Here is a 246761-nt window from a genome sequence, read left to right as displayed (position 1 = left end):
ATCCAGATGGAAAGGATGTATTAGATTTAGGTGCAAGGGTCTATGTGGCAGGAGAGAACTCCTGTCTAAAGAAGTAAGCAAAGAAGAGAAGACATGGAAAAAAGATTTCAGCATAATGTCATGTCCTAAATTAGTAGATGTGGGGATGTACAGGAATAAAGCTAAGTACTTTGTTGAACTTAGATAATTCAGTATCTGAGAGGGGAAAGTCAGAGGGTATGGTGAATACACAGAAAGAAGTGGGATTAGTTTGAAAAGATGGAGTCGGAAGGATGAGGAGGACTAGAAGAAGCATCAGTACCGTTGGGTTTTGGACCTTGTCACTTCATGGTAGACGATGTATTAATATTTTAAATGTTAGCCACAATCCGCCACCTGTCATCTTTAAATGTAATTTTCCAATTTGCAACAATCTGCCTGAACAATTTGTAGTTTCTTCATTTCGATTTAAGATTCTATTTTGGATTCAACTGGTCTACTCTCAAACTTGATATGCAATTCTATCATATTACGCTTACTCTTTTCTAGAAGTGTCTTTACAACAAGATTACTAAATGGCCTTTTCTTACACCACAATACTATGTCTAAACCATATTCTTTAATTGATTCCTCAACATACTTTTCTGTACAGCCATCTGATATGTAGTGCAGGTTTTTGTCTTGCACTGCATTCGTACTAATTATGTTTACTTAACCTATTCAATGGTGACTGTATCAACTCTTTTGCATGCATTTTTAATTTTCTAATTTATACCAAGCCTTTCATTTCTACTATTACTTGGTAGCTATAACCACTGCTACCAATGTTTGCTGTTTCTTGTTGTTTAGAGACAAAAAAAACCTGCAGATGCTGGAATCCAAAGTAGATAAGCAGGAAGCTGGAAGGAGACAGCAGGCCAGGCAGTATCAAGAGGTGGAGAACTCAATGTTTCGAGTATAACCCTTCTCCAGGAATGGGGTGGGGTAGGGGAAGGTGCAGATAAAGTGGAGAGGGGTTGGGTGGGTGGGAAGAGAGGTGGAATGGTGAGGTAGTGATAGGTGAACACAGGTAGTGGATACAATCTGGTTGGTCGATGGGAGGAAGAATCCATTTGGTAGCTGGAAGGACGGTCAGTAGATGAAATGGAATGGAAGAGGTGGGGCTGGAAATGGAGTCGGGGTTGGGTGGGAAAGTTAAGTTCTCCAGGATGTAGGCTGCCCAGGGGAAGATAATTGGTGTTCCTCCAATTTACAGTCTGATTCACTGTGGCAAGGGTGGACATGGTCGGAGAGGGAGTGGAAGGGGAATTGAATTGGGTGGTGACCAGGAGGTCAGGCTGATATGCTAAGTGAAATGTTCCCTTAGTTTATATTTGGTTGCACTAATGCAGGGAAGACATCAGGAGCACTGGATGCAGTAAACTAGGTTGGAGAAGGTGCAGGTGATCCTCTGTTTCTCCTGGAAGGACTATTTGGGGTCCTGGATGGAGGTGAGGGAGCTGGCATGCCAACAGGTTTTGCACGGGTAAGGTACTGAGGGGGATGTGGCACGAACCAAGGAGTGGCAAAGGGAATGGTCCTTGCAGAAAGCAGAGAGGGGTGGGAGGGGAAGATGTTCTGAGTGGTGGGGTTTAATTGAGGTTGGTAGAAGTGTTTGACCAAGAAGCTGGAAAGAGAACAATCCTTGCCCACTACCTGAGTTCACCTATCAATACCTCACCATTCCTCTCCTCTCCCCACCCAAACTGTTGTCTCCTCTCCACCCCATTTGTGAAGAAGGTTTATACCCAAACCATTGACTTCTCCACTTCCTGATGCTGCCTGGCTTGCTGTATTTTTCCAGCCTCTTTCTCATCTACCTTGTTTCTTAGCTTCATCCAAACTAATTCTACATCTTGATCTTCAGATTGAAAATCCTCTCTCATTAAAGACTGATCTCAACCCTCATTACCAGTCCTACTCCATTTTCTTTTTCCTTTTTTGCATATTCTTCCTGAATGTCAAATAAGTTTGAACATTCAGTTCCCAATCTTCATCACCTTGCAGCTACATCTCCCATAATGGTAATTAGATCATACTCACTCACTTCTATTTGAGCCATCAATTCAATAATCCAATGGAATATTTCTCATTGACTTTTTATTACTTTAAAGCCTTTAGCCTTATCTCTTGCCAGTTTTAAACTTGAACATGCTGCCCCTTCCTGCCACACTCTGATTACCATTTCCTTTATCATTATCTACACTCTTGCCTTGCTTTCTCTTGTTAATTTATCACATATCTCACATGCCATAAGATTCTTCAGTTTTACTATTCAGTTTCAACCCTGCTTTACTGTCCTAATTATATGACTTACCAATTCACTGGTTCCAGCCTAGTTCAGATGAAGACTATTCCAATGATGTAGCTTCCCCTTTTCCCAGTACTGGGGACAGTGTCCCAGAAATCATAACCCATATTCCCCATATCAAACTATGAGCTATGCATTTTAACTCCTTTGTCTTACATATCCTGCAGCGTATGGACTGTACGAGTTTCAAGTCATGCTCTTTGGTATGAAAAATGCACCAGCTGCATTTCAAAGACCAACCAATAGTGTCATTTCAGGATGACTCAATTATGTGGTGTACATCAATAATCTGGTGATTTTTAGTCACACATGGAGAGATCATCTGGAGCATCTATCAGAAATTTTCAATCAAATTTCGGAGGCAGGTTTGGTGATAAATCTGGCTAAGAATGAGTTTGCAAAAACCAAAGTCACATTCCTGAGCCATGACATTGGACAATATTCCACAATTGAAAAAGGGACCTTCAGTTTCTTGTTGGTGCTGCAATATTTATATTACCAGTAATGTGTCTGAGATAATTTTATGTATTGATCACAACCCACTTAAGGTTTTCGTAAATATTTAAGGATAAAAATTTCAGGCTGTTTAGATGGAGCTTATTAATGCAGCCATTCAATTTGAAAATTATACACATGATAGAACAAGAGAACATAATTGTCAGTCCATTCCCATGACTTCATGAAGAAAGACATAGGCATTTCGTGGCAGGCAAGAGTGGACTGAAATGGACTGTGATAGTGAATATTTGCAGCTTAGATCAACATAATGTATATGTATTGTGTACTAATAGCATAGGGCTAAAGGTTTTTAAAAATAAAGCTATCTTTGTACCTTGATGGTTCTCTTCTTTAAGCATGGAGGTGTGACAATACCAAGGCTTTAAGAGGTGCATTTTGTTTTGTTTTTTTTAACAAAGCTTTTAAGATATAGGCAATGAGTTGTCTATTGAAACTCTATGAACAGCTTGTGAGGCCTTGGGGTTTAGGATATCTTCAGAAGTAGGAATAACTGAAGCAGCTGGAATGGGTGGGCAAGCTCCCACAGAACCAAGATTGTTAGTTAAAGTTTTGCAGCAGCTGTTGCTTCTGGGTAGTGAAGCTGGATGTGGAAGCTGCTTTTCCTTTCTCGGTTACAGCTAAAAACCATGAGTTCTGTTACTGCTGCTGGAATTACATGTGAGATCATCTGTTTTACTAAATTTGCCTTTTGCCAAGGGTGAGTTTATGGGATGTTACTATCTTGGAACAGTTACTGTTTAGTAGATAAATAATCCATTATTCTGTTAAGTCTTCCAATAGAAGTTATTCCAATTAAAAGTTGTTGATCCAATTTTTCTCTATTTTGTTGTATTTTAACTGTAATGTGAATAAAGTATGTTTTGCTTAAGGTCGGGGAATTTGAAAATTGAATCGCATCAGGAACACTACATCCTATACTTACCTTTAAAATAAGAAAAAGTTAGGGTCTAGATTCTCTTAATATATTTTCAGGGGTTTTGGTTTAGTCCATAACATATTCTAAATGCCGGCAATGAGCAGGCAACAAGGCCTTCTGTAATCTGGATCTTGGCTGTGGACTATAGTGTCCCCCTGACTACAGTGTCTTCAATGACCACTACACTCCTTTTCACTCCTACCACTTGAATGGCTTCCCATACCATAGTCCAATGGTCAGTCCACCTATCTTTCTTGCAAGCCCTATTCTTTTACAAAGGGCAACATTTTCTGTTTTTTTTTATATATATTTATATTTTTTTTTACCATGTATATTTATTTTTTTTTTCTTTTTTTTAATTTAACCCCCACACTACCGCCTAAGTGCGGTAGTGCTTATTTTTATTCCCCAGCACCCATGGTGTGTGTGTGCAGGTGTAAAACACAGTGAAAGACACAAAATGCACGAATCTTTATTCAATTTCCACCACCAGGAAGATAGGAAAAACACCCGAGTGGCCAGTGACAAGCACTGCCCTTCACATCAAGGGGCAATGCTGTGTGATCAAAACAGTGAAGGGGAGGGTAGGGACTAAATCAAAATAAAGTTGGAGGGAGAAATAATGCACTCCACTCCCTGCGGCACCCACCTCTCCCTGAACGACTCCAGGGTGTTGGTGGACACCGCGTGCTCCTTCTCCAAGGACACCCGGGCTCTAACGTAACCCCGGGCAAGCCCTATTCTTTTTTGTTTTTTTTTTCTTTTTTTTTCTTTTTTTAAATATTTTTTAATTTAACCCCCACACTACCACCTAAGTGCGGTAGTGCTTATTTTTATTCCCGAGCACCCATAGTGTGTGTGTGTGCGCAGGTGTGAGACACAGTGAAAAGACACAAAGTGCACGAATCTTTATTCAATTTCCACCACCAGGAAGATAGGAAAAACACCCGAGTGGCCAGTGACAAGCACTGCCCTTCAAACCACAGGGCAATGCTGTGTGAGCAAAACAGTGAAGGGAAGGGTAGGGACTAAATCAAAATAGAGTTGGACGGGGAAATAATGCACTCCACTCCCTGCGGCACCCACCTCTCCCTGAACGACTCCAGGGTGTTGGTGGACACCGCGTGCTCCTTCTCCAAGGACACCCGGGCTCTAACGTAACCCCGGGCAAGCCCTATTCTCATTGCAAGTGCCTCAAACCTATTGGACAAGTGCAAGACCCAAGGCACCTTGACGTCTACATTCTTAATTCCTTCCTTGCCTCACTGTCAGTCACAACCATTCACCCCTGACCTTGCATACATCAGAAGACCACATCCTAAGGGGTGAAATTGTCTCCTGAAACAAAGTGTCCAACTAACAACCACCATATTATGTGTCACAATATCTGTATCTTAACATTTACCAAAATTATCTTAATTTATTTCCTTCTGATAAATTTTTAGTCATTCTCTGACATTCTTTAATTCTGTACAAACATCTGACCCAGCATCATCATTGACACTCTCACTCTTTCATGAAGTCTCCTTATAAAGTAGCTATTAAATGAACAGTAGTTGAGGATTGCTGAAAAAAGGACATTTTGTTGAAGCTTTTCATTTTGCATTCATCAGAATAACTTGCAAGAATACCAATTTGAAGGAAAAACTAATATTTATTTGCTGCATGTGATGAGAATGTTGACTCGTTGGCACTGGACTCTGATTGGTAGAAGTGAGCCACTGAAATTGTGCTAATTAATGATGATTGACAGTTAATTGCCAGGCCTGTTTAAATTTTAAACGAGTCAGGTTAATTGGATTGGTCAAGGAGAAATGAAGCACCTAATTGACATCACTTATTGTGTTGAGTTGAAAGAAGCACAGTGCATGTACAGGTTCTTTCTGTGTAATGATATCCATGCTTGGGACACTTTTATCAAGTACTATGCTTGTGAGATGAATAAGAGTCAGTCAACTTGTAATTGAACACAATTTTATTCAAAATAGAATAAATACACCAAAGTGGCTGTGTGGCTGAATATTACCTAAAACCCTACTCTTTCACAATAAAATTCCTGATTCTTACATTAATTAGTCTACCAATCGTAACATTAAGTTTTTGTTGCAATCGTTATCCAAACTGCTGTCAGACAAGGACCAGGTACTGCCCTTGTAGTTGAATTTGGCCAGGCTAAATAGTTCCCTCTGATGAACCTGGCAATGGTTGGTCTCGCACATGGTCATCTTCTGTCTCTCTCTGCAGCTGGGTGAGGCCAAGTCTTTATTGAGGTAATGGCTGCTAGATGTCCCTTCCTATCCCTCCCTTCTGCATCCTGCCAGATTGGCTGAGGGCCAGATAACAATCAATCTTCCAGGTCAAGGTCATGGCATCCATGGAAGATGCCATGGCTACCCTCAGCGCCCATCCCCTGATATATCAAAGGCACATTCCCTTTCTGTAAATGGTCAATGACAGAACCCAGAGCTCTATTGAGTCTATTCACAAATCAGCCTCGTTTTCCAAGGCAAGTCTGGGCTTGTCCTTTTCTGCCTTTGTCTTGTGTGGATGCTTTGTGCTTGACGTGTTCGAAAAGCTCCATCAGGCCTGGCTGCTTAAAGATTGCTCATTCTGGTTTCAGGTCCAGCTGTTCAGACCTTGGGCTTATCTGGTCACAGTCCATCCTCTTGATCCAAATGAGCATCATCTAAATAGGATCACGCAACTTCTATCCTGCTCTCCCACCAGGCAGCACCTGGGTCTCAGGCTGACAGCCTCAACTATCTAAAACTATAGACAAGGGAAGCAATTCAAAAGACGAAAATAAATACTAACGAATAAATACAATGAAGAACAACACGCTGTTGGTGAACAATAAATTGTTGGTAGAGATGTGATAAAAATTGGCAAATTGTTGGCTCATATTTTAGTTACCAATAGTTTGAGCTGCCACTTATCCTTTTCTACACTGCCCACTGGTTGTTACACCCAAATATGAGAGTTTTGTTGAGGTGTGCCCACAGAACGCTTTTCTCGCACTCACCCAGGTCCAGTGGGTGAACCACATGTAGCCCGAATAACCAAGCACTTCCAAAACGTGGATGGTGATCAGCAGGATCAGGATAATGATCACAATGGTGCCCATTGGGTGTTCATACATTCGAGGGGAGGAAGATTGAGGTAGCACAAATTCACCCGCACCTACACACACATCATTTACTGCATCCGCTGCACCCGATGTGGCCTCCTCTATATTGGGGAGACAGGCCGCCTACTTGCGGAACGTTTCAGAGAACACCTCTGGGACACCTGGATCAACCAACCCAACCACCCCGTGGCTCAACACTTCAACTCCCCCTCCCACTCCACCAAGGACATGCAGGTCCTTGGACTCCTCCATCGCCAGACCATAGCAACACGACGGCTGGAGGAAGAGCGCCTCATCTTCTGCCTAGGAACCCTCCAACCACAAGGGATGAACTCAGATTTCTCCAGTTTCCTCATTTCCCCTCCCCCCACCTTGTCTCAGTCCCAATCCTCGAATTCAGCACCGCCTTCCTAACCTGCAATCTTCTTCCTGACCTCTCCGCCCCCACCCTCACTCCGACCTATCACCCTCACCTTAACCTCCTTCCATCTATTGCATTTCCAACGCCCGTCCCCCAAGTCCCTCCTCCATACCTTTTATCTTAGCCTGCTGGACACACTTTCCTCATTCCTGAAGAAGGGTTCATGCCCGAAACGTCGATTCTCCTGCTCCTTGGATCCAGCAACACATTTTCAACTCTGATCTCCAGCATCTGCAGTCCTCACGTTCTCCTTTTTGCTGTCGATTTCTAAAACAGAACCATTCATGGGCAGTGGTGCCTGCACTGTTTTGATAGTTGAATTGGAACTTGAATTGTTGGGATGTGGCTGTTGGGGCCAAATTCTTCCACAACCTCTTCTATGGCCAGGCCAGATGCCTCCATGAATTCTGGTGCCACTCCAGTGCAATTCCTTAATCTGTGCCTAGTGATGTTTCCTTTCAGTTGACCTACAGATTGGATCCTGGCAACCAATTCCTCAACCTGTTGGGACAGAGTTAACTATGAATACCCAGGTTTTGAATTGGTTATCTCAAACTATTTCAGGTACATGTGAAAATGGTATTTTTCATTTTGGGAGCTGAATGTTTTCATCTGATACATGGTACCCTTCAGTCTTCCCTGAGTCTATCAGCACCTTGAAAACTGAGAGGCACGCCTTGTCCATCACTGAGTGAGATCCCGAGTACCTGGATGAATGGGGATGCTCCTGGCTGGAAGACCTGGAGCATGACTTGGTGATCTAGTTTGAACTCAAGAGGGTTGACTTTGCTGTTGATGTCGGTTTAACTTTGTGTCTTTTTTTGACCCATCTGAACAGCCACTGCCTTTTGGGCAGCCTGGACATTATCCAGCAATGTTTTAACTGTATTTTTATGGCTATATTTTGGATCAGATAAATCTATGCCCAGGGGGGTTCAATCCCTGTCATATACTGTCCAGTCATCAGGTAGTGGGGAATGAATCCTGCGGATTTCAAGACTATATGTTTCTCACCAACATCAGCAGAAAGAGTAGAACTATATTTTAGGTGGTGCTACTTTTTTGGACAACCTTTCTAATCAGCCCTTTAAGAATATGATTAATTATTTCCACCACCCTGCTGGACTGGGGGGTGGTATGTGATGTGAAATCTTTGGTCAACGCCAAAGAAGTTTATCACATCCTGTATCACTCGGGCGGTGAAATGGGTTCCCCTACCTGTACCTCCACTATATCAATGACTGTATCGGTGCTACCTTGTGCATCCACAGGGAGGTTGAACAGTTCATTAGCCTTACCAAACCCTTTCAGCCCAACCTCAAATTCTCCTGGTGCATCTCGGACACCTCTCTCCCCTTCCAGAACCTCTCCATCTCCTTTCTCAGCAACTAACTAATCACAGACATCTATACAAGCCCATTGACTCCTACAGCAATCTAGACTACACCTTGTCCCACCCTACTTCCTGTAAAAATGCTATCCCTTATTCCCACTTACTCTACTTCCGCCACATCTACTCCCAGAATGACCAATTCCATCTTAGAAAATCCCAGATGGCCTCCTTTTCCCAAGATCGCAATTTCCCTTCCCACATGGTCAACAATGCCCTCCAGTGCATCTCCTCCACTTCCTGCACCACCACCACCCTTGAACCCCACCTCTCCTAATGCAACAAGGTCAGAACCTTTTGGTCTTCACCTTCCACCCCACCAACCTCTGCATACATTGCATCATCCTCTGCCACTTACAAACGGACCCCACCACCAGAGATATATTTCCCTCCCCACCCCTATCAGCCTTCTGGAGAGACCATTCCCTCCGCGACTCCCTCGTCAGGTCCACGCCCAACCAGCTCACACCCCACTCCCGGCAACTTCCCCTGCCACCGCACAAAATCTGCACCCACACCACTACTCTTACCTCCATCCAAGGCTCCAAAGGATCCTTCCACATCTGACAGAAATTTACCTGTACCTCCACCAATGTCATCTACTGTATCCGTTGCACCCAACGTCTCTACATCGGGGAGATAGGATGCCTACTTGTGGATCATATCAGAGAATGTCTGTGGGACACCTGCATCAACCAACCTACTGCCCCGTGGCTAAACACTTCAACTCCCCTCCCACTCAGTCAAGGATATGCAGTTTCTGGACCTCCTCCATCACCAAACTCTTACCACCTGATGCCTGGAGGAAGAACACCTCATAATCTGCCTTGGAACGCTACAACCACACGGATTTCAACAGTTTCCTCATTTCCCCTTCCCCATATTATCCCAGTCTCAAGCCTCCAACTCAGCACCACCCTCCTGCCCTGAATATCACCTTTCCCATCCATCCGCTCCACCCTCCTCTCCGACCTATCACCTTCTCCCTCACCTTCATCTACCTATTGCATTGTCAGCTACCTTACCCCCAACCCCACCCCCCTCCCATATATCTCTCTGACCCCTGGCCCACAAGCCTCATTCCTGATGAAGGGTTTATACCCGAAATGTCGACTCTCCTGCTCCTCAGATGCTGCTTGACCTCCTGTGCTTTTCCAGCACCATGCTATCAATGGTGAAATGAGTGCCTTGGTCTGACTCTGTGCTGTGAGGGAGACTCCACCTCATTAAAACTTGCTGGGTTACTGTGACTTCAGTGCTGGTAGTTTAGGTAGAGTAAGCTTCCAACCATTTACTAAAAGTGCCAATAACAACGAGGATTTATTTGTGCAGCTCCAGTACAGAGTGATAGGGTCGATATAATCAATCTGGATGTTTGTCCGGGGCCCCCTACAGGTTATGTATACCTCAGTTCTCCTTTATTGGCATACCTGTGTGAATTATTTTGGGTGCAGATTATACAATTATCAATTTAGTGCCATATGTCCTTATCAATTTCTGGCTACCAGCATAGGCCTGTATCTCAATGGCCTCTGGTTCTTGAGGGCTCTGGACAATGTGGGACTAATAAATAATCTGGCTACAGTTTTGTGTGGGCATCATATACTGCATCCTGAAGGACAAGATTGTCTTTCACTGTTGGTTTGTCCTTCCATTTGTAATAGGAGGTAGGATGTGAATTTGTTTTAGGTTGTTTGAAATTGCCCTGAGCTCGGTTAAAGTGCTCAATCTTAGTTTGGTTCACGTAGTGCTGTCCACCTTTTTGGGAATAAGGGGCTGCCATGCTTCTGCTTCTCGGGCACCATGTTTGGCAAATTTATCTGTCCTTATATTCCTAGGGAATATTTATGATATGCTCTGTCTTTAACAGTCCTGTTTTCCTGCTTTTGTATAGTTTGGAATTGCAGGGGTGCAGATGGCAGGGATTCCCCATCCACTGATTTGCCTTCCTCTGATTGGTTAAACCTTTCCATACATGTCTGTATGTTTGTGGTAAGGAGAACCCATCCAGATGACTGACTGTGTAAGTCTTAGCTGCTAGTTCAGCAACCTGGGTGCTCATTTTGTTGGGGAATTTTAATTCCACCAGGAGTTCACCATGGTAGTTTGCCCATATATTTTCAACACCCCATTTTCTGTTCCTATTTTCTATCATACAGGACCCAATCACAAAAAAATGTAAAAGGCTGTGGTACTGGCTTGTGGAATCCCTTGCCACCCCACTCCCCCTCACCCCACTCTCTTTGGCACTCATGAGGTTCCTCTCTGTAGCTCAAGTGGTCAGTTAGATTTTATTATAATATCGGGTCCTGAACCATCAGGGTCCAGTACCCTAAAGTGGTTTTGCCTAACTGTACAGTTTTTAATTCAGTTGTCCAGTCATAATTGTATGGGGGTATGTTCAGTGAGAATGGTTAGGGAGTTGATTTCAGTTATATAGGCAAAGTGCTATACTGCCCAGAAAACACTCACTGAGAAACCTTGCTGCATTGGGGATAGGCGTTAGGAGGCATAGGCCACCAGTCCAAGTATCTTGTATTGTGGGGTCCTATAAGAGTATGGCTGCAAGGATAGTAACTGTTCTTCAGGATGCCGCCTGGCTTGTGTGTTCTTCCAGACTCCTGCTTATCTACTTTGGATTCCAGCATCTGCAGTTTTTTTGTGGCAGCCACTTCTTATGTGAATGGCAGTTCCCAGTTTGGTACCTCTAGTGTGGGAACCTTTGCCAGGGCCTGTTTTAATTGTGAGTCAGTTTGCGTATGCTGGTTGGTCCATTTCCAGGGACATTTTTTTTTAACAGGTTTGACAGTGGGGAGGCTTTAAATGCAAAACCATCCATATGGTTCTGACAGTACTCCATTAGGTGCAGAAAGAATGCAATGTGCTCAGGTCTGTGATAGGGGTAAAGTGTGCTATGGACGTGATGTGGTTCTCTTCTATCTCATGTTTCCCCGGGTCACAATGGTGCTCAGATAAGAAACTTCATGAAGTTGGCTTTCTTAAGGTACCATGGGCTTAAACCACGGTTCTCTAGGGTGCAAATCCTGTCAACATGTCTCTCTGTGGAGACTTCTAGTGGGGTCTTCTCCGGTTCAGGAATTTGCCACATACAGCAGTATGTGGGGTCAATCAATAGTTTGCTTTTGCACATGAAACCTGAGTCCAGGATGTGTTAATCTCCAGGTAGAAGTTGACTAATATGGTCAGGTGAAGGCAGGTCATGTTGCCCAGCATGAATCTCAATGAGTCAGTTTCTGATCCCTCCTGTAAGTGCCCTACAAATCTGCTGAGGATAATCTTTTAGTGGTGTACAAGGACCCACTGATATCTTTGGATAGATTCAGGTTTGTATGAGAACACCCTAGTGTCTACTGGAACTCGACACAGCAGCCTTCAACCTTCTCCCATCCTGCACTATCCTGTCTGGTGTGACATATCCTTTTCAATGAGGCCTGACACTGTCATGTTGTAGGCTGCATGTCTGATTGGGAATAGGAAGCATGTCGGTTCACTAAGAACCATGAGGGACAGGGACACCCAATACCCTCAGTACTTCAACCCCTCTGTACCTCCGCATTCTCTGCCCCACTTTCCTCACCAAAGAACCCGAACCTCAAACAGCCATGGAGTGCCTTCTGGCCCTGATGAACCCACTAACCACCAGTTGCCAAGAGAGGCAAAAGGCCGCCAATATCACCTACACAACCCCATTCATGGTTGTAGAACTGGCAGAATAGCCAAAAAAACTCTGCCTTCAAACCCACGTTAGATCTCGATGTTATTTTTGATAACTACCACCAGAGAATTTTGCATCGGTTGGACAATAGAGGAAATCAAGCTAATAACAATGTACTTGAGCCATGCAGCCATGTCGACTTTGGTCCATTCACAAAATATGGGTGGAAGGGAATTTGACGACACAAAAACCCAAATTTTACCCAGTCAGTAACAATACAGGAGATCCTGTAGATGGGCTAAATAAGACCCAGCAAAAAAAAGGGGGAACACCTGGCCACATTTGCCAGGTGCTTTATGTACACATCTCACTGCTGTCTTTGGGCAGTTGGACAGAACCAAACTCAAGGTGCAGAACAAGGCCAATTGAACTAGGACCCTAGTCTCACATCGTACTGAAAAGAGGAGGGAGGTCTGTGATAATTTTGACCCTGCTGATGATACACGCACAGAGATGTTGATGATCCAGAGAATGGTCCAAACATGGAAAGGGTAGAAAAAGCCCAGTCCAGCAAGCCTGGAAAGATTACCTCTGTTACGGTAAATCCCAACCCTGGCCTGTAAGGAGAAACGAAGGGGGAGACAGAAATAAAGAGGGCAGCTACAGAGTTGCCCTACCCCTATGCACACCACAGGAGAGTGCTACATTATGCCAGGGAGTGCAGCGTGCCTTGCCCTCAAACATAGGGAGCAAACCAGAGAAACTCCACCACACTACTGGAGAAACCCAAGCAGTAGGGAGATGCCAGAGATGCTTCCGACTAGTGGGTTCATCACGGCTGGAAGGGCTTACATGTTGGTTTGAGGTTTGGGTTCTTTGAGAGGAAGCAGAAGTAGGGGTGCTGAGGACTTTTGGGATCCCATCCCTCATGACTCTCAACATACCAACAATGTCCTCTATGCTCTTCTCTCCACTTCATTGCTCTTCTCCGGTTCTGCCCCTGCAGCCCTAATACTACACACATTATCTCTTTCCGGACTCCAAGTTGGGACTTTAATCTATCAATTTCATGCTGGCACTTCAAATGATCTGCAGAGCTTGATTTACTCTTACTTTACTTGTCCTAGAGTTATGACAACCCCTGAAAATTACTATATTTTTTGGCTAGCTCAGTACTAGGTTTTTGAGCTGTGTCACAATCCCTGATGGCATGCTGTCACCTTGTAGGCCTTCTCTACCTGGACATAAAACTGTCCCATGTGTTGCAAATTCTCCTGGTTCCACTGTTCCAGCTCATGAATTTTCGCCCACATTTACTTGATTCTGAGCTTTGCATTCCCTATCTCTTCTTTAAGCTTTAAATTTTCAACTTCTCTTCCTTTCACGTGTTCCACCATCTCTGTAGCCTTACTTAATTTGGGTCGCACTTATCTAACTCTTTATGTGACCCCCCCACTCCCAACTATTCTGCTTTTCAGATCCCAGACCGAAACTAACTTAGCACAGTGTTTGGCTCACTTGCACCACTTGTTATTCAGTTATTTCCTTAGGATTTCCTCCCATTCGGAGGAATCTGCCATTGTTCTGCTCTCCTGTTCCTCTAGTGTGTGTCTAAATGGTAGGAAAGCGACTGGGGTAGGGATCCAGCTTACTCTAAATTCCTGCCCAGTCCCTCTGAGTCCTACATGTTAGAGGTAAGCAACTTGCTCCTGACTTCCAGAGTATACCCTTCCTCCTGGAATAGCCTAGCCTCAAAAATCCCGCAGTTTTATTTGTCTCACTCTGGCGTGTAATCCAATTACTGTTCAGTTGGCTCTATCCCCATTCACCCACTTGAATCCTGGCCATCACGTGTGGTTGCTGCCCAATTAATTCATGCTCAGGCCATATATTCAGGAATATAAGGATGGTGGGGTTTGCCTTTGGAGTAACGATTCACCTCTTCTTATTGAGCACCACCCACAGCACAAATGTTGCCTGTTTTGGACGCTTCAACCAGTTTCTACATAAATGTGGACTATACTTGAGATGAATAAATGGTCAGCTGACTTGCAATTCAACATAATTTTATTCACAAAATACAGTAAAGACACAAAATGGGCTGTCTGGCTGAACTTTTGTAAAATCCTGCTCTTTTGCTATAAAATACCTGATTCTTACATGAATTACTCCACTAATTGTGACATTGAGTCTTTTATTGCAATCCTCATCTAAACTACTACTGGCTACCAGACTAGGACCAGGTATTACTCATGCAGTTAAACTTGTTCAGGCTGTGTAACCAACTCTGATGACCTGCGCAAAGGTTGGTCTCGTACATGGTTGTCTTCTCTCTCTCTGAGCTCCGCTCCTAGGTCAGGTTAAGTCTTCTCTGAGAGATTGGCTGCCAAGTGTCCCTTCTTATCCCTCACTGCTGTATCCTTCCAGAATGGCTACAAGCCAGAAAACAATCTTCTGGCACAAGGTCCAATGAGATTGCAGATTGTGGGCGGCGCAGTGGCACAGTGGTTAGCACTGCTGCCTCACAGCACCAGAGACCTGGGTTCAATTCCCGCCTCAGGCGACTGATTGTGTGGAGTTTGCACATTCTCCCCGTGTCTGTGTTTCCTCCGGGTGCTCCGGTTTCCTCCCACAGTCCAAAAATGTGGAGGTTGGCCACGCTAAATTGCCCGTAGTGTTAGATGTAGGGGAAGGAGTATGGGTGGGTGCGCTTCGGTGTGGACTTGTTGGGCCGAAGGGCCTGTTTCCACACTGTAAGTAATCTAATCTAATGTCATATATGGAAGATGGTTTTGCAAGCATCAGTTGGTTGGATACAATGATACCCAGTTTGTTGTGAAAAACCAAAGGGATATTCTGTTTGATATGATCTGCAGTCTTTGGGACACACTGCCTTTGTACCTGGCAATAGCACTGGCATGGAAATTTATATATTACACTACTCATTTGTGTGATTGGTAGAATGTCTTTTTTGATTTGATAGCAGCATCCTGTTAGCAGCAAACATCGTTCATATTGCTACTGCATAATGGCTTCATTAAACAGTTAGCTTCAACCATTGCTCAAACATTTGAGAAATGTTAACCTTCCAGAATAATCAAAGTTCATTGCAAATTGCATCACAGGTAGACAAGGTGGTTAAGAAGGCATTTGGCATGCTTGCTTTCATTGCTCAGACCATCGGGTTGAGACATCATGTTGCGGTTGTACAGGACGTCGGTCAGACCTCTTCTAGAATACTATGTGCAGTTCCGGGCACCCTGCTATAGTAAGGATGTTATTAAATTGGAGAGGGTTCAGAAAAGGTAAGGGGACCCAAAACTGTTCACAGTATTCCAGGTGTAGACTAATGCCTTATAAACTTTTAACAAGCCCGCCCTGTGGTTACATTCCAATTCCCTTTGAAATAAAGGCCACCATTACATTTGGATGTCCATTATAAACCAAATCTGTTATACAGCTGTTCAGTCAGACTGACTGATAACTGTGATTGTATTTGACTTTTACTACAAGCAGTCATTGGGTAAAGTGCGGTTAAAGAAGTCTCAGCATATTATTCCAATTAACTTCTCAAATATCGTAAACTTAATTGTCAAAAATACCACAGCAACAAAAGAAGGACAATTTTTTCATATTTAAAAGAACATACTTTAACAAAGTTATTTGGATTTGTTTTTATTTATGTCCTATTTGGAAGCAAAGGAAACATCAGTACAAAGCAGAAAACCTTTATATTGTTGGATATATTTTGAATAAATAAATTTGTTTGTCTCCTTTCCTAGAATGCTTTAATACTCAGTTAAAGTGTTGAGTTCATTTCAAGGCTCAGCACAGATTCAGAATGATGTCAGGGTTTAAATGCTAAATTGATGAGGACTGATTGCACAGACTAGGCTTCTATTCTCTTCAGTACATAAGGTTCAGCATGGTAAATTGCATAAGTCAGACACCTTAGCTATTAGGCTGAGGCAGAGATGTTATCAAAAGATTGCAGGTTTGACTTTTGCTATGATTACTTTCACGATCTTGTGGCACAAGGGTTATTTCCCTATTCAAACAAAAACAGATGTTACTGGAAAAGCTCAGCAAGTCTGGCAGCATCTGTGAAGAGAAATCAGAGTTAAGGTTTCAGGTCCGGTGACCCTTCCTCAGCAAGTTCTGTATGTGCTTCTGATTTACAGCGTCTGTAGTTCTTTTGGTTTTTATTTAGTAGTTTCTCTGCTTCTGGGTTCCTTCTGCCACACAGGTGTGTTATACATATCCAAACTAGTTGAGTGAAAATAATCTTGTTGGTTAGGCCATATCTTAAATAATATGTACAGGTTTGGTCCCCTTATCTAAGAAAGGACATTTATTGGCATTGGGGTGATTCAAAACAGATTCACCAGGTTGATACCAGAGATGAGAGGGAACTTATTAAGAACAGTTACAAAGGTTGGTCTTTATTTATTAAAGTTCAAAAGATTGAGGGATAATCTTGTTAAAACATGCAACAATATGAGGGGGTTTGACTGAGGGGTTGTCGAGGTTGTTATGAAGGTGTAAAGGTGTACTGTACCTTTAAGAGAGTTGAAAAACTAGCAGAACTACCTGACACAGCACAAAGTGTTCTGAACAAGATGAGACAAAAACAAATTTCAAATTTGGCTGATCAGTTTAAATTATGCCCCAAGATACCAAACTCCAATCATGTTTGAATTTAGTATTTTGATAATATTAAAACCAATGAAACAATCTGGTGTTTTGGGACATAAATATCAGACATTTTGAACAGCTAGCCAGAGCAGCAAAGTGAACTGCCAAAAGACCAACAGATACAGTTGCTGAGAGATACCTGTCTGAAGAAGGAATTTACACAGAGAATAAAACATTGAGAGAAAATCCACAGAGGAAAATCTACAGAGGAAACTCAGCAAAGCTGACTGGTTTTGAAGGGTGATTTTTTAAAAAAAATTCGTAATCAGGATTTTTTTTTAATCAGACCAGTACTTTACAGGGGGAAGTAAAAGATAGGTTTAAGAGAAAAGAGTCATTAGTTATTAGTTGTTAGCTAATATTCTCTGTTAGACTTAAAGAATAAAGTTCTTAAAATTTTTACTTTACATAGTGACTTTGGGGATAGTTCTTTGTCTCTCAAATTATAACAGATTTGAGCATGAGGTGAATCTTTTCTGTGTGGCTGGTTTAAATTAGCAGAGGGGTTTACCCCATGTCGTAACATTTTGGGGGCTTGTCATCAGGATTTGAACAGTTTGGGTCTCGGATTCGTGATTTGAACAGATTTAGACAGATCCAGTCTGAGATTTGGGCAGATTTGAATAGATTTGGGGTACGAAAGAACCCAGCAAATTTAGACACTTGCAGGTTGGTATCCTAGATCTTTAAATAAAATGTAGGTGAGACGATTTGCTTAATTTTGGTAACCTGTGGTTGATTAAATTAAAAGTGAGAGAAATGGTTCTTAACATCATTAAAGAGGTTCTGGGATTTGAAGATGATTCTCAAATTTGCCAAGAAAGTTTAGAAGGAAAGAAAAAGACCATACTTTTAGAAGTAGCAAATAAGTTATATTTGGGTTTAACCAAAGACAAAAATAAAGCTGAAATTGTAAGGGAATTACTTAAGTACTTAGGTGTATCTAAGAAACAGACAAGTGCAGTAGAGGTAGAAAAAGCAATTGAGGAAAATGCAGTTAGAAGATACACAATGGAAGAGAGAATGAGAAAGAGAGAGGAGAGGGAGAGAGAAAAAGAAAGAGAGGAGAGGGGGTGAAAAAAGAGAGAAGGTTGTTAGCTGAGCAAACAGAGAGGGAGGAAGAGAGAGAAGAAAAGGAGAGACAAAACAAGAGAGAATCTGAATTTAAGAAGGTGTGACTTAGTCAGCAAAGACAAGTTAACAGGATGGAGATTAAAAGAGAAGGTAGTGATATATACAAAATATGTCAAAACTCTGCCACATTTTGATGAGAAAGATGTTGAAGTCTTTATTTCATTTGAAACATTGGCTAGGCAGATTGGGTGGTCCAAGGATTTATGGGTAATACTAATTCAGACTAAACTGGTAGGGCAGAGCTAGTGAGGTACTTGCTGCACTGTCGGATGAGGGGTCAAGAAATTATGAACACGTTAAACAGACTATTTTAAGTGCTTTATTTTAAGTGCTTATGAATTGGTAGCAAAAGCATATAGACCGCGGTTCAGAAACATAAGGAATCAGGTCAGATTTATGTTGAGTTTGAAAGAATTAAACAAAGTCATTTTGATAGATAGGTGCATGTTTTTAAGATAAATAGGACCTTTGAGGCTCTAAGAGAGATTATTCTGCTGGAGGAGTTTGAAAACTCACTTCCAGAGATGGTAAGAATTCACATGGAGCAACAGAAAGTTCAGGAAGTGAGAAGGGCAGCAGAATTAGCAGATGAATACATGTTGGTGCATTAGACAAGCTTCCAGCCAAAATTTCATCCTGTCAGGGATAGAAGTTGGGAGAAGGGGAGATCCTACACTGCGAAACAAAGTAGAGAACACTGACAAGAGTTTACCACAGGTTAAAAAAAGAAGCCCAAGAGGCTGGACAGGAGGTAAAAAGCCTCAGGTGTTTTCACTATAATGGAGTGGGACACAAAAAAATTACAGTGCTGGTGGTTTCAGAAGGGCACAGGGAAAAGGTATTGACACGTAAAGTCACAGTGCTGGTCATTAATGAAAGGCACTGGGGGAAAAGATGTGGTAAAAGAAAGTAACCCAGTGGCATTAGTGAAAGTAGTAAAGGATATCCCAAGAACAACCAAGGAGCTGCAGGAGACGACACAACATAGGCATGGGCTGGGTATAGAGTTAGTACCTGATCTCTATAAGAATTCACCTCTGTGGGTAAAGTTTACTCAGAAAGAAAAGGGAGAGAAGGACAATAAGTTATAATTTTGAGAGACACAGGATCTAACCAGTCACTGATAGTAAGAGATGAGAGAATATGCACTCTTTCTTATCTGTTACCTGAGAGTGTGGTAAATTGTGGGGTAGATGGACAGAAATTTAGCATTCCCTTATGCAAGATCAGGTTGGAGTGCCAGCTCAAGACTGGGGAAGTTACAGTGGGAGTGATTGACAGAGAGTCAGTTCCAGGAAATCAGTTTGTTATTGGGAATGATTTAGCAGGACCCAAGGTGGGAGTGAAACCCCTTGTTGTGGAGAAGCCCAAGGAAGTACATGAAACTAAGGGGTTAAAACAGAAAAATCCTGGTATTTTCCCAGACTGTGCAGTAACCAGATCCCACCATCATAAGTCACAGCAGGAAGCAAAAACTAAAGAGAAAGATGAGGTTCAGTCAGCAGACATCCTGTTTGACATAAGGGTGCAGGAAAAATCTGAACAGGCAGAGAGTCAGACTGAAATGTTTAGCCCTGAAAGGCTAAGAGACTTGTAACAGCAAGACAAGACAATAAAAGACATATATGTGGATGTGTACTCCAAAAAGGAGGCAGAGAATATTCCTGAGGGTTATTATCTGACAGATAGAATCCTAAAAATGAAATAGAAACCACAGCAGGTTAGTACAGAGGAGAAATGGGCTAAGGTGGACTAGATTGTGTTGCCAGTAGCACACAGACGGGAGGTGTTACGGGTAGGACATAAACTACCTGTAGGAGGTCATCTAGGGATACGAAAGACTCAGACTAAGATACAAAAACATTTTTATTGGCCTGGAATGCACAAGGATGTGGTTAACTTTTGCCATACATGCCAAATGGTAGGTAAGCCATAGGCGGGAATAAAACCAGCACCTTCATTGCCATTTCCCACATTTGAAGAACCTTTCAAGAAGGTTATAATTGATTGTGTAGGTTCCCTCCCAAGAACTAAAACTGGGAGCAGTACTTGTTAACTATATTAGTTGTGTCAACCAGATTTCCGGAGGCAATTCCATTACAGAGTATCAAGGAAAAATGGTGGTAGAGGAGTTAGTAGCTTTCTTCACACGGTTTGGGCTATCCAGAGAGATCCAGTCGGACCAAGGGTAAAAGTTTACTGCTAGGCTGTTTAAGGAGATTATGGATAGCTTAGGTATACAGTACTTTAAATCCAGTGTGTATCATCCCGAATCCCAGTGAGCTTTAGAAAGGTGGCATCAGTCCTTGAAGACCATGTTGGGAGCATAATGTCAGGAATACTTGAAAGATTGGGATAAAGGTATCCCATTTATATTGTTTACCATTAGAGTTGCCCCAGACAAATCTACTCAGTTCACTCCCTTTGAGTTAATATTCGCGCATAAAGTGAGAAGCCCTTGAAAAGTAATAAAAGAAAAATTGACAGAACCAAAGTTGGATATCTCATATTTGTATATTGATTATGTATCAGAGGTGAGGGAGAGATTAAATTGAGTAGGTGAGTTAGCTAAACAGCACCTAAACAGGGCACAGCATAGTATGAAGCAGGTGGCAGTTACAAGCTTTGAGACTCGGACATTTTCCCCGGGGATGATATGTTACTACTGTTACCAGTGATAGGAGATCCCTTCAAAGCCAGGTTTAGTGGTCACTATCAAATTGAGAAAAGGTTGAGTCAGATGAACTATCTAGTAAGACAGTATTAAGTATGTCATGTGAACATGTTGAAACCATATTATATTAGAGAGAAAGAACTGCAGAAATAGATGTAGTTACTGTGTTGCAAAGTAAGGAATCAAATCTACATGATGTGGATTTTGATGTGCCTCAAAATAATTAAAAATGAAGTCCGTGAGGAGTGGGATAGGTAGTAAACCATCTGTCTCATGAACATAGAAGACAGTTGAATGGTTTGTTACTGCAGTATAAGGACATATGTAAGAATCAGATGGGGAGGACTAATGCTATTGCACATGAAGTATGTGTAGGGAATACTGCTCCGATAAAACAACACCCCTATCAGCTTAATCCTTTCAAAGCCAGGCAGGTCCAGAAGGAGGTGGAGGCCATGTTCGAAGAGGATATCATCGAACCAAGCCAGAGCGAGTGGAGTTCGCTGATCATCTTAGTTCCCAAACCAGTCGGGACTCAATGATTTTGCATAGATTATCGGAAGGTCAACACTGTTACAAAATCGGACTCATATCCAATTCCGAATTGAAGGAATTTATTGAGAAAGTCGGTCAAGCCAGTTACGTCACCAAGTTGGACTTAGTGCGTGGTTACTGGCAGGTACCTTTATCAGAGATGGTGAAAGACATTTCTGCGTTTGTAACCCCAAATGGGCAATATCAACTTAAAGTGATGGCCGTGGGAATAAAGAACACCCCTACCATATTCCAAAGACTCACGAACAGAGTTGTGACTGGGTTTACAAACTGTGCAGTCTATTTGGATGATGTTGCCATCGATACTAGTGACATACGTGTTGAAGCTGTACTGCTACAAGATATGAGGATGGAATTGAGTTGCCAGTTGGTTACTTTTCAAAGAAACTCCGCACCCAGCAGAGGAAATACTCACGTCACAAACAATGTATTGCAGATGGTTGTGTAAATGGATCACAATGCTCTTACATTCTTAGAATGCTTTAAAGACAAGAATATGAGACTATTTTGCTGGCATCTTATTTTACAGACTTTTGATTTAAAATCATACATGTTGTGGGTTGTAAGAACGTAATCACAGATGCATTATTACAGATTTAACCAATAAAGTATAGATATGTTATATGTATTCGATGTCATATATAGGTAAGAGGAAGTTAAAATAAACTTAGATTAAAGTTATCTGTATGTTTTGGTAATGTGTTTATAGAAAAAAAGAAGCCATCTTTTCATTATGATGGTTCATTTTTTCTTCGGGGGAGGTGTTATGAAGCTGTCGATGTGCACTGTACCTTTAAGAGAGTTGAAAAGCTAGCAGAACTGCCTGACACAGCACAAAGTGTTCTGAACAATGTAACATCTGGTTGAACAACTAGCAGTAGCTGGGTTGCTATGAGACAAAAACAAATTTCAAATTTGGCCAATCAGTTTAAATTACGCCCCAAGGTACCAAACTCCAATCAAGTTTGAATTTAGTATTTTGATACCATTAAAACTAATGAAACAATCCGAGATTTTGGGGTATTAATATCAGAATGGTTTTGAACAATTTTGAACAGTAAGCCAGAGCAGCAAAGGGAACTGTCAAAAGACCAATAGATGTAGGCTGCTCGTAAGAGCTCTCTGAGAGGTACCTGTCTGGAGAAGGAGTTTGCACTGAGAAAAACACATTGAAACTGACCTGGAGAGAGAATCTACAGTGGAAAATTTACAGAGGAAACCCGGCAAAGCAGACTGGCTTTGAAACGTGATTTTTTAAAAAATAGTCATCGGGATTTTTAAAAATCAGATCAGTGCTTTACAGGGGGAAGTAAAAGATAAGTTTTAGAGAAAGGAGTTGTAAATAGTTGTTAATTAATAATCTCTGTTCAACTTACAAAGAATAAAATGCTTAAATTTTTAAGACTTTGGGGATAGTTTTTTGCCTCTCCAAATTTAACAGATTACAGCACGGGGGGATCTTTTCCATGTGGCTGGTTTAAATTAGCAGAGGGGTTTACCCCAGGTCGTAACAAGGTAATGTTTCCAACAGTGGTGAAAGTCTTGATTTAGGGGACTTAGTTATAAAGGGGTACTCATATAAAAATGAGATGCAAAGGAATTTCTTTTCTCAAAGAGTAATGAATATTTGGAATTCCCTAGCCCAGAAAGTTGCAGAAGTTAAATCACAAAGTATTTAAAGGAGAGATTGATTAGGTGTTTGAAGGTAAGAGGACCATGCGCAAATGAGGAGTTGAGACATGGGCCACTCAGTCAGTTGAATGTTGGGCAGGCTTACCGGACCAAATGGCCTACTCCTGCTCCTAATTGTAATGTTCTCTTTTAATGATTTACGGGGCAATCTAACTGGTGGTGTTAAAATAATTAAATGACTTAATGGGGTAGATTGAGACAAACTACTACTTTTGGTGAAAGAGCCTGATACAAAGAGGTATTATCCTAAAATTAGAACCAGATCAGGTCAAGAAGGATCTCTTCAAACAAAGGGATGTGGAAATTTGGAACATGGTCCTATAAAAAAGCTGGTCAGTTAGATTAATTGAAAATTTCAGAACTGAGATTGCCAGGTTTTATTAGGCATGGTTATTAAGGATATGAAATCACATTGCTAGCTCACATCTAGATGCAGATCAGCTAGGGTCTATGTGAACAATGGGACAAGTAGTAGGAATTGAATAAATGATACTTTATTCCAATATTGTAATGCAGTCTTGCACGAGGAATTGAATGCATGGTACTATTGGCTACACTTACCTCATCACAATTCTCATGATGTATTATTTTCTACCTGTAGCCAGGCTTTCAACATTATCGATGGAGTTCAATATGCCTGATGTCATCTTCCTGGAATGCAATTTTAACATCGGGTGGTATTAGTGCCTTGAACTGCTTTCCTTTATCTCACTCAATGAAGCATTCCTTCCACATTACTCTATGTCTCAGAGGAGTATGGGTCAGCATTCTCCTAATTTTGCCACAAGCATGTCCCCACATTAGGTTACTGTGGTCCATCACCTTTTTGCTTTTCCAATTTGAATTACCCAATGTAGCTTTTGGTTATAATGACCATTGGTTACTTCAGAATTAAAATATTAAAATCATTCAGCATATTCTTCTGTACATTCTCTAGATCATCTGCCATAATCCATAGGATTCCGACAGTATGGAAACAGCCATTTGGCCCGAGTCTACACCAACCATCTAAAGAGCACCCCACTCGGCCTCACCTTCATACCCTATCCCTGTAACCCTGCATTTCCCATTGCTAAATCACTTAATCTATACTTCCCTGAATATTATGGGGAATTTAGCATGATGAATCTACTTAACTTGCATATCTTTGGACATAGTCCAGTGGAAGGTGCACAAAAACCCTATAAGGTTTTATTTCTGCAAATCTTCTACTCAGCAAAAATCTCTTTTTACCTTCAAGTCGTCAAAATGCTTCCAAGTAGCCTCCAAAGCTTCCTGCCTTTCAGAATCAACGATCACTCACTTTGGGGCAACAGGTATTATTTTCCCACTGTGCAATTAAAATCTTTGTAACTAAATGAACCATCCAAATATGAAAATATCAGCATCATTCTAAATGCACAACATTGTGCTAAACAATACTGGCATATGGGTCATCAAAATCCACAATCCTTCATAATTCAACCCGAAAAAACTCATTCAACACCATTCTATTTTACACAATAGACTTATGGAGCTTTTTAAAAGCTGAAATTCATACAACTATAATGTATATGGTATGTATTGTAAATAGAAAATGATATAAGGATGTAATGGCTGAGTGTTTAGCCTCTGTGATTCAGTGTATTCATAAAACAATTTCTTTGTAATAGTGTCTTGTATCAGAACTCTTACAAAATCTAAAGGGAAACAGTTAGCTTGATCTAGAGTTCAGTTCACAAATTATAACAAAGCTACTTGCTATCATGTCATTCAGGCCTGAAAATCCAACATGACAATTTACAAACACCAAGCCTTACACCAAAACTAAGTATAAAACATAAATTAAGTCATTTATTGAAATCATACTATTTTAACAGACTAGAAACCTATTCTGAAGGGAATGTATTGGAATAAAACATAATCTCCAGCTTGTTTTAAGATATATAATTATGTTGGAGTGAATATTTTGTTGGAACTGACCATTATTACAATGTATTTAAAAAAGTATTGTGTTATTTAAAATGTGTGCATTAATAATTAAAGAAGCTGGTCCTCTCGGATGTACTGTTACGACATGGGGTAAACCCCTCTGCTAATTTTAAACTCGACACACAGAGAAGCTCACCTCACACCATAATCTGTTAAATTTTGAGAGGCAAAGAACTATTCCATAGGTCACCATTTAAAGTAAAAATTAATAATTTTATTCTTTAAGTCCAACAGAGAATACTAAAACCAACAACTATTTACAACTCCTTTCTCTTAAACCTTTCTTTTATCTCCCACTCTACAATACTGGCAAAATAAATTCCCTCTTACATTTACGGCTAAATCAATTTCAAACCTAGGTATAGTCTTTAGATGTCAAACTTTCTCTGTAGATTCCTCTAGGTCGACTTTGGTGTTCTGCTGCACAAATTTCTTATAGATAGGTATCTTTCAGAAAGGTGTTCTGCTAGCAGTGTGTTGCTTCTTGGCAGCTATTTGTAGTTCTCCCCCTAACTGTTCAAAATGTCAGGTTTTATACCCCAAAATATTAGATCATTTAATTGGTTTGATGTCATCCCAAACAGTAAAATTCAAACTCGATTGGATTTTGGTACCTGTGGCATAATTTAGTTTGGCTGAATTTGAATATTTTCTTTTCCCATGGCAACTCAACTCCAGCTATTTGCTTTGACCAAGTGTTACATTTTTACCTTGTTCAGGACACTCTGTGCTTTCAGTCAGTCCTTACTAGCTTCCTTTCTCAAAGGTACAGTACACCTTTACACCTTTATAAACAGCTCCAACTTTGAATGTGCAAGGGAAGTGAGTTAGTACACAATGCTTTCAGGTTACAGTCTTCATGTTTACACTCATTAAGTTTGCAGGATTTAAATTGGAAAGCAGAATACTTCCTATTTCAGACATTCATATGCTAACATCAATAAATCTTACCTCAAATAGAATAGTTAAAGGCAAAGTAAGCAAAGTAAAAGCTACTCTGCTTGCACCAATGAATTTCTTGTTTTCCCACAGCAACCATTCCGTAGGATTACACTATTTAAGGCAGTTTTTGCTGTAAGCCCGTGCCCATGGCAAAAGGTCTGGCTAAGCTAAACTGGATGCTTACTGCAAGCTGACAGGTATGTGAGCTGGATCTTAACCCAATGGCCCATGGTGAAAGGTTAGTCTACATTTCTACACCATCAAGTTATCCACCTTCAGATTTTTGTTCTTACTCAAAAGCAATTACAGCAGTTTGGGTGAGTACTCCTTAATGTTTTCCTTCTTGTAGGGCAGCCTTTGGCCTCGAGCAAGAGCAGTTCAATTTTCCTTAAAAATCTCAATATTCAAAACAATTAACCACTTGCACTCAACCACACATGACTAATCTATGCTGACTTAGCTACAGTGAGTGTATTAAATTCACACTGGTAAGCACGCAAACTGTATTCAATTAATGCAGGGACTTCACAATAAACACTACTTTCTGGAATCTTTGTTTCTCCAGTTGCCTTAGTCCGAAGTTAAAACTATTTCTTTTGTAACAAACTGAATTAATGGTGACAATCCCTGTTTAATTCAAATAAATTCTGGTAATTGAAATTAATGATCATATCACATCAACATTTGTACTAAATGGCTGAGAACCATTTTAAGTGCATAAGGGGAAAAGATACAGTAGAATATGTAGATAGAGGTAGATGTGTGAGGATGAGAGGAGGCTTGTGTGAATCATAAATACTGGCACTAACAAGTTGAGTGAAGTGGCCTGTTTGCCCGTTGGAAATTTTAGGAATTTATCACAAAATGCATTTCATCAGGCTGTTTAGGAAGATTTTGAAGAGGATACCTTAAGTTGGAATTGATTAGATGATACAGTTTGACAAATCATGCTTTGCAATAAATGCTATAACCTCTGAAGGAACACTTTCAGATTAATAATCTTCAATCTCAAGTCTATACCACGTATTGTACACTTTTGTTCACTTCCTGATCAAGTATACAGTGAAACCAAAAGAGAAAATGCTGGAAAGTCTCAGCAGGTCTGGCAGCATCTGTAAGGAGAGAAAAGAGCTGACGTTTTGAGTCTAACTGACCCTTTGTCAAGTATATAGTAAAGGTTGGGCCTTCTGCAATGAACGCTTACTTTTCAGACTGATACTTAACTTGTATCATCCAGTCCAGAAAATGCTACAAAAATATCTTTGTTGTAAAAGCTTTTAACCCACTGAATTAGTGGTGATAAAAAATATTGCAGCATTTATCACTGGCATAGAGATGGAAGATAAAAGTATTTAACATAAATGACACAGGTAACTAGCATGATAGAAATCATTTATATGTCTAATTCACGCAGGACATAAATATCAACGCATTTGGTTAGGGGAGGGTTGAGTCTGCGCAACTAGCTGCTCTGAGCTTTCTGCTGAACTTCCACTAATGTACAGCTGAATAGTGCAAATGTCGATGCAAATTGTGTGCTTTTGTGTTGATTCCACATCAGAAGAGTTCCATTCACATTCGACAGCATCACGGAATAAACCAAATAGCACAGTATTCTCAAAAATTAAGAATGCCTTTCATATTCACACAAGAAACTTAGATACAGCTTTATCCCATTTAACAACATCATTCTGAAGAGACATTACTGGCAAAGTTTTATACCCTATTGCCAATAGAATTCTCACAGTTGTACCATTCAGTTTGTTTGCTGAACATTGATCCATACATAAAATATAATCAATGAAATGCCACTCTCATCAGATAATGACAAGATAGGCAGGAATGCAAGTTGTCAAAACGAGTACAGAATTTGCACTGGTATGAACACAGGTTAAGTAAGCTGGCAGGGGGCGGGGCGGGGGGGTGAGTGGACAGTGACAGTTGGAGTATAGTGTGAGTAAATACAAATTTGTCCATCTTGGCAGCCTGAAAAGTCGAATCCAATTTCAGAGATATATGACAAAATGTGGTTGTATGGAGTGATTTGGATTCCTGGCCCATGAATCACAAAGTTTGTATGCAAGTACAGCAAATAATTAGGAAGGCAAATGGAAAGTTGTCCTCTACTGAAAGGGGAGTGAAATAGAAGAGCAGGGAAGTTTTGTTGCAGTTTTACAGGGCATTAGTGTGCCCAGATCTGGAGCACAGTATACAGTTTTGGCCTCCTATATGAAAAAAAATATACAAATACTTTGGAAGGCATTTGGAAAAGGTTCACTAAATTCATTCTTGGGATGAACTGCTTATCTTATGAAGGAAGGCTGAACAGGTTCGGCCTACATCCATTGGAGTTTAGAAGAATGAGAGTTGATCTTATGAAACCTACAAGATATTGAAGGGACTGGATAGGGTAGATACCAACAGATGTTTGTGGGGAGATTAACATTATGGAACAAGTAGAATAAGAGGTTTCACTTAGAAAATTAAGTCCGAGATGATAATTTTTTTCTTCTCACAGGGTTAAGAATGTGGAACTACTTAATCATTTGTGGAATTTGGACATCACTAGGTAGCCAGCATTTATTGCCCATCCCTAGTTGCCTTTGAGAAGGTGGTGGTGAGCAGCATTCTTAAACTGCTGCAGTCTGTGTGCTGTTAGTAGAACCCATAATGCCCTCAGGAGGGAAATCTAGAATTTTGACCCAGTGACAGTGAAGGAACAGTGATATATTTCCAAGACAGGACCGTGAGTGACTTGGAAGGGATTTTGCAGATGATGGCGTTCCCATGCATCTGCTGCTCTTGTCCTTCAAAATGGAAGTGGTCATGGGCTTGGAAGGTGCTGCTGAGGATCTATGGCAAATTTCTGTACTGCATCTTGTAGATAGTACATACTGCTGCCACTGAGTGTTGGTGGTCAAGGGAATGGATCCTCATGGATCTGGTGCTAATCAATTGGGTTGCTTTGTCCCGGCTGGTGCCAACGTGACTGTTGTTGCAGTTGCAGTCATTCAGCGAAGTGGGGAGTCAGGAAGTGTTACTTGATGCAATACTTATAGCCTCCTACCTGCTCTTGTAGCCATTGTATTTATATGTTGAGTCCAGTTAAGTTTCTGGTCAACGGTAACTGCATGGATATTGATAGTGGTAGATTCAATTTATGGTAACGTCATTGAACATCAAAAGATGAAGGTCTGATTGTCCCTTATTGGAGGCGGTCATAATCTGGCATTTGTGTGGTGCGAATGTGGTTTGTCACTTGTCAGCCCAAACTTGATATTGTCTTGGTCTTGCTGCATTTGAACACGGACTGTTTCAGAATCTGAGGAGTCACGAATAGTGCTGATCATTGTGCAATCATTGGCGAACAGCCCCGCTTCTGACCATTTGATGGAGAGATGATCACTGATGAAGCAACTGAAATGGTTCGGCCTAGGACACTACTTAGTAGCAAACCCCTGCTTTTTCCCCATACCCTTGCACATTATTTCAATCCAAATAATCATTCAATGCCCTCTTGTATGCTTCAATTGAACATACCTTCACCACATTTTCAGTGAATGCAATCCATACCACTCAGTGAGTCAATTTTTTTCCCCTCATATCAATTTTGCATCTTTTGCGCATCACTTTAAGTCTATGTACTCTTGTTCTTGTTCCTTTTATAAACAGGAACAACTTCTCTACTTTATCCAGCTCAGTAATGATTTTGAAAACCTTGATTAACCTTTTAGCATTTTTCCCTCCAAAGAGAAGAGTCCCAACTTCTTCAGTTTATCCTCATGAATAAAGCTTCTCACTCCTGTACCATTCTTCAAAATTACTTCTTTACTACATCCAATGTGTTTAGACCTTTCCTATAATGTGGTGCCCACAACTGTACACAATAGTCCAACTGAAATCTACTAGTGTCTTATACAAGTTCAACATCAACTCTTCGCTCTTGTCCACTATGTCCTATCAATAACTCAAGAATACTGTGTGCTTTATTAACTATTCTCTCCATCTGACATTTTTAATCATCAGAGCACATATACACCCATGTCCCTCTGATCCTGCACCCTTTTCAGAATTTTACACAAAACAATCAAATCCACATGAGGATAATTCCAAACCAATGGCTAGAGGTAAAACAGCACAAATTTGTTACACCATCCACTTCCCAATTACACACTTGTGGAACACACGTACTATCTGTAGGTGCTGAAAGCCCTGCAAAGTGTTTTTGTTAACATGCAGGGTTGACTTCATTGAGTGCAGCAGGATATGGTCTATTGGTGTCTCGTATTCAAAGTACAGCAATTCAGCTTCTCATAAAATTGCAGTTATCACAAAAGGGTGCAATAAATAATTTTCTATTTCATCATACTGATGATCAGGAAAGATCAGTATAATTTGCAATTCCTCAGTTACTAAAAAAGGTCTGTGTTCTTATCTATCAACACCAGAACACCACCCAGGTAATTGCTAAGTGGCAAGTTACATTTGTGTCACACAAGTGCCAGGCAATGACCAACCTCAACAAGAAAGAAACCAATCATGATGACATTAAAATGGTATCACCATATTAACAATATCAACATTCTTGGGAATATCATTGATACCGTTGATTTTCTACTTAATCATACAAATACTGTGACTACAAAGGCAGGTTAGGGGCTGGGAATTCTGAGGAGAGTAACTCATTTGACTTCACAAACCTTGCCCACTATCTAAAAGGGCACAGCAGTTCAGGCAGCATCCAAGTAGCTTCGAAATCGACGTTTCGGGCAAAAGCCCTTCATCAGGAATCCTGATGAAGGGCTTTTGCCCAAAACGTCAATTTCGAAGCTACTTGGATGCTGCCTGAACTGTTGTGCTCTTTCAGCACCACTAATCCAGAATCTGGTTTCCAGCATCTGCAGTCATTGTTTTTACCTCACTATCTAAAAGGTACAGGTCAGGAGTGTGATGAACTAATCGCCACTTTCCTGGATGAATATAGCTCCAATACTGAAGAAACTAAACACCTTCTAGGTCAATGTAGCCTGCTTGATCAACACTCTACTTATCAACATAAATATTCACCGATTCCATTACCAACACACAGTGGCAGGAATATACAAGATATACTGCTGAAACTCACCTCGATCCTGGAATGTAGGATTGAAAGCATAGTCGCAGTAGACAGTGGAAAAGGCATTTGGTACTACTGCCTTTATTGATCAGTGCACTGACTATAGGAGTTAGGAGGTAACTTTGCAGCTGTACAGGACACTAATTAGGACACTTTTGGAATACTGTGTTCATCTCTGGTCTCTCTGCTATAGGGAAGATGTTGTGGAACTTATAAATCTTTTCTGCACTCTTTCAAGGATGTTGCCAAAGTTGGAGGGTTTGATTTATGGAGAGAGGTTGAATAGGCTGGCTCTATTTTCCCTGGGGTGTAGGAAACTCAGGGGTGACGTTTATAAAGTCATGATGAACATGGTTAGGGTGAACAATTAAAGTCTTTTCTCCAGGGTAGGTGAGTCCAAAACTAGATGGCATAGGTTTAAGAAGAGAAGGGAAAGATTTAAAAGGCACCTAAGGGGCAACATTGTCACGTACAGACTAGTGCGTATATGGAATGAGCTGCAGAGGTGGTGGAGGTTGACGCAGTTACAACATTTAAAAGGTTTCTGGATAGGTGTATGAGTAGGAAGGATTTAGTGTGATATTGGTCAAATGCTGGCAAAGGGGACTAGATTAATTTAGTATATTTGGTTGGCATGGATGAGTGTTACTGAAGGGTCTGTTCCACTTCCTGCGGATCTCTATGACTCTTCTGACAGCATCTTCCAAACCTATGACCTCTACCACCTTGTTAGTATTACCACAATCCCAAATTCCCTTTTATACATCAATCTGACTTCGAACTATATTGACATTTCTTCAATGTCACTAGTTCAAAATTCTGGAACTCTGCCTGTAGCAGCATTCTGGTGTGCCTACATAACACACAGTACAGTGGTTCAAGAAAGTAGCTCACATCAACTTAATGAGGCTAGTTGGGGAACAAATAATGACCTTGCCAGCCATGTCCACATCTCATGAAAGAATAAATTATATTAAAGAAAAACTGTTTCTGCCAAATGTAAATATAGAAGATCTGTAAGGAGTTATTTCCTCCATGTATGCAGTAATGCCTTGGCTACCGAGAATGACTGCAAAAAGATTTAAACTGCTGACATCAGGAATTGAGGATGAGAGAGCAAATTGCTTCGCAACTTTAGAACTTAGATGAGTTAAAAACACAAACAATTTGTTACAAAATGAAAATTTTTTTGAACATTTCTTTAATGTGGGCTGAAGCAATCATTACACAGGTGACACAAAATTATAGATTGTTATATTTACACCTGTCAACCAAAAAAAACTGCACATGGAGAGGTCAACTCTCAATACAAACCAGGAACAAACCACAATAATTTACCATTAGATACAATTCTAGTTTCAGTTTGATAGCCTGCTTTTACAATATGCAAAACACATCAATTTTTTACTATTTCAAAAACAATTCTGTCAGTTTACACATTATTAAAATTTTGGCAACATTATTTAATATTTAACTTCATGAAGAGATGCAAGATATGTGATGAAATGTTAGAATCTACTTCGACATACTACCTCTTACTGAAAAGTTTCCCTACAGTTTTACAGGTCTTAATGGTTACAATTAAGTCTCTATGATTTCAGGTTTTTAAAGAGCTATGAAGTAACTTTTGTTTATTAGCATCATTTGCAATCTGCATCAGCTGGAGTTATTACAGTATATCAGCTACTCCTGTCTCACCTATTTAATTTTAGTTTCAGAATCAACATACACACTACAAAGATAATGCTATTTTCTAGCCAGGGGCTTGTTTATTAAACATGTTGCAACTACTGAATGAAACTTCAAATGCTGGTTTGCCTTGTTATTTTTACAAAAATCAAAAATAGATTCACATCAGTTTATTTAATTCAAACAGTATTTTATGTTTCAAACCTCTAGAATGTTCTTGTATTTTCAGTGTATGGAAATATTTCATCATCTGTTGTCTGTGATTCCTTAGGTATTGACAATCATGTAAAAATATTTGCAAGTCTGAGCTAAAAACATGACTTTAAATGCTTGAAGTGGCTTTGAAATGCATTGAGAAGCAAATGATATTCCAAAATACTGTCATCATCTCATGCTGACAACTTAAGGGTTGCTGAGAATCAAGAGAAGGGAGAGAGTAAAGTTTGAGGTGGCACTGAGCATTTACTGACGAATGAAGTACAAAACTGACAAAACAATAGGACTTAAGGTTACAAGAAATGCTAAACACATATTGAAGAATTAACCATGCAGAGAGGAGCTGGCAACTATACACAATGCTTGTAGTACTCTTTCATTTTGCAATTGTCTGTATTCAAATATTACTACAGGGTAGATATGAATCAAGAGCTGCAATACATAACAAACAAGCCCCTGAAAGTAATTTTAAAAGAATGTACATTTGCACAAGGGATAAGACCTGAGCTGTAATTCTATGGCTACTGCTCTGTCATAGCATGAAGATTTTGCTTACTTTTCTTAAAGTTGTATTATATGGGTTTTTACTGAGCCCAGCCTGCTGGGTTAATCTATTTTTTTTAAGAAGAAGAAAATTTGAGAAAAAGGCATTGTTACCTAGAGAACTCCCTGCTACCTTTGACTTTTAAAAATATGTGTTACTACTTGATTTCACATACTTTCCATTATGTTAGCCTAAAAGTCATATTTAAAATTAGAAAAATAGAAGGGAAAAGGGAAAGATGAATAAAGTACACGAACTACAATGGGTTTGAAAAGATGACATCTGATCACAAGCATTCAAAAAACTAATTTCAGTGGACAGTTAAATTTAATGAAAGAAATGCCTAAAACAGGATATGTAATTATAAGTTGTGTGACTGGATAAGGTTCATTTCAATAGGATCAACATTAAGCACTATAAAACTGCAGTATGCCTAGCTATCAGTGTAAAAACATCCATTTTGTAAGGGCGGTCATTGTCATGGCACTCTAATTTATGACTAAACATTAAATTCACACTGACTCATTATATCCTATTTGTTCTGTATTGCTTAAATTATGTTAGCTGGTAGTTATAATTTCCACAATTTACTGTTCAGACAGTAACTAAGGTTAATACTGAATGATGCTGCTTATCGCTCTATCCTAAAGAAATAAAGAAATAATATGAATAAAATCCCACTAAGTCAAAACTTTAATTTTTCTTTATGCACCTATAACTTAGTGCATTCTTCAATAACTTGCTGTTACAATCAACTTTACATGATATTCTTTTAAATGAAATTTCATTCCAGAATTAAAAAAACTGAACATGTTATGCTCTAGCAAATTACAATGAAATTCATAGCATGTCAGATATGATTTGGCACCTTCTGGTTTGGCAGAAGGGAGGGGGAGAAAAGCAGCTGGTAAAGTAAAAAGCTATAACAGAAGAGAGTTTTTAAATTTACAGACCATAAAATCCAAAAAGATCATCAACTTGTAAGAATTCCCCATCCCCACTATTTGGCCTACACCTCACTGCCTTTTCTCTCTCTTCCACCAGTTTACCCTCGCATGAGCTCCTTAAATAAAATACATGGTGGTGTGTTTTTGAGATTCTAAGAAAATAGATTGCTCCGGTTGACAGAGAATCTACTTTAATCTCTACAATTTATACATTTATGAAAGCCTTGGGGCTGAACGATCATTAGTTGTTGTTTTTCTCAGTTTTACTCCACGACGGATGGCGCTCAACATGTCTTCACCTTGAGGGGGCTCTGCAGCCTCAGCTGTGGAATGCTCATTTGCCATATCCAACTCTTGCAAGGTCAAAGCTGAATCGGTACAAAGCTGCTCCCCAGATGCAACTACCAGTGTGGTACCCAGGCTGGATGCACCAACTTCTGAAGTTATCTGCTGGCTCATCACAGACTGCCTCTCTTCATCTGTGGGGCTAAGAGATTGGGATGGCATAGGAAGGATGACAGGTGTCAGTGGGCAACCAGATGATGGTATATTGCTTCTCTTTGGAGAGATCTGCAAGATTTCTGCATCTTCAGAACCCTGCTCTGGACATTCCTCTGGTCCAGGCTGCACACCTGATATACTACCTACATCAGGCACAGTTGGTGTTTTAACAGGAATCACCGGAGTCTTAATTGGTATTGGGCCTCCTCCTATAGTTCCTCTTCGGACTGATGGTTTGGTTGAAGGTGTCCGCCTGATTGTGGCAACTCCTGGCGTCATCATCACTGGCCCACTGTTGGTTGGTAAGCCTGCTGTAGAAGCAGGGCGTTTTGCCTGGAACATTCGACGATAGGACTGGCTTATATCACTATTTCGTGGAATTGTGGAGGACTTGTCAAATTCTGTCTGTTCAATATCTTGATCACCACTAACTGAGAAGTAGTCGTAATCTGAAACTGAGTAGAACATTAAAAAAACTTGATTTTTATAATCCAGAAAATTTAATTCACTCTGCATTACAGTAAAATCTTGTCATGCCTCTGCTAACTAAGAGATGCATGGTTTGAAAGTAAATGTTTTATTCTATTATTTTCTCTTGCTGCCTTCTAAATACAGATCCAGAATCAATGTGGCAGTCAGCAAAATACATGGAGGACCTGGTTCTCCAAATATATACAGAGGAGGCTGTCTCCAACAGCAAAATAACTGCATTGAAACGGCCATTTATTTAATAGCAACTTATATTAAAGATCTTGATCTGGTGAAGAGGTTCTCTGCAAAAATAGAATTTGGGGTATCATTCACCTTCAAACAATCATTTATTTAACGGCAACTTGTGTTAAAGTCCTTGATCTGGTGAAGAAGTTCTCTGCAAAAATAGAATTTGGAGTATCATTCACCTGATACTATGATCTCTACATATAAATCAATTGAACAAATCTCGCAGCAGCATCTTTCAAATCAAATTCAAATGAGTTATATGACCAACAAAGGGCACAAAACAGAAAATGATCAATTACATAGTTTTAGCAAAACAGTGTGTCTGTAAACAAGTGAGGATTACAGCTGCACATTTGCTTGAATGTTTACGATACGGCAAGCGACAAAAGAAAGTGTCAAGCGAGCCCTGATTGATCCATTGTTTTTAAACCTACTGCTGAATGTTTCAGTCAATCAATGGGGAATTCAACTCAGCTTTTCACATTTATTTCTTATACCAAGGTGAGATAGCAGTGCAAGCTGCATAAGACAAAACCTCAGAATAATGAAAATTCTTTGATTGCTTGAAAGATTCAACTAGCTACCTGCTATTTGGCTTAGAATCAAAGATGTGACAAAACCATTAGTTTTCCACTGGAATTTAAACTGTTACTGGCTTGTTAATGACACTTATCTGCTCAGGGCTAAAATTGAGAAACTATCAATAGAGAAAACATACATTTCCAATATGACAACTTGAATTTTAATACTTCCCAATTCTTAACTGAGGTGTAGGAACCAATCCAAACCAAGATAATTCTGTAAACCTTTTGTTTAACTGTAATCAGATAAAGAGACCAAAATAATTCAATTCTCATTATAGTTGAGTGAGAAATTGGTTATATCTATCTGGTTATATTTCCTGTCATTCGAAAGTCCAGTCTTAATTTTCTTCAATATGCAGTAAGTCTACATATCGGATTCCCAGCTTTACTTGTAGTCTTCTGAGATAGAAATTGCTATAAACTGAATAAATACATCTCTTATTTCAAACAGATGCATCAAACATGCTATTTAACAACCACCAGTACCATTGGTGGAAACCTCAGACTAAGTCCTGTAAACACAATTGATATGTCCACATCAAAAGCCTAACAGATGAATCCTTTACATCCATAAGGTAAACTAAGTGAAATGTGCCTTTTCAGGAAAAAATTGAGGCTGACATTCTAAAAATTCATTTACAGGGTCTTGGTATCACTGGCTGAAATTGCATTTATTGCACACCCTTAGTGCTCTTTTATTTGCCATTTCAGAGGTAGTTAAAAGTTAACCACATTACTTATGTGGTGACTTATTACGCATGTCATGACTGAAAGGGCCTTTGCACTGATATCTGCAAAGAAAGATTTTTTTCTTTTAATTAAAGTTTGTTGTTATCATTATGTCAGAGCATCCAATTAGCATAGTCACGTTTACCTTGTGAAGGGATTGTGTCTTCAGAACAGCACGGTGTGGTTGTCTGTGTACTATATCCACTGGAGCATTGCAAAGAATCTCTACTGCTCCTCTGAGTATCCAGCTGTAGACCTCTGCTGAGGGCCAAAGCCAGTTCTTCATGACTTTCTGCCTCCTCTCCCTGCTACCAAATACAAGTAAGCCACAGTAAATTACTACAATAGTCCCCCAGTACCCGCAGGGGATGCATTCCAAGACCTACCGCGGAAGCCTAAAACCACGGATAGTAGTAAACCCACTCATTTAAATGGGAAACTTATCTCCCCGGCAGCCCCCGGTCCCTTGTTCTGGAATGTTCCATGTGATATGTTTGGGCTGCAGTAAATCATGGTTAACTGAAACTGCAGAAACCGACTCCTCAGATACGGCGGTTGCCCTGTACTGTGCTGATCTACTTAATGTAATCATATTGTACAAAAAATAATATAGAACAGTGGCAGGCCCTTCAGCACCTCCCAAGCCTACACGGACACATTTTGCCCTTCTATTCTAAAACGGTCTTTACTTACAGGATCCGTATCCCTCTATTCCTTCCTATTCATGTATTTGTCTAGGTGCTTATTGAATGAAGCTATTGTGTCTGTTTCACCACCTCCTCTGGCAGCACATTCCAGGCACTCACTACCCTTTGTGTGAAAAATGAACCTTGCACGTGTTAAATTCCCTGCCTATATCTTGAACCTGTGTCCCCTAGTAATTGACTCCTCCACTCTATCCATGCCATTCACAATCTTATAAACTTCCATCAGGTCACCCCTCAACCCCCTTCATTCTGGTGAAAACAGACCCAATCTTATCCAACCTTTCTTCATAGCTAAATTACCCCATATCAGCCAACATCCTGATAAACCTTTCCTGTACCCTCTCTAAAGCATCCACATCCTTCTGGTAGGGTGGTGACAAGAACTGTATGCAATATTCCAAGTGCGGCCTAACTAAAGTTCTATAAAGCTTCAGCATAACCTGCCTATCCTTACTATCAATGCCCCTTCCAATGAAGACAACCATGCCATAAGTTCTTTTTAAAACTACCTTAGTAACCTATGCTGCCACCCTTAGTGATCTGTGGACCCGCACACCCAGATCCTTCTGCATATTAATACTCCTAAGGGTTCTATCATTCACTGTATAATTTCCACCTGTACTTGAACTTCCAAAACACATCGCCTCACATTTTAAACTCCATCTGCCATTTTTCTGCCCATTCTAGAACTGATCTATATCGTCTGAAATCCTCTTCACTATCTGCAACTCCACCAATTTGGTCAGCCATGTTTTCCTCCAAATAATTTATGTAGACTACAAACAGCAGAGTTCCCAACACCGATCCCTGTGGAACACATCTAGTGACAACCCACATTCCGAAAAGCATTCTTCCACCACTACCCTCTATCTCCTATGAATAAGCCAGTTCTGTATCCACTTTGTCAGCTCACCCCCAAAACCATGTGTCTTCACCTTTTGTACCAATCTGCTGTGAGGAACCTTGTCAGAGGTCAAAAATGAGCAAACAATCACTTAATATTTTGTATTTGGAAAACATCGTATCCTATCTTTTGGTTTTTTTTGACAAATTCACCTTTTTGATATAAAACTAATTATTGTACCACCAAGATCAAAATATCAAAATTAAACAAAATTAAGTATGCTAAATCAGCACAATGTAAAAATACATCAACTGTTAACCATGAGTATTCTCTAAAGCTAGGGAGATAAAATATTTAATTTCCAATAATAAAAACAGGACATATGCATAGTATTTCCAAACAGGGAACAGCAAAAAGATAAACATTTAAAGGGAAAACATGTCCAATGAGGAGCACATGATTTCTAATGGAATCAACAATTTCATAGTTATTACCCTTGATGCAGTAGAGACAGTCATACTTCTAGTTCTCTGAGCCTCCTCTATTTGTATGTTCTGGCCAATAGATACTGGAGTCTTAGCTTCAGCATCTCGACGCTGTTCTGAGTCTTTACGTCTTGGTAAGGTATTTACTCCTGGTTGATCATAAGGACCTGGTCTGGCCCAGTCCTAATTAAATACAGCAAGTATTTAAAAATGTAAATAAAGATCTGCATTTTTCCAAAACATTGCATTCTTAAGTAACAGAGTAAAATAAATATTGTCCCACTAAAGTTTAGATTGAAGTAGGATGGCTACATTCACATGTTTACTGAAATAGATATGTCCTGGAAACAGACTGTCTTCACAGTTAAGGGTTTGCTTCTTGTACACTGTGGGAGAGGAATTCAGGAATAAAGATAATTGAATGGAATTGTGCAAGAAAAGGAAAAGTATGAAAATTCTAATTTTCTTTAGGAGAAAGACAAACCTGTATTTATGTAGCATCTTTCTGTAAATTAGATTAGATTACATTACAGTATGGAAACAGGCCCTTCAGCCCAACAAGTCCACACCGACCCACCGAAGTGTAACCCACCCATACCCCTACATTTACCCCTTACCTAACACTATAGGCAATTTAGCATGGCCAATTCACCTGACCTGCACATCCTTGGACAGTGGGAGGAAACCGGAGCACCCGGAGGAAACCCACGCAGACACAGGGAGAACGTGCAAACTCCACACAGTCAGTCGCCTGAGGCGGGAATTGAACCTGGGTTTCTGGTACTGTGAGGCAGCAGTGCTAACCCCTGTGCCACCATGCCGCCCACCAACCACCATGCCACCCACTGCCACCATGCCGCCCACCAATTCTGACACCAAGCAACAAAAGATAATATTAAGATCAAATGGTGACAGTTTAGTCAAAGAGGAAGAAAGTGGAGAGGTGGAGAATATTGAGGAGGATTGTAGCAGCTATAATTTAAAGATATTACCACAACAGACAACTGTTACAACACTGTAGTACCGTTTTTGCTAAAGTGGCATTTGTGCAGGTATGGGGCAGAGGTACGGGAAGAAGAGGGTTGGGGGGGGGTGCAAAGATGCAAAGTAGGAATTTATTGGATGCAAAGCAACGTCTTCAGGATCTGATAATGAGTCACTACTGAACCATTTTAGAACACAGAACATTGAACAGTACAATACAGGCCATTTTGCCCACGATGTTGTGCCAAGCATTTATCTTAATCTAAGACCAGCTAACCTACGCACCCCTCAAGTTACTGCCATCCACGTGCTTGTCCAGTAGTCACTTAAATGTCCCTCATGTCTCTGGCTCTTAAACCCAACACCACTCCCTCCCCTTTAGTGGAAGCCAAAACACTATCGTCTTAACAACCCTATCAACTTGGGTGGGAATTTTGAGGGTTCTATAAATGTGGACCTCAAGAACTCACTGTTCTGCCACACTGCCAAGAATCCTGCCTTTAATACTGTATTCAGCATTCAAATTCGACCTTCCAAAATGAAACACTTCACATTTATACAAGTTGAACTCCATCTGCCACTTCTCAGCCCAGCTCTGTATCCTGTCAATGTCTAGTTGTAGCCTGCAACAGCCCTCGACACTATCTACAACACCACCATCATTTGTGTCATTGGCAAACTTACTAACCCACTCTTCCATTTCTTCATCCAAGTCATTTATAAAAACTACAAACAGCAGAGGCCCAAGAACAGATTCCTGCAGGACACCACTGGTCACCGATCTCTAGGCAGAATACTTTCCATCCACGACCACTCGCTGTCTTCTTTCGGCCAGCCAATTCTGTATCCAGAGAGCAAAATTTCTCTGTATCCCATACTGCCTAACATTCTGAATGAGCCGACAGTGGGGAACCTTATCAAATGCCTTACTGAAATCCATATACACCACATCCACCGCTCGACCTTCGTCAACTTGTCTCGTCATATCCTCAAATAACTCAATAATGATTGTGAGGCATGACCTGCCCCTCATAAAGCCATGCTATCTTTAATCAAACTATATTTTTCCAAATAGTCATAAATCCTATCTCTCAGAGTCCTCCCCAGTACCTTGCTTACCACAGACATAAGACTGACTGGTCTGTCATTCCCTGGGATTTCCCTATTCCCTTTCTTGAACACAGGAACAACAGTTGCCTCCCTCCAATCATCCAGTACTACTTACGTGGAGTGTGTAGATCATCGCCAAAGGTGCAGCAATCTTATTCCTCACTTCCCGTAGTAACCCTGGATATATCTGGTCTGGCCCTGGAGATTTATCTACCTTAATGATTCCCAGAATTTCCAGCACATGCACTTTCTTAACATCAATCTGTTCAAGTCTATTAACCTGGTCCACGGTGTTCTCACTATCAACAAGGTCCCTCTCTCTAGTGAATACTGAAGCAAAAAACTCATTTAGGGCCTCCCCCAGCTGTTCAGAATCTAGACACAGGTTTCCTCTACAATCTCTGATTGGCCCTATCCTCTCTCTGATCATTCTCTTATTCCTCACGTAAGTGAAGAGCACCTTTGGGTTTTCCCTAATCCTTCCCGCCAAGGCTTTTCGAGTCCCCCCCGAGCTTTCCACAGTCCATTTTTGAGTTCTTTCCTAGCTACCTTGTCATCCTCTAAAGCTGTGCCAGAGCCTTGTTTCCTCAACCTGAAGTAAGCTTCCTTCTACGTTTTGTTGAGAATCTCCTCTTCTCTTGTCATTCCTTGCCTGTCTTGGTGGGACAAAGTTACCCAACACTTGCAACAAGTGCTCCTTGAACAGCCTACACATTTCTGTTTTGCATTTCCCGTAGAACAACTGTTCCCAATTTATACTTCACCGCTCCTGTCTAATAGCAGCATAATTTCCCCTCCCCCAATTAATACCTTCCCATACTGTCAATTCCTATCCCTCTCCATGGCTATGATAAAGGTAAGGCAGTTGTGTTCACCGTCACAAAAATGCTCTCCCACCAAGAGATCTGACGTGGCCTGGCTCATTGCACAGCATCAAATCCAACTTGGCCTTCCCCCAGTCGGCTTATCTACATATTGAGTCAGGAATCCTTTCTGGACACAACTGACAAAAATCGGCTCCATCCTGACATGTGCACCAAGGAGGTTCCAATCAATATTGAGGAAGTTGAAGTCACCCATAACAACAACTCTGTTACTTGTGCATCTTTCCAAGATCTGCTGTCCAATCTGTTCTTCCATTTCTCTGCTGCTATTGGGGGGGTCTATAAAAAAGACCCAATAAAGTGACTGCTCCTTTCCTGTTACTGATTTCCATCCATACTGACTCAGTAGCCACAACCTCCTCAAAAACCTCCTTTTCTGCAGCTGTGATGCACGCTCTAATTAACAATGCTATTCCCCCTATTCTTTTACCACCCCACCCTGTTCTTTTTAAAAGATCTAAACCCTGGAACATCCAGCAACCATTCCTGCCCCTGTGAAATCCATGTCTCCGTTATGGGCACAACATCATAGTTCCAAGTACTGATCCATGCTCTGAGTTCATCACTCCTGTTCTGGCTTTACTAAATGAATCAACTGCTGTACCAGCAGCAATACGAGTTAACTTCAAATACTGCCATTTACCTTTACTGTGTTAGACTGGTTAGTTTTGAAAAAGGTTATAAATTATTAGGTTTTTAAAATGTAAAAAAACCATTTTATGAAAAAGTTTCAACAAGTAACACAGCATTTATTTTCAGAAGTTACTTTTAGAGAAAGACATGAAAAACACAAACCTTCCAACTAGGAACTTTGGATGATGGAAACATGCCAGGTCCAATGGTATAATAATGAGGATAAACTGGGAGAGCAGCTGAACAAGGTCTGGAACAGGGTCGGGAAGAGGGCTGAAAATGTGGGAGAAAGCGTGTACCAACTGAGGCAAGGTATGGTTCACTAGATGAACTGAAGTGATCAAACCCATTTGTCAACTGCAAACAAACAGAAAAGCAAAACAACAAAAAAATGGACATGTGGAATATAAATGATTATGAAGAATGTCACAACAACAAAAATTCAAAATCAATGGAAATAGCATCCATATACTGAGAAAAAAATCTTCACAAGTTATTATAAATATCCAGTCTAAAGTAGAGTTGTAAGAATTCTTCATATATTTCAAGTAAAACACTCAAAGCAAAGTTAACATAGAAATAAAAATATTAACTTTTAAAAATTTAAGACTTTCAAGTAACAATGAATTCTGAAGAAGTATTTTAGTAGCTTCCTATAATTTGGTGTGATTATGCTCAAGTATTACTTTATAGAAAGGGATCCCGTCAGATAGCTTTCCATTGCTAAGTTAATAAAGCAAAGGTAATAAAGCAAACATAACCTTTTTTAGCCAAGATTTAAGACAGTTTAAACTTTGCAGCTGGTGCTTCTTTTTTCTTTCTCCAACCCTTCCTCCCATTCTCTCCTGATTCACTGTTGGGATGCCCTCGTTCAAAGATTGATGGTCCTTTAGCACCTCAACCAAACAGTCATTCATGTGTGTGCTCAGACAGCAGCCGCGAACAATTTGCTTAAATGGAGGCGAGATGAAAAATTTCAAAAATGATTGATCCAGTCACAGTGTAACCATGAGGGGATGGTCTTTTAGGGTAGAGATGAGGAGGAATTTCTTCACCCAGAAGTTAATGAGCCTGTGGAATATGCCACCACAGAATACGCTACCACAGGAAACTGCTGAGGCCAAAACACTTAAGACTTTCAAGAAAGATGTAGGTATAGTTCTTAGGAATAAACGGATCAAAGGATATGGGGAGAAATCAAGAACAGGGTAATGAATTGGATAATCAGCCTTGTTCAGATTGAATAGTTGAACAGGCTCGAAGGGCTGAATGGCTTACTCCTCCTCCTTTATTCTCTTTTTCTATCAACAGACACATGCATACGCATCCTGCCACAATCACTAGACAGAGGATAGAATGCGAGGAGTGGAAACTTTGTACAACATTTTCCCTTCCCTCCATTAACAGGATGAAAGTATTTAGCAGTATTCTTATTACAATCCCCACCAATGGATTGAACTTGGTCTATTGATTCAATACCAACGCAGTGGGTGTTTTATTTAAATGATCACTTAGCAGAGTGTGATTTTTGTTTTAGATTGACTGAACAATTTCAGAACACTCCAGTTTATGTACAATTAACTCAAAATATTTAACAATTCATAAACAAATTTCATCAAGTATATAGGGATCAATGACAAACTGAAAAAAATGAAAGCTCCTAAAATATCGATAATCTGAATATTTCCTCATTTTGTAGACTTACAGACTGGGAGGTGGGCAGAACAAGCAAGATTTATCACCTTTTCTGTTGATGCCCAGGCTCCCATGGTAGAACCTGAGCTTACGGAAGTGGGTGAACTGCACTCACTCACTGATTGGCACGTTTCAGATGCTTCAGAGGAGGCAGAGCTTGATGAATTCTGCAGAGCACCAATATGGTAGATGAAGTAAAATGCAAGGAGGAGAGATGATGAAGGAAGAAGTGGAAGTGGAAAAGCAAAAAAAGGCAGAGAGAAGAAAAGCATAGAATTAGAGCCAAATCACCACAAACCATTTTCAACAACAACCAACTCCATCAAGTAACAGCAAGGAAACAAAGGCAGGAAAGTTCAATCATACTAATGCACAGAGTACTAAGATTGAAGGCAAGCAATAAATTTTGTGAATAATCTTCTTTCTAAATAACAAGATAATTAAATCAACTTTGGTGAAAGTTCAGCACCCTGAAACATTTCTACCCTTCACAGATTCTGCCCAACTCGCTCAATATTACAGCAATTCTTTTGTTTTTAATTCACTCTTACTAATCCCAGTAAGGTCAAATATTAATATAAAGCTTTCTAATTCAAGAAGCTGACAAAAGAAACAAAAGAAATGAGAAAGCAAATAATTTCACACACCAAGTAGAAATACCCACAATACCTAAATTCTCATGGCAACCATTTCACATGTTACAATTGGCTGCTGTGATCACAAAGTGAGCACTTCACCAGCTCCAAAGTGCTGAGGTTCTGTGAAGGTGTTATTTACATTATATTTTTGCTTTGAGTATTGCAACAGACAAGACCATATTGTAAAATGAGTTTACATCTTGAAAAGATGTTTTATAATGGATACGGTTTGTTTTGGAGTTTATGTAAACTAAGTCCTTTGCTGCCACTGAATCCTTGAAAGCGAATTAAAATAAGTAACAGCATGAACGACATTCCATAACCAAAAGATTAAGTGGTGAAGTTCTTTAGTTGGGTGAAATAGCTGAACACTATAACAGCTAAATTAATAAATCAGAAATGTACAGACATATGATGCACTGAATAATGTATAAAACCAGATGTCTTGACAATGATTCATGATCCTGAGCTTAACTACTGCCAAAATTGTAAAGGAACAAATACCAACACAAACACTTGTATTGAGTTCATATGACACAACATTTGTTTTTCTGACAGTTAAAACATCTATCTTTAAAACACAGTAGCATAAGACAGTCTTCACTCCTTGTAGTGCAATAAATTGACAGATTTTAAACTACGTACATTTTTTTCATAGATTTTGCTGAAGTTCTTCAACATTTCTATTGCTAATTTTAAAATTTGTAAAAATTTATACATTTTATGACCTAAAATACTTAAATGTGGTTATGTTTCACCATTGTTGAAAAATGCAACTATAGTACTCAAAAGAGTCACTTGATTCACAGCCTTGTATTATTATGGAGTGTAATGTTAAATAAGTTTTTAATAACCAAAATCTGCTTAGCTCAAAGAATTGACATGTCATGCAATTTCACATACCTGGTTGGTTCCTTCTGGTGGCATTGGGGAAGGGGATTTAGACTGGAATGCATCCTGAGACATGAAGCCAGAATCATGGGATGATACACTGGAGAGCCTCATTGGAACCTGCTGGGGTTGGTTGGAGCTGCGGTAGCGATAGTGTGAAGTGGGCGAGTGAGAGTGGGATCCACTGGACCTGGAGTCACTACTGTTAACGCTGTTCAGACTGCTAAGAGAGACAAAAGGGAGGACAGGAAGGGGAAGACCATGTATAATTAAACACTCAGGCCCCACATATCAGAAGCAACAGCCATTTAATGATAAGCCAAATCAAGAAAACAAAATAAATAAAAACTCTGCCATTGATACAGAAAAACAAATTGTGGCATTTGCTTAACCTAACACGCCAGTTGATTTCTTCAGCCTACAACAGTATTACCATGTTCAGTCAAATTAGCAGTGTGTTCATCCAATAAACTAAAGACAACAATATATTTTATAATTTTTATTCTTAGTCGGAGGAAAAACTAGAGTGAGCATTGGTGACATGAATGCAAATGTGGCATGCCAATAGCTACTGCAGTCACAGAAAATGGGAGCTTTTTTCAACAATGAAGAACACGGTCAGAGACAGGAACAGAAGATAGACTATCACATTAGGATACATTTATTCTTCTGCAAATATAAAATACTTTGGTGTTTGCCCTTTGCTTAAAATAAAACAATTATTTAAGCAGAATTTTCAATTACTCTGTAATTTTACAAAGCACAAACTTTTTTACATTGTACTTGGAGCATAAAATACATATTAGATCATAAGACCATAACATCATAATATCCAGGAGCAGAATTAGGCCATTCAGACCATCGTGTTTGCTCCACCATTTGATCATACCTGAAATATTTCTCAACCTCATTATCCTGCCATCCTCCTGTAATCCTTCATCCCTTTACTAATCAAGAACCTATCTATCGCTGTCTTATATATACTTATGACTTGGCTTCCACAGCTCTCTCTGTCAATGAGTTCCATAGATTAACTACCCCCGGCTGAAGAAATTCCTCCTCATCTTAGTTCTAAAGGATCGTCCCTTCACTCTGAGGCTTTGCCTCAGGTCCTAGTCTCTCCTACATGTGGAAATATCTTTGCCATGTCTTCTTTATCCAGGCCTCTCAGTATCCTGCAAATTTTAATGAGATCCTTCCTCGTCCTACTAAACTTCACTGAGTACAGACCCAGGGTCCTCAACCTCTCCTCAACTGAACCTGCATGTAACTTTAAGAGAACCCTGAACTAGGACTCTCAAGTCCCTTTTGTGCTTCAGATTTCCAAAGTCTTTCTCCATTTAGAACATAATCTACACCTCTATTCTTCCAACCAAAGTGCACAACCTCATTCTTTCCCAAACTGTATTCCATTTGGCACTTCATTGCCAACTCGCTCGTCTGTCCAAGTCCTTCTGCAGCTTCCCAACCTCCTCAACACTACCAGTCCCTCCACCTACATTTGTGTCACCTTTAAACTTAGCAACAATGCCCTCCATTCCATCATCCAGACTGTTAACGCATAATGGGGATAGTTGTAGCCCCAACACTGATCCCTGCGGAACTTCACTAGTTACTGGCTGCCATCCTGAAAATAACCTCTTCTTCCCCACTCTCTGCTTTCTGTCAGTCAGCCAATCCTAGATACAGAACAGTACCTTGCCCATTTTGTAAGATAGAAAACAGTAATGTTTAAAAGCTGTGACGGAACCTTGTAAAATGCAACAGATCAAGGTCAACTGCAAAAATTCCTTCGGGAATGAAACAAAACGACAAAGCACCCTCTAGAAGATGCTTACACACTGATATTCAAATTCACTGAACACCATGTTGGTAGGTTCACTGTAAATCTTCAATGAAATTAGCAATCTAAGAAAGCTATTGCTTTATTTGCCTGAAACTATGTTTAAAATGATATTCACTAGCGGTAAAGGGAATAAGGTTTCCAGTGAGTTGATGTATCAATTTAAGCAAAATAATAGAAATTCTGTGTCCTAAAATTTTGATTCATAGACATTGCAAATAAATTAATTCCTTGGCTATCAGAAAGTCAACTCTAAGTTAAATCCACTTCAAAATAAACAAGCTCTAAAGAATCCTTCGTGGATCAGAATGAATCCCAAGTGGACTGTTCAGCATCTGAACCTCCACGAAGGGAACTTGATTGCAGCTTTAGTTAAATAGTTGACTTGAATGCTATTTTCCAAGTTGAATTCAGATCACGAGAAGACAGGAAATGAAACTGAATTTAGGAAGTCCATCAAGATGAGTAAAATGGTCAAGAAGAAAATAACCATGGAGAATGCTATGCCTCATGAAATCTCAAAGCATGACTCAATTGGCTGTTTACGTAAATGAAAATGAATAATCGAAAGGGAACGGGTAGAGAAATAGAACCAAGTGGACTGTTTTAAGACAGACAACACAGGCCCGATGTTAAGTTTATGCAATATAGAAATAAATGAATCAAATGTTAATCATTAACAGGAAATATCTTTGTAAATATTTCAATATTTTTAAACATAAAATTGCTTTTGAAATTCTGCAGCTATTAACCACACCAGTAGACTATTTATATTTGAACAAAAGCCATGCCTCTTTCATAGAGAAAACAAGTCAAATTAGAGGGCAAGTCACAGTAACAAAACTGACTGCAAAATGGTTCAAGTAAACTTAGAAAATTTTTACACAATCCCTTAATCTGCACTACAAAATCACTGCACATATACAATCAGTAATCGCCTGTACACTTACATACCTGCAGACACTGGACTTCCTGGACATGGTGGTGCTTGGGGAAGATGGAGGGGTTTGATATGTCCAGTTATAATCAGACCCCTTCAGGTCAATAATTACCTGGAAAAATTATAAACTTGAGAATGTAAAGTAAAAAAAGCATTTCAAAAATTACTTGTTTGATAAATCAATCATTTTAACAATGCTAGTAGAAAACCTGAGGTTTAATTCCATTAATTTCAACATTGCTATTGTGATGATACTGTAGCTTTGAGAGTGTGTTTTGTCCGGGTTTCTTTGAGAGAGACTGGGGCACAGGTGCTGAGCAGTCCATGAAAAGATAAACAACTTGTGAAACCTTGAAGTTTTTTTTAGCTGGAACAATAGAAGTAGCATGAATGGCTGTGGTCTAGTTCCCAATAACGAACCAGGATTTTTAGTTTTTATCAGCAGCAGAAGCTGCTGGGGTTGTGAAAAGTTGCCACATCTCTATTTGTTACAGCTGAAAGTTGGAATTTTCTCTCTCTCTGTCTCAGAATTGTCTTTTGACATTCATTCCACCTAGATTGGAGAATTGCATTTGAAACAATCTGTTTTCTGAGCTTGCCTTTTGCCAAGGGTGTTTTTATGGGATGTTACTATATTGGAATAGTTAATTAGTGATAGTTACTATATGTATTATTCTGTTAAGATTTTCCATAGTGTTAAGTCATTTAAATTCCTTCTTTCTTTTGTTCTATTTTAACTATAGTGGGCGAATAAAGTGTGTTTGTTTTAGATCCAATAGTTTGACCAATCAAATTACATCTGGAACCCAATACCTAACATTTACCTTTAAAATTAGAAAAAGTTAGGGTGTATACTATGTTCTGAATATTTTGAGGGGGTTGGTCGGATCCATAACACTATACATTTAGAGAAAACCAGACAGAAATATCATTACAGCATTTTTACTGATGCAGGAAGTTTCTGAATGACATTAAATCACTTTATTTATCAAAATAAATTTTATAAAGCATAACTATAATGATAAACATTATGTTAAGGAAATATCTCTATAATTTCAAGGGCTGATTCACTGACCTGCTCACTGGCTGTTGGCAATTTGTGAGGATCCATCGTCAAGTTAGTCAAGTCATCTGTAATAGTCTGCAAATGGGTTACTTCTCCCAGCATGGACATCTCTTCTTCCTAAGAGAGAAACAGTACTTACATTTTAAAGAAGTTATATTAAAGAAGGGGAGCGTCCTGATGAATTTGATGCTATCTAGATCTTTAAAATTTTATTCACTGGATTAGTGACTAGAACAGTATTTGTTGCTCATCTTCAATAGTTCTGTTAGTAAGCTGTTTTCCTGAATCATTGCAGTCCTTGTGTACTGGCAGCTGTAGTGATGTTAGGAAGGAACTTGAAGGACTTTGACCCAGTGACAATGAAGGAATGGCAATATAGTTAAAGTTGGGATGGCATATGACATGGAAGGGCATTTCCAAATGGTAGTGTTCTCATACATTTGCTGCCCTTGTCCTTCCAGGTAATAGAGATAGCTGTTATGGAAGGTACTCTCAAAGGTGCCAGGGTGAGTTCACATAGTACATTTTGTAAATGGTATATACTGCTGCCACTGACAATTGATGGTGAGAGGAGTAAACAGTGAAGGTTGTGGTTGGGGTGTCAATCAAGCGGGCTGTTTTGGCTTGAATATTACTGAATTTTTTCATTGCTATTAGAATCTAATCTAGGCAAATGGAGCATATTTCATCAAATTCCTGACTGTGCCGTGTAGATAATACACAGGCACTGGGGAGGCTGGAGGTGACAGAATTCTCACCACAGACTTCCTCATCTCAGATATTATTCAGGCTCTTGTAGTTCTTAAATGGATGAGGCGAAAGTGACGACTGCAGATGCTGGAGATTAGATTCAAGAGTGTAGTGCTGGAAAAGCACAGCAGGTCAGGCAGCATCCGATGAGCAGGAAAATTGATGTTTTGAGATGGTGGGAAGAGCATAAGTGAAGCAACTGAAGATGATTGGCCCAGGACACTGCTTGGAGGAACTCTTGCACAGATACCCGGGGCTGAAATGACCAATCTCCAAAAACCACAAGCCCTTCCTTTGTACTGGGTATCACTCCAACCAGCAGAGTGTTTTCCTCTCTGACAACAGGAATGATTGGATGAGATATGTCCAAATAGAAAAGTGCATGACTTGAGCTTGAACCTGCAGGTAATGATATTCAGATATTATCAAAGGTCATAACCTTGATGACAGAAGTTGCAGGAAAGTGAAATATGATCAAAATAACCTTAGTGGATGAGTGCACCTTGCAAATGCTTTCTCTGGCATTATAGTATTGATGGAATAGAGAATGTGGATATAAAGTCCACTATGGCAGTGTGTACGAATCAAATCAGGCTGTCCTGTTTTACTACGACGGTTGCTATAGATGCAACCAATCATGCAAGTGGTGATTTCTTTATGACTTTCACGACTTAAGCCCAATGGATGATAAGAAGGCTTCAAGGGCACAGGTGGTGAAGTTCTCATTGCAAAATAGCCAGTCTCTTCTGTGCTTTTATAGCTACAGTGTAAAAATTGCTTGTTCGATTCAGATTTTGGACAACGGTCATCCTTATGCCCAGCATTGTGATGGTGAGGACTCTATGTTAATGGGGGTGGCCATTGACGTTTGGTAAAATAGTTGGGTTTTATTTTCATTACTTGATATTTGCTTGCTCACGTCAACTGCAATTGGCCAGCTCAAGCCTGGCATGTTATCCAGTTCCAGCTATTGGCTGATAGTGGCTGTTTCATTATTGGATTAGTGTGTGTCATAGGTAGTCCCTTTTGCAGGATTCAGCCACATCCTACTTCATAGCTGGATGGTTCTTGACACTCATCTATGGCACTGTATAGCTATTGGTGTAAAGCAGCATCCACAACTTGATAAATTCACAGGCCACTCCAGATGAAGATATTATTCAGGCCACGTTCACGTGTGAGGGATGATGCCCATCTCCAAATGCCCAGTGAAAAAGGTTGCCTTGACAGATGCAGTAGATGAAATCATATTACTGTACTGGTACTGAAAGCACTGCAAGACATCTATTTGAACAGCTGTAAAGTTCAATAGCATAGATGCAGGAAGTGCTACTGTTCATTGCAACTATCAAGCATATCACTGGTCATCTTGATTTGTCAAGCCACAAGGAAAGGATGTGCAAGGCCAAGAATGTATGGAGCTGGCCAAATATAATACATCATTACAGTAATTAACGCATGCACGGGTGCTTTCATGGACACACTTTACAATGAGTTTCACACAAATCCAATTATATTCTGAAAAACACTCCTTTAATACTTTCACCCACACTAAAGTGTATTGCAAGCAATGCAAAAAACAAAAATAGAACCTCTACTTATGAAATAACTACACAGGGGCCAGTATCCTATCATTAGGTCACCCTCCATTTACTTGTCATGTACACTGACTATGGCCAACCAGCTTGGTGTCAGTTACTTGAACAGAGTAGATTCTAAATCCCTGTTTATTTGTTCTTTTCCTCTTTTTCTAAATACCCTGTTCATACTTTTCTTTTCCAGGCACCTGAACTGAGGAGATTCTAAGCTTCTGGTTATTTTTTTTCTCTCCCTTTTATCTTTAACCCCCATACAAACATCTAACAGCAATAATGCTTATTTATTCTCCAGCACCCATGTCATGTGTGCGTGCAGATATAGGACACAGTGAAGAACAACAAGTGTATAAATCTTTATTTATATTTCACCACCAGGAAGAAAAGAAACACCTGAGTGGCTAGTGACAAGCAGTGCCCTTCTCAACAAAGGGGAATGCTAAGTGATTAAAAAAAGCGAAAGGGAGGGCAGGGATTAAATCAAAATAAAGTCCGAGGAAGAAATAAGATGGTGTGCAGCAGCAGTCAATATACGGTCCGCTATTTTACGTCCTTAAAAGGGAACAAAACTAAAAAACCCTGAGCTGGCTCAGATGTGGGGCACAGGCTCCCAAGGGAGGTACGGGACCTTGGGGCCAACGTGAAATTCTGTTCAGGCAGGGGGACGTGTGGACGGGATTCCACTGCACATGTGAGCATCCTCCATCTGTCAGATCCGAGCACCGCTGTTTTAATGTGTTGAATGGCAGTGGCCGAGAACTGGACGCCTACCACCGCCGTGCTCACTAAATCCTGCAGCAGCATCCAACTCAGACCACTACCACGCAGCACATCCCCAACCCTGGTCACCCTTGCTGCATTGGCCCTCCCCTCTTGGCAGCTACATTTGATTGGCCAAGGATTCCTGTTTGGCCCAGGTGAACAACTGCAATCCAGGACCTCAAAGTCAACAAGGTCCAGCTGGTTCCAATCACTACAACTTGGTTTCTTAGAACATACGATCTCTACTTGATAAAGACAACAGCTTCCAACTGCGGGATGGTACTTCTCTGGTTGGCATGGAACTATTGTGATAACCTGTATACCATATTGATGATGCTGCTTTCAGCTCACCCAACTAGCTAAGGAGAGTCAGCTAACAGAGCTATCAGCAATTACACATTGTTTTGGATTTGCAAGCTAAAGAATGAGACCCGGCTAAATGTTTGAATACTCTCCCTGGAGGAAAGAAAATCACCCATGACTTGATACTTATCATATGTGAATAAGTATGTGACAATCAATGGCGCATATGCTCAATTATTAGTCCTGAGGATATCAAAGACAAATTTTACAAGGGTTTGGGCAGAACTATTGCAAATTCCACAGGAGGACAATTTCAGCATGATGGTAAACTTCAATAAGGGTATCAAAGAATATGAGAATGCAAAATGGCATGCTTCTCAGTGTTTCCAACTGTGGAAATATGTCAATCACTAACTGTATCTTTAGGTAGAAGGACGAGAACAAAGACACTTTGATGCATCCAATATCTAGACACTGGGATTAGATGGACTCTATTGTCACTCAGGTGAGCAACATAAACTATGTTATGATCACCACGGTAAAAGGAATTTAGGAATAGAAATAGTCCATTTAGCCAGTGAGCCACAGTATTTATATTGTTGGCCTAGTTCAATTTTTGGTCAAGGAATTTGATGATTGGAAATTCAGCAAAGGTAATGCCATTAAATGTTAAGGAGCAATGGTTAGATTCTCTCTTGCTGAAGACTGACATTGTCTGGCACTTTGATGATGTGGATATTACTTGCTACCCATCAGTCCAAGTCTGATTAACATCCAAATCTCACTGCATATGGACATCAGCTGTTTCTTTATCTGAGGGGTCATGAAAGCTGCCAAAAATGGTGCAATCATCACAGACCATCTCCATTTCTGATTTTATGATGGGTGGAAGCTCATTGAGAAGCAGCTGAAGGTAGTTAGCTCTAGGATTCTACTGAGGAATTCTTGTTTTGATTTAATTACTGTCATATGTACCCTGTAACAATACAGGGAAAAGTTTAGACCAAGTTTCTCCAACCATTCATCATAGTACAGACCTTCAATTCTAGAGATTAGCTTTGTGGTTACCCATACCCTGATAGCAACATACATCAATATATGGAACTGAAGCAACGTCTCTTCCCATCAATCAGAGCTGTAAATTCAAAATTTATTTTAAAATTAATCCCATACTGAAAAATCACTTGCATTATGATTCGCTAACTATACCATCATACTACTACCAATTTCATTTTTCTCAAAAAATATTTAAATTATCAGATAGCAGTTGTGTAATTTGAATTAAAAGTGGACAATATTTAAGGGGAAGTTGGTTCAAGTGTTCTTGTGCTTTACAAAACAAGGAATGTCTGCAAAATGAAGTGTACAGCATGTTGCATAGTTTTTTTTGAGGAAATGAGAAAGAGGAAGGCACTAAATACAAACAAGTATACAGTACAGTAAATTGACCAACTACATAAAAGTGTTCATTTTATTCATGAAAAGTGATTCTGTAATATTAGTATTTAATGCTTAATTACTTAAAATTACCTGACTTTCCTTCAATACTGAATATTCAATTATACTCAATTAAATGGTTTTAGTTCATTATCTTTTATAACTGAATAAGGAAAACTGCTCATTTGTGTGTTAGAATGTGATTTTGATGTTAGTGTTATTAATCATAGCACAGCTTTGAAATACAAACCTGACCTAAAAGAAGAAACACAAGTGAATATGTCAAATTATGCATCACACTGTTGTTATCTATCTCTACCTTCTACAAGCTTAGGAAATAAACTCCAATAATCATTTGGCAATACAATAGAACCACAAGTGTCCATATTCACAACTGCCTACAATGACAGGCAAATGATAATTTTCATTTCTTCCATTGGCAACAGTCATTAGTGCTGTAGAGTTGATCAGTTGCCTTATCCATCTGCTCTGACAGTGTAAAGTGTCAGCCAAAGGCACACCCACTGTCAACCATAGCCATCCTCTAGTTGTTGAACAGAATTAACCACCAATGTTCCCACATCCAGAAATCCAAATTGCAGTTTATGTGGCACTAATCTTGGCTTGAAGATTAATTCGTAATCACCCTGTTTATAGGCAATCTATCTGCACTACTGCATACAAAGAAACATCATTCATATTGATTTTAAAGGCTCTCTCTCTCTCTCTCTCAGCTGAAAAGCACTGCAGACTTGAGTGAGCTCAAATTACCTTTCAATTCCCAACTTCATGACTGGCACTAAGAGTATGTCTGGCTGACTTTCAAGTCTGGGGCAAGCTTCACACCTCGAACTGCAGACAGGTGAATGGACTGTCAGCAGAACAAGAAAATCAGATGATTTTGCTAGCAGAACTGAAAGGGGAAGTGTGTGGAAAGCAACAGATTGTCCAAACCTTAGAACAGCAATTGGCAGTGTTGTTTTGATGACCAGGAAAGGGTGGGAAAAACAAGTCTTCTCTATCATGCAGAGTATTTGGTTTTACACTATCAATACACTTACCAGGTCATTTGGCATTTCTATCACACAAAGCAATTTTTTTTATATTGGTGCAAAGAATTTCAGGCAATTTAGAAATTTTGGTGAAATGAACGTTTAATAGTCTTTGTTCAGATGTCAGAGTGCATATTTTGTTACAGCCACTTTTCTACATGGCTTCAGCCAAAGCTCAGTTGTAGCACTGACTCCTAGTCAATAGGATTCCCAGAGGTCCAACTACAAGCCCTCAATTAAAAGTTCAGTTTATGTATGTAAATCTCTTCTTTCAGTAAAGCAACTTTAAGTGAATCATGGGTACTGATAGGAATTGGCGCTAAAGCTGGAGTTGGGCTCCTTCAAATATTTTGTATCTGCAGAAACAAATGCATATGCTGAAATTCATATGAAGTGCTTGGAAATAGCTTTCAAAATAAAATAATTAAAATAACTAAAAATACTTCATAAATTCAAACTAGACAACATTTATTGAACTTATTAAGTATCTCAGAACTGAAACTCTGCTCTATATGGTGGTCAGAATATCAGTTAGATGTGTGGTTTAGAGGTTCTTTCATTCCTTCCACCACCTTAGCCTCAATATGTCACAGACAGTATGTTCTGCATCCAAAAGGAATTGACAACCAAATTTTAGTTGGTGAAGACATTTGACTTCCTCTTGGATGCTTTAAGGGCATAACAAAAAAAATTTCCATACAGGTATCTTTGAGTGATTTAGAGCCTGGATACTGGACATGTCAGCATGAGGGAAGACCCTGCTGTTAGATCATTTTTGCCACTGCATGTGATGGATCTTTTAAAGACACAGCTGGTGTTGATGTGAGGTACCTGCATGGTGTCAGGTTTGAGATCTTGTTCCTCTTCTGTGAGGCCTATTGACTTATGTTGGAGGATTCTGATTATGAATTAAGTTCAAGGTGGCACACAACAGCCCAGTCAGCTTAATATTCCTCTTCAGCTCACTGACTCTTTAGCTGCATTGAATTTTCACTAGAAAATTCCTCTCTGTGGAATGCAAGCAATTCCCACACATGAGTCTCAACCATGTCATAAAAATGAACTTGCCTCTAAAAGGTGACGATTTTACACTGAACCTCAGAATCTGTACTGTGAGATTCTCCTTGGTCACTGACCCATTCAAGCCACAAGAGAAAGTGAGGACTGCAAATGCTGGAGAGTCAGGATCATAAAGTGTAGAGCTGGAACAAGCACAGCAGGTCAAACAGCATCTGAGGAGCAGGAGAGTCGATGTTTCGGGCATTGGCCCTTCCTGATAAGGGCCTCATGCCTGAAATATCGCCTGACCGGCTCTGATTTTTCCAGTGCCACACTTTTCGACTCAAATCAAGCCACAGTCACACATTGCTCAGACACGATAACATGATTCCATCTAATGGATCAACAGTATTGTTGAAGCTCCTGTTTGCTGAAGCTATTTTAAAATTCCCTGAGAGATGATGTATTCTCACCATCTGCTGCCATGTTGAGTTGTGAGAAGGTACAAGAAAGGTTGTAGACCTTTAAAGCTGGTATTCCTCAATGATTCATGGAATGAAGGTGTGAAGCCACACTGGGTGGCAGAGAAAGCATCTTTGCATAACAGACAATTCATCAAGGCTGACAGAAAAACCTGGGCAATTATTCAAGAGAAGCAATATCTTGAAGGTGAGAATTTCTCTGGTGCAATGTGCCCTCTACGGCGGCATTGTGGACAGAGAGAACCATTCTTGTAACAGTGCCCCTGTCATACAGGCTTTATTTGAATTACAAATGACGTACAAATTCTCCTTGGAATAAGCCCTCAATGTCAATGGTGTCTTGAACTAATAAACCACAAAGTGCTTAAACTTAAAAGCTCCTGCAGTGTTCCTACCAAGCGGAACAGTCAAGCTATCTTTGGTAGCTTTAATTCTTAGTGCTGTCATTTCCTGTTTCAAAATTCTTATGAAGACATTTCATTATTAATTTGTTTTGAGGACTCTGTTATAAGAGTTGTGGACAGTAGTTAATTAGGAATGAAAAAAATACCTGGGCTAGTTTCTTTTAAAACAATAGGCAAAATTGAGGACTGGAGATGTTGGAAACCAGAGTTTAGATCAGAGTGGTGCTAAAAAAGCACAGCAGGTCAGGCAGCATCCAAGAAGCAGGAAAATTGACATTACAGGCAAAAACCCTTCATCAGGAATAATGGGAAAAAAAGGTCACTCTAAAGACATTCAAACTCTTAATATGCTCTTGGGAGGTCACATGATGCAAGTTAATTGCTTAGATTTCTTTACTGGAAATCACATGTCTAAATTTATGGCTTTGTAAATCATTGGGATACATTCTACTAGTAGAGAGAAGCTACCCAACTCTATCTTTCACAGAAAACCCTTTTAGATGATGCAGTGACAGATCTGAAAAACTGATACAACTTGCAAAGCCTCCGAGTTCTCAATATTCCTGGATGAACCATATCTGCAAATGTCCAAGTGACAACTGCCTACCTTTCATTGAATCATGTGTGCCAATATGCTGAGTGAACACTTGATATTTTATTGATTAGCTTCAAGAGCTAATAAATATTGGTAAAAAGTGCTCTTTTTCAAAACAAATTTCTGCATTTTATTAATGTTTCCCTTTTTAATTGATGTGTGTGCGTGCATATGTGCGGGTGTGCATGTACATGCATATGCACATATGTGCGTGTGCGTTGAGGGTATTCGGAAGGGTGAAGTGAATTGCGTAACATGATGAAGATTGTCTGGTTTCCTACAGAAGTAGAGATGGATTTTAAAATCCATGAACTGGGGTAAAATGAGTGAATCCTCAACATTTCTTTTAACCACCCAATGCAACAGATCCTTTTAAGCAATGTTTATACATTTACAAAAGCAATTACAAAAACATTCTTCCTGATTAAGTGCAACAAGAAACAAACTTACAACCACAGGTCGCAACATGGAAACAAAAGCACAAAAGCGACTGCGTTCTTCAATGAGGGCTCTGCGAACAGCTTGTTTTTCTGTCTCTTCAAGCAGAAGGTATTTATCATTTACATCTTGTAAAGCACTGTCCAGCTGGGGTTGAATGTCTCCCTTTCCTGAAAAAAATACAGAAATAATGATCCATTTCAAACCAGTATATTAATGGATTTCACTTTCCCTTTTTTGTCCTCATGACATGTTAACAAGCCAATGGAAGTGTTTTAACCTCATCTATATGCGAAAAGTTATCTGATCTGTACTTTCTCTGCAGATGTTAACCAACCTGCTGAGGATTTCTTGCATTTACTGGTTTTGTTTTAGTTTTTAGCCTCTGTGATATTTTTAAAAAAACAAGCAGTCATTAGGAATGAAATTAGTTAATTGCACAAACAACTTTGATTGCCTAAAAGGAGAAGTCTTCTTTAAATTCAGACACCAAACTGAAAGAAATGTAAATCAAGCAATCTTGTAAAAACAGCTTACAATTTGATATACACTGTTGTGGATGTGTGGACAATGTCCTTTTTAATTTTATGTTCTCTTACAGTTTTGTGTTATCAAAGAACATTGTTGGTTCTGCTGAGTGTTTAGATTTGGGTTCTAAGATTTAGATATAAATTAGGCTATCTGGCACTCAGTCCTTCACATTTTTGCTTTGAATTTGCAGCCAGTGTAAAGGCTTATGGTGTGTAGATAACCAATAAAATTTGAGGTTAGGATCTTTGGTCAACTAATTGCGAAAACAACAAATGCTGGAGAATCCAGTGGATGGGGCAGCATCCATGGAGAGAGAGCAAGCTAACATTTTGAGTCTAGATGACTCTTCATCAGCTCTAAAGAATAAACTGCTCCTACATAAAGACAGAAATACAGTTGGGTACACAAAGAAATGGTTAAAGGCAGTGGAGGAGAATCAATAGCTTAGTGGTTGACAATAGGTTGTTTGTGTCAACTACCCATTTGATGCCAAGGTCTGGTGTGTGGGGGTTGGGGTAAGGATGTGGGAAAGAGTGCTCAAAGCCCTAAAATTATTGAAATTGATATTGGTCAAGAAGGCTACAGGCTCCCCAAGCAGGAAAATGCTGTTTTTCCAGCTTGTGCTGAGCATTGCTACAGTACTACTGGAAGACACAGAGACGTGGGTCAGAAAACACTGATGCGTTGAAGAGGCAACAGAAAGATCAGGGTTATTTTTATGGAGATAACATAGACTGGATGGCCAATTTGCAGAACACCTGTGTTTCATCTCCCCAGTACAGAGCAGACCACATTGTGATTAGCTATTGCAGGAAACTAGATTGGTTGAAGTGCAAGTAAATTGCTGCTTCACCCACAGGCGCGTTTGGGGCCTTGGGTAGTGTGAAGGAAGTAAGTGGGCAGGTGTTGCACCCTCTACAATTGTATAGGAAGATGCTATGAGGGTGTGGGGACCTGTTGGGTGTGGTGGAGGAGTGGACTAATGTGCCCAGGAGGGGAACAGATCCTTTGGAAGGTTGACAAGGTCACAAATCATACGATACCAGGTTATTTTCCAATAGGTTTATTTGAGAACATTAGCTTCTTCATCAGATGCTAGTGAAAGAGGAAGAACTTAGACACAGAATTTATAAAGATCCTTATAAATTCTGTGTCTAAGGCTTTCTTCTCTCATGAGCATCTGATGAAGGAGTAGCGCTCCGAAAGTTAGTGTTTTCAGGAAAACCCATTGGACTACAACTTGGCGTTGTGTGATTTTTGACCTTGTCTAATCCAGTAGAAAGTAGACCAGGAAGGGTAACAATGGGTATGATTAGCCATTCCTTTGTCTGCCTGTGTTTTTCTCTTTCTCTGGGCTCCATCTCTACCTATCGGATTACTCCTCCCCACCCTCCACTAACCACATTTTCCACATATATATATACACACCAACCTTTGCCTAGCTATGATTAGTTCTGAAGAAGGATCACTGGACCCAAAACATAACCTCTGCCTTCTCCCCACAGATGTTGCCAGACCTGCTGAACTTTTCAATTTTTGCTCATGATGGCCAGTATCTTTGTCTTTTTTTTATTTTAATTAACTCACTGCCATATCTCTTCCAGGCATGCCATCTTGAAGTAGTTCTGCTCGTCTCTCCAACAGGATTTCTGTTCTAATCTATTTTTATTGTTCACCATCATTTCTTTGTGTCACTTCTGGTGTTTGACAAGGTATTTGCTAAAATTCGCTTCCACAGCCATATTACAATCCTCAGTGACTGCCTCCAGCTCAGACTCACTCCAACATGGATTCTGATTGAAGTTTCATCTTTCAACTGTGAATGCACCCAGGATCACGGGCGTCTCTGTGACCATCCTGAAGCAGAATACACATCACTCGGCAGGCAGCTGTTCTTGCCACATTCTAAGATCCACACTTAGTGCCATGTATCGCCGAATGCACATTCTCGTCCTCTCTCTCCATCAGCACTTTCTCATATTGGTTGACAGTTGCCCTGCGCCCCCACTTCATCCTCCAACTCATTTAATGTTATATCAAGAAACCTTTTCCTTTTCCTTTCAATCACTAACGAATGTAAGCTGCAACAATTCAGAGATGCTCACATCCCTTTGAAATCTTCATCCCTCACCTAACCCTACTCCTGTTATGTATTTACTATTGTTTCTGACTTTACACTCTCTGATGCTGAATGTTCTGTACTCAGTAAAGGTCTTAGTTTTATCCCCTTGCACCCCCGTCTCAATGAATTTCAGGCACGATAGGACAGTGAAGTCTTGTTCCATCACCTCCGCCTCCTCCATTTCTCCAAACAAGACTCTTCTTGCTGTCTCACAGATGTATTCACGGCACGGTGGCACAGTGGTTAGCACTGCTGCCTCACAGCACCAGAGACACAGGTTCAATTCCCACCTCAGGAATTGTCTGTGTGGTGTTTGCACATTCGCCCAGTGTCTGCGTGAGTTTCCTCTGGGTGCTCCGGTTTCCTCCCACACTCTAAAATATGTGCAGGTTAGGTGAATTAGCATGCTAAATTGCCTATAGTGTTAGGTGAAGGGGTAAATGTAGGGCTATGGGTGGATTGCTCTTTTGAGGGTCGTAGTGGACTTTTTGGGCCGAGGGCCTGTTTCCACAATGTAAGTAATCTAATCTCATCAAATCTGCTTCCAACACGCTTTCTTCACCTGCACTTTAGCCTTTAACCTGTACTTGATCTGTTCATGGAGAACTGTCAACCTAAATTTCTTTGACTCCCCCACCCCTTAGCCATCTCCCCCTGAAAGACTGCACCCTGTGCTCCAGATCCAACCCTGACTTTGTAATCAAGTCTGCCAACAAGGGGGGTGCTGTTATTGTACAGTGTATTAATCTCTACATTGTGGAGGCTGAGTGCCAGCTCTTAGACACTTCCTTTTGCCTCCCCCTGCACCATGATCCCATCATTGAACACCAGGCTACTGTGTCCTCCAAAGTCATTAATCTCAGTTTATCTGGTGATCTCCCCCTGCCTCCAAGCTCAGTTTGCTAACCCCACACAGCGTGCTTCAATCTCCTTCCCAAAATTCATCAACAGGACTGCCTAGTTTCTGCTTCTCCTGCCCCATGGAACTCATCACTTCCTACCTCCCCTTGAACAAACTCTTCCCGTCTATTTCATAATTCTTCTGATGCTTTGTCAGTCTCTGAAATTTCCAGCTCGCAGGCTCCAGCTGCTTCCTCTTCACCCATGAATGCTTAATCCCTTTACATGTCCATCCCATTTCAGGATGGTCTCCAAGCACTTGGCTTCTTCCCAGAAAAAAAATGCCTGAACTGTTCTCATACTCTACCACCCTTCCCTACCTGGCCAAGATCATCCTCACTTTGAACAATTTCGCTCTTAACTCCTCTCCCTTTCTTCAGGTAAAATGTGTGGCCATAGGTACCTGCTTGGATCTCAGATATGCCTGTCTCTTTGTAGGGTACCAGCTACAATGTTTTCTCCAGTACATCAATGATATCAGTAGTGCTGTTTCCCTCTTTCATCCAGAATTGGAAAAGCTTATTAATTTCAATTCCAATTTCCATCCTGTTCTCACCTCACCTGGTTCATCTCTGACTCCTCCCTTTGCTTCCTCGATATGTCTGTTTCCATTTCAGCGGACAGGGCGGCCACCAATATCTACTACAAACCCACAAACTCCAACAGTTACCTTAACTACACATCCTCACACCCTGCTCCTTGTAAAGGAGAAACTGGAGAATGGACAAGAACCATCTCAATCCTATCTGTTCCAATGACACTAGCTTCTAAAAGGGAACCTCCAAACCACTGCGGTTTACAGGGCCTTTACCCCTTCTCTTTCCTCCCCCTGGTCTTTACTTACCTACCATCAGCATCCACATCCAAAGAATCATTTATCCAGTATTTCCACCACCTTCAGCAGGGATGTCACCACCAGACATATATTCCCCTCCCCTCCCCTATTGGCTTTCTGCACTGACCATTCCATGTGGGACAACTTAGTCCAATCATCCTCCACTCCCAACCCTTCCTCACACTCCCAATGCATCTTCCCATGCAATCACAGAGGGTGCACAATGCCCATTTTACTTCCTCCCTCTAATCCAAGGCACCAGAACATCTTCCAGGTAAAGAAGCAATTCACTCAATCTAGTCTACTGTATTTGATGTTAACAATATAGTCTGTTCTACACTGGGGAGACAAAGCGTAGGCTAGGCAACTGCTTTGCAGAATACCTATGCCTTCTGCAAAAATTACCCTGGGCTGCCTGCCGTTTCAGCAAACCACTGTGCCCCTACCTAACGTTTGTGTTTCTGGCTTGCAGCAGTGCTCCAGCGAAGCTCAATGCAAGCTGGAAGAACAGATTTTCACTTTCCATTTGGGAACTCTGCAGCCTTCTGGATTCAATATCAAGTTCAATAATTTTAGAGCCTGAACATTTTCTCCCATGTCCTTATCCCAACTCAAACCAGACCTTGGCATCACATGGGCTTCTGCCACAACAGAAAACATTGTCAGCCACTAAAGGCACCCATTTGTAGATAATGATACTTCCAAGTCAACCTTCTCTCTCTGGACTCCATCGTCACTATCACTTACTTCCACTTCCACCTCCCCCCCTACCCCCTACCCCATTTTCAGCATATATATCAACCTTTGCCTCGTTATCATGGGTCTGAAGATAGATCGCTGGACCCAAAATGTTAACTCTGCTCTCTCCACAGATGCTGCTAGACAGGTAGAACATTTCCTGCAATTTGTTTTTGCCCATGATTAGGTTTCTCAGCTTATCTTTTCTTCCAACAAATTGAAATACAAACATTCTTCATTTGAAGCTATTCTATTTCGAAAAGATTGCAATAAAGTGAACATCAGCATTTCATACAAAAGCAAGGATTTACCACCCAAGCAGATGAAACTTTATGACTGAATCACTACTACAGATTTGATTCTCAAATGTTGTACACTGTAAAAGTTCCATCAGATTTTCCAGTTTTATAAAGATAAATGTAACTATTTATAAAGATAAATGTAATGTAATATTATATTCCAGTAGATTTGAAAAGAAACAGACATTAGCAGAAATGAATATTTAATAGCAGCATTTCAGGTGACAATATACCCGCTTACATTGAAATTTTCTCAGATGTTCAATAAATGAAAAAGGCTAATGGAACTTGAGGTCTTTTCAGGAAAAGATCTAGTACATTTTGTTGCATTCCAAAAATCTTTAACATGAATATTCAGCTTCTGATTTCTCACTGAGAACAAAAAGCATATTTAAACTGATCTTTTAAACTAGACTTTTAAAAATGCAAACTTAACCTTATCTCCTTTTAAAACTATTGTTAATCCATCACAAAACAACAAAAGCACACCTAAATGTTTGAAGTAAACGTGTAGTGAAATATCAGGACAAGACATAATTGACATGCTTAAGTTATAAATTACAGTGCCTCTATAATTTGATTACCAATAATACTTCAGTGTACATCCACTCACAGAACATTAAGATAGTGCAGCAGGAACAATTAACCACAAACAAAGCTACTACACAGACGTTTAGTTTTGGGTAGAGGGATGGTGGAGAATGTGGTGAGAGAAGAAAAGGAACACATGAACTGCAGGTACAGGGTTGTTTCAACTCCCTTTGCCTCATAGAACCAATCCAAGTGGAGACGGCTTCAAAGCAGTCCCACTCAACCTGATCATAATGACAAAATGATTTACTAAAATGGCAAATATGTAATGAAAGGACATTTACTTCTGAATTGGCTGAGCTGAATAAAACAAGATTGGTTGTGCTGTATGCTATCCAGTGGCAAATTAATTTATTGGGCAGAAGAAACCAGAAGGTTTGTAAAGGATTATGATGCATATAAGAAGATTGCCCGTGCTAACACTATTCTCCACAAACATTCCTCTCATTCTGAGATTACCCCAACCCATAAAGTTGTTAACTCCTCTTCAGTTCAAAATATTAATAATGCTTGACAGACCTTTATTTTAAACCTTAAGGCACCAACTTTTCAAATCCTCACGTGGATGTTTTAAAATCGGGCAATGGTTTGTAAAACCTCTGATTCTACAGTAACTAATGAAGCATGGTCTTTTAATTGGCTTGAGAGGCAAAACTCATTAAGCCACATTATGATGTGTTATTTACATACATGTTAAAGTGTAAATGTCAATAGTTTTGAACCAAAGGCTTTGAATTATAGCTACTCCTAAATCACTTGCAACTCAATTTTTCAGAACACAAGATGCTCATATAACCAAACTGCTAAGCAAAATATAAAACTAAGCAAAAAATATAAAATTCTCTGTTCACATCCAAAAATTTAAGTCCCTTTAACTTATTTCAACATAAACATAATATGTAAACTCAATTATAAGTTGTCTTCAGTTCAAGTCCAAAGTCTTTGTGGTTTGTGATATCTATTCAAAAGTACTTACTTTATGCAATTTATACCAAATATAAACATTTAATGGTTTCAAATGCCAAACTGGGTATGATTAGCTGATCACAGGAGGCGCAGCTGTTGTATTTGGAGGAAGAAATTGATTGTCTGATTTTTTATTATTCAGCACTATACAATAAACTCTGTTAGAAATATGTAGACAGGTGTCTGTCTAACATTTGTTACCCAGGTCGTCTGTGTTGTTCCAAACAGCCGAAACAGCATGCTGCGGCTCAAGGTCAGGCATGAATAATTGACAGGTACAGTACACAAGTCACAGGTTAGCACCAATGCAACCCTAGCAAGGTTTTGCCTTGGAAGTGGACAAAAAAGCATGGGGAAATGCCACAAATTATGTATAAGAAAACAACATTTTGTCAACTGCAGGTCATCCATCTGGTACATTAACTTCTGTATCATAGTTAACTTCTGGCATTTTAAATAATTTTAGGTAGTCTATTTTGTTTTGATCAGTAGATGATTCCAAAAATTTCTCTATGATTAAAGTATTTTTCCTGATACATGTTCTAGATTTTATCATTCATTACCATTTTTCTGGTTATACTTTGTTCATGTCCCCTGAAGTAACTGGTTTTTCCATCTACCTTTAAAATTGGAGATAATTTGATGAGGTTTGTATTTCATCTTCCTGGACTAAAAAGCTTAAAGGTTCTTAAACCTTCACCTTAATACTTGGAATCAAGTCTTGCCATTGTCAATGTGTTATATCACACAATCAAAAGTGAATGCAATACTATACATAGAGGACCATTTCAAAAGCTTAGCATAACTTCAGTAGATTTATTGAAGGTAACTCTTTTGATACATGTTCTGGCTTGAGCTGCCAACCTTTGTTTAATGGTGGCACTTAGCTTTAGTGTTCCTCCAACCTGAGCTCTTTTCCCTTCATCTGATACCACACTATTGGTGGTCACACATTCAGTCATTTAGATCTTAAACTCTGCACTCTGGGACTCACTGCTTCTAATATCTTATTTCTATTGTCCTCAATTTTTCTTTCAGCATGGTTCTTTAAAGGGTTTGGGATGCACTTCTATTTTAAATGTATTACATAAATTAATGCACTAGTTGCTATTGTTGTGGTAAGATCATGCTCCACTCCAGGAACTGACCATCTGAATCAAATGTGATACAAAGTTTTTCAATCTGTTCTGTCCTTGTTTCAATAATGTGAGTACAATTAATGAAAATACTTCTCTACTGCGTCATTATACCCTTAACAGTCAAATAAAAATCAGTAAACAAATTTAAGCTAAAATATCAAAAATCTATTCGAAAATTGGAGCAGATATTGCAGTGATGCTATTCTTCTTGCTAACTCAAACAGATCAACTTGTGGCCTATCCTGTCTATTATGTGCTCTCAAATATGACTGCTAACTCTTAAAAGATTTGTAGCTTATACCTCATTCTCTGTTAACAAGCATGTACTAATTTCACAAATCAGAAGTTTCCTTCAAAAGGTCCACTATTTTGAGATGACTATAGGGAGGAAAGATTTGAGAATTATGGGCTAATAGTTCCTAAATATTTCTCAATGGCATTTTTCAGCAAACTGCTGAAGTCTGGGAATGTTTTTAGACTGTTATTTGTCTTTTTATATTGTACATGGTTGTGGAGAAGATGAGTAAGTAACTACTTTTTGAAAGCCTTGTTCAGCAGAACACGTTGTAGTAAATTCAAGAACATAAATTAATGGCTACAAAAATGTGAGCAGTGTACACCTGAATTTCTCTGAAGCAATTTATTGTAAACCAGGCTTCCTACTGAACTCAAAGGGATCAAGGTTTATTAAAAGTGTACAACTTTGAAGTGGACATATATATAACTACATGATTGACTAGCACTTATATTAAAAACCATTTATGGTGGACAAATCACATTTCTTTGGTATCATAACTTATGTACTAGTGAACATGAATACTCATTTATAATTCTTAAGAAAAGTTTACAAAAATAAAATGCCTTTGGATATTTTAAAATAAAAATCCCTCCTTAGAAACTTAATGCTGTTAACCTCCAATGATACAAAATGTTCAGGAAAACCAAGTCATTCACCATCATAATCCTTTACATATTACATTTATAGAATTATGGCATATTATTGTAAACTATCCGGCACTATTTAATCCCAAAGTAGCTAACTTCATGGTATATTGGTACAATGCAAATGTTTTTAGTTAATGTTTTTCAATCACATTGTAGTTTGAAGTACTTCATCCAGTACATCAGATTTGTTTTGAACTATGGAACATAGAACAGATATTGCATAGTGTGCCACTCCTTTATTCATTTCTAAACAAAGGTGCCAGCATAAAATCATTACATTATTCAAAGATTTTTTTTCTTGGTGGGAGTAGGAAAGAGGCAAAGGGAAGAAACAGACTGGCAGTTACTGGTGAATGTCATTTATACACATGTATCCGACAAAAGGTTTTCATCACCAGTCAGCAGGATAGAGCTCAACTTACCAAAAACATCAGCTAGCAGAAGATATGGCACAGCAAATTTGGTACAGAAAGGGAAAAAGAATAAGTCAAACTATTCATGGTGTTATGCATAATAACTGCATCCACTTCTGTGCCAATTTATAAATGAATGTGCAAACTTCTATTTTACTTCAATAGAACTACATGATAATATTGCAGTCAAGTTACATGTTTGTTTGATTACACTGTCGTATAAGATTGCAGGTTCATCATTCATGGTATATCCATTTATAAGTTGATGCAATTGGCACAATTAAAATGCCAATCAACCTTTTGATAGCACTGTACCAGTGACACACTCATGGCTTTTTAGGCCACAAGTATATTTTTGAACAACAATTGATCCCATTTGGTGGCATTATTTTAACTAGATAAGACTGAATATAGGAAAAATTATAAGTATTAATAAGATAAAGGCAAAAATGAATTATATACAGAAAGACACACAAATCACTTTTTACATTAAGCCTAATTTAAGTAACCTGCTTATCCTATTAATTTAATTCACATGAAAAACCCGTAAGCAGCAAATTAAAAAGTTGATGGGAATTTATTTTAGCAAAAGAATGAACAGATTAAATTTAAACAAAGGTAAGTAATCATTTTACAGCCATTTATACACACCACTTCTGGTCAGCTTATTCAGTATAAGTCTTTGTGATGGAAGTATGCAAGAATGTAACAAAGCAAATCACTAAACATACAGTCGGTCATCGACTTTCAGATTAAAAGAAGATATCTATATGCCTACATACTTAGTACAAATCAACATTTTCGGAACAACATTTTTCAAATTTATTGAAGACTTACTGTAATAAGTTTAAAAAAGATTAAATTTATATCAGCACAATGCTAGAAAGTTACAATTGTTAATTAAAAGCCTTCAAAGTCTCTCTCCAAAAAATTACATAACTGCAGAAACTAGACATAATGGATGTTGCAAATTATCTATACATTGTAATTCTAGCTCCTCAATTGAGATTTACTTTTAAAAACATTTACAGCATTCAAGTCATGCTAAGGCTTCATAAACCTTAGTTGGAGTATTCCAGGCATGACACTTAGGAAGGATATCAAGAGACTACAGAAGTGCAGAGGAGATTTATTAGAATGTACCACACACAAGGAACTTCAGTTGCAGATGACTAAATCTTAAATATTTTTGGCCATATAAGAACTGTGTCAAGTAGTTTGGCAGATTTCTCACTGTGATACCTAATGAGTTTTCTCTTTATTGCTTACCAAACCCACCACGTTAATTGTACGCCACATCCCATAGCCTCTCTCATGTCCAATCCAGAGCATCTTACCATGTGTGTTGCCACAGCAACTTGCCACTCAACAGATATCCTGGAATTAAGTGGCATCCCTGGACCTGATGCCATTTTAAAAAGCCCATTGTGCACCCAGACAAGCACGGTCAGCATGGTTCCTGGCATTTGCCCCTGACATGACACACAGAGGGAAAATCAGCACCTCAGCTTGTGGACAGTGTCCTGGGGACCCTGCTGGATGGGTGGTGCACGGGTGGGACTGCCTCTTTTCCTAAGTCCAGAAGAGGAGGTCATGACACCAAACCATGCCAATTAAAAGCAAAATACTGCAGACGCTGGAAATGTGAAATGAAAACAAAAAGTGCTGGAGAAATTCAGTAGCTCTGGTAGCATCAGGGACAAGATAAACAGAATTAATATTTCAAGTCCAATATGACTTCTTCAGAACTTCAGAACATGTCAGCCTGGTCTACGGTTGTTATTAAAGTTAAAGCAGTCTCAGCCATCTGGAGGAATGCCCAACAATGTACAAAGAATAGCAAAGTCCTTCTCTGTTCTGCTAGCAACATGCGACCATGCTCACTACCTCTGCCACTCCTAGCTCCCAGCACGGCTCGTGCTCTACCACTCTCACCACTGCCTCAACATCTTTCCCAAGCATCGTCATTGACCCAATCCCCAACATTAGCCTATATGCTTTCTGCATTGTCTACTCACTTGCTTAGGCATCTCCCACTTGCACCAACAATAATAGTTGTGCCATCCACTTTGATCTTCTTCAATACCACTTTCTCTCTCATACCAGGAGGAATACAGGCCACAATAGATCAGAATGACTCCAGACAAATGACATGCTACCTGTCATTTGGCTCCTCATCCTTTATGAGGGGAATTTCTTGACATTAACTGCATTAAGAAGGGCCTAGGCTCGTAGTGGAGGCTGCCGATGATCTATTGTACCAGGATCTCTGAAGTAAAAGCTATCTCCCTTAACTTGAACTGAGGCCTGCTGACAACTATGACAAGTGTCTGGCTTTGTGCCAGGCTTTGGCACGGTGTTAAAAAGCAAGGAGAGTACAGCCCAAGGTGGAGAAGTGAAATGCCGTATAGTCCCATTAGTGAATTGGAGATGCTCCATGAGGATTTTTGGAGGCTGGTACATGTCAGATACTAATATCAAGGGCAGCACAGTGGCACTGCTGCCTCACAGCAGTAGGGACCAGAGTTTGATTCCAGCCTCGGACGACTATCTATGCGGAGTTTGCACATTCTCCCAGTGTCTGTGTGGTTTTCCTCTGGGTGCTCCGGTTTCCTCCCACAATCCAAACTAGTTGGGCCAAATGGCCTGTTTCCACACTGTAGGGATTCTAAATTCTAAAATCAACATGAGCATGGGATGTCTGTTACTGGTGCTCATGGAACACTCCCTGGGATTTTGGTGTTCGGTTTCCAATATAGAGGTCAGTCAGAGCGAGCGGCAAGCTGAATGCACCAGGTCATCTCCCTGGTTTCTATGTGAAGTTTTCCTGTTAAGTTTGCTTGGTGTGTTTGGCAATATGTATGTCTGAATATTATTAAGGTGAAATTACATCTCACCGCTGTCTTGGACGAATCTTGATGCACACTTTGTGAAAGGCAGTGATTGTTAACATTGGAGCTGTGTGGCAATTACATATTCCTGCTCAAAAGGAGAGTCATATTACACTTAAAACATTAACTCTGTTTCTCTCCATAGAAGCTGGCAGGCCTGCTGAGTTCCTGCAGCATTCTGTGTTCATTTAAGCCAAAAATTAGTTCTAAGTAGAAACTTTGAAAACTGTCGACACATTTGTTGAAGAAATACAACTCAGCCAAACAATCAGACTGCTAAAAAAGTACTAAAGAGTTATTTTTGGAATAAGAGGAATAATCCAATTTCTTTAGTGAATATTCCAAACAAGTTATTTTGCTTTCTGTGTACTCATCATAGGATTAAATATACTTGTGACTTTCATCAGTTATTAAAGTATGCCTGATAACAATAGTTCTAATATGTTTGCCATCTTGGTGTGATGAAACATCGGTCCATATTCATATATGCTCAACAAGCTGAACTCTTGATTAGAATGTATTTCCTGATAGAGAGAATAAGTGTATGAAAGCAATCTCCAACTGTCTGAGTAAAGAATAGCATTCAGGGGAAATCAGAGTTGCTGGGAAATTTAGGCACAAGGAAGGGAATAGGAGGGATTTGCAATGAACAATAAATGCATTGAAATAAGTAGAACAAATTTCTTTATATAACCCCAAGAGAATGGGCTCTAGATCTTTGCTAAGAAAAGGTAATCCACAGAAGTAATGTACTTCATCACTGGAAGTTTAATTTCCAGGATCAGTTTATACTTCTTTCAGAGGTCTGAAATAGCCTGTCAGTTTCAGGAAGAATCTTGATTTGTTAAATTTATCACAAAGATAAATTAAATTATATTCAATGATTCATAATCAGTTAAGAAAACAACTTCCTAAATCTAGAACACCACATTCCATAAAACTGACACTAAGGAAGTATCTGAAATGATTTTACGCTTATTTTCAAGTGATTACGGGGTGAGTAATAACTAGCAAACTAATGACCCCTAAACTTCACAACAGCTGTAGATATAATTGCTGAATCATAGTGCAGAATTACAGCATTTGAACAAGTAGGAGCTGATTAAATAGACAGGATTCACTAAAAAATGATTAAACAAAATAAGCGTGTATGGACTTGGAGATAACCTTGGAATATGGCTAAAAGAAATTGGTTAGGAGAAAAAGAGGACTGCAGATGTTGGACATCAGAGTCAAAAGTGTGGTGCTGGAAAAGCACAGCTGGTCAGGTAGCATCCGAGCAGCAGGTTCCTGATGAAGGGCTTCTGCCTGAAACGTCAATTCTCCTGCTCCTCAGATGCTGCCTGATCTGCTGTGCTTTTCCTGCATCACACTCTTGACTAAAGAAAACTGGTGGGGAGATCGAATATAGATTGGGGACAAACAGAGTTGCTCTAATTATGAGATGAGGCTAGTGCCCAAGATTTGCTAAGAAAATAACTGAGCTTAATACACAGATTGTTACTTATGCCCTTAAGAAAGCAAGTAATTTGTGGCAAGAACAGGATACGCCACAAGTGCCAGATAGCAACAAACTGCTGGATGATGGACAATGTTTTGCCATTTGCTTTGCAAAAATGAGGCCTTGCTTTTAATTTCCCTTTAGGTTTTCAGAAAATGCTCACTTTCCATTAAAAGTAGGAGTTATACTTCTCTTAGCTTATGACTAATACTAGATAATCTAAGGATGCTTTAGATGATCAAATTTCTATCCTGCAAGGTCATAAACTTTCCAGACTCAGAAAAGGAACAGCTGAAATTGTGAAGTTTTACCACAGCAGGTTCATGCCATCATTTTTTGTTAAATTAAAAACTTTGCTTTGACAGGTATGCCTCTATCCTATAAGAATAGTTCTAAAACGAAGCTCAATGAAGGAATAGCATGTATACATTGAAGTATGATAGATATATCTATAGGAATTAAAGTTGAGGTCTCATGTAGGTCTTTTAAAAACACATATCAACCACCAAGAGAAGATTTCAACATAAAAGTTATTATTGTGCAATAACCAACTCCCAGCTGAAAATATTCTAGTTTGAATATAGAATATGATCCTCCCACTTTGACAGCAAGTCTTTTTTTCCTGAATAAAAACAAATGCCAGTTCATGAAAAATCAAAGCTGAATAGTACCATCATGAATGGGGATGCAAATTGAGTTTGGACCATGTAATTCATTGAATTGAATTACATTAGAATAGATCTATATTTGTGAATGGATAACAAACTGATAAAGGATCTGTTTTACTGTAGATCAGTGCTCTCAAATGGAGCAACAAAAAGAGATTCCTTTAGCCATCACAAATGATTTACACCACAAAATAATCTGCAAAAGTAATGCAATCCATCACTGGAAGAATATTTGGAATTGCAAATTACATAATGAAGAGGAAGGAGCTCCCGCTCTTCAATTACTGATCAAATACTATCAAAAGGCAAATTGCCTCACCCTAAATAAATAGCAGAAAATGTTTCAATATCAACATGACTGCCAGAAACTTCAAGCACTTGACATGCCACCTGAAATTTTTGAACATTGATCTCCCTTGTTTCCAATCCAATCGAAAAACATGCATAACAATCGCAGATGCTGGAAATCAGAAACAAAACCAGAAATTGGGAAAACTCAGCAAGTCTGGCAGCATCTGTAGAGGGAAATCAGAGTTAACATTTCGGTACAGTGATTCTTCTTCAGAAAAGCATCTATCACTACTCTGAATTGACTGAAGTGGCTGCAGAACCTTTTGAAACATATTCTCTAGAGTTCAACACAGAAATTCAAGTGAAACTAGTCTTGCAGTCAACAGGAAGACAAAACCCAATAGTGTATTTATCTACAAGCACACTGAAGAAAAGGAGGATGTTGGACTGTTCCATTTCAAAGTGAATTTGAGCGCAGGATAGAATGTATAATGGTTTGTAAGGAAATCCTTCCACGTAACTGCAGATTCAGAAATTGAATGTATCCTCTACCTATCAGAAGTATGCACAGAGCTTCAGGCTCATTCTATCCAAAATGTCTGGAATTCAACAAAAATGACAACAAACACAAGATTTGGAGATCACAAGACTCCATCAATTATCTGACTAAATACTGTTGCCATACAAAAAAACTGGCCTTGACAGTATGAGTTGCAAAGTGCATAAGTTCAATGAATACCAATTCACAGAATGACAGTGCTTCTGTATTGCCTGACATTCTACTTGAGAAACTAACTAGTGGATTCTCCAAAACTGTTTACTGCAAGTCCACCTTCATCAGCCTATATATACATATATTATGGGATTTATAAAGTTCCACACAATACAAGATAGGCATTATCAAGAATTTGTTCATCTTGCAAGGTTAACCTAGTATTATGGTACACCAAAGCTATCTTTGAACAATGGTTCTCATGAGTACTGTGCAAACTTGCAAAAGTCCCAATGGTGGCCAATCTCAGGCCTGAAAAGTGTCCACTCTACCTCAAATTACCCTGGGAAGGTAAAATACCTCAAAAAAATTAAGCAACTGCTTAAGAAAGCCATTTCACATAGTTACTGTGCAGCATCTATGCAAGTATGGTCTCAAGAGTTTGGGATCAAGATGATATTTACTAAGTGACCCGATAGAAATATATAAAATAATGAGACACGCTAACAGGATGGATAGTCGGGAGTATTTTTTCCATGGTAGAAATGTCAAATACTAGGTTTAAAGCTGAGTGGGGGAAAAGTTTAAAGGACATGTGTGTGAGGAAAGTTATTTTAAACTCAGAGGGTGATGGCTGGAAAGCACCGTTGGGGAGGTGGTAGAAGCAGATGCAATAGCAATGTTTAAGAGTCACTGACAGACACATGAACAGGCAGGGAAGAGGGGGATATGGACCATGTGCAGCAGATGGATTTAGTTTAAAATGGTATCATGGTTGGCACAGACTAGGTAGGATGAAGGGCCTGTACCTGTGCTGTACTGTTCTATTTTCTATATATGTTCAACTAGTATTGAGATTCGGAAAACAAAAATGCTCCTTCTGTTAGGGTGCGTCAAAGTAAAGGCTGTGATGAAGGTACGTAGAGAAAATATCAATGGATTTGTTTAAAAAGAATAAAATCGGTCAAGTTGTTAATTCGAATAATTGAAAAAGATATGCAAGAACCAAGTGTTTAGGATTCAAAGTTTATAAATGCAAACTCACCAATTCTACATATTCTGGATGTAGGTTTGCTTGCTGAACTTGGAGGCTCATTTCCAGACGTTTCATTACCTTACGAGGTAACATCTTCAGTGGGCCTCATGCAAAGCAATACTGAAAATTCCTGCTTTCTATTTATATATTTGGGTTTCTTTGGGTTGGTGATGTTATTTCCTGTGGTGAAGTCACTTCCGGTTCTTTTTCTCAGAGGGTGATAGATGGGATCTAACTCGATGTGTTTGTTGATAGAGTTTCAGTTGGAATGCCATGCTTCTAGGAATTCTCGTGTGTGTCTTTGTTTGGCTTGTCCTAGGATGAATGTGTTGTCCTTCCTCATCTGTATGTGAGGATACTAGTGAGAGAGGGTCATGTCTTTTTGTGGTTAGTTGGTGTTCATGTATCCTGGTGGCTAGTTTTCTGCCTGTTTGTCCAATGTAGTGTTTGTTACAGTCCTTGAGGAGAAAGTGAGAACTGCAGTTGCTGGAGATCAGAGCTGGAAATGTGTTGCTAGAAAAGCGCAGCAGGTCAGGCAGCATCCAAGGAGCAGGAGAATCGACGTTTCGGGCATGAGCCCAAATATATAAATAGAAATCCCCCAAATAAGAGTTTGGGTTAGATGGTTGGCAGAGCTGTTTGCTCAAGTCTCTGCATTACTGCATGACATCACCAACCCAAAGAAACCCAAATATATAAATAGAAAGCAGGAATTTTCAGCATTGCTTCGTGTGAGGCCCACTGAAGATGTTGCCTAGTAAGATAACGAAACGTCTGGAAATGAACCTTGCAGCTCAGCGAGCAAACCTATATCCAAAACCTCAACCTGAGCTACAAATCTTCTCAAAACCTGCTAATCTACATATTCTATTCAGTTGATATGGTTTGGAAATCAGTATTGTGATCTTTGTTTTAAATGGCAAGATTAGACTTACAATAGGAGAAAGAAAACCGAAAATGCAAGCAACAGCCACATTGTCACCTCAATTATAAACCAGATTGTGAATGGCCCACAGAAAAGCGAGGGTTTCACTGCTAATGGAAACTTCATCCAGCTTCGAAAAGATAATAGTTTAACATAAAATATTAGTGGAATAAAAATTATATGTTAACATGTAAATAGTTGCAGCTGTGAACAAAACATTAAAAGCAACCTACAGAAGGGTTTTCATTTGAAGTTCATCACTCAACAATTTGATTTTTTGGAATTTAAACATTAATTTCTAGTGTCTTTAACTCTATATCTTTGTTTGAACCCCGTCCTCATCACTTTTCCTCCTGCTCAGTAAACATCACCCAACATTACAGTCGTAGGTGTTATTACTAATGAGGGCAGGTATTTATGATTATTAGATTCAATATATGTGAAACAGCATCAACATCACCAGCCCTTCATGTGCACAGCAGAGCTGTATAGGTTGGATTAAAGAACTCAGAAAACTGATATTGATCAATTTAATTTTTTTTTTAAGATCTCCACTATTGCACAAGAAATTATTATGTGGCAATATTTAACACTGAGACTGGGGCAGGTTAATAAATCAGAACTGAACAGCATCCAAGTCTTTTGTGGATTATACCCACAGACCATTTACATTTCTTTGTTAGGATACAATATGCTGGGATTACTCTTTGTAATTTTTAAATCAAATAATGTATGGCTAAAATTTATCAGAAAACTTTATGTCACAAATCCCAATTCTCTCCTATTTTTTAAACACTAATACATTTTTTACAAAATTTTCACTCAAGACAATTTGTGTTGTCCACTTAACTTTCTTATCCATGAAAAAGAAATTTAATAATTTGGAAAAAAAACTAGACAAGTTGTGAGACAGCTGTGACATGAACTGAAACCTTAGTATTTTGTGTGATCTCAAATATTCATCCTTCAAGAAATAGATTTTAGTATTGATAAGCACGCCAAAGTTGGATTTCAGGAGAAATGGAAATTTTGTGCAACAATGCATGTAGGAATACTATCATTAAACTAACAGAGAACATTAATTTGAATTCTGGAAAAATCACAACAAAGGATTCAAGGAAGTTGGATTTTCTATGCAGGTCAAAATTCTTACAATGATTTTAGATTAGAGGCTTAAAGCAGATCTGTGTCATGATCATCTGCTACAATGGCCTAATTTCTTAACTTGCACCAGAAGTTGCATTCTGATCATAAACATGCAGAAACCCAATATACAACTAATACCAGTTTTAATAGAACTGATTTAAATAATAGGCATTCTTTGCTCACAAAGTTTTTTTCTTGAATGAATAAAAACAGCTATAATGAATTAATTTCTGGGATCAATTTAGAACAATGAACTGTTTCATTGTGTCATGGTAAGTTGAAACTAAACTTAAATTGGATATGACCAAAAACAATAAGCACTTTTTAGAAGTTCTAAAATAGTATTTGGTGATTAGAATTATCTTTGCATTATTTATAGTTATAAAGGATGTTGCGTACATGAGGAAGTGCTTGTTATTCAATGGCTGATATACTTGTATAATATCAGAGCATGATACAAAAGCAACACATTGTTTATAAAGGATAAAGTTTTTGATACTAAAATAAAATGCAAAAGACATGCTTTTAGAGAACAAATTCAGACCTGGACTAACTCTTAACAAATATGGAAGATAAATTTTTAAAAATACAAAAAGATGTATTTCATAATTGATTATTGAAGGATTTGATTCTATATGTCTGGTAGTAAAGGTAGTAAAGAAAAGGCAGGGAACTATCGACCGTTAAACCTTTTTGATTCTATATGTCTATATGAAATTTGCTTTCTTCATTATGGACCAGGTTTCCAATAAAAATATGAGTCATTACATAAGTACCCATTTGCAATAATCTATTACTGTAAATACCTTAAAATACTGAACATTAAATAAGTGAGGATAGATTAGCATGTGAAAAAAATACTGGTCTACCATTTGAATAAAGGAATTATCCATATAGCCATTGATACTGGAATAGAGGATTGAAAGTTCCTGCAAAAGAATACATATGTAAGGTCTTTCTCAAATGATAATTATTTTTGTGATAATAAAGTAGATAAAATTTCACTGCTTTAGTCTGATCCCTTGGGGTAATAAGGTTATGAGCGATTTGGATTTCCTGAGATTCACAAAGTGGTAACATAGATAACATCATGCTTCTGATATAATGGTGTCACTGATTTTTATTAGCAGAATTCAAAAGAACTGCCAATCATTTTCTTTTTTTAAAAGACACAACTTTGATTTTCTTGAATTACTTTACTTAATTCAACTGATTTATTCTGGCCATAGTAAACAGCTGTAGTGTGTTAATATGTTCTGCTTGCCTACCTCTCACTGAATAACATTAATTTGACTACAATATTCATTACTTGGTATCAATAAACTGCTTTGGTGGGTAGACGAAGTAGTTTCAAAACTGTTGCAGTTATGCGATATGTCCATTGATACTTGTACTATGGGGATGTTAGAAACAGAAATGCAAATGTACATTGAGATAACATACCTTTCTTTGCCTTCTTTTGAAGCTTCAATGTATCAGACGATTTCTTTTTGATTTCTTGTCGAGCTTTCTTATATTCTTAAAGCAAAGAAAATGTCTGTCAAGATCTACAGGCTGCATTCCCTACTACAGATATTTCTGTATTTCTCTCCTTTTTTGTGGGAAATTAGGGAAGTGATTGATGGTCTCCTTGCTGAGATATTTGTATCACCAATAGCCTTGGGTAAGGTGCCGGAAGACTGGAGAGTGGCTAATGTGGTGCCATTATTCAAGAAAGGTAGTAAAGAAAAGGCAGGGAACTATCAACCGATGAGCCTTATGTCAATGGTGAGCAAGTTATTGGAGGGTATTCTGAGGGACAGGACTTACATGCAATTGGAAAGGCAAGGCCAGATTAGGGATAGTCAACATGGCTTTGTGCGTGGGGAGCCGTGTCCTGTTAACTTGATTGAATTATTTGCCTAAATTAGCAAAGAAGTTTGATGATGGCAGAACGGAGGATGTTGTCAATATGAACTTCAGCAGCGCCTTGATCAGATGGGCCAATGACCCGAGTGGCAGATTGGATAAATGTAAAGTGCTGCATTTTGCAAAGGCAAATCAGGGCCAGATTTACACGTTTAATGGTGACGTCCTGGGGAGTGTTGCTGAACAAAGAGACCATAGGGTGTATATTGACAGGGTGGCGAGGAGGGTGTTTCGAATGTTTGCCTTTATTGGTCAGTGCATTGAGTGTAGGAGTTGGGAGGTCATGTTATGACTGTACATGAATGAATAGGCTGGGGCTGTTTTCTCTGGAGTGTCAGAGGCTGAGGGGTGACTTTATAGAGGTTCATAAAATCATGAGGGGCATGGATAGGGTGAATAGTCAAGGTCTTTTTTTCCAGGGTAGAGGATTCCAAACTAGAGGGAACAGGTTTAAGGTGAGAGGCAAAAGACATAAAAGGGGATCTAATGGGTAACCTTTTCAGGCAGAGGGTGGAATGTGCTGCCAGCTGCTGGTACAACTACAACATTTAAATGGGCACATGAATAGGAAATGTTTAGAGGCATATGGGCCAAACACTGTTAAATGGGACTAGATTAATTTAGGACATCTGGTTGGCATGGTTGAACCAAAGAGTCTGTTTCTAACTCTATGACTCTGTGATGCCCCTACTACAAACATTTATATATTTCTTTCCTACTATATTGCAAGTTAGAAACAGTGCACTCTGCTGTTTCTAAGTGTTTAGGATTGCTACTCAACCTACTGATCTTTCCAGTACATTAAATTAAATTCAATACCTTTATAGCTAAGTAGCATTACTTCAATCTAAAAAAAATAAATACTCATACTTGTATAGAGACATCACAACATTACAAAAGAAAATACAGCACCAAGTAACAGAAGCAACATGAAGACCAACATCCAAAAGCTGAGTGCAAGAGGAGGTTTGGCGAAGTGTCTTAAAGGTGAAATTTGACATACAGAGATGGAAGACTGTAGGGTGGACCATGTTAAATCGATCTTCATGACTATCTACAAATTTCACCAAAACAACACATTAAGGTAATCGATGTGATAAATCTATAGCGTGCAATTTTTGGTTAACCTGGAATAAGTATTGGATCACAAAGAGAGTTAATTATATATTAGCTTATTCACTCTCAAAGCATTATGATGAAATGAGATTAGAATCAGTCTAAATAAATACAGCACTTCGCATCTGTTTGACTGGAGGTATTTTCAGCATTTTGCAAGTAAGAGTCCTGAGCTATGTGTACCTTTTGCATGATCCTTATCCAGCTGGTTGGCCACTTTCTTCCATTCTTCCATTTGATCCTGAAGTGGATTTATCAGGCAATCGATCAGAGCTCTAAGTTAACCAAATAATGTTAAGATCAGAAGAGATAACTTTTTTTTGAATGTACAAAGATACCTGCATAATCTAAGTGTATTTAAATGCAAGTTATTTAATGGGAATGCTGAATTATGCTAATTGACATTATAAAAATAACTTTGTTTTCAATACTGATTTTAACATGCAGCATTAAAATGTGCTCTCAATATGATTAGCAAAGATTTCCTTTGAATGTTTTAATATAGTGCTCATATAACAGTTCTCCAAACAAACTTGCTCATAAATGAAGTGTAAAGTAACCCAATTCAATGCCTAAACAGAAATTCAAAACTATATTCTGATGTCACTTGGCAAACTGAAAATAAATAAAAATAAATTTTAAAAAACCGAATTAGGTCAGTTGAGAGAACACTCACATTTTCCTGAAATCTAGGCCCCCAAATAAGCACCTGTCTAATTTAGCCAGATCATCTTCAAGCCTACAATCACTCTAAGCAGAGGTTGGCCAATTAAAAAAATAATCCATAAATAATTATTCAATACAATGCACTCATTGTTCAACATTTACAAGAGCAAAATAACTTACACTGAGAATTGACGAAGTTTAGACTCTATACTTCTGTGTCTCATACACATTCTGGTTAATGCTGAACCAATTTCTCTTGTTGCACCTGACGAGGGAGGGAAAGGCAATCAATAAAAATTTTTCACAGCTATCCAGTCACTTTAGTATCTGTACCAATCTTTCTAAGTTTAACTTACAAAATATCTACCTTCAGAACAGTCTCAAAACAGAATAATATATTAATCAACATCACCTTTTTCAATAATACGCTCCAGTTTCACCCCTCAAAAACAAATCCAGTTTTTTTGCCATAACTCAAAGTCAATTTGAAATTTAGTACAGTTGCTTAATTGGGATTTTTGTGCAAAACAATTTTAAAATCAACAAACTCTAAAATTAAAATGAAAAAGTGTAAGGAACACAGACACATGAGAAAACAAGGGATGCCTCTTTCATTTAATTCTAAAATATTCTTCATTTGCAATTAAACATGAATTAAAGATAATATCCACAGGCCAAAATATGTTAAATTTGCTTGGAACATTTTGGGTCTCTTACTTTTCATTTGTGCACTGTCCTGCTTAAATGCCTAGCCAAAACAGTTCTCAGCATAAAAGGCACAATAACATGTATTAATTTCTATTTCTTTTATCAGAAATTCTCCAATACATTGAAAGATTGTGCAGTGAATAAAAAAAGCAACATCTGAAAAAGTGGCTTTCACTATTATTGGCCCTTCCATCCAATTGCTATCAACTGCACGAATCAAGAAATTCCAGGAACCCAGGGCTGGCACAGACCTTCTACTTCTTGAAATCATTCTTTTACATAAATATAAATGGACTAAGGTCAATTCACTAATAGATATACTGGGACATTATTAATATTGCATTTACACTGCAGTTGCCCGACTTGAACTGCATGACATGCATATGCACCAGTGAACTCAAAGCAAGTAAAACTTAACTTCAGTAGCAATGTTAAATTTCATTGACAGTGAGTGAAACTAAGTCAACTGAAAATTTAACTGCTGAGAATGATAAGTTTTTTGTTAGAGAAGTGACCTAAAAAGATGCAAAACCAGCCATGGTTGTCTGAAATTGTTTGATCTCGGACGTTAAGTAGACTCAGGCTTGGCTAGCACTTGGATGAGACATTGCCAGGGAATACTTGGTGCAGAAGGCTTTAGAGCTCTTGTTGCATACTGGTAGTGCCCATTCTTCTGAGCTGAGAGGCCCAGATTCAAATACCAACTGCTGCAGATGTGTGACATAACATCCCTGAACAGGATGATTAAAAATTCTTGGGTGAATTAAGGGTGAGGGCTCTTGAAATGCTGTGGTAGTGCTCATACTTCTGAGCCAGAAGCCTGGTTTCAGTTTCACCTTGAACCTCGATTTGTAATAACATCTCAGAACAGGTTAATTAGAAAATATCTAGCAGACCCAAGGACATGGAACCAAGATAGATAAATAGAATCAAATGAACAGGCTTGAGAGGTTGCATGATCTACTCCAAATCCAATGTTTCTGAAACCTCAAAAGAATTCTAAAGACATTTTTATGGAGTTCATGAGGTAAAAAGCACCCTGGCCACCTTTTAACCCAGTTTAACACTGTATGTATGAATTCAAAGGCTGTGTGAAATCCAAACTATTATGAGCCTTGTTGTTCCAATGAAATTCATACAGTTGACTCCTGACTTTGTTATAAAGTCTGTGGCATAAACATGCCGTTCTGGTTTAGGAGAGCCCACTGCATACTATTTCACTCAATTACTGTCAGTTAGTATAAAATGCCCTGTAATAGCTTGTTGACAAAATTTTAGCACTTTTCACTAAGCACACTTAAGTTCAATGTCATTTTGACAGCATCGCAATAATTGGAACTTTTCCTCTGGTTAGTCATTCAGTTACAGAAAGCAGAACAAGCAAGTTTAATCTCATCCTTGCCCACAAATTCCCAGAATAATTCATGACCTCAAAATCAGGTCCAAAGGACAAATGAAGGATCCCATTTTGCTCTAACTGAAATTCACTAACTCACTGCAGTGGAATTGAACCACAGAGACCATTCAATTCAGATGGCTTAGTACCACACAATGCATTTACCCAATATACCTTCAATAAAGTAAACGTACACACAAAAAGGAAAATATTATGGAACAGAGGGACCGAGTACCACCAATATATAGTTCGTTGAAACCAGCGGCACAGGTAGTCAGGGTGGTGAAGAAAGTATTCAGCATGCTGGCCTTCAACGGTAGAGGCACTGAGTAAAGGAGTTGGGATGTCACGTTACAGTTGTATAAGTTGTTGGTGAAGCAGCACTTGAAGTATTGTGTACAGTTTTGGTCACCCTGCTATAGGAAAGACATTGCTAAAATAGAAAGAATGCAAAAAAGATTTACAAGTATGTTGCCAGAACTAACAGGCCTTACTTATAGGGAGAGGCCAGAATTGGACTTTATTCCTTGAAACGTAGGAGAATGACAGGTGACCTTATTGAGGTGTATAAAGTTATGAGGGGCAAAGATAGAATGTATGCACTTAGTCTTTTTCCCCAGGGTTAAGCTGCCTAGGATTGTGCTTGCTCAGACAGGCCAAATGGCCTACTTCTGCTTCTATTACTATGAAACTATGTGTACTTCCTTATGGACCCTGAAAAGTACAATTTGAATAATGAGTACTGCACAGTGAAAAGTACAGTTTGAATAATGAGTCCAGCCAACAGATGGTGCTATATATACTAATAACACCAGTCTGTCCAACTATACTATTTCAGTTCATAGACTATTCATTTATTTTATAAATTACAAGTCTTCTTATCTGGCTACTGTATTTAATGATTGCAGGCAAAGATGATCTGGAGTTAAAGTAATAGTAACTTAATCCACAAAACACCAAGAAAAACATGGTGATAAAACTTCAGTGTGATGTTTGTCAAAGAACTTTAAACAGCATTCACAAAGACAGAATTTTTTTTGGTTCTTTCCATCTCTGGAAAGATTGGTTCTAAAAGGCCCAGCTAAAAATCAAAACAAACACTTGGAATGTGCTTATATTATAATAGATTCAAGACAAAATTTAAGTAATTGTTACCTCTTCATTTTCCACAAGTCTGCTTTTACAACGCCATTCTTCAATACTGCTTATCAAAATGTTGTACTATTTACTATCACACAGTTGATATCTTTTCCAAATCTTGATTGGAATAATATCCTTAAAGCAATTAAAGGCAACTAATAAAACAAAAAGAGGTTTGTCAAACTGAAATAACCAAAGCACAGAAAGCGAAGGACATGGTTGAGAAAGGACAGGAATAATTTAAGGCCTAACACCTTAATAGGCATAGATGTAATATTTTATTGATTGTAGTTTATTTGTTCATTGATTCTGTTATGGCCGTTGGCATTGCAGGCGAGGCTAGTGTTGCCTATCCCCAACTGTTCTCGAGACGGTGATGAGCTGACTTCTTAAATTGATGCAGCTTGTGTTGTGTAGGTATGATTTTCCAAGCATTTCTGCTGGAACCATCTATGGGACAGCTTTCCCAATTTTGACAGATTCCCAGATCTTTGTGGGTTTCTGAATTAAGAGTGCCTTTGTTATGTCTGGTGCTTCAGATGATGCTGAATACCTTGGCTGTTAACTTCTCCCACTGGCTGATGATACAAGGACCGGGACTAAGTTTTAAAGTTTAAAGAAAGAGATGCAGGGGGAATGAGAAGAAGAATATCTTGTTTTAAACACAGGAGGTGGTAATGCCAGGTAACGACTTGTAATCTGTTGTCATGAGATGATGAAAGTACAAACTGTTATTTCAAAATGAAAACAAACTTACACTATTAGAGGGATTGAGTGGGAGGGATGGACCTAACCAGATCCCTCTTCAGGGAGTCTGCATAGACTTGTTGGGCAAAGTGGCTCTCTTCTGTGCCAAAAATGTCTTCATTTGACTTTTTAAAAAACTCACTCTCAGGTGGTGGGCAACCCTTGCAAGGCTAATATTTATAAGCCATCTCTGGTTGCCCCAAATACATTAAAGAATATAAAAAATGAACTAAACTTGTGATTTTCTTTGAGAAAAATAGAGTGCTATTACTGTTTCCCAATTTTCATCTCCAAATATAGAACATATAAAGAAAATCTAAATAATACATTCATAATAAATTAGCTAATTTTAAAAATAAATGTACTACACACAGCAAATTTCTTCATTGTTTAAATACATGAATACACTATTTTTAATGGAGGAATCATGGAACAAATGATTGCATTCTAACTTAGTGGAATCATTCTGATGTAAGACAAAAATACACTGCAATACAATATATTGTTGAGTTTGAAATTCTTTGCTACACATGATGGAAAACAATTGAAGATAGATTGATGCTTCGCATGTGGAAATCAGCAAGAGCAGGCCCTGTGCAGAATTGCAGAAAAAGATGGCAGCGTTGGCCTGGAGAACAGTGAGGCTGATTAAACATTGAACGAGGCGGCGTCCAGCAGCAGCAATGCCAGGGCAAAGCAGATGTGGCTCCACCCAGCCTGAGGTCTCCCGGCAAGTGAGGAGCAGGTCCCAGGCTTAATCCTCTAGTCCAGACTTGCAGTCTGAATTAAGGCTTGAGGTCCGCAGTTAGGCCTGGGCATCTGATGGTGGAGATGGAGAGTTTGGTCTCAGCGCAGGACCTTGCTGCACCAGTGGCAGCTGCATCGATCAGGTCAGCCCAGTGTGAACTCATGTCTGTGGTGGTGTTGTGTGGAAGTGAGATAATGCTGGAGAGTGACGACTCTTTTTCCATTGGCAGCAGCACAGGAAAGCGCAGTTTAGCAGCATGAACTTGACGCATTGGGGTGGAGGAGCCAGCATCCAGGCCCATGGCTGAGCTAGAAGAGGGAGCTGTTCCAAAGACCACCTAACTTTATTGAGATAAGATTTTAAGATGAACTTTATTGGTTTATTTTTATGGCTTTATATTCTGTATTTTGGTCTATTTTCTGTGTTTTAAGATAGTACCGGAGTGTGGCGACACTAAACACTTTTCACTGTATTTGTAATTAATACTAGTGACAATAAATCAATCAAATCAAATAAATCAAACCAAATCAAAGAAGCACTTTCAATGAAGACCGTATAGGAACAAAACTCTATTTTAGTTTTCTCGTTTCCACAAATGAATAACGTGCCACACAAAAAGGTTAATGCACCTGGTCAAATCACGTGAATTCGGGGTAACTTATTAGCTTGGATGAAAGATTGGCTAACCAACAGAAAGCAGAATGTCAGGATAAATGGGACACTTTCTGGTTAGCAACATGTAGTTAGTGGGATGCCATAAGGTTTGGCCCTCGGGCTCCAACTAAGGGGTTCCCTGATTTACAAACATCTAACCTACAAACTTTGTACTTCCGAATATCGGGGTGTAATTTTAAAGATCTAACATATGAATATTCCCTGTGCTTATGAATCGCTACTAAATATTGTCCTGCATTAATTCTGACTTGCTGTAAAAATTGACTTCAAACGGAAGCTGTTCACAACCTAGCGATTACCTGTATTTACAATCTATATTAATGACTCAGATGCAGGAACAGAATGTACAACAGCCACTTTTGCAGAAGACAGTAAAATAAGTTGAAAAATAAGCTAAAATAATGAAATGAGAAATTCACATATGGACAGATTAGGTAAGTGGACCAAAATTTTGCAGATCAAGTTTAATGTGAATAAGTGTGAGGTTATCCATTCTGGTTAGCAGAATAGAAAGTCAACTTCTGATTGAAATGGAGAGAAACTTCACAGTGCTTCAGTGCAGAGGGATCTGGGTGTCCTCATGTGTGAATCACTGCAAACTAGTATGCAGTTACAGCAGGTAAAATGGAATTTTGATATTTATTGCTCAAGGAATACAGAACAAAAATAGAGAAGTGTTGCCACAACTGTACAAGGTATTAATAGGACCACATATGGAATACTGTTTACAGTTTTGAAGGAAGTTCAGTGGAGGTTACTGGATTGATTTGAGATAAGAGATGTGTCTTGTGAAGAGAGTGAGTAGGCTTATAGTCTCTGGAGTTTGGAAGAATGAGAGAAGATTTAATTGAGGTATATGGGATACTAAATGGGATTGACAAAACAGATGTGGAGAGGATCCTCTTCTAGGGCAATTGAGAATGAGGTCATAGTGTTATGAAAAAGTGGTAGCAGATTTAAAGGAGATGAGGAAATATTACTTCTCCCAGAAGGGAAATTCACTATTCTGGAGTGTGGTGGATGCCGGGACATTAAGGAGGAGATAGATTTTTAATTATTAACGAGTTGAATGATTATAGAGAGCTTGCAGAAATGTGAAGTTGAGGCAGAGGCGAGAACAGCCATGATATTATTGAATAGCAAAGCAAGTTCGAGGAGTTGAATTGCCTACTCCTCTGTATACAGTCCTATACACCATTACAGAACAGTTCTAAAATTGGTCAACTAGGCAACGAGGCAATCTTGGAAAAGTGAATCACCAATTCTTCATCTTCAATTTTCAAGTTGATAGCAATTGTGAAAACAATATTGTAATAATTTATATATCAACACAATAGTCTACAGAAAGGCCAAATACTGTGGATGCCCAAAATCTGGAATATAAACAGAAAATGTCAGAAATAACAAACAGGTCAGGGTGCAGTTGTACAGAAAACGTAACAATCAGGCAGGTGACTTTCAGAACTGGAAAAGGTACATTTGTAACAAGTTTTATGCAGCAGGAGGTTTAGGCAGAAATGAGTGGCTAGACCTTTCCCAGCACCATCATTTGAACGTTTTGAACTGATGACCATAAAAACTAGATACGATGCATTTAATGATTACAGGTAAATGTTCCTGCTCAGTAAGCACTGAATTACATTTTGGTTTCCTTGATAATAAAGCATTGCTTACTTTAAAGATAATTGCACTGACTGCAAGCTTGAAGTGAAACAGCCTTGAAATAAGTTGAATATCAGGGTGGCATCCTGATACAGACAAAATCAACCTCCATGTGGATAGTCCTAACAACTCACTACCTATGAATACCAGATACTGGGCCAGTTTTAGCTGAAGCCTAACTAATGAAGAACATCTGCTTCAGCAAGGATAAACCACTTCAAGACGCATTATCACATATAGAGCTCAGAGCTTAGACACAAAGGATGGAATGGCATTATTGATAGCAAATAATCTGGTATTACTTTTGAGCAAAAAAAAAAAGCTCTCTTCAGTACTTTTATTTTGAATTCCCAGAATTTTCTATAGCTGTTGCCTTTGTAAAATAAAACTTCCACAATCGTAAAGGAACCTTCTGCAATCCAGAAAATGGGTCCTCCTTCACACATAAAAGAAGCCCTTTACTGTCAACAGGATTTCCAATTTAAAAAAGAAATTAAAGTACCTCATCTAAAAGTACATGGATATGAAGTATTCAAGAAGGTTGTTTGCAGGAGTTGAATGAAGCACTTATAATGCACCTTTAACAATGCAACATGTTCCCAATGTCTCACAGTTGGTTTAACAAGACTTGAGTTGGCTGTCCAAAGTTCGGTGAAGGAAGTAGGTTGTAAAGGAAATCTTAAAAGAGGGAAAAATGGATAGGTGGCAAGGTTTAAGGAGGAAATTCCAAAACTTAGTGTCTAGACAGCTGAAGGTACAGCCTTCAAAAGTGCTAAAAAAAACACTTGGAAAGTGCCAGAAAAAGGAAAGACTTGGATTTATGTTGCATTTTTTAATATTACCAGAATTCTCAAAGCATTTACTTCAAAGCTACTTTGGAATATTGTGTACGATTCTGGTCTCCTTCTTATCGGAAGGATGCTATGAAACTTGAAAGGGTTCAGAAAAGATTTACAAGGATGTTGCCAGGGTTAGAAGCTTTGTGCTATAAGGTGAGATTGAATAGGTCTGGGGCTGGTTTCCCTGCAGTGTCGGAGGCTGAGGGGTGACCTTATAGAAGTTTATAAAATCATGATGGGCATGGATAGGGTAAATAGACAAAGTCTTTTCCCCGGGGCGGGGGAGTCCAGAACTAGAGGGCGTAGGTTTAAGGTGAGAGGGGAAAGACATAAAAGGGGCCTAAGGGGAAACCTTTTCACGCAGAGGGTGGTATGTGCATGGAATGAGCTGACAGAGGAAGTGGTGGAAACTAGTACAATTGCAATGTTTAAAAGGCATCTAGATGGGTATATGAATAGGAAAGGTTTGGAAGGATGTGGGCCAGAGCTGGCAGGTGGGACTAGATTGGGTTGGGATATTTGATCGGCATGGACAAATTGGACCGAAGGGTCTGTTTCCATGTTGTACATCTCTATGACTCTAAGTGAAGTACTTGTGCAAGTGTAATTACAGAAATATATCAACCCAATGCACAAAGAAAATACCCACAAAGAGCAATGACCAGAAAATCTGTGTATGTGCAATGGTTAAAATTGGTCAGGGTACTGGGATAACTCCGTCTCTTGGTGGAAATTGTGCCATGTAGCTGTAAGAGACAGTCTATGTGGGCAGATGGGGCTTTGATTAATGTCTCATCTGAAAGACAGAACCTCTGGCAGTACAGCCCTCTGTCAGAACTGCACTGGAGCGCCAGCATTGATTTTTGTGCTTGAATCATAGAATAGCCCTTATGACTCAGAACCTCGTTACTAAGAGGCAAAAATCTACTTGTGAGCCGAGGTGACTATTTTAGAAGCCAGTATTGGACAAATGCAGGAACTCTTTAAAATTGGAGGAAGTCAGAAAGACATGGAAGAGCAAGACCATAAAAGGATTGGAAAATAAGAAAAGAATTTTAAAGGTGAAGCTTGGCTGAGTACCAAGACAAATCAGTGTGCACAGATGTGATAAGATGGGACTTGTTAAGAGCTAGGATACAGCGATTTTGGAATGCAAATAAATCAAATGTAATGCAGTTTGTCTTAAGACTGTAAAGAAAAACAGATTTTTCTCATATAGTATTACATTCAGTTAGATTAACCAAACTGTTTTGGTAAGGTTCCACTCCATCGACTACCCACCCTTATCAAACATCCATGAGGAGTTGCATCAAGACTAGCCACAATCTAATCCAAAGGACGCTTACAGCAACATTTTTTATATCTTTAGTTTCAATCAAATTTTAACTTGTGTTACAGAGTTAAGCACATTACCATTTTGATTTGTAAACCATTACATTCTCTGTTTTGGCTTTTATTTAAAAATTAAAATTTAAAAATACAATTCTAATTAACATCAAAGAAAGAATAGTGCTTTGGGCATTGCAAGCCACTTCGATCATCTGAGAGGTAGTGTTAGAAAGAAAATGGGTCAACATTCCAACCACCTGTTATTTTATTGAATCATCACATCTGTCAGCACAGGGGGCTATCACTTACGAATTATATTTGTGCTGGCTTTTCAATTACGCCCACCTCTCTGCTCTTTCCCCCAAACCCTTGTAGTTTTCTCTCTTTCATATACTTAACTACTATTGTTCCAGGCAATGCAGTCCAGATCTTAACTCATCGTTTTATAAAACATTCTCCTTTTTACAGCCTGGTTCTTTCTGCAATTATTCTCTTATCCTCTTTTTATTAACTAATCAAATCATAAAGGGTTACATTTCCTATGAAATTTATATTTAACTATTAATATATAAACTTACCCCTTAATCTTCTCTGTTTGTTCCAAAGATCATCTTTGTCCCTCCACATAATTGAAGTCCATCATCTCCAGCCCTATTTTAGTAACAGTCCTCTCAATCCTATCCAAATCCTTGATGTCTGAAAGTATGATGATCAAAACTGGCCACAATACCACAGTTGAGTCCTTATCACAGGCTTATAAAGTTTAGTTTAGCTAATTATACTCCAAGGATCCTGTATACTTTTTAAACTCTAGTTCTTAAGTTTTTAAAAACTCCAACAGGTGTTATGGGAATGTGCGCATTTGCTCATATGAAAATACCATTTTCAAACATTGTAGTTCGTCTATATTATAACTTTTACACTGGATGCTCAGGTTATTTATAGGTTGCAATGAAGCAATATACAAGATTTCCTTTGTGGCAATACATTAAGAAAAGCATTTGATCTAGTCCTCAATCAAAGTCAACTCTCTAGTGCACTAATTATCTGATACAATACCAAACCATACAGATTTGCTCATAGTAAGTTGACTTCATTTACGGCAGCATCAGAGGCATTGCAACTAACTTCAGTACATCTAAATTTGGAAAAAGGATAAAGAAAAGCTGGAGTTCCTACACCAATTGCTCTTGTGCCTCCTTTACTCTATGGCATTGTGACCTTCAGTTGACAACAAGATTGAGTTCAGCCACAGCAGCCTCAGAGCCTGGTTAAGCTACTCACATTTTCTCAGTTGACTACTTATAATATCAAATAATGAATGGACATTTGAATGTGGCACAGAAGGCTACTGATGCCCATGACCTTGTCCCTTATAGAGGGATATATAACTAAAGGAGAACTATGAGACCAGAGGTAAACTTAACAATCTGATTTTACTTAACAATGTTTTGCAAAGTGCTATCACAGGCAGGAAGGGAGAAATAGATAGTCAACACTGATGATGGATTTCAAAAAGAGGTACTGATGTTGAGGGAGCTTTTAAAAAGGTAGAGTGATTAAGCATGGGAAAAGTGGGAAAAGGAAGGATTTTAGAGAGATGCCAGAGAGCTAACTAAAAGCTCCAATACCAATGGCAGAAGAGAGGGAAAATGAAGAAAAGGTGTGGATATAATTCAGACTGAGGAGAAAAGGAACAAGGATAGGAAGTTGGAGACAGTAGCAGGCATGACCTAGAACAAAGTCTCATAGGAACTGGCCAATGAGGATGAAAATTTTGAAGATGGCATATTAGTTTTGAGAACTCAATAGAGAACCTCGAGGATGGTTAGCAATAGCAAGTCCAAGGAAAGTACAGAATGCATATAACAAAAAAAACTAGGTTAGTTCGCGGTTCATCTACAGTGGAATTCGGATTGGTTGTATGAAATAAATTAACAAAAGCTAGATAAAAGTTTTTGGCATTGGGTAACACTGGGACAGAGGCAACAATACTGTTATTATTCGGCAGTCTTGGTGACAGATAACAATGGGTCACTTTATAAAATGTAACTTGACTGAGTAGCCGAGGAGAAACATGGCATCAGTACTTCCGTAGAGGTCTGTCAAAATAGAATAGGAAACCTTTGGTCCAGACAAAATTTGATCAGAAAAATGTTTGGCTCTTTGATCTGTACTGGCATGAGCAGGACTGAGGTTGTTGGTGAAATGGAAAAGATCAGCATTAGTTGACATGAATATAAAGTCATGCTTCAACATAAATACCTAGAAATGTACAGTATAAACTAAAAGTTTGATCAGTAGTGATGAGTAAAAGATTAAAAGGACATTTAGGAGGTTCCTATAGGTATTTCCCATAAAATTGTGGACTCATCTGTTACACAGAAGTTGGGAATTATTTCAGAAACCGAGTGGAATACGTCATTTTCAGCTGCTAATGAAAATTGCAGCAAGCCATATGGAATTTAAAAAAATCTGTTGCAAAATGCTTCTACATATGTTTTTATTCTGATTGCTGTTAATGAGCCTGCGCCTATACTGTGGCAAATAGACAGTTGCTCTTAGTATCAGTCAATCCTCAATATGAACCATAAAATTTTTTGCTTTATTCGGGGAACAAAACTCAGTATCAACATGTTCAATAATACTGAGATGTTGTTTTCTTTGGAGAAGGATCAGAAAAAATACAAAGCATAAAAATGCACAAAACTGCAATACATATGCATTCCCCTTTCCTAACCCTCAATTCAATTTAGCTGTGGTCACAGGAAATAAACTCCAAGCTCTTTTCTGAGGAAAGAGATGAAATAAAAGATGGATAGGTAAGAAGAGAAGGGGGGGGGGGGTAGAAGGGAGAAAATAAAAGTAGGGATCCCATTTGATAACCAGTCATCACTTCTGCAAAAATACAAAATGTCCATGCCAATGACTGGTGAAGCCAAAATTAGACACAGCTGCAAATTGCTTTACCCCCACTCCCCCACCCCCACGCAGAACCTAAACTTATTGAAAGTCACTATTTAAGTAATCACATGAATGAATTTGAGCACTCAATGAGCATCGTTCCAGCACCAATGGAAATGTACACCAGCAAGGGTCTGTGCCTTAAAGGGCTAGGGAAAAAAAAGTATATTCAACTATATTTAGTACATTTGACTCAAAGCTCAAATAATCAGATCCTTATTCCTACTGAAAATAGATGTCAAAATTCCTTCAATATTTCTCTTCCCAACTATTTAATTTTTGACTTAACTGTTGATATATAGGTTAAAGAAAAAAAATTACAAACTTATTTGTGTTAACATTTACTAACACTTTTATATACATAAGTAGAATTGATATTCATAATAATGTTGTTAAAAATGTATATATTCACTTCTGAACGCATTCTTTACAGGTCACCATATCCTATTTTGTAAATATATTTTCCTGAGCCCTTTTCCATTCGATCCTGCTTAAAATTTTTGACCCAGTTAACATCAGTACCATTTGTCTTAAGGTTTCTCAAAAGGAAAGAGGAGATGCTAAGCTAGCTACAAGTGGCTCTATGTTGCTTATTGGAATGTTTAATTTGTAAATAGAAATGTCTGATTGTGTTCACTTGAATTCCAAAAATGGTGAGAATGTTCAAATGAACTGAGTAAGGTTCATACCTGGTGCCTCCTCAGCTGAGGTTTAGTTAGTTCTGTTCAGTGGTGCCACTCAAAACATTAAATGTCTCTTTTTTTTGTTCCAGGCACCTTCCAGCTTATTATGAACTTTTCATTATTTAAATTTAGTGACATGGTGTGTTTTTCATCTGCTTATTAGCATTATAGGAGATATGCATCATGTGTTTGCATCAGCAAGACGAGAATGTACTGGATGACCTACACTTAGACCAATTCATACTTAATGCGTGGGAGTTATCTATCCTCAATAACCAACTGTACATGAATTATAAAAACAAAAAAAAACTGCAGATGCTGTATATCAGAAACAAGAACAGAAATTGCTGGAAAAGCTCAGCAGGTTTGGCATCATCTGTGGAGAGAAATCAGAGTTCAGAAATCAGTTCTGAGGAAGGATCACTCACCCTGAAACATTAACTCTGATTTCTCTCCACAGATTCTGCCAGACCTGTTGAGCTTTTCCAGCAATTCTGTTTTTGTTAGCGGTGAAGCACTTGCCTCTGTATTAAATCTAGGACTTGGATCAGTAACAGAATTTCATTTTAATGTGCATTAGGAAAACAACAATGTCATGGGATCTTTACAGCATAGATTTACTTGAATTAAATAACTACAAAATTGTATCATGAGTTTTATGTCCTTAAATTTTGTGATGTAGCACTAATTACATTCAAAAGATAAAAATGAAATAGCATTTAGGAGTATGTTCAACCACAGAAGGAATTTAAACACTTGCTGGAGTTAAATAACTAACCGGCCATTCTGTTGTCGAGTGGCATTCAATACAATGGCATCCAAAGTGGAGGTTGTGGCAGACAGCACTCCAGCAAGTGGTATTGAATCCGGATCACTGTCATTCAAACTAATTTGTAGGCAACTGCTATCACCCAATTTTGGAAATATACCACTCTGCAGAGCTAATCAAAATGCACTCAAACCAATCTCTCCAGTGATACTGGTTGTACTGTACACAAGAAGTCCATTATGTGAATATCACCATTCACAATAGTATTCAACTTGGCCAATATCACTAAGCATTAGCAGGATTACAGTTCCTGTTAGTTTCACATGCTCACCTAAAGTTAATATTGTTGGATACTGCAGTAGAAGAAAATGCAGTTTGAAAACTTGTTTCCATGTGTTTTTAAAATGCTTGCACGTGACGCAAGTGTCAATATGGTGACAATTTTTAAATATAGGTTTAGTTGGCACAGTTTCCATTTTCCATGAACCCTGTTATAGAGATCTGCAGGCCTTCATCTGATTTACTTCAGGGAAAAAATTAACTCCAGAATAGAGTATCTTCACAATATAAAGATTCAAAATATTGATCCTCAAAACACTATTTTGTTTTTTCAAAAAAAGTTATTCTCTCAATGGTGGACAAAGAACACAAAACAAAGACATAATTACAATATATTGGTGCTGCAAATATTTTTAAAAGTAAGACTTTAAACCAATTGCTGAACCAGTGGTTGGCACTGCTGCCTCACAACGCCAGAGACCTGGGTTCAATTCCCACCTCAGGCAACTGTTGTGTGGAGTTTGCACATTCTCCCCATGTCTGCGTGGGTTTCCTCTGGGTGCTCCGGTTTCCTCCCACAATCCAGATGAATTAGCCATGCTAAATTGCCCGTAGTGTTAGGTGAAGGAGTAAATGTAGGGGAATGGGTCTGGGTGGGTTGCTCTTTGGAGGGTCGGTGTGGACTTGTTGGGTCGAAGGGCCTGTTTCCATGCTGTAAGTAATCTAAAAAAATCTTGGATATCCAACTGTCTTTTGGATTAGATGGTTTACTAACAGTGTGGCCGTTACACCAAATGTGTACAAAACCACTTGTGTGTGTTTTTTGAGTCCTGCCACAGCAGATGATGAACCATGTGGAATTAAGAATTTAATGATGACTGTGAAACCATTGCTGATTGTCAGAAAAACCCATCTGTTCACTAATGTCCTTCACAGAAGGGTATTTGCCATCCTCTCATGGTCTGGCCTACACGTGACGCCAAACCCATAGAAACCTGGTGGACTCTCAACTGCCCTCTGAAATGGTCATGCAAGCTACTCAGTAGTATCATCACTATGAAGTCTCACTGAAGAAATGAAACGAAGGGCCACATAGCGTTGACCTAGGCACCATAAATGACAATAGCAAATACAACTCAATCGTTCAAAAACCTTCTTAGTAACATCTGGGGCCTAGTGCCAAAAATGGGAGAGCTGTTTCACAAACTTGTCGAGCAACAGCCCAACAAAGTCAAACTAATGGAATCATACCTTCCAGACAATGTACCACTAAACACACAAAACATCACTTTCACCATCTCTGGCTATGTCCTATACACCAGCAGGTCAAAACCACCAGAGGTAACAGAATAGTGCCATACAATCAGCTGCCCTACAAGTCCTCAACATGGACTCTACAGCATATGAAGTCTGATGGCATCAGGTTAAACATGGGCAAGGAACACTCCTGCTCCTCCCTCAGCTGATGAATTAGTACTTCCTCCACATTGTGCAACACTTGGAGAAAGCATTGTGGGTGTCAAGGACATAAAATGTACTCTGGTTGGGGAATTTCAATGTCCACCACCAAGGGCAGCAACTAACAGATTGAGCTCACCAGGTCCTAAATGACGTAAGTACAAGACTGGGTCTGTGGCAGGTGCTGAGGAAACCAACAAGAGGGGGAAAAAAAAACATACTCTGTCTCATCCTCACCAAACTGCCTACCACAGTTACATGTGTTTATGATAGGATCAATGAGGCGCTGTGGGCCATCACAATAGTAGAAATATACACCAGCACAATCTGTAACCTCTTGGGCCAGCATATCCTTCACTCAAACATTACCATCCAAGCAGGGGGATTCTGGGTGGCATGGTGGCTCAGTGGTTAGCACTGCTGCCTCCCAGCACCAGGGACCCAGGTTCGATTCCAGCCTTGGGCGCTTGCCTGTGTGGAGTTTGCACATTCTCTCAGTGTCTGCGTAGGTTTCCTCCGGGTGCTCCAGTTTGCTCCCACAGTCCAAAAATGTGCAGGGCAGGTGAATTGGCCACTTTAAATTGCCCATAGTATTAGGTGCATTAGCCAGAGGGAAGTGGTCTGGGTGGGTTACCCTTTGGAGGGTCAGTGTGGACTTGTTGGGGCAAAGGGCCTGTTTCCACACTGTAGAGAATCTAATCTGATGGAGATTGCAGTAAGGCACACCAGGAGTAGCACCTTGCACACCTAAAAATAAGGTGTCACCATGGTGAAGCTACCAAACAGTATAAGCGGTAAGTGACAGACTGAACTAATCGATCCTACTACCAACAGATTGGATCTAAGCTCTATAGAACTGCCACATCTAGTCATGAATTGCAGACAATTAAACAATCAACTGGAGGAGGAGGCTGCACAATTATTCCCATCCTCAGTGGAGGAGGAATCCAGCTCAAAAGATAAGGTTGAAGCACGTGCAACAATTTTCAGCCAAAAATCCCGAGTGGATGAGCCATGAGCCATCTTGACCTCCTCCAGAGGTCCCCAGCAACACAGAATCCAGTCTTCACCCTATTAGATTTACTTCACATGAAATCAAGAAACAACCACTTCCATCTAGAAAGACAAGGGCAGCAGATACAAGGGAATGTTATTACTTGCAAGTCCCACTCCAAGCCATACACCACCCTGACTTGAAAATACACGATGTTCCTTCATTGTTGTTGGGTCAAAATCCTGGAATTCCCACCTTAATGGCAATGTCTGCCTATCTCCACATGGACTGCATGAATTCAATAAGGATGCTCAACACTATCCCCTCAAGGGCAACAAGGATGGACAATAAATGCTGGCCAGCCAGTGACATCCACGTCCCACGATTAAAAAAATTCCACTTAAAGTTGAACTAATCTAGTTTAAATCATTTGAAGTGCAATAGCAACTGATTTATACCAAATCATGTTGACATTATTGAGAAACCTGCAGCCTGTAGTTCAATCACAAACAGTTGTTGACAAAGGAAAAGAGCTCTATGAATGTAATGAAACACACAAAGTCAGTTATGCTGCAGCTCAATATCAGTAGACTTAAGTTAATCTGTCATATAACAGAAGTCGACCTCCCTTTTTCTTCTTAGATTTGGAGCTAGAGTGTGATTTAGTTTTTGGCATATTAATTATTTGATCATGAGATAAAGTGATAGCTTGGTTCACTTGGTAACACTTTTACCTAAGCTGGAAGACTGCATGTCTTGAATACCCAACATAGCCCAAAATTTGATTAACAGACAGAATTGGGAAGACTGATGAACCTATTCCAACAATCAGTGCATCAGAGGTCAGATCAGTTTTCCTTTGTGTGAATCCAAGGAAAGTGATGGGACCAGATGGAGTACCTCAGAGCATGCACCGATCAACTGGCAGAGGTCTTTTCGGACATTTTCAACCTCTACCTGTAGCAGGTCACTGTCCCTGCCTGTTTCAAGAGAGGCAATATCAACTCTGTGCCTAAGATGGCTCATGCAGCATGTCTCAATGACTACCACCCAGTGACCCTAACTTCGGTGGTCATGGAGTGCTTCGAAAGGCCGGTCATGGCATTAATCAACTCCATCCTCCCCACCACTCTTGACCCTCTCCAATTTGCCTATCAAACCAACAGATGCATGTCAGATGCCTTATGACTTGCCCTTCACTCCTTCTAGAACATCTTGACAACAAGAATAGCTACGTAAGAATCCTAATCATTGACTACAGTTCAGCCTTCAACAATATTGCCCTTGAGACTGATTACTAAACTAAACCCCACTCTCTTGAACTGGATGCTCTGTTTCCTGACCCACAGGCCACAATCAGTGAAGATTGGGGACAATATTTCATCCTCACTAACACTCAACACTGGAGATCCCCAGGGGTGCATACCCAACCCCCTACTGTACTCACTGTATACCCGTGGCTACGTTGCCAAATACCAGACTAATGCCATTTACAAGTTCACAGATGACACCACCATAGTCAGTCGAATCTCAGATGGCATCGAAACAGACTATAGATGGGACGTGGAAGACGTGGAAAAATGGTGCACTGAGAACAACCTAGCTCCCAATGCTGGCAAAACCAAGGAACTCATGATTGACTTTTGGTGAGAGTTACTCATGCCCCCCATACACTAATAGCACAGAGGTGGAACAAGTGGAGAGTGTCAAGCTCCTGTGAGTGGTCATCCACAACAAGCTTTCTTAGACTCTTCATGTGGACGCACTGGTTACAAAGGCCCAACAACGTCTCTTCTTCCTCAGGGAGCTGAGGAAATTTGGCATGATGGTGAATACCCTTGCCAACCTTTAAAGGTGCGCCATCGAGAGCATTCTGTCTGGATGTATCACTGAATGGTATGCAACTGTACCATTCAAGATCGGAGACAGTTACAGAGAGTGGTAAACAAAGGCCAACCTCCCATCTATAGAATCCATCTACCAGGCCAGCTGTCAAGGAACGGCCACCAGCATTCTCAAAGATTCACCCTACCCTGGCAATGTTTCTCTGCAACCTCTACCTTCTGGGAGAAGCCTGAACACATGCACCAGCCAGTTTCGAAACAGTTTCTACCCTACTGTTGTTAGAATACTGAGTGGACTCTCAAACTCTTAACATTTGCCCATGCCCATGTTTTTGTTTTTGCCGCTTCTTACCTATTATTTACGTATCTATGTTACTTAACTCTCTGATCTGCCCGTATTGCTCACAAGACAAAGCTTTCCACTGTGCCTCGGTACACGTGGCAATAAATTCAATTCAATTCAATTCGATTCAATTCAAGAGGGAGTGTATCCGAAGGGTGCAGTTTTTTCCAAACAAGCGTGTGAAAAAAGCTAATTCTTACCAACTGCAATCAGAAACAGAACTATCACCTATCTCATTGCTATGCGACCTTACTTCATTGTGCTGATTAAATACTGCATTTGTATTTGCTCTTCAGTAGCATGCAGAGTTTGCCTCCAAGACAAAGTTTATTCCAGCACATAACCAAGAGGCTGACACTTTGAGTTAATTACAGTAAGAGCACAACATCTTAAGAGGTATGACAAGGAAAAAGTTCCAAGATCGTCATGTGTTGGGACTGTAACTTTCATTCAGATTAACAGAGGGAAGAATGAATACAATCACGCAACTTGATTTGATTCTTCTGACAAGAATCCTTCCTTGGTAGCTTGGTGATTAAAGTTTAAAGAGGTAGCTCAGGTTATTTTAATTAGAATTAAGTGTATGATATTCACACCTGTTAAAGAAAACACGAGCTACCCTGCTAATGGTCACTAAGTGCCAGGAAATGTAAGAATGTCAGGTTTTAATTCAGCAATACGATCAACTTGGGGAGTTGAAGGAAAGGTTAATCAACATTTCTACAAGTATACCAAGCCCTTGTGATTCACATGATTGACTTTGAGAAGAGGAATCCAAAGGAAACCAATGTAGAACTGTGTTTCAGTTTTTTTTCTTAAATATCATACTAACACTCAGACATGGTCAATCAGCAACAGAGTGAATATGAGACACAGCAAATGACAAAGCAAGTTTTAAAAGAGAGTGTAAGGTGGGCACGAGTGGACTTTACAGCAAATGGGTGAGATTTCACATAGACAGAGCCAGCAGCAAATAGATGTAGGATAGCACCAGAAAGAGAGGTGGTGGTGCCAGCAGAAAGAATGTGGAGTGAGCAGAGGGAAATGGTGTAACATGAGTAGCCCAAAGCAATTAGGAGTCTACAAGAGCAAGCGGGTGTGATGGTTAGCAATTTCAGGAAGATGGAGACAGTTAGCTAGATGGTTGATTGCTAGAAATGGTAGGAGAGATAACCAAGTAGCACTGGAGTCTCCTGCGGCCATCACCATCTCAAACAAGCATGTTGTTTTGGATACTGTGGGGAGGGGTGGCCTCAGGGCAGTATAGGACTGACTGCCAGGTTTCTGGTAGTCATGACTGGCGCTTCTGTAATGAGGGATATGTCACATTCCAAGTGATATGGGACTCTCTATTCTAGGGTGCAGACAGCTGTCAGTGAAATATCAGGATGGTGTGTTGTGTCCCTGGTGCCAGAAGCAAGGATGTCTTGGACAGGTGCAGAATATTCTGAAAGGAAGAGTGGCCACAAGGAAGTCATTGTGCATATTGGCGCCAACAACTTTGGTAAGGAAAGGGATGTGGTTCTGTAGAGAGAATATAGGAAACTAGGCAGGAGGTTAAAAACTTGTCCTTGAGGATAGTAATGTCTGGACTACTACCAATGCCACGTGCTAGTGAGAGTAGGAATTGAAATATAGAGCAGATGAATGCTTGTGCAAGGGACAAGATTCATATTTTGGGCCACTGGGATCTCTTCAGGGATAGAAATAACCTTGTTCAAGAGGAACAGGTTCCACCCGAATTGGAAGGGGACCAATATCCTTGGGGGGAAATTTTCTAGAGCTGGGGAGAGGATAACACCAAAGCATTGGTTAGAAAAGAAAAAAAGCTGTTGACCATACAGAACATATGGGAAGCAATCTAATAGTCAAGACAGACAAGAAGTTGGCAGAGAATGAGATGAGACTCATAAATTATATTGCAGTTCAATGTAAGAGGCATGTCAGATAAGGCAGATGAACTTATGACATAGTTGGGAACATGGGACTGGGACATCACAGCTATTACAGAAACATGGCTCATGGATGGGCAGGAAAGTTGGGAAAATAAACTGTGATGTTTTGAAAAGATTTTATATTACAGAAGAGGAGGTGCTGGAGATCTTAAAACACATAAAAAGTAGATAAATCCCCAGGACCTGATCAGGTGTTATCCAGAACTGCGTGGGAAACTAGGAAAGAGATTGCTGAGCCCCTTGCTGGGATACTTGGATCATCTATAGCCTCAGATAAGGTGCTGTAAGATTAGAGTTTGGTTAATGTCGTGCCATTATTTAAGAAAGGCTGCCAAGTAAAGCCTGGAAACTACAGAACAGTGAGTATGACACCGGTGGTGGCAAGGTTGTTGGACGGAATCCTGAGGGACAGGATTTACATGCATTTGGAAAGGCAAGGACTGATTAGGGATAGTCGACATAGCTTTGTGCAAAGGAAATCATGTCTCACTAATTTGATAGAGTTTTTTGAAAGGGTGAAAAAGATCGATGAAGGCAGAGTTGTAGACATTGTATATATGGACTTCAGCAAGGTGCTCAACAAGGTTTCCATTAGTTAGTAAGGTTAGATCATATAGTATTCAGAGGGAGTAAGTCAACTGGATACAAAATTGGCTTGAAGATAGGAGACAGAGGGTGGTGGTGCAGGATTATTTTTCAAACTGGAGGTATGTGATCGGTTGTGTGCCAAGGATCGGTGCTGGGTCCACTGCTTTTTGTCATTTATATAAATTATTTGGATGTGTGAATATAGGAGGTATGGTTCGTAAGCTTATAGATAACACTAAAATTGGTAGTGCAGTGGACAGTGAAGGTTATCTTAGGGTACAACGGGTGGGCCAAATGGACAAAGGAGTAGCAGAAAGGATTTAATTTAGATAAACGCGAGATGTTGTATTTTAGTAAGGCAAACTAGGGTAGGATCTACACAGTTAATGATAGGGCCCTGGGAGTGTTGACAAACAAAGAGAACCACGGGTGCAGATGCATAGTTCCTTAAAATTGGAGTCACAGGTAGACAGAGCAGTGAAGAAGGCATTTGGCATGCTTGCTTTCACTGGTCAGAACATTGAGTATGGGAGTTGGGATGCCATGTTGCAGCTGTACAGGACATTGGTGAAGCCAGATTTGGAATAGTACATACAATTCTGGCTGCCCTACTAAAGAAGGATGCTGTGAAACTTGAGAGGGTGTAGAAAAGATTTACAAGGATGCTGCCGAGACTGTAGAGTTTGAGCTAAAGGAACAGGCTGAATAGCCTGGGGCATTTTTTCCCTGATGCAGAGACTGAGAGGTGACCTTATACAGATTCATAAAATCTTGAGGGGCATGCATAGGGTGAATAGACAAGATCTTTTTCTAAGGGCATAGGTTTAAGGTGAGATGGGAAAGAACCCGAGGGGCAGAGAGTGGTGCATGTGTGAAACAAGCTGCCAGAAGAGATGGTGGAGGTGGGAAAAATTACAACATTTAAAAGGCATCTGGATGGGTATACAAATAGGAAAGGGTATAGAGGGGTATTGACCAAATGCTGGCAAAAGGGACTAGGTCAAATTGGGATGTCTAGTCAGTGCAAACGAGTTGGACCGCAGGATCTGTTTCCGCACTGTATGACTCTATGAATAGAGAAGGAGCAGTGCGCACAGAAAGGGAATGGAATGAAGCGAGCAGAGAAAGAAAGTGGAGCAAGAAAAGAAAGTGTTGAGTGCGTCTCAGCAAAGTTAGATTCACACAGCATTAACGTCATGGCAGGCTCTCCTATCTTCAAATAAGATGGTAAGATGCTTGCTCAATAATTAAAATTCATGATATTAAAAATCACATGACGCTAGTCCAACAGGTTTATCTGGAAGTACAAGCTTTCAGAGCGCCGCTCCTTCATCAACAATCGAGGTTGGTTCAATATATTGCATCAATGTATGACACTATGATCTTTTGCTATAAATTCTGTGTCCTATGATCCTATTCCACGAGCTACCTGATGAAGGAGCGGCACTCCAAAAGCTTGTACTTCTAAATAAACCTATTGGACTATGACCTGGTGTCCTATGATTTTTAACTTTGACCACCCTAGTCCAACACTGGCACCTCCACATCAAAATTCATGATCGCACCTTAGAAAGCTATATTTCAGACATTGTGCCAAACCAAACCTCCAGAACTTAAGTTGCACAACCAGCCTGATTTTTAAAAAATTAAATGGAATATGATTCTAATCACTTGACCACGTTTAATGTTGAAGAACTGAGACCCAAGTACAGCTGTGCATTCCTATCATGCCGCATCTTTGTCTTCCCATTCCCAACCTAAAGCAGAGTTCTAAGGTAATACCGAACAAGACCATGATCAACAATATGTTTACAACCACATCAATCACTGTGCCTTCATGGCAGTGAGATTAGTTTCATCTGAAGCAGACTAATTTTGTGAAAGCAAAGTAAACTACAAATCAGGAGGAATGATGCTGCACAGAAAAGATTAAAATGGAAAAAAGATGCATTCAGCTCCTTACAATCTATTTAAGAATATTGCAAATGTTAGAATGTTCCTTTGTCTGTAATCTCATGGAACGCTAAAAGCAGCTCTTGCTTCAAATTAAACAGAACTTAAATTACTGTATCAAAGAAATTAAAGAATACAATTTAACTGAAGCTGCAGATTAACTGCAGTGAAATCCAATGGGATTCTAGAATCAGGGATTAGCAGCACTACGGATTTTTCAGCAATTAAACTCCATTAGGTTCTCGGATTATCAGAATTTCAGGTGAGAAGAATCCATGGTCCATCTCATTCATCTTCTACCACTCTGATAGCCACATGACAACAATAGTAGAGGTGTTGACTAATCATGACAATCAACCTTCAGTTAGTTTATAACATATGCAGACATTTTGAAACCGTACTCTATACTTGAAGGTTTGGGATGTTAATACAGATCAGGAAAAACAAGGATCATAACAATGGTCCCTGGGAAACAACACCACAAACCTTCCTTCACCTTCCATGAGTGGCACAGCAGTTATCACTGCTGCCTCCCAGCATCAAGGTTTGATTCCAGCTTTGGTGACTATGTGATGTGTGCAAATTCTCCCAGTGTCTGTGTGGGTTTATCTGGGTATTCCGGTTTCCTCCCACAATCCAAAGATGCGCAAGTTAGGTAGATTAGCAAGCTAAATTGTCCCATAATGACCAGGGTTGTGCAGGCTAGATAGGTTAGCAATAGTAAATGTGGGATGACAGGGATAGGGTGGGGTGTGGGATGCTCTTCAGAGGGTCAGTGCAGACTCCATCGGCCAAATGGCCTTGAACTGCACTGCAGTGATTCTTTGGTTCTCTGAAACATTCTTTAATTACTACCCTTTGTTTCATGTCATTCAGCCAATATTACATGAGCTACAATTTTGCTCACAAATCCATGTACAGCACTTTATCAAATGCCTTTGGAAGTCCATGAACACAATATCATACAAGCCTCTTTGATGCTTCTGCAAAGAAAAAAGAACTGAAGCAATTTAGATAAATGCTATTTGCCCTGAACAAATCTAAATTCCCTTAACTCACATTTTCCGAAGTGACTACTGATTTTTACCATGACTTAGGCAGCTATGTTCTTTGCTATGAAAACCACTCATTTCATGTCTCAGCTATACCCCTTGCCTCCATGCGTAAATCTCATTTTTGGTCCCCCATTGCCCCACTCATCCTTTTAACATCCTCTTATAATTTTTTGCATAAAGATTACATTGGGGTTCTATTTTATGTTTGTTGCTAATCTCTTTTCATATTCTCTCTTTGCTCCTCTAATTTGCTTCAACACTTCCTTGTCAAACTCTCTATATTCTGCATTATACCAACCACCTGATATTCATCATAAGTGAAGCTTTTCTTTTTTTTCTTAAGTAATCTACACCTTTTTCACCATTTGTTTGCCCTATCTTTCCCCTTCATGGGATTAAAAATTGACTGTACTTGAACTCTCACTTCTTTAAAGACAGCCCATTGTTCAATTACTGTTTCTTTTCCAGCAATCTTTGATTCTGATTTATCATAACCCCAGATCCATTCTAACCCCACTGCAGTTGGGTTCCCCAGTTAATTATTCTAACACTCGATTGCCCTTTGTCCTTTTTCTTAACCAACCTAAATCTCAAGATACAATAATTACGATCACACAAAATGTTCCCTGACTGGCACTTCATCCATCTCATTCCCAAGTATCAGGTCTAGCAGTTCCTTCTTTCATGTTGGGCAGGAATCATACGACTGTACAACACAAAGTTTTCTTGAACATATACTCTAGGAATCTAGCCCTGTCTGCTGCTGGTATTCCAGTCGATATTCAGATAATTCATGTTATTCATTATAACTATTCTGCAATTATACAATAGGCTGTAGATTGGCATCTAGGAAGCTGGGGACCTCAAGAGGAGACACAAGAAAGTGGTTGTTAAATGTGAAGGAAATACTGAATAGTTCATTAGTCTCATGACAGTCAGCATTCAGTCCTATGTTTAGATAAAACTAGGACTGAGTATAAATTACTGCAGCACAAGGTTAGTGAATGCTGATCAAATATCAGCAGAATGATCATTTGGTGAAAAGTTCAGATGTACAACTGGCATGGAAGTTCATTCATTCATTCCAGTAACTGACAATAAATCTCTGTCCTGAAATTCAAACATTCAAATTATCTATTCAAACTAACTGTGAATACCTCTCAGGAAATGACTTTGAGCCCTATAGTGACAAATATCCTTTTGTGTTGCCAAACTGACTAAATAAGACCATTCCATTCACTATTTTCACTCTTTTTGCTAAATACCCTGGAAACCTAGGATGTTTTTAAAAGATCAATTTGTGTTGAACTACACAATCTTTCGTTATAATTGCCACATGTGCAGCTGTGCAGTTCTTCAGCAATCAAGCCAATGTTTCAGAGTCAACTTCATTAAATAGCACAAGTGTGCAAGCTTTTACAGTCATTAAAAGAAATGAATTAATCTTGCAGTTAGAGTACACAATAGAGTCCATCTGATATAGGATAATTGTGACATTGGGTCTACAACAGCACAGTTGAGTATTTCCACTTCCAGTGCCAAAAACTGCTAGCAAATTTTCAAAGTCTTTTTTGAAAAGCACACTAAGTTCCTGTTGGTAGAAAGCTCATAAACTAGATTGTTGTTACATCAGATTTTTAAAATGTCAATGACTAAACCCTGGATGATGCAGGAAAATCACAGAAATAATACTGCAGAATTAATGACAACTATTTAATGGTTGTTTAAGCAGTATTCTCCTAATTTGCAGCCTTTACAAAGGAAAATTAAATATAAATGTCTTACAAAACTATAGACTCCACTAACAGAAAAATCCCAAGAAAGATAGGGCATTAAGTACAGAGCTACCAATTAACTGCTCAATTTCCATAAATCAGGTTTAAAATTTAACACAAAATCAATTTCAGGGGTGCAATCCCTCATCAGAAAAAAAGTTCAATTTCAATCTAAAAGAAATACTTTTTATCTTTAAAATTCTATACATCTATGTTGTATAGAATTGCACATTGTATGATCTGAATATTTTAGCCCCTTTAAACGGAACAAATCATCTGGCAGGGCCTTTAGGAGACATTTTGAAGTCGAACTTCATCCAGATTAGGCTCCTTAAAGATTAAAATTTTCTACACTCCCTTGAGAAAAGTTAATTTTAAGTTGCTTCAATGAATTTTATTAAACACTTCAAAATATTTGCAATGATCAGATCATGATTAAACATTTTTAAAGGGTAAACACTAGACTGCAAACAACTGACTTGGCTATAACACTTCAAAGAAAGGTTTTGCCACTTTAAACATGTACTTGAAATTTATAAAATGTATGTATTGCAGTCATCCCAGAGTACAATTCCTGTACTGAGCACAAGTTGTTGAATCTCTTGATTGACTTGAAAATTTAAGCACACCAACACCAGCATTTTAGGAAAGAGTTTCAGATTTCATTATCCCTTGTGTGAAGAAGTGTTTTCCAATTCCCTAGCTTCAAAGTAATCATACAAATTAAATATGGCCACTAATTTGCAATGTGAGAGACCTAGTGTAAACCCTGTTAAATCAGTAAGCCACCAATTTATTCAAGGTGGATTATCCAAAATGACAACTAAGGAAAAGCAGTCACAGCATTCAATCATGCTCATCCAATAATGATTTGGAGATGAACCTGTTGGACGATAACCTGGTGTTGTGTGATTTTTAACTTCATCCAATAATGTTCACTTGCCTACAATGTGGGAACTGACTGAAGGAAATGTAAATTAAATATCAACTCAAATACAACAGCATGCTCCCATAGGACAGATGCAAGCCTGTAATTTATGGGGTGCCATGAAAGTGACATTATTACAAGTGGTTTATCCACTGTAAGCAAAAAGGCTCTGCAAACATGCCACTGAAATAAACAGTTACTATTTTCAAGAGGAATTGGGTTTTTAATCACCAGCATTTTTAATAATTAATTGACGCAGGAAGTACTGCGAAGCAGCAGTACCTTTTCAAGGTCCTCCAAAACTGATGGCAAGATGACACTCCAACAACAGCATCCTCTCCCAAAAGAATGCACCTAATTTCATGGCGTTAATCACTCAAAAACAGCACCACTGGGTGACGCATGTCACTCAAGTGCCTTACATCAGATTCCCAAAACAACTGCCCCACTTCGAACTTGGCCATGGTAGATTGCTCCTAGGATAGCTGAAGTGCATCAGGAATGTCCCCAAAGCATCTCTAAAGCAGTCAAACATTCCTGCCAACTTAGGAGAGGCCGTGCTTGTGAACAACCAAAATATAGAAGGCTCATTTGAAAAGGTGACGAAAACATTATAAGACTTTGTTGATAACACACAAAGGTGATGCTGAGGCATTGGCGAGGAGTGCACCAACCTCCAAACAGCTCAATAACAAAAACCGAAAGCAACGCTTGCAAGTTTCAGAATTTGCAGATCACGCACTGGACTTTCCAGTCATTTAAAAACTCATTAAATGGGACTGGAAGGAGATTACCCTGAGGGATGGCTTGAGTAGAATAAATTATTAGTAATGATTTTGGTGTCTCTGCCATGTTACTGTGAGGTTCTGTATGAATATAGGGGTCAGTAGAGTTTGGTTGCCAATCAGAAATGTGGGATTGTAGCTGTACTTATGCCAGATTAACTGTTGATGCTCTTCTTTGTGCCATTTGTCCAAGCTTCAATGTTGGCTGCCTGTAATTAGTATGCATTTTTTAATGGAATTTTGCATATTGACTGAGTGGATAGTGCACGGAATATCCAGAAAAACGGTGAGTGTAATTTTCGACAAGCATTCTTCTTCCTGACACTAAAGTATGATCTGCCTTAATATATTTGTATTTCCAGGGGACAGAGTACTTATTGTTGAAGACGATATTTGTTGTTACACTGCAGATACATGTTATTGCGCATACAACTGATGTGCCAATCAGAAGCACTTTCAAAATACTAATTTGAAACAGGTTTCTATAACTCTAATTTTAAACAGCATCACGACAAAGCATTCATAGATAGAGATGTGTTGAATATAAACTTATACATTGATCATGAGACATTCAGCAAAATACTTTGCTTACTCGTACCTTTACGCTTGACTCAAAGAGGTGGTCTGATCTGGATGGTCAACGCAAAGTCAAAGTGGTACAGCTGTTTATTTTTGTGTCAAAACCTAAACAGTTCTTCAAAATAACTTAAATAACACCAAAGTTCAAACTAATACTCAAATAAAAGCAAACAAATGCAGGTTCTGGAAATCTAAACTAAAAACAGTGCTGGAGAAGTTCAGCAGGTCTGGCAGCATCTGTGGAGAGAGAAACAAAGTTAATGTTTCAGGTCTGATATGACTCTTCAAAACTGAAGTTCTCTCTCTTCAAATGCTGTCAGAGTGGTTAAGTTTCTCCAACACTTTGCCTTTTTACTTCAAACTAATGCCTGAATTGTCTGGTCTCAAAACCATTCGAAGGATGAAAGTTAAAAATCACACAACACCAGGTTATAGTCCAACAGGTTTATTTGTAAGCACTAGCTTTCGGAATGCTGCTCCTTCATCCAGTGGTTGTGGGTATAGGATCATATAACAAATACATTTACCAGTGTAGACTGTAGATCCATTTAAATTCACCATGGAAAGGTGGGAGGAAGGGATCACCTGCTCATCCTGAAGCAATTACCAAGAGCAAACAACAGAAACATTCCGTCTTTGCTTTTCGTGCATAAGCGACTGAACTAAAAATCGGTTAACTGTTTTTTTGAACTGGAAAGAGCAATTGCCATGATTAACTGCACTCTGAATGAGAAGACATTTTGTTTTACATTAACTTCCTAATCAGTTATTTTATCAACTCTATGCCTTCGTGTTTCAATAGCTCACTTTTACAGATTTGGACCAACGTAAAAGCAATATAAAAATATATAAATCAATAGTACATACAAGTCCCATTCCTGTTGATTAACAATTTCAATTCTAGTGAAATAAAAATCAATTGGTTAGAATGATCTCTGCGTTCACACACTTTAGGATGGCCTTTTTTTAATGCATGCCAAAACTCTCCCCATCCCAAACTGTGTCAACATTGTCTCTCCTTAGAATTCACTGGGTTACTGTACACTCAGAAAGGGACTCTGCTTACCTGTTTATTTAAATACCTAATTGTGTTAGCATTAAACATAATTTTATACACTACAAAGCAGAGACCAAGAAAGATAATCGCGAAGATTAGAAACAGTACAATATACAACAATAAACTGTTGTAGTCAAAGTAAAATACAGATCAGTTAAATGCACATCTACTTCATATTTCTAGCTCAAAAAATCAAAGCTGCACAGTTTTACTATTCATAGTTATGACGTAGTCACACTGCAATGCAGCAGGAAGCTTCTGTGATTAGCCCTGTTCGGCTTTGATGTAGTAACATTGTGACTTGCTACACAACCTGCAGCCACTTCCCATGTAGCTAATTCAGATATTTGATCCAGCTAGTGAATTAACCAATAAGTGTCGCTCTGCTTGTTTTCTTCAATTGTAAAAGTAAAACTAAACAGTATGTAAGGTGGCATCAAAGTTAATCAGTTCCACTTGATATTAAAATGAATAAAACTGCCTCAGCATGGTATTACTACACTCCAAAAGATGCTAGAACAATGAGTGAAGGGACCATAAATCTTCATGACTCCTGAATGTCTGGCAACAAGACCCAAGGTTATTTGATACTTTTCATCAAACATATGATGTTGCAACTTCAACAAATCCTCAGTTTTAGGAATTCATTGACAAAAATCAAATTAAGTTAGGTAACATTAGTTCAAAGTATCTGATGGAAAAATCCAAAACAAATGAAAAACAAAGCAAAGTAGCTAGCAATACACTATATACAGAATAAGCAGTACTACAGACACCCAAGTACCTCGGGAACAATGATGTTGATCAACCAGTAAAAATGAAGTGAGATGAGATACTACAATCAGAGCATCAAGTAGGTGTGAGATCTAATTTAGATTTGCAATTCATAGTAGTGATTGTGATAGAAAGTAATAGAAATTGCAATAACCATAGTCTTCTTTATACTGGATTTTCAGAACAGCCAAAGATTAGTTGAAGTGTGTGTTTGGAGCAGACTGTTTCCTTGAGGCAATAAACTACTGAGGAAAGTGAGCAAACACTAGCGTAAAAGAAGAGGGGGCCGTCACACAGTCAAGGTAGTGCCCCCTACCACATTGCTAAATGAGAAAACAAAGAAATACTGAGCTGTCAAGGAAAATTAAGAGCAGTACCCAAGCATTGACAGAGCAGGCTCACTGATGGACAATATGGGAATAATGGACGTAACATATTCGTCCCCTCCTTTATGGACATTAATTTGAGAAGTAAACACATTTTATCTCAAATAAGTTAAAGCAACAGAACCAACTGAGTTAACTTCTGCAAGAACTCCTTAAAGCCAAGCTAAAAATGGTACTCTCGTTTTCTGGTGTGCGATAAGTATGAGATTGATTAAATGTCTCTGGGGTTTGTGGGAAAAGAAGAGTTAAGATACATACATGGTTGGGGTGCAGAAGTATTCCTAACAGGCTTAAACTATTGTAGTATAATAGGTCACAGAATGGATACAGTAGAGCCTTTCAGCCCATTGTGTTCGTGTCAGTTCTCATCAAGTGCAAATCAGGTAGTCAGTTTAAGTCATTTGGACAAATGAGGACTCATTAAGGAAAGCCAGCATGGATTTGTAAAGGACAAACTGTATTTACTGACTTAATTTGTGATATGTGACACCATTGATGAGGGTGAGATTTGGTGGGGGAAATCTGTGTCAATTGTCTATAATCCAACTGTATCAGGAATCATTTTGCTTTTTAATGTTCATGAAATGGTATTTTAGATTCCTCTACATTAAGACTTTATGAGCATTTTTTTTCAGTAATCTGGGATAGCATTTTACAGATATAGAAATGTTAGCATTGGGACTTCATTCCCTGATTATAATTAGCATCCTTTAAAGTTAGGAGGAGGGCAGCATGGTGGCGCAGTGGTTAGCACTAGTACCTCAGCGCCAAGGACCCAGGTTTGATTCCACCTTTCGGTGACTGTCTGTGTGGAGCTTGTACATGCCCCCTTTGTCTGCGTGGTGTTCTGGTTTCCTCTCAGTCCAATAATGTGCAGGCGAGGTGGATTTCCAATGCCAAATTGCCCATATTGTCCAGGGATGTGCAGACTAGGTAGATTAGCCATGGGAAATGCAGTGTTGAGGTCAGTGTGTAGGGATCCACATTGTAGGAATTTTATGATTCTATGAAATCAGGTCAGCAAAGACATTATTATTGCCTTGCACTGTCTCGTATCTGGCATCAGCATAACAGACTTTACTATTGTAATTCATAGCCTCCAGTACAATCGGAGATATTGAGAAAAATCAGTGATATTGATCAGGGCCACCAAGTAAAGGTGACTTTGCAGATAGTGTGATATATTACGACCATCAAGCAAACATGATTTTACATTGCTCCTCTTGCATATCATGCCTTGCTTTAAAATGTAGGAAGATTACTGTCTTTAATTTCGAACCACCTGAACTCATTTTTCAGTCTCATTAGGTCAACCTTTCAATGATTTTCCATCCATCTTAAGGTCAGAATTGTGGATGCTTGCTTATGATTGTACTGTGTTTAATGTTATTCAAGCTTTAGATACGGAAACCGTCCATATATCCAAATGTAAGATCTAAAAGATATGCAAGCTTAAGCTGACAAGTGGCAAGTAACATTGACAAACATAAATGCCGCACAATGGCCATCTCCAACAAATTACTGCCACTGAATCCTCAATTAGCAATATCCTGGAAACTATTGTGGACCAGAAGTTGAACTGTACAAGCCATAATAAATATTGTGACTACAAGTCCAATGCTAAATAAGTGACTTGAATATAGAATATCTAGTGTGGAAAGAGGCCATTTGGCCCACCGAGTCTGCATCAACCCTTGAAAGGGCATCCCACCCAGACCCAATCCCCTACCCTATTCCTGTATTTACCATGGCTAATCCACCTAGCCTGCACTTTGGCTACTTACCATTGCTACCTCACATCATGATTCTCCAAAGCTTGCCCACCATCTGCAAAGCACAAGCATGGAATAGGGTGCTCTCAAGTGCTGAGATGAGTGCAGATCCGACAACAATCAAAATGTTTGTTATCGAGGTCAAAGTAGTCTATTTGATTGGCACTATACATGCAAACATTTGTGCCTTCAACTACCAATGCAAAGAAGCAGCAGTGTATATAATCTACATGATGTTATATAGAAATACATCAGGGCTCCTTAGGCAAAACCTTCCAAACCCATGACCTCCAGCATAAAGGAGGACAAGCAACAGAGCATGGGAACACCAACACAAAATTTCCCACCAAAACCACTCACCACCCTTTCTAGGAACTAAATCGCTATTCCTTCAGTTGATAGATGATAATTCTGGAACTCTATCCCGAACAGTTCTGCAGGTATATGTACATGAAATGAACAATGGCAGTGCAAGGCCACAGCTCACCATTGAGAGCCACTAGGAACAGGTAAGAAATGCTGGCCCAGCCTGTTAAGCCCACCTCCCCTGAATTAATACAAAAAATAGTGGCCAGAAGCAGTGAAGTATTCAGAACACTTACAACATCCTGCTAACATTAATACTTTAATGCTGTTTTGTTTGGCCTGATACTACGGAGAAGTCATCTGCATCGTGTGATACCCCACCATCACAGTTAAAACTTAGCTTTGCAAAGGACAAGGCCATCCTCATTTGCTGCTTTACACTGGAGCCCAAGTGTCCTTTTCTGATGTATACATTAAATATCTGTGTGTATTTTAAAAAAAACCTTGGTGATTAGAGTGCATTTACAACAAAACTGTTGGAAGTACCATGGAAAAAATCTTTAATCTTGGAGATGTTTATTTGCAAATACATTTTAATTCGATTTCTCTATTTTGGAGCAGTATTTTCTCACTGTTTAAAATATGAAACATATCAATTTGACCATGAACGAAAGAAAGATGACAAATGCTTGATAAGTACTTCAAAAATGGCAAACAGATGTTCTCATATGTCCTTCAGAGTCTTAAGAATTACTTCGTGCTTGCTAAAACTTTTCTCTTCCTCCTAAATAAGTGAAGCTCATTAAGGACATCAGACAATAACCAACCTTATTTAATGTCGTTTTTCAGTATTAGACAAATCTATGAATTAGATAAAGAGAAGGACTAAACCTCAGTTTTTTATGCAAGCTGTTAAGACAATTGTGAATCAGTCTGAAAGTCTGATCTATAATACTGCATCATAGATACAAGGCCTTTTCTAATGAATTTTATCCATTAAAAAGCTGAATATCTGTGTGACTAACTGTTAGTTAATGACAAATTAAGTAGTTTTCCTAAATTCAGATTGGCCATAAACTGCCCTCTCTTTAAGCCTCGTCCAACAAATTAATTCAGGGTTTAATCAATTCCTACTGAGCATACTAATTTGAAGTTTCAGCAATCTTATGTAAACTGAACTTTCGTTCAAGAATCAAGAGAAAAGTTTCATTTTCCAGTAGACGTCCCACAATGATCATAAACTGATATTTGACATAAAGTACAAAGGTCACACCTTTTCTCTTTGAGGGTGGCAACAATGGAACAAGCAAGCAATTAAATCTTCCAACTAGGACTTTTCCACACTTGACTGCAAGAAGGCTGAAATAGCTATGTCAATATACAGTAAAATGAAGAAGAATAGACCAGTAAGTCTAGCATGAAAATCATAGCCCTCAAACATAAATATACCTACAATGGACATTTAAGGCAAATGTCAATCTAGTGGCCCACCACCAAAACCTTCCTTGATCACCCAATAATGCACCATGAGAGAAAAAAGACTGGATACAATAGACAATAGATGCAGGAGTAGGCCATTCTGCCCTTCGAGTCTGCACCACCATTCAATATGATCATGGCTGATCATCCTTAATCAGTATCCTGTTCCTGCCTTATCTCTATAACCCTTGATTCCACTATCTTTGAGAGCTCTATCCAACTCTTTCTTAAATGAATCCAGAGACTGGGCCTCCACTGCCTTCTGGGGCAGAGCATTCCACACAGCCACCACTCTCTCTCTGGGTGAAGAAGTTTCTCCTCATCTCTGTCCTAAATATTCTAATCTAGATCTAAACAAAAGCATGACCTGGATTGTGGTTTTGCTTCAGGTTGAGACTGTCCCAGTTATACTGCAAAATATTCTATTTTGGTTTTATTACAGAATCACAACATTGGTTGTAAACCTCAAGATTTATGTACTTTTAGGTAAAGTGTTAGGTTAAAGTAAAGTCACCAAAGTCCAACTGGACCATAGGACTGCTTTCCCATTATATAGACAACAACTGGTGGTGGTTTAACTTGAGGGTCATAATACTGCATGCAAGGAGAGAGATTGAGAACGAGAGCTCTTCGTGGTAACCTCAACTGCTGATGGAATTAAACCCTCACTGTTGGCATCACTGACTCACAAACCAGCTGTCCACCCAACTGACCCACAAGTGCATTTATATTTAACATGTTTTGATGGATTCAGGAAATGAATTTACTTTAAGTTTTATCGAGTTATTAGTTTAGAAAGGGTAATTGAAAATTCATTGTGGACATTGGAGTTTTTTTAAACAAGGCTTCTTGTAAATCACATGACTGATGTGACATTAGCTTCAGATCCCAGCTGAGGTTGCTGTTGAAGTGACTGGCTTAGAAAGACACTGGCTTCATCTGCTTCAGTTGGAGGGAAGTCAGCTAAGAACAAGCTGTGCAACTTGTGTCTATATCAGTTCAGGGTGAAACGTATTTGTTGTAAAAGTGACTGCAGAAACATCTTAAGATTGTATTCTGTGAGCAGCTTTGTCTGAAAGACTGCAGACACAACTATTCATGATATTGCTTTCTAGAAAAAGAAAGTTTCTTTATTTTTATTTTAAATTGTTAATTTTAAGAAAGCCAATCTCAGCTAAGATTGTCATCACTTGCTTCCTGACAACTGAGAGGGAGAGGGAGAGATGGGATGAGAGAAGGATGGTTGGGGGGATAGGGGGACGGAGGCGGGGAGGGGGAAGAGGGGGGGGAAGAGCAAGTGGGGGAGTGAAAGAGGGAGGGGAAAGGGAGGCTGAGGGTAGTGTGGGTGAGAGCGAGGGGAAGAGAGGAGTGTGTTTATTAATAAACTTGATTAAATGATCTAATTGTTTAAAAAGTGATAAAGATAAAGGATTTAAATGATCATCTTGTTAACTGGATCATATGTTATCGCCAATATAGTGGGACAAGAATGATAGTGCTTTTCTCCAAGTCTTGGTCATCACAATAGATCTTTCTCTTAGTCAACAGCCTTAAGTACTTAATTCCGCAAGCCTAATGATCAGTGTTAGCCTAACCTTATGTGCACACTGCTACATTTAAGTAAATAGATAGAAAAGACAGACTTGTATTGGTGTTGTGCTTTTCATGACCTCAGACCAAGTTCAGCAGTCAGACTGTCACCTGAACCTGCCTCATAAAACTTCCAAAGGCCTTAAATGGTCCTTATTTTTCATCAGCTCCTATCATGACTAGAAATGACTTTATTATTGTTACCACAATTGTCAACTATCTTCTGCTCCAATGGCAGTTTGGGTGTTCTCATTGCAGCTTTCAACACCTTCAACTCAGCTTGACATCTGTACTTATCCTTCTGAGGACCATCACCTTTAGGTCAATAAATATTTATTTTTCTCGAGTTAGTTTCGTCCTTGAGCCTTAGTCAATTTATTGTTTTTTTCCAAATCAAAGGAAAGTATGTACATCACTAGATTAAACAGAAATGCACACTGTAGAGCAATAATTTATTACAAATCTCTCAGATGTGTTGTTCTCAATACCCAGACGCATCACTTATAGACTGGTGAATATTTGGAAAATTAAAATTTCCTTTGTATATATAACTCCCTCAATTGATTCAGTTAGTAACTATGATGAAAACACATGAGAAAGTCTCAATCCATTCAGACTTAAATGCTTTCAGCTGGAGCAACAACATTAATTGCAAGTGACTTTGGGACTCTGTCACCTAACATGTTTAAATTAGGTGAAAGTGAGGACTGCAGATGCTGGAGATTAGAATCAAGAGTGTGGTCCTGGAAAAGCACAGCAGATCAGGCAGCATCCAAGGAGCAGAAGATTCCTGATGAAGAGCTTTTGCCTGAAATGTCAATTCTCCTGCTCCTCGGATGCTGCCTGACCTGCTGTGTTTTTCAAGCACCACACTCTCGACACCAAACATGTTTCATCATCATCAGCTGGTAGACTAATGATCAAGGCACTGGAAATCATTTTACTCCAAATGGGATGCATAGGTGTCCAATCAGACACTTCTTAATTCGCCAAAAGACAAGGACTGTGCCTAAATATGCAAAATTGATTTATCAAACTATACATTTGCATGAACATGCTACTGCAGATTATCCTAGCCTAGGAGATCAGTCAACTGTCATAGATTAAAAGGATGTATGGGACTGCTGCAGAGTAAAAAGAAGTTAACAAAGTTATTCAGGCTCCTGATGAAAATTATGTAAAGTTTGAGAAAAGTTAGAATGTGTCTTTAATGCAATACCTGCAACTTACCAACTTGCCATTATTTGCTAGGTTTTTATATCAAAGCATGGTACAAGATGATTGAGTAAAGTGGATCCTAGGTCTCAGTATGCAGCAGCAGTTCCAGCAAAAGAATGACGACAATTACATGGACAATGCTGCATTCTCAAATTAAATTAAATGTGTTGAGATGTTGAACAAGAATCCTTTGAACATTTTTTAGCATGAAAATAAATTGCAGCAACGTTTCAATGTTGTTTCCATGTGGCTACATGGAAAAACACATCCTTTTATTCTATAACAGTTGATGAATCTTGTAGGAAAATCTGTGGTAGCATGATCGTGCAAATGTATTGTTTGATAAAGCAGTTTTGCATGTTTAAGCACAGTCCATGTGTCTTCTGGTGAATTTAAAAATGTCTGATTGATCACCTGTGCTTCCCACTGGAGTAAAATTATTTCCAATAGCCTGACGATAATTTGTCTATCAACTAACAATGTGTTGACGAAACATGTGAGATAGCAGAGTCTCAGATGTGTGCTTTTATAATGAAGAAACACTTGCCTGATAGTTTCAGTAACCTATGCATTGGCATTAGAGACTCCTACATTAAAAACTGTATGTTAATGTTTAGTAAGTTTGCCCTAAAACTGCTGATAGAGGTCAACATGCCTGATTTGGGGAAAATTGAGCACAGTAACCTCTGAGTAAAATTTCTTCATCCGGGTTTTTAGTGTATTAGAGTCTGCATTAGCAGCCTCACCTCTCAGAATCTAACCTGATGTCTCAAACACTGACAAGAGGAACTCTGACATGATGAACAAAACACCATTAGCTGGAGATAAATATACTGGCCTAAAACTACTGATCCTGTGGACTTTACACCATGCATCACAATAGAAGAACAACTTTACAGTGAGCAAGACACAGAATTAATTTTCACCCTTTATTTGAACTATGATAAGCGTGTGATCCATCAGTAATGCACCACACCCACACTACAAGCCTCAATCGTTAAGCAAATGTATTTCTCATTATGAATTATCACAACTATTAAGAGGTTAGCTAACTGAAAGGTTGCTTTGCAAAATAGCGCCACACGGAAGCTGAATTACAATCAGGATCTTCTTACAATAGAAATTCTGCATGTAGTCACGAAGCCATTGAATGGATATCCAATGTAGCATTAACAATGAAATCTACAACTCCCCATAGAGTGGGCAGATTTCAAAGACATGATTTGTTATATTGTGAACTGAAACTAAACAAGAATGAATTTGTCCATTTGAATAGTTGCAGATAATCATAAATCTTAATTACACAGTAGTTTGCTTACTAGCTAGCTGTAATGTAAGATCCATTCTACTTTTCAGTCAGAAAGATCATTTACTTAAATGGTAGTGTAACACACCATTTATTGAACAGTGAGTGTGACAGTGTAGGAGTGTGTAAGAGAGTGAGTGTGACGGTGTGGCTGTGTGTACGAGAGTGAGTGTGACGGTAGGGGAGTGCGTAGGAGAGTGAGCGTGATGGTGGGGGAGTGTGTAGGATTTGGAGGAGTTGGTGTTGGACTGGAGTGGATAAAGTTAAAAATTACATACCAGGTTATAGTCCAACAGGTTTATTTGGAAGCACTAGCTTTTTGAGCACTGCTCCTTTATCAGGACAACCACCTGATAAAGGAGCAGCACTCCAAAAGCTACTGCTTCCAAATAAACCTGTTGGACTACAACCTGGTGTTGTGTGATTTTTAGCATTCACTTTGTTTCGCACCAGACTAATTTTGCAGGCATTTATCCCAGCGTTCTTTGTTGACATATCTAAAACAGCATTTGAAAAGCCTCCAATGCTCTCAATGACTTTAGGAAAGGGGTAATAAAGATTTTGATATCAATCATCCTCTGTTCCTACAGAACTTATATCAATACTTAATGACATTTTACTCTCTATACACAATGAGAAGCACAAATTGTTTACACTGATTATATATTAAGTACTAAATAGTCCTTTCAAAATCCTGTACCTACATCTCCTACCATCAAGGAAAACATTTATAATAAATTCCAATTAATTCTTCTTTAATGGAACACTTCGTTATATCACTTGTGGAAGTAGCAAGTGTGATACCTTAACAATGCTCACCATTGCTGATCCCATATATAGCACTGCCACGTGAGGCAATGTCTAGGGCAAAGGCTGTTTTTTCTGTACACAGAGCAAATATTTTTGTCCTTTTTGATTCTGTGTAAAATACAGTGCAGAGAAATGTAAAAAAAAACTGAAATGCTTAAAAATACATATCTTTTTCCAATATGAACACTTAGATTATGATTAAGACGACTTTGGTTCTTCTGGAGAAAATTCTTGGTACTCTATATTACATCTATAGGGTAGTTCTTCAGGAAAAAAGGTAAATTCTATTCATATTTAGTCACTGACAAATCAGCTTGTGTTTATTTACTGTCTTTGCACTTTTGGAACATTCAAAATACTTCACAATCAGTGAAGTACTTTTGCAGTGTCATCACTGTTGCAATGTAAGAAAATGCAGAAGCTCATTTATTTCATAAACAATATGATAATATTAGTTGAAGAATGCATTTTGAAATTATGTGTCAGACTTGGTCCTTTCTCTCCCTCACTTTCGCTCTGCAAGGTGGCACCTGACCATCACTGAACATTTCCCCATTGCAGCACAGTCAAGGTTAGAAACTTAAAGTGAGGATGATAACATTCTGAGGATAATAAAAAGCAAGAGTCCTTTTTTGCGAAATAAGTAATGATACTAATGCAACCAGTTTTAGAAGGAAGTATGTACAAGAAAGCTAGACATTGTTTGCTCTGTAAATTGTCTCTCTCGATAGTATATTTATTGAAACCTTCAACTTCATACACTTGTTCCTATCAAAAAAAAGTAGCTACATAAACAGTTTTGCACATTATAGAGTCATAGAGATGTACAGCATGGAAACAGACCCTTCGGTCCAACCTGCCCATGCCGACCAGATATCCCAACCCACATTCAGGGAATATCTGACCATTAAAATTACCCACTAATTGCTTAACCAGTATTGCAGATGCAGGCATCTAAGCATCATACTTTAAACGCATTTCATCAAATCTTTCTTTGTTCTCACCATTCAGCATGTTGTGAAACATATATTCCTGCACTGATAGAACAGAGTCTATTACATCATTCAAACTACATTCGGGGGAAAAGGTGGGTTTACAACTTGGCTGCCTGCCATTCCCGATAACAAAAAACTGCCAATCATGGATAATACACCAGAATGGATTGTAAAGATTGTTTAACAATCTGACATTATGAAAATGTTTTGGTCAGCAAAATTGATCATTTAGAACACTGGATTCTTCAAGAAAATTTAAAACCAAAATAAAATGTTTTTTTTTAATATGTTACTTATTTATATACTATACACAGTAGCAAACTGGCTGGATGAATTTATGTAACAATGTCTGTCCCAACAAAGATACATGGCATAAAAGACACAACTACATAAAGAGTTTCTATGTCCGGAATTCTTAAAAAATTGCATGATTACCAATATCAAACTGCTGCTGGGAACGCCAAAGTTCACATGTAAAATCTTAACTGAAACCGAAATTAAATTAATACAAATATGTAACTGAATTGTTTTGTATGTGTATTCTCTTGTGTTCCATTTCTGCCATAGTAAAACTGATTTAGTAATTAAGCATTTATGCAATCTCAAACAGTTACCTTGGTCCACCTCTATCAAGTGCTATTGCTGTGCAAACATTGTAATGTGATAACATGAGAACTAGAAATGGGCATTTCAGCCCCTCGAACATGTTCCACCACTTCATTCACTTATGGCAAATTTCATCTCGGCCTCAACTCCAATTTTCTGCTTACTTTTCACAATCTTTGAATCCATTACTAATTAAAAATCTGTGTAAAACCTCTTTAAATTTATTCAGTGCCCCAGAATCCATTACACTCTGGGGTCATGAATTCACAGATTTATGACCCTTTAAGAGATGCAATTCTCCTTAAACTTGCCACCTCTTAGCTTAAAAGTACAACCTGTTGTTCTAGATCGCCCCATGAGAGGAAACGTCTGCTCTTTCTTTACCTTTCCTCTCATGAGATCTTGCACTTTGGCAAAAAGAATAAAAGCACAGACTACTTTCTAAACGGTGAGAAAATTCGTAAAGTCAAAATACAAAGGCATCTGGGAGTGCTGGGCGAGGATTCTCTAAAGGTCAACATGCAGGTTGAGTCCGTGATGAAGAAAGCAAATGCAATGTTGTCACTTATCTTAAGAGGGTTGGAATATAAAAGCAGCGATGTGCTACTGAGACTTTATAAAGCTCTGGTTAGGCCCCATTTGGAGTACTGTGTCCAGTTTTGGTCCCCACACCTCAGGAAGGACATACTGGCACTGGAACGTGTCCAGCGGAGATTCACATGGATGATCCCTGGAATGGTTGGTCTAACATATGGGGAACGGTTGAGGATCCTGGGACTGTATTCATTGGAGTTTAAGGGGAGACTTAATAGAGATGTACAAGATAATACATGGCTTGGAAAGGGTGGACGCTAGGAAATTGTTTCCGTTAGGTGAGGAGACTAGGACCCGTGGACACAGCCTTAGAATTAGAGGGGGTAAATTCAGAACAGAAATGCGGAGACATTTCTTCAACCAAAGAGTGGTGGGCCTGTGGAATTCATTGCCGCAGGGTTCAGTGGAGGCCGGGACGCTAAATGTCTTCAAGGCAGAGATTGATAGATTCTTGTTGTCTCGAGGAATTAAGGGGAGAATGCGGGTAAGCGGAGTTGAAATGCCCATCAGCCATGATCGAATGGCGGAGTGGACTCAATGGGCCGAATGGCCTTACTTCCACTCCTTTGTCTTATGGTCTTAATTACTAAATCAGTTTTACTGTGGCAGAAATGGGACACAAGAGAATAGACATACAAATATGTAACTGAGTTATTTGGGAACTTGGGCAGTGGCACATAAACTATCAAAATATTTTTTAGAATTGCTGATTCAGTGGCGGTAATATATAGGATCAGAACAAAGGTGGGGTTTGCTGGAAGGTATCCAATCCTAGATGTGGTCTTGGTGAAGGCTCCACTGCCAGTGTTGGTGCATAAGCAACCTGGCCCTAAGTTCTTTCTGCCAAGCGTGCAGATGTTTTTCAGAATTGGCTGAAGAGTTTCACTATCTTGAGCTGGCAGTACAGTACTGTCATTCTGCCATTCCAGTATGCCACAGATATTAGGCACTGGATCTGCTTTGTTGCTTATTAACAGTGATGTTGTGGAAACTCCAGTCAATTAATTGTGTGCAACCCAAATTACCTATTGGTTAGGAATCTAAAATTACTTGGAAGAACAATAGACTACCTGGGTCATGAAGAGACCATTACCAAAGGCCTTATAATCACCAGAGGCTTCCAGGTACATTATCGAGCTGTATAATAAGGAGGTGACTTCACATGTTGCTGATAAAAGTCCTCCAACCCCCAAACTGGCATTTGCATTCTTTATTAAGCATGGAACCTAATATCTGGACATTACATGATGCTGTACAAACATGAACTTACAAAACTCAAAACCATGAGATCGAGATCTCCAACTTACTTAGTCAAATTGGCTAAACACCATTAGGCCAATGCTCTGTTACCATTTACTTGTTCTGATCATTCACAATTTTGAGTCATTCTGTAAGCTCTTGTTATGGCTTAATTTATTACTTTCCTTGGGTGGTTATTTTTAGTCAGTTCCTTCGGAGGGATAGAGTGATGGTATATGCTGTAGAAGATCGGAAATAATTCATATACTGGAAGTTGCATGGCCTTCCTCAACTAGGGACATGGAGGATGAAAAAAGAAATATTGCAATGATTTCTTATTGTTGATACTTTATGCCATGCAAGGTCTGAGTAACTCTGCTGCATTTTAGGTCACTACCAAACAGCTCTTATTTAACGGGAATGTCTTAAACAATTGTGGATCATACAGAAATTTTGTTTTTAACACGCATACTGTGCATTTTCATTATTTGTAACGCAATCACTGTGGAACAGATATAACACTTTTATGTATGGCGACTTTATTCCTGCTTAATACAAACTATGTATTGAGATACTCAATTCTTTAGCAGGGCTTGTCCAGATCATGTGAGAAACTCTGGCAAGTTGTCAAATGACATTAGCGAATGGAAATGTTCACTGCCTCAGTTGAGCTGCTATCTCAATGTGTGCAAAGATTATATGTAAATATTAGAGGGGTAGAAAATGAATGTCGCTTTTGGAATATCCTGAGATTGTGAAACGTACTTTCTAAATTAGAATCTCTTCGAGCTTGAACTATATAAATACTTCCTTATTAGATGCTGTGATTATACTCTTTTTGCTTAATTTACAGTTGTTCAAACAAATCTTCATTTTGGAAGTGTCCTTTAGTTGGCAATAGCAGCTACAAGTACTATTTTTAGTTTAATGAAATTAGAATCTTCTCTGAATGCTTCTACACAAACTGCAGCTGTTGAGCACTAGCAAGTCCCCAGGGCATTCTTGAAATCTGTGGTAAAGCATTTTCAATGCTCAATGCGGTGTACAGAATTTGCAGTGAAAGAAATCTTTAAAATTATATTATTTCTTAAACTTTGTTCATCCTAGAGTTAAGATGTACTGAAGCAACATAAGAGTTAATGCACCAGTAGTTGTCTTCCATCAACATGTTGGTTTCTCAGTTCAACCTCAACTGAGTTTGGCAAACCATTTCAGTAAAATTCATCGCTTTTTATCTTGACTTAGTTTGAGGCAAATCTTGTTTTGCATTTTCGTTTTGTCATGCCCTTGTGTACTACTTTTACTTTCCAGTCAAAGTCATTAATTAATGTTTAATTAATGAAAGGCTTGTCTTCTGAGGAGAGATTGAGCAGTTTAGGCTTTCATCTTTAGAGTTTAGAAGGCAAGAGGGAGACCTAATTGAGGCACACAAAATACTAAATGATAAAGTAAAGAAAGAGCAGACGTTATCATTTCATATTTTGTATGCCTCAATTAGGTCTCCCTCCTGCCTTCTAAACTCTAAAGATGAAGGCCTAAACTGCTCAATCTCTCCTCAGAAGACAAGCCTTTCTTCTCTGGAATTAAAATCTCATGAACTTTTTCTGAATGTCCTTCAAAGCAACTAGTTCCTTTCTCAAATAAGGAGATCCAATCTATATGCAGTACAGTCATAGAGTCATTGAGGTCTATAGCATGGAAATAGGCCCTTTAGCCTAACTTGCCCATCTCGCTCAGTTTTCACATTTTAAACTAGTCCCATTTGCTTGTATTTGGTCCATATCCCTCCATTCCTATCCCATCCATTGACCTGCCTAAATGTTTCTTAAATGACGAAACTGTACTCCCTTGTACCACTATATCTGGCAGCCCGTTCCAGACACTCACCACGCTGTGAAAAATCAATTGCCTTTTGGACCATTTTGTATCTCTCTTTCTATCATTAAACCTATGCCCTCTAGTTTTAGACTCCCCTACCATGGGAAAAAGCTGTCAGCCAGCTAACTAATCTATGCCTCAATATTCCTATGGTTCAGGGAAAAAAGTACCAATCAATCCAACCTCTCCTTATCAACTCAATCTTTCCAGCCCAGTTAGCATCCTAGTTAATATTTGATGCACTCTTTTTAGTTTAATAATATCCTTTCTACAGTAGGGCGACCAGAACTGCACACAGTATTCCAAATATGACCCCCTCAACATCTTGTACAGCTGCAACAAGACGTCCTAATTCCCATACTCAATACTCAGTACTCGAGATACAGTCTCACCAATGCCTTCTACAGTTGCAACAACACTTACCTACTTTTATGCTCCATTCCTTTAGCAATAAATGTCAAACTTTGTTCACCTTATTATCTAATACCCGCAGATGAGCTTTCTACAATTTATGCATGAGGACACTCAGATCGTTCTGCACCAAAGCATTTTGAAGTTTCCCTCCAATTAGATAATGAGTTGCCTTTTGATTCTTCCAAGCAAAATGGATAACTTCATACTTATCCTCCTTGAACTTCATTTGCCATATTTTGGCCCATTTCGCGAAACTACTCATCTCCAATGTTAATTTCTTATTTCTTTACTGCAATTTAATTTTCCACTTATTTTAGTATCATCTGCAAATGTGGTTTCAGTACACTCTATCCCTGCATGCAAGTCAGTAAGGTAGATTGCAAATGGTTGAGGCCCCAACGACTGAAATCTGTGGCAACTCATTAGTTACAGCTTGCCAACTGGAAAAAGACCCATTTATCCCGACTCTCTGTCTTGTTGGTCAGCCAATCTTCTATTCAAGGTAATAAATTATATATAACCCTGATGAACTTACAGTAGACACATATTTACATGCTTTAGGTTCAAAATCCATTTATCAGGATTAAATTTATACCTAATCTACATAATTTATGTAAAACTATGTTGAGGTATTAATCTTAACATTATCTTTATAATGCAAAGGAAGTTAAAACACTTTTTTATCCCACAATGGAAGAAAAATTAAAATTGACTCATATGTTTTGAACACATTCTGAACAGTTGAGAGATTAGATTAATAAGTATGTAAGTTAGCTCGGTAAAAGTGAGGACTGCAGATGCTAGAAACCAGAGTTTCAATCAGAATGGTGCTGGAAGGGCTTTTGCCTGAAATCTCAATTTTCCTGCTCCTTGGATGTTGCCTGACCTGCTGTGCTTTTCCAACACCACTCTAATCTAAATTATGTAAGTTGAGCTTGAAGATTTGTTTTCAGATGTTTTGTCACCATACTAGGTAACATCACCAGTGAATGTCTCTGGTAAAGCGCTGGTGGTACGTCCCACCTCTGTACTTATAGGTCTTGGTTTCTGAAAGTGGATGATGTCATTTCCAGTTCTTTTTTTCCCCCAAGGGAAGGTAGATAGGGTCTAAATTGCTGTGTTTATTGATGGAGTTCTGGTTAGAATGCCATGTCTCTAAGAATTCACATGAGTGTCTTTGCTTCGCCTCTCCTAGGATGTGTGTGTTGCCCCAGTCAAAATGGTGTCCTTCTTTGTCTGTGTGTATAGAAACTAGTAATAGTGGGTCGTGTCTTTTAGTGGCCAGTTGGTGTATCCTGTTCATGTATCCTTGTGGCAAGGTTCCTGCTAGTTTGTCAGACGTAGTATTTTTTTTTTTAAACAGTTCTTGCATGGTATCTTGTAAATGATGATAGTTTTGCTGGTGGTATCTATTGGATCCTTTAGGTTCATTAGTCGCTGTTTAAGTGTGTTGGTAGGTTTGTGGGCCACAATGATGCCAAGGGGTCTGAGTAGTCTGGAAGTCATTTCTGATATGTCTCTGATGTAAGATAATGTGGCTATAAGCTTTTGGTTATGTTGTGTCTGCATTTTTGGGTTTGTTTCTGAGGAATCAGCGGATTGTGTTTATTGGGTACCCATTTTTTCTTGAAAACATTGTATAGATATTTTTCTTCTGCTTTTTGTAGTTGTTGGGTGCTGCAGTGTGATGTAGCTCGTTGAAATAATGTTTTGATGCAGCTCCATTTGTGGGTGTTGGGACGATTGCTTCTGAAGTTAAGTATTTGTTCCATACATGTTGTTTTTCTGTAGACACTGGTTTGAAGCTCTCTGTTAACTGTACGTTCAACTGTCATGTCTCAGAATGACAGTCTGTTGTTGTTCTCCTCTTTTGTGAATTTTATGCCTGTCAGGATATTGTTGATGGTGTTATATGTTTCCTCTAATTTGTTTTGCTTTGTGATGAAAATGTGTTGCTGGAAAAGCGCAGCAGGTCAGGCAGCATCCAAGGAGCAGGTGAATTGACGTTTTGGGCATGAGCCCTTCTTCAGGAATGAGGAAGAAGGGCTGAAGAAGGGCTCATGCCCGAATTGTCGATTCTCCTGCTCCTTGGATGCTGCCTGACCAGCTGCGCTTTTCCAGCAACACATTTTCAGCTCTGATCTTCAGCATCTGCAGTCCTCACTTTCTCATTTGCTTTGTGATGACAAAGGTGTCATCTATGTGGCTGACCCAAAGCTAGGGTTGGATAGATGGGAGGGCAGCTTGTTCAAGTCTCTGCATTACTGCTTCCACTATGAGCCCTGATATTAGTGATCCCATAGGTGTTCCGTTGATTTGTTTGTAGGTTGTTATTGAATGTTCCCCGACTAATACACCAAGCCTACACAACCCAGAACACCATGGGAAATTTAGTATGGTCAATTTACCTAACTGGCACAGCTTCGGGTTGTGGAAGGAAATGTTTTAGTTTTTTGTGGAGTTCTTTAGCTAGTCTATACGTTGGTGTACCAGGTAGGGACACTATAGGTCTGAGGTGGGGGGGGGGGGGGGCCTGGTTTGTGTATTTTCGCCAATCCATAGAAGCATGGTGTCTTGGATCCTTTTATTTTTACTTATTAGATTAATTGAAAAGTATTGAAATATAATCTGTTTTAATATCTTCAATTGATATTAATCAGTTACTCTCGAACATCAAGACAGGAAAGCATCTAAATAATAATCCCTACATCCCTGCTTTTATACGTGTGACTTAATAATCTCAAGAGGATTTCTGAAAACTTTTGAAAGGAATCTGATAAGTGCTTCCAGGCAAGCACTTACCTTTTTGAGACCCATTTTGCGTGGTAGTATTCCTGTCTCTAAGGCAAGAGATCCAGGTTGAAGCTCTGCATTCACATCATGAATGAACAGATTGATTAAAAATATTTTTATTCGAAAAGAAATCCTATGCACCAATAAGACAATCGTAGAATAAGTTGCTGCAATTGACCAAGTTGTAAGCATTCCATACTTCATTTAGAAAGAATTAAAGAAACTCACTTGTGGAAAAATGATTTAACGGCAACACTTGAAGATAATCACTTCACTGAAACTCCCACCAACCACATTCTCTTCTCCCATTCCCAACAAAGTTGCATTTGAGCCAGAAATTAAGTGTTGCAAAAAAAAACTTGGTTACTACCCAAAAAACACTACTCTCAAAAGCAATACAACCTCATACTCTGACATAGTGGAATTTCAGTTACTGCATTCTAAACATTGCCTTCAAAATAAAAGAAATTGTTTTTCCATTAGTTGTAGACAAGGGACAAAAGGAAATGCAGAGCTGAATTCTCTCACATGCTTCAAGTAACTAATTCTGCGGCCATTTCTGGATCCTGATCATATAAATTCTAGTAGTGTGCCTGCTAGCTTAATTTTAAGAGATGGCAGATTAGTTAAGACCATAACACCATAAGAAACAGGAACAGGAGTAGGCCATCCGGCCCCTCAAGCTTGTACCACCATTCAATATACATGGTCCAACGTTCCTCACGTCCACTTTCCTACCCCTTCTCCATAATCCTTGATTCCCCTATCAAGCAAAGATCCATCTCAACCTTAAAAATACATAAGGCTTTATCCCCACAACTCAATGTGACAAGGAGTTCCAAAGACCCAACCCTGTAAGCGAAGAAAATCCACATTGCCTCAGTCTTAATTTAGCATCCCTTAATTCTGAGACAATGCCCCTGGTCCTAGACTCTGCTAAGAGGGGGAACACTAATCTCAGCATTTTTTTTTGTCAAGTTCCTGAGGAGTCCTATATGTTGAAATGAGATCTCTTCTCATTTTTTTCTAAATTTCTATAAGTAGAGTCCTAACGTGTTGAATCTTTGCTCTTATGACAATCCATCCAAACCGGAGATCATCTTAGTTACCCTTCTCTGAACTGCCTCCAATGAAAAAACATCTTTTATGAAGTAAGGGATCCAAAACTACAGGATTCAGGAGGAGCTTGGATACAAATTTGGAGGGTGGTGGAGGATTGTATTTTTGTCTGAAAGACTCTGGCCAGCAATGTTCCACAGGGATTGGTCCACTGTTGTTTGTCATTTAGATAAACAATTTGGATGAGAATTTAGAAAGCATGGTCAGTAAGTTTGCAGATGACCCCAAATTGGTGGTATAGTGGATAGTGAAGAAGATTATCTGAGATTAAAAATGGATCAATGGGCTGAGGAACGGCAGATGGAGTTTAAATTTGGATGAATGTGAGGTGTTGCATTTGACAAAATGAACAAGGGCAAGATTTGCAGTTAATGGTCAGGCTCTGAGTAGTGTTGTCAAACAGAGAGACTTATGTTCAGGTACATATTGGTGGGAAATTCATTGCAGAGTTAAATATAATATCATGATTGCAAACAGTATGGTCATCTATGAACTGTCATTGTCTGGGCCTCCATAATATATTTTCCAGTAAGGTGCAGTTAAACGTGCAAGGTGTCCAGATTGTAATCTAGTTAGACACAATGTTCTTAACACATCAAACATTACTGTCTGCAAATGGCACATGAATTCTCTAAAGAACAAAAAGAAAACCAACTTATGTGGACTTTCAACTAGCCAGCTGGGCACATACAGAATGCTTCTTGTCTTGTGAATGATGCTGTTTGAAAATGTAACTTTCCAAATGGACAAGCAAAAAACTGTAAACCAAGGTAAAGAATTCTCCCTATAACAGCCACCTGTTTGCTACTGATCAAGTGGTGCTAGAGGGGTAAGCTTCTACCCCTGCAGAAAAGCTACATATTGTAGCAGCACTACTTTCTCTCATGTTGTCCACGTGAAGGCATCACGCGGAATTGAATCTTTCAACTCATAGCTATATCCAAAAAACTTAAAGTTGATCAAACAGTTTATGAACAAACTGCACATACATTGTCAAAATGTGAAATGCATGAAGATTGTATAATATTTGAATTATATGTATGAATAAAATTTCAAACCATGTTTTAGTTCCATCAATAAATTTTGTGACTACTGCTAATTCTGACTAGTTGGCCAGAAGGATCCCCATGTGAAAATACTTTTGGCAGCCTTGGACTGGGTTCTAAAACACCAACTTAAATTTAGCACAGAGGAATCTCAGCGGCAAAGGATGAATGATATGCTAAGTAAAAATGCCACACCAGTGTAATTAAGGCTTCTTGAGGTCAGTAAGGAAACTTTAACATCGGAGCAGAGGCAGCTCCAGTTTAGCACCTGCTCATGTTGTTCAGTAACTGGATTGCAAAAGTGGAATAAGTCCCCCATTCTTGATTGTTAAAGATTTTCAACTTGATTTGTTCACCAATGAACATGATTTTTTTTTCTCATTTTGAATAATCCACACTTCCCTCATCCATCAAGTTCTTTCTCAATACGCGGACTATACATAAACTTGAACTCTGTGCACAGCAACAGTCTTCAGTTCATTCATAGTATTTCAAGTCAAGCAATCAGCCAACATCTTTTTGCTTTGATGCATTTATCCTAATAATAGTTTTATGTTTAGTGCCTCTGCAGTTCTGATAAAAGTGAAAACCCCATGCTAAACCATGTTTTGTCTTAAATTCCTCCTTGATGACAAGGAACTCTTTTTAACAACATAAATTCTAGCAGCCAACATATCAACATGGCCACTTCTATGATTTAATCCACAACAGCAAGATTAAAGTAGTCTCTAACCTTACTTGAGAATGTTCATGGCCATTTTTATTGATTCTTAATAGAACTCTGATCTATCCTCCTGATAATGAACCTTATTTCCCTTGCAACCCCAAAATTAGCTTTTTTCCTTAACAAATGCTGATAATATGAGGGGTAAAATTCATTCACTACATAACTATTATTTCATAACTGTATGATGAAAACCTCTATTCGTAACACTATACTTATATGTACGGAGCAAATCACCCATCTAGGACTAGTAATACATATTGAACAGACAGTTCCAATAGATCCTAGGTGACAACATTCAATTCTGCCATCGGGGCTTATTAGAAGAGGAGCTCAAAGGTTACAAACAGCTGGAGAAAGAGATAGAGAGAAACAAGGGTAAACTTCTTGTCAGGGATGTGACAATTAGCTGTATTGCTGGGAAGGCACATGAACTGCATAGATTCTATGTAGCAGACTCAGCATTTGGATGGTTTTGTGTTATTAGAGGTTCTATGAATAAGTAGGCAGCTTTGTATTGGAGCCAGGATTCAAAACAAGTCCTGGGGAGCTGAGAAAGTGAGAAGTTTGCTGGTTCTGTGTTGGGAAAACTATGAAGAACTCTTACAACACCTGCTAGCATTAATACTCAAGTTAGCTGAGACAATCAGAGCCAAAAGGGTATCAAACAGTATTTGTTGATGCAACTGTGAATAGTTGCAAATCTCTTTTGAAGCTTAATGAGTTTTAATGACCCATATATTGAGGAATTGCTGAGAATTTTGATCACACTTGCTATTTGAGATGTGAATATTCAATGACAAGTTAGCGTTACTGATTGGGTTAATTCTGGCATTAAAAATGAATTGTAGATGTACAATAGATTCTATTACCATTCTAATTTTGTTCAGTAAAGTTAATTGCTGTTTGTTCAAAATTGTGAAATCCCACGGCTTGATTCGCTTAATAAGTTCCCTAGATCTCATACTTAGTCTACTTTAAAAATAAACTTAATTGTCCCTAACCAGATTAGAAGTCTTCTGATTTGTAAGTTCCTGCTCCTTTGCAAATTGTGTTTTTGAGAAGCTGCTTTTAAGCAATCACATACTTTTTCTTTTCCCTATAGTGAAATCAACATGTCATAAAATTTCTGGTAATAACCAATTTTTCTCGAGCTTCACTAGGCATTATTCTTGCTCAAAGCTTTTGAGACAAGGGAATTCTTCATCTCCCTCTTAAAATCTGCAGGATTCAAAGCCAAGCCATTGGTGCCACCATATCATATAAAACAAACGTAACCAACTGGATCTTTCAAATTTTCATTCTGATAAGTTACATCATGTTGCAGTGACCTGCACTAGCTTCTACATTTTACCAACATGACAGGAATTTCATTAATTTCCATTCTATCAGCCACATTAAACATAAATGAATTGCCTTGCATATGGAGAGTATGTTCTACTAAACCATTTAGGTTTAGTTCATGGAGCAAAGCCACAGCACAAAGCTCTATAGATAGGCATAAAGCATAAACTAATAAGTTTCTTGCAACAAGGACTCCTAAACAGAACTGACAATTTTCATACAGGAATATTACTCAAACGCCTTTTTGCATTATTAGAATGGGCCAGACATGGTAACTGAAATTAATTCTTTAGTGTTAACAAAAGGAATTTTACACAGTTCTTAGCTTGCTACTCCAAGTTAAATATGTCAAACTACCAGCGTGATATTGAAGGTTTTGCCTAATCAGCTCCTACATTGCATCTTAAGAATGCAACATGACAGGCATAGGTTTAACTAGCTGTTGTAGAAGGACAATTCATATTGGAGCATCATATCTGGACTTTAGGCCACATTGATCACACTTAGAAAAATTGATCAGACAGTCATTCAAAAATGAGTTCGCTTGGAATACAGTAATGAGTAGGCTGTTGTGTTGGGGAAGGAGATAAGGTCAGAAAACCACAATGAACATTCGCATCTGTTCCACCCTTTTGCAGGAGTAAGAAAGGTTCAAATTGGATAACTGAAAATAAACGGGACCACTGATGAATAAACTGAATGCCAAAAGCATTTTTTAAGTAGCAATTTCTCATCAGTTTTCCCTTCACCCCTTATTCCAAAAGGGAATACATTTTAAAGGCAGGTACATGGCAGAGAACATAAGCACAGCACTTGTCTGTCTCATCAGCTGTGTGCATTTGACATTTCTATAATTAAGACCCCAGGTCATCAAAAAATTTCAAAATGGATTGACATAAATATATGCATTTACTGCTAAACACTCCAAACATCTTCCCATCAAAATTGGAAAATTCTTGTAAATGTAACTCCTATAGACAAACAAAATTCAACTGTATCTGATGCTTATAGTGCATGTTTATAACAAATTTTCCTGTGTGAGACAGACTGTGTTTAAAGCTAAAACATTTCTGAACACGGGGGAAAAAAATCTTGAATGATTTGATCATTCTGACAGCCATGACAAATTATATTTGCCCCAAAGGCAGCCATGTTCATTTAATTGAAATTATTCGCAGATTTGTTTGCAGCCCGGCAGAAGAATGCTTACAATCATCTGTGCAGCACAATTACATCTTGCACAAATCAACTCTCATTTTTTTTTGGTTTGAGTGGACTTGTCAGGCCAATCAAAAACAAATTTTAAGTGCACACTGCCTTGCATCTCACAATCTCCAAAATACAATCAAGCACACTACAATTCTGATGTGAACTTTGGATGTGAAACGAATATAGAACAAAATCTTGTGACCAGGTTATTTACAGTTACTCCATGAGGGTTCAACGGATGTGCCTGTCCACTGGAAATCGCTAAAGTTACTGAATGCTTAAAAGTGATTTACTTAATAGAAAGTTAATTATGACACATTCCAGATATATTTATTGTCCTTATAATTCATTATACAATTTAGCTGTCCTATCAACCTCAATGCATTTCCAGTGACCATTGTTTGGAAGATTTGATTTGAACAGTGACCAACATAATGGAAACATTTGAAGGTCCTAAATGAAATTTTAAGGAAGAGTGAACAGATTTTATAGATATACTTGGTTTTGTTAAATCAAGAGTAGTCAACGGGTGCACAAAGGAAGTCATTCCTGTCCAACACGTGTGCTAGCTCTTTGCAAGACCTCTCTACCAAATTACCCTCTCCAACTCTTTTGTATCTAACCCTGCAAATCTTGGTTTACAAAGCTTTTCTCTATTTCTGTATTGAAAATTACTTCCTCTATCATCTTTGCAAGCAGCGTATTCTAAATCATAAGAACTCAGCAGTGTAAACATTTCTCAACACCACGCTAGTTCTTTTGCAAACTGTCTTATTCACAAACAAGCAGTGGCGGATCCACTATCCACATTACAATTATTAGTATTTCTGCTTAGTAATCAGTGGCAATCTATATGACTTGGTATAAGTTTTGTTTGCAAAAACATTGTATTAGAAGTTAATTCCGAAAGAATACATCAGGTGGAACTAAAACAACTTGCTTACACATTGATTTGTCAACTTTAAGGCATCTATGACTCTAGCTAAATATGCTCACCTTCAACAAAGCACCTAGCTACAAAGGAACATACATTCACTTCAAAGTAATCACACTGACAAAGACAAAAGTCACAAAAAGACATGACCCTCTCTCCCTCGTAGCCCTACACACAGCTGAAAAAAACCATCATTTCGACTGGGACAACACATCTATCCTGGGACAGGCTAAGCAAAGACATGCCAGAGAATTCCTAGAGGCCTGGCACTCCAACCACAACGCCATAAACAAACACAAAGATCTAGATACCATCTATCAACCCCTCAGAAAACGAACAGGAAATGACATCACCACAAACCCCAGGAACCCCATCCAGGACAAACATATAATTAGAAAGCAGGAGACAACAGCTTTGCTTCACTTGGAGGTCGCCATTGATGATGTTACCTAGCCACGTAATGAAATGTCTGGATATCAAACCTACAGCTCAGCGAGCAAACCTACACCCTAAACTGACAAAGTTCATAGCATTGACCTTAGCAGCTACTAACATCAAAATCCAGTGTCTGTTCAAACAGACTTTGGTACTAGTGAAAAAAAAATCACCCATGAAATTAATACCAATATTATCATTGTCAACGCTCACCAACTCAATCTCAGCCAGATACTTTTGGCCACATTTCTAGAACCAACAACTAGAATGACTGAGTTGACTGCAAAAGTATTGTACCAAAGTGGAGCAGAGTGGGGATGTACAAACAAAGCATGGTTGAAATAGCCCATGAGAAAAGATTCCTACGTCACAAATATACACAAATATTTATATAGCGAGGTCAGTGATATCAACAAGAATGCATGACTAACAGACTTCTACTCTAGCTAGTTCCTAAGAACTGCAACCTTTGGCAAAAGAAATGCAATACTGCACAGACTTGTTTTGTTTCTTTGCCATTAGTTTGGAAGACTGGAAACATGGCTAACCAGCTAACAGAGTAGTTAAATGAGGATTTTGAAGAAGAGGTTTGTCAGAATTTAAGAACTTATTTTAAGATGGTCACTTAGTTTGTTGCACTCTTCATGGAGGGAAGAGTTGTTGTCATATTTATGGACAGGTTTCCCTAAAATCTTCTTTTGCAATTAGTTTTAAGAGCTATGTAGTGCAGTGTCAGTTGTTAAAACATTTTTTTGGAAGAAAAGGGGAGTAATTTCTGTGACATGCAATTCAAAAATTAGGTTGCTACAGGTAAGCAATTCTGTTAAGGATATCATCAGACCTCAATCAAAGGCAGAAAACTGATGGATCATTTTTGCTTTTGTGTACCAAAGAGGAACATGCTTGGGAGCAAGAGGCAGCACAGTTGGAACTGATGCTGGAGAATTTTATCAAGTCATGTGACTTTCAGCTACTGTGGAGTGGGAGCAGAAACAAAGAGGTGAAGGGGGATTGTTACTTTTGTTGTATGGTTTATGGAGTCACAATTTATCGTTTACATTTTTTTGTGATGTTTTCCATTTTAAGGACACTATATAAATGCAAGTTGTTAGTTCTACCAGATTGTCTGCACAGTACAATTGTGCTCACTGAGCATGTGCCATGGCAGAGGCTGAGCCATATAATAGCATGTACTACAGTTGCCTGGTTACAAAAGTCAGGCCACAGCTGCACATGCTGAGCAGATAAGTACATGGTTCATATACATTCTTGAGTATACTAGCTTTACTGTGCCATGTGGGGAGGAAGGAAGCAAAGAGTTAGCATTTACAAGTGAGGTGACTAGCAGAGGGTGGTACATGTATGGAATGAGCTGCCAGAGGATGTGGTGGAGGCTGGTATAATTGCAACTCTTAAGAGGCATTTGGATGTGAATAGGAAGGGTTTGGAGGGATATGGGCCGGGTGCTGGCAGGTGGGACTAGATTGGATTGGGATATCTGGTCGGCATGGACGGGTTGGACCAAAGGGTCTGTTTCCATGCTGTACATCTCTATGACTCTAAATGGCAAGGACACACCGTAATTTTATTTTCTTGATCTGATTTAACTGTATAAAATTCTACATAAGAACATATGAGTAAGGAGCAGGAGTGGGTCACTCTGCCCCTCAAACTAATTCGTAAGATCATGGCTGATCTAATTATTCCACATTTTTGCCTAGCTCCGATAAGCCTTCATCCCCTACTTGTGAAAAATATAGCTACTTCTGCTTTAAAAATATTGAAAATATCTGCTTCCACTGCCTTTTGAACAAGATAAAGAACATGACAAAATGAGAAAAAAAATCTAAATATGTTATAAATTAGTAACCCGATAGTTCTGACAATAATCCTTAGATTAGGTACAGATTATGCCACAAGAACAGCCTTTCCTCATTCACCCTATCAAGACCCTTACGATCTTATGTAATTTAATGGTGCTTCTTATTATTCTTGAATACAATGGATACAAGAATAGACCATCTTACCTTTCCTCATAAGAGGACTTATCCATCCAGAAATTAGCCTTGTGAACCACTACTTCCAATGCATTTACATTCTTCTTTAAATAAAGGAGATCAACACTGTACACAGTACTGTATGTCATTCTCTAAAGTATCAAAAAGAAACTGCTACAGTAATAGCTGGTGTTATTTAATGATTTGTGAACCAGAAAAAAATTAAATTTGAGAATGGATTGGTTAGTTTTCAAATTTGTTTTGTCTGAGCATAGTAAAACTGGCCTGCATTTAACACTGCAACTGGCAAAATGTTTGATAAAGAACATTGCACAATGTAGACGTGAGAGATACACCCTCAATGAGGTGTATTTTTGATAAAACAGGAGATGGATACAAGAAAGAGAAAGGGATGCTGGCAACAGATAGCAGAAAACAGCAGGACAATTATACAGTGATAATATTTTACAGATCAGGACCAAAGTGCAAGTTTATGACTTCAGAAATGTCAGATCATGCTCGTGCAAATCAATGCTACAGTCATTTAGTATATCTTAGATAGAAGCGATCAAATATAGCTTAAAATGGATATGGATGCTTCTTAAAACTTGTTTTCCAAAATCAGTCTTGGAAAAGACAGTGAGCATCAAGTACCCAACCATTCTCCAGTATGTAGGTCACACTTTAAACAAAGCAGCTGTCTGAGAATACCTAAGAGCAAATTAACAAAACTGAACTTCCTATTGCATTACAGTATATAAATACTACGCATACATTAGATGTAAGTGGTGTAACATATTGTCTAGCTATCACCCATTGTTACAGTTAACCTGAGAATGCAACTTTAAAAAGAAGGTTTTTGTGATTTACACATGAAGGAAGTGAAACTATCATGGTATTCAAACAGATGAAAGATTCAACAGACAATCAAGGAATTTTTCAATGTATAATTTCAGTTACATCACACTGTAAATTTTTGCTATAAATTCTGTGTTTTAGGATTGAGTCCTTCACTATCATCTGAAGGAGCGACGCTCCGAAAGCGAGTGTGCTTCCAATTAAACCGGTTGGACTATAACTTGGTATTGTGTGATTTTTAACTTTGTACATTAGATGTAAATCTTATTGAGCAAAAAGCTTCTCTACTGTACTAAATGGAATACCCCAGACAATACTCCTCCAAAATAAGACTTCTAACAAGACACTTCTAACAAGATACAAACTACATACAGTACCTACCAAAGGTGGATTTTATTCTTGACAGCATATTTTGCAAGGATGGTTATTTTATATTTTGCAAACAGCCCTGTCAACAGAATATATCCACCGCTGCTTTAAAAATGTTTTCAAGAAGTGGCACTTTGCCTGGGACTTATCTTCATCTTCCACAGGGCTTGATTTGTAAAGCAGTTTACAAACTGTGAAGGAGTGTCAGAGGAATGTAAAGTGAGCTCGTGAGAAAGTCCATTTTAGTTCTCAGGAGAATGGCTCCTAACATTGTTTAAATTACCCTAGATTTCGCCTACACCACATCCTCTCCAACCATCCATATGTATCCAAGCAACTCTCCCAGTACCCACAACATTCAGTCCTCTGATTCCATACAATAACATGGGAAATTTTTCACATTTCTTGAAGCGAGTCTAGTAAAAATCTCCCTCAAATTCATGAAATGACCTTCAGAGACCAGCATCCCATCACCAATCACCCTTTATTTACAAATGCATAGTCTCTGACAACAGCATTGCCTCTCACTGAAACTCTTCACCCTTTCATGTCATGCAGGTGTCCCTGTTAATCAGGGAATTCAGGTTTTATGAAGTCCAGCTTGCTAAACTCATTACAATCACTCACATACCATCACTGGTAGAAAGAAAAATGCAACCTATCAAGTGAAGAGACTTTGTAATCCTCTCTAGTAAACAAACCCAAATCCATTTTAAGGCGCAATCTGCTAATATAATCTCAAAAGTCTCATTCTCCGGTGAATGAAATACCTACTGTGCTGAAACACAGCAGGACTTGAAACTCAGCCCTGCATTCACAGTGACTATAGTTATCCAAATTATAGGACATTGCAAAAAGTAAGAAGGAGCTTACAATTCCAAAACAGTGCTCCTGTTAATCAATGGGCGAGGAAGGCTATTAGATTTTAAGTGTCAAAAGCATTAGGCTTTCTTCACTGGAAAAGTACTGTTATGTAGGAGAGTTGACATCTGAGCATAAGCTCTTCAATAGGAATGATGAAGAGCTTATGCTCAAAATGTCAACTCTCCTGCTGCTCGGATGCTGCCTGACCTGCTGTGCTTTTCCAGCACCACACTTTTTGAATCTGATCTCCAGCATCTGCAGTCCTCAATTCCTCCAACTACGGTCATGCACCTGAACAATTACACAATGCTGCTTAACACAAGTGTCAACTTAGCTTTGATCCCAATGATGTATCATTAAATTTAAAACACATAACACATTGCAATACTGTAGCTAATAGAGACATTTGACTGTGTCAAAACATGTGCACTTAGCTCAACTCCTCCGCAGGTTTTCAGTTACTTCATAGACTGTCAATTGTGGTTTGCTTTGAATAGATTTGCAACTTTTTGTGTGGGAGATCTTGTCTCACTAACTTGATAGAGTTTTTTGGAGAAGTGATGAATATTAATGAAGGCAGAGTGGCGGACATTGCCTATACAGACTTCAGTAAAGCGCTCGACAATGTTCCGCATAACAGACTGGTTACCAAGGTTAGACCACATGAATACAGGGACAGCTAGCTATTTGGATACAAAATTGGCTCGAAGGTAGGAGACAGAGGGATAAGCCAGTTGCTGTTCAGACCAGAGGGTTTTGACCAGTGTTGTGCCACCATGATAAGTGCTAGGTCTGCTGCTTTTTGTCATTCATATTACTAATTTGGATGTGGATATAGGAAGTATGTTTAGTAAGTTTAGATGTGGATATAGGAAGTATGGTCACTAAGTTTGAAATTGGTGGTGCAGTGGACAGTGAAGAAGGTTACCTCAGAGTACACCAAGATCTTGATCAGATAGGCAAATGGGCCGAAGACTGGGAGGTAGAATTTAATTTAGATAAATGTGAGGGTGCCATGTTTTGGTATGGCAAATCAGGACAGGACTTATACACTTAACGGTAAGGTCCTGGGGAGTGTTGCTGAACAATGTGACCTTGGGGGTGCAAGTTCATAGTTCCTTGAAAGTGGAATCATAGATAGACAGGATAGTGAGGGTGGTATTTGGTACACTTGCCTTCTTTGGTCAGTGCATTGAGTACTGGAGTTGGGAGGTCACATTGTTGCTGTATAGGACATTGGTAAGGCCACTTTTGGAATACTGTATTCAGTTTTGTTTTCCCTGCTGTAGGAAAGATGTTGTGATAATTGAAAGGGTTCAGAAAATATTTACAAGGATGTTGGTCAGGTTGGAGGGTTTGAGAAATATGGACAGGCTGAACAGGCTGGGGCTATTTTCCCTAGAGCGTCAGAGGCTGAGGAGAGACCTTATACAGGTTTTTTAAATTATGAGGTGCATGGATAGAGTGAACACCCAAGGAGAGTTCAAAACTAAAGGGCATAGGTTTAGGGAGAGAGAGGGAAAATGTAAAAGGTACCTAAGGGGCAATCTTTTCATGCAAACTGTGATGCCTGTATGGAATTAGCTGCCAGAGGTGGAGGCTGGTACAATTACAACATTTAAAAGGGAAATGAATAGTCAGGGATATGGGCGAAATGCTGCTAAAAGGGACTAGTTTAATTTAGGAAATATGGTTGGCATGGATGAGTTGGACTGAAAGGTTTGTTTTTGTCCAGTACAAGTCCATGACTCTAAAACCCTGCATCTCCAGATGAAGATAATGCGTGGAAGGAAATCTACATTTTTTCTCCCGTTAAAATGGAGAATCTGACTTTAGCAGTGACAAATATGCGTTCTGCACACTAGCTAATCTGATCCACAAAACAGCCCTAGGAAAATGCAGTAGCATTGAGAATGAGGAAGAAAATTAGATTTCCTCCAAAGCATGGTCATTTGTGCACCACCCCGATAACTCCCCAAATCCAGATGAAAATTTCATTCTAAAATTCTAAACTGAGCATAACTAAATGCAACTGTGCACAGCAATATACTGCAGGTGCCCGAAGTCTTAAGTATAAATATGAAATTTTGGGAAATACCTTTCAGCACATTCAGCATTTGTGCAGAGAACAGACAAGCCTGAACATGCTCTGCAAATTTCTATTATCTCCAAAGATGCCAAATGACTTACTAGTTTGGTGTTTTGTTTAATGTAGGTTGTACAGCTACAACCTTTTCAATTGTTATGAACCATTAAATAAATAGCTGACATACTACTACAGCACTGTGTAACTGACTTACCAATTACTATATGCAATCTAATATATCAAATTTTTATGAAGTATCCACACAAGGTATCCGTTTCACCAAAATAAATTAGTTTATATTGGTCTTGCATCATTTGCGAAAATGTACTTGTTAAAATGGAATGATAATGCTATCACATACATATGGAGTACTTCCAAACTACACTAACAACAGGTAAAAAGAGAGTAGCTCATTCATTATTCCTACTACTTTAAGGGCTGACGATTTCAAAGTCATGATCAGCATATTGCAAATCATTACATCCCATTACAGGATGAACTGAAAATAAATTTCCTTTGTTTACATTGGTTTGAGAAGGAATGCTAATTTTCACAATTGATAAAAGTAACAACTGTGAATATTTGATCAAGGGAAATGCAAATTTACAACTATCAAGCAATAGTTAGATAACAAGCAATTGCCTGTGTGAAACAGCAGTTTAATAACCAATTTCTTTCCTTCTGGAACAGCACACTGAGCTCTTGGCCAGTTGTAATGTCATATACTTCATGTCTCATCTGGTACTGATATGATGTCATAAAAGGTTACCGAGATGATGCAGTATGTATTTGTTAAACTATCTATTGAATATTTCAGCACAGTTAGTAAGACATCAATTTGGCCCATATATTTCTTAATTCCATTTTATTTCACTCTGTCTACATTTAACCTTTCTAAAAATTGGGGCACCTAGTCGACAGGAACTATGCATGGGCTTGGAAGGTGCTGTGAAAGAACCCTCGACAAATTAATGGAGTACAATCTGTAGATAATAGTGTACAAGTCTGCAGTGTGAAAACTTATCTAGTGGGCTTCTTCACCCAGCATTTTGTCAAGCTTGAGCATTGTTGGAAATGCACTCAAAAATAACACACATTTATAAACTAGTTTTACTATAATAAAGCATTCCAAGGCACTTCGTGAGAGCTCTGTAAAGCAAGATATGTCAGTATCATAAAAGGAGACAGTATTTCAGATGACCAAAACGTTTGGTCAAAAAATGGATTTTTAATTATTGTCTTAAAGCATGAAGACACAGCCACATTACATAGCTTGAAATTCACAAGACAACAGAAGGATTTGAAAATGAGGATGAGCTTTAAATTCTGAACATTACATGACCTGAGCCAACACAGCCCAAGTGATCACAGAAGTGTTAAGGCAATAGGACTTCTTACAACTCAAGATACAGGGATTAGAGTTCTGGATTACCACAAGATCTAAAATGAAAGACCAGCAGGAAATGCATTGGGATAGTCTTCCAGGCAAATGAATCAAGAATCCCCAGCAAAATTTAAGTAAATTGGATACAGAGGAAAATGCTACAATAGTTGAGTCATGCTGAGCACAAAGGAAAATGATTGTGGCTTTGGAGGAGAATCATTTTAATCCATAGGACATCTCTGCAGGAGTTCCTCAGGGTAGTGCCAAACCAACTTCAGCTGCTTCAATGACTTTCCCTCTGCCATAAGGTCAGAAATGGGAATGTTTGCTGGTGACACAAAGTTCAGCACCATTCGTGATTTCTCAGACATTGAAGTAGTCTGTGTCTAAATATTAGTAAGATCCGGGCAACATCAAGGCTTGGACTGACAAGTAGCAAGTACTATTCACACCGCACAAATGCCAGGCAATAACCAATTAGAGTTAGTGTCACAGAGCTGTACAGCATGGAAACAGACCCTTCGGTCCAACTCATCCATACGAACCAGATATCCTTAATTAATCTAGTACCACTTTCCAGCATTTGGCCCATATCCCTCTAAACACATCCTATTCATATACCCATCCAGATGCCTTTTAAATGTTGTAATTGTACCAGCCTCCAACTACCTCCTCTGGCAGCCCATTCCACACACGCATCACCTACTGCATGAAAAATGTTGCCCTGCTGATTCCTGTTAAGTCTTTCCCCTTTCACCTAAAACCTGCGGACTCCCCCAACCAAGGGGAAAGACCTTGTCTATTTATCTATCTATGCCCCTCCTGATTTTAAAAACTTATGTAAGGTCACCCCTCAGCCTCCAACCCTCTAGGGAAATTAACCCCAGGACAGTCAACATGGCTTTATGCATGGGAAATCAAAAAACTCAATCAAGTTTGTGAGACATGAAGAAGTAACAAAGAGGATTGATCAGGGCAGAGCGGTAAATGTGATCGATATGGACTTCAGTAAGGCGTTCAACAAGGTTCCCCATGAGAGACTGGTTAGCAAGGTTAGATCTCATGGAATACAGGGAGAACTTGTCATTTGGATACAGAACTGGCTCAAAGGTAGAAGACAGAGGTTGGTGGTGGAGGGTTATTTTATTTTTAGAGTGAAGGCCTGTGACCAGTGGAGTGCCACAAGGATTGGTGCTGGTTCCACTACTTATCATCAGTTATATAAATGATTTGGATGTGAGCATAACAGGTACAGTTAATAAGTTTGCTGATGACACCAAAATTGGAGGTGTAGTGGACAGCGAAGTAGGTTACCTCAGATTACAACATGATCTTGATCAGATGGGCTAATGGGCTGAGAAGTGGACTGAGAAGTACTTACCTGGATTGCCCCCAATTCCAACATATTTATCCTTAGATAAAGCATCCAAAATTGTTGTCAGTATTTCAACTGTAATTTGATATGCGCTTTGTATAGTTTTAGCAAGGCCTCCCTATTTTTATACTACGAATTAAAAGCCAACATCCCAATAGTCTTCTCTGTAACCAACTGAACTTGCACGTTAATTTTTTTTTCTGACTTTTATGCATGGAGTCTCCCTCATCCTTTTGTGCTGAGGGCTTCTGCAGGCTTCTCCATGAAGTAATATTCAGCTCTTCTATCCTTCCTGCCACATTTCACATTTTTCCTAATTATGTTTTTGTCCAAATGCTTAAGCTATCTATGTCCCACAGCAGATTCTTTGTCATTCCATCTATTTTCATACCATCTACAAACTTGACTACAGTATACACTTTTCTCATCCAAATTATTTATAGATGTTGTAAATAATGGCCTCAGCACTGGTCCCTGCAACACTCCACCAGTTAGAGGTTGCCATCCTGAAAATGACCCCCTTATCCGAACTCTCTCTTTTAATTAGCCAATCCTCTATCATTGCTAATATGCTGCCTCCAACACTATGGGCTGTTAGATCGTCTAACATATGATATCTTATCAAATACCGTCTGAAAATCCAAATATATTACTTTTGCTACTTCCCTTTATCTATTATACTTGTTAGCTCATTAAGCATCAACAAGCAGACCCATATCTGACCTTCTGATGGAAAAAAAGGTAATTGCTGATGCAGTTGATTCATGGTTGGGCTGAGTATTGTCTGGAGAAATCCCTGTATTGACTCCTGGGGACTGACTTGATAATTTTCCAACATGCAGTCCCAATGACTTCTTTCAGTGGAGAGTTTTTCTACGATTCCAATTATTTTAATTTTATTCGGATAATGCTACCTTAATATCAAGAGCAGTTATTTTAATCTCACCCCTCAAATTCAGCTCTAATTTGCATGCTTGGATTAAGACTGTAACAAGTGGAGGGAGGCAGAACCCAAACTGAGCTTCCATTACTTCTAGAATATATATATCCATGTATTTTCCAGATAATTCATAATAGATTATTGAAATCACATCCATATATTTGAAAGTTACAAAATTATTAGGATCACTTTTTTTTCTGGAATCTTGAGTGAGTTATGAGAAACAAAACTGCTAAATTTATGTAATTACTAATGGCAGGTCCACAGTATTCATATATTTGATAATATTATAAAAGGTAATCAATCCCAAAAATGCAGGTGCTAACACTGACAATTTGACAGTTGCTGTAAATTGTCATGTCACATGCAACTTTGCCCATGTGCCAACGTGAATAATAATAATTGATTTTGCTTCTCAACATCTAGTTTTACGTAGTACTAATGGTGTTTGATGGGTTGGTTTGCTTAAAGTTGAGTCATGTTCTAATTTAATAAATGACTAACATGGTCAATGCCTAAATGTTTAAAAGCAGGTATTAATGACCTACTTGGTGACTATTTCCTACTATTTTCAGCGTTTAATCAGAGGTACATATTATTGAGTCAGTGTCATGCAACATAGAAACAGGGCCTTTGTTGAGCCAGAATAAAAACGATTTGGCCAGTGGAAAGAGAATACATATTTACTTTACATAAGAACAGAAACTGCTGGAAAAACGAAGCAGGTCTGGCAGCATCTGTGTATAGAAAGCAGAGTAAACTTTTCAGGTCCAGTGATCCTTCTTCAGAACACTAAATATTAACTCTGCTCTCTCTACACAGATGCTTCCAGACCTGCTGATTCTCTCCAGCAATTTCTATTTTTGTTTCTGATTTCCTGCACCTGCAGTTTTTGGATTTTTTCAATATTTGCTTTAGTTTTTTTCCATTATACACAATATTTACTTAAACATCTGACAGAAGTAATTCAGTATGATTATGCATTTGAAGAGAACTGAAATTATCATGACATTTTTCAGTTCTCAGATGCCAGTCACACTGAAAAGACATCCCTAAAAAGCATGACAGCAGTATTAAGATATAAAATATAGGAGCCTGGAGATTGGAAATGGCTGAATGCACCTCTCTAGAGAGCGGAACAAAATAAAAGCTTTCTCAGTTGACAGCCTGTATCCTGGACACAAAAGAAACATGCTGCATGCACAATATAGCCTAAAAGGAAGATACTGCACTCTATTATAATGTGTAGCATTTTTATTGCTTATTTTATGCCTCGAGGTACAAGCAGATGGTCAATGATTTGCTCTTCAGAAATGCTGATTCCTGTGGTGCAACACCTGTCTTCTCACTGCAATGCAACTACCACTGTTCAACTATCTACCAATTTCATAGCACACAAAGAAACTTATTTTTTAACTGATTGAAGACAAGGTCATTAAATAAACAATGCTTGTAGAGACAACTAACTCCAGAACATTGTTCTCATCAGTTTCATCTGGAATTACGTCCAATTTTTCTTTACGCCAGTGTAGAAGTTGGATGGAAATGCAGTCAATAAGCAGGGTACATTGTGCAGAGCACACAATAAGAAAGTTAAGAAGAAATTTAATAATGGCGTCTCAAAAGCAGTGCACTGGGACAAATTGCTTCCACTGGTAGAAAGGTACAGAATCAAAGGTTGACAATCAGGTGAATGGCAAGGGAGACTATTCGTGAGCCTAAAGTCAGCTACACACGATCAGGGAGAAGAGATCACAATGGCAGTGAGTCACAGCCCCAGTGATATTTAGCCTGGGGAATTTGGAGGCATAGTGGGAATTCAGTGCAGAGGGGAAGAGGTGCATTTCACTTGCTCTTTAGGTTCATAGTTTGTAAGGCTTTTTTTACAGGATAAATTGAAGCCCTCGATTGAGGGCCCAGCACAAAAGAAAGACTGATATCACAGAAAAACCGCAAGTTCATTGATTGGTAATAGCTACTAATCTAACTATCTATTATTGATTACTTTCAGATTGGAGGTTAATAGGGGAAATATTATCAGGCTACAAAATAAAAGACCAGTAGGAATTACATTGGAGATTGAATTTCTCTGCTCAAGCTTTGAACCATATCAGCTAAGCTTCTTCAATATTCAGATGAACAGCCATTTTCATCCTCTTTCTTGCTGCAATATTTTCACATTGTGCTTCAGAACTTCACACCAGGGTTTTCCATTTCAGTATCAGTTTCACTTTTTCTCCAAGTGACAGCACTTTTAACTTTCTCACAGGATTTCAGACAGATCTTGACGCTGACTGATGATTTGCCAGCAATTTAGCACTGACATGCTCCTATATCCACTCAAATTGGTTTGTGTGGTCACGTGATAAATTTGCATGAATTCAGCTAATCCAGAATCACGTAGCCCATAACTTCAATTTATCACAGCTTTCCTTAGATTGGATTTCCTATTCTACCAGCAGGAATGACTGACAATTTCAATACAAGTGCAGATTTAGGATATCCCATTTTCAAATATCCAATTTTCGCTATTGTTATGAAGAGATTTACTTTCTGATTTTCTTCAACTGTTTCAGTGATTTCAATACAAGAAAAACAACTTTATTTTACCAAAAGTGACAATATGTGCCTTTGAGAGAGATTTGGTTGTTCTGGTTGTCTTGAAAAGAGGTGTTGTAAACCAAGTGCCGAGGGGTCTGCTTGTGGAAAGCAGAGTAAATAGCTTTGAGTTTTTTCTTAAATTAGGTAGTAGAAGCATGAATGGTGGAGTCAGGCTCACACAGAGTTTTTGCTTTAGTTTTTGCTTTCAGATGTTGAAGGGGTTTTTGAAGTTCAGTTGCTGGATGCAGCTCTCTCTCTGTTGCTGCAAAAAGCTTGAGTTCTGTCTGTGCTGCTAATTCTCTTAGTTTTTCCTTCTTCCTGGATTGGAGATAGCACGTGAGTGAATCTGTTTTGCTGAATTTGCCTTTGTCAAGGGCGTATTTAGAGTAAACTACTATACTGGAATGGTTAGTGAATAGTAGTTAAATAATATATTATTTTGTTAAGTACTTTGTTAAAGTTATGCCAATTCTTCTTGATTTGCTTGCATTTCAACTGTGATCTAAGAATAAAGTATGTTTTGCTCAAAGTCTAGCAGTTTGACAGATTGAATCACATCTGGAATGCAGCATGTTACACAACTTAAAGTAAGATAAAAGTTAGGGTCTAAGTTATTTCCTTGATATGTTTTGAAAGGGTTTGGTCTGGTCCATAACACAAGGTGCATTATATATATATATTAGATATTTGCTGGCTTGAGTCATCATTGCTACACACCAAATGAGACCTGACATTGACATTCACCAATCATTAAAAGACAGATAACAAATATTTGCTTATCTAAGCAGAAACAACTTTATCTATTAGAACTGAATACTGATATACAGCACATTTATGCAGGAATGCCACTTTTTGATTGCATTTTAACCAGATAATATTTAAAAGTAGACTCTTAATTCAATTGACATGAAGACCTCGACATCTAAATTCTATGGAAGACTGTATAGTATGAAGTTTACATGGTCATAGTTATAACAAATGTGGTGCAGCACAAGTTAAAATGATATTGAGCAACAGGCTTAAAAGACTCAGAACTAGCTGAAGATGAGAAGCATTTTGAAACCAAAGGCCACCTAATACCTGCCATAATAGTAGCCTATGTCACAGATTTGAAGTTAAAGTTATATTGTTAAACTCAGCTTTTCTAAACACTTGAAGCAAATCCTGTCCATTAACTTATCAGAAATGGTCTACAATAGAGCAATGATTATTCATCGATATTACTTCCAACAGAAGAAACAGTTACGTAATTTTAGAAATTCTGGTAAATGTTATCAAAACTGATGTGAGAACACAGAGGCAAATATTATAACTTTTTCTTCCAAACTCTTAAATATATTTTGAATTGTTTTTAAGAAGCAGTCATGCAAGCTATGAAAATATGAGGCAGTCAGTTCACTGTCTGATACTGCCCCGGTTGATCAAGATGTTTATGAAAAGTTACTTTAAAATGAGTGTCCATCGTAAAATAAATCTAAAATTGTTCCTATCCTAGAGTGTAGGTTTGCTCGCTGAGCTGTAGGTTTGATATCCAGACGTTTCATTACCTGGCTAGGTAACATCATCAGTGACAACCTCCAAGTGAAGCAAAGCTGTTGTCTCCTGCTTTCTATTTATATCTTTCTCCTGGATGGGGTTCCTGGGGTTTGTGATGATGTCATTTCCTGTTCGTTTTCTGAGGGGTTGATAGATGGCATCTAGATCTATGTGCTTGTTTATGGCGTTGTGGTTGGAGTGCCAGGCCTCTAGGAATTCTCTGGCATGTCTTTGCTTAGCCTGTCCCAGGATAGATGTGTTGTCCCAGTCGAAATGGTGGTTTTTTTTCATCTGTGTGTAGGGCTATTAGGGAGAGGGGGTCGTGTCTTTTTGTGGTTAGCTGGTGTTCTTGTATCCTGGTGGCTAACTTTCTTCCTGTTTGTCCTATGTAGTGTTTGTGGCAGTACTTGCATGGAATTTTATAGTTGACGTTGGTTTTGTCCATGGGTTGTACTGGGTCTTTTAAGTTTGTTAGTTTTTGTTTGAGAGTGTTGGTGGATTTGTGTGCTACTAGGATTCAGAGGGGTCTCAGTAGTCTGGCTGTCATTTCTGAAACTTCTTTGATATATGGTAAGGTGGTTAGGGTTTCTGGCTGTGTTTTGTCTGCTTGTCGTGGTTTGTTCTTGAGGAATCTGCGCACTGTGTTTTTTGAGTATCCATTCTTTTTGAATACGTTGTATAGGTGGTTCTCCTCTGTTTTTCAAAGTTCGTCTGTGCTGCAGTGTGTGGTGGCTCGTTGGAATAGTGTTCTGATACAGCTTCGTTTGTGTGTGTTGGGATGGTTGCTGGTGTAGTTGAGTACTTGGTCAGTGTTTGTCGGTTTTCTGTATACGCAGGTTTGTAATTCTCCCTTGTCCTTTCTTTCTACTGTGACGTCCAGAAATGCGAGTTTGTTGTCAGTTTCTTCTTCCTTGGTGAACTTTATGCCTGTGAGGGTGTTGTTGATGATGTTAAATGTCTCTTCTATCTTGTTTCGTTTTGTGATGACAAAGGTGTCATCTATGTAGTGAACCCAGATTTTTGGTTTGATGATTGGTAGGGTTGTTTGTTCTAGCCTTTGCATTACCGCTTCTGCTATGAATCCTGATAGCGGTGATCCCATGGAGGATTCAATGGCGACTTGGAGGTCACCACTGATGTTACCTAGTCAGGTAATGAAACTTCTGGATATCAAACCTACAGCTCAGCAAGCAAACCTAACCCTAAACCTTAACCTGAGCTACAAACCTTCACAAACCTTGTGTTCCTATCCTAATTGAAAAGGCAATCACAATCGTACTTCAACACAATAAGTCTCAAGATTTATGTACAATAGCACACCCCTTCTTGTATTGATGGTGACTTTACATTTTAAACAAATTTCACAAATTACATGAAAAACGAATCCACTGCGCTCCTATTTTGCAAGGTCTGCGAATCAATTGGCCATGCTAAGTTGCCCGTAGTGTTAGGTGAAGGGGTAAATGTAGGGGAATGGGTCTGGGTGGGGTACTGTTTGGAGGGTCGGTGCGGACTTGTTGGGCCGAAGGGCCTGTTTCCACACTGTAAGTAAACTAATCTAATCGAAAAGTCTAAGTGATTAAATTGCATAATACACCAGCAGACAGCTTTTTAACATCAGGGGAAAGGGTTTACACACATCTCAGACTACTGATAAGAATACGCAACTAGTCAGAGAGGAAAATCTAATATGATCCCCGGCCACCAAGAGTCTCCAGACATGAATGAACTCCACACCACAAGGAGGCAGTGTAATTAATCTTTAGGGTCACACCATTCAATTACAATTGACATGAGCTTAGTGTAAAATCTCGACGCAATGATACCACTCTCAAATCAACAAGAAATGTGTGGGTTTCAAACCCACCTCAGAGGCCTGAGAACATGGTTGACGAGTGCTGCACAATTGGTGACACCAATTTTCAGATATTAAACCAAGGCTTTGTTTGTTCTTACGGGTGGTTATAAACACTGCCACTGCACTATTATGAGGTACACATGAGTGTTTCTTGGGGTCTCAACCAACAAGTAAAACAGAAATAATGATCTTTCATTTCATCATTATTTGTGGGTTATGCATACACCAGCTTCCATGTTTCCGATATTACAGCAGTGATGATATTTCAAAAGCACCTCATTTATCCCAAGGAGCAAAAAAATACAAGTCTCTCTTTTCAGGTTGTGCTTTTCCAATATTTGTTCGAAATTTTATGCATTCAACTAAAATGGCCAGTGGGTTAAATCTTGTATTTATTGGGAGGTGAAAGGTATGCATATTCTTCCGAGCTTCATGATTAGATTAGATTAGATTACTGGATTAGTGGTGCTGGAAGAGGACAGCAGTTCAGGCAGCATCCAACAAGCAGCGAAATCGACGTTTCGGGCAAAAGCCCTTCATCAGGAATAAAGGCAGTGAGCCTGAAGCATGGAGAGATAAGCTAGAGGAGGGTGGGGGTGGGGAGAGAGTAGCATAGAGTACAATGGGTGAGTGGGGGAGGAGATGAAGGTGATAGGTCAAGGAGGAGAGGGTGGAGTGGATAGGTGGAAAAGAAGATAGGCAGGTCGGACAAGTCAAGGAGACAGTAACTGAGCTGGAAGTTTGAAACTAGGATGAGGTGGGGGAAGGGGAAATGAGGAAGCTGTTGAAGTCCACATTGATGCCCTGGGGTTGAAGTGTTCCAAGGCGGAAGATGAGGCGTTCTTCCTCCAGGCGTCTGGTGGTGAGGGAGCGGCGGTGAAGGAGGCCCAGGACCTCCATGTCCTCGGCAGAGTGGGAGGGGGAGTTGAAATGTTGGGCCACGGGGCGGTTTGGTTGATTGGTGCAGGTGTCTTGGAAATGTTCCTTAAAGCGCTCTGCTAGGAGGCGCCCAGTCTCCCCAATGTAGAGGAGACCACATCGGGAGCAACGGATACAATAAATGATATTGGTGGATGTGCAGGTAAAACTTTGATGGATGTGGAAGGCTCCTTTAGGGCCTTGGATAGAGGTGAGGGAGGAGGTGTGGGCACAGGTTTTACAGTTCCTGCGGTGGCAGGGAAAAGTGCCAGAATGGGAGGGTGGGTCGTAGGGGGGTGTGGACCTGACCAGGTAGTCATGGAGGGAACGGTCTTTGCAGAAGTCGGAAAGGGGTGGGGAGGGAAATATATCCCTGGTGGTGGGGTCTTTTTGGAGGTGGCGGAAATGTCGGTGGATGATTTGGTTGATGCGAAGGTTTGTAGGGTGGAAGGTGAGCACCAGAGGCGTTCTGTCCTTGTTACGGTTGGAGGGGTGGGCTCTGAGGGCGGAGGTGCGGGATGTGGACGAGATGCGTTGGAGGGCATCTTTAACCACGTGGGAAGGGAAATTGCGGTCTCTAAAGAAGGAGGCCATCTGGTGTGTCCTATGGTGGAACTGGTCCTCCTGGGAGCAGATACGGCGGAGGCGGAGAAATTGGGAAAACGGGATGGCATTTTTGCAAGAGATAGGGTGGGAAGAGGTGTAATCCAGTTAGCTATGGGAGTCGGTGAGTTTGTAAAATATGTCAGTGTCAAGTTGGTCGTCACTAATGGAGATGGAGAGGTCCAGGAAGGGGAGCGAGGTGTCAGAGATGGTCCAGGTAAATTTAAGGTCAGGGTAGAATGTGTTGGTGAAGTTGATGAATTGCTCAACCTCCTCGCGGGAGCACGAGGTGGCGCCAATGCAGTCATCAATGTAGCGGAGGAAGAGGTGGGGAGTGGTGCCGGTTATAATTACGGAAGATCAACTGTTCCACATAGCCAACAAAGAGACAGGCATAGCTGGGGCCCATACGTGTGCCCATGGCTACCCCTTTGGTCTGGAGGAAGTGGGAGGATTCATAGGAGAAATTGTTAAGGGTGAGGACCAGTTCGGCCAAACGAATGAGAGTGTCAGTGGAAGGGTACTGTTGGGGACGTCTGGAGAGGAAAAAACGGAGGGCTTGGAGGCCTTGGTCATGGCGAATGGAGGTGTAGAGGGATTGGATATCCATGGTGAAGATAAGGCGTTGGGGGCCGGGGAAATGGAAGTCTTGGAGGAGGTGGAGGGCGTGGGTGGTATCTCGAACGTATGTGGGGAGTTCCTGGACTAGGGGGGATAGGACAGTGTCAAGGTAGGTAGAGATGAGTTCAGTGGGGCAGGAGCATGCTGAGACAATGGGTCGGCCAGGGTGGTCAGGCTTGTGGATCTTGGGAAGGAGGTAGAACCGGGCAGTGCGGGGTTCCCGGACTATGAGGTTGGAAGCCGTGGGTGGGAGATCTCCTGAGGTGATGAGGTTCTGTATGGTCTGGGAGATGATGGTTTGGTGAGTCGTCACTAATGGAGATGGAGAGGTCCAGGAGCACCACTAATCCAGTATTTGGTTTTCAGCATCTGCAGTCATTGTTTTTACCTTTTAGATTAGATTACTAACAGTGTGGAAACAGGCCCTTCGGCCCAACATGTCCACACCGACCCTCCAAAGAGCAATTCACCCAGACCCATTCCCCGACATTTACCCCTTCACCTAACACTACGGGCAATTTCGCATGGCCAATTCACCAAACCTGCATATGTTTGGTCTGTGGGAGGAAACCGGAGCACCCGGAGGAAACCCATGCAGACACAGGGAGAATGTGCAAACTCCATACAGACAGTTGGCTAAGGTGGGAATTGAACCCAGGTCTCTGGCGCTGTGAGGCAGCAGTGCTAATTAGGGATAAGCAACAAATACTGACCTATGCCACAACACTCAATTTAAAGAAAAAACTTTTAAGAAACTCTGTCTAGACTCTTCATTCTTCATGTTTTCAGCCATTTCTTCCACTGTTGTACTTCGATTTTATGGCAGTTATGGTGTTTTATAAAAGTCATGATGAATTATTTCATTTTTTTGGACCTATACCCAGATAATGCAACTGGAGCAAGATTTCAGATTGTCTAAAATTATTTTCCAAAGACATTAAATTCATAATAACCTGAAGAAACTAGATAAACTTTGGCCCCAAAAATGAAATGGACATTATTCTCCATGCAACCCAATAGTTTTAGTGTATATGCTAAAATTAATAAGGAGCTGATTAATAGTTATATACAGCTAATTTTCTGCTAATCCATAGTGACAAGATATTTCAGCAAGTCTTTCAGAATATTTAATCCAACCTCATGTAATATAAATCACAAATTAAATGCAAATATGAGAAAAATTATAGCTCAAATATAATTTATGAACTGAATTCTTGTTAAAGATGATGTCACAACTTTTCTTCGGTTACTTAATGCTGCTTCTTCACTTAAAGCAGTTTTCACTTATTTTAAAAAAGTGTATCTTCAATTTCTATTGCCCATTGACTTCAGCACCATTTTTAACATTATCACAAAGAACAGAAGAATCTGAAAACATAGCATGGCCAATTCAAGTCAAATCTTATCTGTAAAGCATGGTCACATTTTACTAGAAGTAAGCACAAATGCCTTAACTATTAACTCATGCAGTCACAGCATAGTAGACAGGAATGATTGTTGACAGCACTTTCTGACCTCATTCAAATCCTACTTTAAAGTAAATTACAAAGCATGATAACTCATCAAAAGTAACTGGATGAAATTTACAGAAGTAGTAATTACATTATGCCTTCCCATCAAACTATCATAACGTACAAGAATGATCTCCCCTATTTCTTTCATAAATGTTATTTTATGCAACATGTGAACTGTACAGATCAAGGAGCTCCCAGGTTCAAACTGTTGCATGCATTAAATTAGGAGAGAATGAGGACTGCAGATGCTGGAGATCAGAGTCGAGAGTATGATGTTGGAAAAGCAGAGCAGGTCAGGTAGCATCCGAGGAACAAGAGAATCAACATTTCGGGCAAAAGCCCTTCATCAGGAATTGCTGATGAAGGGCTTTTGCCTGAAACGTCGATTCTCCTGCTCCTTGGATGCTGCCCTGACCTGCTATGCTTTTCCAGGATATGAATTAAATTAACCAATCAACAGCTATTGATCTGCTACAAAGTGGCTTCAATGCCACAGGGTGAGGAAAGAAACAAAGTATACAGAAATTACAGCGCAGAAGGCAGCAATTGGCATGGCATCCTGGTTCATTTTCAACTAGAATTAAGGTATGGTAAACAAGGTAGAAGCAAGGGTATGCAAGGGAAATAACTTGAGTTGGGTCAATTTTTCTCCCCCAGCACGTTATCTGTGGAAAATTGCTGGAAAATCTCAGCAGATTTGGCAGCATCTGTGGAGAGAAACCAAACATTTCAGATCCAGTGACTGTTCATCCAAAATGATGGTAGCTAGGAAAAAGTTGTTTTTGTTATGCCTAGGGAAGGAGGTAGAAGCGAGCTGTGCAAAGTTGGAAGACTCAGAGCTTGGAGGTTGTGATGGGGGAGATCACCAGATGAAACGAGGTTAACGAACACAGTAGCTTGGTGTTTCATAGTGAACTCATGGTCCAGGAGAGACAGCTTGTCCCAGAAATGGAAATCACAAAACTATCACTGGTAATTGCAAAAGCCCGTGTGCTTCATCAATATCCTTTAGGGAAGGAAATCGGTCATCTTTATCTGGTCTGGCCTACATGTGACTCCAGATCCATATCAACACAATTCACTGTTCAATGCCCTCTAAGATGGGCAAGTGAGTCACTCAGTTCATACTAAGTAGTGATGAGGAACAAATGCTGACTTTGCTGGAAATACCTACATCCCAAAAATGAATGAAGATACCAGTACTGGGGATATTTTATTGCACCATAAAAATGACAGTTCTCCCTTATCTCAAAAATACAAGTAGAAGGAAAGGTTTTGTTGTTATAGCAGGAAGCAAACTTTGAAAAGGAATTCAAAATATTCACAAAAGATAAGCACTCAATTATTCATAATCAATGTTTATAGCATTATGCATGGCACTTTAAAAAACATATTTTTAATTCCTTTAACAATTTACTGATGATTAGCACAGAACACCATCAAGGGTAGTTTAGGAAGATGAGTACGCAAATCAGCCTTTCGAGCCTGCTCCACCATTCATCAAGATATGGTTGTGGTCTAAACTCCAATTTTCTGAATGCCTCTGAAACCATTGTCTTTCTTGCTTTATCAAAAATATAATTCAGCCTTTCAAAAATTCGAATGACCCCAGCCTCCACAGTCTTCTGAGGAAAGAAATTCCACAGACTTGATATTAATTATACTAGATTGCATTTTACTATCTGTCATTTCTCAAGTTCACTTCCCAGATTTGGACGAATCCGACTGGTCCACGCTATGGGCAAGGTAACATAGTGGTTTGCCATTGCATTCTGCAGGAAAGCTAACAAGGAAACTTCCACTCTTACAGGCACTTTGGATGAATACTGCTGAAATAGAGTTTCTAACCTAAGCTGTACAGTGAAAATATTTTAACTGGTTTGGTACAAAAAGACAGAAAAGTTTGGGATAAGATTGCCAGTCCACTATGCAACTAGGAACTATTCCACATCCAACAGAGGAGTGAGGTGCAGATGAGAGAACAAAAAACTGCTCATATTTGTTTGATGGGAAGTTGAAAAGTTTATTTTATTAAAATTTCAAAAGAGTAAGTTTAATTTTATAATTTGGTAGCCTTCAACAACTCAAAGTGAAAAAGCAATAGCATAGCAATTTGATTTCAACAGCTTACAGACTACCCAAACAAAAGAAATCATTGAAAAAAAAATGTTCCTGTAGCTCCACTAAGCCCTGAACACCAACGGCCTCCCAATTCATCTCCACGGATTGTGACATTGACGGAATCTTATTTTGAGAACAACATAATTAACAATACTTCCCTTTTAACGAATATTAAAATAGAAACAGGGTTCCATGGAGTTGCAGGCATTGATATAAATAAAATTGTCACTTTTTCACTATTTGCATTGCTTCAAATGAAAGTGAACTGCATATGCATTTGCAATTAACAGATTAACCAACAAGTCCCCAAGCTGAACCTCTGTGTGCACTAAATTAGCTGGTCAGCATGAAGCTGTTCAAATTGATCTTGGTGCTTCCCAAGTGAAAGGGGAAGTGTACAATCTGTAGCAGAAACCGAAAACATTTGTGTGCTGATCCCTCCAAATCCATTAATTTTCAAATCAGTTATTACTTATTGTATAAATAGTCAAGATAGGTAGGGTGAGTCATTCAGCCATCTTAAAATTATCCATCTAAAAAATCTAAATTATTCCGACCCTCTGCTGTTGCAGCTAATCAGCACTGAAGTGGTTCCAAGATTTTTGATTTTACTCCATGAACCACAAATTAATTCTGTATATTGAAAGGGATTTTGACAGCAATTCTAAGTTTTCCTTTTATGAGTTTATGTATGTGTCCCATCTCAATACCAATGCAAAATAATTTTGCTGAATAACCTCCATACCATCTTATATACTCTACTCTTCTAACTGTACAGGTCAACACATCAGTTTGTTGATTACAGCTTTGCATAAGTTCAACATATCAAGTCTGTAATATTCCAACGGTCACAGATTAATTTAACAATTCATCTCTCTTGCATCATTGAACAGGGGTGTTTAAATTCACTTATTAATGTAAAGTGCTCAGAAAAGCTTATAAGTGCTATATAAACCATTTCAGCACAAACCCTGACTTATCATAAATGCATTATTTATTGCTGCTACTGAACATGCACAACAATCCTACTCATTTACTTCTTTCCGTCCTTCCCCCAAAAATACAACTGAAACTGCAAAAGCCCACTTCTGTTTGTAATAGAGTCACTCAAACCAGAAAAAAGGTTTAAGGTCTCACCCCAGTCTGTGCTATGCTTTGTGCTTTCAGTTACAGGCTGATGGCACTGGTGCTATAGAGGAGGGGAAAATAAATTAGGGCTTCCGCTCAAGATTACATTCTTGTAAATGCACATGTTAACTGAAGCTCAGGTTAATAACCAGGCTGAGCAGCCTGCAAAACATACTCTGCTTAGGTTCCGATACACAAAGACCAACCATTTGGGTGAAATACCGAAGGCTGCTAACAGCCATGAATAATACCTCAGCACAAGAAAACCAAGAGCAAAACTGGTCAAATTCTTTCTCATTTTTGCAAATTTACTAAATTGCATATGCAACAGTTTCACAATCTAATGTAGTAATTCTTATAATGAAAATAAATTCTTCCACATTTAAAGTTGGGACTATATGTTAAGACATTTGGAAAGCAATGGAGTGAAATGTGGACAAAAGGTGCCATCTACATGAAACAGCAATTTTTGTAAATCCAAGTTTTACGTAAATAAAGTTGACCAAGTTGAAGATTTACAGAATCAAACACAAGTTTATACCTTACTGAGAAAAATCAACATGAAATGTGAAACCAAGGACAAATATTTTAAAAGTATTTGCTGAAGGAAAGTCCATATTAGTTAACAACACATGTCTTCAGGCATCTCTTTCAGGTTGTCTAAACATACCAAATCTTTCAGAAATGGAGAGGGATATTGTCTTTCCCTAAGGCATCTTACACAAGTTTGAAAAATTAAGTTGAGAAGTTCAAGCTGTTGTTTTTTTGGATCTTCCAAACTGTAGCAAATTGGATTGTTTAACATGCTCCAAATTTAAGTACTTATTAGTAACATATCCAAGGATTACAATGTGGTATGGAAGCTATTTTAACACCTATCTCAATGCTGATGTTTTATATTAATAAATATAACTATGGCATGTCACATATGACGCACTCCCTTGAACCTAGTTCAAAACCAATGTGAATAGCCTTGGATATTTCTGCTGTTGTGTACTGTGTTATCAGTAGTGTGTGTTCCTAGATACACAGCTGATTAGGAATGGGACAGAAGGTTAAAGGTAGTAATATATAAATTAGATGTTGAGTAATTCAGGTGAGACATTGTCAATTTCTTGACTTTTGGAGAACAGCAAGAAAAAAATCTGAAAAACCCATCAAAGAGGGGTTGGGGTTTGACTGAAGAATTTCCAAATTATTTTCCCCATTCCTAGCGTCATTTATTGAAAATAAATTCTTCATGAGATGTGGGACTCACTGGATGGGCCAGCATTTATTACAGATTCCTAACTACCTAGGATGAAGAGTCAATAAGATTGCTGAGGGTCTTGGAGTCATATTTAGGCCAGACATGTCAGGGTGACAGATTTCCTTCAATGAAAGACATTAATGAGTGAGGCATATTTTTAAGAAAATCATGTGGTTGCATTTTTGCCGTAGGGCTTGCTTTTTATTATAGAATCAAAAAGCATGGAAAGAGACCCTGTTTCCAACTGGCCCACGCCAACCATGTCCCCAAACTAAACTCATTTCACTTGCCTGCATTTGGCCCATATCCCTCCAAACCATTCCTATGCATCTAATTACTCATGTCTCTTAAATGTTGTAACTGTACCTGCTTCCAGCAATTGACTCAACACATGAACATTCTCTGTATATTAAAAAAAGTTGCCCCTCATGTCCTTTTTAAAATTTTCTCCTCTCAACTTAAAATTGTCACCATGTGCCATGAAGGGATTCAAACACATTAGTCTGAAGTTCTGGATTAGTTGTCCAGTAATCTCGGCACCACTGCTTCCCCGAGGATCATTCATGTTTGAACATGAACAATGTAGAGGGACAAGTGTACTTCTCAGCATCAAGGAAGCAATCTTATAACATGACCACCTGAAACATGACATGATCTATATGGACTTCAATAAGGCGTTCAACAAGGTTCCCCATGGGAGACTGGTTAGCAATACAGGAATACCAGGAGAACTAGCCATTCGGATACAGAACTGGCTCAAAAGTAGAAGACAGAAAGTGGTGGTGGAGGGTTGTTTTTCAGCGTGGAGGCCTGTGACAAATGGAGTGCCACAAGGATGCTGGGTCCACTACTTTTCGTCATTTATAAAAAGGATCTGGATGTGAGCATAAGAGGTATAGTTAGTAAGTTTGCAGATGACACCAAAATTGGAGGTGTATTGGACAGTGAAGAAAGTTCCCTCAGATTACAACGGGATCTTGATCAGATGGGCCAATGGGCTGAGAAGTGGCAGATGGAGTTTAATTCAGATAAATGCGAGGTGCTGCATTTTGGGAAAGCAAATCTTAGCAGGACTTATACACTTCATGGTAAGTCCTCCCTCAGACGTGTTGCTGAACAAAGAGACTTTGGAGTGCAAGTTCATAGCTCCTTTAAAGTAGAGTCGCAGGTAGATAGAATAGTAAAGACGATGTATGATATGCTTTCCTTTATTGGTCAGAGTATTGAATAGAGGAGTTGGGAGGTCATGTTGCATTGGTTAGGCCACTGTTGGAATATTGCGTACAATTCTGGTCTCCTTCCTATCAGATGTGAAACTTGAAGGGTTCAGGAAAGAGTTACAAAGATGTTGCCAGGATTGGAGGATTTGAGCTTTAGGGAGAACCTGAATTGGCTGGGACTGTTTTCCGTGGAGTGTCAGAGGCTGAGGGGTGACCTTATAGAGGTTTATAAAATCATGAGGGGCATGGATTGGATAAATAGACAAAGTCTTTTCCCTGGGGTGGGGGAAGGCAATACAAGAAATGATAAATGTATGGCCAAGAAGAAGATGGCAATCCTTTTGAAAAATAGCATTAATAGTTCAGTGAGGTGATTTTATACTTTTAGAAACCACTTTATCCAATAGTTGCAACACAAGCTTTCTTGTAGTTACTGTACTGCTTTTATTTTTAAAATTGCATGCCTGAATCAAATTATATCCATCAGCTGATTCTCATACACCTCAATAAAATCATATTCAACACCATAGGAACAAAACTAACTTTTCAGTTATTTTCCGGTGATAATAATATCCATACTAGTTATGGACGTAGCACAGCAAATCATCTTGTGACATGACTGTAAGAGCATTATTTTCTGACATCTATTTCAGAAATGGCTCAACTCATTAGGAACATCATAAAACTTAAAATTCACAGAATTATTGCTGAAAATATGATCCAAATAACACCTTAAGACAGCTAAATAGCTAATTTGTAGAATGCAGCACGCAGTTTTTGAAAGTGAAATCTAATGCCTTAACTTAGAAAACATCAAAAATTATACATTGTGCTTAGAATTTCTTAAGTTTACAACCAAGATTCTTCATATTCTGTACCTAATATTAATTTCTAGCCATGTACAGAACTAAAGTGCAGATTTCACAGGTTGACACAACATCAAGGGCTGAAGGGCCTGTTCTGCGCTGTATTGTTCTACATTCCAATCAAGAGAAGGGGAAAGTTACCTGGACAATTGTTCCAGACTACGGTCACACTCCTCAGACTAGTTAATTCAAAATTGGTCTGTGATTAGGGACAGGAGGGTGTGACCACAGGTGAGGCAGATATGAGGAGCCAAGCAAAGGAGGAGCCTTAGCTCCAACCATCCAACAATTACGAGGTTCTTGCAGGCTGTGCAGACAAAAGTGGAGACTGCAGAAAGGCTTTGGGTGGCACAGTGGTTAGCATTGCTGCCTTACAACGCCAGAGACCAGGTTCAATTTCAACCTTGGGTGACTGTCTATGTGGAGTACGCACATTCTCTCAGTGTCTGCGTGGCTTTCCTCTGGGTGCTCTGGTTTCCTCCCACAGTCCAAAGATGTGCAGGTTAGGCGAATTCGCCAAGCTAAATTGCCCATAGTGTTCAGGGATGTGTGGGTCAGGTGCATTAGCCAGGGAAATGTAGGGAAATGGGTCTGGGTGAGATGCTCTTCAGGAGGGTCAGTGTGGACTTGTTGGGCCAAATGACCCATTTCCACACTACAAAGATTCTATGATTCTATGATGAATCAATGGACTGACCACGACACCTTAACACAGGGTGCCATTTAAGTGACAGGAGTGGAGGTGGTCAGGGGTGAAGAAGAGACGGAAATGTTGTTGCTATTGTAGTTGCTGTAGTAGTAGTAATAGGAAAATGTATATTGAGAGGGATAGATGCTGTTCTCTGCAGCAATAAGTGGGAATCCCAAAGGCTACGCTGCTTATCCAGTGTTAGGGTTAAAGGATATCTACTTAGGGCTGAAGAAGAACTTAGAGTGGGAGGTGGAGGGATCCAGTTGTTGCTCACAATTCAAAGACATTGACAGGACTAGAAGAAAGGTTCTACTGAAAGATTTTGAACAGTTAGGAGCTTAATTTAAGAGCAGAATGGGGAGGTGTTCTTAAAACCATCTTAAAAATGGTAAAAACACAAAATTAATGGCTATTTACTGGAATATATACAGTATTTGGAATATAAATGTATTAGTAGCACAAATACAAGTTACTGGACATGATCCTCTGGACGTTACAGAGATATAGTGACAAGGAGATCAAAGCTGGGAATTAAATATTTAGGGGTATAAGACTTTTCAAAAGAAAGGCAGGAAGGAAAAGCTGGTGGAGTAGCTTTTCTAACACAGAATGGAATAAGTACAATAGCAAGAAATGATCTTCGATCAGAAAACATAGAATCCCTATGGATGCAGGTAAGAAATAAAAAGGAGGAAACGACACAGAGCCCATGGACAAAAACAGAAGTTGCTGGAAAAGCTCAGCAGGTCTGCAGCATCTGTGAAGAGAAATCAAAGTTAACATTTCGGGTCTGGGAACCCTTCCTCAGAACTGATGTTAACTAGAAAAATGTCGATTTATATGCAGAAGATAGGATAGGGGAAGGTAATGAAGTAATCAATAGGTAGGGATACAGCCAGAATAGCAGAGGTAGTCACAAGGAAGAATGTACCAAACATGTTCAAGTGATTTTCCCAGAACAATATGTTGTGGATCCAACCAGGCTACTTTGAATTCAGTGATACATAATGAGCCATGTTTAATAAATGATCTAAGTTACAAAAAAGGCTTGGAAACAGTGACTATAATATAGTAGAATTTAGCATTCAGTTTGACAGGGAGGAACTTGGGTCAGAAAAAACTGTGCTAACCTTAAAACTTTAATATTCAGGTATGAATTGTGGGCATCACTCCCAGCCCAGAGGGAAGTTAAGAGTCAACCATGTTGCTGTGGGTCTGGAGTCACATGTCGACCAGACTAGGTAAAGACAGATTTCCTTCTCTCAAGAAAATTAGTAAACCAGATGGTTTCTACAACAAAATCAATTGTGTTTATCTCAATGCCATAGACCAGCTTTGTATTCCTGATTTTTTATTGCATTCACCACTGCCATGGTAGGATTTGATCCTATGTCCCCAGAATATTAACAAAGGTTTTGGATCACTCATCCCATGACACCACTGCTGCCATTTTCAACATATAAGGATAATTACAAAGGAATAAAGGCAAAGCAAGCAGGAGTGGACTGGAAAAGGAGTTTAGCAGCAAAGACGGTTGAGGAAAATGGCAGATGTCTAAGAAAATTGTACATGGCTCACAGCAAAGATATATCCCAGCAGAGAGGAAGGATTCTAGGAAGGAGATAAAAAAAAAGTTCAATTTAGCATCAGATTGAAAGAAAAATATACAATTTGGCAAAGGTTAATGGCAAGCCAGAGTGTTTGGAAAGTTTTAAAAAGCAACAAAATATAACCAAAAAAGTAATAAAGAAGAAGACAAGCTTCGAGGGTGGAATCATAGAATCACTACAATGCAGAAAGAAGCCATTCGGCTCATTGAGTCTGTTGACCCTTTGAAGAGGATTCCAACCCAGACCCTTAATAAGATGAGTCCATGGCGCTGGAGTTAATACAGGGGGCTCCTGGATTAATGAACGTCCAACTTACAAGCACTCATTGATATGAAATATGTACTAATAGGAGTGTACATATAAGATTTAATATTTGATATTTAAACATTTCTTGTACTTAGAAAAACACATTTTACACTGTCTTACATCGTGTTCTAAATTGTTAGCAAATCGGCATATGAATAGAGTCAGGAACAGAACCCATTCACAACCCCGGGACTACTTGTATATTAGCATCGACAAAGGGTTAGCTAACTAATAGCAGACAGACTTATGATCAAGAAGGTGTTTTCAGAATGGCAGCTTGCGACTAGAAGAGTGACACAAGGATCAGTGCTATGGCCACAATTATTTGCAATATATATTGATGATGTGGATGAGGAATGTGAATGAATTATAGCCAAGTTTGCAGATGATGTAAAAATATGTAGAAAATGATGAGAATGACAGTCTACAAAGGGATACAGGATACAGATTAAAAAGGCAAATGGAATATATGAGAAAACGTGACAAGGCAAATAGAAGACCTGAACATTATTTGAATGGAGAAAGACTGCAAAAACCTACAGCACAGAAAGATTTGGGAGTCCTCATGCATAAATCACAAAAAGCTTGCACATTAGTTCAGCAGATAATAGGGAAGGCAAATGAAATGTCAGAATTATTTCCAAGGAATGAGTTTAAAAACTCAGAGGTTGTGCTGAAGCTAGACAAGGTATAAGTCAGACCACAGCTGGAACACAGTTTTGGGCCCCTTATCTCAGAAAAGATGTACTGTCACTGGAGGCAGGCCAGAGAATGTTCATTTGGCTCCTAAATATAGAGGGCCTGTCTTATGAGGAGAGGTTGAGCAGGTTCAGTCAGTACTCATTGGAATTTAGATTGAGGTAACCTTTCTGAAACAGCTGAGTGCATGAGATGATGGAATTGGTTAATTATACTTATTTAATTGTATGTATATTGTGGTTCTTTGCTAGCCTCTAGCAATTGCCCATGGATAGAAGCAAATAATGAAACACCTAATAGACAGATGTAATTACAGTTGGTTCTGCTATAACATGTGTTTCTTTCACGCAAATTGATTTTAACATGATTGAAGAAGTTTTTATTGCCTCCCTGGTGCCAGAGTAAAGGACGTCTCTGAGTGAACACAGGATGTTCTGAAAGGGGAGGGTAAGCAGCCAGTGGTCGTGGTCCATAGTGGTATTAATGACATAGGCAGGATGAACAATGAGGTACTGCAAAGGGAATTAAGGAACTTAGGTAGAAATCTGAAAAAGATCTCTAGAGGTTTCTAATCTTGGGATTACTCCCTTTGTCATGAGTTAGTGAGGCCAGAAATGTCAAGAGAATACTGATAATGCATGGCTAAAGAGCTGGCATAAGAGAAAGGGCTACAGATATTTGGATCACTGGGAGGTCTTCCAGAACACATGGGATGTATACTCCAAGGTGATTGCAGCAAAACTGGAGGGGAACCAAAATCCTTACAGAGAGGTTTACTCATCCCAATTTGAAGAGTTTAAACTAGGGTGCCACAGGCTTAGATGGGACAGAATTTAAGGATTCAGAGTAATCTAAGATGAAGGACGGGGAAAAAATTGTGGTTGTAGGCGGGACACGGAGCAGTAGGTAAGCACATGCAGCAATTGAGGAGAAGGTTGACACTAAGTCAAGTAAGTTTAATAAGAAGAACATGCAGGGCCACATTAACAAACTTGGTGGGACTAGTGGTCTGAAGTGTTTTGACTTTAATGCAAGGAGTATAATAGATAAAGAAGATGCGTTTAGAGTCTGGATTAATACATGAGACTATAATGTGTAGAGAAAGGTAGGACTGGCAACTCAATACTTCAGCATTTAGATGTTTCAGGCAAGACAGAGAAGGACATGAAAAGAGTGGAAGAATTGCATTATTGATTAGGAAAATGTACTGAGAAAGAAAACCTTGGAGTGGTCACCCAATGAGATCGTATGGGTAGAATTTAGGAATAACATGGTGCAATTACTATGAAGGGGTTATATTACAGGCTTCCCAATACCCAGTGGGAGATAGAGGAACAGGTATGTAAGCAGATTGGGGGAAAATGTAGAAACAAGGTTGAGCAAGTGGGTGATTTTAACTTCCCCAACATTGATTCTCTCAGTACCCGGGGCTTAGTTGGGGCAGAATTTAAGGATTCTGGGTAATCCAAGATGGAGGATGGGGAGAAAATTGTGGTTGTAAAAGCTGGGTTTGTTTTGAGGTATTTTCAGTGTTGGAGCTGATTTCCTTCTAGGTGCAGTCATTTCTGTTTGATAAGCTGTTGCATTGCTTTGGAACTTTGGGGAAAATAATCAAAATGATGGCACTTTAAAAAGGAGGAAGGGAGACAAAGGCAGTGACCACATGGAAACAAACTGACACTGCTGTCTGATCCGGCAGTGAATCTGCACAAATGCAGTCTTTGCTGTTTGGTTTCAAGTATCTCTGGACATCTGAATTTCTTTTCAATAAACAAACAGGAAATTCACAGCTGACCTTGGAGAAACGGGTGTGGGGGAGCTGGCAGCAGGGGAGCAGTTAAGTGACTAATTTTAAAATGTAACCTTACTTTTTTTGTAAACCTACAACAGTAAATAAGTGGGTTATTTTTTGATTATATGTTTTTATTGAGATCTGTCTCTTGATTAAATTTTAAAAATATAAATACATAGGTACTAAATGAGCCTAGAGCACTGTTTTTACAACAGTAAGACTGTACTGTTTACTGGGACTGGAGATTGTTAAGTGCAAAGATGGCCTTTAGTAGAGTGATGTGCTCTGCATGTTGGATGTGGGAGATTAGGGAGAATTTCCACTTACTGATGAATATACCTGCAAGAAGTACGTTTGGTTGTGAGCCCTACTGGATCTCAAGAATCGGTTGAAGCGGTAGTTACAGGCAATGAGGAATGTACAGGAAATAGGGGGTCTGATGGATGGCAATTGCAGGGTGGGAGATAAACTGAAGTACAATCAGGTAGATGTGTGACCTCCAGGAAAAGAAGGAGAGGGAGGCAAGTAGTGCAAGAGTCACCTGTAGCTATCCCTATCTCAAACAAGTATTTTGTTTTGATGGACTCTCAGGGGAATATAGTAGTGACATCAGATTTCTAGTACTAAGACTGTTCTTATGTAACAAGGGGTACACCAGGTTCCAAGTAATCAATTGTAATAGGGGACTCTCTAGCCAGAGGCAGAAACAGACATTTCTGCAGACAACGACGAGACATCAGGATGGTGTAATGCCTCCCTGGAGCCAGAATCAAGGATATCTCTGAGACTGTGAAGAATGTTCTCAAAGGGGAGAGAGTCCAGCAGGAGGTTGTTGTATGCACTGGAACTACTAACGCAGGAAGAGAAAAGGACAAGATTCTGAGGAGAGAATATAGGAAGTTAGGCAGGAATTTAAAAAGTAGGTCGTCGAGTGCAGTAACATCTGGATTACTCCCGGTGCTACAAACTAGTGAGGGCAGGAATAAGAGGATAGAACAGATGAATGCGTGGCTGAGGAGTTGGTGCAGGGGAGAAGAATTCAAATCTCGGTTTTTTAAGATGGGCGATGTCATTTCCAGTTTTCTTTTTCAAAAGAAAGTAGATAGGGTCTAAATCAATGTATTTATTGATGGAAATCTGGTTAGAATGCCACGCGTCTAAGAATTCTCGTGCATGTTTTTGTTTCGCTTGTCTTGGGATGTGTGTGTTGCCCCAGTCAAAGTGATGTCCTTCTTTGTCTGTATGTACAGAAACTACTGATAGTGGGTCATATTGTTTGGTGGCCAGTTGGTGTTCATTATGCTGGGTGGCAAGTTTCCTGCTAGCTTGTCCAATGTAGTGTTTTTTTTAAACAGGTCTTGCATGGTATCTTGTAAATGACATCAGTTTTACGGGTGGTATCTGTTGGATCCTTTAGGTTCATTAGTTACTGTTTAAGTGTGCTGGTAGGTTTTGTGGGCTACCATGATGCAAGGGGATCAGAGTAGTCTAAAGTCATTTCTGATACGTCTAATGTCTTTTGGGGTAGAAGTAACCTGTATAAGTAAGATGGATTACACCTGAATTGGTTGGAGATGAATATACTGGCAGGGAGATTTGCTAGAGTTGCTCGGGAGGATTTAAACTAGTAAGGAGGAGGGTGGGACCCAGAGAGATAGTGAGGAAAGAGATCAGTCTGAGACTGGAACAATTGGGAAGAGGAGCAAGTCAAACAGTCAGGGTAAGCAGGAACAAAGCAGAGAATGAGGTAGGACTAATAATTAAGCTGCATTTATTTCAATGCAAGAGGCCTAACAGGTAAGGCAAATGAACTCAAGGCATGGTTGAGAACATAGGACTTGGATATCATTGCGATTACAGAAACTTATCTCAAGGATGGACAGGACTGGCAGCTAAATGTACCAGGGTATAGATGCTACAGGAAGGATAGAAAGGGGGCAAAACAGGAGGGGGAGTGGCATTTTTGATTAGGAATAACATTACAGTTGTACTTCAGGAGGATATTCCTGGGAGTACATTATTATTTGGGTGGAACTGAGAAATAAGAAAGGGACAATCATCTTACTGGGATTGTACTATCAAACCCCTCCCCACCCCTCCAATTGAGATACAAATTTATAAGGAGATCTGAAATTATCTGTAAGAATAGTAGGGTGATTATAGTAGAGGATTTTAACTTTCCAAAGATAGACTGGGACTGCCATAGTGGCTTAGATGGAGAGGAATTTGTTAAGTGTGTACAAGAAAATTTTCTGATTCAGTATGTGGATGTAACTACTGGATAAGGTGCAAAACTTGACCTATTCTTGGGAAATAAGCAGGGCAAGTCACTGAGGTGTCAATGGAGAGCACTTTGGGGCCAGTGACTACCATTCTATTAGTTTTAAAATAACGATGGAAAATGATAGACTGGATCTAAAAGTTGAAGTTCTAAACTGGACGAAGGCTAATTTTGACAGTATTATGCAAGAACTTTCTAAAGTTGATTGATGGCCGATATTCACAGATAAATGGATGGCTGGAAAATTGGAAGCCTTCAGAAATGAGATAAGAGTCCAGAGATGTTATGTTCCTGTTACCATGAAAGGCAGAGCTGGCAGATGTAGAGAATGCTGGATGACTAGAGAAATTGAAGTTTTGGTCAAGAAAAGGAAGGAAGCATATGTCAGGTATAGACAGCAGAAATCTCGTGAATCCCCAGAACAGAATAAGGGCAGTAGGAATATACTTAAAAGGGAAATCAGGGAGGCAAAAAGGGGACCTGAGACTGCTTTAGAAAATAGGATTAAGGAGAATCCAAAGTGTTTTTACAAATACATTAAGGACAAAAGGGCAACTAGGGAGGCAACAGGGTCCCTTAAAGATCAGCAATGCCACTTATGTGTGGAACCATAGGTATAGTTAGTAAGTGTGGTAGGCAGTATGGTTAGTAAGTATTTTATATCAGTGTTTACTGTGGAGAAGGATATGGAAGACAGAGAATGTGAGGAAATAAATAGTGACATCTTGAAAAATGTTCATATTACAGAGGAGGTGGTGCTGGATATTTTAAAATGCGTAAAGGTGGATAAATCCCCAGGTCTGAATCACGTAGACCCTAGAATTCTGTGGGAAGCCAGGGAAGTATTTTCTGGTTCCCTTGTGAGATATATGCATCATCGATAGCCACAGGTGAGGTGCTGGAAGACTGGAGGTTGGCTAACATTTAAGAAATGTGGCAAGGAAAGGCCAGGAACTGTAGACCAGTGAGCCTGATATCAGTGGTGGACAAGTTGTTGGAGGGACTCCTGAGGGACAGGATTTACATGTTTTTGGAAAAGAAAGGACTGATTAGCAATCAACAACATGAATTTGTGCATGGGAAATTGTGTCTCACTAACTTGATTGAGTTTTTTGAAAAAGTAACAAAGAGGATTGATGAGGGCAGTGCAGTGGACAAGACCTATATGGACTTGAGTAAGGCATTCAACAAAGTTCCTCACGGTGGACTGGTTCGCAAGGTTAGATCACATGGAATGGATGGAGAACTAGATATTTGGATACAGAAGTGGCTCAAAGGTAGAAGACAGAGGGTGGTGTTGGTGGGTTGCTTTTCAAAATCAAGGTCTGTAACCACAAGGATTGGTGCTGAGTCCAATGCTTTTCATCATTTATACAAAAGATTTGGATGTGATCATAGGAGGTATGATTAGTAAGTTTGCAGATGACACCAAAATTGGAGATGTAGTGGACTGCGAAGAAGATTACCTCAGAGCACAAATGGACTTCGTTCGGATGGGCCAATGGGCTGAGGAGTGGCAGATGGAGTTTAATTTAGCTAAATGTCAGGTGCTGCATTTTGTAAAGGTAAATCAGGGCAGGACGTATACACTTAAATGGTAAGTTCCTGGGGAATGTGGCTAAACAAAAGAGTCCATGGAGTGTAGGTTCATAGTTCTTTGAAAGTGGAGTCACAGGTAGACAGGATAGCGAAGGCGGCATTTAGTATGCTTGCCTTTATTGGTCAGTGTATTGAGTATAGGAGTTGCGGCTGTATAGGGCATTGGTTAGGCCACTTTTGGAATACCACGTGCAATTCTGGTCTCCCTGCTATAGAAAGGATGTTGTGAAACCTGGAAAGGTTCAGAAAAGATTTCCAGGTACATTTCCAGTTTTGAAGGGTTTGAGCATTATGGAGAGGCTGAATAGACTGGAGCTATTTGCCCTGGAGTGTCAGAGGCTAAGTGTTGACCTTATAGAGGTTTATAAAATCATGAGTGGCATGGTCAGGTTAATAGACAAGGTCTTTTCCCCAGGGTGGGGGGGGGGGGGGGGGGGGGAGTCCAGAACTAGAGGGCATAGGTTTAAGGTGAGAGGGGAAAGATGTAAAAGAGACCTAAGGAACAACTTTTTCACACAGAGGGTGCTAAGTGTATGGCATGAGCTGCCAGAGGAAATTGTGGAGGCTGGTACAGTTATAATAGTTAAAAGACATCTGGATACGTATATGAATAGCAAGTGTATAAGAGGGATATGGGCCAAATACTGACAAATATGACCATATTAGTTTAGGATATCTGGTCGACATGGATCAGTTGGAACAAAGGGTGTTTTCATGCTGTATACCTCCAAGACGGGTTTCTTGAAACACTATGTCAATAGTGTTTTGAAGTTGAAGGAGTGTACTGTACCTTGAAGAGATAGAGGATGCAATTCTAAACTAAGAGATTACAAGCACCTGTGTATATGACAAGGTGGCAGTCCCAGAATGTACTGTAAAATTGAAAATATGTAGCATTTGTCTGTGAAATGAACAAACAAGGTTTGGTTTTGACAACAACTCAAATTTAACCAGTTTAAATTGTGCCCCAGGATACTCAAACCAGAGTAAATAGAATTTGAATTTATTGTTCTGCCAACATCGAACCAATGATATGATCCAATTTTTGGGGGCGGGGAGAAGTACAAGAATGCAGACATTTTGAAAATTGGTCAGAGAACAACTGTCATAGGGACAGAGAAACTCCTGGAGTGCTAACTGCCAATCTAACATCGTGCTCTCAAAGAAATTAAAAAACACTGTCTGTCAAAGATACCTGTTCATATGAAACATACTCACAATAAAAAGAAAGACAACAAGCCAGAGAGATCATCAGCCAGAAGAGTGAAGACACAGAAGATGATAGAGACTGTATGGCTTTGAGATTAAGTTAATGTAATTTTAATAAGTGTCTTTTTGGAGCAGCATATTGTTATAGAGTTGGAGTCAGATAATAAGCAGTTAAGAAAAAGGGGGGCTTAGATTTGTGAATAGTTTATTGTTTAATGTTTACTTTTACAGTTAGAAAGTAAATTGATGTTATTTTCTTTAAATAGTGGAATTTGGGAGTTCTCTGTCACTCATTTTAACAGATTACAAGACGAAGCGAACTTTTCTGGCTGTTTGATTAAATTAACAGAAAAGGTTCACCTCTGTGTTATAACAATAGTCCAGTCAGGAAAGGAACTGTACTAGATACTGTCTGAGGGAATGAGCCTAACCAGGCATCAATGTTTCAATGAGGGAACATAATAGGAACAGTGATCATAGTTCAAAATGTTTTGACATAGTTGCAGATAAATATAACACTGGTCTTCAGATGAAAGTGTTAAGTTGGAGGGGGGGGAAGGCTAATTACAACAGTATTAGGCAGGAGTTAGAGAAATTGCATTGGGGCAGCTGTTTGAGACACCTGACATTTGGAAATGTATTTAAGAGATCAGGAAAGTTGATTATAGAGATCAGAATCAGCATATTCCTGTGAGGATGAAAGATCAGGAAGGCAAGATTTGGGAATGTTGGATGATGAAAGATATTAAAGGTTTAGTCATCTAGAAAAAAGCAGCATATGCATGGCTTAGGAAACTGAAATCAAACAAGGCCATTGAGGAACACAAAGGAGGCAGAAAGTAATTTAAACAAGTAATCAGGAGATCTAAAAAGGGCGACAAATGTCCTTAGCAAGTAAGATTAAGGAGAATCCCAAGGCATTTTATACATATATTAGCAACAAAAAGGAGATTAGGGAAAGAACAACTCCACTCAAGAACAAAGGAAGGAATTTATGCATGGAACCAGAGGAAGTGGGTGAGGTCCTTAATCAGTACTTTGCATCAGTATTCACTAGGAAGGTTGCTTTTTGGACTGGATCCATGTCACCAGCGGTGTTTCACAGGGATCAGTTCTGGATCCCCTTTTGTTTGTCATTGATATATATGATTTGGAAGAGAATGTAGAAGACATGGCTGGTAAATTTGCAGACTAACACCAAAATCGGTGGTACAGTAGACAGTGAAGAGGATTCCTAATTTCCCCTCCCCCCACCTTATCTCAGTCCCAACCCTTGGACTCAGCACCACCTTCTTGACCTGCAATCTTCTTCCCGACCTCTCCGCCCCCACCCCCTCTCCAGCCTATCACCCTCACCTTAACCTCCTTCCACCTATCGCATTCCCAACGGCCCTCCCCCAAGACGCTCCTCCCTAACTTTTATCTTAGCCTGCTTGGCACATCCTCCTCATTCCTGAAGAAGGGCTTATGCCCGAAACATTGATTCTCCTGCTCCTTGGATGCTGCCTGATCTGCTGTGCTTTTCCAGCAACACATTTTTCAACATTGTAATAAACCTCTTTTGCACCCTCTCCAAATGCCTCCACATCCTTACCATAGTGTCGGGACCAGAACAGCAAACAACACTACAAACGTGTCCAAATTGAAGTTCAGGTTCTGGTTGCCCAGTTATAGGAAGGATATTAAGTTAGAGAGGATTCAGAAGAGATTTACTAGGATGTCACCAGGTATGGAAGGATTGAGTTTTAAAGAAAGGCTGGATAGGCTGAAACCTTTCTTTCACAGGAGCATAGGAGATTGAGAGGCACCTTATATAAGTTTACAAAACAATGAGGGATATAGATAGACTTAATTGTAGTTGTCTTTTCTCTAAACTGGGGCATTTCATGACTGGGGGCACGTTTTTAAGGTGAGAGAACAGAAATTTTTTTAAAAAGACATGAAGGGAATTTTTTTTAACTACAGAGGATTGTTTGCATGTGGAATGAACATCCTGAAGAAGTGGTGGATGTGGATGTAATTACAATGTTTAAAAGACACTTGGATAAGTATACAAATAGGGCAGATTTGGAGGGATATTAGCCAGGAGCAAGCAGGTGAGACTAGTTCAATTTGGGATCATGTTCAGCTTAGACTGGTTGGACCAAAGGATCTGTTTCCATACTGCATGACTCTATGACTCTAAAAGGACATGGATGATGCTAAGATTAGAAAAGGGTCGTTGATATTAAGGAGGTGGTGGTGTTAGTTGTCTTAAAAAATATTAAGGTAGGTAAGTCCCCAGGACCTCATGGGCTCTATCCCAGAATACTGAAGGAGGCAAGGGAGGAGAATGCGGAGGTCTTAACACAGACCTTTTAATCCTCTTTAGCCACAGATGAGGTCCCAGAAGGGGAACAGGGATAGTCCAGGAAATTATAGGCCTGTGAGCCTTACGTCAGTGGTAGGGAAATTATTGGAGAAATTACTTTGGTAACTGGACTTACTTGCATTTAGAAAAGAATGGATTTATTAGGAATATTTCGCATGGCTTTGTACAGTAGAGATCTTGTCTCACAAACATGATTAAATATTTTGACGAAGTGACAAAGCTAATTGATATGGGTAGGGTAGTGAATATTGTATACATGGACTTTGTTAAAGCTCTTGACAAGGTAGACAGGTCCAGAAGTTGCATAGGATCCACGGTAAGTTGGCAAATTGGATACACAATTGACTTGGTCATTGGAAACAGAGGTAAACTTTTCTGACTGGAGGTCTGTGATCAATAGCGTTCCATAAGGACCAGTGCTGGAAACTGTGCTGGTGATCTGATTAGTAAGTTTGCAGATGACATGAAAATTGGGGGAGTTGTGGATAGTGAGGAAGGATCTCAAAAGGAGAGAGTTGGATATAAAGTTTGATATCAAATACAAATGAAGAAGTTCAAAAAAAAGACAGAAGGATGGGGCCATCTTGAATCGGAATCAATCATTTGGAAAGCTGGGTTGAGAAATATCAGAAGGAGTTTAATCCAGACAAGAGTGAGATGATGCATTCTGGAATGTCAAATGCAACAGGAAATTATACAAGTAATGGTAGGACTCTGAGGAGCATTGATTTACGGAGATTTCTGGGGGTCCAAGTCCAAAGCTTCCTGAAAGTGGCAATACAAGTGAATAAGGTGGTAAAGGCTGCATACAGCATGCATGCCTTCTTTGCTCACAGCACTGGGTATAAAAGTTGGCAAGTCATGTTACAGCTGTGTAAGACTTAAGTTTGAACATGTTTGGAGTGTGTTGCTCTGGCCCTACACTATTGTAAGGATGTGGAGGCATTTAGAGAGGGTGCAAAAGAGGTTTATAAGAATGTTGCCTGGATTGAAGTTGAATAGCTGTGAGCAGAGGTTGGACCAACTTTACGCTGAGCATCAGAGGCTGAGAGTGGCCTCATAGAATTACATAAAATTACTAAAGGCATAGATAGGCCAGAGTCTTTTTTTCCCCAAGGTGGAAATGCCAAATACTAGGATGGATTGGTTTATGGAGAGAAGGGAAAAGTCTACAGGAAATGTGAGGGGAATTTTGTTTTTAAAACAGAGGGCAGTCGGTTTCTGGTTCTTGCTGCCAGGGGAGATAGTAGAAGATATATTAGCAAAATTTAAGAAGTATTTCGACAGACACATGAACAGGCAGTGAATAAAGGGGATATAACCACGAGCAGGCTGATGGGATGAGTTTAGAATGTCAAGATGCTTGGCACAGACATCGTGGGCTGAAGGACCTGTTCCAGTGCTGTCCTGTTCTATGTTCTATTGCACAAGCAGATTGTCTTGTTCTGAGAGGTAAGATAAACTTCAAATTGTGAAACACATTCCACAACCATTCCCAGCTTAGAAAAGTTTATTTAAACCAACTAAAAGCCAACATTTTATGTAAAAGTTACATTTCAAAATGAGAAGGAAAGAAACATGCAATTTGTTTTTACATGTCCATTGTTCGCTGGAACTCTCAGATGAATGTTTTGAAATGTTTATCTTGCTTTGGTTTAGGTTTGCTTCTCTTGACTGTATTTGGATTCATGGTTTCATGAACATTAGCCATTGTCCAATACCTTGCTGAAGTACCTATCATTTTGCATCAACCTGAACTACTTACTGCCACAAATAAAGAGCTCTCACTTGATATCCACACATTGTTCTTTTGAAAGAATGATTACTAAATCAGCAAAAATTGGCTAAGAGCAGCAACTAGAGATCAAGTTTAGATTCATATGGTTGGCTGGTCAAATTTGCAAAGTCATAATAGGGGAAAAAAAAGTAAAAATCCAAAATAAACATTTACACTTCAACACAGTGATTCCTATCACATTATTACAAAACACTTTACAGCTGCAGGTGTTAGCTTGCATTTTGCTATCTCAAATTCAATGCCAAGATTCCAAAGACATTTCTTCAAACCCACAGCAGATGGTACTCATCAGCTTGGAAGAAAAGCTATCCTCTCATCATTTACACTATTCTCTATTGAAGGGGGAAGTTTGTGTTTTTTTTGTATTCAGCCAGCTGGCTTTCCTTATTTCAAATTGCAAATGATAGCTGAACACGTAACATGGAAATGATTTCTTTTTTGGTTTGTATGGCACTCATTCTCCCCATTAAGGTAAGTTTGAAACCAGTGAACTTAGCTCAGCACAATATCAAGAAATTAATTGCTACTTATTTTATTAAATATCAAAACACAGAATGTGGCAGTGTTTGGTGCCAGATACTTCCCTATTTACAGCATCTTAGCTGTACTGCAAACTGGAGCAGAAGATGGATAACACTTTCTACATTTCTATAATAAGACTTTGAAAAAGAAACATGAATTCCATATATTTATTCTTCCCTAAAAATCTGCATTATATTTCAGAACATGACAATCTTATTTCAAAATTCAAATATAATGTTGTCTCATTCATTATCTAACAGAAATGTCAATGATATTCAGCAGAGATAGAACAGTGAGGGAAAACTGTAAAACAATCAAAAACAACAATGAAGCAGATTTGAAGACATGAAAATGAACTGGATACAACATAAGAGAAGTGCAACTGGTCAGGTATCAGTGGTTTCATAGTTGGCAAATTAGGAACAAATCTCAATCACGTAACTAAATCCCTTAATTTAGATTGGGGCTTCTGGAAAATACTGAAGGTGCATTTCAGTCAAAAATCAATTTTTTTTCCAAGTAAGATATTAACTCAAAGTGAAAAATAGATGTTTTCACAGATGTTACAATTTTATAGCATCTTTCACAACCTCAGGCTATCCTAAAGCACTTTCAGCCAATTACATGCTTTTAAGTACATGTTTAATGCAACACAACAGCCAGTAGCACAAAACCAGGCTCTAAATTAACAAATGGGATGCGATCACCATGTTAGTGAAGTATAAATATAGGTCAGAAGACCAATTAGAATTCTCCTGCTTTTCTTCAAAATAGAGTCATGAAATCCTTTACATCTGCCTGAAGACAAGAATTTTTTATTTAATTCATTCATGGGATGAGTGCTGCTGGCTCTAGACCCCCTGAGGGCTGTTAAAAGTCAACTACATTGCTGTAGCTCTGTAATCACACAAAAGCCAGATCAATGAAAGACTTCATTCCCTAGAGTACATTTGTGAACGAGGTGGGCTTTTACAACAATCACCATTATTAATTGGGAATTATGACAAATTTTTAATATTAGATATTTATAGTCATTCCTGAATACACTCTTGTACATTTTACTATATAACCCATAAATGAATCAATATGTTGCTGCTGGAAACCATGTGCACTTACAAAAGAGGCTGCCTTGATTTTCAAACTCGCTTCTCAAAAGGCAGCTATGGTAACTGTTGAAGCAGCTCAACTACCCACACAGTGAGTTTTTTGTTACAGTAATCAATGTCATCTATGGTGGGGTAGGGAGTGGGGTAGGTGGTGGAGGTCAGTTTAGTTTGGTTGGCTGCATGGCTGGATTGCAATACAGAGTGATGCCAACAGCGTGGGTTCAATTCCCACACTCGGTTACCATGAAGGATTTTCCTTTGCAATCTCTCCCTTTGCCACTATGGTGGCTTTAGGAAAAGTGGCAATTGGCATCCAGGCTGATGAACTGGTACTTCAATGACAATTTCCTAAAATAATCCTTGTCTGGCAAGCATACACCAAAAAAAAACTACATTAGAGCCAGGTAAATTTTTGAACTGATTCAAATTAGCATGGACTATGAAGATAACAAACAAGTACAAAAATCATAATTTCTTTGGCAGAATTCAGGAACAAATTGTCACCATAGCTTTTGATGTCACCTACAGAAAGATAAATTTAGTACATATTGTTACACCAAAAATACAAAGTATGTTTTTCTACAACATCAGCTCAATACCTGTTCTTCTTCCATATGCTGTATTCCTAGGAATCCAGGAAACAATTTCAGGGATGAATTCAGGACAAAACAGCCCACATGATTGGCTCCACATTCACAAACATTACTCCCTTCACCATTGATCATCAGTAGTAGCACTGTGTACTATCTATAAGATGGACTCAGAAATTTATGAAAGATCCTTCAACAGCACTTTCCAAACCCACTTCCATCTAGAAAGACAAAAGTAGCAAATACATAAGAGCACCCTCACCTGAATGTTCCCCTCCAAGCCACTCACCATCCTGATTTAGAAATATCTCACTATTCCTGAATGGGTGCTGAGTCAAAAGTCCTGGAATTATCTCCCTAATGTACTGTAGGTCTACCTAGAACACATGGACTGCAACGGTTCAAGAAGACAGCTCACCACCATCACCTTCTCAAGGGCAACCAGTAATGCCCATGTCACAGAAGAGAATAAAAAATTTCAGAGTAACTGTTACCTGTTAAAGCATAAATGCAAAAGAAGTGTGCCCAACTGTTTGTGTTTCCAATTTACATAAATATGCTCTGACTTCAGTTAAATGGCAGCCTTTATTTCTGGCAAATAAAACTTCTGTTTATTTCATTTTTGGAGATTTATTTTCTTGTTTCATTCAAGTAGCTACAAAACTGATACACTTCACTGATGTCTGAACAATATCCATCAACACCAGAATTAATGCCTCCAATGAAAATTTCTTTATATTTTGGTTTAAAGTCACTCATTCCATCTTTTTACAGATACTGTGCGATCTATTAAGGGTGCCCAACATTTTATGGTCTCCTTTCAGATATTCAGCATTTGTCATTTTACTTTTCTAATAGCACTATTAAGTTTTGGTGCTGCAGAAGTTAAACATCAATAGTAAATTATAATGATGCTCAGCCACTGACAGGAAGTTTAAAATAATTTACGCCACTTCTGCACTGGTCCTGTTTAATCTGGCATGAAATAAAGCACCATAAATCAACTTCCACTATTTTTACTGTCCCATTAATCTCACTGTAAACTAAGAAAAAAGTCTCTGAGAGCTTAAGAATCCGCTACTTAGTCCAGTGTCAGATTTAGAAATGTAACCGCCAAGAGCTGGCCAATGGTGACCCAGAATCTGATTAAAGCAGTGGCAGTACAATTCAGTCTTCTGACCTTCAAAAACTAATTTATAAAAACACAATGAATTCATAGATATGTATTAACATTCTTGGACAAGATGAGAGATCAGCTGCTGGAATGCATGTGTTCAACATGACATGCTATCTTCAATCATGACTTACAATGCAACAAAGAAAGGCTTTATTCAACATTTGTGTTTTGGCTAGCTCGGAACAAGCAGGTTTTCAGCTGTGGGCCAAAATTCAAAACAAGATATTTTTTAACGGCAGGAACACTCCAGAGCACACACCTGTCGAGATAATATGTACAAACTACAGACTATGAGCAAATGTCACAATTGCTCATAACAAAACTAGTTTGAGATCATGTACCTTTCATTCCAGTAATGTTCCCTCTCGTTTCTCCTCCAGCCCAAATACAAGAACACAAATCATCTAACTTTGAGTATTCAAAATTAATATCTGCTTTCAACTTGTAATTATGAATTTGAAGCACAGATTACTGATTTACAGGCACAAAAGTACCAAAGATGGCTGAATGCAGATGTCCAATAAATACTAAGAAATTTACAGCAATTGAGAGCATAACAAATTAAAAGGTTCACTCTGGAAAAAGGACAAAACTGGAAAAAGCAAGACACAAATCATCAGAACCTGGCACGTGACCATGTTCCCACAGCAACCAAGGTCCTTGAATCCCCACTTCAAATGTACGGAACATTTGCAGCACAGTATCTGGCAGGCCATTAGCTCAAAGAAACTACAGTACATTATGGAAGATGTTGCAGCTTGAGTAGAGTGATTTCAGATGCCATTCACTTCGTACTTACTGCATTCACACAATGCATTAGGCTGATAGATTCTTGTCCCATTCAACTTGGCTCAAAATCACAACTCAGTTTGACTGTGTCTTCCAATTGATTTCCTTACATTTGGCAGGTTTACCATCTCCCGCTGAAATGCATGCCTAGTTTTGTACCTATTGATGCTGTTTGCTTGATTTGACAATCGAGACACTGACAAATGCAGATAGCTTTATGTACAGCTACCAAAACATGATTTGCCACCTTCTTTACTTTCCAGGTGGCTTTCAACACATTCGACTTTAGTAATAAGTATTTTGCACAACAAGATAGGGTAAACTCAAAATCTATTCAATGTAAGCTTTTCCTCCCTAAGTCAGGATATGAATGATTCATCAAGTCCTACAAATATTACAATTAGTTACTAGTACCTACTAATAACTGAGTAAAATCAAAGTTCCAAGTTCATCTTTGAAATTCCTTACTATTTCTCATTTTACCAACTATACTATCCTATACTAATCGATCTTACACTACAAGTTAATGTCTGAAAACCAACTTTTTGAGTTGTAGATTCCACATTTTGCTCACTCACCATTTGCAGCACTGCAATCTGCAAGGGAAATAGAAAATAAAATCTGGTGGTAAAAACCCCACCCTGACCAACTCCACACCTGTTTCAATCACAACAGAAGCAGCATTTGAGAGGAATTTATGAAATACAACAATTTTTGACTGGAAATGTCACTTAAAAATAAATATAGAAACATCAAAATGAAAAAAAGGAATTGCAGAAAAGTCCATTGAAAACTATACTCAGCTGGCAAAATGGAGTCAGCACTTTATTTAACAGCACCTCAAGAGAACTTCAACAGGATCAAATGCAGAACCTAATCATTAAATTGTTTTGCTTTCATTTTGAAGGGAGAGGATGTTGTGCTAATTTCTATTCTTTGTTTTAGTATATAAGCAGCCAAAAGAACTGTTTTATATCACAAAAGTACAGGCAACCAAGGAGAATATCATACAAAGCCATTTGGCTTCTACCTGTTGTGCGAGTTAACGTGAACAAAATAAATGTAAATAAAATAGGCATCATCATAAGGAGAAGTTATGCAAAAACACATGACTTCAGGGAAATAGTTGCCCCATGAAGCATCATATGAATTCTTGTCCTGTACATAGTTAGTATTACCCTATGGAATAAAGGGTAATGTTTGTCAACAAACAGGACTCCTGCAAAGTTAACAGGTCCAGTCCCAGACACAGCCAAATTACAACAGAAGAACAGACTTCGGGAACAGACACTACTCAAAAGTCAATTAATTTCCTAACCAAAAAAGCCATGTACACTAATTTTTATTCTAATTCTTAGGATGTAAATAATGCTGCCAAGTTTAATTTCAGACAGTCCATGACATTCTCCATGAACCAAGACAGTACTTAGGATAACATGTCCTCAAAGGACTTAACTGAAGCAAACGGAGACATAGTGAGTGAGTTTGTGCATGAGACCAAAATTGGTGGCATAATGGACAGTGAAGAAGGTTATCTAAGATTACAATCGGATCTTGATCAATTGGGCCAATGGGTTGAGGAGTGGCAAATGGAGTTTAATTTGGAATGAAGGCATGGTGTTGCATTTTTGTAAGGCTAACAAGGGCAGAACTTATACAGTTAATAGTAGTAGAGCCCTGGAGAGTGTTGTCAAACAGAGAGACCTACTGGTAAGGTACATAGTTCTTTGATAGTTGTGTCACAGGTAGACAAGGTGGTAAAAAAGGTGTTGGCATGCTTGCCTTCATTGCTCAGACCACTGAAAATAGGAGTTGGGACATCATGTTGCAGGATGTTGTAAGGCCACTTTTGGAGTAATGTGTACAGTTCTGGTTGCCCTGCTATAGGAAGGATATTATTAAATTGGAGAGAGGACAGAAAAGCTTTATAGGTAAGTTACCAAGACTGGAGGGCTTGAGTTATAAAGAGATGCTGGATAGGATGCAACTTTTTTTCATTGGAGCGCAGGAGGTTGAGGGGTGATCTGATTGAAATTTATAAAATCATGAGGGTCATAGATAAGGTGAATAGTAAAGGGCTTTTCCCTACTGTAGGAGAGTTCAACACTGGATGGCATATTTTTAAGGTGAGAGGAGAAAGATTTAAAAGGGACTTGAGAGGCAACTTTTTCAAAGAGAGGGTGGTTCGCATATGTAATGAACAGCCGGAGGGAGTGGTAGATGTCGATATAGTTATAACATTTAAAAGACATTTGGATAAGTACATGAATAGGAAAGATTTAGAGGGATGTGGGCCAAATGCAGGCAAATGGGACTAGTTTAGCTTGAGAACCGTGATCGGCATGGATGAGTTGGATCAAAAGGTCTGTTTCTGAGCTGTATGACTTTATCTGAATGCATGGCTACTCTATAAAACTATACAATTCAGGACAGTGTGCAACTTGGAGGGAATTAGGCTCCCACAATATTGTTGCTGTTATCTGCCTTGGTAGTCAAGGACCTGTGCTGGGTGATACTGTGAGGTAAGCTTAATGAGTTTCTGCAGTACATCAAGTAATTTAGACAGCTCCTCTAGCCATAGTATAACAGTGTCAGAGGGGCTTAATAAACTCCACTAGTAGGGTCACTCATCAAACAGAATGTTCCATCCCAGAAAATAGTGACCATCAGATAGTTGTACCTATCAAGGTGAATCACAAATACTCCATCAAACTCCTGACTTAAGCTTATAGATGGTAGGAAAGCTTTAAATGTTTAGAAGATAAGAAACTCATCACAGAGCACTTCCCCTCTACAGCTACATTGTTCAACAGGCTGATCTCATTTAACTTCTGGTCAATGAGAACAACATAATTTTCAGATCTTACTAAATAGCAGAATAGCCTTGTCAAAACTTAATTATTGGAAAAGGCACTTGTTGGCATGTACCCACAACCACTCATCAGCACAAAGTCAAACACAATCCAGTCAATGCTGTGGCTTCACCTGTGTGATTTCATCATTTGGAGATTTTTGCCTGGAGTTTAACACTCTGGAATTATCAGCAGATAGACAGATTGATTAAGCAGCTTAAAATAATTGGCCTGAATGCACTTCGCTGAGGAACTCTGGCAGTAATCCCTTAGGGTTGTAATGATTGGCATTAATGGTAATGATAGTCATCTTCCCTTGTGTCATGGAAGCCACCGAAGCTTTATTCCCTGACATCCTCAAAATCTATCAGTACTTCAGTTTAATTTTGCTAGGCCTCTACAGCTAAATGCAACAAGGCTGACAGAAACAACTCACACCTTTGGTCTGCATTCTGGTCTAACATGTACATCTTAATCAAGACCATAACAAGATTGGTTGAAGATAATTTCTGGTGAAATACATATTGAGCATTAGGAAACAAATTATTGCTGAGTAGATGTGACTTAATGCTACTGTTTGAGTTACTTCCATCACTTCCCATGGAGTTGGCAATGGTAATGGGACTGCTTTTCTAAGTGTAAACAATAGTATGCCAATTCCTGTCATATTATGCGGATATCCCAGATTAATAAGTAGAGTGTGCTATTTTTCAGTATATTTGTAAGTAACATTTATTCTTGCTCACAAAAAACACCAGCAAACTAATAAGGAAAATTAAAATGCAGGTTTACAAGTTTGGAACTGAATTAGTGGCCTTGAACAATCAAGTAATAGTCCAAAATTGTGCCAAGGCTTTATGCAAAGCAAATTTTTAACAATCTACTCTCCTGGCCAGAGAATTTATTAAATGCTTTCATTTAAAGGTAATGTATTCCACATAATCAATGTATTTACTGTTTAACAAAACAGTGAAAGGGTGATTGCTCAAAGAAATGACACTCATCATAATCAAGAGAGGAGTTGTAGCAAAAGAAAAGCATTTTCTTCAGATAGTCAGCCACTTGAACATATTTTATATTAATGTCTGGATGTCTAATCTGGCTAAAGTAAGTTAACAAGTCCAAACTAAATTGGTAAGTATGTGAATAGTAGCTTCATATCTCTTCAGATTATAGCAATATTCCTAAAAGCATATATACAGGTCCAAAACCAGTCATTGATATTTTACTTCTAGAAAGCTGGAAGTAGCAATTCTCTCAGCAAACAAACACTACAATTGGGCTTGTTGAAGAGACTTATGTCCAATGTACAAGAAAACGGTTGCTGAACTTGTACATTGAGTTACTCTCTGAACATAGTTTAACAAATGTCCAGCAATTGCGTTAAATAATGAATATGCAGTGTCAAAAGCAGAAAGAAAATCAAAACTAAAAAAAAGGAAATATGGGGCTTTAATAAAATAAAAGCCTTTGTAACACAGATGCATCTATTTCCTGAAATCTTGTATTGGCAATAAACATTGCGGGTAGCAGCTGCTGAAAATAACTTCCACAAAAACAATTATAGTAAAATATACCACAACCTGCTATGTGTGTGGAGAGCGGGTAGTGTTTGTATGAGATCATATTTACTTTAATACCTTTAACAACAACATTTCTGGGACAAAGTAAATTTAAGAGTGATAATTAAGTACCTTTACCAGATCCAAATTTCTGGTTTCAAAACTTCTAATTCTGACAGCCATATGAAAATTAACTAAGGTTAATGTGCGATCAATTTTGTTTAGGCCAATCCAAGTCAATGTTTATTTTGCTTTAGAAGTATAAACTGCACAATCTATATTACACAATAACCTGAATAGTCAATAGTTCAAATCCTTTGACTTGCTTTGATTTCATGTACTAAACTAACAGAGTCAATATTGGAGCTATCCTATTAAGACTATAAATACATTTCCATCATCAAAAGAATACTTTCACCACCAATAACATGTAGTCATGCTCATACTTCCATTTTACGTGTTAAAAAAGAAATTCAGATCTTAATCAACAAAAGTACCCACTGAGAAGCCTATCTCAATTTTACTCAAATTCTTCTCATGCAATTACCTATGACATTACACTGTATCGGCGCACCAATGTCAGCCTATGGTACTGTTCATATTTGAACAACCTCCACTGAGGCGAAATAAAGGGGTACTACTCACAACCATGAAATTGGACCCCAGTAAACTGAAGGTGGAGGAAACAAAATCATTTCTATCATGGCTAACACATGTATCACATAATTATAGAATGGCCACAGCACAGAAAAGAGGCAATTCAGTCTATATATCTATGTTGACCCTCTGAGAAAACACTTTCTGGTGGAGGTTTTCCCCTCGTATTTCCATTGGTTTACTTGTCAATTACCTTAAATCTATGCTTACTTGTTCTCAATCTTATCACCAATGGGAACAGTGTCTAATTTGCCAATAGTCCTCATTATTTTGAGTACCTCTGGAAAATAACCCCATTTCTCCAAGGAGAACAGTCCTAAATTCTCCTATCTTTCTACGTAACTCCACATCCCTGGAACCATTCCCATGATTCTTTTCTGCACACTCTCCAATTTTTTTATATCCTTCCTTATGTTTAGTACCCAGAATAGGTTGCAATATTCCAGATGGGGCCAAACCAAGTGTTTTATGCACATTTAACACAAGGTCCTTGCTGGATGTAGGTTTGCTCGCTGAGCTGAAAGGTTCATGTTCATAAGTTTTGTCATCATACTAGGTTACATCTTCACTGAGCCTCTGGACAAAGCATTGCTGATGATTCCTGCTTTCTATTTATATGTTTGGGTTTCTTTGGGTTGGTGATGTCATTTCCTGTGGTGATGTCATTTCCTGTTCTTTTTCTCTGGGGGTGGTAAATCAGGTACAAGTCAATGTGTTTGTTGGTAAGTGTTCCAGTTGGAATGCCATGCTTCTAGGAATTCTTGTGCTTGTCTCTGTTTGACTTATCTTAGGCTGGATGTGTAGTCCCAGTTGAAATGGGGTCCTTCCTCATCTGTGTGTAAGGATATTAGTGAGAGAGGGTCATGCTGTTTTGTAGCTCGTTGTCTGCCTGCTTGTCCAATATAGTGTTTGTTACAGTCCTTTCACGGTATTTTGTAAATGACATTAGTTTTGCTTGTTGTCTGTCTAGGGTCTTTCAAGTTCATTAGCTGCTGTATTAGTGTGTTGCTAGGTTTGTGGGCTACCATGATGCCAAGGGGTCTGAGTAGTTTGGCAGTCATTTCTGAGATGTCTTTGATGTAGGGGAGAGTGGCTAGGGTTTCTGGATGTGTTTAGTCTGCTTGTTTTGGTTTGTTGCTGAGAAATGAGTTACAAATCTTCTCAAAACTCACTAAAAAAGTCCTTGCTTCTATACTCTATGCTGGACTCTACTGATAAAGCCCAGAATGACATATGCATTACTGACCATCCTCTCAAGCTATTCTTCAATGGTTTATATTCCTTAAACACCCAGATCCCTCTGTACCTGCCCTCATTATCAATAGACAAGCTATAATCAAGATCTAAATGCAAGTGCCCATTCAACAAAAATAAATTTGCTCTCCAAGTTAGGTGAAGCAGGTAAAGCCAATTCACTATTCCTCTCAAACTTGCTTAAGGTGCTAACGGACACCCTTCTAGTCTGTTTGTAGTCATTATAATGATGGAGCTTGATAAAAAATTCCAGAAACATGACCCAGTACCAGTCATGGAACAGCAATAAATGTCCACACTAGGATTGTGCACATTTGATTAGGAAATTGCAGCTGGCAGTGTTCTTATGACATTATTTCTAGACCTCAGTGGTAAAGGTCACAAGGAATGTGCTGTTAAATTTAGCTTCGTGAATTATAGCAGTGTATTCTGGGAATGCTATATTGAAAGCCAAAGAAGCAAACTGTTTTATCATGTGTGATGTAAAAGGTGTTGCAGCTGCACTCATCTAGAGTGGGACTACACATCCAGCCTAAGACAAGTCAAACAGAGACAAGCATCTTGAGCTGGTGTAACCACAATGGTAAACAATGACAAAAGGTAAATCAGTGAGGAAAGATACTGACCCAAAAGATCATTAAATAGAATCAGTGTAGGTAGACATTAGAAGCAGCAAAGTTTAGAGAACACCTAATGGGATTCAGTTATGGACACCCCCCCCCAAGTGATCATACTGTCGAACGCAGCCTTATAGAATGTGCAAAAAAGGTGATAATGTAAAAATGATTGGGGTACTTTCATTTTCAGATAAACAGTAAAACTGGGAAAGCAAAATGTAAAATACTTCTGTGACAGTTGCATGAAGCAATACGGTATGGACTCAAATAGAGGTAAAGCTTTTTTATATCTAGTCTTGTGTAATGAGGCAAAGTTAATGAGTAATCTCACTGTAAACACTCCATTGGGAATTGGTCATCATGATGCAATTGAATTCATGTTGAGATTGAAAGCAACATATTTCGATCATAAACAAGCATCTTAAACAAATCCAGTTACATAAGTTCGAGGAGAGAACTAGTTATGTTTGACTGATTAAACAGATTAATAGATATGACTATGAATTAACAGTAGGAAAAACAATTAAAGAAATAATTCAAAATATTCACCAAAAATATATTCCATTGGGACACAAAATCTCAGCTCAAAGATCCATCTGTGGCTTACTGTGGAAATTAAGCACAGTATTAGCTTTAAAGTAAAGGCTTATGAAGGTTTCTAAGAATAGCAGCAAGTCTGAGTATTAAGAATGAAACTTGAAAGGCCACCAAAAGTCTAATAAAATACAACAGCAAACTAATAAGGAATACAAATTCAGTCTGCAAGAGCTTTTTACAAGTATATGAAAAGGAAAGGGGTAACTAAAGCAAATGTTCGTCCCTTAGAAACAAAAGCAGGACAAGTTATTACGAGGTATTAGGAAATGGCAGACACTGAACAAATACTTTGAGTTTATCTTCACAAGCACAACTCAGATTCCAGAAATGGAGGTTAACATGGTTGTTAAAATATGAGGAAATCAAGAAAATTATCAACACAGAAAATATTACTATAAAAATTTCGGTGAGTAAAATCTGATAAACTGTCAGGACCATCAGCTTCCACTTGAATAAAGAAAGTGGGAGAGAATCCTCTGGCCAGGATTTTCTAGACTTCCTTAGATTCTGGAATGGTCCCAAATGAATTGAAAATTAGCAAAGACTACATCATTAATCATGAAAATAAGCTGATAGAAAATAGGCCAGTTAGCCTGATGTCAGTCACTGGAAAATGCTGAAATATATTACTAAGGAAGTCTTAATAATGCATTTAGAAAATCACAGCATGATCAAAATCAACAGGGGATTATGCAAGAGAAATAGTAATTGATAAGGTGCATAGTACATATCATATATCTGGGATTTTCAAAAGGCATTAGAAATGGTCAATTGGCAAGATAAGGGCTCATAGAATCGAAGGTAATATACTAACATGAAGGAGGATTGATTAATGAACGGCAAGTAAAGAGTATGTGTGAAAGGGACATTGGCAAGTTGATAGACTATGACTATTGAAAAGTGTTGCAAGAGCAGTGCTGGGCTTCAGCTATTTCAAACCTTATTAATGATTTAGACAGAAAAAAGGCAATGTACCTAAGTTGGAGACAAAAGTGTTCGTGGAAGTGTTAGTTGAGAGGAGGACAGAGGCAACAAAGAGATGTGGACAGTTTTAGGTGAATGGGTAACAAATTGGCAGATGTATATCACATGAGGAAATCGAAGGTTCTTTGGCTGTCAAAATAAAAGCAGATTTTCTTTTACAAAAGCACGACACTTGTAAGTTCTAATGTTCAAGGAGACAAGTGTGCTTGCACAAGAAACCCGAAGGTAGCTTGCAATAGGACTGAATTTTTTTTTCAATAATTAATTACTGACTTCAGTCAGAGAAAAAAAACTGTATTATGTTTAATTATGGTCAGTCATAAAACAATTATTTCTCTGGGACAAAAGCCATATAGTATCATGGTAACAGATATATTTATCGTTCAAGTACAATTCTTTTTCAGAAAGATGGTTGAGAATGAAATTATAATGATTGTCTAAAATCAGTGTGCATTATAGAGCACAGAGAGAAAGTCTGAAGGGTTACACCTGAAGAATGTCTTTGGAACTTCAGACAGCAACACTTCAAAGAGAGAGATGCCAGAAAAATGAACTGTGATCTCCTGCGGGTTGTATACCAGACTACAGGTTAAAAAAGAGACAGTTCCAAGTGAAAAACATGTTTGTATTTTACCCTTCCAAAAATACACAAGAGATACTGTTTAAAAACTAACTGAAACCCCAACCTGTCATGCTGAAATGTTGGTATGCTAGTGTGCTAACTTGTCACTTGAGATGCACAGTGCAGATGTGTGCTGTGAACACACACAGCTGAGAACTTACACTAAATATCTCTACAGATGCAGCTGAAAGAAAAATTCTCTCTGATTGCTAAATACAAGTCATCAGCAAAGCCACTGTTAAAGGAAAATGGACAATCTTCTTTCAGATAATTGCAAAACCAAGACATTTCAAATAACTGCCAAAGTCAGTGCTACTGGAACCATCCACCTGAATGGCCACAATGTTTCACAATCTATTCAAAACAGATAAGTCAAAGACTGATTTTTTTTTCACCTTTAACCTTTCTGGGCTCACCTTTCATATGTAACCTGTGTGTGTCTCATGTTTTATTATCTTTTCTCACATTGTAGTAGCAAAATTTATATTCTTTCTTTCACTGAAGAAAGCCTGGTTTACATTGAGTCTTTTTAAAATATAAATATATTTAGGTTGGGAAGTCATATCCACTAGGAAGGGCTTATTTTTAAATTAATCTTGCTGTGATCAATGAAAAGAATGGTGGGTAAAGAAGTAGAACCAGTTCGTCCCTCCTCATCAAGCAGTATAAAACAACTGGGGGCTCTTGCCCGAGGAACAATATTATTTCCTCTCTGAAGGTTCATAGCCCTTTATAGAGTCATAGAGTCATATCTTAGAGGTTTGCAGATGCTCCATTGTTGATTATATTTAAAGTTGGGATATGAGCAGATTTTATGCCTTTTAGGCATTTAAGGGATATAAAGAGCAGGCAGTAAAGTCAAAGTCCAAGATGAGAACAATAATATTGAATGACTGAATAAACTTGACGGTATAGTCTACTCCTGTTCCAATCTAATCTTCAAATACCTGGTGAGCCATTCTTTTTAAAAGTATCCAGTCTATTTTCTGCTTTGTAGTCACACTGTTGACAGAGCCGGTTGAGTTAAGCTTCTGAACGTTAGTGATTCCCAAAATGCTGATGGGGAAGACTTGGTTATTGAAGTTTGTACCTTACTGTAACTGCCAGACTCTTGCGATGGAACTGTTAAACTGTTAAATGATATGATGTTGTCTTGTAAGTTAACACAGGCTGCTTTATTATTGAGGGGTTCTGAATGGAGCTGAACACTGTCAAAGTATCAGCAAATGGCTCCACTACAGAGCACTAATAAAGCAGTTGAAAGAGAATAAACCTCTGGGAAACCTCTGCCATGTTATTCTGTGCCTCCAACAAATAGTGTCACAACTATAATCACTTTTATTTGTGTCACATAAGATGCTGGCAATGAAAAGTATTTTCTCTGACACTCAATGATCAAAGTTTCATTAGGACGCCATGGTATTTTAATGAGTTGAATGTTACCTTGATATTAAGTCCAGCTCCCCTCATCAGGCATTGAGGGCTTACATCCTTGACTAGATCAAGTCTGTGCTAAGACCAGGAGTCAACTGATACTGGCATAACTAAAACTGAGTACCAATAAGCAGGTATTGGAGTGTAGATGGTGCTTGATGTCATTATAACAACTCCAACACTCTACTGATTAAATTAGAGCTGGTGGCATGATAATTTAGCTGGTTTACATTAATCCTGTCTTTTGAGGATGGGACATAACTATTCTCCACACTTAGATAAATACCAATATGATAACTCTGATAACTGCAAGTTTGTCTGGAGAGCGACAAGCTAATACATGGTCTTTAATACTACAATTGGGACACTAACAGGGCTAACAATGGCTGTGGTCAGTACAGTCACTTCTTAAACATTGAATTAAATTAATGCAATTTATTGGACATTTACTGCTATGACAGATGGCACTTTGAGAAAAGCTCAAACAAGATCATTCATTGATTTGTGTCATGAGCAAACAAATGTATTTCAACATAAACACCTTCTTCCATGTAGATCCACATAATTTCAACATTATTTTTGCGACAAAATTAATATTTTCACATTTTTAAAGAAAGTAGCTACTACCATGTTGAATTTTTGTTTGGTTCTGTAGTTGAAGTCCAGGTAGAAATTTAAATATCCTGTACTCCTAGAAAAAATGAAAACGGCACACTGGTCCAAGAGTCAGCCCACATAATTGTTTGTACAAACAAATACCATCATCTCCCTTCTAATAATGGTTAGCATTAATCGCAATCATTTTCTACACCAACACAAAAGGATTATGCCAAGACTATTCCAACGCTAATATCATTGACTGCAGGTGCTTATCTAACGAGCTTTTCAATTCAGAAGAAAACAGGAAAGAATATAAAATAAATTTGGCTAAATATCTATTATTATGTACAAAATTAAAAGTTTTATGTCTGAGAATAAACTGATTTTGAAGGACATTTTACATCACAGTTTTCTGAATCAAACTGAGGTCAATAATTTCAGATCTGTTCGACACCCATTTTGATTCTATTTTACTGCTATGTGCTGGTCTGAACCTTACTGTTCACATTTTTGCTGCCAGTCAAGACTTCTCCATTATTCTGCCCTTCATTCTCACTCCAGTCAAATCTTTGCTCCTTTACTACAATCATTACCATTCCCTTTGCTTTAGGTTATGTTTGATATTTAACTTCTCCTGTCCTCCATTTTATCTCCACACATTTCCTTCATTCTTCCTTGTCTGTACACACATCCAACAACAGAAAATCTATGATATTTTGCCTTCCTTCAGTTCTAAAAAGAGCTTTATTCTTCCACAAACATTCACTTTCTTCCTCAGATGCTGCCAGACCCACAAAATATTTCGAGCATGTGTAATTTTATTTTAATAGTATAATTTATCTTTTTGTAATGATATTCTGAAGCACACCACAGTTATTCTATAAATGGGAAAATAATTCACACTATAATTGTGTAGTCAAGTAAAGCAGAAAGTAATTACACTTGAAAAGCAGAATATTAAATTGTTATATTAGATGCCCCTTTAAGTTTATAACTTAAAGGTTGCTATTTGGCAATATCCAACAATTAAATTCATGCATTAAACAATGAAAGTATTATATAAAAGGAACCTAGCTGGAAAGCAAGACATCCAGTTAAAATCTGTGACGAGCTACTAAACAGATAATTGCTTACCACGTGTGTTCGTAGCCATGTCTGCCACTTTCTGAAATGCATCCAAAAAGGCAGCAGCAGCCATCACTGTTGTCCTGAAACAGAAATAAAAACTATGAACACTAATTTATTAATTCTATTCTGTTTACTTTTAAATGAAAGTTCTACATCATATTAGGCACTACAGGTGGGATTTTCCTCTTTACTGCTGGGACACAGAGCATGATAAAATCTATCAAAAGAATGGTGGAAGCACCATAATGACATAGCATCTACCTCATCAAATTCTTCAAATCAGTTCTGAAAAGTAATCCATCTAATCTTGCTTTAAAAGAGAGCTGCCAGTATGAGAAATGCTGGAAGATCATTGCTGTTACATGTAGTATCCACTCCTTGGTTTGCAGTTCAATGTCTAAGTATTTCTGTTAATGTTAGTAATGTCTTCAATGGGAAAGCAACCTGGAAGATCTATCTTTTAAGAATTTCTGCACTATTTCCCAGATAATCCATACCACTCAGTCATTAGTAATTGATCATCCTAAACTGAAAGTTCAAATTAAAACTTGTCAGCAAAACATAAAAATTGGTTCAAACAGCTGTCTAACAAACTGTAAATAATAATGATGTGTATTGTTCTAAGTATAAATCCCACAGGGGAAAAAAAAAGTGATGTGTTTGCTCAAAAATAAGATTAAGAACTGAGGTGAATAAATTATCTATCACACACCTCTGAAATTGGTGGGACTTTAACCTATGTAAGATTTTGCTTACAGAAGACTCATCAGATTGCTCCAACGAGAGTGAAATGCACTCAAACTTACTCTAGCTGCACTTCTAACTAGAAAAGATCAAGAGATCTACTACTAGCTAAGCTCTACTTCTTGACTATGCTTACCAAGAATTCTGTTAAGAACATTATAAAAATTTAATTTATTTTTTTTTAGTGGCTTCAGAGTTCTTGAGAGCTTGGTGCTAAAGAGTCTGGAGGCCTTTGCACTTACTGGCATTTACATTTATTTTAGATCTTACAACGTTGAAGTGAAAAACTGGGGGTGAGTAGTTCACTACATTAAAAATCTAGAGAGAAAAAAAATGTTGTTGCCTAGTGACAGGGATCCAGTGACATACAGTGACAGAGCCCTCCAGAAAGTCAGTATGCGCGTGGGTATGATAGAGTGTGGAGACTGTTCAACTCTAACAATAAATCTGGCAAAAACAATTGCTAGAAATTGAGTTTAGGGAATTTGTATTAGCTCTAACATCAATGAAATACTGAGTTTAGTTTACAGTTTGTTTTAGGTATCTCAGGATACCTGGGTGTTTGTAAAAATATTGCTGAGCAAAAAGGAACTGTAAATTTGAATCTTTTTTGTAGTATTTCTAATGAAGTTTTTCCAATTTGGTTGACTAGTGCAATATAGTTCAGCTTGTTCCTTTATTGGTATACTGGCTTCCACAGTTAAGATCTAACGAGTCAGGTTTCATTGTGGGATCTGACTTGTCCGGTATTAATGTCACCTAGGATTCTAACAATTACATTAATTATATATTTTCCCAGATAATAGTGGAATTGTTAAATAGGTTGCCTCTTCATAAGACAAAAGGAAAATCATTTAATTGCTTCAAACAAGAGCCAAGACGCATTTCTGATTGAGGCAGAAATCACTTCTTATAGCAACATGAAAGTGCACAACAATTAATCAGAAATAGAGTCATCCTCAGGATTTATTTCTATCATATAAAGAATCAGATAGAAACTTTCCAAATTTCTTTTCTTAGGTGGTCTGAATTTCTCAGCCATTTTCCCAATCCTCCCAGGAGATTGCATCACTTTTGAATAAAGTGGATAATGTAACAATTATTTGGGGCAGGCAAATTGGCTAATAGATCTTAACCTGTCAATTTTTTTAAGAATCCCTACAGTGTGAAAAGAGGCTCTTCAGCCCAACAAGTCCACACCCTCCAAAGAGTAACCCACCCAGACTCATTCCCCTACCACTCAACATTTACCCCAGATTACCTACATATCCCTGAACACAATGGGCAATTCAGCCAATTCACCTAACCTGCACATCTTTGGATTATGGGAGGAAACCCACATCGACACAGGGAGAATGCGCAAACTTCAAACAAACAGTTGCTAGAAGCTGGAATCGAACCTGGCACTGTGAGGCAGCATTGCTAACCACCAATTCAACAAGTCAATATTTATTTTTCGCAGGAGACTTTCAAGGTGGTAGATTAAATTTCAATATGGTTATTTCCTGAAATAAAAGCATTTCAGATACAAATAACTATTCAAACTTTGATTTTTCACTAACCTATCTGAATGTCAAAATTCAGTTATGTGCCTAATACTAACAGAAATAAGTATAAACAAATACATTCCTTTAAGTGTTAACTATACACGAAAACAGAATTAAACTGTTCTGAGATTCATTTACACAGAGTAAAATCCAAACATTAGGTGATTCTTTTTGCAGTTTCCATGTGTTCTTCCAAATTCTCGCCAGTGTTCTCTAACTGAATCCTTGCCAAAAGGAGGATGAAGAGTTCCTGATTCAGTTATTTCTATTCAACTGAAATAGTTAACCAAAACTGAAGAATAAGACCTGTAAACTCTTTAGAATACCTAAAGTACTGCATAATAAGGGGAAACATTTAATGTTTTTGATACATGCTCTCAATTAAGCATTTCAAGTCTTTGCAATTCGAAAACTTGTGCAAGTATTTAACAGTTGTGAATTTAAGATGAAGGCACATCCATATGACCATGTTAATTGCTTCGCAAACCAAGACACTACTGCTGACCAAGCGGTGCAGACATCTCCTCCCTAAATAGTGTAGGATGCTGGAAATAGCAGCAATTGTGTCACAAATTGGTATATTTGGTAGAAGCAGCTTACACACTCGTGTTCGGATTGAAATCTATTTGTAAAAGTGATTAAACTTCCTTCAGAACCCAATTTAAGACACTAGCAGACACTGGAGCAAGGAACTGAAAATTTGCTTCTCGAAGGGCAATGATTTTATTCATTTTAAGTACAACTCGTCATGTGTTGACTGAGTGTCCATGCTTTGGGTCCATTCTCACTTTGTGAATACATCTGTTCATGAAAGAGACAAGATAAAAGACATATTTTTAGGATATTCCAGTTATGGAAGGAGCTCAAAGAAGGTCTACCAGACTAATTCCTGGGAAGGCAGGACAGATGGAAACTGGATTGATTAGAGTCGTTGAGGCAGGGCAATGTTCACTAGAGTTTAGAAGAATGAGGGAAGATCTCAAAGAAATATTCTAATAGGATTAGACAGAATAGATGTGGGAAGAATGATCTTGATGACCAGGGAATTATGGATTACACGAATTATATATATTTTTCCAGATAATAGTGAATTTGTTAAATAGGTTGCCTTAATTGCTTCAAGCAAGAGCCAAGACGCATTTCTCATTGTGGGGGAAGGGGGTTCAGTCTAAGGAGAAAGGGTAGGTATTTTCTGACAGTAATGAGGAGGAATTTCTTCACCAGATAGTACAGATTCTGTGAAATTCTCTGTCACAGGAAACTGGTCAGACCAAAACATTGAAAACATTCAAAGAGGAGTAAGATATAGTTATTTGTACAAAAGGGAAAAGACAGGAACAGGATACTGAGCTGGATGATCAGCCATGATCATATTGAATGGTGCAGCAGGTTCAAAGGACTAAATGGTCTACTCCTGTTCCTATACTCCAAGAGTCATCTAAGAAGAGATGGGTTTATAATACACAGGTAGGAATTTGAGCCCATGTCCTTCACCCTTTTGTTCCAAGTGTAACATTAAGGTTTGAACTTTCCCTTCCTGACAGTGGAAGTCTTTAAGCAAGATATGTACAATGTTTTATTGACCTAGAAAGACTTAGAAATCACAAAATTAATAGAATTGAGCAAAGAGCAGTTTGGGTTAAGCGTTCTCATATTCTCAAGCAAGTTCCTTCAAAATTGTGGACAGTGAGAATCCCTAAGAGGAGGAATGCAGTCCCACTTCCTTATTCCACATATTTCCAAACAAACAAGGTCTATCTATCCAGCTTAATTTCCCACATGAAATTCTGCAGTTTAGTAAGAATTGGGATTCAGAAGAGGAAGGCAGCCTCTTCTGCCATCTCCTCTTCAAACTAAGGATAAATTTTCCCTGACTGGAAATACATTCCCTTCATCCCCTACACACAATAACCAACCTTAACTTTTTGAAAGGGAGGAGCATTAACTGTTGCAAGGATCAGTTTATTCATTTTGCCTGGCAGACCTTTAATCCCAAATGATGCACTGTTAAACATTTGAAGTGATCTACTGGGCACCTGAAATATAGGTAAAATAAGTAAGCTTGAATGCTTTACTTTCTACTTCTACTTCTAAAAATCTTGCAATTTTAGCCATGGTACCTGCAAAATATCCAGAAAGCATCCAGAATATGTTTAAAGCCACAAAGCTCACTGCTTTAGATAGTCCTTTATTGAAAGTGTATGTCAATTACATCTGTATAATGGTGCTTGTAAAGGAGTGGTAAAAAAAGACTGCACAAAAACAAAATCAAAAATGATTATATTTCAGGGATGCAACAGTGTTCTGAAAATCCTGATGCGATCTCAACACACTTAATATTTTATCACTGGTGTGACAGCAATTTTATATACATATGGAGTTGAATAAATGAAGAAACAGAGTTAACCTTTCCTAGTCTTTGTTATCAAGTGTCAGCATCAAACACTCCATGCTGCATTGTTCCAAGCTATGTATTAACAGAACCTACAAGGAGTTAAACATTTTATTCAGCAGTTTGAACGTTTCCAACTTCTATACACTGCACATTTACTATTGCAGTTGTATAACAGAACAGGCAATTTAATATGCTTTTCAGCGTGTTCAGATCCACTACAAATTTAATCAACAATATCCAAACTTATTTTATTTCGAGAACAGATAACCTGTTCAGCAAGGCTTTGATTGATGCAATTCAGACTTGATAGAAAACATTGGTAATGCAGGTGAATGGACAGATATTAAACCATGACTGTCTTCAATCAAGCAAGCACTTTCGAAGGAATAGATATTAAACAATAATGAGGAAACAAAAGGAACTGAATTAATTTCAGTTCTGCAGCATTCAACAATGCCTATTTTTTAAAAAGAACTTGCAAATATTGGCAGAAATAAACCTTAATTTTGTGTTATTCAAATTTAGGTAAAGGTAAAGTTGCCATAATCCTACCAGACCATTAGGCTGCTGTCTCATTAGCGAGTGAGACAACTGGTGGTGATTAAACCTGAGGGTCACCACTCCTCAGGTGATGGGAGAAGTTGAGAAAGACAGGACTTCATGGTAACCTCAGTAAGTGAACCAATTCTGTTACCATCACTCTACACCACAAACCAGCCATCCAGCCAACTGAGCTAGCCAACCACTACTTTATTCAAATTTAAAGTAACAGTTAAAGTAAATTACAAAGCCCCTATAATTTAATTACATAAAAATAATTTAAACAATGAAAAATTATAGTAGTTTTTCCTTTATTAAATTGATACAATATATTCAGAAGGGCTTTTTATGCCATGGTGCTTGTTACATTCTAATCAATTTTATGTAGCTCACCACAATTTCAAGGAAATAAAAAAATCAATCTTTATGACTGCGATTTGCATCTTCCGCCTTTTAGAGCATCATCCATACTGCAGGTTTGAGCCACACAACTTTCAGAACCTAGCAAAATTCAAGGCTAGTAACTTGACAGCCTGTATTTTGACAACAAAGGTCTTAAAGGATCTACTGGTAGCATCAGAATTCTAAACAGTTTTTTAAAAAACATTTTATTGGGCAAATTTCCCTTTATCCCCTCAAGTGTCTTTTAATTAAAAGCAGAACTTATACCATCAAATTACCAGTTTCTAACTATTAGTCCAGAAGTTCTTTTTTAAAATGTTGGCTTACCTGAGTTGGGACTGCAGTTTACCTGCTTTGTTAATAAAATCTTCCCAGATCGGGTAGCTCCCCTGTGGAAAGAAAGAAAATAATGTAAAACACAGCATTTTATGACACTTGCTAATTTTTGTATCATGTATAAAATAATGAACTTATAGTTATGTTATCCACTTGCTTCAAAACTCTTTGGATGTGGAGTCAGTCATTTACGACTGAGATGTGGAACTGCTTCTTCAATCAAATGGTGTGCACCTGTGGAATTCTCTATCATAGAAGACTGTGGAGACATTCACTGAATGAATTAGAGAGACATATCTTTTTGGATTTTAAAAGCATCAAGGGGTATGGAGAGAAAGCAGGAATATAACATTGAGTAACAGAGGTCTGTGCCAATTGAAAACAACTACCAATTCTAATCCACTTTCCAGCATTTGGCATGTCACTTTCTATGGCTTGGCATCACAAATGTACATCTAAATACTTCTTAAATATTATGAAGATTTCTATCTCCATATTCTGACGGGCAGTGAGTTTCAGCTTCTCACCAACCTCCAAGTTAAAAAAAAATTCCTCACCTCCTTTAAACCTCCTGGCTGCTTACATTAATTCAATGACCCAAGTCATGATCCATCATTTTCTCTACGAAGGGGAAAGTTCCTTCCTGTCCACTCTGTCTATGCCCTTCAGTTTTATACATCTCAATTATTTCCCTGCTCAATCTCTTCCACTGCAAGGAAGACAACACCAGCTTATCCAATGTCTCTTCATTACTAAAACTCTTCACAGTGTCATACAGTGTGGAAATCCACACCAATGTTCCCAAACCAAACTAGCTCCACTTGCATGTGTTTGGCCCATATCCCTCCAAACCTTTCCTATTCATGTACTGACCCAAATGTCTCTTAAATGCTTTAACTGTAACTGCATCCACCAATTCTTCTGGCTTCATTCTACACATGAACCACTCTTTATAAAAGTTTTCTCCTCTCACTTCAAAAATATGCCCCCTAGTTTTGAAATTCCCCCACCCTAGGGAAAAGACCCTTGCTATTCACGTTATTTATGCCCCTCGATTTTATGAACCTCAATAAGGTCACCCTCAACCTCCTTTGCTCCAGTGAAAACAGTCCCTGCTTATTTTTAAAAGTCTAACACTTCATTCCCAGCAACAACCTGTTAAATCCTTTCTGCAGCGTTTCTAATTTGATAATATTCTTCCTATAATGTGAATTCCAGAACTGCATACAATATTCTCATTATGGCCTAACCAAATTTTTACATGGCTCCAGAATTTACCTCCTTGCTCTGAAACACTACATCTTAGTCTAGTATCCCATACACCAAGAAGGGTTGATTAGCTCAGTTAGCTGGGTTACTGGTTGGTAGTGTATAATTCCACCAAAAGCATGGTTTCAATTCCAGCTGAGATTACCATGAAGAATTTTCTTTCTGAACTTCTCCCCTCACCGGTGGCTTGATGACACTCTGGTTAAACTACCACCTGTCATAACGTTCTAATGACAGAGCAGCCATCTAGTTTGATAAAACAATGGTGATTTTACCATTTATCTCATACACCTGCTTAGTTACTTTATCTACCAATACCACAACATAAAGGGGCCAGTGGACATGCACACCAAGATCCTCTGTTTCCCAGGTTACTACCGTTCATTATGTATTCCCTTGTCGTGTTTGTGCTACCCAAGTGTATCACCTCACGCTTATCCAAACTAAACTCCAATTGCCACTGATCAGCCCATCAGACTAGTCTGTCTATATCCTCCTGGAATTGAAGGCAATCCTCCTCACGATTTAACCAATTTCTATACTGGCTGCAAACTTATTGATCTAAATTATTTATATATATCACAAACAGCAAATGCTCCAACAGTGATGCTGCAGAACCCCAGTGAACACGGTCGAGCAACACCCTCTCATTACTGCCACTCAGCCAATACTGGATCCAATGAACCAAATCTTCTTGGATCCCATGGGTTCTTAGCTTGACTACTCGTCAATGCAAAAGCCTTGCTGAAGTCTAAATAGTCTAAGCATTGCCCTCATCTACACACCTGGTCATATTTTTGACAAATTCAACCAAGTTGGTCAACCCTTATCAAAACCGCACTGTTTGTTCCTGATTAATCCCTCCCTCTCCAAGTGCTGATTAATTCTGTCCCTCAGAATTGCTTCCAATAGTTCCTTCTCCGTTGAGGTTAGACTGGCTAACCTGTAGTTTCCGGGTTTATCCTTTGCTTCTTTCTTCGATAAATGTACCACATTGGCTATCCTCCTGACCTTTGGCATCTCTCCTGTGACCAAAGAGGAACTGAAAATTATTCCTAGTGCTCTGGCTATTTCTGCCCTTGCGTCATTCAACAGCCTGGGATACAATACATCCAGCCCTGGAGATTGATACACTTTTGAGCTGGCATTCAAAACCTCTTCTCTATTAATGCAAATTTCTTTCCATTACATCACTGGCCTTCTCCCTGATTTCTACCCCCAAATCATCTCTTTCACCAGTGAACACTGTCACACAGTATTCATACAGAACCTGACTTAGGTCCTCTGGCTCCACACACTAATTACATAATGGTTCTTAAAGGGTCCTGCTCTTTTCATAGTTATCATTTTACCCTTGATTTATTTCTAAACTTACTTAGGACTTTTCTTTATTTTGTTCTTTCATGTCTTTTTTTTTGTTCTCCAAATTTTGTTTTTATGTTTCCCCTATAGAGCTTCTGCTGTTTTAAGCCCTCAGTAGCTGCTATAAGCCCACCATTCTGTCTTTATCAAATCAATGTGCATACCTTGATATCCAGGGTTCATCAAATTCACTGGTCTCACCTTGGTCTTCATTGGAACATGACTGCGTGGACTTGCCCTAATCTCTTCTTGAATGTGACCCAAAGCTCTTACATAAATTTACAAAAAATATGTAAATTGGCCTTTCCCCATTATAGAACCTGATTTTAGGTATATCCTTGTCCTTTCTATTACGATCTTGAATCTAACAGACTATGGTCGCTATCTGCAAAATGTTACCCCACTTACCCAGCTCAATATTATAGAATCATAGACATCATCTTCTCACATTTTAATGTGCCCTCAACTCATCTGCTTTGTTAGTCAGAATCTTCACCCACTCTGCCGAGGACATGGAGGTCCTGGGCCTCCTTCACCGCCGCTCCCTCACCACCAGACGCCTGGAGGAAGAATGCCTCATCTTCCGCCTCGGAACACTTCACCCCAGGGCATCAATGTGGACTTCAACAGCTTCCTCATTTCCCCTTCCCCCACCTCATCCTAGTTTCAAACTTCCAGGTCAGCACTGTCTCCTTGACTTGTCCAGACTTGTCCGACCTGCCTATCTCCTTTTCCACCTATCCACTCCACCCTCTCCTCCTTGACCTATCACCTTCATCTCCTCCCCCACTCACCCATTGTACTCTATGCTACTCTCTCCCCACCCCCACCCTCCTCTAGCTTATCTCTCCACGCTTCAGGCTCACTGCCTTTATTCCTGATGAAGGGCTTTTGCCCGAAACGCGATTTTGCTGCTCGTTGGATGCTGCCTGAACTGCTGTGCTCTTTCAGCACCACTAATCCAGTATTTGCTTTCCAGCATCTGCAGTTATTGTTTTTACCACATTAAAATAAATACCTACCAACCTTGCCAAGCTCCCTTGTGCCTCAAATGGCCTATACATTTTATGCCTTCTTGAAATTGGGGATAAGCCTTGATCATATTGAATTTACAGCTGGCTCCAAGGCCATATGGCTTACTCCTGCTCATCCATCTATGACACTTTTTCTATAGTTTCTACCCAAACGTACTTTTGGTTAACTTAAATCATTTCATGCAACCTGAGGGAGTAAACCTGTCGTCTTTAAAGACTAGGCTATTTCCATTTAGCTCTAAGTGACCTTGCAAATTACTGTCCACCTTACAACTAATTGAAAATTTGGTCATGCTCTATATTGGTAATCCTTTTTGAGATTACCTTGCACACATTTCACTTTTGAGCCAAGATACCATTCGGCTTTGAAATTATCTTTCTGTACCAAGCACTGGTGTGTGGTGATCATATGGACCTTAAAAATCTGTGATCTTCCACAGATCCTAGCTTCATATCAATGAATTGATTTCTTAAACAAGAAATGTATATCCAGCACGTTCACACAAAATCTGTGACACAAAATGCTGTCTTGCAGATTAATATAATTGATTAATCTGTTGATGCATTCGTTGCCAGGACCCAGTGCTAATTCAGGATCATCATTATATTACATAACTGATAATCAGAGCAGACTTCAGCTTATTTTTTCAACTTATTCCTGAGAATTAAAATGTGTTTACCATTCATCAGAAAGTTGTTATTCAAAAAATTGAGCCATATAAAATATTGTGTCAGAAATAACAATGATCATATCATTTGAATTAAGCAACTTTTAATTCAAAAGGATAGGCTTTATTCACTAGTTAGCCATTAAATCACCCAACAGGCACAGTCATTTAAATTGCCAGTCGGTGGATGGCAGAAACGATAAGCACTTACAAGTAACATAAATAACCAAAGAACATGCCTGCTCCTGTTATGTATAGATCAAGTAGCAGCTGAGCAGTAATTATCATTGATGCTTTTCAGAATTTGTGCTACAGCAAGCTTAATAATGTTTATTGTCGTGTTCATCATCAATGCCTCCTTTAATCCTGTGCATCAGCAAAACCATTGAACAGCAGTCAGAACATGCAAGATGTCTTTATGGAATGTTACATTGGTTGGAGATATGTGAGCATACAATTATAGCTCATTCTGAATATCCAATTTACATGGAACTCAAATGCTCATACAGTCATAAAGCCATACAGCATGGAAACAGACCCTTCGGTTCAACTCATCCATACCGACCAGGTTTCCCAAACTAAATTGGTACCATTTGCCTGTGCTTGGCCCAAATACCCTCTAAATAACTCAAGTCTTTTGAATATTGTAATTGTAACTGCATCTACTACTTCCTTTGGCAGTTCATTCCATATACGCACCATCTGTGAAAACGTTGCCCTGGGTCCCTTTTAAAGCTTTCCCCTAAAAAGGGGTGACAGTGACTTAATGGTTAGCACTGTTGGTTCACAGTGCTGGGGTCCCAGGTTCAATTCTAGCCTTTGGCGACTGTCTGTCTGTGTGGAGTGTGCACATTCTCCCAGTGTCTCTGTGTGGGTTTTCTCTAGGTGCTCTGGTTTCCTCCCATAGTCCAAAGATGTGCAGGTGAGATGGATTAGCCTTGCTAAATTGCCTGTAGTGATCAGGGATGTGTAGGTGAGGTGGATTTGCTATTGGAAGCGCAGAGTTATCGAATAGGGAGTTGAGTCTGGGTGGGATGCTCTTTATGGAGTCAATGTGGACCTTTTGGACCAAATGGCCTGTTTCCGCACTGTAGAAATTCAATGAACATACCCTTTAGTTTTGATTCCCCGCCTGGGGTAAAGGCCTTTGCTATTCACCTTATCTATGTCCTTCATGATTTTATTAACTTCTATAAGGTCACATCTCAAACTCCTATGCTGCAAATGATAGTAAATTCAAGAGCAAACATTTAAAAATATAACATTGCAAATTTAAGACTATATTAAAAGCAACAGGTACAAAGGACCCAGCCCAAAACTTCACACTTTTTTTTCTCCATATTACAAGGCTAAGGCAGTACTAAGCTTTTATTAGTGCCAATAAGAATTCAACCATCTGAATTCCTTTGATCATGACAGCTAAAAAGTGCCTCTGGCCAGATCCATATATGAAAGGGAATTCTTATACCACATGGTCAGTGTGCCGGAGACTTTAGCAGAGAGACACAAAGTATACTTTTTGAAATTTGCATCAAAATGGGAATTCAGTGCAAAGGGGGAGAAATGTTTTTGATAAGGTTTACTACAAGAAATAAACTTTCCAGAATGAGCTGAGTGTGGAAGGTGAAAAAAGGTATAAGCCAAGAGGCTGATCCACACTGAGATCAGTGGGGGAGTGGCATCACAAACTTCAACTTGATGCAAGTGCAGGGAAAATAGACTTGATTAGGGAGCTTAAAATAAAGGAACCTGCAAGTGAGTAGTGACCATACGATGATAGAATTTACCCTGTGAATTGAGAGGGAGAAGCTGGAATCAGATATAACTGAATTACAATTGAGGAAAGGTAACTACAATGACATGAGGAAGGAGTTGGCCAGAATCAATTGGAAGGGGAGGCTGGAAGAGAAGATGGTGAAGTACCAATGGCTGGAGTTTCTGGGGGCGATGCCACGAAGAAAGAAGCACACTAAGGGGAGGATGAGGTGATCATGACTGACAAGGCAAGTCAGGGACAGCATAAAACAAAAAGAAAAAACATACAATGCAATGAAGACTAATGAGAAGCCAGAGGATTGGGAAGCCTCTAAAAACCAGCAGAGGGTAACAAAGAAAGCAATAAGGCAGGAGAAGGTGAACTATGAAGTAAGCTAGCTAGTAATATAAAAGAAGATTGCAAGAGTGTTTTTTAGATATATGAAAGATAAGAGAAACAAGAGTGGACATTGGACCACTAGAAAATGAGGCTGGAGAAGCAGTGATAGGAAATAAATAATGACAGAGGAACTTAATAAGTACTTTGCAATAGATCTTACATTGGAGACACGAGCAGCATACCAAATCTTCAAGAGTGTTGGGGCAAAAGTGAGCGTAGTATCTATCACGAAGAAGAAATTGCTGGGGAAGCTGGAAGGTCTGAAGGTGGATAAATCACCTAGATCACACTGACAACACCCTAGAGTTCTGAATGAGGTAGTTGAGGACATTGTAGAGGCATTTGTGGTGATCTTTCAGGTATCAATGGAGTGAGGGAAGGTCACAGAGAACAAGATAATGGCCAATCTAAAACACCTTTTTAAGAAGGGAGGGAGGCAGAAAACAGGAAACTACAGGCCAGTTAGCCTGTCTTTAGGTAATATTTTACAGTCCAAAATGTGAGGTGCTGCACTATGGAAAGGCAACTCAGGGCAGGACTTATACACTTAATGGTGAGGTCCTGAGGAGTATTGCTGAACAAAGAGACCCTGGAGTGCAGATTCGCAGTTCCTTGAAAGTGGAGTTGCAAGTAGACAAGATAGTGAAAGTATTTGGTATGCTTGCCTTTAGTGGTCAGTGCATTGAGTATAGGAATTGGGAGGTCATGTTGTGGCTGTACAGGACATTGGTTATGCCATTATTGCTATACTCTGTTCAATTCTGATCTCCCTGCTATAGGAAGGCCGCTGTGAAATGTGAAAGGGTTCAAACAGATTTAAAAATATGTTGTCATGGTTGGAGAGTTTGACTTCGAAGGAGAGGCTGAACAGACTTGGGCTATTTTCCCGGCAGTGTCAGAGATGAGGGTGATCTCGTAGAAATTTATCAAATCATGAGGGGCATTGATAGGGTGAATAGCCAAGGGACTTTTTTTCCCAGGGTGGGTGAGTTCAGAACTAGAGGGCATAGGTTTAAGGTGAGAGAGAAAGAATTTAAAAGGGACCTAAGGAACAATGTTTTCACGCAGAGGGTGGTGCTTGTGTGGAATAAGCTGTCAGAGGAAGTGGCGGAGACTGGTATAATTACAACATTTAAAAAGACATCTGGATGAGTATATGAATAGGAATGGTTTCAGGAGAATATGGGCCAAATGCTGGCAAATGGGACTAGAATTTATCTAGGATATCTGGTCGGTGTGGACAAGTTAGAGCGAACTACAACTGTATTATTAAGGATGAGATTGTGGAATACTTGAAAATAGGTAAAAACAATGACTGCAGATGCTGGGAACTAAAGTCTAGATTAGAGTGGTGCTGGAAAAGCACAGCAGTTTAGGAAGCATCTGAGGAGCAGTAAAATCGACGTTTCGGGCAAAAGTCTTTTATCAGGAATACAGGCAGAGGGCCTGAAGCATGGAGAGATACGTGAGAGGAAGTTGGGGGTGGGGAGAAAGTAGGATAGAGTACAATAGGTGAGTGGGGGAGGGGATGAAGGTGATAGGTCGGGGGGAGGGTGGAGTGGATAGATGGAAAAGATGATAGGCAGGTAGGACAAGTCATGGGGACAGTGCTGAGCTGGAAGTTTGGAACTGGGGTGAGGTGGGGGAAGGGGAAATGAGGAAACTATTGAAGTCCACATTGATGCCCTGGGGTTGAAGTGTTCCGAGGCGGAAGATGAGACGTTCTTCCTCCAGGCGTCTGGTGGTGAGGGAGCAGCGGTGAAGGAGGCCCAGGACCTCCATGTCCTCGGCAGAGTGGGAGGGGGAGTTGAAATGTTGGCCACAGGGCGGTGTGGTTGATTGGTGCGGGTGTCCCAGAGATGTTCCCTAAAGCGCTCTGCTAGGAGGAGTCCAGTCTCCCCAATGTAGAGGAGACCACATCGGGAGCAATGGATACAATAAATGATTTAGGTGGATGTGCAGGTAAAACTTTGATGGATGTGGAAGGCTCCTTTGAGGCCTTGGATGGAGGTGAGGGAGGTGGTGTGGGTGGAGGTTTTGCAATTCCTGCGGTGGCAGGGGAAGGTGCCAGGATGGAAGGGTGGGTTGTAGGAGGGCATGGACCTGACCAGGTAGTCACGGAGGGAACTGTCTTTGCGGAAGGCGGAAAGGGGTGGGGAGGGAAACATATCCCTGGTGGTGGGGTCCATTTGGAGGTGGCAGAAATGTCGGCGGATGATTTGGTTTATGCGAAGGCTGGTAGGGTGGAAGGTGAGCACCAGGGGCGTTCTGTCCTTGTTATGGTTGGAGGGGTGGGGTCTGAGGGCAGAGGTGCGGGATGTGGACGAGATGCGTTGGAGGGCATCTTTAACCATGTGGGAAGGGAAATTGCGGTCTCTAAAGGAGGAGGCCATCTGGTGTGTTCTGTGGTGGAACTGGTCCTTCTGGGAGCAGATACGGCGGAGGCGGAGGAATTGGGAATATGGGATGGCATTTTTACAGGAGGTAGGGTGGGAAGAGGTGTAATACAGGTAGCTGTGGGAGTCGGTGGGTTTGTAAAAAATGCCAGTGTCAAGTTGGTCGTCATTAATGGAGATGGAGAGGTCCAGGAAGGGGAGGGAGGTGTCAGAGATGGTCCAGGTAAATTTAAGGTCAGGGTGGAATGTGTTGATGAAGTTGATGAATTGCTCAACCTCCTCGTGGGAGCACGAAGTGGCACCAATGCAGTCATCAATGTAGCAGAGGAAGAGGTGGGGAGTGGTGCCGGTGTAATTACGGAAGAGACCCAGAGTACTTGAAAATGCATGGTAAAATAGGAGTGGGTAAGCAGGACTTCATCAAAGGGAGGTTTCATACCTGACACCTTTGATAGAATTTTGAAGGAGGAAATGAACAGGTTAAACAAAGGAGAGCCAGTAGACATATCTAATTTGATTTCCAGAAGGCCTCTAACAAAGGTGTTGCACAAAAGGCTGTTAAATAACATAAGAATCCATGATGTTGGTCAAGATACTGGCATGGATAGAGAATTGACTGACTGGCAGAAAGTAGAGAGTAGGGAAAAAGGGCTTTTTTTCAGGATGGCAACCAAGGACGACTGAAGTTCTGCAAGAGTCCTTGTTGGGACCACAATTTTTCCTGTTATACATTCACAATCTGGATGAAGGATCTGAGGGCATTGTTATAGAGTCATAGAAATGCACAGCACGGAAAGAGACCCTTCAGTCCAACTTGTCCATGTCGAGCAGATATGTTGCAATTGTACCAGCCTCCACCACATCCTTTGGCAGCTCATTCCATACAAGTACCACCCTCTGTGTGAAAACATTGCCCCTTAGATCTCTTTTATATCTTTCCCCCTCACCCTGAACCTATGCCCTCTAGTTCTGAACTCCCCGACCCCAGGGAAAAGACTTTGTCAATTTACCCTATCCATGCCCCTCATAATTTTGTAAGCCTCTATAAGGTCACCCCTCAGCCTCCAACGCTCCAGAGAAAACAGCCCCAGCCTGGTCAGCCTCTCCCTATAGCTCAGATCCTCCAACCCTGGCAACATCCTTGTAAATCTTTTCTGAACCCTTTCAAGTTTCACAACATCTTTCCGAAAGGAAGGAGACCAGAATTGCACGCAATATTCCAACAGTGGCCTAACCTATGTCCAGTACAGCCGCAACATGACCTCCCAACTCCTGTACTCAATAAAGCACAGATAATATAGAGTTGTAATTTATAAATGAAATCAAATATGATATGGATAGCAGGATGGGTGATGTGTTACTACTGCAACATATTTAACCTGATGGACACCAGTGGAATCCAGAGAGAACACATCTGTAGTAAAACTGCACATTGATGAACTTCATATCTGAATAGAACAGACGGAATCTGACCTGCAGACATCACAACACATCAGGGAAAGGGAACATTACCTGGACATTTTGCTCTAGAGGGCAGACAAGGTAAGTCAAAATTGGTCTCTGAGGGTAAGATTATAGTTGAGGCAGGTCTGAGGACCCAGTCAGTTTCAATTGTAGGGAGTTATTCAAATACAGGGAGGAAATAGCAATGTAGCAGCGGTAGTGGTCAGAATAATTAAGGAGATAGGTGCTGTTATCTGCAGCCATGAGCAGAAATCTTAAAGGCTCCATTGCCTGTCCAGTGCCAGTGTCAAAGATGTTTCGTTGGGCAGAGAAGAACTTGGGGAGAGGAGAGGGATCCTGTTGTCATTATCCCCATTGATAACAATATTGATAACTCGAGAAAGGAGGCTATGCTGAAAGATTCTGAATAGTTAGGAGCTAAATTAGAAATAGAACCTCCAAAGTATTAACCTTTATGGCTGAAAGACTGGAGTGTAGAAGGGGTTTCAGTTTGTGGGGCACTAGCACCAGTACTGGAGTAGAAGAGAGCTGTTCCAGTGCGATAAGCTTCACTTGAACTGTGCTAGGACCAACGTCCTGGCGAATTGAGTAACAAGGGCTTTAAACTAAATAGAGGGGGAAGAGTTTAGGAGAGAGAAAATTTAAGTTTGCAACACAAGAGAAAAATGGCATCATCACTGAGCAGCTATCTGGACAATTATACCCAGAGTGAGACGCTGGAAAAACCCAACCAGTGCCACACTTTTCGACTTTGATCTGCAGCATCTGCAGTCCTCACTTTCTCCAGAGTGGGACAGCAAGAGACAGAGTGTCCAAACATGGAAGAACTGTAGCAAATTTGGTCAAGAGGAGGAATGAAACAATGAAAACGCAACATTGGTGGCTCTTTATTTGAATGCAGAGTTTTTGAAATGAAATAAACTAAATAACAGCACAAATACATGTTAATACGGATGATCTTATAGCCATTACAGATATATGTTTACAAGAAGATCAGAGCTTTGGTCAAAGTATCCGGGGTACGTGATTTCAGAAGGACAGGCAGGAAGGAAAGAGTGATGGGATAACATTTTTAGTATGGAATGGAATAAGTATTATTGCAAAAAATAATCTTGGATCAAGAGATGTAGGATCCATGCAGGTGGAAGGAAGAAACAGCAAGGAGAAGACATCACAACCTCTAGGATGCTTAAGAGCAGCTATTTGGAGGAACTCAGAATAAATCAGGAGATAATGAGGGCACGCAAGTAACGCAGAACATTAATGATGGATCACTTTAATCTTCATGAAGATTGAGATAGCCATAGTCTAGTGTGTTTGGGACAGTTCCCTAGAACAATATATTGTGTAACGAACAAAGGATCATCAGGCTATTTTGAATCAGCTGATGTGTAATGATGCAGTGATAACAAATGATGACAGAACAAAATAGAATTTTGCATTAAGTTTGAGATAGAGGACATGATGGCTCAGTGGTTAGCACTGCTGCCTCACAGCACCAGAGACCCAGGTTCGATTCTTGCCTTGGGTGACTGTCTGCGCGGGTTTCCTTCGGGATGCTCCAATTTCCTCCCACAATCCAAAGATGTGCTGGTCATGTGAATTGGCCATACTAAATTGTCCATAGTGTTAGGTGCATTAGCCAGGGGTAAATATAGGGTAGGAAAATGGGTCTGGGTGGGTACTCTTCAGAGGGTTGGTGTGGACTTGTTGGGGCACAGCACCTGTTCACATACTGAATGGAATCTAATCTAAACTTGGGTCAGAAATAACTATGTCAACTTCAAATATAGATAATTACAAAGGAATGAGGACAGAGCTAGCTGGTGTAGACAGGAATAACATTTTTGCAGCAAATATGGTTGAGGAAAAATGGCAAATGTTTAAGGAAACAAGGATTCTAGGAAGAGGATAAGCCAACCTGGTTAACTACTATAGGAGAGATTGTGCGCAAATGTCAGTGTTTGCACTATAAGCCTTTTTACCAAATACTGGAGGGCTGAAGCAAAAGGGAAATTGAGGGAGTTGGTCAAGGTAGGTTGGATCCCCTCAAATTTTCAACCAGTGTCATATGAAGACGAAGGCATACAGATGGGATCCAACCAGAAAACGTTTGCGAAGCACTGCTCTAGGGAATCCATGATTACTTTCAACTGCTCTCCCATTTATTGAAGTTCTTACAAGCTGTTTTTAAACTTCTTGCTGGTTTTATATGCCAGTGTGCCCTCTTTCAATCCTTTGCTGGTTTCTGAAAGTCTTCTAATCCTCAGGCTCTCTTTTTGGCAACTATTGTTTAATATATTATCGCTCCTTGAATTGAAAACTATCCTTCAATTTTTAGTTAGCCACAAATAAACCACTTTTTCCATTGATTTGCTGTTTCTCAATGGGCTGCCAATTGTTCACCATCTCTTATACACCATTACACCGATCAATTTACGTGCCCAATCTTCCTTGGTGAACTCACTCCTAGTATTTATTAAACAGACTTTAAATTTAGACACTTATTTGCAACTTTTATACATCACTTGTCTAACTCCATGTGAAATTTTATCCTAACTGATCACTCTTCCCCACAGAATTCACAACTATCATTATTAATTCACCTTGTTGCCTTACACAAGATAAGAGCTAAAATAGGCATGAGGACTGCAGATGCTGGAGAGTCAGAGTTGAAAAGCATGACTCTAGAAAAAGCACAGGTCATCCAAGAAGCAGGACAGCTGACATTTCGGCATCAATCCTTCATCAGGAATGTGAAGGGGGAAGGGGCTGAGAGATAAACAGGGGGGGTATGGTTGGGGGAAAGGTAGGTGGGATGGTGATTAAGTGGGTACAGGAAGGAGGTGGTTGTGATAGGTCAGTGGGGAGGCTGGTGTGGATAGGTGAGAAGGAAGGACGACGGGTAGTTCAGGTCAAGAGAGCAGTGCCAAGTTGGAGAGTTGGATCTGGGGGGGGCAGAATTTGGAAACTGGTGAAGTCAATGTTGATGCCATGTGATTGTAGGGTATTGAGGCAGAAGATGAGGTGTCCTTCCTCCAGTCTGCAGCCAGCTTTGACTTGGCAGTGATGGAGACCCAATATTTACATGTCCGTGGGGAAGTGGGAGGGTGAATTTAAATGGTTGGCTACAAGGCAGTGGGTTGGTTGATGCATGCGGGCCAGAGATACTCCCTGAACCACTCGCAAGTTGGCACTCTATCTTCTCAATGTACAGGAGACCACATCGAGAGCAATGGATGCAGTAAATGAAGCCGGAGAACATGCAGGAAAATCTCTGCGAGTTTTGAAATGATCCTTTAGGGCTTTGGTCCTAAAGTAACCTGACCTTTTTCAAAGGATTATTGAAGTTATCTCCCCAACTTACAAAAAAAATTGTTCTTGTCATCACATAAATGTGTAACTAAAATGTTTTCAACCAAATTTATTAAGCATATCAATACACTATGATGAAAGTAAAACACATAACCATTATGCTTTATTTGAAAAAAAAGCATCCTGGAACAATCAGCTCACATTATTATAACCACTACAATCAGTGAGAGACATGCATCAATTCGATGAAATTTTCCTCAGCGATGATGATAACCAGGGAATATTATACAGTGTCACAATGGACATAACACAGAAACTCCATAAACCTTTTTTTTATAATCATTCTGGAGACGTGAGCATCGCTGGCTGGCCAGCATTTATTGCCCATCCCGAGTTGCCCATGAGAAGGTAGTAGCGAGCTGCTTTCTTGAACTGCTGCAATCCACTTGCTATGTGTTGACCCACAAAGCTGTTCATGGGAGAATTCCAGGTTCTGATCCGATCAAGGAATGACAATATTTTTCCAAGTCTGGATGGTGAGTGGCTTGGAGGCGCCCTTTTCCTACTAGTGGAAGTTGTCACGGGAGTGGAAGGTGCTGTCTGAGGATCTTCGGATAATTTCTGCAGTACATCTTGTGTATAGTACACACTGCTGCTACTTAGCGTCCATGATGGAGAGAGTGGATGTTTGCAGATGTGATGGGTCAATCAAGCTGCTGCTTTATCATCAATGGTGTTAAGATTCTTGAATGCTGTTGAAGCTGCACTCATCCAGGCAAGTGAAGAGTATTCCATCATACTACTGACTTGTGTCTTGTAGATAAGGGACAGGTTTTAGGGAGTCAGGAGGGGAGTTACTTGCCACAGTAATCCGAGCCTCTGACTTGTTCTTGTTGCCGCTGGGTTTATGTGGAGGGTCGAGTTCAGTTTCTGGTCAATGGTAACCCCAACAATGTTGATAGTGGAAAATACAGTAACGGTAACACAACGGAATATGAAGGGGTACTGGTTGGATTCTTCCTTTCTAGTGATGGTCGTAGCTTGACATTTGGATGGCACAAATGTCACTTGGCACTTGTCAGCCCAAGCCTAGACATTGTCCAGGTCTTGTTGCTTTTGAACATGGACTGCTTCAGTATCTGAAGAATTGCGAATGGTGCTGAACATTGCGCAGTGAATATCCCCACATGACCTTATGATGGAGGGAAGGTCATTGATGAAGTAGCTGAACATGGATGGGCCTCGGTCATTACTGTGAAGACATGCTGACATGCCCTGGAGTGAAGATGACTGACCTTCAACAATGACAACCATCTTCCTATTTGCCAGATATAGGTCCAACCAGCAGAGAGTTTGCCCACACACCCACACCCAGTTACGCAGTTTTACTTGGGCTCCTTGATCACATTCGGTCAAATGCAACCTCGATGTCAAGGGCTGTCATTCTCATGTTGCCTCAGGATTCAGCTCTATGGTTCATAGCAAGATTTGAGAAGATTTGTAGCTCAGGTTGAGGTTTTGGATGTAGGTTTGCTCGCTGAGCTGCAAGGTTCATTTCCAGACTAGGTAACATCTTCAGTGGGCCTCATACGAAGTAATGCTGAAAATTCGTGCTTTGTATTTATATGTTTGGGTTTCTTTGGGTTGGTGATGCCATTTCCTGTGGTGAAGTCACTTCCTGTTCCTTTTCTCAGGGGGTGGTAGATGGGGTCTAACACGATGTGTTTGTTGATAGTGTTCCGGTTGGAATGTCATGCTTCTCGGAATTCTCGTGCGTGTCTTTGTTTGGTTTGTGCTAGGACGGACAAAGACACATACAAGAATTCCTAGAAGCATGGCATTTCAACCAGAACTCTATCAACAAACACATCGAGTTATACCCCATCTACTACCCCTTGAGAAAAGGAACAGGAAGTGACTTCACCACAGGAAATAACATCACCAACCCAAAATATAAATAGAAAGCAGGAATTTTCAGCATTGCTTCGCCTGAGGCCCACTGAAGATGTTACCTAGAAAGGTAATGAAACATCTGGAAATGAACCTTGCAGCTCAAAGAGCAAACCTACATCTATAGTTCATGTCTAACCCAAGGCTGTAATAAGGTCAGAAGTTGAGTGGCTCATGTTGGAGCTCAAACTGAGAGTTATGAGGTTACTGCTGAGCAGGTGTTGCTTGATAGCACTGTTGACAACACCTTCCATCACTTTATTGACAATTGAGTGGACTGATGGGATGGTAATTGACCAGATTAGATTTGCCTTGCACAGGACATATCTGGGCAATTTTCCATACTATTGGGTAGATGCCAATATTCTAAGTATACTGGAAGAGCTTAGCTAGCAAGAAGCAAGTTCTGGAGCACAAGACTTCAGTACTGTTGCGGGAATGTTGTCAAGGCCCATAGCCTTTGCAGTATTCAATGCCTCCAACTATTTCTTGATATAATATGGATTTAATAAAAATTGGCTAAAGACTGGTATCCATAATGCTGGGGAAAACTAGTGGAGTCCACGATGGATCATCCACTCAGCACGTCTGTCACAAGATTGCTGTGAATGCAATCAGCCTCATCATTCACACTGTTGTATTAGGCTCTTCCAGGATAGAGGATGGGGATACTTGTGGAGCCTCCTCCTCCACGGAGCTGTTTAATTGTCCACCACCAATCATGACTGGGATGTAGCAGAACTGCAGAGCTTAGATCTGATCTAATGGTTGTGGGATACTTAGCTCTAGGAGAAAGTGGAGACTGCAGATGCTAGAGATCAGAGATGAAAGGTATGGCGCTGAAAAAACACAGCAGGTCAGGCAGCATCCCAGGAGCAGGAAAATCGATTTCAGGTATAAGCCCTTCAGCATTACTTAGCTCTGTCTATCACTTGCTGCTGATGCAGTTTAGCAGGCAAGTAGTCCAATTGGCAGGTTCACCAGGTTGACCCCCTCATTTTTAATATGCCTGCTGCTGCTCCTGCACTCTCCATTGAAGCAGGGTTGATCTCCTGGCTTGGAGACAGTAAGGACTGCAAATGCTGGAAGCCAGAGACAATAGATGTGGAGCTGGAGGAGCACAGCAGGTCAAACAGCATCGCAGGAGCAGGAAAGTCAACATTTCAGGCTAGGACCCTTCATCAGGCCCAAAACTTCAACTTTCCTGGTCCTCCAATGCTGTCTGACCTGCTGTGCTTCTCCAGCTCCATATTTAATTGATCCCCTAGCTTGAAGGCAATAGGGAAGTGGGGATAATACAATCATAGGATTTGTCTGGAATCCTAGCAATGACTCTGTGTATTGCTTAATGAAGTTAAATGCTCTTACTACCAATGTGCCTAACAGAAATATTTTATATCAATGAAAACAAATAATTTTGTTCTTTACACTTAAGTATTTTCCAGAAATTTATACTATGTTGAAATGCAAGATCTCCACAATGTTAGGATGGATCAAAGTAACATATGGGTCTCGGGTCTGTCAATTAGAAAACCACTGGTGAGGTGTCTTCTGGAATACTGTGTCCAGTTCTAGTCACCCAGTTACAGGAAGGATATTATTAACCTAAAAAGGGTACATAAAAAATTTGCTGGATATGAAAAGTCTGAGTTATAAAGAAAAGCTTGAAACTTTTTTCACTGGAGCGAAGGAGGTTGAGAGGCAACTTGATAAAAGTTGATAAAATAATGACAAGTATAGATATAGAGCTAACTGGAGTTGTCCTTTCCCTACGATGGAGGATTTCAGGACTGGGGGGCACATTTCTAAGGTGAGAAGAGAGAGATTTAAAAAGACATGAGGCAAATCTTTTTACACGGGGGTGGGTTGCGTGTAGAATGAACTTGCTGAGTAAGTTGTGAATGCAGGTATACTTGCAACATGTAAAAAAAATTTGGATAGACACGTGAATAGGAAAGGTTTGGAGGGAGATGGGCCAGGAGCAGGCAGGTGAGACTTGTTTAGTTTGAGATTATGTTTGGCATGGACTGGTTGGACTGATGGCTCTATTTCTGTGCTGTATAAATTTAATACAATCAGGCTCTTTCAGGTAATTTTCACCAAATTACTGTGCTCAGTTCAGTGTAACTCTGAAAAAGAATAACATCCAAAGAAACTGCAGGGTATTTAAATAAAATTCAAAGTTGGATTCAAAACACATAACTTAGGAATTGTGGTGACAAAGCATTTTGGTCTGTTGCTGACTTACTGAGTTTTGTCTTAGAACTAGAATTTCCTACAGCCTGTCAGTAGATATTCAAATTATATCTGCTTCTGCTTTTCAAATTATTTGTTCACTATCCGCAGCAACTGCATTCTAAAAACAGAGAAAATACGAACATTGTCTCTCAAAGTAATGTCTTTTCATTTATTAGCAAGTAGATAAGATATTGTGCCAAACAGAGCAATCTAGATCGTATCTGAACACATACAACTAGAAAATATTACAAGAATAAAAACAACATAATTGAACCGAAGAGCATAAAAAAGGGCTATCTGGCCTCTGGAGTGTATGCAGATCCTTTAAAAAGCACTAAAATAAAACAAAGAACTGCAGATGTTGGAGATCTGAAACAAAATCAGAAATTGCTGGCAAAATTCAGCAAACTTCTGGTAGCATCTGTGGAAAGAAAGCAGAGATAAAGTTTTGAGTCCAGCAACTCATCATGCCTGACGTTTTGGAGCTATTTCTGAGCTATTTTTGTTTGTTTAAATGAGTAAACCTAATTCGTCCTGCTCCCTTGTTCTTTCCCCATATCAATATAGTTTTCTATCCAAGTATCTATGCAGTTGGTAAATGAATGTTTTGCATCAACTGCAGCTGATTAAAAATGCAGAAACAAAATAAAAAAGGGCCACATTAAACTTCACTAACTGAAATATTTTTTACTATCACATGCCATTGGGGAGAATTTTCCCAAAGCAATGCCTTGCATTAAACTTATGATGTAGAATTTCAAAAGAAGTAACGGAAATTTCAAAAGAAATAGTTTGGAATACTTTTCAAAGTTGCAGCTGCCAAACCAGCAAAAGGCATGTTAAATTTACATAATTCTGCAACCTCCTTTAAAATTATCCTAAGATTAGAATGGAATATATTGCAAATGAAATTCAAGTAGAAAAATCTGTCCTCAAATACTATGCCACAGTGACTAAAAAGCTAGTCAGTCAATCAGTTGCTACAGTTAACAACTTACTCCTGCAACAATTTTGCAAGTTACTTATTGTTATTACAAAAAAAATGCATTTCACATCAGACAGTAGCTAATTAATACTGATTTGACCACAGCAGCTTAAAAAATGCTACTTATTTAGAAATCTGCAGTTTTTAAGAAACATTATGTCATAAAAATGAAAAACCCATTAAAGGCAAGGAAATCTGGAGATGCCACAAATCAAAAGCAATGCTTAGTTTTAATTATAATCTTATTGCATTAATACAACCTTTAACATGGTTCTGAAGTGAGGCATCTAGTTCCATTGTAAGAACTGCTATCAACTCAAAGAAGTTTTTTATAAACAGATGGAATCTAATTAGATTCAGGTCAACTTTAGAGGTCACTGATCTCCTTATTGGCAAAACATGGAATGACCGTTCTTCTAGTCAACTTTCAACAAATACATATAACTGCAGTCTTAGTTTTCTACCTTCAGTCTGTGTTGGCTTTGCATCTATTAAAAATAAGCTTCACATCAGAACACAGATAAAAGTGTCAAGCTTCAAGATTAAATCAAATCCAAAACAGGTTGTACCCTTCTTCTCACGACTCCATTTGAGATAGTAAATCTAAATTTCTGAAATAAACAAACCATAATTTCTTCCAAAGTCTCCAAGCTAGTTACAAGAAAGTACATAAATGATGATGGCTTTCTTGCCTTTTGACTTGGACTTTCTCCATGCAGTCACTATTCAACAAATTCACATAATTTTCAGAAACTCACATGTGAATGTCAGTCTTGAGTAAGAATATACCACATAACCAAACAATGCACAGAAATACTTGAATCTCAATTGGCTTTTGAATAAAATCAAGGCTGAAACAATATACCTTTCTCTGCAAGCTCAAACTCATGAGACATGCTCCTCCTGAAACTTGGTTCATAGCTTTAGTTTGCTCTATAGTATATGGAGTCAGAGCCATTTCTATGCTGGCACATATGTAAACTACTCTGCATCAAAATAAAAATGACAGCATTATTGCAACACCCATGGGGACCAGGTTGAGACTCTATCTGCCAAACAACTGGTGATCTTGAAATTTGGTAAGGTGTAAAATGGGGGATGGAGGGGAGGGCCAGACCTTAACTATCTCAAATGCATTGATCTCAGATGACTCATACCTCCATATTTGATAATTCAAGAATGATATTAGAAGTAGTTGGAAATAAGATGGCCCTCCCTGCTTGGTATATTAACCTACAGACTAGTAGAAATAAAACTGAAATGACACAGAATGATTTTTTTTGTAATTCAACATCTTTGTTTTCAAATATTAAGTTTAGTAACCTGGTCCATGTTTTCAGTCTAAACATCAGGTAAAATAGGAAATCCTGCATTATTTTTAAAATCTTTAAATTTTGTGATGACTCCAGGAATATAGGGTTTGATTTTTAGTGTTAGGTCAGTGAAGTGTAATGTAAAGAGAGAAACAAAAATAATTTATACACTTAATGTAAGGTCTTGGGAGTGTTGCTGATCAAAGAGACCTTGGAGTGTAGGTTCATAGCTCCTTGAAAGTGGAGTCACAGGTAGATAGGATAGTGCAGGCGGCGTTTGGTATGCTTTCCTTTATTGGTCAGAGTACTGAGCACAGGAGTTGGGAGGTCATGTTGCGGCTGTACAGTGCATTGGTTAGGCCACCGTTGGAATATGGTAAGCAATTCTGGTCTCCTCCCTATCGGAAAGATGTTGTGAAACTTGAAAGGGTTCAGAAAAGATTTGCAAGGATATTGCCAGGGTGGAGGATTTGAGCTATAGGGAGAGGTTGAAAAGGCTGGTGCTGTTTTCCATGGAGCATCGGAGGCCGAGGGGTGACCTTACAGAGGTTTATAAAATCATGAGGGGTATGGATAGGATAAATAGACAAAGTGGGGGACTCCCAGAGGTGGGGGAGTCCAGAACTAGAGTGCATGGGTTTAGGGTGAGAGGGGAAAGATATAAAAGAGACCTAAGAGGCAAAATTTTCATGCAGAGGGTGGTATATGGATGGAATGAGCTGCCAGAGGAAGTAGTGGAGGCTAGTACACTTGCAACATTTAAAAGGCATCTGGATGGGTATATGAATAGGAAGGGTTTGGAGGGAGATAGGCCAGGTACTGGCAGGTGGGACTAGATTGGTTTAGGATATCTGGTCGGCATGGACAGGTTGGACCGAAGGGTCTGTTTCCGTGCTGTACATCCCATGACTCTAAGATATAAAGTAATATTTCAAAAGGAACACTGTAGTATCAGTGACAGCAGTAGAATCTATATATTCCCATTTTGTTTAGTCCAACTCAGGTCACAAACTCAGAGGTGTATGTTCCAGGATTCCATCTTTATCACTCAAAACTAATGGCTCAAAATTCATTAAGCTAGTCAAGAAAATTAATAAAATTCTTCCATTTCAGTCCAAGGGACAACTATGCATTTGGCTGCACTGCAAGGATATGGAATTTACAATTTTTTTTTACAAATACAAACAAAACCGAGGAAATTTACTTTACAGTAAAAGATACTTGCTCTTCAAATAGTTCAAATGCTATCATTTTCAAAGGGATGTAGCTCAGATTTCACTTAGCTGAACCTGGCCCAGCTTGAAAGCATGGATGATACATATTGGCCTCTACACTCCTCACATACACAGGAACCAAAATCAGCCGACCTTCAACAGGTCCACATCCTCCAATATGCCCATATAACCCCACACCCCACAAACACTAGCAGAAATGAAATCACTTGAAGTGCCTCTAGTGACTAACTGAATTGCTATCTTGTTCAGCCTAGAAAAGCATGATATATTGGGAGTACAAGAGCATAACCTAACAGGAATCAATATCTTTACAGAGGGGATAGGCAAAGCAAGAAATAGGAAATTAAAATATCTAATTTATAGTTTACATTTGGGTGAAGCTAATTATACTACCCATTACATCGGATTTGTATCTAAATAGTCACTTGAAAAACCAACACCCCATTCACAAGGCTTAACGCCAAAAATGCATTCTTTTCAGGAAAAGAATCAGATAAACCAATCACAAAAGAATTCTGTATAAATTTAGCAACTAATATCACAATATGAGCTGATATCATCATTCCTTTAGAGCATCACCAACATATCCAATGTCATGAGAAATACAAAGTACACATGTCCAGATTTAAATAAAGGTTTAAACTGTTTTTATTTTTAATCTATGTACTGGAAAGGAATGTTACAAAAAAGCAGGATGTTGAACCAGATGTTACAAAACAAAACAATACATTTAATAAAGCAATTTGAAACAAAACGTGCAGCCTGACAAAATGATTTAGGCAAAATACTGTATACTGTAAAGGTATTTGAAGTTAAAATGGGTTTTCTTGATCTTTGATGCTATATCAGGTTGATTGTTTATGCACAAACACTTCTTTTCACTAAAATACTTGGTATTCAAACCTAAACGCCAAACTTTTGAACATGAATTTTTAAAATTCTAAGTAAATCTGGCAGAGGCAATTTCACATCCTCAAATTCTACCACTGCGTGAGATTAATTTGCAGATTACTGTTGATACGTTCGTTGCAAATCGAACAGCCCCCAGTAATGGTGAAAACATCTGCCCATAGCATTAAGAAAACATATTGTTGAATCAAGTATGGTATGTACAAATAAAAAATAGAAGGGAAACCAATACCGTATATTTATATCAGAAATGGTCAGGTGCAGTTTCCTTACTGGTTATTGTGGGCTTCAAGACCGTTTGTTTAATGTTAAAAATAATCGCAACAGCACATCAGCGAATTCAGACAGTTTTTTTTTCCTAATGTAATCACGTATATACTTTCCTGAAAACCTACAAAGGAAAAGACAAATTGGGTCCATCATAACTTTCTGCACCTTCTGAGCAGTGTCTCGCGAACCCCTATTATAATGGGGGGAGGGGGAATGACAGCTTTGGGCAAAATGTGCAAACACTACATCTTATTTAATTCGGTTCATTCACTGGGATCATTGTTCTTTATTTTTGCAGAAAGCCACCAACCTTCATGTCGCCGATGATGGTCTGAAACAATCCACCGAGTGCACTGCATTCCTTCTCGATAACAGCCTCCATTTTCCCCGGAATAAACGTTAGGAAAACAAGAAAATTCCACAGCTCGGTGTCCAGAAACGATGAGATAAAATGCCTTCACAGGTCCTTTACTTCGAGAGAGGGAGCGCACAAACAAATTCCCTCACAACCCGCCCAACAGTTGGCGTTCGTCCTCCTGATTAAAATGAGAGCCTTCCTGATGTGGGAATAAAAGAAAGGGGGTGGGCGGCTGGTGGTGGACTAGATGATGATGAGCAGGACGAGAAATCGATGCCACTATTGGTGTCTTGTTGGATGATGGCAGGACAACAACAATAAAAATAATTACGCACTATTATTGCCCAGAGTCAGTGTTTACGGCCGAGGTGAGTGGGAGCCACTGCTCTTTTCGCAATGCCGACAAGAGCCATTGTTCTCTGCACGGATCATGTCGACATGATGCGGCAGGTTGCAAAACAAAAGAGGGTTATAAAATACACACCGAAAGGCAAACAGGGAAGGTGGGAACAAGGGCTTTCCGCAGCCGATGAGGAACCGAGAGATAGCACGCTCAGGAAAACGGCCTTGCACCAAAAAGAATCATACGACACACTACAGCCACTCAGCGGGAGAACCAACCTCCCAGCCCCAGCAACACGGCTCCACTGATGAAAGGGCCGCCGGCTGCCGGTTTGCTGAACCTCCAACCCCCCCCTCCCACTGTGCGCGCTCCCGTCCTCGGCATGCCACCCGCGTGCCCGCTCCCTTTCCCGCAAGGCGCGCGCTCGCGCGAGACGTCAACGGCCTCCCCACCTCCTTCCCCGAACCGCGCGCTCTGCCCTAACCGTTTGTCCGCGTGCAAAGTGTGGGTGAGGGTGAGGCTCGTGTTAGCCCAGGGCTGCTTTCTCTCTTAGCTTCTCTCTGTCTTTCCAACCGATTTGTAATGTCAAACTCTGAGATCACCCTGCCTGATAGGTGTTGCAGCCTATCGAACTGTCCGATCTGCACACGACCTTCCTACCCAATTTCATTTAAGTTGAGCAGTCATCAACATCTTGGGGGGGTACTGTTGACTAAATATACAATGGCAAGTCAGAGGTTAGCAATACTGCAGTTAGTGACTGACGTTGCTTCCCAAAGCCTGTCCACCTTCTCCAAAGCATAAGTCAGGAGTGTGACGGAATACTTTGAGGTTGGAGTTCAGCTCCAACAAAACATTCAAAACACCATCAGCTTGACACCACCCAGAAGTAAATAACGTACCTGATTGGTACCTCATCCACAAACATTTAGCCCCTTTAGCTCAATAGAATCATCTTCAAGGTGAACAGTGCAAATTCAGCAAGGCTCCTCAAATAGCACCTTTCATACTCCATGGCCGCGATCAACTAGAAAGGTAAGGAGATATACAGGGATACCACCATCTGAAAGTCCCCCTCTCTCGTCACAAACCATTTTGATTAGGGACCATATCAAACAATGTCACTGGGTCAAAATCCTGGAACTCCTTCCCTAATGGCATTGTGGGTTTACATGAACTGCTGCTCACCATCATCCCGAAGGCAACTGGGGATAGCAAGGGATGAAAACAGAAATTGTTGGAAAAACTCATCAGGTCTGGCAGTATCTGTGAAGAGAAAGCAGTGTTAAACATTTTGAGTCCAGCGATCATACTTCAGAACTGAAAATTTTAACTCTGCAAATCTTTGGGGTTTTTTTGTTTTGGATGAAACCAAGGCACGTCCTCTGTATCATGTTTGTTTGTTTCATACCCCATTAAATTCAGCTGTGCCACTCACTTAAATTTGTACAGGTACTAAGGATGCATTTAGATACAATCATGAGACTTGGCAATGAATTTTATAATTTTTGTATAAAATCTTGAATTTATATCTATACATTGAATACCTGTGTTGTACTTTCCACCAGCGCAACTGCAAAAAATAATCAGTTGCCATAAAAGTGTGAACTGGAGAAACAGGCTCCCTGGTGGATACTCCTTTAATTTCACCCACAACCCTACTTCTGTATACACCTTTCCTCATTTTATTGTCTGGTGAGTCACAATGGTAAGAAACAGGCTAAGAAAATTGCTGCTTTCAATATGTAAGCTCTGGTCAGAATTGATCCAGTGTTATTTAATTTTATTAAGACAGTCTGTTCCAAAGCTTGTAATAACTGTATCGAAATGAAGTAGAAAGTAATGATTCAATGGGCATATTAAGGCAACAGTAAAGACTGCAGAGTAAACATCACAACTGGTTTACAAATATCTGATATCTCACAATTACATTAATGTCTTACATTATACATTATCAATCATAAAGAAAATTGTTTTGAGTATAAACACATGGATTTGTAAGTTTTTCCTATTAACATGAAGTTATAGCCCAGAAACACCTCTCATTCAGTTCCTGGTCTGAACAAAGCTACTTTATTTAAGTTCAGAAGCAAATTGACATTTTATAGTTGGCTTCATTGATCTTGGGCTAGGGAGGACAAAATCACTCAGTGTTCTTTTCTCTTAAATCATAATCAAGTAACCATAACTGAAAATATAAACATTGAATATGATAAGACTCAAAGTTGTGATCAATTTGGTCTCAACCAAAGAACTGAGCAAATCTCACCATCGCTGGATTAACAGATACTCGGTGAGGTACTCCATGACAGGTGTCTATGATATTGTACTCAGGAAGTATTCATCACCTTTGCGAGAGAGAGGGAATCAATTCATGAGGAAAATAAGATCGTGTTTGTATTTCATTGTACATAATAATTGACCATGCCAGTAGCTGAACTGTCGTGAGAATTAAATCAGTAATGAAAATTATGATATTATGAATACCGGAAATACAAATTAAAATCAGAACATAATGGAACGAATTCAGCTGGTCAGTATCTTTGGGGAAAGAAACAGTTAGTGTCAGGATAATGATCTTTCATCAGAAGTACATGCAAGTAGAGTTAAGATTGCCCACTTTGTGAAACTTACGGTCAGCTTGTTACACTGCCATTCACTGATCTCTTACAGCTATGTGTACAGACAACAATATGTCAAGAGAAAATATATGGATGACAATTTAGTATATTCTATTGTGTGTTGCAGTATGCAGTGGTAGAATATGAGATTGCATCCAAACATTTCCCTGGCATAATTTTCCAAACTCAAACATGTATGTTGAGTAGGTGGCACAATACGTGGGAAGATACCAAGTGGAGAACAGATAACAACATCAAATTTACAATTCCATAGCACCATTTGCACTGTCTTTGTTTTTTCTGATTTTCACAATTCAGCCAAGCAAGTCTATTACTTTTCTTCCTACCCAGACCTAATGTGTATCTTGCAGATATTTGTTGGAATTGCAATCCTTATTCGACTGTTTAGACCCTGTCCAAAGACCAAACATCTACAGAATGTTATTTGGCCAATGACATAACTGAGTCTTGTAGTATGTGAATTGCAGTGCCTGTATGATGCATGAATGAAGACTGTATCTCCCAGTGATTGATGGGTCATTTTTATCAGCACATCTCTTGTAGCTGTTTGCAAAGGCAGAGTACTTACCGTATGCAGTCAGCCCACGCTTGCAAAACTCTAAGCAGAGTGTTCAACGCCAGATTTAATTCCACAATTGTGAGAAAGTGATGGCCAAGCTAGTCTCATGCAGTTTTCTTTGAGTTTGATATTCTTTAAGACAAAAAGCTTTGGCTGATGCAGGAGGGACCATTCCCTCTGGGACAACCTGGTGCACTCCTCCTCACTCCAAAACATCTCCACCCCACAGAACTTCTTTTGCATTCAGAGAAGGTGCAGCATTGCTCATTTAGCTCTTCCATCCTCACTATCCAAGGCTGCAGACACACCTTTCAGGTGAAGTAGCAATTTACCTTCACTTCATTCAATTTAGTCTGCTGTATTTACTGATCACCGCATCATCACCACTGCAATGGGGAAACAAAACACAGATTCTGTGACGGCTTTGTGGAACACCTACATTCTGTCCACAAAAGTTACCCAGAGCTTCCAATTGCCTGCCACTTCAGCACACATTGTGTTCTTTCTCCAAAATCTCTGTCTCGAGATTGCTGCAGTGTTCCAGTGAGGCTCAGCACAAGCTGGAAGAACAGAATCTCATTTTCTGCTTGGAGATCCTGCAGTCTTCAGAGTTCAATACTGAGTTCAATACTCCTTTCATGTCCTTTACCCAACCCAACATCATATCATTTCCTGACATGGCATACTTTCAGCACAGCCAACCCATTTTCACCTACTTATGGTTTCCAATATCAACTTTTCTCCTTTCCTGGCTTATTTTCAGCCACCCCTTTTCTGCCCAGCTGCCTGTTCAGCCTACTGGGCTCTGACTCCACCTATCAACGCATTTCTTCTCCAACACATCTCTGCTCCTGTCATCAGCATATATGGCCCTTTTTTCTAGCTACTATCAGTTCTGAAGAAGGGTCACTGGACTCAAAACATTAACTCTGCTTTCCATCCATAGATGCTGCCAGACCTGGTGAGTTTCTCCAGTAATTTCTGTTGTTAAGCATGCATATCGAGTCATAGATTCATAGAGATGTAAAACAGGGAAACAGACCCTTCGATTTAACCCGTCCACACCGACGAGACATCCCAACCCGATTATTTCCACCTGCCCGCACCCAACCCATATCCCTCCAAATCTTTCCTATTCATATACCCATCCATATGCCTTTTAAATATTGCAATTGTTCTAGCCTCCACCATTTCCTCTGGCAGCTTATTCCATACACGTACCAACCTCTGCGTGAAAACGTTGCCCTTTAGGTCTCTTTTATATCTTTCCCCTCTCACCCTAAATCTTTGCCCTCTAGTTCTGGACTTCCCCACCCCAGGGAAAAGACTTTGTCTATTTATCCCATCCATGCCCCTCATAATTTTGTAAACGTCTATAATGTCACCCCTCAGCCTCCGACGCGCCAGGGAAAACAGCCCAGCCTGTTCAGTCTCTCCCTATAGCTCAAATCCACCAACCCTTGCAATATCCTTATAAATCTTTTCTGAACTCTTTCAAGTTTCACAACATCTTTCCAATAGGAAGGAGACCAGAATTGCACGCAATATTCCAACAATGGTCTAATCAATGCCTTGTATAGTCACAACATGACCTCCCAACTCCTGTACTCAATACTCTGACCAATAAAGGAAAGTAAAGGAAAGTATACCAAAACCTTCTTCACTATCCTATCTACCTGCGACTCCACTTTCAAGGAGCTATGAACCTGCACTCCAAGATCTCTTCATTCAGCAACACTCCCTTGGACCTTACTGTTTTGTATAGAAAAGTCTTATTCGACAGTTTGAGGGCTTGCATTTTAATAAAATAATGAAAGCAAAGTCGAGGGCCAGTAAAGGCCACTCAGTTGATTAGATTTCTAGAATGATTCTGTTTTCCAGTTGTGACTTTCAGCTGCATTTTAAATAATCTGAGGCAGATAAATTAAGAGAATTATAATTTCTTCTGATCCCAGGTTATGGCCTTAATTTTGAAGTAGTGGTGAGATCTTACATATTGTATAAAATATGACCATTAATCTTTCGGTGTGATTCCTTTTACACGATAAAGCAGATTTGCTGTTTTGTCTCTCTAATGATTGTAACAAGGTCAGCCAGGTGGACCTCATAGAATATGAGTTCTTTGATTGAGGCTATTAATCTGATCTGATTAGTGAACCCTGGCTGACAGATAAAAACAGGAGGAGTGTCAGACATCCTGACACTCAGAGCTGGTTCTGAAGGAGCTGGATCAGTGTCAAGGACCTTCCACATGTAAATAAAGGGTGACTTGGTGACAGGACACCAACCTCTGTGGAATTATTTCTTTCTATAGCGCATGCATTTGTTGAATTGTGACAGGAACTAAACATAATAATTTCATGATAAAAGGTTATTGAAAAAAAAGCAGGAAAATGTGAATGGCAGCTAGGAATATAAATGGAATTTAACAAAGCATTACAAATCAAAGAAAATCAAGCATTTATCAAAGAAAACTCAAAGCAAACCAGATTATAATCATATATCTGAAGTAAATTCAACACAAATTTCAAACATGACAAGATAACAGAACAAGAACATTCAGATTCAAGATTACAAAGAGCAAATTTAGGTCAGAGGTCAGGAAGTTTTTATTTTCAAAATGGGTGGTTAATGATTAAAATCTGCTACAAAGGATCATAGTTAAATCCCCAATACTTGAATTTAAGAAACAAGAGGCTATAATGTAAAGGTATTACTGTTAATATGCTGGAAGGATAAGACCAAATGGGTAATGATACATCCATTGAACAGCAAGATCAGCGCTGCACTCCTCACAGCTTAGTTGTAGTGCAGAACTACATTTTAAAAAGTGATTCTGCATTTCCACAATTTTAATACACTGTTCAAATAATGTTGTTTGATCACAAGGAAGGAGAAAATTACTATAAAAATAAAAAGCTGTTTCAGAATGCAGCTCTCACCTCTTGATGGGAATTTTACCCTGTGTTTTAAAATTAATTTTGGCATGAGGATATCACTGGCAAGTATTGCTGATAGATGTTTGGTACAATTGAGAAGTTTGCCAGTTGACTTGGGAAGACAGTGAGGAGTCATTGTTATTGCACAGGAGTCACATTTAAGCCAAACTGGCTAAACGATAGAAGATTTACTTGCAGCTAATGAGTGAACCAATCAGGCTTTGTAACAATCTGTCAATTTCATTCCTACTTAGTTTCACAGCAGCTTTTTATCTATAGCTTTTGTAAACTAAAGTCAAATCTTCAAGAGACCACAATTTGGATTTCAAAAGTAGATTAGTGGCTCAATCGCATAGTCACAGTGCTATCATAACCCATTTGCTGTGCTACAGATAATTGTGTATTTTTTTGTACATTTTGCAAAAAAGGCAGAGACTCTGCATAAAATATGGATTTCTCACTTTGAAATGCTTGCTATGTGACATTCATTACTTTAGAATGCTGTATATTTTCATTCAATTAAGTATTCATATTGCCTTTTAAAATTAATTTTCTAAATTAACTTCTGCTCTTCATGTATCAAGTCAAGCTTTCAAAAGATGAAGTTGCAGATGGGCTTCTTCCCCTCCGGGTAATATTCCTTCGCACGCAAATGTGTACGTCATCTTTCTGTACAATTCACTGTATGTGACCATATGAACTCTAAGAATGAATTAGATATGAAAACATCACATATGCTTTACAGCACACAGAATATGATTGCACAAGCACTGAATGACATCCATCAGGATGCATTTTCATGACATGGATTGTCAGTGCTCATTGCCATTGTATAACCGAGATCTGTTCCACTTACACAGCAATAGTTTGGTTATATCAAATTTGGGTCACAGTTTATACTTATCTCATTAGGCTCAATTATTACAAAGAAAAATAAATTTGTACTAAATTATAACAATAAATATAACAACTGTAAGTGGAAATTAGAACCTAATTGACGTTTATTACTGAAGTTTACTGTAGCCATTTTTTGCTTTCCATGCAACAATACACACTGGCCCGTATTCAATATCTCCCTGCATTTAAGAAAATACTGAAATGTTTTCAGATGTTTATGCCACTGTGTTTTTAAATAGGAGAGTTTCTTTTTAAATTCACTCATGAGACTTGGGCATTGCTGGGCTGGCCAGAGTTTATTGCTCATCTCCAATTGCCCTTGAAAAGGTGTTGGTGAGCTGCCTTTTTGAACCGCTGCAATCCATCTGCTGCAGATAGAATATTGTATATTAGTTTTAATAACTTGATCTCTGATTTTCCTAGTAGGTAAAACACGAATGAAAAAAACCTTTTTATATTAAAAAAAAACAGAAATAAAATGGCTGTACTCCAAAAGATGAAGTGGTTTTAATATTTTTCCTAACACAACAATTTTCAGTCTCAGGGCCAGCTATCAATCAACTGTAATTGTGTTCATTCGAACTTTAATAAGATGTTCTTAGGTCTGTAGATAGAACATTATCTCAGGGATGTGAGGAACAAACAGAAAATATACATCTACAATCTTCCAAGTTTACAGTTTTTTAAAAATGGTTTTGTTGGTAGACATTCCATAACAGGAACTTGGACTTCAAAAAAAACCATATTCAGCATAAAGCATAACATTATCACAGTGTATAGAATTAAAGTAGCTAAAAGAGCAAGGACGGAGCAATACACAGCTGAATTGGGCTGATCTCTTCAGTGGCACAATTCCCAGTGAAAATGCAAAGCAAGCACTTCAAATTCCACCAAATTTGTGATGTTATTTCAGTTCTTGTCATGCCAGTGTTGGACTGGGGCGGACAAAGTTAAAAATCACACAACAGCAGGTTATAGTCCAACAGATTTATTTGGAAGTACTTCCAAATAAACCTGTTGGACTATAACCTGGTGTTATGTGACTTTTAACTCAGTTCTTGTCACTATGGTTAATCCATTCAAATTTTCAAACTGTGTGAGTTACAGTCAAACCAGTCTGGCCTGTTCCATTACTTTACCATCATAGCTAATCTCATTACATAGTTTCCTGAGTCCTCCCTCTTCTTAAAGACATCAACTTGATAGACACAGATAACTTTGTAATACATTGCAAATGGCAGTCCCATATGAGAAATTAACATTGACAACCTACTGAATTATGAGAACAGTCACACTGAGCCCAAACATGTGTTCATCTGATAACATACTTGAAAATTTAACTTAGCTGAACTGTAAGACTATATGACATAGAAACAGGAGTGGACTTCATGGCCCATCAAGTCTGCTCTGCCATTCAATAAGATCACAGCTGATTTGATAATCCTCAACTCCACTTTCCTGCCTTATTCCCATAATCCTTCATTTCATTACTGATTAAACATTTATCAGCTTTGAATATACTTAATGTCCCAACCTCTTCCTTCTGTGATAAAGAATTTCACAGACTCACAACTGTCTGAGAGAAGAAATTGCCCCTCATCTCAGTAGGCACTCATTTCTGGGTCAAAACAAGACTCAGCCAGATAATTTAAGGGGATGGTTTGCAAATATTTTTTGATTAAAATGAACCATTTTCAGTTGGATTTAGTGAACTGATGCCTATCTAATAATATTAAGTGTTGCATGCAAACAAAACAGAACAAAATCGGGGAGATAGGTGTGCCTGCTTCACATTGTCTGTCCATCCTTAACAGGATCCAAGGGAAACCAGAAAACAGAGAGAAAGCAAAAGGCAGTGACACAACATGTTGGGAACAAGGGGAGAACTTGAACATAGGAAACACCTGTTGTTTCCGGATACTGGCTTACTGTTGACCGCAGGACCTGGGCAGTCAGCCAGATTGACCCGCTGTGCATCGATCCTGTATCACACGAGCAATTAGGTCTCTGTAGACTCTCAAGAGGTAGGGAGGAGGGGGAGGGAGTCAGTGGACCCCATTTGATGATTCACTGATGCAGTACTGAGTGAGTATTGGATTAAGAACATGAGTGTGTGAAGCAATATGGTTTCTGAACTAGGAAACTGATGAAATGGTGCCAAAAACAATAACTGTCTTTTTTTAAAAGCATGGGTCATTTTTCACCTGTCTGGATTCATTTGATAAAGTTCCACAAAGATTATTATGGAAAATAAAAGCTCATGATATAGGGGATAGCAAGGATACAACATTGGATGACTCTCAGGAAATAAAAGAGGCATAAATTAGGTATTTTTATTTGTCAGGATTTAACAAATAATGTGCCACATGGATCAATGCTGGGACCTCAAACATTTATGACTTATGTAAATTATTTAGATAAAGGGACAGAAGCTATGGTTGCCAAATTTGCAAAAAGGTTGGACAGATTTGTATATGCTGGACTTCAAAAAGAGATGACTTCAAAAAGATCTTGGCAGGGTAAATGTGGAGAAGATATTTTCTCTAATGGAAGAATGTATGGCCATGAGTCATTGTTTAAATATAAACCGTTGCCCACCAAAAACAGATGAGGTGATTTTTTTTCTCTCAGGAGTGTCATACTTGACTCTGAAGAAGAGTCATTGAGACTCGAAACATTGGCTTGCTCTCTCTCCATAGATGTTGCCTGATCTGCTGTGATATCCAGCATTTTTTGTTCAGTACAGATTCCAGCATCTGCAGTAATTTGCTCCGACATTATATTTCTTTGTAAGTCTTTTTCTGAAAGGTGGTGGAAGAAGAGACCTTGAATATTTCTAAGGCAGAGGTGGATGGATTTTGGTAAGCAAAAGGGTAAAAAAATCATCAAGAGCAGGCAGGAATGTGAATTTGAAATTAGTCAAATCAGCCATCATGATATTAAATAGCAGAACAGGTTGGAGGGACTGAATGGCATATTGCTGCTGTTTGTTTACATCTTGTATAAGTGAAACCCATGGCTTATTTTCCATCCCTCAGAGGTATTGAATAAAATTGCAGTTTTGTACCTGTATTGCATCTAAAATCCATTAATTCAGCTGAGACCACAGAAAATATCCAGGACCTTTCTTGTTTGGATAATTCAATCCTGCCATGTAATCAATTCACCTACTAAACCATTAGAACAGAATACACACAGATTTGCATGTGAACTCAATTTTAGGGGGTATAATTAAAATATAAATCTTCCTCATAATGACCAATAAACTAGTGTAAACTACGCTGTCTCATGTGGATCTGCTGACATTATCAAACTTACTAAATCAGCAGAAACCTGTCACCTGCCAGTTTTCTGGATGGTACGCTATCTCCTCCTAATTAGTGATTTTGTCCATTTTATTCCTTCATTCTTGCCACTATGTTGGGTTGAATTGGAGAAAAGATCTAGCCCAGATAGAGTCCTGCTCTTAAAGATCCTCCTCAAAATGTACTTTCAGATTTTCTTTGACTAACGCCTTTTCCGTCTGGTGGTGTCTATTCTATTGTTATTGCGGTCGAGTGTTTGTCTGGGAGGTAAAATGTTGCATATGTGTTCTGTCAGTCTCAGTTGTCTCTAAGGTCCTGAAGATACCTCTGAACTGTCCTGTGTAGCATTTCAATTAATGATGTGGTCTTCCAGGACTTTATGTAGGCATCACCAGAAGACATTTGATGTTTACAGTTCCTTTGTCTTCTCCTATGCCTCACTGGCATGGATTACAGTTGATACTGCAGTTTTAAGGATCCATTAATAGTGCTGGGATCTTGCACTGCATGGGGTCACTCAGACAAATGCTGATTTTGTGAATAATCTCTGCATCACAAACCCTGAAATGTTTGTTTCTTAGATAGGGAAAGAGATCAACATCCTCATGTTGTTGCCTGATCATGATGGGGCCTGATGCCATTTCGTCACATAACAGCTGATGCTCAGACTAATTGTGGCACCATCACAAGACTTGTGGTCATATTATGCAATTTCACTGCTAGCAAAAGACAATGTAATCTGCAAATTCCAGATCTGTCAACTGATCATGTTGCCATGGAGTTCAAAAACCTGCATTTACTTTGGCTTTAATAACGATTTCCATAACCAAGAGAAAAAAGAATTGGGAAAGGAGTAGAGCACACAATGAAGGTGATATTGGTGTCCGTGTTGGTCTTGATGCAACAGCTTGAATCACATAACAAAGTTTTGAAAATATTAATACCCAGCATACTGTTAAATTGTTGATGTTATGCTGGGTGACTACCAACAGCTGTTATTGAAAGCCTTACTGCAATTCTTGACATTTACAACAAGTGCCAAGCATAAAATTCTGCTCACAGCAAGATCTGCCACCCTGGAAGCCTGCCTTTCCTTCAAAGGGTACAACATAATTCTGCTTTCAATCTGTTGACAAGTACAGTGCTGAACACCTGCCAGATATTGAATGTTATGCCCCTGAGTCATTGCAGTTGCTGAGGTTCCCTTTCTTTGATTACTTGATGCTTACTCATCACCAGCATATCCGCTGCAATCCAAATTTTGGACTGGTCTATGATTTCTGTCAAGATAGTATTCCAATGATGTTTAAACAACTCTGCTGGTAACTCAATCCCAGATGCTCTGTTGTTCCTCAGGCTCTTTGGACCTTTGATCTGGCACTTTTTCCCAAATTGGAATTTAGCTGCTGAATTGGTCAAGTGTGGTCAAGTTTGAATATGGAGCTAGAACTGAGTATCCCAAAACCATTCTGTCCACCTTGTTTCATTCTGTTCGTTCCTGGTAAATTGGTGTTACTTCTTCCGCAAAAAGAAATGAATTAGGAACAGAAGTAGGTCCTTCAGCCCGTCATGCAAGCTCCACTTTTCAATAAGATCATGGTTGATTTGAATATGGCTTCAACACCACACTCCTGCTTACCCCATTAGCTTGATTAATGAAGGGAATCAAAGGTCACCTAGCTCCGAATACTTTAAACAGTGACCCTGTCTCCACTTGTCACTGATGAGAGGTAACTTTAAATATTCTCAACCGTTTGACGGAAAAATGCTTTAAATGGGAGAGTCCTTATAGCCTAATTTAATGGATGGTTCTTCTAACTATTGGCTCCTATACATTGTCTGGATCATTAGATTTGCACCTTATGCTTCTCTGCCTTTGAATAATTCTTGTTTGTCTGCTCTCCAGCTCTTCACTGCTTTATCCAATCTTCTGGGTTCTCATCTCTTTGCTTAATATTAATTTGTTAGTCTCTTGCTTTTCACCACCTTTCAGCTTTCATGTGAACTCAGTAATCCTTTGTTCTTTGTTTCCTCTCCTCCCACCACTGGTGTTTTCTGCACTCCAAGCACTTTCTCCACCTCTCCACCAGTATAAGGAGGAAATAACTTTCCAGAAATAGACCACAACCAAGAATAGGTACTAAAGTAATTAATATTAGCAGAGGGAAAAAAAGGCAATAAATATCTTGGTCTATAGGCAATACCCTAGGTTTCAAAAACAGCTAGCTGCAGAGATGATGGATAAACTGAGTATGATTTTTCCCAATTAGCTATAATTGACAATGGATCTAGCTGACTGAAAATTAGCAAATTTAAATCCATTATTTAGGAGTAGTGGGAGAGAAAGAGGGACTTGCAGACGAGCTAGCTTAGAAGCTGTCAGGAAAATGCTAGAATTAACTAAGGAGGTCTTATTGCTCTAGGAAAACTGGCATGAATATTTAGACAAATTCAACTTAGTATTCCAAGATGTAAATGTTTGACAAGTAAAACTATGTAAATATTACGATTATTAATATTGAGGTGGTACACCTTTACTACCAAAAAACATTTGAAAGAGTGTCTTACGAGATGAATATGCAAGATGAGAGCTCTTGGAGCTACTGCAAGCATTAGCAAGAAGAGAGGATTCATTGCACGACAAGATAGGACAAATAAGCCATTTGCAATTTGCAGTGTTATAGACAAGGTGACAAAACTGCTAAATATAGTGTTCTCTTCACAACTACCTATGATGTGTCGGTTTTTGGAGAGGAACCTATGCATTCTTAACAAACAATTTTGGATAATTTAAATAACCAGCATCAAGCTTCATGCATTTAAATAAAAAAAGGATTTTTATTTATGGGCTCACCTTGAAATCTAGTGCAACAGCATTCTCACAAAATACTCAAATACAGTTCGAGAGCAGTGCACGTTTTACCAAAAATGAATGGTTCATTAGTTTATTTCCCTATTCTGGGAAACATGTATTACAAGTCCATTAAAAGGCATCTTCACTCCTGAAATGTAATTTTGGCAAGTTCAAAACCCAAAGTCTCCTAAAGTGATTTTTCAGTATTCTCCAAGGCACGGATTACAGTTAATCATGAAGTCAGTTGCCGATAATCTATACTGCGTGTTGCATTGGTGAACTCAAAAAGGCCATACTTGGTGACCTTGATTTTACAGCTTCCAGTTCTTTTAAGGCATGGTTTTACTGCCTTTTCAGCTGCAACCTCAATTTCTGCTGTTTAAATGTTCAAAGGAACAAACATGGTTGGCTTTAGTTGATCAGCCCCACTTTGGTTTATTGAATGAAGACAATCATCCAGAGGGAGTTAGGACAATCACCTTCCCAATCTCAGGAAGAAATATTCAATTCAGGAATGTCTGAGGATCTCAAAGTGAGTAGTTGATATGAGTTGGTCTGTTCTTGTGAGGCTGTTATGAATGCACAAGTCAGATCATCTCACAGTTGGCAAACGTTGTTTTCTACATTTTAAAGGAAATATGATGAAAGTCAAAGTCAGTTTCAACAGTCCCCAGTGAATTAAGTCTGTATCAAGGCAAGATTAATGACAAGTCAATGCTACTAGTACTGGCCTTTATTCCTGCATTCCAATCCCCATGCAATGAAATGTAGTTTCACTATAATTTTATAGCATTTTTGTGAGACCATTCCTGGAGTACTGTGCATAGAGTTTGAATGAAGGAGATACTTTCCTTCTAGATAATATAGACAGTGTTGTTCAATAACAAGAGACTGACTATAATATGTCTATATTATCTAACTAATTACTCGCTGGGATGGACAATAACTGCTGGCCTAGTCAGTGATGGCCTCACTGAATGAAGGAAGTCCCAATTCTGCATTAATACTTGTGCTATACTTTATTGTTTTTCACTCCTGTTCCATTCTGCCAATACATTGACCTCACTTGTAGGCCATTATCCAGATGACTCAACCAATCTTCAAGTGTGTTAGCCACTTTTTCTGCGCATTTTACATGTGACCCATCCCTTAAGTCCCTCTGGAATATACGTGACCGAAGCCCACAATTTGGGTAATTCGTCAATAGATTCAATCATTCTGTTATTTTTTAGATTAGATTAGATTACTTACAGTGTGGAAACAGGCCCTTCGGCCCAACAAGTCCACACCGCCCCGCCGAAGCGCAACCCACCCATAACCCTACATCTACCCCTTACCTACACTACAGGCAATTTAGCATGGCCATTTCACCTGACCTGCACATCTTTGGACTGTGGGAGGAAACCGGAGCACCCGGAGGAAACCCACGCAGACACGGGGAGAACGTGCAAACTCCACACAGTCAGTCACCTGAGGCAGGAATTGAACCCAGGTCTCTGGCGCTGTGAGGCAGCAGTGCTAACCACTGTGCCACCATGCCGCCCAAACAGATCATTCAATCCAACTCGTGCATGCCAACCAGATATCCTAGATTAGATTAGATTACTTACAGTGTGGAAACAGGCCCTTCGGCCCAACAAGTCCACACCGCCCCGCCGAAGCGCAACCCACCCATACCCCTACACTTACCCCTTACCTAACACTACAGGCAATTTAGCATGGCCAATTCACCTGACCTGCACATCTTTGGACTGTGGGAGGAAACCGGAGCACCCGGAGGAAACCCACGCAGACACGGGGAGAACGTGCAAACTTCACACAGTCAGTCGCCTGAGGCGGGAATTGAATCCGGGTCTCTGGCGCCTGTGAGGCAGCAGTGCTAACCACTGTGCCACCGTGCCGCCCACATAAATGCAAGATGTGAAATATTAGATTAGATTACTTACAGCGTGGAAACAGGCCCTTCGGCCCAATAAGTCCACACCGACCCGCCGAAGCGCACCCATCTACACCCATTCCCCTACACCTAACACTATGGGCAATTTAGCATGGGCAATTCACCTGACCTGCACATTTTTGGACTGTGGGAGGAAACCGGAGCACCCGGAGGAAACCCACGCAGACACGGGGAGAACGTGCAAACTCCACACAGTCAGTCGACTGAGACGGGAATTGAACCCGGGTCTCTGGCGCTGTGAGGCAGCAGTGCTAACCACTGTGCCACCGTGTATCACAGTCATTTGCATTACCTTTATTCAACCCTGATCTACTATATTCAGTTCCATAGGAACTTCACCACAAAACCTCTGAGTATTTGAGGTAAAAAGTGATTCATTTAATTCTATAGCAGAGTGAAAGATTGTGATTAATTGAGAAAATGAAAACCCTTTGATTGTCACGTTTGATAATTGCTGTTTTACTACCAGGACTTTTCAATTCCCAATGACTCTCCTATAAGTACACCACATCTCCTGAATTAAGGTTCCATCATCTTGAATGGTATTGTACAATGCTCAATACTCAATTTCCTTAGACCACAACCTTAATGAAAGCTGGTCTGGCTAGCATTCAAATATGAATCAAGATTTAATATTTCCCAGAGCAGGAGGATAAACAGAACAAGGTAATTTGAAATTCTACCTGTGGATTAATATGTAAGAACTGTAACCTTTAATCATTTGGATAGAATTCTGTGCATAGAATTCCATGCCAGGCTACTTCTCAATTGGTCCATCGACTAAAAGTTTCTGTAGCGTTTAACTGATTACTGCATGATTCTGCCATGGATTCAAAGATTTACAGTTGCAACATTCCTGATCATCATGTTTCTAGGAACATAGGAACAGGAGTAAGTTATTGAGCCCCTCACCTGCCTATCTTCTTTTCCACCTGTCCACTCCACCCTCTCCTCCTTGACCTATCACCTTCATCCCCTCCCCCACTCACCCATTGTACTCTATGCTACTTTCTCCCCACCCCCACCCTCCTCTTGCTTATCTCTCCACGCTTCAGGCTCACTGCCTTTATTCCTGATGAAGGGCTTTTTCCCGAAACATCGATTTCGAAGCTACTTGGATGCTGCCTGAACTGCTGTGCTCTTCCAGCACCACTAATCCAGAATATTGAGCCCCTCAAGCCTGTTCTAGACTGGTGGAAGCAAATTCCAAACTTCTGCCACTCTGTGTGTAGAAGATGTTTCCCAACATCTCTTTTGAATAGTCTTGCCCTAATTCTCAGACTATGTCCCTTAGTTCTAGTATCCCCAACTGGTGGAAGTAACTTATTTTTATTTACCCTCTTTTTCTGTGAATATCTTGAAGACTTCAACCAGATCATCCCTTCTAAATTCTAGAGAAAACAGGCCTAATTTGTTTAATATCTCTTCAGAACATAATCCATTAAGTTCAGGTATCATATGTAAAGAAATGTTTTATTCCCTCTAAGGCTAATATACCCTTCCACACGATGTGGTGTCTGGATTAGCTCACAGTACTCTAAGTGGTGTCTAACCAGGGTTTCATATAACTGCAGCATAAATCTGCATTCTTGTACAACAATCCTCTTGACAAAAAAAGGCCAGCATTCCATTAGCTTTCTTGATTATTTTCTGCACCAGTTCATTACATTTTTAAGATGTTTGTGCACCTGAATCCATTTTGGACATCCATTATATTTAACTTCATACCATCTAGAAAGTACTTGATCTACCCTTTCTCAGTCCAAAATGGATAACCTCTCACTTGTTTACATTGAATTCCATCTGCCACAGTTTTGTTCATTCACTTAGTCTATAAATGCTCCTTTGTAGTTTTATGCTATCATCTTCACTGTCTACAATGCTGTTTAACTTGGTGTTATCAGCAAGATTTGATATATTTCTCTGTCATTATCCGGGTCATTAATTAATTAATAATGACAATAATTGAGAACCTAATGCAGATCCTTATGGGATACCAATGGTTACATCCTGTCAATGTGATACCTACAAGTTGTCCCTACTTTCTGTCATCTGCCACTAAACCAATTTCTCAGCCATGTCAGAAACTTGCCCTCAATTTTGTGGCTTCTACCTCAGCTAACAGTCTCTTATGTGAGACTTTATCAAATGCCTTCTTGAAGGCCATCTAAACAACATCCATAAACATTCCCCTGTCCTCTAACTTTTTTTGCTACTGCACTGAGATAGCCCAAACTGGTCCATGCCAAACAAAGTGTCCGTCCACACTAATCTCATTTCCCTGCAGTTGGCCCATATCCTTCTAAACTTTTCCTATTCATGTATTTATCAAATGCCTTTTAAACATTGTAATGTGCCCACCTCAACCACTTCTGCTGGCAGCTCATTCCATATGCGTACCACCCTCTGTGTAAAAAAGTTGCCCCTCAGGTTCCCTTTTATTCTTTCCCCTAGAACCTTAAATCTAATCCTTGATTCCCCAACCTTGGAAAAAAGACTGAGTGCATTCACTTTATCTCTCATGATCTTATATACTTCTACAAGGTTCCCCTCTCAGTCTCCTATGCTCTAAAGAAAAAAGTTCTAGCTTGTCCAAACCGTCCCTATAACTCAAACCATTGAGTCCTGGCAACCTCCTTGTAAATTTCCTCTGCGTTCTTTCCAGTTTAGTAACATCCTTCCTATAACAAGGTGACCAAAATTGAACACAATACTCCAAATGCAGCCTCACCAACATCCTGTATAACTGCAAAATAACTTCCCAACTTCTCTACTCAGTGCCCTGACTGATGAAGGCCAGTGTGCCAAAAGCCTTTTTCACTGCCCTGTCTACCTGCAACTCCATTTTCAGAGAACCGTGCACCTGAACTCCAAGGTCTCTCTGTTCCCCTATATTCCTTGAGGCCCTACCATTCACCACGAAACTCCTACCTTGATTTCACTTTCCAAAATGCAAGATGTTGCACTTATCTGTATAAAACGCCATTTGGCATTTCTCGGCCCATTTCCCCAGCTGTTCAAGGTCCTGCTGCAATTTCAAATAACCTTCCTCACCATCCACAATATCTCCTATTTTAGTGCCATCTGCAAACTTACTAATCATGTCTTATATATTCTCATCCAAATTATTGCTATATTAACAAACAGCAATGGACCCAGCACCGACCCGAGGCACTCCACTAGTCACAGGTCTGCAGTCCGACAAGCATCCTTCCAATATTACCCTCTGCTTCCTATCGTGTATCCATTTGCCAGCTCCCCCTAGATTCTATGCTATTAACTTTCCAGAGCAGTCTACCATGTGGAACCTTATCCAATGCCTTATTGAAATCCATATAGACTACATCTACCACCCTGCCTTCATCAACCCTCCTGGTCACTTCAAAGAACTCTAACAAATCTTTGAGGCATGATCTCCCACGTACATAGTTGTGCTGACTATTCCTAAGCAAACCTTTTTGAAAAATTCAATGAAGTTTGACAGGCATAACCTACCTGTCAAGAATCCATTCTGACTGTCACTGAAAATTTTCAAGGTGTTCAGTCCCCATCTTTGATAATAGACTCCAATGATTTCCCCATCATAGATGTGAGGCTAACTGTAATTTCCCAATTTTTTCTCTTTCACCTTTCTTAAAAATTGGAGTGACGTGCAATTTTCCAATCCAGAGGGAGGACCCCTGTATCTAGGGAATTCTCAAAGATTATAGCAAAGGCATCTATAATGTGCTCTCCTATTTCCATTAAAACCCTTGAATGGAAACTGTCAAGTCCTGGGGATTTGTCACTCTTTAATTCCATTAATTTCTCCATTAGCAATGCTTTACCAACGTTAATCTTATTCGGTCCCTGTCCCTGATTCACCCATTAATTTCCTCAGGTCTTCTTGCAAGTCATTCTCCCTTTCTACCCTAAATAGTGAGGCAAAATAATTTTTCAACATGTCTGACATTTCCCCATAGTGATTGACAGATCCCTACTTTCACTTTTTAGTGAGTCAACATTGCTCCTGACCATTCGCTTTCCCTTTGTGTAATTATAAAATGTCTTCTTATTAATTTTAATGTCTCTCACTAGTTTCCATTTATAATCCCTTTTAGTAGCTCATATAAGCTACTGTGTGGCCATTTGATAGTATGTTTTACATTCAGCAAGATCTGTGCCATATTTTGCATTGTCGTGAGCCCTTGCTTAATTCCGGAGTTGAGGGAGTTGGCTTATGTGGAGAGACTGAGTATGCTGGGATTACATTCATTGGAATTTAGAAGAATGAGGGGGATCTTATAGGAACATTTAAAATTATGAAGGGAATAGATAAGACAAAAGTAGAAAGGACAAGACGGTATAGCCTCAAAATTAGGGAGAGCAGATTTAGGACTGAATTCAGAAGAAACTTCTTCAACCGGAGAGTTATGAATCTGTGGAATTCCATGCCCAGTGAAATAGTTGAGGCTTCTTCATTGAATGTTTTTAAACATAAGATGGATAAGTTTTTGCACAGTAAAGGAATTAAGGTTTATGGTGAGAGGGTAGCTAAGTGGAGCTGAGGCCACAAAGAGATCAGCCATGATCTTATCGAATGGTGGAGTGCGCTCAAAGGGCCAAATGGCCTACTCCTGGGTGTATTACTTATGTTCCTTTCTAAAAAAAAATTTCAAATTATATTTTTATTGAAAAAGTAGATTTTTAAAAATATTACAACAAATACAAAACAATACAATTCAAAACAATACAAAGAAAGAACACAAAAAAGTAAAGAAAACCCAACCCACCGTCATGTACAAATGCATAAATATATATAGAAAAATATATGATTAAAAAAACTCAACTAGCTATTTAATGAGTTAAATAATAACCAACAACAAACTAATAGATAGTAATAACGCAACTCAGCCTAAACAAGACACTCATATGTTCACAATTCCTCCTCCCTGGATATTGGACTCCTAAAACACAATTGTTATGGTTATGTAAAAGCCCTTATTAGTGTGGCAGCTAAATCTGTGGCCAGGTATGCCAAAAAGAGCTGCCATGTCTTATAAAAATTCTCAGTTTTGTGCTGTACCATACTTGTGAGGAAATCCAAGGGGATATGCTCTATAACAATCTTCCACCAACCTGACAGGCCTGGGGAGGGGGGGGGTTTCAGATACCCAACCTAGCAAGATATTCTTTCTTGCACAGGAAGTGAGGATATTGAAAATTTTTCCTTCTGCGCATCTGCAGAAACACAGGCCAAGAAGAGAGATTGGGTCCTTCTCCATCCTTACACCCAAAAACTCATCATTGTACCCGCCACAGCACTCCAGTATGTTTGAAGCCTACCACAGGGACAATGGATAAGAGCGCCCGTACAAACCTTGCACTTGGGATATGTTGAAGATACCCCTGGTTTAAATTTTGACAAATTGCCTGGAGCCAAGTAGATCCTGTGGAGAATCTTCAACTGTAAAACATACGTGTATTGCAAATTGATATCTTTCTTGCATTTTCCTAAATATCTTCCCATGCCTCTGAGGAGACCTCAACATCTAGCTCTCTCTCCCACACCCTGCAGAGTCATTTGAGTGGGCACCCCCCAATTGATGATATAAAGTGCTAACAGAAAGTATACTCTTAGCACTGAGCACCTTCCTCTCTATGTCAGATTTATACTGATCAGTCAAAAGTGTAGTTTTTTTAAATAATATCCCTAAGTTGAAAAAAAATGAAAGAGGTCCCTGTTAGGTAGCTTATATTTCTGTGCTAACTGATCAAAAGACATCATTGTGTCTCCCTCAAATAAAATTGCCCATGCAAGACACACCCCTAACTGCCCAAAGTTTGAATCCTGAATCTACTATGCCCGGTTGAAAACCCAGCATATCCATTATAGGTGTAAGAGAAGATATTTTGCCAATATTTCCTTCCCTCTGCCAAATTGCCCTCCATGCTTTAACAGTATTGATAACTATTGGGTTATAGCAATATTCCCAAACGTCCTCATTTTGTCCAAAAATAGCAAGCTAGTAAGGGGTCACCCTGCCTGGGAGGTTTTGATATCTAACCATATTGAAAGAGGGTCACCACAGGCCCAATCACTCATGTCGGATAAAAGTGAGCTTAGTTGGTAGCTTTTAATGTTTAGGAGATCCACTCCCCTCAATCTGTGAGGCAATTGCAGTTTAGCTAATTTAATGAGGGACCGCTTTCAATGCTAAATAAAAGAGCTGAACGAGCCATTCAGTCTCCTGAATATTTGCTTATTGAAAATCAGGGGGAGCATCTGTAAAAGCTATAACAAATGGGGGAGAATATTCATCTTAATAAGCGCTATCCAACCCAACCACGAGACCGGAAGCACCTCCCATCTTTGAAGGTTTGTTTGATTTTGTCAAATAATTGAACAAAATTGGCTTTGAACAGCCAATTGAACAGAACTGGAGTAATGAATATGCCCAAATACTCAAAAAACACCAGTGACCACTTAAATGGGAAGTGATATTCGCCCTCAAGACCTAGCACCTTTGTAAGACTGCCCATATGCATAGCTTCTGATATTGCAAAATTAATCTTGTACTCCGAAAAGGCACCAAACGCACTGATGCAGTGTACCAGGCGAGGCACTGAAACTGCTGGATTTGACAAAAAAACTTAGGACATTGTCCGCATACAACAAAATTGTATGTAATTTTGATCCCACTTCTGGGGCTGATATGTTGGGATCTCCATGAATGGCCTCCGCCAATGGTTCAACCACCGATGTAAAAAGCAGTGGTGAAAGGGGACAGCCCTACTGGCTGCCACTAACAATGTTAAAATGGCTGGATATCATCCCATTGGTGATGACTGCAGTGAGGGAGTCACTGTAGAGAACCTTTACCATCTTATAAACACTTTGCCCAAGCCAAACTGCTCCGGAGTATAGCAAAGGTATGGCCACTCAACTCAGTCAAGTGCCTTCTCTGCATCTAGAGAAATCACTAATCCCTGTATTGACTGTTGTTAACATGCTTGAATTATATTAAGCAGTCTCCTAACATTATTGGAGCATCTGTCGCCCTTTATGAAACCCATCTAGTCTTCTGTAATAATAGAAAGTAACACAGTCTCCAGCCTTAACACGACAGTCTTAGAGAGGATTTTAAAGTTCACATTTAAGAGTGAAATGGGCCTGTATGAAGCACAGTCCTTCAGGACCTTCCCATTTTTAAGTATAAGCGAAATATTGGCCTCTCTAAGAGATGGCAGGAGACAATCATGGTTGTATGAATCATTAAACATATTGAGCATTGGGTCTGACAATATGTTTAGAAATTCCTTGTAGAATTCACTGGGAGGTCCGTCAGGACCGGGTGCCTTTCCACTCTGAAGCTGCTTCACAGCCTTCTGTACCTCTTGCTCTGATAAAGGGGCTTTGAGAAAAGACCCTTGTTTGGAGGTCATACCCAGGAGCTCCAGATCCTTAAAAAAAGACTCAATTTTGGCTGACCCCTCTTCACAACCCTCAGATTGGTATAAATTTCAGCAAAATCTCTGGAATGCTACATTAATCTTTTTGGAGTCACATGTTAGGTTCCCTACCCTTCCCTAATTGGTTTAATGGCTTGAGGGGTACTCCTTTTCCTGGCAAGATATGCTAAGTATTTGCCTGGCCTGTCACCATGCTCATAAAACCTTTGCTTTGCAAAGGTAAGTTCCTTCTTTGCTGTCTGTGTGAGCACGGAATTCAATGCAGAATGCAATGCGTAATCCTGTGTAGCTTGAGGGCCTGTCAAAGTAAGCCTTCTCGGCTGCCTTCAACCATGCTTCGAGGAGACCTTGCTGCTTACCCTTCTGCCGCTTCCTACTGGTGGAATATGAAATAACTAACCCCCCGGCATAGGCTTTGGCAGTTTCCTAAAGGACAGATAGGCTACTAACCAAGCCCGAGTTAATGTCGAGGAATGCCTGAAATTCCCTAGAGAAGTACTCCACAAAACTATCCTTGAGGATAAAGGGATCCATTCACTAGTGTCTCAAATCCACTGTAACATCCTTAATCTTAACCAACAGATACACTGGAACGTGATCAGAGATGGTAATATTATCAATCATACAAGATGCCACCAAGTCCAGGGTTGCCACGGGGGTTAGAAGCAAAATCAATCCTGGTATGACATCTGTGCAGCTTGGGAAAAAATGCAAAATCCCTGCCTTTAGGGTGAAGATGCCTCCAGACGTCCACCAACCTTAACTTCACACACAGATCTACTAAATTGTTTAGTTTGTACTGAGGGTATCGGGATGGGGGGGGGGGGGGGGGTGCTTTTGGGCAACCTGTCTACTGTGGGATCCATGAGACAGTTAAAATCTCCCCTATAATGATATGCCGGGACTCAAGACTGATCAGTTTAGAGAACGCATCTACCAAACATTTGAGGGGATGGGCCAGAGAGCAATAAATACTTAAAACATCATATTCATACCCGCTTATCAAGGCTTTGAGAATTACAAACCTCCCACGTACACACTCGAGTAACTTAAATGGGAGATTCCTCCTAACCACTATCGCCACTCCCCTACTTCTGGTATTAAAAGATGAAAAGTAAACCTGATCAAAACTATTCTGCTGTAGTTTCAAATGCTGCATATCATCCAGTGTGTCTCCTATAACAGAGCAATATCCACCTTCTCCTTTCCAAAATCAAACGTACCTTCTTCCTCTTAATTGGTGAATAACTCCCCTTGATATTCCAGGTAACCCATTTAATCAAGTCATGAGCCATAATCTTCTGCAGTAACATTTAAACTCCAGAGAGGAGGAACTCAAACCACAAATTGCTGATCCTTAGTGTCACATGATCTATCGAACATAAAAACTACATAAACTAAAATCACTACATTTAACAAACCTTCAAAGCAATCAAAGATTATAAAGGACAAAAAAAAAACAACAAACTAACATATAAAGTGCCAATGGCGCTGAATAGGGAACTCGCCCCCCCTGCCCAAAGGGGGCAACTACGCATTCCAAAACCCAATTTGCCATCCCACTGCCAAAACTGCAGCCCAAGCATTTAAATACCTGAACCGCGTATTAACTGTCTGTAAGTAGGCACCTCGCCATCCTAACCATTTTTCCTCCTCTTAGCTAGAGCCACATGGCAAATAGAATTAGAAAAAAAAAGAAAAATAGCAATATAAATAAGGAAAATATTTTTAAAGAAAAAAGTGGTAAATGCCCCACCCATCCTTTGGTATAATTTAACTTTAAAATTGTTTTAAACACTGATGGAAAAGGATAGATCAGATCTATAAGTAGAAGTTCTAAATTGGAGGAAGGCCAATTTTGATGTATTAGGAAAGAACTTTCAAAAGCTGATTGGGCGCAGATGTTTGCAGGTAAAGGGATGGCTGGAAAATGGGAAGCCTTCAGAAATGAGATAACGAGAGTCCAGAGAAAGTATATTCCTGTTAGGGTGAAGGGAAAGGCTGGTAGGTAGAGGGAATGCTGGATGATTAAAGAAATTGAAAGTTTGCTAAAGGAAAAGAAAGAAGCATATGTCAGGTATAGACAAGATAGATCAAGTGAATCCTTAGAAGAGTATAAAAACAGTAGGAGTATACTTAAGACAGAAATCAGGAGGGCAAAAAAGGGACATGCGATAGCTTTGTCAAATAGAGTTAAGGAGAATCCAAAGGCATTTTACAAATACATTAAGGACAAAATGGTAACTAGGGAGAGAATAGGGCTCCTCAAAGATCTGCAAGGCGGCCTTTGTGTGGAGCCGCAAGAGTTGGGACAAATACTAAACGAGTATTTTGCATCAGTATTTATTGTGGAAAAGGTATATAGGAAAATAGATGGTGACATCTTGAAAAATGTCCATATTACAGAGGAGGAAGTGCCAAATGTTTTGAAATGCATAAAAGTGGATAAATCCCCAGGACCTGACCAGGTGTACCCTAGACCTCTGTGGGAAGCTAGGGAGGTGTTTGCTGGGCGCCTTGCTGAGATATTTGTATCATCAATTTGTTTCATTTGTATCAGGTGAGGTGCCAGAGACTGGAGGTTGGCTAACATGGTGCCATCGTTTAAGAAAGGTGGTAAGGACAAGCCAGGGAACTATAGACCAGTGAGCCTGATGTCGGTGGTGGGCAAGTTGTTGGAGGGAATCCTGAGGCACAAGATGTATATGTATTTGGAAAGGCAAGGACTGATTAGGGATAGTCAACATGGCTTTATGCATGGGAAATCATGTCTCACAAACTTAGTT

The 246761-nt window shown here is 39.2% G+C and overlaps 1 protein-coding gene across 13 annotated transcripts; it reads right to left on the bottom strand.

Annotated features, from left to right (window-relative positions):
* Window positions 1–32347: 32347 nt before the first annotated feature.
* On the bottom strand, window positions 32348–221740 carry LOC140477240 (protein MTSS 1-like). 13 transcript variants are annotated; one of them, XM_072570788.1, is made up of 16 exons: window positions 220980–221740; window positions 198098–198159; window positions 192149–192222; window positions 187327–187383; window positions 81144–81228; window positions 80481–80572; window positions 78717–78791; window positions 58637–58794; window positions 49817–49924; window positions 48756–48853; window positions 45971–46181; window positions 44477–44596; window positions 42897–43091; window positions 39133–39306; window positions 37233–37392; window positions 32348–35509 (listed from the first exon to the last, which is right to left on the bottom strand). In XM_072570788.1, exons 1-16 carry the CDS (start codon window positions 221049–221051, stop codon window positions 34767–34769), a joined length of 2484 nt encoding a protein of 827 aa, XP_072426889.1. In that variant the 5' UTR covers window positions 221052–221740; the 3' UTR covers window positions 32348–34766. The 13 variants fall into 13 exon arrangements, with proteins under 13 accessions (XP_072426889.1, XP_072426890.1, XP_072426888.1 ...); XM_072570789.1 differs by having other exon boundaries at window positions 37233–37395; window positions 45971–46178; XM_072570787.1 differs by having other exon boundaries at window positions 37233–37395; window positions 220980–221739.
* Window positions 221741–246761: the final 25021 nt, after the last annotated feature.

This window comes from Chiloscyllium punctatum, chromosome 5 (genome assembly GCF_047496795.1).
Source record: "Chiloscyllium punctatum isolate Juve2018m chromosome 5, sChiPun1.3, whole genome shotgun sequence".
NCBI lineage: Eukaryota > Metazoa > Chordata > Chondrichthyes > Orectolobiformes > Hemiscylliidae > Chiloscyllium > Chiloscyllium punctatum.
The sequence above is the reverse complement of the archived record's forward strand: the minus strand, read 5'-3'. Positions and strand labels throughout refer to the sequence as shown.

Excerpts from the sequence above, each read along its gene's own strand:
- LOC140477240 (XM_072570787.1), bottom strand. The coding sequence starts at position 221,051 with ATGGAGGCTGTTATCGAGAAGGAATGCAGTGCACTCGGTGGATTGTTT. Across the intron at positions 192,223-198,097 it reads AAACTGCAGTCCCAACTCAG|GACAACAGTGATGGCTGCTG; the intron begins GTAAGCCAACAT and ends TTTCTGTTTCAG. Across the intron at positions 58,795-78,716 it reads TCAAAAGAAGGCAAAGAAAG|GAAAGGGAGACATTCAACCC; the intron begins GTATGTTATCTC and ends TATTTTTTTCAG.